At 41.0% G+C, this 288,358-nt stretch overlaps 1 protein-coding gene across 2 annotated transcripts; it reads left to right on the top strand.

The window, feature by feature from the left end:
• The first annotated feature begins 133,403 nt into the window (after positions 1 to 133,403).
• DOK5 (docking protein 5) lies at positions 133,404 to 260,630 on the top strand. 2 transcript variants are annotated; one of them, XM_019726052.2, is made up of 8 exons: positions 133,404 to 133,848; positions 194,250 to 194,357; positions 215,210 to 215,324; positions 215,410 to 215,529; positions 218,322 to 218,511; positions 229,256 to 229,391; positions 252,302 to 252,422; positions 260,130 to 260,630. In XM_019726052.2, the coding sequence occupies exons 1-8, from the start codon at positions 133,783 to 133,785 to the stop codon at positions 260,192 to 260,194; spliced, it is 921 nt and encodes a 306-aa protein (XP_019581611.1). In that variant the 5' UTR covers positions 133,404 to 133,782; the 3' UTR covers positions 260,195 to 260,630. The 2 variants fall into 2 exon arrangements, with proteins under 2 accessions (XP_019581611.1, XP_019581612.1); XM_019726053.2 differs by lacking the exon at positions 133,404 to 133,848 and adding an exon at positions 134,121 to 134,264.
• Positions 260,631 to 288,358: the final 27,728 nt, after the last annotated feature.

Below are 288,358 nucleotides of genomic sequence, written 5' to 3'. Positions count from 1 at the left end.
CACAAATACCCTGTAAGGTAGTTTATATTCTGTTTTACATAGCAAGAAACCAAATCAAAGAGAAGTATAGTCATTTACGAAAGCTACACACAGCTAGGAAATGGCTAGACCGGAAATGAAGCCAGCTCTTTTAGGTGATGAAGCTTGTTCTCTTTGCATTATGCCAACTTAATATAATCTCTTACTTCTCAGCGTCTCACACAGAATCAGGGCTGGGGCTTGTTGTATCACTACTAGGCAGACACTTGCAAATGGCCCACTGATTGACGCAAGTGAGGCACACAATTCCTGGCACTCCCTTCCTGCTGCACTCAAGGGTTCCTATTCCTATCTTTGCATTGACATAAATTGTATCTTTAACTGATAATTACTAAAACATGATTTAAAGGAACAGTTGCCTCAGGAGCTTGAAACTGCTTATTTATCTGCAGCCTTTGTTGCATAAACATCGAATGTACAGTGGGAGTTATGCTATGAAAATGATTTATCTCCACAAGTTATTGATTCTCTCATGAGTCAGGAATGGTGGGACTGAGCAGAGAGCTATGAGTGATTTATGGAGAGGTAGCAATAAAGAATAGAAATAAGACGTCTCCATGGTTGGACTCACTTTACGTTCCCTTTTGCCGCATTGAGCCCAGATAAATTTCACAATTAAATTAATTGCCTGATATGGGTCCCATGCCCCAGCCAGCTGTTTAGAAAGGCAGGTTTAATCGTCAACAAGAATAATTTATCATTGATAAGGTCCTTTAAATTGTACTTGTCACCCAGAAAGTGTTCTTTAAAAATGATACGAGGTTTCATATCTCTTCTTTCACAATGAATTATGAGTTCAATCTCTTTTTAGCTTGAGCCTCTTCCGTTGGAAATTCTTGTTGCAGGACTTTTAACATCATCAGGGTATTCTAATATCTTGCTTCACCTCCTTGAATATTTGCTGATTTTGCATACATATATGTATATATATTATATATATGGAGGCGTTAATGGTGAGAATTTTATTTTGTTGCTTGTTTTTATTACAATTGTTGGTTGGTTAAATAGCTCAATTGGGGTGAGTTACATAAGGAAAAAGCCGTCTCATCCCTTGGAAAGTAGATACATTTCTTTTAAGGAGGTATTTGAGAATTATTTCCGAGTTCCAGTGCCAACACCTATTAACCACCTGACATCAGGCAAAACTGCTCGTCTTTACGTCTCTCCCTCTCTCAGTCTCTCCCTCATTCTATAGCACTTGGCACCTTCTAACGCTTATGTATTCATTCATTCCTAATGTTTACTGTCTACATCCTTCCTTCTAAAATGTAAGTTTTACCAAGGTAGAGGTTTTGATCTGTATTGTTAACGTCTGTATCTTTAGTGCTTGGGGAATAAGAACTCAATAAACATCTGTTGAAAGAATAAATACATACATAAATAAATAAATAAACGTGAGTTAAGAGAAATGCCATAGTCCTGCTTAATTATGGTTCGAAGGGAACGTTCATGTTCAGCTTCTTCATTTTGTTTGTTTTGGTCTCAGCTCAGGTCTGCTGTAGACTTGGGACATTTTAGAAGATTAGGTTCAGAGAGCTGCGAGATAAGATTCCTGCATTTTTTTGTGTTGTTGTTTTATTTTATTTTATTTTTTTTAACATCATTAAAACTGACTCTTCTTCTAGGTGGTTATAAACTTGAGTAAATTTGCCTGCTGGGAAAAGATGGATGAAATAAATGGTCTTCTGCTTAAATGACTTTTACCTGAATTTAATTTCATTCATGCGTAGTCTCAGTGTGAAGTTGCTTTAGGATACCTTTGATAAGAAGAAATGTAGAAAAATGGCAACAATCACAGTGGGAAGTGGAGAGGACCCAGATAGCATTAGCCTTCCTTCCTTCCTTCATTGTTTTTGTTTTGTTTTTTGTTTTGTTTTCTTTATTGGTTTCAGGGTTTCCATCTTTTCTGCCTTTCCAAAGAGATGCTGAGTTTTTGTTTGTCCCTCTTGGATACAGTGAGTCTTGTTCTGTCCATCTTGTCATGGGACATTTGCAATTCCCAAGATTAAATATGTAATTAAGACGTGAAGCACAAGAACATTTGCAATTAGGATGAAGCTGCAAAGCTGGTGAAGGATGTAAATGTCAACCTTTCCATCAGAATCAGAAATGGGATTTTCTGCTTTCAGTGTGCGTCTGGAAAATCTTCCATGACACGTTACTAACCGGAATCAGATGAAACCAGAACTTAGTGTCCTGATAGCATTTCCCTTCAGGCTTATAATGGATTTACCCAGCGTAATTTTTGTGAATAATCTGTAGGCTGCCGGAGTACACATGACGCAGTTCAAATGATATTATTTCAGCTTGTTTATCAAGGTGTCTGCGCATCTCTCCTCACTGGGTGCACTGTTATCTGACATCCCCAGGCACAATCTCTGAGGCTGCCTAGAGTTGCAGCAACGTTATTGCAAAAAATACAGTCCTTTGTGGAACGGATTTAAGGGGTGCAGCATTCACTTTTTTTTTACCACGGTCTGAGTACTTAATCATATGGACGTTGTTCAGCAAGAAAATGATCCCTCCCTCTCTACCCCATTAGCAGCATTCTTTCAGCCTTAAGAAATATCCATATTGGAGCAGACTAATGAAAATGACATCCAACGCGGATCTAGTGGAGCTCCAAAAGTGTGATTAAGTATGCTGTTAATTAACTCTTTTTGCCAGAATAATTGTAAATGCAGTCTCATATTTTTAGAGCTACTTGAACTGCCAGGAAAAGGTTAGTGGACTGGCCTGAGAGAGCTGGAAGTCAGACATCGTTAGTTTAATTAAATTCTATTAACATAACAAAAACTGAGTGGAGTCTTCCATGTTGAGAAGGATCCTAAGAATTGCCATAGTGACAGCAGCTGCTGGGAGATAGGAAAGTTCCTGTTTTTACATCCACGACCTCCATTACTTCTCCAGTGCATTTCCCATCACTGCCATCACGGGGTCATGCAACACATATTAACTGAGCATGTGCAGGCTTCAAGCATTGTTCTAGGTGCTGGGGGTAGAGCCGTGAGGAGCACAGGGCACTCGCATCCTGGTTGGGGGGGGCGGGCAGGCTCGGAGACAGATAAACGAGATAATTATGGGTGGTGATAAGTGCTACGAAGGGAAAACAAGCGGGGGATGGGATAAAGAGGGTGTGGGAATATGTGAATAAACTTTAGATTGGGTCGTGGAACACCTCCTTTCTGAGAAGGTGGCATTGAAGCTGAGACCCTAATGATGGATTGAATGAAGAGCATGGCAGGGGGAAGGCATGGTTGGGGAAAAAGCCCTGAGCTGGGGGACAGAATCAGGGTTTAAGAAAAAGAAAGATCAGGCCAGAGATCTTGGATTGGAGCCCGTTGCCAGGCGTAGGGGTTGAAAGATGAAGGGGGTGGATGGCACGAGTCTGGGTAGGAAGACTGTGAGGAAGACTCTGGATTCTGTTCTCAGGGCAGTGGGAAGTCATTATAGGGCAGTAACATGATTTGATTTATGTTATTTAAATTGACTTTGGTGCTACTGGTTGGAAAATAGGCATAGAAGATCCAGAGGCAAAGTGGGAGGACCATTTGGGGAGGGCCATGGACGCCATTCTATAGTCTCTGGTCCACTACGTGCATTTCTATCCCTCACCTTTGCTCAGGTTATTGGGCCTACCTGAAAGAGCCCATGTTTGTTCCCATTTGCACTTTTCAGGTTGGAGTTTGGTGCTGCTACCTCCAGCAAGCCCCGAGGTGTGAAGCCATATTTAGGCCAAGAGCAGAAACCTTATCTTAAAAATCCTCTCGTCTTGATCCTGTGTTGCTTTCTCTCCTAGGGGCCTGTGATCAGCAGGCCTGGGCCGTCCATCTGGGGCCAGGTGTAGAGCTGGAGGGCTTGTCATGCCCTGAAGCCCTTTGCAGCCAAAACCCCCTGAAGCATTGAAGGGGGAACAGCCTTGTTGACCCTCTCCCGTAAAACCCCACACCCCTCTTTGCTGGGGGAGATTATGATCTTTCCCTCTGCTCTAGCCTGACCTCCCACAGCTCACACATGCCAAATACATTCTAACAGACCAATTTTGGTCTCCCGGGACTCATTCCTAGGGCTGTGCCTAACACAAGGGACCAGGCCAACCTCGCGCCACACCGCAGATTTTAATCTACATGAATCAAATGGCAAACCCCTTCCAACCACAGCCCTGGGATGCTTGTTAAAATGGTCCGTTTCCACAGCTCACCCAATGTCTGTCTAACCAGGTATTTGGGTGGGGATTAGGAATTTGTAAAGTAAGTATCGTAGGTGATTCTGATGTCCACGTAGGTCCTCATGCTTCCTGTTTGTCCCTGGGCAGCTCTGGTTGCTTCTCTGATTGATGTGTTTGCATGGGAGAAGTGGCTTCTTTGTGTTTAGAATGATCTGGGTTTGCATCTCTGCTCTGCCGTCAGCAGCTGTGTGATGTCAGGCAAGTGTGTGTCTCTGAGTGGAGATAATCCCCTCCCTGCATCGCTCAGATTAAATGCAATGGTATGTGTGAAGTAACTGGCACCATGCCTGGCTCTAAGTATTTGTCATAGCAACAACCACACCACTAAATAATTAGGATATATTATGTAAGTGCCGGCAACGTTCTGGACAGCATTGTAATTGCTTTGTATGGAGGAACTCAGTTCTCACAGTAACCCCATGAGGTCAACCCTATTGCTATCTATCTCCACTTTGCAGATCAGGAAACTGAGGCAAAAAGGAGGCAAGTGACTAGCCCAATTGCACATAGGCAGTAAATAACCCTAAATCACTATAAACTGTAAATAACAACAACTAACAGCTCGTGTTCTTAGCTTCTTATGCTAGCCTGCCTTCCATTAGGGAGGAGATCCAGGGAGGAACTCCATATATGGAAGTTGTTTACTTGCTACAACTTTTCATTAGTGTGGGAGAGCTATTATGATATGTACTCAACATTTGGTGACTCGAGTTATAACTCTTACGAACCCGTCTCCTCTTTTCCCTCCTTGTCATTCCCTTGAGGTTCTACCTTTTAAAGCTTTTATTTCCCAAAGCAACTTACATGGTCATCTTACACGTGAAAAGAGGGCAACAGTACTTGTTGACAAAGAGGATATGAAGGTACCTAAGGCACAGTGCAGTGACTGAGATGGAGAAGGCCCTCAATAAATATTTCCTGAGTGAGGGAGTGCAATTAGCTTTCTCTACCTGTTTCCTCTTCCTTGGGGTTGTTCCGTCTCTGACCTTGGTACCGTTGTCTATATGAGCTGGAACTTGCACTGAACTTCCCACCCCAACACACACACACACACACACACACACACACACACACACACACACACACACGAAGTACCATATCACTGTCCCCCAGTTTTTCATTTGCTAACACTCAGGCATCCAAATACCAGCATGTGTTTGGGAAAATGACAGGCTTATGGGGCAGTTGATTTGTATGAAGGCACAAAGATAGCTTGACTTCTTTCTCTCACACTGAATGTATCTACCAAGAAAAATTAATTTGTGCTGCTATGAAGTTCTGAAATCCTGCCTAAAATATATCGCCTCTAGCAGATGGTGGCTGCTGTTTTTCTATAGAGAGAGATGGAATGCTACTGACATACAGATGTATTTAATGAGAAATAATAGGACTGAGATTTCCAACAGCTTGGGTATCTCTTTGGGTTGTAAAGGACAGAAAGCCATCACAAACAAGCTTGAGCAAAACCCGGGATTTATTATAAGGGTTCGGAGGCATCTTACACAACCTCAGGACAGGGAGGAGGCTATGCCTCAGGGGCAACTGAACCCAAAGATCCTGCACCTTGGGCAGTATTGTCTTACTTCTCTATAAATCTGATTCATTTACTTGAGTCTTCTCTTGTCTTCCCTTTGCTGGCCTCCAACCTTTTCCACGTGGTCTCTGCGCGCTCCCCTAGGCTTCATGGCTTCTAGTCTAGAACACGTGCCCTTTCCTCTTTCTCAGGTCTAGTGCTCAGTTCCCCAAGGAGGTCCCTTGTTGGTGCAGATAATTATGGGTGGTGATAAGTGCTAGGAAGGAAAAAGAGCAGGTGATGGGATAAAGAGGGTGTGGGAGGTATGTGAATAAACTTTAGATTGCCTAGTTGAATACCCAATACCTGCCCCCTGGACCAGCGAACCAGAGGATGGGTTACTGTAACACAGCTGTTCCTATTACAATTATACAGATGGTTTAAAGAAGACAGCATTTAAGAACAAGGCAGATGGAGGTCAGAGCTGAAGCACAACACTAGGCAGATTAAACAGTTAAATGTTTACTAAAATCTACCAGGAGGATCTAATTTGTACTGCCGTAAGGTCTGAAGTCAGAGCAAAATGATTGCCTCTGACGGATGAGGGCTGTAGTTTTCTCTATGAAGAGAAATGAAACGCTACTGTGCTCTAGGTGCATTTGTGGGAAATGTTAGGATGGAGGTTTCAGGTGCCTAAAATGCCAAGAACTCATTCTATAGCTGGTTTCATGCAATACGCAGACATCTTGATCATAAAATCTCAGGACATAACAACCACAAAAAGTAAACAGAATGCTGATTATTTTATTTAGTCTTTTCAACAGCCCAATGGGGTAAGTTTTGTTATGATTCCCATTATACAGATGGGAACTGAGACCCAGAGAGCTTACGTTGCTCAGAGCAGGGAGCAGAGGAACCAAGATTCAAAACTCAAATCTATATCAGAACTTTCCAGCTGTGTCCTATGGAATAGGGACAGCTCTTGGGGTGGCTCGGAAAGATCTGGGATGGCCAGAGCTCTCAGGCTGGTCAACTTGAGCCATGACTCAAAGTCCCTTCCAGTTTACCCCACGTGCCACACAAAGCCTGTCATCGTCTATGTGTACCACGAAGTGACGATGTTTGGAAAGACTTCCCATACTTTTTTTTTAATGTCAAAAAATATTTAAAAAAAGAAATTTTCAGGTGCTAGGATTTAAACATAGCTTTGGTTTGTACTAGCCAAATATTACTAAGATTCATAATGCAAATGTGTTAGTCCCCTTAAATAATTTGCAAAGAAAATCATCAATAGTTTGGTACATATACTTTATTTTTCTCCCTTATTATTACCTTTATTCACTTTTAAATTTCTTACAGTACTTGTAACATACTATTCATAATGTTTGCCAGCTTCCTTTTTCACTTAATAGTATGTCTTTGTACAAACGATGGCTCTTGGCCAATCTTTTTAATGGCTATGTGATTCTAGAGCACATAACATCTGTAAGGGACAGCATTAAGTTTTAGCTGTTACAACTAAAATGTCCGAAATTTGCATCTTTAAGGATATCCTCTAAAATATGCCCAACACAGTGCCAAAATGTATGTAACCTGGAATGTTTACTGGAGCTTTGTGTTGGTTGTAACAGCAATGAAAACAAATGAAGGAAACTGAATGTGACTATATTTGAGTTCTTTTAATTATGTGTTAATATTTTCCTGAGTACAACAGCATACAAATAAAGACTGACGTTAAGCCTACTTTTGCACTTTCTTTTTTAATGAGCATTCTGCTGTTGTGTTTGCTGAATATTTATTCCCTTCCTTTGATAACTAAGCACTTTCACGGAGAAAAGTGACGTAAAATACTGAATCACCTCTACCCCACTGGTTTTGCATTCTGATGATTAATGGACTAATGGACTGTAAGGTTTTAATGAATAGAACATAGATGCAGAGATAGAAGAAGAGATTAGCTTTCCTCCTCAGAGTGAGATGACTTAATTATACTTAACTCTTAGGTTATTAGCTGCATAACTACCTGTGAAGAACTTATAATCACTCTCTCATAAAACTAATAAATTTGCTGTTACAGATTAAATATCATTTTACCATTTACTTCAGAGACAAAAAGAAGATTGACTGGATTTGAAAATGATGACTTCCATGTCACTTATTCAAATATTGGACCACCTGTCCCATTACTCAATATTTGTTTATAAAAATTTATTGAGTGCTTAGTTTGTGCCAGGTACTGTTCTAGGTTCTGGGGTTATAGCAGCAAAGAGAACAGACAAGATTGCTATTCTAAGGCAAACTGCATTCTAGTGACATAGGAGTTAAATGAAAATTCTGTATGGATTGCCTAGCTGAAACTTAGGGGAAAAAAATTGATGTGTGGCACCAACCTGGTGGCATTCTCATTGAAACGAACATTCTTTCATAAATAATCGAGAAGAATCAGTTGCAAAATTCATAACTGTTAGTTGAGTGATCAACTAGACATTTAGAAACATTTTTGTTGCAGTAGGCAAGCATTTGAAACTTCAGTGGGATTTGTAGAATTTGTAATGGGGTTATATTGAAATGTACTTAAAATCTACTTTATATCAGTTATAAACGTAATGGCTGAAAACAACATTGTTTTCCCTCCCTGTTCTGTGGGCTAGCAATTATTGCCGGGTTCAGCTGGAACGGTTCTTCTCTGTTTCACATAGTATTGGCTTGGCTCATTTGGGCATTTGCACTGTGTTGGCAGGTCAGCTGGTGGCTGTCTGCTCCCAGGTGGCCTCATTCGCATCCTGGCAGCTGGCTGGGGCTCCTCTGTTCTCCTTTACCCAACAGGCTATCTTGGGCTTGTTCACATAGCAACAGTATTCCAAGAAAATGAGAGCAGAAGTTGTAAGTCTTCTCGGAACCTCAGCTCAGAAGTCAGGCAATTACACGGCAGCTATATTCTGTTGGTTGAAGCAAGTCACGAGGCCATTCCGTATTCAAGAAGGTGGGGAAATCGACTCCATGTGTTGATGAGAGGATTTGCAAAGCATGTGTGGCTGTTTTTAGTCTACCACATTACATGTTATTCTGTTGCTTGCTAACAGAACTAGTAGGAATGAAATATAAAATAGCACCTACATTTTATGATGTTTTGATCATAATTTGGTATGGTTAAATTTGTCTGGAAGCCAAATTAGAGTTCTCCTACTTAAACATCACTACCATGGAACAGGAAATAAATTCTCCATTCTCTGCATAGCCAGTTAAGCACAACTTATCATTTCTAATAAACTATACTCTCTTTCTTCCCCGATGAGTTCCGCTAGTCTGTTCTTGTCAGAAAGACACATGAGCAAGTGGATCACCAGGTGGCTAGGTTAATTTTTAATTGTCATGTTTATTCCAGTGAAAAATAGATTAGCCTGATGAGCTGAGAAAAGTGAAGGTGATGTAAAAATGGTGGGTTGAGTTCTCTATAGTGCTTAATGTTCTCTCTTGGAGGATATACAAATGTCAGGTGATGAGGGATGCAGAACAGGTACTCTTGTACCCTGGTGGTGGGGCTATAAATTCACAGCCCCATTTTAGAGGGCACCTTGGAGATTTCTATGACATCTAATTGTACATCATATTTTAGCCATTCTTGCCTGTTTCCTTTTACTGGGCATATTGAGTGATCATTTCTTAAAATGTGTTCTAAAGAACACTGATTACAGTAGAACAAAGTTATTGAGTGGCTCCGACAAAAGGTCCTCATGGCCAACCTCACCTGGGAAATACTTGCTTGATACTGTGGTCCTTCTTTGAGATTTGCACAATCTATTACCATTTTAAAGGCCCTGGGGAGCTGGGCAGTAGAACAATCCATATAATTACATATCACAAAACATATTAAGCTTTCCCACCATAAGTACAAGGTCTGCTCCTTTACACTGCCTGATACACCCCCCCACCATGTAACACCATCACTCACTTCCTACAGCCAACCCCCTAAAGTACCGATCTGAGCCATAGAAGGAATTTACGCATCAAAATAATGACTAGACTATTAGATCTCTGGTGGCCTATGATTCTGTTAACTTAGCCAAAGCTAGAATTTTGAAATCGTTTCCTCTTAGCTTCTAGCAATTAAGTTACTCATTTTTATCATGTGTTTCAGTGACTAAATTGTTACAGTTTGTAAATTCTGGGACAGTAGAAATTGTCATTTGCGCTGGTAAATATTTCTTACTTTCCTTGTAAATACTGAAGTTAATTTATTATAGTTGGACCATGCAAATCTCATCTAAAGTCTAGTAGGGGGATAAGAGTTAGCGTTCCCCTTCGAGTTCTGCTGCTTTTGTGTGTGGTTAAGTAGTTAACATGGGAATATGGGTTGTAAATGAAGAGTGCGTGAGCTGGGTAATTTGTCACCTAGTTAGGCATTTTAAAGATACTAATTACAAATCTAACAACATTACGATACTTAATGGCAAATGTTACTAAGCAATGTCTGGGAAGGCTGAGTGCTTCCTGAATTTTTTGGTTCCAGTCTTAGGAGATGAATGGTCTCAAAACACGTGGCTCTTATGAGCTATATGTGTTTGCGTGTGTGGAAAGTAATACCTTCCTGGAAAGAAAGCTGTTCTCTGTGGGGCCCTGGGAGTAGGGAGGTGCTGCTTCTAATAATTCAGATTGTCCATACGAGTATCTTTGGAATGGGCCCAGGAAACAAAGGCACTCCAGCGGATGTTGTTACCTAGTGTCCCCTTGATTCTGAAGACTGCTTGCCAAAACCATAACGCAGGTGGATGTCCACGGAGGTACCACCACACTCTGACCTTCAATGGTACACTGTGTCAATTTGTATTCTGACAAGATGTAAAAAGTAAACAGAACTGAAAGGCATAAGTTAACTTGGGAGTTTAGCCTTAAGCAAAGTGTATCGATGATAATCATCAATGAGAAAATTGCCACGAATTAATAGTTGGGCCAAAAAAATACTGGTGAAGTTGCCAATTACAGTGCTTTTTCCATCACCACACTTCCTGTTTTCTTATGTGCCAGCCCAGGGCAAAGAGCTATATATAGCCTAGGGCAGCTGGTCAGTCAGCTTCTGCATGAAACTCATCGGCAGCATCAACTAGTATCTACTGAGGCCTCCGGCTGTGCAGCACTGCTTCCCCAGGTGCTGGGGGACAGTCTAAAAAATCTAGAATGTTCCCATCGGAACTCTGAGCTCTGCTCTCCAAATATTTGCCACGTTTTTCATTCTCTCGTCTAGCGAGACAGTATATAGCAACACGCTCACTGGTGTAAGGAAAATTATGACTCATCCATCCTGGCTCTCTCCGCCTGTGCTTGTCTTTGTCTAGTCCATTTCACGACTCTTGTAAGAAAGCTGATAGTGGAGCAAATAATTCCTGTCCATGGAAAAGCAATTGGATAGAACACAGTTGGTGTTTGCTCTGTAGATATGGACCAGTTTTGCTAGCTTTGTGGTCGTTCATAAATTCATTTCTTCTTTCCTGACCTGACGATAAATGTGTGGCACTTGGATTCTTTTCGAACCACTGTAAAAACTATTGGTTCCCTTATTCATAAGTTAGAGAAAATCTTGGACGCATATGTTCATTGTTTACATTGTGTGTCGTGATTATATCCCTTTTAAAAAGTCATCCTTGCACACTGGAATAAACTGCACTGGATTCAAAGCTGGTAGCCTTGCTCTACCATTTACTTAGAGGAACCTAGTTGCCTAGCTCCCATCTACTTCTACGAAACAAAACTCAGTCCGGTAAGTGTGAAGATCTCATCAGCTTTAATAAGTGATTCATGCATTGGGCAGCATCCCATCTGAGAATTGGAAGGGCGCTTCGAGGGTTATACAAAATGGAAGGTTTTTATAGGAAGAAGAAGAATGGGGCAAGGGAGCTCGTAACAGAAGAAAAGGAAGGATTAATTGTAGACCAGGACATCTTTTGGGGGGAAGAGAACGGCAAGGGTTTTATTGTGCAGATTGCCTCTTCTTTCTATGGTGAGATGGGGGTAGCGGGGCAGCAGGATGGAGTAGGCCCACGTGACAGTGACATCACCTTACTGGAGCTTGATTAGAAGATTCCAGGCTGATTGATTATGATTGTGCTTCTGGGAAAGGTGGACACAGCAATTGTAGGTCAGGTATTAACCGAGATTGGGTATCCTGCGATTTAGCACGAGTGATGCCATTTTGGGCCTGTGGTTTTCTCGTTAACACTACCTAAATATGATTCTGTGCTTCTTCGTCTGCAGAATGGGAATAATTGTAGCAAATACATAGTAGGATTGTTGTGTGGATTAAATGATATTCTATATATAAAGTACTAGTCCATGGTAAACTCTGAAAAAAATCAGTGCTATTATTTTAATTATCAACATTTATGGTGTGTTGTTCTGTTAACAATCTTGTGTTTGATATCAGGCAAGGAATGAAATATACATGGCCTTGGGACTCCCGGAACTTACAGTCTGGCGCCTACTCTGAGACCTTTTCTATTTGCAAACTCATGGCAAGAAGAGAAAAGATGCAACGCACGCCCCTCTGTTTTATATGTTTCTTTCCTGTAAAGAAGTGTTCAGCATGAGTGCTGTATTTTGATTACTTTCTTCTCTGTAAATTTATTGCCGAGTTAATACCCATCATGAACTATTTGAATTAAGTTCTCATAGAGTTTGGTCTCGCTCAACCCTATGTTTCTGATAATAGGGTGGCTCTTCCTGAAAACCAAGATTAACGACATTTCCTGGGGAAAACATAATCAGCTCTTTGAGACCTTGCTCAAAGCACTAGCATCTCCAGGAGGCTTGTTAGAAGTGCAGAAGCTCAGATGCTGAACCAGAGTCTTCATTTGAACATGACCCCCAGGTGATCTGAATGTACACAAAAGCTTGAGAAGTGCTGCTCTAGAAATCTGATGACCTCTCCCCCCCGCGCCTCCAGCTGTTTCTAGCTGGATGAGTTGCTTGCCTTATGCTCAACCACACTCCGCATTGTTGATGTGTACATTTTCCACTGTTGCAGTCTCCTTGAGGGGTGGGGCCATTTGTTATTGAGTTACCCTTAGCAATTAGCACTGTGACAAATAGCACATTGTGAGCTCTTAATAAATATGGGTGGGTTGACTGAATGGATCTGAATATCTCAATGTCATTAGCTCTATGGAGCCCAACACTGAGCTGGATTTTTCCAACGGGGCAGCAGGTTCTCACAGAGTTCCTCAGAGACGTAGACAAGGCATGCGACAACACAGGGACCTGATGCATTGCCATCTTTTTGATGATTTATTAGACAAAGAGGAAGGGGTGATACACAGGAATACTGTGTTCCAGGAGGCAGTTTTGGGCAGAGTTGAACAGACAGGTTTTCATTCTTCCCAGATCGAGGCTTGAACCCTGGCTACCTTTCCTACAAGCTTTGTAACATTGGACTGGATTTCTCCAAGCCTCAGTTTCCCCAGCTGTGAAGTGCAGGTTGTAATAAGATTATGTCTTAGCTCAGGTTTCCTGGAAAGCAAAACCTGAGACGAAGACTTGGGTGGAGGTAGTTTACGTGGAGGTGTATCCTTGGCATTCAGAGTGAGGCGGTGGGAAGAGTAAGGAGAGGAATAAGAAAAGTCACTATTAGGGCCTCTGATCAAGGACCTCTGGAGAAGGATCGGAATGCCTCCCAGACAATGGTCCACCGGAAGGGTGGAAGGCACGGTCCCCACTGGTTAAAGGATGTCCCAGTAGATTGACTGTCTTGCAGTGGCGTGTGCTAAGGAGAGTAGGCAGAAGCAAACCTGTGCTGTGTTTGAGGTGGGATTCTGCTGGTGCCAGGTGAACCTGAGCTGGAATTGAACTGGCCATTGCAGCTGCCGATGAAATCCAAAGCCAAAGGGATGTGACAGGAAGCAGAAGTGATGTCTGTTACAGGGTGCCACGAGGACCCAACGAGTGCAAGCTTACAAAGCCGGGTATGAGCAATGCTCAGAAACTGCCCGCAGGACACCTGGGCGGTGCTGCTGAGGCACCTCCAGGGCCACGCCCCTATTTTGGGGAAGTGCAAACAATTTTGTTGGCTCTTTTTTATCTGTGTATTCTCTCTGCTTCCTCTTCCCCTCACTTCATATTCTCCAAAATATGATTTTTTTTCTTGGGGTCCTCCAAGAGGCAGGCTTGATCAGATTTAGGAAATGCTGTCAAAATTCAGAGAATAAATGGTTATAGATTCTTCCCCGCCCTCCCTCCAACCTACCATTTTTATTTCAATGCCAAGAGAAGATGGAATCAATATAGATATAGATATAATATGTGAATATGTGTCTACATACAAATCGATCTTTTTTTTCTTCTTCCATAGGTAGGTAGGTAAGAGTGAAAACTGTAAATGGTTGTTGTCAGAGGCAATGAGTACTTTCCCCACATTTTGTTCTGTGAATTGAAATCGATCTTGCTGTTATAAATGCATCGCTATGATTGCCTGGTTTAGCCTGGCAGTTATGATTGTTGCTTGGAGCCAAATGCCTCCCAGCCAAGATCCAATGAGCTTGCCAAATGGGTTAGCCTCTTTTATGGTCAGAACGCATTGGCTCCCCTTACGTTTGGTGCTTTCCTATAATATTTTAGATATATTAACCATAAATCCTCGTGTTGTTAATCTATGAAAAATTGAAGTCACTAAGTTCTAGAATAGTCGTTCATCATGGACTTTGGCTCAGGGATTTGGAACTGAAAGTATAAGAAAAATAAAAACACTGACTGTGTAGAGATGGCCAAATGCCTGGAGGTGAAGTGAAATTGAAATAAAGAAAAAGCAATTCTATCTAATCTATGTAGAACTTCAGCAGAGATTATTTGATTTCCAAAGAAGCCTCTTCTCTCTCAAGACTTCTATTTTGGAAAGTATATTATGGATACTTTTTGGTCAGTTAATCTGCCAAATTGTATCCACTTAACATTCTTAAGACAATGTTTAATGGCAATAAAATTATTGCTTTCTCCGATAGAGTTACTTTAATTTACGAGGATTCTATAAATGTGTCCTAATATTAGGATTTGGTGTTTGGGAGTGTGGTTGCTAAACCTGTGGATGAGATATAAACCTAGAACTGCTGGCAAATTTATTATTTGTAGACAGAAGGAACCTTCTTGAGAATGAAGCCAATACAAGCAAGGCACAGCCTTGAGATAAGTGATACTTGATGACATAATTTAAGCCCCTGGATACAGCCATGCCTGAACTGATGCTGATTATTTCTTACTGCATGAGCCAATATATTCCACTTTTTGCTTAGGCTATTTTGAGCCAGAGTTCTGTTTCTTGCCCTCAAGAGTCCTTATTAATTAATAAATCTTCCCAGCACATAACCTGCTCTTGTCATTTTAAACACACAAGTTATCTAACTCCGTCTGAAAGTCAAATCTCCTGGGGAAAAACGTGTTGCATGTGTTGTTGTAATGTGTACCTTCATCATTTAAAAAAAACAATCCACCTGAAATATTAATTTAAATAATAGACATATTTTTCATTAATATTTAAAATAGTATCATATACTTTGAAGGATAAGGTAATGCAAAAAAAATCAAGGTTGTTACTTAACACATTGCGTACGGCGGGGTTTAAATCCCTCGTGAAGATTCTCGTGATCCGTACGCAACGTGTTAATAGGACTGGTGAAGTCAGTCAGTGTATTTAATATTTTTACTATCTCCCTCCCTATCTGTTTCCTTAGATACTGTCATATTACAGAAAAGATTTAAGGTATAAGAGTGAAAAACAATATAAGATAGCAAAACCTAAAAGTCCGTGGTGGGGCGGCCAGATGGCTCAGTTGGTTAAAGTGCAAGCTCTCAACAACAAGGTTGCTGGTTCAATTCCCACAAGGGATAGTGGGCTGCGCCCCCTGCAACTAAAGATTGAAAATGGACTTGGAGCTGAGCTGTGCCCTCCACAACTAGATTGAAGGACAAGAACTTGGAGCTGATGGGCCCTGGAGAAACACACTGTTCCCCAATATTCTCCAATAAAATTTATATAAAAAAAGAAGTCTGTGGTAAAAACTGAGCCAACAACAACAACAAAAAAACAAAACAAAAAAAATATCTTAGAACATAATGATCTACACACTTATTCAATTATTATTATTGATTTATACACTTACACAAATTTGTAGCTGAAGTACAAATTTGGCTCCGAGCTTCTAGTGGGAAAAGAGAAAATTGAAACAAATTACTTATGTTGAAATAAAAGTTTTCTCATGCTCAGGAACTTTTACGTCTCTTTGGGTAGTAAGAGAATACAGAAAATTTCACTTAAATACCTATGGTCCTTATTTAAAGAAGAGAGAATATGATATCATAAATCCAATTCAGCATCATCATTTGGGGTGGGGCTGGGCGGCAAGGGAGGAAATCATTGACGGAGGTGACATCACACAGCAGGAACTTTTGCTGACTTGATTCAGGACACCCGGCAGAGAAGATGGACCAACTGAGATTCAAGCGTATCTTGCCTGAATATCGTAATTCTTATCACAGTCTTAATAAACAGGCTTGTGATAGACTAGAATCCACATTTCTGTAGAACCCTGAATATATCTACACGCTACAGATACCTATGTTCAGAAAGTCTAGGAAAGACACTGTGTTTGTAAAACACACTAAAAAGTTGTCACGGGACTTTTAATGTCCCTGGAAACTAAACCCAACCTCTGTTGCATGTCCAGGAGCTTCGGAAGCCATCTCTAAAAAGGTAAAACTTAAACATTTAATCCTCTCTCAGCAGAGCAATTTCCGTTTTTCAGATTCTGTTCAGGAGAGGCCACTGAGCAAAGGTCAGGTGACAGGGGAGCAGAGAGACAGAATCTAGTCATCAACATTCACTAAGGATATTTTATTCATCACTGTTTTTTCTCTGAAAACTGAGAAAAAGAAGCTCAAGTGTTCGTAAACAACCTTCTAAGTGATCCTCGTCCATAATACCGCCTTCCGGTAGATAACGCATGTCTGTTCTTGATATGCTTTTTCTATGTCCACGAAGGTCCCTTGGAGAGAAAAGGAGAGATTGAATGCTGTGTGGTCTCAGGTGTGGGTGGTGAGAAATGATTAAGCAGCGGTCCGTTGGCATGAAGCATCCTCTATAAAAGGGAATGCTTTTGAGTTGTTGTGGCTTCGTTCTGTAGTTCAGACCTTAACAAGCATCAGTTTAGAGATTGTTTCCTGGGTTGTTGGTGTGCTGGGTCACAGGGTTAGCTGTGTGGTTGTGGCGACTGGTTTCATTAACTGTAACAAGTGAAACTTGAAATTGGGTGACAGGTTGAAGGTTCGTTGGGTAGCATAGGATCCTACTGAGGAGATGTTTATGCTGTTCGAGGAGAGTGTTTATGCTGTTCAAGCAGAATGTTTTGAAAAGACAAAATCTTCCCTCATGCAAATGTAAGATGCAGATGCATCAAAGGTTTTATTTCACTTATTAATTAATGTTGGAAAAAAGAAGAAGCTACATTCATTCAAAGGAGAATCCAAAGAACAGACTCGTTTATAGCCCCTCAGAAATGCTGAAATAAATTTGTTTGATAGGTGCAAAACTGGCCTGTATCCACAGAGCAATGACTCATTGCATGCCTCCAGATGCAACTGACTTTTCTGTGGACGAGAATCATTTACATTATTTTCAGTTTTTAGCTTAAGAACAATAAAGGGTGGAGATAAACCACATAAATCATCCGTTTTTGTTTCTACTTTGAAATCTTGTACAACTTGTCTTGTCAATGCCTCAGCATAAGATGCATCTTTTATGGGAAATCTTGGCTTGCTATCATATTGGGAATAAATCTCAACTCCTTGGCATGGTCACAAAATCCTTAGGATATGTCCCCTTCCTATCTCCCTGATCTTATTTCTAATACCTTCCCACTTCTTACTGTGTCACCTCCCCACTCGCTTTTTTTCTTTTCCTCAAATTTATCAGAAAACTCCCACAGTGCTCTACTATAATTGACATGTAACATTGTGTAAGTTTCAGGTATATGTGATGATTGGACACATGTATATATTGCTGAATAATTACCACAGAGCATTAGTTAACACCTCCATCCCTTCACATAATTATTGTGTGTGTGTGTGTGTTGAGCACAGTTAAGATCTACTCTCTTATCAGCTTTCAAATATATAATACAGTATTGTTAACTACAGTCACCATGCTGTACGTTAGATCCTCAGAACTTATTCATCTGATAAGGAGAAGTTTAAACCCTTTGACCAACATCTCCCCATTTCCCCACCCTCCCAACCCCTGGTAACCACCATTCTACTGTTTCTATGAGTTTGGCTTTTTTAGATTCCACCTGTTAAGTGGTATCATACAGTATTTGTCTTTGTCTCTCTGACTTATTTCACTTAGCACAATGCCCCCAAGGTCCATCCATGTTGTAACAAATGGCAGGCTTTCCTTTTTTTGCTCACGGCTGAATAATATTCCATTGTGCTTACACAGGTACCACATCTTTATCCATTTATTTGTTGATGGATTCTTGAGTTGTTTCCATGTCTTGGCTATTGTGAATACTGCTGCAATGGACGAGGGAGTGTAGATATCTCTTGGAGATCCTGACTGCATTTGCCTTGGATGTGTACTCAGTTATACACTGATTTGCATAGTGGCCCCACCAACAGTGCGCAAGGGGCCCCTTTCTCCACAGCTTCACCAGCACTTTCTCTTGTCTTTTTGATAATGGCCATTCTAACAGGTGTGAGGTGACATCTCAGTCTAGTTTTGATTTGCATTTCCCTGATGATTAGTGATGCTGAGCACCTTTTCATGTGCTTGTTGGCTCTCTGTATGTCTTCTTTAGAAAAATGTCTACTTAGGCCCTCCGCCCATTTTTTAATTGGATTGGTTGGTTTTTTGCTACAGTTGTGCGTGCTCCTTTTATTTTTTTGGATATTATTAACCCCGTACCCATAGATTTATTTCCCCATTTCATTTTTTTTTCGTTTTGTTGATTGTTTCTTTTGCTATATAGAAGCTGTTAATTTGATGTAGTCCCACTTGCTGATTTTCGCTTTTGTTGCTTGTGCTTTTGGTGTCATATCCAAAAAATGGTTGCCACGACCAGTGTCAAGGAGGTTTTTTTCCTATGTTTTCTTCTAGGAGTTTTACAGTTTCAAGCCTTATGTTTAAATCTAATTCATTTTGAGTTAATTTTTGTGAGTGGTGTAACATAGGGGTACAATTTCATTTTTCTATATGTGATTACACAGTCTTCCCAACACCACCATTTATTGAAACGACTAACCTTGCCCCATTTAGTATTCTTGGCTCCCTTGTCAAATATGAGTTGGTTAAATATACATGGGTTTATTTCTGAGCTCGTGATTCCATTCTGTTGTTCTATGTGTCTATTTTTATGCTACAACCATGCTGCACTGGTTACTGTAGCTTTGCAATACAGTTTGAAATCCAGGCTTGTGATGTTCCCCCACCCCCACTTTGTTCTCAGGATTGTTTCGCTATTTGGGTTTTTTTGCAGTTCTGTAGGAATTTTAGGGTTTTTTTTTTCTATTTCTGTGAAAATGCTATTGGAATATTGATAGGAATTGCATGGACTCTATAGATGGCTTTGTGTAGTACGGACATTTTCACAGTATTTCTCTTCCGATCCATGAGCACAAGATATTTTCTCATTTACTTGTGACATCAGTTTCTTTAATCAAACTCTTACAGTTTTCAGTGTACAGGTCTTTCATCTCCTTGGTTACATTTATTCCTAAGTAGTTTATTGTTTTTTTAATGCTACTGTAAATGGATTGCTTCCTTTATTTCTCTTTTAGATATTTCGTTGTTAGTGTATAGCAACACAACTGATTTCTGTATGTGGATTTTGTCTCTTGCAACTTTACTAAATTTGTTAATTAGTGCTAGCAGTTTACGGTGATGTTTTTAGATTTTTCTATAGATAAGATCACATATCTGCAAACCGAGACCATATGTTTTCTTCCTTTCTAATTAGGATGCCTTTTATTGCATTTTCTTGCCTTCTTGTGCCAGGCATTAACTGGGGTCAGGGGCACAGTTGTGAACAAATGATTTTTTTCAGAATCACAACTTTATGAGTATTGGGATAAGTTGTTTTGGGCAATAACACTTATCAAAAGGTTTTTAAGAGGGGTTACACTTTGTTGAAAAAAACTCAAAGATGATATGGGACAAGGGGTAGAAATTTAATATTTGGGAATAATATTTTCAGGCTTCAAACTAATCAAAAGAGTTGAAAAGAGAACATAATGAGGATTTCGAAAGCAGAAATATATTGGATTAAAGCATGTTTTGACTCTAAACACTGAAATCAACTATAATGTTTTTTAAAAAGACATTTTAGGTAAATGTAAACTTTTAGACTTGAAATACCTGAATTATATTATCTTTCCTGTTTGTAGACGCTCTTATCTTCATAATAATAATTGAATCTAATGCAAATACTCATTTTAACTTATGTAAAGTTGACTGTATAGACACAGTTTTATTAGATTTTCCTTTGAAAATGATGACACAATTGAATCGCTTCTTTTGATTCCTTATCTCTGCACCTATTTAGACAGACATAAGTATTTTGTCAACAGAAACACTTTAACCCAATTAATTTTTAGTTCTGTAGCTTATTTTTCCTTTAAGAGAAAATACATATATCCACTCAATACAGATCTACTATGACAAATTAGCATTTATCCTTTGTTCAGAGCTCACAGTAGGAAAAATGTAATCAGGTATTAACCATACTTGATCTTCCAATAGAGTGTAATTTTAATGTCTTGCAATTTGAAGACTTAAAAAAATAATCACACCAGAGCAGATCATTCCTTTCTAAATCTGGTAATGAAACTTGCCATGAAGGTCAAAATTATCTAGGAAAGAGAGAGCTAATTCATGTGTGTACATGAAAAGTGGGTTGTGGGTTAATACTTAGGCTTAGTGAAATATTGACTTTTGGCGTCTAGGTTTTTATAGATTATTAAATAAATCAGCCTAAAGAATGATTTATTGTATTCAAACCATGCTTGGGAAGCAACACAGCAAAACAAGTCAAGCCTAACGTTTTGATATTAGTCAAAACTATAGTTTTTGTTTTGACCATCTAGAAAAGCTTAAAAAACTATTTGTATACACCGGAGGTGCCAAAAAAAATGTATGCAAGTGGACACTTTCGTCAGCATTGCTCAAGCAGTAGTTTGCCGTAATCAGAAGTGTCTGGACACTGATGGGAACCACTTTGAGCACCTCTTGTAGTTGCAGAAGTCACACGTGACTTGTATTCATCTTTTTTATCAGTATATATTGAGTATTAAATTTTTAATACAGTTTTCCTTTCATAAAATGTGTATACATTTTGTTTGGCACCCTCAGTATATATATATATATATATATATATAGGCTTATAAAAAACAGATATTTATTTCTCACAGTTCAGGAGGCTGGGAAGTCCAAGATGAAGGTGCCAGAACACTCAGTGTCTGGTGAGAGCCCATGTCTTGGTTCATAGATGGCTCTCTTCTAGTATCTTCACATGGTGGGAGGGACAAGGGAGCTCGCTGGGGGTCTTTTTTATAAGGACATTAAACTTGTTCATGAGGGATCCATCCACCCTCATGACCCAATCACCTCCCAAAGACTCTACCTTCAAATACCATCACAGTGGGGATAGGTTTCAACATATGAATTTGGGGGGTGGGGTGGGGGACACAAATAGTCCATAACAGAAACCCAGACTATATGTGGAGCTGGCCAATATCACGTTAGCCTCCATTTAGTCACCCGGGGTCTGCCGCGAAAAAACAATATTCTTAAAGATTGTTGGGATGCAGCTACTTTGTAGTTCGTGACCAGAATTTGGCCCCTGTCAAATAGGGAGTGATGGCATGTGCCTTTCTTCTAAGATGCTTATAGTGTCTTAGTTATCTATTGCTACCTAACAAACTACTACAAAATTGTGGGTGAAAACAACAACAAACATATCTTACCTCACATGGTTTCTTGAGTCAGGAATTCAGGAGCAGCTTTGCTGGGTGGTTCTGGTTGGGGTCCCTCTTGAGGTTGTACTCAAGGGGTCAGCTGGGGCTGCAGCATCTGAAGGCTTGACTGGGGCTGGCGGATCCACTTCCAAGATGGCGCACTCATGGGCCACTGGTTGTTGGCTGGAAGCTTCAGTTCCGCAACACGAGGATCTCTCTACAGGCTGCTTAAGTATTTTGTGGTATCACAGCTGAGTTCCCTTAGAGCAAGTGATCCAAGAAAGTAAAACAGGAGCCACAGTATTTCTTATGACCTAGTTTTGAAACTCACACTCTTGTGTTTTCTGCAATATCCCACTCAGCACTATTTAATGTCAGAGAGTGTGATGTACTAGAAGGCAGGGATCACTGAGGACCATTTTGGAGGCTGGCAGCCACAAGTATCTTGTGAAATAAATTACAAGGCATGTCACAATTTTGAGGATTCTTACATTGGAAATCAATCAATCAATCAATCAATCAATCAATCAATCATATAAATAAATAAGTAAATGCAACCTAGAAGAAATATGGTATTTAGGTACCCAAGAGTAAGTTTTTAATTGACCTTGAAATGTACCAACCCTAGACGTAATAGAAACAATTACTAGTTCTAAATAATTAATGTGTTGGCTCAGAAAAACAGGTATCTAGTTCTGGCAGGGAGAATAAACCAGAAAATAATCACTCTAGTTTTCTCTGGAATGCATTGGCAAGTGTGTACTTTTCTGCATTCTCAATTTTTAAGCATCCAAGACACCATTCAATTTTCTAGAGAGATGGTAGATTACTGCTAGAGTGTATTTCTCAACATTGTTGTTTGTTACTGGACCATCTCAAAATTTCCCTATATTTAACATTTGAAAATGTATTTTCTGAAGCATTTAATATACAGTTTGTTGAATTATCTGCAGGTAATTTGTGCAATCTGGACCTGGAGCCAATTGGTGTGGATATGATCAAAAGATGCAGTTATTTATGGGCTATTAATCTTTCCATTTGCTCCTGTAATAAATCCTCCAGTTTACCTTATATTAGATTAATTAAATCTAGAGTCGTAAGACTTTGTTTCAAGTTAAATGATCTTGGACAAATCATTTAAACCTCTGCACATATCAATTTTCTCATATGTGATGTTCATTCACTTACAGGCATTTCACAAATATTTACTGGTGCCTGAATGCCTCCTACTGTTCTAGAAGGTGGGGATGCAGAAATGACCAAGAGAGACAAGGTCCCCTCTTTGATGGCCTTTACGTTTTAGTGGGGGATACGTCGAACAAAAATAGACATGCTACGTAGCAGGCAATGGTGGCATTCAAACAAAGACTAGCAGGGTCTTTCAGATCAGTGCAATTCCAGATCAGATGTTAGGGAAGGCTGCCCAGTTGAGAGAGCAGAGATTGGAAGGAAAGAAAGTTCTGGGCTATGCAGAAAACTGTAAGAAGAGTATTTAAGGTGAAGAGACAGTGGGTGCAGGCTCCTGAGGCTGGAGTGTTTGGGGAACAAAAGGACTGCAGGCTGGCTTGACGTGAGTGGGCAGTGGGAGGGGAGATTGAAAAGGGAACTGGCGGTAAGATCGTGAGGGCTGTTTGTGTTTCACCATAAGGACTTTGGATTTTTTTATGAGTCCTATGAGAATCCACTGGAGGATTTAGAGCAGAGAAGTGACATAGTCTGATTTAGGGTTTAAAAAGACCACTAGGTGACAGATGGGTATTAGGGAATCAAGAAAGGATGACTTCAGCCCTTCAGTAGATGGAACAATACTCTTGCATTAGCCCAGGAGAAAGATGGTGGTGACAGTGTGTGTGGGTGGCTGGTGGGGAGAAATGTTTGCAGTCTGGATACCTTTGGAAGATGGTGCTTTCCTGTCCTCCAGATTTGTCAAGACGATTCAGTAAGATGAGGTATGTATGAACATACCCTGTGCTCTGTGCTGTTAAGGAAAGCCATCTCACATGCCTATGTATTTGGCTGCCACCTCAGTCCCCTCTGATTACTCATTTAGTCTTTCCAAAAATACCTTTATGAAGTATTAACATGTATTAAGCTTAGCATCAAACTGAATATGGAAACCTGGTTGACAAGCAGACATTATAATTTTCCACCCCTTATTTATTTGCCCAAATGCTTATATAGTTACTTTAACGCAGGATAGTGTAAATACGCAGACATCGGCAACGTGTCCTCTTGTTCTTTGAGCGTAAGAATTAACTGTATGAGGAAGAATGCTGTAGCTTATGGGTGATTTAAGGGACAATTGAGGGTTATTTTTTCTGTGCTCTAGATTAGTACTACCCAAAATAAATGTAATGCAAGGTATCTATGTAATTTTAAATTTTCTAGTAGACACATCAAAAAAAGTAAAAAGGAACAACTGAAATGAATTTTAATCCATTTTATTTAACAATATATTCAAAGTATCATTCCAACATGTGATGAATATAAACATTATGAATGAGCTAGTTTACATTTTTTTCATACTAAGTGTTTAGACTCCAGTTTGTATGTATTTTACGTTTACAGCACATCTCAGGTTGGACTAGGCACATTTCAACCACTCAATAGCCGTAGGTGGTTCGTGGCTACCATTTTGGATCGTGTATCTGAAGACATTAGAATCTAACTTCAGTTTAAAAGGAAGGAAGAGGGGTTCCCTGGATTCACATTCAATTCATCTGGGAGGCTTTTTATAATTCCAGTGCCTGGGCCTCACTTCTGACTTATTAATTACAGTCTTTGGTGCTAGTAAAGGCCAGACAGCTTGTACTTTAATTTTTCCCGGTGGTTTGAATTGGAGAGACAGTGTTGAGAAACCTTGCAAAAAAATGAGGTTATTTGAAAAAAAAGTCACCGAGTGGGGACTCCACAAAGCATCCATATGCACGGCTAGTTTTAGGAGAATTTTTTTCACGAACCTCAAATTTCATTTGTTCTCTTTCCTACAACTGAGAATGTGTCTTCATGAAAGCCTCATTGTTGTTCTTTCTTGTCTCTCTTTTATAAATTTCCCTTTTGCCAGTTTACCAAAGAAAGGCCTACATTATCCAGAATCTTCCTCTTATATATTCCCCCGAAGACTAAAATTTCCAGCATTTTTAAACAAACAAAGAAGGAACAAAGGAAAAAACTGCAAAATTAGTATAAGGGAAGCAGGCTTTAATCAAGTCTGGGCAAACCTTCCTCACCCCACGCTCAGCCATTCGTCTCATTAAAGAGATGCGCTGGTAATGAAATTCCTACTAACACTTGCCAGACATGTATGTTGTTTTGCTCAGTTCTGTGCTAATAATAATTGTAATCACGAATCAATTGAGTGAAACGCTTTAATGCCAAGGGCTTATGGTCATAGGGAATAGCAACAAACATTTAACAGTTTTGTTTTTCTGCGTAATTTTTGTTGCAGAGAAGTCGGTTGATCGATAGAATATTTTTAAGCTAAAAATATCTTCTTTTAGGGTAAGATTCTGTGATGGATGTGGAATAGCAGAACGATTTCAGGGGAAAGGCAAACCACTTAAATTCTCACTGCTGAAAGAGCATTCTTGGTATTTGAAATGGATGACTGTGGATGTCAGTCGGAATGATAGTTATCTTCCTTCAGATAAACATACAAGATTGATGTAACTTTTCTTTAAAAGTCAGTACTTTCAACATTACAGAAATTACATCCTTTTCAACTTACGATGAAAAGATGTGAGTGTCAACTTAATGTGCCCAGGTATGTAGAGATGTTCAAAATCCTTTTATAGGATTAGGGAACAAAAAGCCATCGAAGACCATGATTTATAGTATACCTACCAACCAGGATTTGAATCAAAGTTCTTCTGTTTCCTGCTTAAACGCCTTTTGCCAGGTTGTCTATGTTCCTTAAACCCAATTTTCTTTATGTGTGAAAGGGAATAACAGTACGTACCTTTATTGGGCTGAGGTGGGGATGAAATGTGATGCTATCGATGGACATGTAATAAGTATGGAAAAGTGGTATCCCTCGTCATCACACTAATAATTGTCACAATGAGTAGAAGAAATGGTGCCACTTATACCTGTCAAAACCTTGAGAAACCCATGCCAGCTTTCCCAGAACAAGTTCCAAGTTGTGTTGACTGCCAGCCCCAGCGTTTGGCATGCTGGTACATAGCATGTGTCCAAAAGAACAACGTGGATTGACAAGGATGAGAAGTAACTTGTCACAATAGGAATTCAATGGAAGAGCCGTCCACCACTGACCATCCATGGTCTCTTCTCCACACTCATAATCACTGATGTGGTTTGCAGATCTGGGTAACTCTGATAGAAAACAAACAACAAAAAATACAACAGTGAGATCAGAATTTCATTTTCTAATTACATTTATTGCGGTAACATTGGTTAATAGCGGAATATGAATTTCAGGTGTACAACTTTATAATACGACATCTGTATATTGCATTCTGTGTTCACCATTCGTAATCTAGTCTCTTTCTGTCACCATATATTTGGCCCCCATTACCCTCTTTGTTCTACCAACCAATCCCTCTTCCCCTCTGGTAACCACCAATGTCTGTATCTATCAGTTTGTTTGTTTGTTTTGTTTGTTCGCTTGTTGCTTTTTGTTTTATATCCCACATATGAATGAAATCATGCATTTCTTGTTCTTTCCCATTTAACTTATTGCACTTAGCATGATACTGTCAAGATCCATCCATGTTGTTGCAAATGGCGTATTTCATCTTTTTAATGACTGAGTAGTATTTCATTGTATATATGTACCACATCTTCTTTGTCCAATCATCTGTCGAAGGATACAGGTTGTTTCTGTATCTTGGCTATTGTCATTGATGCTGCAATGAACATGAGGGTACATACATCTTCACGAATATGTATTTTTTTATAGACACAAGAAAATGTTGCTCCTAATTGTTAATTCCTAAGAAGACAGGGTCCTGGAACCTCCAGGATGTCTGCTTCTGGCTGAAAGTTGTGGTTCTCTTCCTACGGATTCAATTTTCTCTTGACTATGGGTCACCTCTCACTTCTTTACATGTCTTGTAATTTTTTAAATTGTGTTTAGGCTATTGGACCTAGAAGAAGAGTGGAGGCTGACAGGGAACACCCTTTCCTTTCTTTCCCAGCTAATGTGAGGTGTTTATCAGTTTGATCGCGGTTCGAGCTGATTTGGGGAAGGTTTCTGCCTTTCATCATCTATCAGCACCTTCGATTTCAAGTACCTAGTATCAAAGTACCTTTACTTAATAAAAATTGTGGTAAAATACACATAACATAAAATTTCCCATCTTAACCATTTTTAAGTGGACAGTTCAGGAGCGTTAAGATCTTTCACACTGTTGTGTAATCCAGAACTCTTTTCATCTTGTAAAACTGAAACTCTGTCCCCAATAAACACTAAACACTAACTCTTTCCACCAGCCCCTGGTAACAATCACCCTACTTCCTGTCTCTGTGAATTTGACTACCCTAGGTACAGCTTATAAGTGGAATCATATAGTATTTGTCTTTTTGTGACTGACTCATTTCACTTAACGTAATGTTGATACATGTTGTTGCAAATGGCAAGATTTCCTTCTTTTTAAGGCTGAATAGTATTCCACTGTATGTAGGATACCAAATCGTGATTTATCCATTTATCTGTTGATGGGCACTTGCATTCATTTCATCTTTAGGCTGTTGTGCATAATGCTTCTATGAATGTGGATGTACAAATATCTCTTCAAGTCCCTGCTCTCAGTTCTTTTGGAGATATATCCAGAGGGGGAACTGCTGGACTATGTCACAATTCTATTTTGAATTTTTTGAGAACATGCCATGCTGCTTTCCACAGCAGCTGCGCCATTTTACATTCCCTCCAGCAGTGCACAAGATTTCTGATTTCTTCACACTCTTGCTGACATTTGCTGTTTTTTTGTTTGTGTGTGTGTGTGTGTGTGTGTGTTTAATTGATAGAAAGCATCCTAATAGGTATGAAGTGGCTGCTTTGCTTTTGAGCCTACAGCTCAACTTCCTGGGCAGCCAGAGTGTTGATATCTTTGATCTTATTAGAAGTTGAGTTCAGTTAGACTCAGCTTATATCAGGGTTCAAACATTTTAGCTGAATTGAGGCCCCTCCTTTGAGTAAGCACAGCCCAAACAGCACAAGAATTCCATACCTCGAATCTGGTAGACCTCGAAAACTCTAGACATTCTAATGATAAGAGAGGGGTTCAGCAATCCTGGCAGATGGCAAGAAAGGGAGACCAGGAGACTAGACAGTAAGACAGTGGAACCACTAGTCTGCTAGACTCCAAGGTTGTGAGAGTGTAAGACCTTGGGACCAGAAGAGTGAGAGCTCATGACGCTAGAGACATTCGTATTTCAAGACTGCAAGAGACCCCAGTGCGAGAAGGTGAGATTTCTTTCTGAGTCCAGTCCCACCCTTTGCCTCTGTTTACTCAGCACAGTTCCCAAGAGAATTACTGGGAGGTGGAATCCTCTTTGCATTTGTGGTTCCTCCACCTTCAAGTCCGAAGTGCCAGCCTGTGGATTCATCAAAAGTTTGGCTGTTTTTTATTTGTTCAAGCACAACTTGTCCGTCCCCAAAAGGTCTCTCTTCTACCTGCCCTGCCCTCAACCTCAACAACCGGCCCCGGGTGTGAAAACATCCTTGCTCATCTAGGAAGAGCTTATCCCTCCAGATTATTTTCCTACTAGATTTCTTTGTACCCACATCTCTTTGATGGATTTCAATAGAAGCGTGATTTTTTTTTTCTTTGTGTATCCAGTGGGTTTTTGATTGGCATAAAAGTCTCCCCCGTCTTTCTCTGTTTGTTTTTGATTTGATCTTTTTTGTTTGAAAAATAACAGAAATCTTTTCAAATTAGCTTGGGGAGAAAAAGTGGATTTGCTCTAAGCACACCCAGCTGTCTCAGACTTCAAGGGGAAAGGTAAAGCCATGTCTCCTGAGGAACAAGAATCAGAAACCAGAAAACCACTGGGAAGCAGAGAGGGTGTTTGTTATTATTCTGTCTCTCCTTCTTCTTCTTATTCATATTGACTGTCTGATAGCTGTGTGGTTTTGCTTTCCTTTCCTTTGTCTCTCTCTTCAGTTTTCTCTGCTTCTTTTTACACAAAGAACAATGGCCTCCCTTGCCATGGAGTAAAATAATTTCCCAGCTCTTGCCCTCAAATGGACCAACATTGCAATGCCCCATTCCAGATCCCTAGGAAGGAGAATCTGGTTAGCACAGATTTGATGAGGGGTTCACTCCTGGACCTATCGGCTGCTGCCAGGAGGTCAGGGTTTTTTAGTACATACATGGCTACAATGAGTCACTACTATAGTTAGTTAAATGGCTGTTCTCAGAGAGGGAAGATGGGACATGTGCCATCCAGATTTCCAAAAGGTGATTTTTTTTTTCCAAGAGGTGATTTAAAAATAGGCTCTCTAATCCACTTAGCTCCAACCACCCACTCCCTAGAAAGGACCTCAGTGTAAAGTCTTATTTGGACATTATTGCAGGGAATAACGGTATGTGTCTATGAAACGTCTGACGCTAACTAGCATGCATATTGAATGTCAATCTTATTTTCAAAAACGAATTTAGAGCTGTCTAACCATCTTCTTTTCAAAAACTGATTTGGAACTGTCTAACCAGTTGTCTCCTCCAATAGCAAAATACACTTCTTGGTAATTTTATTGCATATTCCGAAAACAATTCTCACTTATTTGCCTAATGGTTGCAATTAGATACAAGTAGCAGTTGCTTCTTCCTGTGTGTGCTTGTTGAAATTTTGAAATAGCTTTTACTGATTGATGTTTAATTAAGAAAAATATTGAAGATCTATATTAAATTATTATTATGGGTATTCTATTAGGACCGCAGGGCCAGAGAGCAAAGTATGCAGGGGCAGTGGAATGAATGGGGAGTGAGTGAGTGATATTCCTTCAAAGTCTGAATTTCAGTTTTAAGTTTGGGAGGACCCATTTAATCATTAATAAGTACTTTTGCCCAGATGTGGCTTTCATTCTTAGCTCATGCAAATGGCACTGTACCTAGGGATGAGATAGGAGGGTCTGTCTTCTCAGTGATACCAATATAAATTACTCACTTGTTTACGTTCTCTCCAAACACTTGGCAACATTGAGTCTAGGGGGGCAGTAACTAGCTTAATGGTACCCTAATAAACTTCCAGACGAGAGGGAAGAGATTTATGTCAGCGGCAAAATAATGTGCCCATTCAGTGAAATCCTTCTGGAATTGGGAAGTTTCCTCCTGGAATCTGGAAGGCCCATAAATCGACGCAAAATTCTAAGTACTGAAGTCACTACAAATTATTGGTAAAACATAGTGTTTGAATATAACGAAACACAGGCCATGTGCGTGTCCATAAAATGAAGCCCCATAGTTCAGCAGTTACAAGCCTGGAATGCAATCTAGTCGATGACAATTTTCAAGATGAAGAGCTGTGTAACTCAACGATGTACTAAATATATCGAAGATTTAGGATTGATCTATAGTCCACCGAGATCCTTTGATTACTCACTTATGTCAGCACCGCTCGTGAATTATATGACTGTGTGTTCCTCATGAATATAAATCGCAGTCTCCCTGGTGTAGTTATATGTAGTTAGATCATTTATGTGATGACATTCCCCATGCACTGAAGGGAAAAGGGCGACATGTTACAGTGTTTAAAACATGTGAACAGTTTTCTGGCACCAAGAACATTATCAAGGGCCTAGAAAAACACAACGTCCCTTCCAAGTCCTGCTAACGTACAATGTGTCAACTTAAACTCTAACACTAATTTTATTTCAGATCATATTTGCCTTCCCTGCTTCTCACTGTCTGCTGCATCGTTCCTTGTGACACGTGGTGGGGGGACGTGGGAGTCTTAATGAAGATAGTCTGCTAACAATCCTTTGGAGCTTATTGGTATAGATCATTTGGGCTCAAAATTTACTTGGCTTTTCTGTTCTGCCCTTTAAAAATAGTGTTCGTAAGGAACTGTATCAGTCAGGGATTGTCAGAGGAACAGAACCAATAGGAGTCTATTATAGATAGATAGATAGATAGATAGATGGATGATAGACAGGCAGACAGACATAGAGACTTATTTCGTGGTTGTCAGGGCTGGCAAGCCTGAAGTCTGTAGAGCAGGCCAGAATGTTGGAAATTCTGGGGCTGATGTCTTGAGGCTTGAGGCAACATTTCTTCTGCAGGGAAATCTCTGTTTTGCTCTTAATACCTTTCAACAGAGTCGATGAGGTCAACCATATTATCATGCATAATGTCCTTTACTTGAAGTCAACTGATTGGAAATGTTAACCACATCTGCAAAACACCTTCATAGCAATACTTAGATTAACGTCTCACTGAATAGTTGGGAACTATAGCATAGCCAAGTTGACACATGAAATGGACCACCACAAGATCTATGGTTGTCAATTACAAGACAAGTAATAAATCTGGCTTTGTACTAAAGGCTAACGTGCACTGAGGCTTAGTTATATGGCAGGCACTCTTCTGACACGTATGTGTCATTTCATCCCAAAGTCTCAGAGCTGAAAATGGCAGAGGTTGGCCTTTGCACTTCTGTGCTATATTGACTGCAAGTGTTTCAAAAGGAATTTATTGAATCATATATTTGGATAGTCAAGGAGTAGTCAGGCCTGGCGGGATCCAGGGCTCAAAGGACGTGATTAGAAGTTCATTTCTTTCTCCATCTGCTTTCTCTATTGGTTTCATTCTCAAGAAGGTCCTCCTTACACTGTTTGAGCTTAATAACTCCAGAGGGTAGAGAGAAAAGAGAACATCCCTTTCTTAATAGTTCAAACAGACGTCCCGGGATTGGCTGTGAGGTACTTGCTTGGGCCATGTGCTTATCCTTCAACCAATCCTCAAGGTCAGAAGGATGGATGTGCTCATGGGCCAGGCCTGGTGCCTTGCTCTACCTCTGGGGTGAGCAGTGGTGCCCTGACGCGGCCTGAATCACTTAGCAGGAGTGTGGAAAAAGCTGGTTCTGAAGAGAAACCATGGTGGCAAAATCAGAAGAGAAAACAGTGTTGAGCAGACAAGAAAAACAGAGGTCCCCTATAATTTTTTTGCCACTACGGATTAAAACTGTCTTCTGTAGTTTTAAATTTCGTAGCGGGTCTCAAAAGCTTCTTCTCAATCTGAACTCAATTCTGTCTCCATCCTTATCACCCGCCCTTCTTTTAGTTGGGCTTTCTGTCCACGTGATTTCTTCTTGTCATTCCCTGTGCCCTCCTGCCACGTCCTTGCACATACCGTTTTCCAGCCAGGAATGCTTTTCCCAGACACATCATCTCTTCTGCAAACACTGATTCACATTTCACCTCTTTAGCGGAGCATGTACCATGCTTACACTCACTCACTGAGTCACCCCTTCATGAATTCATTCATGAGCACCCATTCTGTTCCATGGACTGTGAAGTGTTGAGGACACGGGGAGCAATCAGAACAGGCCCCTTCCCTCGTGAAGCACATCTTCTTCCATGACACTTGGTCATGAGCCTTTCAGGGCCCGGGTCTGTGTCTGGCTCATCTCTGTATTTCTAGAACATGTAGTGTAGCCCCCAAGAAGAGGTACGAGAGTGGGGTCCTGAATCAGGCAGCCCTGGGTTCCAGTCCAGGTGTGCTGTGTGGACGTCAGTGAAACGCTGACCTTTTCTGTACTTCAACATCTGCATCTCTAGAATGGGGATCATAAGTCGTGTCTTGTAAGATGGTTTCGAATGTGAAATAAGTGAATGTACATGAAGTGAGTGCCATTGTATCTATCCTAACATAAGCACTCAATAAAATAATAGGCAGCTATTATTATAATAAATGTTCAATCTATGCTTGAAAGAACACCTGATTGAATTAACCATCCCATTGTTAGGATGCTGTTTCCCTTGGGGTGGGAAGGAAACAGCTTTCATGGCATCTTTCAAAGTGAAAACCCTGCATTTTAACACAAAGATTTAAAAAAAAACCTTGAATTGTTATGCTAACACTATAATTTAAAGGCATTAACTCTTATCCCCATAAAACAACTTTTTAAACTGAAGATGATTACAGCTTAGGTGGGTTTGATAGGAAATCTCACGGTTCTTTAGAATCCAGATTTTTCCTTAGAATAAGTTTTCCTTCGTTAATAGAGTCAGGATTCGTGACTCTTTTGAAGAATAGGTAAGGAAGCAAAGTTTAATATTTTTCTCCCTCAGGCAATGTAATGATTAATGGAATGTTCAACTGCCTTCTCATATTATTAACCCATTTCCCCAAGGACTCGGTACCAGCCTTGTAATATGATTTCCTACTAAATGAGGCATGCACCCAACATCTGGAGACTTGGATTCAAATCCGAGCTGAAGTTACAAATAAAAGTGGATTTAATTGTCTCTAGTTAGCCCACATCTGCAAATTCATCATAGAGTTGACACTGCCTCTGGGAGAAGGCTGGGGTCCTCCAGGGTCAAGGCCAGAGGGGAAATTTGTGAACTGAGCTGAGGCAAGTTGAAAAGAGAAAATAGCTGTGCATGGAAGACAAATGCAGAGATGTTCATTGCAGCCATTTATCATCGCTAAAAAAGTGAAACAACCAAATTTCCTGTCAACAGGGGAACTGGTAAATAAGCTGCAGTTTATTCATTCTGTGGATCACACTTCAGTAGGTTTACATGAGTTCTATATTTATAACAAGGATAAATGTCAACAATGTAATATTGAGCAAAACAAAATGTTTACCATTTATATTTTTAAAGAACAGGAAGCCATATTTATTAGATGTTGCATAAGGCCATATAATCATATACATAAAGATATATATACTCACACATACATTACATGTCAACGTTTAAAAATATGTACAGGACTTATCTCTGGGGAAAGAAAGAGGGAAAAGGTATTAGAGTAAGGCTTAAGTCAAATCAGTAATTTATTGTCTTTAAAAGAGAAAGATAAGAAGAGAGCTAAAGAAAAGATAAAAGTATATCAATGACTATGAAATCTTGGTGGTGGGCATATGCTTGCAAAATTATTTTCTGAATGTGTAACATTTTTATAACTAGAGTTTTTAAGAAGAATAGAGATTTGCAAGAGAATTTTATGAATGTTGGAAGACTAATACATGGTACTATTTTAGAACTTCTGGAAAGTTGACAGTTTACTCCCAAACTTAATAAGAATTGCAGTCATCACATGAAAGAATTTTCTATAAGCTATTGAGTTTACACCAGGCATAAAATTAATTTCTGGCCCAGCAGGGATTAGAAATCAGGAGTAATCATAAAGAAAAGCAGCTGGTGGTTCTAAAATAGCTCATCTTTCCTAGGTTTCGGTACAAGGCTTTGTCGGTTGCTGGACGTCCTTACGTTAGCGGTTCTGTTGGACACCTTTCTCTTTTTCACCTCTCTGCTTCAATATCCTGTCTGGTAAATGCATTTCTGAGTCTTATTGTTTTCCTGAGTGGCTTGTGCTTTTAGTGTATTAGTTTTCTAGGGCTGCCATAACAAAGCACCGCATTCTTGGTCGCTTAAACAACAGAAATTTATTTTCTCACAGTTCTAGGGGCTGGAAGTCTGAGGTCATGGTATCCGCAGGGCTGGTTCCTTCTGAGGCCTCTCTCCTTGGCTGTCTTCTTGTGGTCTTCACGTGGCACGTGGTTTTCCCTGTGTGTGTGTGTGTGTCTTTCCTCTACTTATAAGGACACTGATCACATTGGATGAAAGCCTACTCTAGTGACCTTATTTTTACTTAACCACCTCTTGAAAGAGCCTCTCTTCAAATAGTCACATTAGGAGGCACTGGGGATTAGCACTTCAACATCTGAGTTTCAGGGGGACACAATTCAGCCCATAATATCTAAATTTGTCAGTTTTTTCCTTTGTTTTTACTCTGCCATCCCACCTCACACACTTTTCTCTCTGCTTCCTATTTCTCTCTCCTTCCATCCAATTGATGGTTTGCTACTCAGTTTATTTTCCTAAGCAAACGGCTTTGATGGCATAGTGACCTAGTGCATGGGTCAAAAGCCAGGTCTTACTTTCAATATGACCTTCATTTAGATGTGTGACTTTGGAGATGTTGCTATGACTTTCTATATCCGTTCCTTACCTGTAAAATGGAATCATAATAATTTCTACATAGTAGATTAGTAAAATGCACTATGGATGGTTTGCAAAATGATTTTTAGGTGGAATGTCTAATTTTCACATTTTTAAAAAACTTCTGTTTATGGCAAGAGACCCTTGCTTTCCCTTTATGGTGGGGATTCAAAATTTCCTGCATAAATAAAACAGTCGTTGTTTAAAATGACCCTGACTTTCTGATGATTAATTTTACGTGTCACTTTGACTGCGCTGTGGGATGCCCGGATATTTGGTCAGATGTGATTCTGGGTGTACCTGTGAGGATGTTTCTGGATGAGACTAACATTGAAATCAGACTGAGCAAAGCAGGTGGCCCTTTGCAGTGTGGATGGCCCTCGCCAATCTAGTAAAGGCCGGACAGACCAAAAAAGCAGAATCAGAGCGAATCCCCTCCCTCTGCCTCATGGTCTTTGAGCTGGGACATCCGTGTTCTCCAGCCTTCAGACTCAGGCTCAGATTGGAATGTACACCATTGGTTCTCCTGCCTCTCAGGCCTTTGAACTTGAACTGGAAGTACACTTGTGGCGCTCTTCGTGCTCCAGCTTGCTACCTGTAGATCTTGGGGGCATTTCAGCCTCCAAAATGGTGTGAGCCCATCCCTTATATCTATTTACATATAGGATGGATGGATGGATGGATGGATGGATGGATGGATGGATGGAGCTCTTGTTGGTTCTATTTCTCAGGAAAACTCAGACTAATTAATACACCTTCCATCTTACAATGTTATGAGAATAATATCTAAAATATTGTCCTCATTGCCAATGAATGTTTATTGTTTATTGTTTAAAAAATCAGGAAATGTAAAAAAAGCAGAAGAGGAAATAAAAATTATTTATATTTCTACCTTCACAAAATAATCAGAGTTAACATTTTAGAGTGTCCCATCCAAATAGTTTTCCTACCTATATCTATAATCTATTTATCTATCTATCTATCTATCTATCTATCTATCTATCTATCTATCTATCTATCTATCCATCTATCTATCTATCTGTCGTGGGTTGAGGAGTGTTCCCCCCCCAAATTGATGTCCACTGGAAACTCACAATGTGAATTTTTTAAATTACTTTGGATGAGGTCATACCTAATTAGAGTCAGCATGCCACCAGCAGCTGGGACAGAGGCAAGGGATACATTCTCTCCCAGAGCCAACACCTTGACTTTGTAATTCTGGCCTCCAGAACTGTGAGAGAACACATTTCTATTGTTTTAAGCTGCCCAGTCTATAGTAATTTGTTATGGCAGCCTTTGGAAATTGTCCATGCCTATAGATTTAAAAATGAGAATGAGCTCATTTTGTACTCGTATATGGCATGGTCTTTTATAGCTTATGTATTTTTAGTTAAGATGTTTAAATCATCTATGTCATTTAATCTTCTTCTATAATGTAATTTTTAATTTCACAACACCTTGTTTTATGGGTGTGCATTATTTTATTTATCGTTCTTCCATTATGGTTTTAGACTTTTGGGTTTTCCCTGGCTTTTCAGTATTAAATATACTGCCGTGATGTCTGTTCTCAGAGTGAAATATTTGAGCTAAATAGTCGTAGAGTTTTCCTTAGGACAAAGTCTTAGATGTTAGATTTCCATAAGAACCAAGTATGCGGGGACCTTGTCTGTCTGGTTTTCTGCTATATCCATCAAATAGTGCTGGACACATAATAGGAAAATTGTCCATTTGCTTCGACCTGCTGGGTAAAATAAAACTGAAAGGGTATGTACATTTTTACAGCTTTGGGAATATATTGTCAAACTGTATATCAGATAATTTTTCAAGTGTCAAACTAAGAGAATAATTTTTTTCCTATGTGAATTCATGCCATCTCCCTCTAGCGATTAGATTTTTTTTTTGGTCCCAAAGTCCTCTATTCAGTAATTACTTTATGACTCCGGAAGTAGTTTGATATGCAAGCCTCCGGATTTAGTTATTTTAGGCTACCCATGATGTCATCCATTTTTTCATTTCGTACCCTCTCTGGCACAAATCATACCTTGTCCCATTCAATTAGCTCAAATTTAGAATGTAGGGATTAGTCAACAACTTGGCACTTGTTTGGATTTGAGTCATACTTATATTTTAAAAGTAATGGTTATGGATCATGATTCAATGAATATTTCTGTATGTTATACAAATATTAGTAAAAAAGGAATGAAAATGTGGACTAATAAGGGTGAATTCATCACCAACTAATTAAAACTATTTCCAATGATTTTCATTTCCCCCCCGAAAAAGCAGATGGCTAAATTCCTTCAACTAGCTTCTGAGAAAAGAAATATATTTGAATGATAAGGAGCATAAAATTAAGTTCACCCGTGTAACAGATACAAGAAAGCCCTAGAAAAAGCCCAAATTTGGACAAAATTCTATGTATAATTTTTTAGTGTTTGTTCTAGGAATTGCAATAATACATATGTATCTTTTAACAATCTACTTAGAATCAATTTTTATCACTTCACATGGGATGTAGAATTTTGACAACCATGTAGAGCCCTCCTGTATCTTCCCCATTTTATGTGTTAGTTGCCTTATATCTAACATTTATATACATTGAAAACGCCACCAGACGTTTGTTATAATGTTATAATTTTTACTCTCATCCTTCAAACATATTTTAAAGAGCCTTAGAGGAAAGGGATAGTCAGTTATGTTTACCTAAAATTTACCATTTCTGTTCCTCTCTCTATAAAAAATCCACTTGAATTATATGTTAGGAGATAAGAAAATTAACGGCAGTACCCCTCCAATGATCTAGAACAAGTGTTAAGAGCTTTTATCATTCAGGATTTCTAGTTGCAAGATAGAACTCATCAGTTACCTTGTTTTAAGGGAAATGGATGTATTAGGAGATACTGGGTAGCTCACAGATTCCTGGGAAGGCCAAAGAAACAGGTTTGCAGCCAGAAGCAATGCTCCAAATGAGTTCTCTGGAGACAGAACTGTTGTAGCTGCTTAGGCAGGATACCAGAGTTTGCCCCGGCAACACCATCAGCCGTGCCCCTGGGATGCTAAAACCACTATTTGCTGCCCCCTAGAGAACGGATGTAACCACTGCCGGTGAGCTAACTTCCCTTCCTTGTGTGACTAATACAGGAGTAGCTCTACTACTGTTTTGATTCAAGCTCTGGAGTGAATGTGCCTGAATGGCATAGCTCAGAACATGTGTCCTAGTACGTCTTAGCTGCAACAGAATCTCGGAAAGTATGTATCTGGACTTTTCAGTTTCTGTAATGAAAAGAAAGCTCTGAGGCATAAGAGGAGGCAATATTCCTTGAACGGAGAAATTGAAGCTAAAACAACAACAAAAAAGACACATTCCATTAGATTCAAGCGTTGAGTCGGATATTTGTCTACTTACAATGTATGTGGTTTGGGCAGGGTGAGTTACTTTTCTAAGATTTTCTAAGCGTCGGTGTTCTAGAAAATGGTAAGTTTTACATTGAGTATGTTGTGATTCACGGAGACAATCATGGTCAAACTTTATTATAGAATCTTGCACAGAAAAGGTAACTACATGTTATTTTCACGTGTACTCTAGTGGTATCACACTTGTTATGCAATAAGTCATATCATCAGGAAATGAAGGGCTATTTTGTGGGGATAATTAATCATTTGGTTTTGAACCCACTGAGCTTGAGGTACCAGAAAATACAGAGGTTGAAACCTATTGCAAGAAAATGGTGGCTACACTGGCCATGGTCTCCAGAAAGCTCAAGACTAGAGATATTAACTTAATTCTCCACTTTGTGGAGTGGTGGATGCTTCTGTGGAATTAAACCATTCACAACGTTTTCCTTTTGCCTGAAAGGACCAAATCAACAACCAAAGAGTCCCTTTACTTCCTGATTAAGATTTAGATCCAATATAAAAGGGGAATGAAAAGGATGCATATTTTATGCCTTTGCCTCTCTAGTAATGATTAATATTTTTTCGTGCCCTGGGGATAAAGTGGAAACCATTACTTTATAGGCATTTGCACAGAAGAAATAAAGCAGCTAAAGCTTCTGTAATAAATCAGCTATGTATGTTTATGGTCAAGCTCTAGTAAGTTTTCTTAGAGATTAGCACTATTTTTATGTATTTTATTATATTTCATATATACTTTATTGTATTTATATGTAATTTTATAACATGTTTTATATTACATATTTAAAATATGTACATGATATTAATGTATTAATATAATTAATATAAAAATAGAAAATAGTTACATTAATATTTTACAGTATGAACTATTATTTAATAAGTATAAATTATACACAGTATAAATATAAATATGCAGAGGGTGCCAAAAAATGTATATGCATTTTTAAAAAAGGAAAAAACTGTATTAAAATTACACTGATGGTAACCACTTTGAACACCTCTTGTAACTGCAGAAGTCAAGCGTGACTTGTATTCATCTTTTGTTACCGGTATGTATTGAGTATTACAATTTTAATACAGTGTTTTCCTTTCTTAAAATGTGTATATATCTTTTTGGTACCCTCTGTATAAATTTGCCTTTGGTTATATATGGGAGGTTATACATGGACTTTCCTTTGGAGAACAATGTAAAATTTTCTGTTTATGTGTAATCTATGCATAATCTAAATCTATTTATTCATAAAATGTGATCATTTAAAAAGAAATAGCAAGCAAGCAATGTTACAGAGAGTTTAGAGGTATGGCAAATGTTATAAAGGAGATTAACTGTGAAGTTTAATAATGTATGAATTTAGCAAAAAGCTGCAAAAGCTGTTCATGTGGCTGACATTTAGTAAAACTGGGCGATATGTAATGTCCAAGCTCTTTTATTTTCAGCCTTTGGCTGTATCCCTCACTTCGTTGTGGTGAAGCCACTCCCCACCTTCTTCCTTGGTGAAAGAACCCCATATTTTCCCCTCCACCAAATGGCCGTACCCATAGGGAAAACTGACTGAAGCTTGAGTGGTCCAAACCAACTGTGATGTGATGGTCTGACGACTTCTGCTGGATGACATGAGTTTAGGCAGTAGCCTGTAACCCCATTCTACCCAAGGGACACAAGGGGTAGTCTACGTGGGTGGTTTTTCATCAACTTAGAGCAGTTCTCGTATTTTCCACTGGATATAGCTATGAAAGGAAGAAATGCCAGAAACTGTGGCAGCCATTTTAAGTACCAGAAGTCTAAGGCCTGAAGAACAAAGCCAATATCCTGAGGATGATGCTGCTGAAAGATGGTAAAAAAACAAAACAAAACAAAATAAAAAACAGCCTTTAAAGACAGTTTTGGAACTCTAAATCAACCATTCATGGACCTTCCCTATCTCCATACTTCTTGTTCGATGAAATAATAAATTCCTTACTGTGTACGCCCCTTGTTTAGTTAGATTTTCCTCTTCCTTGCAGCTGAATGCATCCCAAATGATTCGCTAATTTCCTTTCTCTTCTTGCCTCCGAGCCTACCCTCCAGAGATCATCTACCTGTTATTCCTCTAGCTCTTTAGCATGTTTCTGAACCTTTTGTCCTGTGGCTTCCTCTGCCTGGAATGCTGTCCTCCTTCCTCCCATTGCACATGGCGAGGGTCTTAAGAAACTCAGAAGTCACCTTAGGAGCCTGTCATGATACAGGCCAGGGTCCCCCTGCTTTGAACAGGCAGCACTCCTCATTGCGTGCCTGTCTTTCTCAGTAGGCTCTGCTTCTTGAGGATGGGAATGATTTCTGTTTAACTCAGGGTCCCAAGACTGCAGAGCCGATTATTAGAAATATTTAGCCAAACTGCATCTTCTGTGGAGCAGTAGTGTCTAGTCACTAAGAGCTCGATTTGGAGACTGTGTTCCAATCCTGATTCTCTTCTTAGGTGATGTCGAGCAAAGCAGCACAAGTCTCAGTTTCCTCATCTGGAAAATGGATACAACAATAGTATTTATCTCTAACCTATGCATGTGTGTAAGTGATCTAATGATGCCCGTAAGTTGCCTACTTCATGATAAATTCTGTCATCATTCCTAATTCATTGGCTTTCCGCCACATGTTTAGGTGGGTACCGAGAGAGATGATAAACAATTCTGTACTTTTTTTTATCTTCTGTTTATCTCTGTATCTAGTTCTTGGTGAAAGCATTCGCTTTCCACAACCCATTGCCATTGTATTTTAGAACTTGAATCTCAGCTCAGTACATGACGGTTATATTTGAGAACTAGATCTCATTTGATATTGAGGCCACAAATGCATATTTGTGTGTTTGAAATAAAGAACAAATGTCTGTGATGATGGATGCGTAATCTAACCTTTTCATCATTTGAGGTGAAGTCTAAATTACTCTAAGAGCACAATATCAACATGAGGTAAATTTTTTGACCTTTAATGATGCTTTGGTATCTTGACATTCTTTATTCATCCTGAAACCTTTTGCTAATTTCAAGTGACTCCTTTTAATCTATGTTCAAGAGTGTTTATTGAAGCATAGTTTGAAAGGGCAAAAAAGGAGAGAGAGAAGGAAGGAAGGAAGGAAGGAAGGAAGGAAGGAAGGAAGGAAGGAAGGAAGGAAGGGGAAGATCTGAATCTTCACCAAAAAGTAAAAGTATATTTGAATAAATTATAAGATATTTTATATGGAATTTATGCAAGTATTTATAAGAATGAAGTAGATTCTTTTCATTCTTTGAAATAGGAGACATAGGTCTTTGTGGATTCACCTGAAGGTGTGTCCATGATGTATTAAATGACCAATGCAACTTGTGGAGTAGCATGCACAGGATGTGTACATATACTTGTTCTTACTTGTATGAGCTAAAATAAAAATTGTATGGAAGGAAAACACCAAACCATATAATAACATTGGTTGTCTCAGGAAGAAGGAGACAGAAATGTTTCATATTTTTACTTATGTCTATACTATTTGACTTGTTGCAGTGAACATGTATTTTTAAAAACATTATTGAGATGTCATTTACCATAAAACGCAACCACTGAAGTGCACAGTTAAAAACTTTTTAGTAAATTTAGCAAATTGTGCAGCCATCACCGCTATCCAGTTCATCAACCAATAAAAAGCCTTGTGCCCAATGACAGTGAATCCCCCTTCCCACCCTCAGTCCCAAGCAACCACTAATCGACTTTCTGTCTCTAATACGTTTGTCTTTTCTGGACATTTCTTAGAAATTAAATCCTGTAATATGTGATTGTTTTGTGTCTGGCTTCTTCATGTAGCATAATGTTTTTGAGGTTCCCCCAGGCTTCAGCATGAGTGAGTACTTCTTTCCTTTTTATGGCTGACTAGTATTCCATTGTGTGGATAGAGCATATTTTCGTTCACCCATTCCCCAGTTCATGGATATTTGGCTAGGCTTGCCACATTAAGTACAGAACACCCAATTTAATTTGTCCCAAATCATTTGGGAAGTACTTATGCTAAAAAATGATTCTTGTTTATCTGAAACTCAAAGGTAGCCAGCTGTCTTATGTTTATACTTCCTAAATTCAGTAGCTTTACATTTGGGGTGTCCACTCTTTGGCTATTATGGATAATGCTGCTGTGAACATTTGTGTCGAAGTGTTTGTGTGGCTGTGCATGCATTTTTGTAATTAGGAAAGAACTTTAACAATTACATAAAACCTTTTCTGAATGGGGGCCAGTGGCACCAGAAATGGAAAAGTCAGTAAAGTAGCTTAAGATGTTGTTAACGAAATCTCTTGTGGGGAAAAGCACATAAATATTGGGCTCTGCTTTAATTATATGCCAACGTTTAATACTACAGCAACTCCATGCTCTCTTGTGTTGTTTTATTACTTGCTGGATTGCCTATGGTTATTTAAGAGGCTCATAAAGCTTGGGTACCAGACCCGCTTGACATCTAAATAATCTGGGTCCAGCTCATGAAAAGCTGAGATCAATAGCGTGCTGAATACTTGAATGCAGATTTCTTGGTTTTTGTTGCTGAACATTTTAGATTTCAGGAGAGACTGAGATTTGCTGTTTTGCTGTCAGTATTATGGAACAAAGCTAAACACCGCCAGCAAATTCCCACCTCATGCTTTACCCTTGTGGTTTCCTGATTGCATGACTCACCCTCTAATTTCATTTGGGTCTCTGTCCAAATATCCCTCATCAGAGAGGCCTTCCAGAACCACCCTAATGAAAAGAACTTCCCCCACTCACGCCTACTCACAACTTAGATTTAGCAACCAAAAATACAAGATGCCCAGTTAACTTGGAATTTCAGATGAGAAACAAATACTTTTTAAGTCATGGAATGTCCCATGCAATATGTGAGGCATACTTTGACGAAAAAATTATCTGTGGTTTATCTGACTTTCAAATTTAGGTGGGCGTCGTGAATTTTATCTGGCAAAACTCTTCACAACACTTCGTCCAAGTAGACATTATATTATGTATTTATCTGCTTCCTTATTTTACTGTTGACATCATCCGAAGAGAACATGGCTGTATTAGTTCCATAGGGATGCCAAGACAAAGGGCTGCAAACTTGGTGGTTGAAAACACCAGGAATTTATTCTCTCTCAGTTCTGGAGATCAGAAGTCTCAATTCAGGATGTCAGCCGGCCCGTGCTCTGTCGCAAGACTCTGGAGATGGACGCTTTCTTGTGTCTTCCAGCTGTTGGTGGTCCTTGCCATTCCTGGTTTGTGGCCACGTCACCCCTATCTCTGCCTCCATCTTCACATGCTTTCTTCCCTTATCTCTGGGTGTCTTTTTTCACTTTCTGTCTCTTACAAGGACTGTCATTGGATTTGGGGCCCACCCTCATCCAGGATGATCTCATCTTGTGATTGTTAACCTAATTCCATCTGCAAAGACCCTATATCCGAATGAGGTCACATTGACAAGTTTTGGGTGGATGTATCTTTGGAGGGATCACTATTCAACCCACTGTCATGGAACACAGGAATTGGACAAATGTATGTTGAGTGCATGAGTGGGAAAGTCAGTGGAGGTGGGCATTTTGGGATTCCATTCCATTCCACAAACATCTGCTGAGGACCTGGTATGGACTGAGGTTAGGTGGGAGCTGGGTATACGTACGTTTCTGTTTGAAGGTTCCTGAGGGAATTCAGTGAGCAGAGAAGTAGAGTTAGAGCTGTGTCGTGGGCACCTGCAGCAGATGGCTGGTAGTCCAGGCACCCAAGCCTCTACATGAGGAAACTACAGAAAGTTCTAGAAAGGATGCTGAGCATGGCACCCCCGTGAGCAGCCACCACACAGGGGTAAAGAGTGAAAGAGGGACAGTGGGCAGAGACAAAGCCATGCCCTCACACTGCTTATTTCAATGCCAGGAGCCCGTGGCTCTGTGTGCTCAGGCAGAGGGCACCTCGACAGCCAATAGCTTCAGCATGGAGCTGGGAGAGTTGGCTTGTCAGGACGCTTTACCTCCTGGTTTGGGAAGAATGGTTTTGACACCTGTTCATACCTGAAGAGCCCATAATCAAATTTTCCTGCTTCCCCTTGCACACTGGAAACCGAATGGAATTTGCAGGAGCCTAATTACCATGACGAGGCTGTCCCTGCAGTTACTGCCATAGTGATAAGCAGCATATGGCTGGTAGTCCAGGCACCAAAGCCTCTTGGGTGCAAAGAGGGAAACAGAGTGCAAAGCAGGAAACAGAGTGCAAAGCGTTATTAGAGAGAGGCCTGCTTAATTTCTGATGAACATTTCCAAACTATTATGAGCACCATCCCCTCCAAATTAATCACCCTGAATGGATATATGTGCATTTCCAGGGCTGTCTTCATGGGACTGTGACTAGGGCAGTCACACACAGGGCGCCATGCTCAGAAGGGCCTGGAATATTATCGCATACTTAGCTTAATGCTCTCTTGTCACCGTCTTCAAATTTTTAATAATTTTTAATGAGGGACCCCCTATTTTCATTTTGCATTGGGACTCACAATTTATATAGTCAGTCCTTATTTTGGGTTTGTTCAAAATCATTTTGTTGTTTCTCACAGGGACTTGCCTTTAGGGGAGGGATTGAGCTTTGTGGGGAAAGTAGAATTGTTAATGTGAAGAAGACAGATGTCAGGGCCAGTGGGACCTGACTTCAGATTCCAGCAGTGCTACTCTCTAGCGGCCTCTCTTTATGTGGCCTAAGTGTCCTCATCTAGGAAAAGAGGCTGGTAAAATCCACCCCATGGGGTGGTTGTGAGGATTATAAGTGTGGACGTAGACATGTAAAGCCCCCAGTTCTGTACCTGATGTAGCCGGGGTTCCACACATGGGTGTTGGTTGCTCTCAGATTCACCCTCTATTGAGGGAGGCCAGCAAATCCAATCTTTCATGATGTGAGCATCCAGCTGTCATTCAGCCAGTGCCTACTGCTTGCCTGCTTTTTCCCAGATGGATTAAGCAGAGGATATCCCCAACTTTACCGAGCTTCCCTTACAGTGGTAAGAAGACGAGAAAACAAGTACACCTATAAATAACAGAATTTCAGGCAGTAATCAATGAGAGGGAGAAAAACAAAATAGCTTAAAGGGATGACATAGACCCAGGGCAGGACTTGGGGGGAGCTTCTCTGGACACGGGGTTAGGGAGGATGTTTTTAAGAAGGTGCCTTTGGAGCCAAGACGTCATGGTATGCTGGACAGACCCAGTGGATGCTATGGAGGCAACATTCTTCTCAGCATAGGGAGCCAAGGTGAAAACAGGTTTGGAAAATTGGGGGCGTCTCTCATTCATAATCATAGCCAGAGTATCTGCAGCAGCATAGGCTCATGAGTGTAATGGGTCGATTTAATATATATGGCTTGGGTCTCTTACATGCACAAAAAACTGTACTGAAGGAGGAGATACAAAATGCACCCCTTAATAGTCACAATCAGAGGAACTGGCAATTTAACTGAGGAGATGAATGTATGAGGTCAGACAATTAAGTTGGTGAACTCATCCTAGAGAAAGTGCTCCATACCTTATTGCTGAATATCTCTATGGTCACCTTTGAAGTACTCCCCTTGGGAAGCTCTGCATTGATGCCAGCGCCTAGTCCACCCTTCAAAGCAATTTTGGAACTCTTTCTGGAAGAGCTGTCGTCGTATTATCCCTGATGTCCTGAATGTCATCAAAATGTCTTCCTTTCAATATTTCCTTTATCTTTGGGTAAAGAAAGAAGTCATTGGGGGCCATATCAGGTGAGTACAGAGGGTGTTCCAATACAGTTATTAGTTTCCTGGCTCAAATCGCCCTCACAGACAGTGCCGTGTGAGCTGGTGCATTGTAGTGATGCCAGAGCCATGAATTGTTGGTGAAAAGTTCAGGGCGTCTAACTTTTTCACGCAACCTTTTCAGCACTTCCAAATAGTAAACTTGGTTAACTGTGTGTCCAGTTGGTACAAATTCATAATGAATAATCCCTCTGATATCAAAAAAGGTTAGCAACATCATTGCAACAAGTCTGCAAAGTTGTCAGACCTTGTATATAGGTAATTGCAGTGAACAAATAAAGGGGTGCTTTGGGAAGAGTGAAATACACAGTATTTATTAATGTCAGGGTTTCAAATACGATTGTTGTTTTCATGGAGTGAAAAAGTCACTTTTAAATCCTGTCCTGAGATGAGGTGGATGAGATAAGTTGCTCAACGGTTTGGGGCCAACAAATTGGGTAGAGACAACCCTTTAAATACACTGTCCTCTAAGCACCCTCATGCATACATTAGTAATGGATGGAAGGAGACAAAAGATTAATGTGTTCCCAAAATGTAAATGCAAATATGTATGACCCAGAACTCAGTGGAATTCACTCTGTTTCTTAAAATAATTGTAAGATTGGCTCTAACACACCACATGACCATTCTGTGTCCTGGGGGCTGTCTATGGCTGCTGCACTATTTCTGTAAATGAGGGGTCTTATATTCTACGTTCACACCTGCATTTGACTACTTTTCCTCCTAAAGTTCCCAGCAGGACTTGTTTTTTTTATACTTAAATCATTCAGCATTCTCCAAAGAAATAGAACTAACAGGATATGTTTCTACTCCAACTGGTAGATATTTTCTAAATCCTGTGAATTATTTATCCTTCTTTTCCCTCCTCCTCTCTGTGTTTATGCATCTTCCTATGTATAATTTGTCACTCATCATTTGTAATAGAATAGCTAGTATTGTTTTTTGTGAAATTCAGAAAAGCATGCGAAAAGTTGGTTTTATAATAAAACGAGGTATTTGTGTTGCTGATTTTTATAAAGTTACATAATACATATTAAAAGACAAAAACTTGAATATATCTGTACATTTACATGTTGATTTATCTTTCATTTAAAAAAATTGGTGATCTGATGCCCTTTAGATTTTTTATTTATTGAAGAAAACTTTGCATCGTCCCAATATTAAAACTTGCATTTTCATCTTTTTGGTAAAACAAACAAAATGCAAATGCCATTCTTTATTGAACTACAGATATAAATCTCAACTCCTATAAGATTCTGGAATTATAGATGAATTTCAGAGGTTATTTGCTCCAGTGAACCATTTTTGGAAATGCTATATGTAAATTTCTCCTCACCACAGATGCAAACATTTACTGCTCCAAGAAATAAATAGGTTAGTTTTAAAAAGAAGATATAGCCCCCATAGTCAGTAAGATTAGCAAATGAATTTACAGTTATCTTCTCAGAAAATTAGCCAGAATGACTTTGCATTACCACACAGAACCTTCCCATTTGTAGGATCTAGACTCATTTTCAAATAAATATAATAGAAACATCGTCCCTTAGCCACACATTTTATTTTAAAGTAGCAGTTGCCAAGCACTGTATTTCTTTTTATACATATGTTTACTGCTGAAGAAGCCTAAACATCTGATGTAATAACCTTTTTTTAAAGGAAAAGTTCAATTATTACAGATCCTTCGTCTCACTCCAAAAACTTAACAGCATGGTAAGCTCTATTTGTAGCAAAAATTTCCTCGACAGTTCCTGCATTGATTTTATTATTGTGTACTACATGTTTCTATTTGCTCTAATTTGTGATAACATAATTTAATTGTTAGACGTAATGAGATATTTAATAGCTATAGTCACCTGAATTTAATGGTGAGAGACCATGTCTATAAATGAGAAAACTCATTATTGTAAGTATGCTAATTCCCACAGATTAATCTATAAATTGACATTTTCGTTGGAATCACACTGAACAGGATTTTTCAATGAACCTGAAACCTGTCATCTAAAATTCATTTGGAAGAATAAAAAGAAGGTCCAAAACTATTTAACACAAAGTAAGATACCAATACTTATTAAAAGGTGTAGTAATTAAATGGTTAAAACTGATGGCTTAATGGTTAAACTTTCCCAAATAATTCTTGCGTCTGATTTATGCCTTGGGTGTTACATGAATAGGAAGAGCTATGGGAGGAATTGTGGGCATGGAGAGAGCAGGAAGTGTCTACAGGGAGCGGGCATTGATGCATCCCTTACCTTTCCGGTATCCATGGCATGAGTTCCCAGATGTAACCTAAGCCTATCAACATGGAGGAGTAGTGTTGATGCCAATTAGATTTGCTGTGAGTTGGCGGAAGTAGGGAAAAACCCTGTTTCCTCCATTAGTCATTATTCCTGGTTTTGAACAGATAGGGATGTCTTTGTGCAAATGCTTACACCAGTGCTCCCCTTATCATTATCAATAGAAAATGACCCTTATTTGGCATCATAGGTTTTTCCCCCTAGGAGGGAGGCCCGCCTCCACAAGTCCTCCAGGAGCTAAAGTACCCAGCTGTGCGAGGCTTCTCAGACCCAGATCAGCAGCAGCCCTAACAGGTCTAGCATTTGAATTTGGCTGACAGGTCTGACGATGATGTGTTGTTGAGCAGAATGCAATCCAGCATGTTCCTGTATCGTTTTTATTGGCTCTGCAATTTTTAAAACTCATAAAAAATGTTTTGTCAGTAAAAGAAGCCGGCACATAGGGAACAGATAATTATGTAATAAGGCATTATTTCCCATGGTTGAGTAACCATAATCCGTTTTAACGATTACACATTATAATATCAATAAAGCCTTGGTTATTTATTATCTATTTTTCAAATCTTCTTCTCTCAGTAAAGGTATTAGGAAAGGTCAGAGCTGCTGTCAGACCCCAGTGATAAAGAGTAGGGTGGCGCTTTGGAAAATGGCAGTTCTCACAGCGTTAAGGACGATAAACTTCTTAAATTAGATTGTAAAAGTTTATAACTAATAAAAAAACTCTTTTAGATGATTTTAATGTTATTTGGTCGTTTGAAATATTCCACAGATAGAAACAGATGGTAAGGTCATGAAGTGGGTGTGTATTCAGCAACATCAAATGCAAAGGCATTTTCTCCATGTTCGAGATGCAGCAATAGAGTCACGAAAACATTATAGATCACTATCTAATTTCAATGAAGATCAGATACTATAGCATGACAGTAAATAAGGAAGGGGCTGAGGCTTCTATGTGCAGAAAAGGGGCTGAGACCAGCCAACAGATCTCCTTTTGGTAAAATAAATATGTTATTTATCATTTTCTTTTCCAGAAAACCTTACCAGTTCCATTCTTGCGATGGGTAAGGGACAGTTCACCCGAGAATTGACATTCATTATTAGCAAAGGGTAATTTTAATAAAAGGATCCATTTCTAAGAGGACAAATGTATTAGACTGCAAATTTCTTGAAGGCAGACTCTTGGTCTTTCGTTTTACAGTCATTTCTTCTTCATTCAACAAATAGTTAGTCAATGCCTACCGTGTGCCAGGCATTTTTCCAGACACTTAGAATGTATCAGTTAATAAAATAGAAAAAAAAAAAAGTCCTTTTTCTTACAGAATTGTCATTGAAGTAAGACAAGTCAGGCAAAGAACAATGAATAAAATACATAAGTAAATTAGTATGTTATTGTAAGTAAAACAGTATGTTTAAAAATGACAGGTGCAACAGGAAAAAGAAAAGAAAACAGGTTAAATGTGATCAAGAGTGTTGAGTTGAGCAGTGAAGTCCTCTAGAAAATAACTCCCATTATTTTAACATGGATCCTGCAGATCTTTATTTCATATTGCATACACATACACGTATTTTGAACAATGACAGAGTTGATGAATGCACAGCGTTACTTAGTTTCTTTTATTCAATTAGCAATATGCCATGAAAATGTTCTATGTCAATAACTGTGTTGCTAAAATGTAAATAAATAAACATAGGGACGTCCTCATGGAGAAGCAGATATTTGAGTAGTGACTTGAAGGGGATGAGCAATAGACATGCATATCAGGATGAAGAGAATTCCCGGGAGAAGGAAGTTCCGGTCCAAAGACATACAGGTGGGTGGGCGTGTGCCTAGTGTGTTTGAGGAGCAGCAAGGAGGCCAGGATGTCTGCAGAGGTGTGATAAGCCAGGAAGGAGGAGAGGAACGCAGAGAGCAAATGGGTGGGTGGTGCTGGCTCACTGAGGGCACTGGAGGTCATTGTCAGAGCTTTAGATTTTACTTTGAATGAAACGGGGTGCCTTGGAGGGTTTTACATAGAGAAGTGGCATAATATGATTTATGATTCAAATGGAATCCTCTCAAAGAGATATCTGCACCTCATGTTCATTGCAACATTATTTACAAAAGCTAAGATGTGGAAACAACCTAAGTGTCCATCGACAGATGAATGGATGAAGATGTGATATATATAAACACATATATGTATATATATAACATTTATGTGATATATATGTATATGTGTGTTATGCTTAGTGAAATAAGTCAGACAGAGGCAAATGCTATATGGTGCTCTTACTTACATGTGGAATCTAAAAAACAGAACTCATAGAAACAGAACAGATTGGTGGTTGCTAGAAAGCGGGGACTTGCAGGTGGGTGAAATGGGTGAAGGTGGTAGCAGGTACAAACTTGTAGTTATAAGATAAATATGTTCTGGGGATGTAATGTACAGCATGGTTTCTGTAGTTAATGGCACTGTACAGTCAGCCCTCCATATCTGTGGGTTCTGCATCCACAGACTCAATTAACTGTGGATTGAAAATATTCAAAGAAAAAAATGTTACGCTCTTGCTGACGTGTACTACGTAGTTAGGCCTAGATGGTTGCGTCTGGACTGAACATGTACAAACTTTACTTTTTGGTCCTTATTCCCTAAAAAATATTGTGTAACAGCTATTCACACAGCATTTACATTGTATTAGGGATTATAAGCAATCTAGAGATGATTTAGGTTATATGCAAATACTACACCATTTTATACAAGGGACTCAAACATCCGCAGATTATAGTATCCACTGGGGGTCCTGGAACCAGGCCCCCTCAGACACCAATGGATGACTGTGTCGTATATTTGAAAGTTGCTCAGAGAGTAGATCTTAAAAGCTCTCGTCACAAGAAAAAAATATTGTTAACTGTAAGGTGATGGATGTTAAGTACACTTTTGTAGTAATCATTTTGCTCTCTTTATATTTATCATGTCATTATGTTGCACATCTAAAACTTGTACTGCATTGTATGTCAATTATATCTCAATAAAGCCAAAGGGAAAAGGAACCCCCTAGAAGCTGGTTAAACCTACACTGTTAGCAGACAAGTGCCGAAGCAGAAAGACCAGTTAGGAAACTGTTACAGCAATTCTGGAGAAACAAGGGTGCTTGGACAAAGCTGGTTATTGGAGATGGTGGTAAGTGCTCACACTCGAGATATGTTTGACTATAGAGCCAACACAATTTTCTGCAGATTGTATGTGGACTGTCACAGAAAGGAAGAGTCAGGGGTGACTCTAGGGTTTGGGGCCTGACCAATTGAAGGGTGAAGCTATCATTTCCTGAGATGGGGAAAGCTGCGGCAGGAAGTGGGTTCAGTTCCATTTGGGACAAGTTGAGTTTGAGACGTCTGTTAGCCCTCCAGCTGGAGATGCCAGGTAGGAGTTGGATGTTTGGGAGAGCCTAGAATTTGAGAGAGAGGTCTGGATTAGACATACAAATTTGGAAGTTATCAACATCTATGATAGTTAAATCTAAATATCACGTGACATATGGTATTTAAAGCTATGAAACTGGATAAGATCATTAAAGGTGTGAGCGGAGCTAGAGAGGAGGTCTCAGAATTGACTTTGTGACTAGCTCCATAAAAGTTGAATTAATACACAAAATGAATCAGTCATAGTAGCAATTACGGCACTCCTCCACGAAATGATAACTCAGATAAATAGCATTAAACACGTACTTTATGAAAGCAATAACACAGAGTTATTTATCATTTGAAATGTGTCTTCTTCTAGGTCCAGGATGGAAGTGGGGACCTAATGAAGAAGGGTACAGTGAGAGGAGAACGTAATAATTGTGTCATGTTTATTCATTTATTCATTCATTTCAACAGATAAATTTTAAATGCCTACACTAGTCTTTATATTGGACAGTTAGCATCTTTTTTGCCCCCCAGCATCAGCGTGTCCCTTCTGATCACCTCAGTTTCCTTTCAGGCATTGCTTGTCCCCAGTTGTATGTAATTCTGGATGGGCAATAAACCCAGAAACCAATACTGCATGGTACTGCCAGGAGATCAGACACGTTTCCTAAGCTTGGCCAGCTGGATTCTTTATACCTGGGCTATTCAGCTTTATAGATGGGCAATTCAGCAAGGAAAGAAGAAATGGTTAGTGCACGTGGTCCAATAGAGTATAATTCAAGCCACAAATGCAAGCTACACATACCATTTAAAATTTCCTAATAGCCCCCCCCAAAAAGATAGAAGTAGGTTAAACTCATTTTAATTATATATTTTATTTAACCCCAAATAAAAATATTATCATTTCAACATGTAATCATGATCAGAATTATTCATGAAGTGTTTTACATTATTTTTCTTGCACTACGTCTTTGAAATCTGGTGTGTATCATATGCTTCCAGCACCTCTGTCTTTGGACTAGCCACATTTCAATGCTTAGTCGCCATGTGTGGCTGGTGTTACTGTATGGAAGAGCATACAGTTGAGTTCATTCATTTCTGCAGCAGCTCCCGGATCAAACAATACCTTCTAAAGGGTCATTTCAGCAGTTCCTGCTTCCTGGGCCTTCGGATCTCCCTCAGTTCTCGCGAAATCCTATCCAAGGTGTCCAGCCTGCTGAGAGGAGTGAGTCAGTAAGATTCCAGTAGCTTCGAATATAGCGTCTTTTCTTAGGTTGTTAGACTAATTTCCTGTTACTTGTACTCCAGGAAACCTGTTACTCAACATGCTGTTGTCAAAAGGGAATCCTAAAGGCGAAAACTAACGTGAAATTTCTCTTAGAGGGTAACTGATTTGTTTATTCCACAATGTAAAAGTTATCTGACCAGCTGCAGTGTTCTCTAAGAAAATCGTGTCGTGATCCTCTTAAGGGCAGAGCTGGATTTATAGTTTTCTTGTGTGGCATCCAAGATGACGAGTAATTAATAGGTGCCTAGAGCGCCAGCGCAAAATAAATTCCATTACATTTTGCCTGGAAAACTTTCTTTTTACTGGTTATATCAGCCCCTTCCAAGGTTTTGCTTCTTACTATAAATTTGGCCTACTTTTTTAATGTGGTGGTTACTGTGTTGATCAGATTTTACTGTATTCCCCAGGTAATTAAGAAACCTAACACCCTCATCAGTGGAAAAAATAGATTGTTAGACTCCCTTCCTCCCATCTGTGTATTTATAGACTCACAGAAGGTTTGTGTTAATACCCTTATAATGCAAACTTTAGAAACAAATTTCTTCAAGTTTAAAATTAAGTTATCCAAAGGTATATGTAGTTATGGCCCAGACACTGGATTTTATTGACTCCAATGGGGTATTCCACTGATGGTCATGAAATTACTAGTTGGTTTTTACCCAATGAAAATAGAAAATGAGCATGTTGAAGGGAGGGTCTGGATTTTAGTCATATTCCTCAAAAGCGACTTTGGTTGAGATGTGATAATGCAGTAAAAAGGATGTGAGCTTCTGGAGTCCTGCAGATCTGTGTATCCTCTTTGTAAAATCAGTTACCATTCCAGGTGTGAAGTAGGCATCAAATGAGGACTGATGGGTGCAAAGCTTCTGGCAGAGACCAGATAGCAAGCATTAAACACGTGGCAGTCCCCTGTCATCCATGCCCCCCATTTGAATGTCTGTGGCTGGCACAAGGGAATGCAAAGACAGTTGCAAGTGTATGACTTAAACTGAAACCTGACTTCAAACCTGAAATCTACCATGTCCTAGCTGTGTGATTGCAGGCAAGTTGCTTGAATTCTCAAAGAATCCCAGGTCCTTCATCTATCAAACAGGACTAAAAATATCTATTTCTTACTGTTACCCTTAGGATCAGATAAGACACTTGATATGTCTATTTCCTGCACATAGTACTCAATAAATGGTATTATGATTTGGCAACTAACATGTTTACATGACTCTGACTCATTTCTATTCATGAGAGCAAATACTCGATAACACATTTAAAAGAGTAATAATTATCTGTTTGTTTAATCTGTCCTGATCTATTTAGTTCATATGAATACAGTAGTTGTGATCTGAAACCAGAGCAAATCATGTAACCCACAATTTCCTAAAATGTTTCTAGAGCACACCCCTGCCATAAACTATAACAAGATGGGTCATCAGGAAAATATTTTGTGTTCAAACAGGATTGGGAAAATCTTGATTAACAAAAGTCAAATTACTGTCATATTTATTGCAGGACTTTTCAGAGCCTTTAACATACAAGCACATATTGTGACTTTCCAGAGGCAAACAGTGTAGTAGGCAGAGTTTTCTAACTTATTTGACCAATAAACAAACACATTATCATAGGGTTAGATTTATTCAGAAAACATGGGAGGATGTGTTTACCATCCACTTGCCAAATGGCACAAGAAGTGATCACAGCAGACAGTCCAACTTGCCCAGGGCAGCCATGATGAATTCAATCTAGTTCCTCTTGAAAGCTGGACTTCCCTCCCCCCCACCCCAAATTGAGTTGCAGCCTATGAAGGAGAAACAAATTGCATCCCCACTGTTCACACTTCTGCTCTGTCTGTAAATGTTAGGAAACACCATAAAAGAATTTGAATTCCTGCAGTAATAAATATGCAAATACACATTCTCTCTGAATATGGCTAGGGTATCATTCCCTCTTTTACCACCTCAGAGTCCCTAAACAGGTTTGAATCTGTTGACAAAGCTTTTTAAAGCCATCTCGCTGAGTTTTCTTTTTGTATGCTAGCAATCTGTTAACCTTATTTACAGGGAACTTGGATAAAGAGCACTCTCCTCTCTTCCTTCCCCCTCCTCTTGCTCCCTCCGTCCCTCCGTCCCTCTGTCCCTCCGTCCCTCCCTCCCTCCCTCCCTCCCTGGCTCCTTCTTACTCTCTCTCCTTTTCCCTATTTCTTACTCCTTGGCAGTCTTGCCACTGGATGGGCAAATTGAAACTCACATAGTTGTCTGCCTTCTAAGCACCAGAGGTTAGTCAACCACATTCTGTGCCATTGGCTAAGTCGTTACTTGAAATTTGTGATGTACAGTTTATTCCTTTGTTCTCAGCCTATCACTGATATCAAAGGAGGTGCGTGCAGAGGAACAAGGTCCACCTGTTTATGTATGAAACGCTCACGTTCACTCCAGACTTCTGTGCCCTAGTGAAGCAGGCAGAACACATTCTGGACATTTGCCATCGTTCAGAAGTGCAGCGGTGTTTCCATCCAAAGCTGTGCCTGGAGGCAGGGCAGGGAAAAAAAGACTTATGGAGTATAGACAAACTTATTGCTCAAAGCTTTCACTTCAGGTCAGAGAGGACCATTTCCTAAGGTTTGCATGATGCTACTTGGGCAAAATTTTCTTTAGACTCTGGAACACTCATTAGGTGAAATGATAATAAGCAGATTTGCAGGATCCGAATGGTGATGGTTATTAAGGCGACATGTAGTCCTGTCTTCATGGGTATGGGAATCATGTGAGGTTTGCAACACTAAGGCAGAGTTGAGGTACAGTGTAGACAAGGTAGCCAATAGGAAAAAACTCTGCACCATACCTGGTGCTTCCCTTGGCATTGCCTACACGGCCCCCCACCCCCCCAGGGACTTCCTGTGTCCAAGAGAGTGGCTGGCACATAGGAAATCGTCGATAACTACTTGTGTAAGGAACAAATAGATATCTTCAGAGAGGCTGCTTCCACAATGAATGCTTGTCCCCTCTGTCTGGAGTTCCATGTCATGGCTGAGTTGTGCGCTGGCTAAGTAGCATAGCATAGTAGCTTACATTGTCTTGGAGTCAGAGAGTCTCGAGAGTTCAGCCCATGGGCCCATCTGTATGTGTGGCTTTGTGTAAGTTACTGAATTTCTCTAAGCCTCGCGTTCCTCATCTCTGCAGTGGAGATGGTGAGAGCGATGGCAGATTCAATACAATAATGGAGTGAGATGATGTGTGTAAAATACCTTTGCACAGTACCTGGGATATAGCAAGCCTTCAGTACATGTGAATATGACTAATGATTCAAAGTGGATAATTCCCAGGTAGGACAGTATATAACAGGATGCTACGTAATTCGGATGTTGTAGAAAAAATTGATAAATGCAGGTATTGGGTCCAAAATGAAAATGTGCCACTGCATTATGTTGGCAATAAGTCACCGTCCCCCACCCTCACTCCCACGCCCACCCATCATAAGGGTAATAGTTGATAGCATGTCTCATAGAATGCCCTATAAATAATTATTTCAAAATATGGCTCTGGGTTCAAAGTTCTCAACCAGGGACAACCCCCCAGGTCCCCAGGACATTCAGTAATATCGAATTATTTTTGGTTGTCCACCTGGGTGTGGGGGGGGTGCTGCTGGCATCTTGTGGGTCGGGGCCAGGGATGCTGCTAAATATCCTGCAGTGCACAGGACGCCGCCCACCCCCCACCCCGCAGCCAATGATCAATGGTGCCCAAATCAAGAAACCCTGCTCTGGATTTTTGGTTTTAAAAATATGTAACTTTTTTAGACTCAGAGTCAGAGTCAACAATTCGCAAAGATAAGTGCTTTATAAAATTATTTTCAGTGTTTGAAAAGGGGTTAAGTGGGTCAGTTTGGCTGTGAGGACTGGGTAACGAGATCATTTGGGGGGGACCCGAGCCTGTTTCTTTTCCTGGAGTGCACTTGCCGGTCTGCAGGATCCGTCTGCTGAAAATGCCTAGAGCAAATCTCCTGCCTTGGAATGTTTTTAATGAGTGGTTTTCAAAAGCTCGAAGGCACTGGCTAGCGACCAAGATCCTAATTAACCCAGATTCCACTAAAAATAGGAAGAGCTCATTGCATTTAGGCAGAATTTTTTCATTAGGTGGTAAAACAATGTTGCGAGGTAGGCAGGTAGAAAAGATAAACTCTGAATAATAGGACCTGTTGTTTAGTGAGCAGGGGTACTGTGTTAAGTGCTGCTATAGAGCAAAGTGAAGTGAGGTCACAAGTACCGCTCCTAGTCCTGTCACCTAGCACGTAGTTGTGAGTCTGGGCTCTTGTTTTCTGCATCTTATGTTTTAAAATAAGATAATGTAATGAATATAATTATACAATGTAATAGTATCTGTCTCCTGGCATTGTTGTGAGAATTCAAAAGGAGAAAACCTGCAAAACACCCAGCACAGTGACCAGTGCTGCTTCCAGCAAATGTGAGTTACCGTAGTTATAACTGAAATAATCCTCACAACACTACGTGGAAGGGAGACGTTTAAAGATGAGAACACATAGAAATGAGAACACTGTGTCAGAAAGCGCTGAAGCAAGTTGTCCGAATTCCCACAGGTAGGGAGTAGCTAAACTGGGTCGAGTTCCAAAGCCCACGTGGTAACCCAGGCCCCGAGAAGAGGTCTGACACGTCCTGGGACACAATACCTGTCCGCTGAATGAAGAAATCTCTCCTAGCCGCGTCTTAGGTAATCCAGGTGTTCAGCTGCTTGGGCCCCGTTTATTGCATGTCCAGTCTTGCTGACATGACAAGAATGGGTTCTCGAGTCTCCAGTGGGTGCATTAGATTGTTCAGATAACACACATGGTCCATACATACCACGCTGGGCAAAAGGCCCAGGGAGCAACAGTGAAAAGTGTGTCAATGTTTGCACCAGGCACTAACTCTCACAGAAGACAGGACATCATCCTAAGAAACCCCTCTGCTCAGATCACACTACCTAGATGTTATCATTGTAGCTTTCTTCGCATATTCACTAGAAGAGGCCTCAAGGGAGATGCAAATTGTAGGCTGCCCAAGGAGACTTATGTGTGTGTGCATGCTCATATATGTGTGTATGTATGTGACCCCCCTGGTGGTGTGTATGTGTGTGTCCTCCGTGGGTCTATGTGAGTGTATGTGTGTCCTGTGTGGGTATATATAAATGTGTGTGTGTGTGTGTGTATATGTGCCCTCCATGGGTGTGTGTGTGGGGGTCCTCTCTGGGTCTATGTGAGTATGTGTGTGTCCTCTGTGGGTGTATGTAAATGTGTGTGTGTTCTTCGTGTTTATGTGTGAGTGTGTGTGTGTGTGTGTGTGCTCCATGGGTGTATGTGATTGTGTGTGTGTGCCTATGTGTGAGTGTTTGTACCTGCCTGTGGGTGTGTGCTTTGGTCATAGGCCCGAAGCATCCTTCGTGATGTAATTACTCTGACAAATGCAATGGTGTCTGATGAGTTTGACTTTGGCATTGCGGGAATGGCTTGGGGTTGAGCTCCTCCTGATTATGTTTAATTGCACGGCCCTGGATTTGACACTGAGTCCAGTTTGAAATGGATGGTGTGATGCTTTTTCTCAGCTTGACGGGACTGAGATGTAAACCGTGGCCAATGGGCCTGGCCTCCCCCACAGCCATGAAGACTTTCCGTTAAACCTCCCTGAATGCTTCAGAGTCAAACATTACAGCGCCCCTGGGCTGTGAGAGCTCTGGACTCAGGACCACGCAGACCTGTGTTTCCCTCACTGCTTACACTATTGTTCCCATTTGATGGTTTCTGGTTTATTTTTTTGGCCCAGTCATCTGATGATGTATGAATCGAGGGACATAAACAGCCACAATGACTCCACTTGTTAAATTCATCAGTGTCCTCACTGTGGCACAAATTCTGCTGCTTCATTGGATGCAATTGCCTAACACTGAATACAACTCAGAGCCCTCACCAACAACCATTCTTTACATTGTCTGATACTAAAACCATTTTCTACATTCACCTGATTTTAAATGTTTTAGCTACCTCTGAAATTGAGTCCTTCATAGTCTATAAACATGTAACTGCCCTTTGAACTAATAATTCCTTTCCTGAGAATCTATTTTACAGATTTATTTTTGCCTGAGTAGGATAGACTATAAAAATGTCCGTATCACCATTATTGGTAGCTTTTGAATTCATTCCATACATAGTTTTTGAGTATTCACCATGTTCAAGACTTTAGGGAATGTAAACAAGCATTTAAATTTGTTTTTCTTTCTCTTATAGAGCTTTTTTTTTTTTTTTTTTTTTTGGCAGGGGGAGAGGGGGAACACAATAAACAGAATAAATAATGTAAATAGACAATATTAAGTTGTGAGAAGGGACTGGGACATTTGCGTGGGTATATGTGTGATTTTTAAATGCGGTTGCAGGAAAGGCCTTCCTGAGACTTGATATTTGAGTCAAGACCGGAAGGAGGTGGGGGAGGGATCACGTAGACGTCTGGAGGGAAAGTGATGGTGGCAGAGGGAACAGCAAGTGCAGAGGCCCTGAGGTAGGGCCATGCCTGGCATGTTCTAGGAACAGCAGGGAGGCCCATGTGGCTGGAACAGAGAGAACGAGGGAAAACTGGGCAGGAGGTGAGGTCAGAAGAGTGACAGGTGTGGGCGCAGGAACAGAGAGCATGGTGACTGGTCGCCATTGGGAAGACCTGAGCTTTTACTTGGCGCGAGATGCGAGGGAACGAGAGGGTGCTGAGCAGAGGAGTGACAAGGTCTGACTTACGTTTAATTAGATCCCTTTGGCTGCGGAGTGGAGATTTCATGGCATGGAGGCCACAGCCACAGCTTGGGGGCCAGTGAGGAGGTTATCGTGAACGTCCAGCAGAGACGGAATGGAGGTTTGCACCAGGACAGAAGAAGTGGTCAGAACTACCTGCAGGAAGAGACAATAGGATTTACAAGGTACCTAAATGTCTATCAGGAGGGTAATAGTTTCACAAATATTACAGCGTACCCATTTGGTAAAATAATGAGAGAGAGAGCTATAAGAATATTTCTATGTTATATAGTTGCGTGAAAGCATCAGGAGGAATAGCAACAGGGTAGTAAAATTCCTGGGCTATAAAAATGCATATGTGCTATTTTTATTTTTAAAAAAATCTGAATACACCAAACTTGAACAGTGGTTTCCTATGAAAAGGGTAACAGCAGTTGGTGTGTGAAAGGTAAGTTTCAAATTTTACTATGGTTAGTGGTTAGTTTTTACAGATCCCCCTCCCCCCCCCCAGGGGCATTCCATTCATTGCCTTTTATTACTATTTTTTATATAAATGGAAAAAATATTCAGGAGAGGAAGCTTCACTTTCTAAAGATCATAAAGACATTTTTATAAAGAACCTTAACAAACCCCATGAACCATAAAGCAGGCATGTGTTTTCAGAAGGGTCATGTCAAGGTTTGGTTCAAAATTGGGTTTACTGTTGCCAATTATAAAATGCTCAGGTGGATGTAATCTTTTATCTCTGGATTTGATCCCCCAATTTTCCCTTCTCTGTGGCCACTGAGAATAAAATGGGGTGCTGTTGATTTGCAGTTCGTCTAGTCGTTCAGGGGAGGAAATCCTAGTAACTCCCCAGCTCTCCTGCAGTTGGAACTGAGGGGGAAATACTTTTAGGAACTCGGCACTGCTCTCCAATTCAGAAATTGCTTTTCTAGTATATATTGGAGGCCCTGTGAAATGAAACTAGTTTTGCAAATGTATTTCAGCCTTCCGGTTTACACATTTCATCTTCTAAGGATTTGGGGAGGCCCAGTGACAGCACTGTCAATGGAGTGGTGACATGTGACTAAGAATAAATGGCGGGGTCAGAGGTCCAATCTCATCTAATCTGATCAAATCTGTAAAATCTCACCCATCTCAAGAAGATAGGCATTTGACAATAAAGAGAGTTTTATAATTTCAGGGAAATCTGTAAGGTCCAACTACCAATTCTGGGCTTTATCTTTGACTTTTTCTAAATGTGAAATCGACAAAAATAGCTACCATCCTACTCTCTGTAGTTCTTTAGTAGTCAAAGGTAAGCCACATAATGGAAGTTGTCATATTTTTCAGGAGTAGCAACAGTTACCATATAATTATTGGCTCACGTTGAATCCACTGTGACGGAATCATTTTTTAAAATACATGAACTCAGACATTCTAGAGGCTGTCACCAAATGCCACCAGTCTACATTTTCTTTTGCTTAAGGGCACTGGTGATGAGGCATGGCACAACATATGGATTTCTTTGGAAGTCTGCCACGAGCAAGGACAAGGCTACCCGTGGACTTGCTGTACTGGGTTGGAAAAAATTGAATTATAAAGAACAATTGTTCTCAAGTTGCACCTTCCATTGAAATGGCGACAGCTCAAAACTTGTCATAGCTGTCAGTCCTTTAATTTTTTTAAAAAAAGTCATTTGCAGATTTTACAGGTTGGCATATCAAAGCGCATGAGTTACCTCCAAGAACTGGTGTTCCCCAAACGAGTGGTCCCAGGAAAGCGTCTAGATCAGAGTCTCAACCCAGGACAGTTTTTACCACCAAGGAACATGTGGCAATGGATGGGGACATTGTTGTTTGTCACAACGTGGGGAGGGTGTATTGCTGGGATGTAATAGTGAGAGACCATGGATGCTGCTAAATATCCTACAATGCACAAGACAGGCCTCCCCTTTGCCCCCAACAAAGCGGTATCCTTCCCCTAGTATCAGTGGTGCCGAGGTTGAGAAACCTTGACTGAGAGTAAACTTGGGCAGCTTCTTAATTCTTTTGATCCTTAATTCACCATCCATACCAGAAATGCCAATAGTGATCCGTATTCACATAGCTAACAAGATCAAATAAAATAATGTAAGGTGCCTTAGTCAGCGTGGGGCTGCTATAACAAAACACTACACACTGGCTGGCTTAAACCACAGGCGTTTGTTTATTTCTGTCACAGTTCTGGAAGCTGGAAATCTGAGATCAGAGTATCAGTATGATCTGATGCTGTTGAAAGCTCTCTTCCTGGCTTGTGGATGGCCACCTTCTCTCTGTGCATTGCATTCCCATAGCCTTTCCTAGGTGTGCACATTCAGAGAGAGAGAGAGACAGAAAGAGAGAGAGAGACTCTCCTTATAAGGGCACTAATCTCATCATAAGGACTGCACCCTTGTGAACTCATCTACCTCTACCTCCCAAAGGTCCCATCTCCAAATATCATCACACTAGGGACCATGTTTCCCCGAAAATAAGACCTAGCTGGACAATCAGCTCTAATGTCTCTTTTGGAGCAAAAATTAATACCCAGCCTTATTTTATTATAAGACTGGGTCTTATATAATGTAATGTAATATAATATAATACAATATAATAATATAATATAATACTGGGTCTTATATTAATTTTTGCTCCAAAAGACGCATTAGAGCTGATTGTCTGGCTAGGTCTTATTTTCAGGGAAACATGGGATTAGGGCTTTGCTATGGTCTGAATGCTTGTGTCCCCTCCAGATTTGTATGTTGAAATCCTAACCCCCAAAGATGATGGTATTCGGAGGTGGGGCCTTTGGGGAGTGACTAGGTCATGAGGGTGGAGCCCTCATGAATAGGATTAGTGCCCTTATACAAGGGACCCCGGAGAGCTGTCTAGTCCCTCCCATCCTGTTAGGACACAGCAAGAAGGTGCCAGCTATGAAGCAGGAAGATGCCTCACCAAAGAATGTGACTCTGCTGGTGCCTTGATCTTCCAGCCTCCAGCATTGTGCACAGTAAGTTTCTGTGGTTTATTAGCTACTAAGTCTGTGAGATTTTGTTATAGCCACTTGAAAGGACTAAGACAGGCTTTAATATATTAATTCGATTCAGTCCACAGTATATGGGGAATCTACATGAATGCTGGTTATCATTATTGTCAGTCTCGTGAATGTTATTGTCTGATAACCACTCAGGGGTAGGATGAGAACACTTCACAGTAAACAGAGAAAGATTGCAGGGGTCTGTTGTGAGTGACCCTCTGCAATCAGAACATCACCAAGTGGTGTATGTCGATACACAAGAGCCAGCAGCAAGAAGCAATGTTTCGGTCCCTTCATTATAATAAAAAACCCATTCCTCAGAGAGCTGCTTTGTGGTATTGAATAAAGGAGTTGGGACTCTGCTCTGAAACAGCACTTTAACAATTTTGTGGATAGAGAGATGTTTTCTTGATTTATATTTATGAAAACTTGAAACTGAGGTTTTTCTCTTTCCTCTTCTAAATACTAACTTATGGCCTGGCCCAAGTCACATGCAGCTCTTTTTTGATATTCGTGGACTGCTTGTAAAAAATCGTAACTCAACAAATAGATATTGGGTTTCTGTTTTAGTAAAGTCTTTACTCCATGCTGAGTGGGGAATAGGGAATGAATTATAGTCTCTGCTTACAAACACGTTCACATATAAATATGTTTCAAGATATCATATCCCAAGTGCCATGGCAGGAACTGAGCACGATCTATGAGGGTTTAAGAAAGAGCAACTTGCCAAAGGTGGAAGAGAGCAACTCATTAGGGAACCACGTCCGGGGAGCAGAACTGGGTCCTGATCAAGGAACACCCCTGACTTCTGAGTGGGGATCCCTTACAATGGTTGAACGTCTGGATTCTAGAATCGTCACGAACTGGAAAATGGTGTGTGCCCTTCGTTCCTCCATTTTTTTTTTTAATGGAAACGTCTGCTGCAGTTATCTTGTGCATGTCTGTGAAAAGTGTGAGTGTTTTCCAAAAGATTGAAGGGCACTTAGCAGAGGAATGGCATGCTCTGAGTGGCATTTTAAAGAGGTTTCTTTGATTTTTCTGTGGAAAAATGCATTGTAGGTGGGCAAGAATGAAAACCCAGAGAATTAGAAGACGATTGCCATAATCCGGTTGAGAAACGACAATGGTTTGAATTAGAGGGTAGCATTGGAGAGGGAGAGGAGAAGAAGGATTTCGAATATGTCTTTACAAAGGAAGGTTATTTGAGGTGGATGCTAGAAAGGAATCAGCAATGACTCTGAAATGTAAGGCTTGAGCTGGTGTGAATGTGAATGGAAGTGTCATTTAATAAGATGATAAAGTCTGGAGAAGAAACAGTTTTGAGTGTACATGTGATGTGGATGGGTGAGGGCTGGAATCAGAAACTCTGCCTTAGATACAGTGAGTGTACGATGGTAGTTGGACGTCAAACAGGCAACTGGATCTATGGGTATATCCGGAGCTCAGGGAAGTGACCTGGGCAGGAGATCAATATGTGAGAATCATATATCGATAACATTTAGGGATATGAACTGGATGAGACATTTCTGGCTATAAAACTGAAGAAGAGGGTTAATGATGATTTTTGGGGGCACCGCTATGTTTGGAGGTCAGGTCAAGGAAAACAACTGAGGAAGAGTTACCAGAAAGGTAGCAAGAAACCAGAAGTGACCAAAGGAGAAAATCTTGGGAAGGATGGCGTGGGCCCCCTGTGTCAACTGCCGCTGAGACCAGAGGAGGGTCCAGTGGCGTTAGCAACACGGAAATCATCAGTGAAGGTGACAAAACAATTTCTGTGGAGTCTTAGAGCAGGAAACTAGATTGTCATCATTTGAAGAGAAAATGAAAGGTGAGGAAAATTTGCTCACCTTTGAATAAATATTCTTCTTTTGTCATCCATCAGTGCCCTAGACCTTTTTTTTTTGTATCAGTGGTGTTTGATACTTATGGATTTGAGACACTAACAGTCAAAAAGTTTAAGGAAAACAAAATCAACAATATAATTTTATTTAAATTAATTTTTAAAATTTTGTTCAACTGATTTCATACACACAGCAAACCCACCAGGAAATAGCTCCCACGTGATCATTTATCTGACGATTCTTTTCAACAAGTATATACAGGGCATCTGCTACACAGTTTTCATGGTTGGTGCTTAGGGGAACAGAAGTGAAAAAGATCCATAATTTTTCTATCCTCGTGGAACTTAAATTCTATTGTTCAAGAGGAAAAAAAAGGAAATAAGTAAACAAATAACTGTAAGCTGTGTAAGTGCCAGGGAAGAAATAAACATGGTGCTTGGACAGCACACAATGGGGCATCGGTTTTAGGTGGGTTGGCTACAGAAGGGCTGTTTGAGGAGGTGATGATTGAGCTGCGATTTGAATGCTGCAGGGACCACCACAGTTGCTGGAGTGTAGCAGAGCACAAAGTATAACCCAGCCATGCATAGAGTCTGCAAAGGCCCTCAGTGGGAAGCAGCTACCATATTTATGAAGCGTAGTGCTGTAGGGGGCAAATACTTGGACTGGAAAAGTGGGCAAGGGCCAGAGTATACGGGGACTTGTAAACTCATTTTGAACGTCTTTCCAAAGTTGCCTTAACTATTTCCAAAAAGAAAATTTTTTTCGAGTACCATAGGAATCAGAAGTAGTTTCTAGTGTAGCATTTCTAGACAGCATGTCTAGCAATTTATATTTAAAAACTCTTAAACACTTTAGAACAATGACTCCATTTCTAGGGATTTATGATAAAGAAATAATTTTCCACATGCACACATTTGTATACATGAAAATATTCACTTATATTTCTAAAAACTCCATAATTTCTACACTTAAAACTGCAGTAGTGGATTTTATGACGTGTGAATTATATCTCAAGAGATTTAAGTTTTTTTTTTTAAAGAAAAGAATGCCTGACATAGAAAAATATTGAAAAATAATCTAATGTTGATCAATATGAAATTGGTTAATACATTGTGGTCCATACATACACTTCAGTTACACAACCATAACAGTTACTGATACGGTTATTTTACTGACATGAAAAATATCCATCCTATTTAGTACTAAGTGAAAATAAGGAAGAAATAAATGTGATTTTGTTTTTAAGTTAGAAAGAGAAACATATCCTATAGATACACACATAAAACAGAATATAATAGTCATTTTTTATGAGTGTTGGGATTATGGGTAATTTTTACTCATTTGTTTATACTTTCCTTGATATTGGATTTTTAAAATTATAATCATGGAGTACTTTGTGATTAGTAAAACACTAACATTATTACCATATTTAAAAGAAACAAACATTAGCAGCAACAGGGAAAGACCTTTTCATGAGTTAAGTGCCGGAGCTTAAGTACGTCTTTGGAGACCATTGAATACAGCCTCTACCTCATTTCAGTAGACAGGAACGTTAAAATTGACATCAGATGTGATAACCAACTGTTTTGGAAAGCAGGCCAGATGGTGTTCATCCCCGCTCTCTGATATGCTGTAAGAGAATAGTGTTGGACTTCTCCATAAAATAAATTACAGAACCTCTTTGTAGCTAGGTCATTCCAAAGATCTTCCAGCAAAGATGCAAGATATTGTAAATATTTCTTGCGATCCCACCATTTGTCTTTGCAATGCAGAATACATTTGTCCAAAGGAGTTCATGTTCCTACCCTTTCATTGTTCTTGAGTAGGATGCTTTCAATTGTGCAACCACATCCTCCGGCAGTTAAGTAGCTGATCAGGGAGGGGACAGAGCACGATTCACCTGAAATTTGCACAGGTGACTCTTGTGCTTCCCTATGTCCACAGGCAATTTAGCCACATGGTTCGATGGCACAGCTGGGGAAGATTAGCACCGTGTTTCCCCGAAAATCAGACCGAACCGGAAAATACGCCCTCGCATAATTTTTCAAGATGACATCCCCTGAACATAAGCCCTCATGCGTCTTTTGGAGCAAAAATTAATATAAGACCTGGTCTTATTTTCAGGGAAAAATGGTAAAGAAAATGGCATTGCAAGGCAAATAGCATTTCCAAGGTTTCCTAAGAAACCAAGCTAGTGAAGGTGCATCACATATTCCCACTTTCAGTTGGCCAAACTTGAGCAATCATTTTTATTTTTATAGCAAAAATGAAAAGTCCGTAGTAAAGACCTCCGTCCAACACTTATTACCTTCCATTTTTATTGTAAATTTGAAAACAAACCCAAGCCAATGTGGATTGGTAGTCCTTTGCTCAATGCTTCATCTTCCAGGCACAGATTATTCTTATTCTGGAATTTTCATGCTTCAGATTTTCTGAATTTTGGAGTCTTAGAGGTGCTAAGTGGCTAAAATTATCCATGGGATTTTTTATTTATTATTATTTTTATTTATTTTTATTGGCAACAATTCAACAAGTGTATTTTGAATACCTCTTACGGTGGTCTTCAATCATTTGAGTTCAATGCATGCTTTTCCAAATGCTGGAATTTGGTGTGGTGTATATGCAAGGTGTGTGTTACCTGCCACTGATTTGACTTCGGCCACCCTATGGGTGAGTGACGTCCATAGTGTCCTGTCCTCAACAGCCCTGCTCAGCTCCTGTAGAATCATGCCCATGGCTTCTTCTATGGAGTCCATCATCTCTTATTTAGTCTTCTTCTTGTTCTGTTGCCCTCTATTTTCCCAGCATTACTCTCTTTTCCAAAGAACCTTACCTTCTCATGACATGTCAGAAATAGGACAGCTGCAGTTTGGTCATTTTTGCCTCCAGCCATGTTTCAGGCTTAATTTGCTCAAGGACCCACTTGTCCGTCTTCCTGGTGGTCCAGGGTCCCCGTACAGCTCTCCTGCATCATCAGATTTCAAATGAATTGATTTTTTTCCGTGAGTCTCCTTCACTCTCCAACTTTCCCATCTGTACATAATAATTGGGAACACGAGGGTGTGGATGGTCTTCGCCCTGCTCTCTAATGGCACATCAAGAGTTAAATTCTAGTTCATCTTTAAAGGAAGTTTCAGGGCATTTTCTAACACAGTGCATTTACATCTTCGTTGGGGATCCTATTCTGAAGTCTATGCCTAAGATAAAAATTGTTTTTTGAGGCTCAGCTTCTTTCTTCTCTGTGATGCCACAAATCTCCCTGAGGGGCAGGGCGCAAGGCTTTCTGTCAGGGGTCTCTGAAGTCAGCCTTCTCCTTGGTTCCTCTTTAATTTCTCGCTTCCTCCGACCTAAAGAAGTGTTTTGTATTCTGAGGGAAAGGAAAGCAGTGCTTTTACTCATCACATATTTCCCCAAGTTTGTGGCTCATATTCTGAGTCATTTCTGTTCCCCTAAGGGTTACGTTTTTGGAATTCCAATGGCAGGAAGGAACCTCATTTTCTCGGCTGTCTGCCATCATATCTCTTCCCTGAACAAACTAGCCTGGTTCGGTGGTCTCTGCAGGGGTACATAGATCCCAATGGGAGCTCAGGAGAACCAGGCAGGTGGGGAGGAAAACCATACAGCTTTTATTTCAACTTATGTTTCTGTGAAATAGGAAGGAAATTGATCTGTACCAATAATTATTATATAAATCAACATTGGCATCTTTACCCAGTTCTTATGCTTGGCAGTCATTCCTCAGGCACACTGTGCGTGGAAAGGAAGCCAGAGGGAGAGGACAGTGGAATTTGTCACTGCAGGGTCCATAGCAGCCCCTGGGCTCCTTGAGTCACTGCTGGTGGAATGTAGCTCATTGCAGATTCCCTATGGACCGTGAAGTGAAGTGGATTTACAGACAATGCTTCCTCATTTTAATGAAACTTACCCTCCCAAATTGCAAAACACAATAATATTCTTGCAAAGCAAATGCACATTGATAATGGCAATAATAATGTAAGCACAAGTACATGGTAAGACGAAGCCAACGTGAAGCCTGCTGCTTCTAGGATTGACCCTTCCCCACTCGTGTGTCATGATGAAAAGAAATCTGGTAGAATTTTAAGTGTTATAGGTTTGAGGGAAGTTTAAATGGCCCATTTAAGGTAATGGTCATGTTTTAACAGTGAGAAGCAATGTGCTTTTCAAAAGAAACTTGAGGCAAGAGCCTTTTAAAAATGGATCTTTGGATGGGTGGGTGGGACTTTAAAAATAAAAAGAAAAAATAAAAGCATGGAAATAGAATTTCTATCTTATGAAAAAAATATTTCTGAGGAAGATTTTTATTAGGATTATGAGCCCATAACTTAAATAAATTTATAAGAATAATCAGTTGACATCAGGGAAGCTGGAAATTGGCCAGTTTAAGAAAAATTTACAAAATTGGCAATTGTGCCTGAGAATGAATATCAAGATTTAGGATAGGTGGCTACTGGTTTCCTTCTTTCATTTGAATCCAGTACCTTTCTGAGATGTCTTTGTAACCCATGACTATTATGAAAAGCCAACATTTAACATAGGCCCTTAAATCACTGTTCAACTGCATTTTAAAAATAATAAAGCATATTGAATCATGTTGTTCCCCATAAAATATTAATAATAATTTTTAGTTGGAGCAAAAAATGTGTTTTACTATGAATACATGGAAGTATATTTACAACTATTAAGATACTTATTACTTTGGTCTTTATCAAAGAGTTTAAAATTTTCCATTTTTAATTTAGTCAGACAACATACATATGTAATATAGTGTCACATGAATATAATATATAATACATGATTGTATATGTACTGAAATGTGTGCTCAAAATATTTTAACTAAGAGGAGTGCATGGAATTTGTTTGTTAAATAGGGTTGGGCTTGGCGACCAATGGCATAGTAATTAAATCTGGAAAAGTGTCAAGGTATAAAATGAAAACTGATGTGGGAGGCGGGGATAGGTTTTAATAGTTCTAACATATTTTCTAGCCCCTGATAGAATATCTGCCCTTGAAGGATTTATAAATTCCAGGCAATCAGTCCCCCATCCCCCACTGGCCTGCCCATTTCCATAGCCTGGGCCCACAGAGCGTACCCGATGGCCTGGCCCTCTGCTTCTCCTCTGTGCCAAGGTCTATCATTGTCTTTGCTCAGGTCACACTACCTGACTGTCTCCCTTATTCCTCTCTCCTTGCCGTATTTCTCAAGACCCTCCCTTGATCCAATCTTACCTACAAAGACCTTCTTGACCATTGCTGATGGAAGTGACAGTCTGCCTCATCTGTAGTTCCAGAACAGTGGTTCATGGACTGAGGCAGGTCTAGATGTCTCATGGTGATCTGGTAGCTCTTAAAAAATACAATTTCCTGGTCTTCCCTTCAGGGAGTTTGATTCAGTAGATTTGGGGAAGGGGAGATGTTGAGCGTTGCTTCAGACTCTATTCCCAGAAGCTCTCCAGCTGATGCCAATGATAAGTCATGCTCAGAAATCAACATCTGAGAGATCTTGTTTAGCGGTTAGCACTGTCCCCTTTGGGGCATCCATTGTCGTTTTTGAAATTGTCTCATTTTTCTAATTAGCTTGTAAATAACTCAGAGTAGGGGTTATTGTTGTTGTTTTACTGTAGTAGGTAATCAAGAAATCATTTATTCATTATAAGGATTTATAGGTAGATGGGTCTGAATGCACTGAACTCTTTTTAGAATGACTCTGGGAGACAGTGTAAAATACTAATGGAATTAATGGAGTCCTAAGGAAAAAGTAGATAACAACCATAATTGAACCATTTACATGTCAATAGGTAGGTTTTCATTTTCATCCTTGAATTTTATTTTTTTAAAAAGGATAATCTGAAATGCTTCCATGTGTTTGCTTTAATCAATGTAAATGATCTTTAAAAACTTAAACTTTTTCTTACAAATTTCTCTCAAGTTATCTCTAGCCAAATAGTGTTCAAAGGATTTTATTTTTAATGAGTGGAGCTGTGAATTGGAAAAAAACAAATATGCAGAAACCTATTAACAGGCCAGTACATTAGAATAAAAAGAAAGACATTTTCTACTATTAAAAGAGGGCTCTAATTTACATGCAAATGTGTGGAGGAAAAAAAGTGTATGCTGGAATTTATTTTTAATGGATAGCAGATCTAGATAAGAGACAAGAGGTACAAATTGATGGCCTCTCAAATCCACGGCTGGTTAGAACTGCAAAGAAATGGACCAGGGCCCTTAAGGATGAACTATTTCAATAATAATCTTGCCACATGAGAAAAATTATTAATTCATCCAATTAACGTTAGTATGTAAATTATTCATTAGTGCAACTATCAGAATAAAATTAGAATTTCAAGGTTCATCAGTTGTCCATGTTTCTGTCTTCCATAGAAATGCTGTATTTTGGAAGAATAGCAACTACTTTAGTGAACTATAATTACAGATGGCCTAGGAAAATATGGGCATTGAGTGCTATTATAAATTTATTCTTAGCAAAAATTATGTCTTGTTATTTTGACACTAATAGAGGGCTCAGCCTATTGACTATTTATTTGAGATTTTAAAAAGTCTCCCTAGTGCATGGATGGAAGCTGGTGGTTTTGATATTTGTCAATTAGGGAATTTTTTATTTTTTGTCTCATAAACGGAAATCCACTAGCCCTCTTTCTCCCAAAAGCTCAAGTTCCAGCCTTCCTTTAGGCAACCAAATAATGTCACGTGAATGGAATCAAGAGATTTCTCATCTTGTTCTTCCTCAGTTTGTCATCACCCCTTCCTCTTTATATATCAACAATTTTACATTTTGCTGTCAGTTAAGTAAGAAGCACTTCAGCAGGCAGTATTGATGAAAGCCTAACCAGGAATAATTTTCACGGAAAATCTCTTGCTCCAAAGCAGGTTCACTTCTCATGGCATGGAAACTGTACCCCCAAACCATTTTTCAACCTGATTATCTCAAACTAACAAATCAGTTCATTTTCTTGGAAAAAACCAAACAAAACTCTTGTTTGGGCAAAGGAAGCTTAAAAATTATATGTATATAAATACATGCCATATACACAGGCATATACACATTATACATGCAATTTATATTCATTAGATGCATCGAGTTCTTTGTCTAGGGTTTTCAGCCCATGCTGTTCCCCTACTCAAAACTCTTCATGGCATATTGTCCCTTTGAGAATCAAATCCAAAGTGCACACTGTGGCCTGTAAGGCCAGAAAAGAGGTTTTCTTCTTTCTCTCTCAAATCCAATGATCCACTTCAGCTTTTATGTGCTCTGCTTCAGACACAGGGGCCTTTTTCCACCCTTGAACTCAACAAGCTTGTTTCTGTCTTGGGATTTGCACTATTTGGTTCCTCTACCTGGAATGCTCTCCCCACAGTCTTTCCATGGTTCTCTCTCTCTCTCTCTCTCTCTCTCTCTCTCTCTCTCTCTCTCTCCCAGTCCAGCTCTCACCTTAAATATCACCTCCTAGGGAGATCTTCACTGGTCTGTCTAAGGGAGCTACCCTGGAGCTCTCCATCTCAGTGGTCCTCAAACCTGAACACATGTCACAGTCACCTAGAAGGCTTGTTAGAGACTGCTGGGCCCCATGCCCAGAGTTCTGACTTAGTAGTTCTGAATGAAGCACAACAATTATTAGCATTTCTAAGAAGCCCCCAGGTCATACTGATGCTACTGATCTGAAGATCTCTCTTGGAGAACCACTGCTCTACTCCGTTGTCTGATTTTAATTGACAGCACGACACTGATCACTATCTAATGTTTTCTTCTTGCTTTTATTTAAGTATTTGTCTTTTGTTTGTCATCCCCACCGGAATGTAGGCTCGATGAGAACAGGGGACCTGTTTCTTTTCTTCATCACTATATTCTAAGTGCCTAGAACGATGCCTAATGCATAATGAAAACTCAAATATTGTTGACTCTTTCATTCACATTCTATGCCAGGTGCTACGTGAGGAGCTGGGGGACCAAAGTTAATTAACATGATACTTTCTCTGAAGGACTCATAAACTGTTGAGGAATACAACGCACAACATACACCAACCTCTAACATAGTGTGACAGTCTCCATAGCAAACCTGTTGTCACCTGACAACACAGAAGATACTGGTTTAAGTATGGTTTCCCAGCATTCGGATGGAAATGAATGAGTTTACGAAAGCGTCACCTGGATTGGTAGTTTTATAACCTATTAAAATTGTGCCTCTGGACACCAACATGGGTTTCGTAACTGGGAAATGCTAAAGAGTTACTTGATTGGCCATGTCTCACAGAGATCATTAAGAATTTGCTGTTTTCAAATAACTTCGGATGGGAAAAATAAGTGAAAACTTTTTCTCGTTTGCGCTTACAAAGCCAAGCGGAAATAGTCTCTTGGGTGTTTCATCGTTAGCAATGGATCTTTCCATTAATTTAGAAAAACTAAACAACAAAACAAAAACACCGCTCTGTCTGAGACAAATAGAAAAAAGAAAAAAGAAATTTGGAGTCTTCACATGTGACCAAGTAAAATAGATATTTAGACACAATAAACTCCTGATACCTGTATCTAGTTGGTTCAGTTTCCTCAATTTCAAGGGAAAATATCAATAGTGAGTTAAATCCATCTTACCCTTTGTTCTTAAAGATCAACTGAAGATTGGTGACCTATAGTGTTTTCCCGAAAATAAGACCTACCTGGACAATCAGTTCTAATGAGTCTTTGGAGCAAAAATTAATATAAGACCTGGTATTATACTATATTATACTATACCCGATCTTATGTTATAGTAAAATAAGACCGGGTATTATATTATATTATATTATATTACATTACATTACATTACATTACATTATATTATATTATATTATATTATATTATATTATATTATATTATATTATATTATACCTGGTCTTATAGTAAAATAAGACCGTGTCTTATATTAATTTTTGCTGCAAAAGACGCATTAGAGCTGGTGGTCCAGCTAGGTCTTATTTTTGGGGAAACACGGTATCTCCATTGGGTAGGACAGGTGTCCTCCTTCCATTAGAGATTACCTACCTTCTTTCTTCCTGTGAATGAGCATTTTATTTGCTGCTCAGGAAAGGACGACAGATCATTTTGTAAACAAGCCAAAAGAAGTCTGGTTCTCCAGTTCCCAAATTAAGACTCTGTTTATCATTAATTTTCATAAAAATAAACACGTTGTAATGTTTTGAGTGCATCAGAGGTAAATAAAACCAAACCATATTACAAAATAAATCGGTGGAAAGATGCCTTTTGTATTTCACAGCAATTAGCTGCATGATTGGTTATTGCTTTGCCTTGAGTTTCACATTGGAAAATCAAATTTGAAAATTAGGTTGGGAATAATGCAAAGCATTTGCTACCCTTATTACCAATTACTTTTTTTGAAAGCTGTAGTTATGCATAAAACTATTTGAATTTTAATGTCGTGAGCAAAATTCTTGAGGTGGAAAGTTTCATTTAAAATACTAAGTTGAGAAAGAAATTCATTAGTTGACTATTACCTTATGACTTTGGGCTGTTGTAATGAGCCAGTAGCATTAAAAATTATTTGTTGAGCAACTGCTTTTCGGGGCCTTTGGTGTTTACAAAGCATAAAACATGCATATGTTTATGAAAGATGGTTCGTTGGAGATCAATTTCGGCACTTACATATTCATAGACTCTGTGTTTTGAAAATTCTAATTGCTAACACCAAATTAAAGTCATTGCTGTTTTAAAAAATGTTCCTACGTTTTATTATTGCCATGTTCTGCACATTGGGTTATAAATATTTATATACATAAGTGGAATTGTGTCTCTTAGCGGCTCTCTAAGGTAGATACGCAGGAAAGAAGAATGTTTTCAGCAAAACAAAGAAACAAACCAAAACCCCAACAACAACAACAACAAAAATTACTGAGAATTAGTCCTTTGAACTCTGTTTTTGCTTCCTAGCATTATCTTTTCAGAACTCCATGAAGCCCCCAGAAGGGAGATATAGACAAAGCAAATTTTAAGAAAGCAGCGAAGTGGAAGCCTTTGACAGCCATGGCTTTGCTCACTGAGAAATTGTGCGGTGTTATGGAGATCTGATTTAAAAACAAACTTTCAGAAACATCAAAAGGACTGCTATGCTTCCTGTGTAATTCCTAGGGCTAGTATTTCCACTCCTGTAATGATTATTGCTTATGAATGTTGCATGTTAATTATCTGACTCGACTCACTCCTTTAATTAAGCACCTCAGAAAACTGCCAGATTTCCACCTCAATCTGGGCCAGATTGATCCATTGGGGGCAAATCTAGGTGATGTGTTTCTTGGGGGTAAGGGTACGGATTCATCCATTGGAAAGCTGCTGTCCCTGTTCATGCAAGGAAAAGCCCACTGAGAGGCTTTATCCCTTTCTGAGACTTGTAGGGATAACTGCGGCCATTGATGCGGTACCCCCAACATGCCAGGGACTACATCTGTTATCTTATTTAATCCTTGCCTCATCCTGAGGTAGATTCTCTGTTGATACCCCCATTTTGGGAAGGAGGAAATTCATGCTCAGAGAAGTTGTAAAACTCGTTCAAGTTTCCAGAGTTAGTAAGTGGTGGTGCCAGTATTTAAAGACAGGTTTTAACTTCAGACCTTGAGCTTTGAACACTACACAGCCTGTGACCTTATACTGTACAATCCAACAGGGATTATTTTCAGTGTATCCAGGTGATTTTAGTTGGGTGACTTTGAGTCATTTTCTAACAAGTTACATGGAATGTCTTAACTTTTATAAAGTTCAGGTGCCATTTCTAGGAAACATATATTTTTTTAATCAAATGTATTAGGGTGACATTGGTTAGTAAAACTATATAGGTTTCAAGTATACATTCTATAATACATCATCTATATCTCACATTGTGTGTTCACTACCCAGAGTCAGTTCTCCTTCCTTCACCATATATTTGATCCCCTTTACCCTCTTCTACCACCCGCTCTTCCCCTTTACCCTCTGGTAACCATTGAACTCTTGTCTGTGTCTATGAGTTTTTGTTTATTAGTTTGTCTGTGTTGTTCCTTTGTTGCCTTCCGTTTTATATCCCATATATGAGTGAAGTCATATAGTTCTCGACTTTTTCTGTCTGACCTATTTCCTTGGCATGATAATCTCAAGATCCATCCATGTTGTTGCCAATGGCACTATTTCATCTTTTCTTATGCAGAGTAATATTCCATTATATATATATATATATATCATATCTTCTTTATCCAATCATTTATCGAAGGACACTCTGGTTATTTCCATGTGATGGGCACCATAAGTAATGCTGCAAGGAATATTGGAATACATATATCTTTACAGATAAATATTTTCAGATTTTTTGGGTAGATACCCAGAAGAGGGATTGCTGGGTCGTATGGTAATTCTAGTTGTAATTTTTTGAGGAATCTACATACTGTTTTCCATTGTGGCTGTACCAATTTACATTCCCACCAGTAGTGTATGAGGGTTATAGGAAATATATTCTTGTAGGGCCCTTTGTGGGTATAAATTGCTTATATTATAAGGTTACTTAGTAACCAAGAAAAACTATGACAATCTTATTTTTTATTTCTCATCTACAGCTATAAAGCCACAACAATTTATGAGTTAATTTCAAATAAAACTCTAAAACCAGCAAAGCTAAAGTTGAAAACATCCACTTAATGTAATAGATGTCATTTTGTTGCTAAATCTGAATTTCTGCTCACCAAGTGAAAATGTGCTGCATGACAGAACCAAGGGTTTCTGAGTTTAGCACGGTCCTAGCAGTTCATGCCTGGTAGTGACTCCATTCTCCCATCAAGCCCACTCCTAATTCCATTTTTGCAGAAATGAGAGTTCTACAGATAGATAACATGAGATTGTCCCTTTGGGGGGGAAAAAACACCTCTTAGGAAAAAATCGATTCTACAAAGTCTCTCTCAAAATTACAAAAGCCATCACCAAACACTAAGATATTCTAATTAGCAAATTCCTCCTGGCATCGTGCAGACACCCAAAGGAAAGACAACAGCCAGAGATGTTTGGAAAATTTTCCTAGGGGAAGAGGTTAGGGAGGAGGAGGAATCTCAGTCTGCTAATTAAAAGAAAGAACTTGAGTTAAAGAGCCATGTGGGACTGTTGTCGTAGTAACACAGTCCAAGTAAGAAAGCATGTCTCAGAGTTGCTATTCAGAGAAAAACCTCTTGGTCTAGAAAGTGTGGCTTGTGATTCAAGAGGCCAGATTTCAGGCCTAAACTTGGAAGATTTTGAAGCATTTATGTCATGTCAGTCACTCTAATCCCCAGACACAAGGACGATTACTTTTAATGTTATGCAGAGAGCCAGCTGGGAGAAAAACACACGATAATTTCCAAGCATCATTTGTTAATGTTATTAAATGTCATTGAAAAGAAAATAATTGGAAAGATTCAGTCTGTCATATCTTCTCTCGTTTATTTTGAGTAGCTAAGAAAACTTTACGTTTAAGTAAATATGTCATATTAAAAAGCATTTCATTAAAATGCATTAAATATCAGTTAGGTTGTATATCAATATATCAGTTAGCTGTTGCTGGGTAACAACACCCCTCCCATGAGTGGAAGGACGCAGTAAGCATTTATTATTGGTTATGAGTCTGTGGGTCAGCTGGGTGGGTCTGCTGATTAGATGGGCTCTCCCAGATGTACGGGGGTTTGTTGGCTGTTTGTCATCCAGAATGGCCTTGGCTGTCTCCCATGTGGTCTCTCATCTCTCGGGCTTGTTGACAAAATGGAGTCAGGGGTCCTAGAGAGAGCAGAGGTGTACGGGGGCTGTTAAGTGCATCGCTCAGACTTCACACACGGTAAATACTGCTGCATTCTATTGGCCAAAGTAAGCCTCAAAGATTAGCCCCGGGTCACGGGGTGAGAAGGAGACTCCATCTCTTGTAAGGTTAATTGCAAACAGCGTGGAAGTGAGGAGGGTGGAAGAATTGGGGACTTTGGAAAAGATCAACCTACCTCATAGGATGTTCTTTTTGTTTCTCAATTTGAAAAATGATTTCTCAGTGCACATCACCAACAGTAGCGAGTTGTTCCTGCCCTGGAAACAGCTGCAGCACCTCAGATGAAAAGTATATGATTGGATGATAAGACACCATCTTCCAGCTGGGGCAAGACTGCAATGAACTCAAGTTAACAGGCAATTGTAGATTAGTGCTTTGTGCTTAGTACTGACTGAGGCCCGTGAGGGCTGCCATGGAAGACGAGATAGAGGCTCCGTAGAAGCAGGTGGAGCTCTGACTACCTTGATGCCTTTTGCGGGGACACTTCATAGGTGTCACATGTATGATACTGTATCCGGCAAAGCTGATATATTGAAAAAAAATATGCTACAACAGGGTGATGTAAAGTGAGATGTATTTTAAATATTTGTAGCCTACAAATTAACTTGTATCATCCATATACAATGCAGTGTACTAGTGCTTGCTACAAGGTATTTATAGGACCACATTTAACATGCCGCTTCATGGTGCAGTACCATGTGGTTGTAATTATTTTCTCCTTGGTAGGTATAATTTTCTCTTAATGCCATCCAGTATTATTCAGTTTAGAAGTTCCATTTGGCTTGGTTTTTTTGGGATTTTGTTTTTGTATTTTATTTGTCTCCATATTATGTCCATATTCTCCTTTAAAACTAGTTGCGTATGTTTACAATAACAGTTTTACTGTCTGTCAGCTAATTCTGTCTTTTCTGGTTCTGTTCATACTGACTTATTTTTCTCCTGATTACAAATCACATTTTTCTGCTTCTGGGCCCAGTAATAGTTGATTGAATTCAGGACATTGTGCCTTTCCCATTGCTGAATATCTGGATTTTGTTGTCTTTTATGAAATGTTAAGCTCGGTAATGGCAAGCAGTGGAAAAAACTGCACATTGGTTTACTCTATTCAAGTGTTTTGTATAGTGTCACTATCATGGATATAGGACAAGTGTAGCCCCCCACCCCCCACAAAGGCAGAGCCCTTCTGGGGACTCTACTCCAAATTCCAGGAAGTAAACAGAGCCTGTCCACTCTGGCTGGTGACTACTCAGATGAACCCCAGCCTTATGTGGTCATAGCGTGGGTCACCTTACTGCTGCTAGTCATTCTTTGCTCAGCCTTGCAGAGCTTCACTCTACACTTGCCCAGCAGACTAGTCAGAAGAGAGCTCTGCAGACAGGTAACTGGGCCTCCTTTTCTGTCAGCTCCCTCTCCTCTGGGACTCTGCCCTGTCTCTGTCAGTAGCTCAGCCTCCACGAACTCCGGTCTCTGTCTTCTCAGCTCAGTGAGGTCACCACGTTCTTCTTTGCCTTCTCCCTTCTTCCTCTCCTCCCCTTTTCTCTTTCTTTGTTTCTTTGTTTCTTTGTTTCTTTGTTTGTTTGTTTGTTTGTTTGTTTCTCTCTCTCTCTCTCTCTCTCTCTCTCTCTCTCTCTCTCCCTCCCCCTCCCTCCCCCTCCCTCCCTCTCTCCCTCTGTCCTTCCCTCTCCCTCCCTCCCTCCTCCCACCTCCCTCACCCCCGTCCCTCCCTCCCTCCCTCCCTCCTTTTGCCTTTAGCCTCCTTGAGCTCCGTCTGGAGTCACCTGTAAGCATAGAATTGAGACAACAACAGAGCTCATTCTCTGTGTCTGTCTTCCTTGGGGATCACAGTCCATCCTGACTGTTTTTGTTCTGTATTTTATCAAGTTTTCTAGTTTACAGGTGGAAGTTAATCCCAGTGCCAGTTACTCCACTAGGACCAGAGTTAGGTACCATTTTGAGCCAGCAGCTTCACCCAATGAATTATCTACACCAAGTGTCTTCCCCTGGGGTGTTTTCAGCCAGACTGCTCCTTACCATCTCTCCCAAGTAACTAGTGTGTTTCCCCAAAAATAAGACCTACTCGGACAGTCAGCTCTAATGTGTCTTTTGGAGTAAAAATATAAGACCCGGTATTATATTATTATATTATATTATATTACATTATATTGTATTATAATATTATATTATACCTGGTCTTATAGTAAAATAAGACCCGGTTTAAATTATGTTACATTATATTATGTTACGTTACATTATAGTATATTATATATGACCCGGTCTTATTTTGCTTCTATAGCAAAATAAGTCCGGGTCTTATATTAATTTTTGCTCCAAAAGACACATTAGAGATGATTGTCTGGCTGGGTCTTATTTTCCGGGAAACACAGTAGCCAGATTGTGGTAGGAAAAGGATGCTTATTTTAATATTTCATTAAGCTTATTAAGTAGCTAAAATGTTATTCCAAAAAGAAACCTGACTGAAATCCAGCCTCTCCAAAAACCAGACATTCTGTTCTCTTTTGAACCAGAATAGTCTTGCTGCTTTAATTGGCACAGACGATTGAGGTGAGATTCTTTTCAGGAAATACCCTGGGTTAGAATCACATACTCGTTTCTGTATCACTGAGAAGTTCAAATGCACGGCCTTTTTCAAAGTCAGAGTTCACCGTGGTAGAAACAAACATGTCACTGAATTTTATTATTTATTGTTGTCATTATTTCTATCCTATTCCAACAAGGAAACTGGTTTACCTTAGAAATTTTTTTCCTCATGAATTTTCTTGCTTTTGGATTAGAAATATAGTTAAGTTTGACATTTCCTCTGATGCATACACGTCCTTACCAATTTATTCTTCGCTGGAGTGCTTGCTATGGGGATTATGGCTCTGAGATATTCAATAATAGTGAGAAGATGATAGGCTTTTTTGGCCCATCATTCCTAAAAGAGCACCACATACAAAAATTAAAAGTAGGAGGAGGGCAAAAAAGCTGTGTCTGCTTTTCTTAATTTTATATTTGAGTGAAGCCTGTAATATAAGTCCTTATTAATTAAGTTCTTAATGGAAGTAAGCATCTTTAGACAAAATATTTGATTTTTTTTTTCTTAACTCACAGTAGATTTCAAAATTATGTTCATGACCCCAGGCTCAATTTTTATGAGTATTTTTCAATTCTTGGTCCAACGGAACAGAAATATAAATCATTTGCCACATCAGTGCACTAATGAAATGTTGCATCACTAAGTTGCCCGGCAACATCCCCAGGGTCATTTGTGGAACATTACACACACACACACACACACACACACACACTCACACACACTCACGCACCATGTACACTAAGCCCAAACCTTCACCTGGTCACATTTCCCTGTTCTGAAGAAGACATCTTGGTTCCTATGGACACACAAAGCAAGTGACGCTTGTGGTGCCAATGGTTTCAGATTAATGGCCTACTCGAGTGTGAAGACGAAAAGAAATGATAGCCAGTTCCCCGTATTAATCATTTCTTGACAGCCTGCCCTAATAGCACCATTTTTAGAGCTCTGTGGTAAATTCTGTTTTCAGACTGAAATCATGCAGTTATATATCACCCATGTTTGTAACAGCTTTCCTAGTTTTCAATACAAAATCCAAATCAGGAAGGTGCTCAGGAGACAGGAGGTGGCGGGGTGATGCATTTTCAATGAATCGGAAGCTTTGTGTCAGCTCTGATGCTGAATTAAATGCAAACACAGTGATATTAATAACACGACCAGAGAGCATTGCTGTGAAGCCACAGATAAAAAGCACATGCAAAGCAAGTGATAAGCTCCCTTGCTTAATGACAACTCATCCTCACTGTCATGAAATATAAACATAAGCGGCACAGTTGCCCTGCAGCTTGTTTGATCTATCAATATGTTTCTAGACGGCACACATCTACTTTAAACACTGCAATAACAGGCTGAAATCATAAGGGCTCGTTGTCCATTAGTGGAAATTGCAAATATCTGTTTGAAATTACAAGTGGTCATTCCAACCACAACCACCTTAAGGGAAAAGAGAGCTGATATTTGTGTAGCAAACCTCTTTACAAGTCTCAGTGCTTCAGTCACTTCTTTCATCCCTTATCCCTTTGTCCCTACTCTCAACACAAAAGGCAGAGCCATTCGGCTCCAATCTAAGTCAGACCTTGCTGCTCCTCTGCCCACAGTGTCCCCACTCCTTCCTTCATACAGATACCACCTCCTCACTAAGGCCTTCAGAACCATCCCATTTAAATGCACGACCCCCCTGCCTCCACCCCTTTGCCTGGACCTTGGGTCAGAAGTGGCTGGACTTAAGCATGGGCTTGGGGCTGGATTCACTAGGGTTAGGGGGTACAGTCATCCGCTTCCCCAGACTGTTTCCTGTCATTCTGAGAATGGTTACATTTCTTAACATGGCCTCAAAGCTCCAACTGTCCTGCTCCCCACGTCCCAAAACTCCAACTACACCTCTTGTCACAAACCCCATTGCTTCGTAGGTGCCTTTCTTTAAGTTCTTCAAATGCTGTACACTCCCTTCTAGCACACGGTGTGCACACACACTCTCCCCTCTGTCTGTCATACTCTTCCCCTTCCCGGCCCTTCAGTTTTCCCCACAAGCATCACTTCCTCAAGGGAATCATTCCTGAGACCTCTATACCCTCCACTCCTGTGATGGGTCAGGTTCCATTTTCACAGACTGTGCTTCTTGTCTACATGGAGTTGCTCTCACTTTGATGCCAAACGTTCATTCACATAGTTATATGATTATTGCATCTGTTCTTCCTGAGCTGCAGGCTGCCATCATCTTCATTGTCAGCAGTCATTATTTCTACTTTTCCCTCCTGGCAGATGCCCAGCCTGGTACCCATTTCTCAGTCACATGTCTCAGTGGGGTCAGCATGACCTGAGATGTGTTAGCACATCGACACACACATTTTTCAGTGTCGTGTAGGTCACCCCGAGATGTTCATAGCCAACCCACACAAGATTTGTGGGACAGTTTCTGTCTTGTTTTCAGTGAGCTATTTCCTCTCTCAGCAGAACTGAGCTAATTTGTTTGAGCATGACCTTAACTGCACCCGTCAGTGGTTAAGTGAAGGATCTCTCGAACTTGCATCTTTGGGTTCTCTTTTTAATTCCTCAAGGGGAAAGTCAAATAAAAGTCACTTATCCTTCAAAGCTGAGTTTCAAAGGGACTTTGAATGAGCATCTACAAGATGGCCAAGACAAATAATGTATTTGGGGAGGGGTGGCAACTGGATTCACCGCCCAGATGGTATTTAATGCATTTACCTTCTTACAGGACAAAATATGAGGTGAAAAGTAATTCAACCTTCGGACATGAGATGCTGTCATAAAGTGAATAGTTTTTCATCCAGGCTTTCTATGACTTTATTTAAAAAAGATCTGTAGTAGTCAAGATAAGCTATGTTATGCTACAGTGACAAATACTGCCCATTGCAAATCTCAGTGATGTAACACAATATAGGTTTATGTGTTACTTATGTCACAGTCAAATGCGGTTAGGCTGCCTTCCTCCCTCTGGATCATGGAGTCTCCAGAGTTGTTGAGGCAGAGAGAGAAGGGACACAAAGGCTCTGAATTGCATTGGCCTAGAAGATGTATACATCGCTTCTACTTTTGTCCGAACCAACTCCAAGGATCACGTCTTAGGTTTTAACAGGATCACACATGCTGCTGTGGGGGAGAAGGATGGAAGAGGGAGATTAGCTATGAAGCTATTGCAGTCATTCATGTGATGGTGATAGAGGGCGTACTCTGCAGTCAGTGCCCCAGCCAGCTCCTTGCTTGGCTGGGTCGTTTCCTTACCAGAGACGTCATTCTCGCTTCTGCCTGAGATGATACTAATGGTCCTTCCTTTGCTTCATTCCCTGCCTCTGCCCCGCTACCCAAGCCCTAACATGCACCGTGGCCTCTGTGTTTATCCCTTACTGAGAGCCTCCAGGTCAGGTCTCATTTTGTATCTGCAGAATGGACTGTAAGCACATATTCCATATTTACATGTAATGCCCTAGATACTCTTCGTTAGCAATCAGCATTGCCCGTGTGCATGATGGGATGCATTGCATTGACCACGTAAGCTGACAGGCATTTGCAGAGCTGTATGTTTACATGTCATGAGTGAAGTCAAGCTGTTCTCATTTTTATTATAGCTCAAAATGATCTGGCATTACATCGGTCCTCCCATATGTTTCTGGTAATAAAACTTTCTTGGAATCATGTAATATTTAGGTTTCAGCCATGAAGAACACCTGCTGTGGCCTGCTGGGCACTGAGAGTGAGAAACGTGTCTTGTTTATACCTGTTCCCAAAGCAGAGAGCATCGCCTTTTCACTGCACCACTCGGTGAATGTCCAGCTTTTGTTTGTGTTGGGAGCCAAATCAATAGTTACAACAAGTGATTAAATACGGCATGGAGATGCCAGCCATGGGTCAATTCTTTCAAGAGCGAGCCCAGGGGAAGAAGGCAGCTTTAGAATAATGCAAAGACAGCATTAGTGTGAGAATAAAGAGACCAGGATTCTAATTCCTTTTGTGCTGCTAAGTGACTCCGTGACTTACTGCCTCTGCTCTTCCATTTTCTCATCTGTATTATACGGAGATTAATTTGGCACATCCTCAAGCCCCTTTCATCAGTAAAATTCTGCTATTATATACTGTTTACAGAATATGTTGGGAGATAAGCCAGGTCTTCTGAATGCATCTTAAAATAAAGAGATGGAATTACCTTTGATGAACTGTTATGCAGCCACTGAGAGTGGTGTTTTAAAAGAATAATGAAGAATCATCAGGAAGGAAGCATTCCCAGGAAAATACAAGCCCAACATTTCCTTTTTTTAAAGAAAATATATGTAGCTATGAAAAAAAGAAACAAAAAATTTAACAAGTGCTTATTTCTGGATGATTCACATATGTATGATTCTTGTTTTATTCCTACTATTTTTTCTGTATTTTTCAAAATTTCTGAAATCTGTCAAAACTCGTTCGATCCCTTCTCATTGCCTCTCAGATGTGAATCTTTGTCAAATGTCCAAAACTCAATTTCAACCACACAGACCCCAGCCCCTCCCCACCTTTTATAAGAAATATTTGTAAAATCCCTTTAGTTAAGACATTAAATTCACAAATAATCTAACCTAACTGTACCTAAGATAGATATAATGCTGTAACTATAAAAAAGGGGAAATAAAAGCAATGTAAATTATGACAAAATAATATGCATTTTAAAACATAAATGCTTGAAATGAACTGCATTGGCTAGAACAGTGAAATCTCCTGACACTTATACCATAGATGGAAGCGTTGTGGGTTTGACAGCTTCCAGTATAGACTGATCTAGATATCTAGACAGAAATTCAAATACCATGATCCACACGGTTGTCAGGGACAGGGTTTTGCAAAAGAGGAAAAGATGGTCAAGTTCCAACAAAACAAAGCATAGGTTTCTCTTGAAACTACACAGTAGTTTCATATTTGTGAAAGTCACTGAATAATAGAATTCCTGCAAGAATACATCGTGCCCCTAGTACAAGGAGTTTAGGTTCTAATCTCAGTGCATTGTAAACAGGGTTTTTCACGTGTGAATGACATTTGAATGTAAGGCAGAAGGTGAGATCATTGGGCAGGACCGTTGTACGCATGACAAGACACTTACCTCTTAAGTTGCCTCATGTCTTCACTAAATGCTTATAGAACCCCACACTAAATGCTTATAGGACAACCAAGAAATGCCCCACGCATTTGCACAATTCCCCTTCAGGGAAGCACCAGTGCTTGTCAAGAAGCCCAATTATAGCCCAGTTCTGCATTTGTGGCCTCCCCTTCTGCAGGTGCCCACCAATTCCCTATATCAATTCCTTGTTCCCTGGGGACAGCATGCCAACTCATGCCTCTGTACTTCTGTAAACGCTGGTTCATCTATCTGGCATGTCCCACCACCTTAACTTCTTGCCAAAATGTCATCACGCTGCATCCAGTCTGAGATGTCTTTGATGTCTGTGATGTACCATTATTTATATGCCACCAGCAAAGAAGAAAGTGCTGCCAAGAAACCTATGGCATGCCACTGAATGTAAGATGCATCCCAATTCCTGAGATATAAAATGTGAAACAAAACGAGTTTTTTTTCAAATTTGTGAAATCTGGCCTTTGCCAGATTTTCTTTTTTCTTTCTTTCTTTATTTTGTCATCCCAATAAACTTTAATTAAAAAAAAAAAAAGAAAATCCTATGAGGTAGGCATAGCGTAGTCTTAATTCATAGAGGAAGAAATTACAGATTAGCTAACACAGCTCACATAACAGAGAGCTGGGCTATCATCCCAGGGTCTCTGATTCCAGAGCCCCAAATCTGAACCTATGACATATCTTTGGTTCATTAAATCAGGGTCAGAATCAAATCTCTATAACCAGCTGGCTTGTCTTTCAAGTTCATGTGTCTTTTCTGCCATTACCCTACCAAAAAGGTTTATGTAATGATCTTTCACATTTAGGATATGGATATAATGATATTGGATCATTTTTCAGCAGCCTCTTAGTACTGAGTACAGCTGTGTTAGAAAGAAAGGATTTTATTTTATTTTTTTATCTGTAATTTCAATCCCAAATAGTGAGCCAAGGCGAGAAGAGAGAGGGCCAGGAGATGGGATTCTATTAATGCGTCCAGCCTGGCTCTATCCTGGGATGAATTTCTGAAAAGGAAAATGAACTAGCAGTCTGATGAAGCAAGCATCATTACAGTAGACATGTGGCTTCTCCAGATAAACAGCTTCGCTCTGATTTCTCTCCGGGGAGCACTACAATGGTGTAGTTTTGCATTTGATGGCTGGAAGTCAGAAAACCAAATGCTAGATTTTTGTTGGGGCTTTGTGGATTCAGCCCCTTCATTCTCTTCTCTCCCCAGTAATTCATGGTTCTGAAGATAGAGCAAAGATGATGAAAATTGTAACTAACAGCTTAGTAAATACGCAGGTCATTTTTCCTTCTTATTTTCTTTGAAAAGATGGCATTGCAAATTTGCCAACTCTTTTTCTTTTTTTTTCCTTTTTTTTTTGCCCAAGGCAGTGAAGGCAGAACTATCTGTTAAGAAATGTGTGGAGCTGCCAAAATCCTGCTGTGCAGCCCCCAACATCTGGAATTCAAACTGTTGCAAATATGGGGAATAAGAAATCTATTCTCCTGCTGCTCTCAGCAGATAAAGTAATGCTCATTAAGTCTCAGAATGATGTCCAGGGATGCAATTTGACGATTAGAATGCTTATCATCTTGTAGAAGTCTTGCCTCATGTTACTGAAATCACATAAAAGAACACCAGATGCTGCCGAAAATAGGGGGGATGTTTCCCTCTGTATATACTTTCTCAATTAAAGGTACTTTTAGTTAAACACACAGCCATTTGATATTCAATAAATATTTGCTTCCTGAGAATTCAACCAAACACTTTTAGTTGATCCAGCCATGGGTGTTCAGAATGATACGCCTATTGTCTTATAATATCTTTAAGGTTGTTTTCAATCATCAAAGAAAGATTAAATTCTATTGAGTGAATTTTTAGTATTTTGCACTTGTATTTGAATTGTTTTGTAGGTTTTATCTATTTCAGTCCAGGTTGGCAAATGCTACCTTCCAACATACTTGTCAGCCCTGCCTAACCCAGGTACCCATGGCAGCCATCCTTAATTGATGAAGGAGCACTTTCCTCCAGACCCCAGGTCTGGCCTTATTCTCCAAACCACTACTAAAACTGGGCAACACTGATGCTAAAATATGGAATCACACTTATATTTATCATTAAATTAACTGCTAAGGTTTTGTAAAAAGAATATTCAGTGGCGAGCTAGTTACACCGGATTTTGTTGATCTTACGGGAAACTGTATTGCATGTATTGCAATCCAATATGCTATTGATACGTCTTTTATATGATATTAGGTATTTTCTTCAGTGTGTGTAATGCTGAGCAAAACTACGCAGGTGAACTTAGGTAATGTCAGTAATATAAAGTAAAAATCCATATATTTTAAAGGTACCTTCCTGAATGGGTTAAGACTTTAGATCTTAAGCAGTTTTTCCATGGAAACACATGAAAAAATATGAAGGACTATGACTCTGTAAGATAATTTCAGATATATGCTCTCCAGTGGCGCTCAATACTAATATGGCGCTCAGCAGCTGCGCTGGTGGTGGTTGCTGTTGCTAAGGCATCACATTGTTGGACGGAGCATAAGTAAGCAGGAGTGTGAACGTACCGTCGACTCCCGCGGCAGCCCTCGGAGAGAAGAGGGAGCTGTCACCTCGCTGGTTAACTTGGCTTTTACCAGAAGCAAGTGGTATTTTTAAACCTCAAGTGAGAAAATGGCACCTGTAGCTACGATGCAAACAGTAGCACCCACAGCTCTTGCAGCTTTTGTTAGTCTAAGACGACAAAAGGTGTTCTCTTCGTTTTAGTCATTCCTGACATTTTATTTCACAGCGTTCTGACTGTTGTAAACAGTCCGCTGAGGCTTTGAGGTCTAACTGTATTCCTGATGAGGGCAGGGGCAGCACACTTTCTGGAAAGAACCAGAGAGTAAATAGGTTAGGCTTTGCTGGCCAGCCGGTCTGGAGGTAACTCTTTAGCTTTCACACACCGTAAGCAAACAAATGAGTGTGGCTGTGTTCCCATAAAACTTGCTTGATGCTCACTGAAATTTCCATTTTGTATAGTTGGCATGTGTCACATACTTCTTTTGATTCCTGCCCTCTCCCCGCAACCATTTAACATATAAAAGCCATGCTTGGCTCCTGAGCCGTAGGAGGTGGTAACTGAGATTTGGCCCACAGGCTCATAGTTTGCCAATCCTGGGATTATGACATTCGTCGATTGTTTTTACCTTTTTGATGATAACTACTAAGGAGGCTGTGTGTTGTATAGCATAGTGGTCAGGAACCGGGCACTGGAATTAGACCAGCATTATGGCCTTGCTGTACCCCTTACTAGTGGTGTGACCTGAGGTCAGCTAATTAACCTACCTGACCTCAGTCTCCTCACCTGTAAAATGGGAGTGTTAATAGTACTCACATGTAGAGTTGTTGCAAAGATTCAGTAAGTGTAACAATACATGTAAGAACCAGCATGGTGCTGGGTACACAGAGATGTCCGTGAAGTGAACGCACTGGCTGAATGTTGAAACTGAACTCGGGTGGGAAGGGAATGCAATGAGCTCTTATGGACTAGCCCTGGGCTCTGAAGTCCACTGGGGCACATGGGACTGGAATCAGCCAGTCCATTTTGTTCCGATTGTTCTGTGACGTGAATTTAATGTTGGCTTTTCTGATTTGCCCAGTTCTTCTGAGACCTGACTTTTATCACTCTCAGAGTTTTCTATTACACATGTATAATGACTTTGACCAACATTTCCTCCTAGAGAGTACCCCCAAGCCAACAGGCATTCTCCACTTATCTCTGTTTGCAAATCTACTTATTTTTCTCCAGCCATCATGATAGGGTGTTTCAACAGGTATCTGGAACTAAAGAAATGGACTTATAAATATGTATGTAAGTCAGAAGACAGGTTAACTGCAGGTGAGAGTGCACACCTGTACATGTTGTGTAAAAGGGAGAAGGAAGACCGAGCAAGAGGGCAACCATTTAAAATCAGGGCTTGAAATATTTCACAGAAATGGAATTTTGCAACTATTGAAATTTCATTAAACCAGTAAATCAGCCACTTTTTCAGTAAAGGGCCAGTTGGGAATATTTTAGAGTTTGCAGGCCACCCGGTTTCTGTCCCAACTACTGTAGTCTGCCATTGTGGCAGGAAAGTAGCCATAGACAATATGTCAGGGAAGAAACCTGGTGGTGTTCCAATAAAACTTTATTTATAAGAAGGAGTGCTAGGCCAGATTGATCCACAGGCCATACTTTGCTGGTGCCCGATTTATTTGATTTCGTATAGAGCAGAAGATATTTATGTTATCCCACAACCTGTAAAATGTATACCTTCTATATCTACTTGCTTTTAATTGGATCGGTAGCTGTGCCATTGTGTCTTTGAATACCATCTTCTAAAGTAACTCAGCAGGTTATACTATTTTGAAATTGCCAAGTTTGCTTTGATTTTTCTGGGCATGCAATCCCTCCATATTTCTGAGAGCTGCCAACCTCCCTAAGATGAATTATTTAATTAGACATCAATCATAAAATAGTTACTAAATTCTCACTTGGAAAAATGCTGCAGTGAGTTAAGGAAACTTAGCTGAGGCATCAAATATTAGAAAGATTAAAACCTTGGTTGCAGCAATGATAATGGTATTTAGCATGTATGTGACTGGCTCTGCTAAACCTTTATACCTTAAAAGAGATGGATGTTATTATCCTCATTATGCATTTGAGAGGACTCAGTCTCTCAGGTTTTAAGTGATGTGTGTCGTGACCAGATATGTCTGAACGCTCCCTGGATCGTGTTGGTTATGAAGTTGACTTTGGGCGTTCCCAAACAAGCAAGTCAACTCATGCACTTTCTACATCAGTAAAGGGTTGACCTTTAATATCCCTTCAAATATCTTTATTGGAAATAATATTCAGTCACTCAAAAAATATGCCTTGAGCGTATCTCAGACATTGCTAGATTTTGGTGACACGGGTATTTTCCCATGGAGTTTGCTTTCTAGAAATAAGAAACTGTATTTCTTATAGAGCAGAAGATATACTTTACTGCACTGAAGAAAAGAACAATTCCTCAAAGGACAAGGGTAGTCCTAAGGTTTGAGTGTAACACTTAGGGCTTGTCCGCAGTAATGTAGCTAATGAAAATAAATCACCTAAAATTTGGGTGCGGTGATTTCATTTAAAACGGAAAAAGCTGTGGAAGGCTTGAAAATTTTCAATTTAACTGTGAGCGTTGGAAACAAAATTCCAGCTAATGACAGAAAGGAACTTGACAAGAAGAGTCAGTGTGTGAGAAGCAATAAGAGAGGAATTTGCACTATAGCCAGTCTACGCAGGAGTTTTATGAGTGCAAGCAACAGAAACCAAATATGGCAAGTGTAAACCAAAGAGAATTTATTAGAACAGTACAGGGCCATGGAGTTGGAAGATGCACAGAAGGAAAGGGAAACTGGTACACCAGATTTGGGAATGACCCAGAACCAAGGAATCAGGAAGGTTAGCATTTATCTTATATCTGCCGTGACCGGATTCAAGATGCCAGAAACATTTTCTCTCTTTTGATCAGTTGTTAAAATTAAAATCATGGGAGGGAGCCCCTGATTTTATTCAAGACCAAGTCCCTTTCCCCTGTCAAGAAAAGAAAGCACCTCTCCCACACTAGTTTCCATAGGAAGAAACAACCCTCAGGATTAGCTTCCTACCAACCCTACATAAGAATGGGGAGAGAGGGTCCCCTAAAGGAGATGGGAATAGAATAGGCAGGCAAAAAAAAAAAAAAAAAGTCCCTACTAAGAATATTACCTAAAGACAATCAATTTATGAATGAGTTCACACCCGATTCTTGGATTTATTCAGATAAATACCAGAGTTTATTTTCAAGTGGTAACCAGTTTATTCCATTTGGCCAAATCCGATCTCAGATAATTAGCTTTCATGTTTCCAAATTATTCCTAAAATGCAAATTGGATTCCTCATTTCTCTATCCCAAACGGTTGTAAGATATAATTATGTACTATTAAACACCTGCTCAATTTAAATGAGGTGGGTGGGGAAACAAGAATTATGGAGTAATTGAATATTGCTGTTGTGGGGATGTGAAATTGATTTTCATGATAGGAAAACGCCTATTACAGAGGTGGCAAGGACCTCTATTAGGTCTATGCCTCTATTCCAGGAAAACGAGCAATCGGATAGATGTAACGTCGTGTCAGGCATTTTTTTCTCTTCGCTGCATGTGCCTCTCTGATTGAGCTCAGGAAGTTCACTGCGTTTAGTGCATGCAAGTGAGGTAATATTTGATAATGAATCAAGAACTTCCTTGACTGCTTCTATCTCTAGGTAGGAATCTTCCATTCAGTCAACATTTTATGAGTGCCTACTGGGTGGCAGTAGGCTAGGCTCACCTTGGAGTGTTATGGGAAGGAAAACTATCATGGTTCCGATACTAGAGAAGAGTTCGGTCTAGTTGGAGAAACAGACAAACGTGCTAATGTTGTGATGGGAACACAAGCTAAGCATCTTTAGGTGCTACAGAAGCCTAGAATAGGATCATACCTAACTTGGGATTCTAACACAGAGTTCCTGCAAGATGCAGCATCCTTCTCTCTTACCAAAAATATAGCACAGTGGTCTTCAAAATACGATACCCCAACTAGCAGCATAAGCCTTAACTAGGAACTTGGTTTAAATGCAAGGTCTGAGGTCCCTTTCTGGACCTACTGAATCAGAAATTCTGAGGATAATAAGCCCTCCACTAAGAAGTTCTGCTGTGCCTCAAGTTTAAGAGCCACTGATACATAAAAATGGCTAAGAATACAGACTTCCCTATCAGACTGATGGTTCTTGACTGCAGCTGCCTGTTAGAACCACCTGGGGAATTTTTTAAGTTCTTGATGCTCAGACGAAACCATCTAAATCAACTCTCAAGGGTTGGGGCACGGGCCTCTCTGTCTACATGGATGCACATAAATACATATTTTAAGTTTTTCCAAGTGACTTCAATATTAGACCAAAGTTTGCTAAATCCAATCTTCTGTTTTGAATACCTTCTAAGTGAGAAACCAGTAGGTTGAGAGCAGATGTGAACAAGGAAAAGAAAGGAGAGAAATAACTTGTTTATTCAATATTGCAGGCCAGACACTGCACAAGGGGCTACAATGCAAAGAATGAATAGAAGGCAATAACAAAGGAAATGGAAAGAGGGGGCAAGAGAAACAAAGCTAGTGAACTATGTGCTAGACACTCTACAAACATTGCTTTATTCAGTTCTCATGACAACCCTTCCGAGAGGTTGATATTAGACCCATTTTAAAGTTGGGAAAACTGAGACTCAAAAATAGTAATTTCTCAAGGCTATGAGACTAAGAAGCAGAGTCAGTAGTTAAACCCAAGGTTATCTACCTCTAGTTCCGAGGCCTTTTCCTTGCTTCCTAGAAGGTAGTGTAGCCCAGTGGATGGGCCTGTGGGCTCGGGCCAGACTCTTCACTCTGAAACCCTGGACCTTTCACTTTTAAACTGTGTAACCATCAACAAATCATGAGCCTCTGTCTCATTTTCCTTCTCTGTAAACCAGGAATGTTAATGGCACATAGATTGTTGTAAGGTCAGATGAGTTGATGGAAATAAAGCTTTTAGAACAGCATCTAGGCTGTTAAGTGCAGATGCATTTGCTAGCACAATAAACATAATTTTCAAAATCACAGGACTGTTATAGGAGGCCCCTGTTATCATAAAAATCATTCAGTAAAAGGAGATATTAATACAAATATACGCAAATACATTGACTACAATGTGACCACTTTCACAAAGGCACAAAAAAACTTCAGCTGAATTAACAATTGTGTATATTGACATTAAAATGTAAAGTATACGCTTGTCCTGGAGGTCCCACTTTTGTGAATCTTTTCTACGGAAGTAGAGAAAACTCCAGTGGAAACTAAAGTACAAATGAGTTTCTTGCGCTTTGCTTTGAGGGTGACCAAAATGAAAAAGAAGAATGAGAGAAAGAGGAGGAGGAGGAAGAGGAAATGAGAAAGGAGAAGAGAGGAGAAAAATCACTAGAGGGGAAAAAAAAATAACCCAAATGTCTACCAATTGTGGGGTAGTACAGTGAAAGTGTGGTATATCCGTAAATAAACTATTAGGCAGTGGTTTAAAAAGTTGGATTTCTCCATAATGCTTAAAGGAACATCCATGATATGACTAATGAAACAAACGAAAGAAGCAAGTTGCAGTGTACATTATGTAGTATGAGCCCCTTTAGAAAATAAATACAAAAGCCTACATTGGTTTATATTAGTTTGCACGAGCATTAAAAAAAATGGTGGGGAAGGTTTTGTATCAATGTTGTTCACATTATTGCTTCCAGGTTTAGAAGTAGATGAGCAGACGAGGGTTGCTAGCTTTTTATTCATTTGGATTTGTTTTTATTTTTGTTTATTAAAGAAACGAAGAAAAAATAGTGCTTGTGATAGGAGCAAAACTAGTATGTTTAACTCTTTGTCTCTCCCATCAGACTAAGAACCCCTGGAGGCAGGAATCCCAGTACATTCATCTTTCCTTTTCCAGGTGTAGTATGAATGGGGGCACATGGATATTGAGAAACCCCGTATGTGATGTTGAGCTGCACTGTTGAGAAATCGCTAAGCGAAGAGTTGATATGTGGCATGGAGGAGAGGGGTTGCTTGGTAATGACCCCCGCAACCAATAGGGTTAGTTTCCTTGTCTACTTTAGGGTCTTTGACACCCAGCGGTGAGGGAGAAAAATCAATATAATCTTGACAATTTAGATTTTGTGTGTGAATACCCTGGGGCAAACGAATTCAACTTTTTGTGCTGTGAGGTCTTCATTTGCAAAACATGATGATTTGGGTCAGGTTTGCCAATCACTCCTGTCTGTTCTCCACCCAGGGAAATTATGGAGATAAATGAGGTTAAAATGTGACTGTTCTCTGCTTCCTTAGAAATAAATACATGCAAATTACAGAGGTTGCAAATAATGTGCTGTGATTGAATAAATCAAATGTTGTTATTTGACTGAAATCAGAGTTCAGGAACATCCGACTGTCTATTTCCTTGAATCTTCCCACTACGAAAACATTGTGCAGTGCTCTGTGCGCTGGCAGAGAATGTGTTTGCAGTCTCCATCATCGTCCCCTGATGATTTGATCAGTAATCAGCTAGGGTGAAGATGATGTGAGTAACTTATTACAGGGCAATGAAGCATGCTTAGAATTCATTGCCTTATGTCCTAGCAAATGTGAAATATAGGCAAGCTCATTCCGTAGCACCTTGAAATCATTTGAGAGGTAATAGATTAGTCAGCTTCGCTTAGCAAGCAAGCCATGTGGATCGTTTGTCATTTGTAGGTGGACTTTTTCTTCCCTTTCCCTCTTTGTCCCAAGTATGGGGGTGATTTAGGGAGAGATGCACTTCTGGGTTCATTTTTACCGTTGCAGACTCTGTACCGTGTCCACAACTGGGATCCAGACGACCTTGTGCAAAGCAATCACATTTCATTTGCCACAGATGGTGCTTTGGCCACGAGGGCAAAAAGTTGGCTCTCCCATCTGTGTGCTAAGTCAATATTCCAGTCTGGTCTTCTGGCAAAGTTGACTTGAACCTGCAGCAGAAATTGGGGTGGGGTGGGGGGGGAAGGCAAAGAAAATGCCTATGTAGAATTGAATATGGATTGGATCCATTGACAGCGTCTGCTTCTAGACTTATATTTTATATTTTATCTTGACTGGCCACCAAGAATGTAACAGAAGGAAAACAGACAATGTCCTTTTAGATCTTTCTTGTAAAAGTAGAGCTTTCTAATAAAGATTAAGTTCTTAATGGATTTTCCCGAAAAATCCCTTGGCTCTGGGTGAACATCAAGAACATCCTTGTTTAGAGCAGGCACTTAAAGTGAGAATTGCTTGGCCTATTCCTTGGTTCCCAAATCTGGGCCAGTGACAACCAGACAACCACGTTTATATTTGTCAATATGCTGGCAGTTCCAAAAGACAAAGATATGAGTCCAATTATCTTCAGTAATAATTTATTGGCTACTGTAATAGAAAAGTTCAGAGTAATCTTCAGGCATGGCTGAATCCAGGTGCTCAGAATTTGTCCTTGGGGATCTATCGGTGTCTCTTCTCTTTGCTTTCTTCTATTTTGGCTTTAGTCAGGCTCTTGATTCCTTATAACAAAATAGCCTCCAGCAGTTCTAAATATACATCCTATTAGAATAGCAACCCCACTATAAAGAGAATTTCTTTTTTATAATGATTTTATCATCATCTTAAGGTTGTGGGTTACTGGTCTGGCTTGTGTACGTTTCTGAACCAAATGTGCTATCCAGGTGGAAGAAATGCTCTGATTGGTCATGGCTTAGTCATATGACTACTGTGGGAGCAAAATGAGTAGATTCAATCCTACAAAAACTGTATGGACTACACTACGGAGGATTTCTTTCCGAAAGACAAAAAATGATAGACTATTATCAAAGAACAGAGAATGGATGTTGGGCAGTAAAAAATAAACCAACCAACAAACAAAAATGTCTGTCTGTCAGGGATGGAGATGACATAAAAAATCATTCACATCCCCAGTGTTTTCTTTTGTGTGGTGTCTAGTAGAATAATCAACCTATGTCCACTGTGCAAGTCAAGCCTTGGGAAAGAGCATTATTGAGCCACTTTACGTTCCCTTACCATCTCTTCCTGATGCTTTTCTTCAGAAGAGGTTCATACAACTCAACTGACTATCTACCCTACACTGAAAATCATTACAAGGTCCTTGCATTTTTATTCTTGATGACAAAATTAAAATGCACTGGTGCCCTCAATATTCTAAAGGAAAAAAGTTCTAGGGTTCACGTAAAGCATTTTGAAACTGGAAAGGATTGTTTAAAGAGAGCTTGAATCTAAGAGTGCTTACATTTTTAAACACCAAATTGAAAAGAACAGAAATGCTTGTATTAAATTTTAATGTTAGGGAAATAGGCTCTGTCAGGAGCTACAAGGCTGTGGAGCTTGTAAAGTAATGTGAGTGCATTCAGACTTTAAATTCTTCCTAAATGCCATAGGAACCGTTTTACATTCGTCACATCTGAACAAAAGAGGGAGGTAGTTTAAGTTCTGGGAGGAAAACTGTAGCTAGAAGCCAAGCTCCCCCACCCCATGTGGACTCTGTATTATACTGTGGCCCTCAGACACCAAAGGGTTTATTCTAAAACCAAAAGATTTGTGTCCATGTTGTAGAGCTGGAATTTTAATTCTCTCTCTTGGAAGATGAATACAAATGTAGGCGAGGTTTGAGGGAGATGAAAAGACCAATTTGAGTGTCAAAGGAGAGGATAACCCTGAAATTTAATACCATGGCTCATATTCTAATTAAACGAGGATCCAGATATATGCCTATTGTCAATGCGGACATTTCAAAGAGAGAAGCTTCTTCCTTCAAAGAGGGTAGATAGATTTGAAAATAGTCTCTGTCATCTATGTTTGGCAGTTCCTTTGATGGACTTAAATGGGGACTTATATAAAAATGAACTCCTCAGTGTGCTCATAGCACTTTGTCCATACCCCTATCATAGAAATTCACTCATTTCTTCACTCACTCACTTACTCATTTAAGAGGTATCTACTGAGTATCAGTTATATTCCAGGCACTATGGACTCATCAAAGAACAAGACAGACAAAGCCAGTGATCCCTTTGGAGTTGATAGCCCAAGACTCAACTCAAACTCAAGTAACAAGCAAATACACAAAATAATTACGCAACAACTCATCCAATCTCTTTAATGTTATTTTAAAAAGGAGAGGAGGGGCTTCTGTTCTAGATTTAAAGTGACATCATCACATGCGAATTGTGGAGCTTGATTTGATTCAAGTTTTAACCTATCAATTGAAAAAGAAGACTTTGAAACCACGGGGGAAATTTGTACACAAAATGGCCATGGATAACACATAAACAAATGAGTGTGGCTGTGTTCTAATAAAATGTTATTTATAAGAATGGGGGGATTGGGAACTCAGCTGATATAAGCATTGTGCACTAAGTTTGAAAGGAAATGTGCTGAGGTAGTCAGGGCAGGCTGCCCGTAGGAGGTGAGCCTTGGTGTGGACCTTGGATGATGGAGTAGGGCTTTCGGTTCCGAATAGATAGGATTTCATATTAAATTTAGGGGAAAGAGAATCTCAAAGACATGGATTAACTTACACATTGAACTTTTTTTTAAACTGTCACTTTGGTTTTGAATACAAACATAGCAGAATACCTGGGATACAGTAGATGCCCAGCTGAGTTTGTGGAATAAATGACTGCATGAAAAAAGATAATATCATTGGACCACTATAGCTTTTCTTCATCAGAGCTCTGTACTTTATTCAGCAAAAAACTTTCCTAAATAAATCATTAAATCCAAGTGTATTCAAAAGTTAACATTAAATGCCAATGTTAGAAAAAATTGAATAATAACGTTTGTATGTTCTATATGGGTTACATGAATATCAGACCAAAATGTGGCTGTCACAGCTACATGAAGGTCCTAATTTCATAACAATGCTTTGTATGTTTGCTTTATTGAATCGCTTAATTGTAAATCATTTTTGAAACAGAATAGGGTATGAGTAATTAAAAATATTTCATGCAACAAAGCTTTATTGGGCAACTATTGGTCAAATACTCTGTTATGATCTGGAGATTTAAAAAGAGATAGGACATAATCCCTATCTTCAAATTTTTTATAATTTTAACATGTTTGTAATTTACATAGTGGTTAATCACTCACTTATTAGTTATGCGATTTGGGGGAATTTGGGTAACATCTTTGTACCTGCTTGTGTGTGTGTGTGTGTGTGTGTGTGTGTGTGTACTAGTATATTACAGAAAATTTCAAACATACACAAAAGTACAGAGAATAGTATAATGAAACCCCATGCATCTATCAACGAGATTCAACAATTTTCAACCCATGGCCAAATGTGTTTTTCATCTAAATGTCCTCCCCTTCCCACCTAACCCCTCAACTATTGGATTATTTTGAAACCAATTCGGTACCTCTAAATCTTAACATAACCATAACACCATCATCATCTACAAAAAATAACAATATTTTTTTAAAAATTTTATAAAGTATCCAATCAGTATTCAAGCTTTCCTGATTATATTATACACATATTCTTTTTAGACAATTTTTCTTTTTTTCAAATAAGGATTCAAACAAAGTCCGTACATTGTCTTTGACTGATATGTCTTTTAACGTATAAGTTCAGCCTCCTTCTTCCTCTCTTCCCTTGCCATTTACTTATTGGAGAAACGAGATTGTTCTGTAAAATTGCCATGTGGATTTTGTTGATTGCACCCTGTGGTATCATTTAAGGAGTTACTCTGTTGTTTGTTTTATAAGTTAAGTTGAGTTCCCTTCCCCCACCCCACGGATATTCCACAGGTGGGAGGTGGGTGATGCTGTGTGCTTCTCCTTACCTCCCATTAGGAGGCATAGGAAATCCAGTGCTGTTCTTGTGATGTCTTGATTGACCAGTGGGGTGAATTGCTGGCAGCTTGACCCATCCATTATAGAGTTCCTTTTCAGCTTTTCACCTAATGGCTTTAGACCCATTATTATTTCAATGGGCGTTTGAAAGTGGAAAATTGTCTAGTCTTACCAGTCCTTGTAGGTATATTACCTGGAACTCTTCTGTGATGAAAACGTTTTCCCTGATGGTTATCCTGAGGTGCAGTTCACTCAGGGCTGGCAGGAAAAACGCTTGATTTCCACCCTATAATAATCAGAGTTCCACAAAGATGACCAGTGAGGGTTTCTTGATTTTTTGTACTATTTTTCAGTATTATTATAAATGTACAGAGGGTACCAAAAAATGTATACACATTTTAAGAAAGAAAAAAAACTATTAAAATTGTAATAATATATACCGATAACAAAAGATGAATACACGTCCCGTTTGACTTCTGCAATTACAAGAGGTGCTCAAAGTGGTTACCATCAGCGTCCAGACAGTTCTGATTACGGCGAACTACTGCTTGAGCAACGTCGACCATCTCTTAAAATGGGTATACATTTTTTGGCACTCCTGGTATTTGTAACACATTTGCTTTTCCTTCCATCATCTTTTTTGAAGCCCCAATTCTTTTTATCTTTGGTGGGAGTTCCTTCAGAATGCTCCTGGGTCCCTTTAACATAATTTCAGGAGTCTTTCATAACTTCCTTGGTGTCTGCCACAGCAAGATGCTCCTTACTCATCGTGTACTTTGCCTGCCCAGACCTGGAATTTGCCATTTTTCAAAAAGCCATGGTTCTTGTCGTGGAAAATGGAATCTGAAGAGCACAGTCTAGGGGCTGGGATATTTTGTCATCTTAGGCTGGTCTTTGTCTCTCAGCCTTCTCAGGGACAGAGATAAAATATATGCTTGTTTCTTAAGAAAAAATAAAACTAGATTTTTACTTTATTTGATATTTGAATCTCTTTCCCTTTGTGCTGAAAAATTTTGGTTCCTAATGATGAAAACACAATTACCTATTTGCCTTAATTTAATCATGTCTATAAATGTGTGTCAGAATAATCCCACGATAATCATTTGTATATGTATGATTAATCATGTATATCTTTATGTGTGTGTGTGTGTAAAATAATATCACCATTATTATTAAAGCAGTTTTGCTCTTATATATCCCACTAAGTTAAATCTCTGTGTTTTATGTCACGTAAAATAATTTCTATTTGGTTAAGCCACCAATAAATACTTTTTAGGTTCCTTTGTTTTATTTTAAGCGTTGCTTTGGTGGGGGTTGAAATCACTTTATTTTTTATTTAAATTTGTTGGGGTGACATTGGTTAGTAAAATTATATAGGTTTCCAGTGCACAGTCCTATCCTACATCATCTATACATTTCATTGTGTGTTCACCACCTGGAATCAGTTCTCCTTCCTTCACCATATATTTGACCCCGTTTTCCCTCTTCTACCACCTCCCTCCCCTCTCTCCTTCCCCTCTGTAGCCACTAAACTGTTGTCTGTGTCTAAGAGTTTTTGTTTGTCTTGTTTCTTTGTTGCTTTCAGTTTTATATCCCTTCACTCATATGTGGGATATAAAACCGAATGCTTTTTTTTAAAAAAATTGTTTTATAACTGTGTACAAATTAAACCAATAAATCAAGAAATATCCAGAGAACTTTAGCTTCTTGACCTAGTTTCTCCTTCACCATGTAAATAACTGTTTATTTTTAACATTTCTGGTTTATCCTCTCATTGTTTATTTATGATATAAGCAACGGTGTATATAATGCTCATTTCTTAGATTTAATGTACATACAACATGTATTGGTGTAGCCCTTTTCACTTCACACTATTCTGGAATCCACTCCACAGCAGCCTGCTCATTCCAAGATATTCCTTATTTTTTCAACGCTTGCAAAGTACTCCATGTGTGGACGTTCTGTTGCTTATTAAATCAATGTTTTGCATTTGACTTGTTCCCAGACTTCTATTTCAAACAGGCCTGCAATTAATAGTCATGTACATATGTGGGTTTTGTTCGACTTTTGCTCTTTCCATTTTTCTTTGTCGCCGGCATATCTTTAGGACAAGTTCCTAGAAGAGATCAAAAAGTAGAAAGCTATGTAATTGTGGTGTCCATTGCTAAATTCCACGTCGTATTTTGTTTTCCTGCCAGCCACATGTAAACATGCTTCTTTCCCCTACACCTACCCCTACAGATTATTTTTGTCACTCTAATAGGTGAGTGACAGTGACTTCTTACTGCAAAATGTCAAATTGTCAGAGCCGACTAGGCAAAATCATAGATCCTACCTAACACCAGACTTTACTAGTAATTCAAACTATAAAGCAAGTAGAAGCAAAGACGCAACATGCTTCTCTGAAGGGACCCAAACCATCAGACATGTCTTCCAAAATTATTCCTCTTGTCCACAATGGAACGTGCTTCAGTGTCAGAGGAAGACTAACACTGGTGATGTAGGTATGTGTGTGTGTCCCCAGTCACCCGTCAGCTCAGAGGAAGCTCTCAACGTTTGGGGAGTCTTAGTTTATAGACTCTGTTAGGCGGGCAGAGGGGGAGTCTGTGCGACTCAACTTCTATTTTCCAGCTATCCCTGCTCCTCCCATTAATAAATTCCAGGGGTTTGTTTATGACAGGCAATCTAGACTAACTGGTGTATCCTGGTAAAAGTGTTAGAATGTTTACAGGGAAGACTATTTGAAGATGAGAGGGAGGGAGTCACAGATGTACGATTTAACTTCCCATTATCTCGGTGAGTTTACATAGCATTCGTCTTCTGAGTCAAGGTTGAGTCCCTTTTCTTATGTTCAAGGTATATTTGCACTTTCTTGTCTGTTCCACCTGTTCATATTTATTGCTTACTTTTCTACGAAGACTGTTGGACTTTCTTTTTGTTTTGTTTCAGAAGCTCCTTATGTCTTAGGATTATCAATCTTTTATTATAAGTGCACATATTTTTTTCTCCATTTTGTGATTTATATTTTTACGTTACTTATGGTGCAAAAGTTTTTTTTAAGTAGTCAAATTCACCAGTCCTTTTCTTTATTGGATCTGGATTTTGAATTATAATTAGGAAAGCGTTCTGCATACTCAAGTTATAGAGGTATTCATCAATTTTTTCCTAATATTTGTATTATTTTATTTTTTTCTTTACATCTAAAATCTTTGACCATTTGGAAATCATTGTGTACATTGCAAGGATTATACCAACTTTATCTTCTACCATATAGCAATCCTGTTATTTGAGCATCACTTGTTGTTGTTGTTAAAACGTCCATCTTTACCCAATTGAGTAGCAGTTCTGAATTTATTGCATACTAAATTTGCGTATACAGTTGGGTCTATCTCTAGATTTTTTTTTCCATTAATTGTTCTCTATGTCCATTCACGCACCAATATTCCACCATTTTAATTTTAGAGGCTTTAAATTATGTGTTAATATCTGGTAGGGCTAGCTATTCTCCACTTTACCATTATTCTACCTTTTCAGGGTTTTCCTGACTTTTTTGCCTCTCTGTTCTGCCAAATAAGCTTTATAATAAACTTGTAAAACTCAAAAAATGCTTTTTTATTTTTACTGGGATAAGGTTGAATTTATAAATTAAGCTACAGAGTATTGACATTTTTATCATGCCGTATCTTCTTATGATGTTGCATCTTCCCTTTTGTTCATGTTAATTTTTGTGTCCCTCAGGAGTATTTTATAGTTTTCTTCATAGTTCTTGAATGTTTCTTGTTATGTTTATACCTAGGTATTTTCTTCATTCATTTTATTTCCCTCCTCTCCCATATATCTTCTATAGCTTATCATCTTATATATATGTAAAGGCTATTTGTTTTAGTATGTTGACTTTATATCTCTTACTTTATTAGCTTATCTTATTGTTTGTAGTAATTTTCCACTGATTTTTAAAATGTTTTTCCAGATATATAAATGTCATGTGAAAAATACGGATAGTTTTACTTCTTTTTTTCTAATTCTTATATCTCAAATTACTTTTTCATGCTGTTCCTTAAACTGTAAGCTGAAACACTAATTTTATCTATCTCATAATCTTGTTGTATATATTAAATAACATAAAATATGTAAATTGCTTAGAGCAGTGCCTGAAATGTAGAAACCCACAATCAACATTATTGCTATTCCACAATTAGTTATCTGAGTATGTGTGTATATGTGTGTTTATGTGTATATATAAATTCATATGTTTGATAAAACATTATAGAGTTAAGTATTTCTTTTTAATATCAAGCATTTGCACATCTGCAATTAGGAATTAACTGGGTTAAAATCACTTTCTGAAGAGGTTAGTATTTGCAAAACTTTGGTCATGTGTCTCCTTTAGAATTTTTTGCCACATCGTGTATCATACCCTTTCCATTTTTATTTATTTGTTATTTTTCTTTAAATAGAAAATCTCTCTTTTTCTTTAAATATGTATAAATATACATGTATGTAATCTACAAATAAATAAATATATGTAATGTCTTTTCACATGTGTTTATGCATATTACATATTTAAAATATGTCACTTGCTTAAATGGAGAAACAGTATTTCTCTGATATATATTAAAATAAAAGCATGACTAGGTTAAAAAAAGATTAACACCTGAGTTCATTTCAAACCCAACATTTTGGGAAACGTAAATGAATTTATACTTTGGGCAGGGTGCTCTTTTCATTGTCTCAGATCTTTGCCACGCTTACTTTTGAAGACCTCTTGAGTAGTTTTCATAATCACTCTTAATTACAACTTGCATATCAACTCTATAAAGACGGGATCCTTGGTCGTTTTCACTGCTTCATAAATATTGTGGAGCTAATTAATTAATTCAGTGATTTGCTCCTTCCTTCCTGCTATGCCTCCTGCGGGTGTAGTGGCAATTGCCACAATATGTTTTTCTGCTGTGGTTTCTGGTTAGCATATGAGACCATTCTGTAGAAGAAATGGTAGAACTGGGAACGTTGTCTCACTTCTAGAAAATTCATTAAAAAATCAAGAATCACGTTGGTTGGTGGTAACTTGTTCCTCAGGATATTTGGTTTTGATACCAGACCATGTCCCTTGCTTCTGGAAGTTTCTCTGTAGATTATTTTTGAATCATGAGGTTTTAAACTTTTGCAGAGGATAGTGTTGATGCTATCGTAATATAATTAGAAATTTGGAAAGGTGGGGTACAATGCAGCAAGGGGATATTTGGTGTTAGTTAGATCTGCAACTTATATAAGCAGCTATCACTTAGTCTCAAACGCTAAACGTTGCCTATAATTAGAATAATTATTCATAATAATTGATGGTTAAAATTATTGTAACTGGTGCTTAATGGGCTTACTTTACATAGTCTTATAATCAAGAATGTGTAAGCAGCCTGTTTGTGCCTTTCCAAGGAAGATTCGCAAAAACTGTCCCTTTAAAAAAAATAAGGTTGCTTTATAAAGCATGATTGTTTCATGTTCTGCTTTGTAAAATGACATAGTTTGTAAGTTTTCAAAGTACCATCTGCATTTTATAATTAGAGCAGTATATTTTTCTTCCAAACATTTGACAAATTAAGGATCCCAAGGTCTCAAACATAATTTTTCACAGCGTGTGCATAATGCTGGAAGCTTCTGTATATATCAATTCAAGATGAGGATAGGCCATTAGCAGGAAAAACAAGATTAAAAGAAAAAAAAAGAACTACAACGTGGGGTAAAAATATGTGAGTTAATAAAGTCACGGTTGAGGCATTCACGAGCTTGGGGGATTCTCTAACTTCCCCTGGGCCTCTGTTCTTCTCTGAAAAATGGGGATAGTAGGGAACGTAGGAAAGGGGTCTGAAAGGGAGGGGGGTTCAGTTCAACAAATACTTTCCAGAATCTCTATCATATGTCAGGTCCTTCCTAAGTATGTGTGAGACAGAAAAATAAAATGAAGCCCAGCCTTTAGGGAACTTGTAGTCTATTCTGCAAGACAGGAAAAGAGAAATAATTACATTATTATATAATATGTCATATTATATATAATACATATATAATATTATATAATATAATGCAATTATCTCTCCCTAGATATATAATATATATATATATCTCACTAGATTGGGGGATATATACCAGGGATGCCAAAAAAATGTATACAAGATAAGTAGATTATCTTCCTTCCTTCATTCATTCAACAGATGTTGACTAAGTGCTTCTTATGTGTCAAAGACTAAAGATGCTGGATTTTCACCATTGAACAAAACAAAACAATGTCTCTACCTTCATGGATGCCTGCCCTTTCGTATGTGCCCTGAGAGCAGTATGAGGCTAGAAGAAGAACAAAGCAGGGATAGAAAATTGGGGTAGGACACCCACCACTACTTTAGCTACGTTGTTGGAGAGCCTTCTGTAATAAGGTGATGCTTAAGCCAAGACTGCAGGCAGGTGGAGGTGTGACCTACAAGCCCCAAGGTGGGAGTGTATTTGGAGAACAGCAAGAAAGGAGGATGGAGCACAGATATTTAGGGCGTTAGAGGCCATGGTAAGATTCCAGATTTTACTCTGTGTGTGTTAGGGACCACTAGGTAGTTTTAGGCAAAGAACGATGTGATCTGAATGATGTATTTTCAAAAACATCACTCTGGCTGCTGTGTGAGGCAAGGGTCGAAGTGGGGAGAGATGGTGAGAAAGTTGGACAGACAGCAAGATACTGTGATGCCCAGAGGAGAGGGTATTTTTACACCAGGATGTAATGCAGTGGCTCAGGAGAGGCAGTCAGAAACTAGGAGAATGCTGAGCCATCCCTCGCCCTGTGGAAACTGGGACATGGAAGAAAGTGCAACCCAACGGTCTACAGAAAAGCAATGCTTTCGGAGGATAGTACGAGCAACAATTGATTCCAAAGGATTGAAAGCATAAAGACGAGGAGGTCCGTTGAAGAACTAGAGGGGAGTCTGGTAGGCATGAGACGTGTTTCCCAAGGAACAAAAGGTTTTGGAAGTAGATAGTGGAGAAATACAGAACAGCATGTGGATGAGAAACATTTGCAGGAGGAGAACTGGCTGGAGGGGCTTCTGGTTTTCAGTACTAACAATATACGAGGTCTAACAGTTAAGTTCGTGAATTCATCCTAGAAAAAGTGCTACATACCTCATTGCTGAATATCACTATGGTCATGCTTGAAGTACTCCCCTTGGAAAGCTGTGCACCGATGCCAGCGCCTAGTCCACCCTTTAAAGCAATTTTGGAACTCTTTTTCTAGAATGGCCATCAGAGCTGTTGTCGTATTACCTTTGATGTCCTGAATGTCATCCAAATGTCTTCCTTTCAATATTTCTTTTATCTTCGAGTGAAGAAAGAAGTCATTGGGAGGCAGGTCAGGTGAGTAGGGAGGGTGTTCCAATACAGTCATTTGTTTGCTGGCTAAAAACTCCCTCACAGACAGTGCCGTGTGAGCTGGTGCATTGTCGTGACGCAGAGCTGTGAATTGTTGGTGAAAAGTTCAAGTCGTCTAAGTTTTTCATGCAGCTTTTTCAGCTCTTCCAAATAGACTAACTGTTTGTCCAGTTGGTACAAATTCATAATCCCTCTAATATAAAAAAATATTACCAACATCGTTGCAACAAGTTCGCGAACTTAATTGTCAGACCTTATGTAGTTGGGATGGAACAGCTAATGGGTGTAAAGTGGGTGTCAGGTTCCAATGCAGGCTCATGATATCCATGTGATGCTAAGGAAGGGAGCTGGTAAGGGCAACATGTTGGTGAATGCTAATGAAAAACTACTTATTTAAAATCTTTCCTGCTATACTTGTATATAAATCCTTCAGTGTGACAATCCCATTTCTAGAAATTTATTATCTCAAAGAGTCAAGGAGATGTGCAAACACTTAACTACAAACATATGTAATGCAACATTATTGATGTTTAGCGTCAAAGCGTCCCATAGTATATGATATACTGGTTGGTATAGTGTATCCCCACAATAGAATACTGTGTATTCACTTACAAGGATATTTAATAATATGGGAAATATTCATGACACATTATTAAGTGAACCAAAGTAAGATAAAAACAGTTGTTTCATATTAGCCCCTTTACTTGTGAGAGTCTTCATTATCTGAGATTGTCTTATCTGAACCCTGTGGTTTAGGAGAAGGTAAAAGTGCTTGTAATAGAAAAGAATTAATTAATAAAGTACCGCAAAAGGCAGTCCTTGCTTTCATATCCCTCCCTGGTCAATATCAATGTCCATCACAGTAGTGACCTAGTTAGTAGTTGATTTGGGGATGTTATAAATATCTAAAAAAGATCAGAAAAGGACCCAATCTGTTTATTACTTATTGTAAACAACAAAAAAGAGTTCTATTTACCAGCTTCAGTCCCACAACAAGATTCTGCATACATTCCCTCCTTTTAAGTGGGTATATATTTCTAGTTCAGGATCACTTTCCTTCAAATTTTTTTTTTTAAATTAAAGTTTATTGGGGTGACAATAGTTAGTAAAGTTACACAGGAGGGGATGAGATACACAGTTTAGACATAAAACCATCAAAATTATCTTTCATGTACTAGTTCTTGGGAACTACATGAAGACAAAGAACCTAGGGATCCATTACTGGAAAACAGCAGGGATGATGGCAGTGTAGCATCAGTGAGGGTGGCAACACCAAAAAAAAAAAAAAGATTCTTCATACAATCTGTCCTTCATAATGTGTGTGGTTTTTGAAGGACACCCTAATAAAGGTTCCCCCTGGATCTGGCTCATTGTTCCAGAATCAGGGATATGCAGAGGAGTAGGACAGGACAGGTAGACAGGACAAGATGGCACAACAAGATGGCTATAAAGCCAAGGGCAGCAGCCTTGCTTTGTGATGAAGGTTCAGAGCTTCTGAGTCCTGCTGGACCTTCCAGAGAAGGGGTAGAATGTGAGAAGTAAGAGCCACCCTCTGGAGTCAGACTTCAAATATTTTTTTTTAATTGGGGAATATTGGGGAACAGTGTGTTTCTCCAGGGCCCATCAGCTCCAAGTCATTGTCCTTCAGTCTAGTTGTGGAGGGCGCAGCTCAGCTCTAAGTCCAGTCACTGTTTTTCAATCTTTAGTTGCAGGGGGCGCAGCCCACCATCCCATGCAGGAATTGAACCGGCAACCTTGTTGTTGAGAGCTCGTGCTCTAACCAACTGAGCCATCTGGCCACCCCTTCGGAAACTCAGCGGCATCTCATTGTCTTCAATCTAGTTGTGGAGGGCGCAGCTCACTGGCTGGTGTGGGAATCGAACTGGCAACCCTGTTAGTCAGAGCTCGTGCTCTAACCAACTGAGCCATCTGGCTGCACCCAGACTTCAAATTTTTAATCAAGTACCCTTGGGCTGTCATTCTCTTCAGTCATCTATAATATGAGTTTAAAAATATTTAGCTGTTTTAGAGGATGAATTTTGCAGATGTTGTTGGGGACCTAGCTGGATTTCCCCCAGGATATTGTGGCTATTTATCTGCACTTGACTTCGGTGAGAGTCAAGCCTAAAATATGCTTCGACAGGACATCATGACTTAAAGAATTCCTTCCCCCACAAAAATTGCTATTTTCAAATGGTACAGAAAATAAGTGCACTTTGGATGATTTTCCCAAAACTACTCATTTCCTCTGGAATATATTACTGTCCATAGGAAGTATCATTTTGAACCATACACGTCTAAGAAAAGCCCAAATTCTCAAAAACAAACTCACATATATGAAAGTCGATAGCATGAAGTTTGTTTTTCTACATACTCTGTGGGCTTTTCTGAACCTGCAATGATGTTCTCCAATCCCTATGATGTTTTAGCTTCCACAAGGAGCCTGTGTCATTGTGGGCGTAGTGGTCGAGGGAGCATTTGTGATTAAAAACAACCCAGATCTGGGGAATTCCCAGCCAAATTCACAAGGGTTACCTTTAAAGTTGAAAGAGTGCCCTCCATACTGTACTTTTCAAGTTCGAACATTGCAAAAAGATGAAGATATAATGTTCACAAACCACATAATTTCCACAAATAAATGTGGGTTTGGGAAAGGCCTAAGGATTGTTATTTTTTGTCACACAGCCCTGCCTTGAGACAGTCAATGGCTATAGACATTTGCTTTTTTAATATCCTGATGATATAAGCATAATACTTATTCATTCATCCGTTCAAGAATATAGTTAGATTCTACGCACTCTTCTTGGTGCAAAAGTTACAGCAATTAACAAGATAAAGCTCACATCCTAGTGAAAGATGAACAACGAAAATAAAATTCCTAAGTAAACAAAACATAATAATTTCAGGTAGTTCTATGAAAACAAAGGGAATAAAGGAATAGAGTAATCGGTAGGGAGAATCTTGATAGAATAATAAGAGAAGGACTTTTCAAAGCAGTGTATTTGCACACAGATCTCAATGGTGAGCAGTAGTGAGCTATGCAAAGATGCCCACAGAGAGCATTTCCTTTTAGCAAAATAGCAAGTGCAAATGCCTGAAGGTTGAAACGAATCTGGATTGTTCGAGGAGCGCAGTGAAATATGGAGAGATTGATGATTTGGGGTAGAAAGGTACACAGGGATTGAAAGATGTAGGGAGGTTCTGAACAGCCACAAATAGAACTTGGTTTGTGCTTCTGGTCTATTAGAGGCGTGAGGTGCAGGAAGACACGATCTGACTTCTGAAATGTTATTCTGGCTATGTGGAAAACGAATTGAAACAGGGCAAGAGTGCAAGCAGGGAAACTGGTTAAGGGACCGTTGTCGTCATCTAGGAAAGAGATTGGGGTGGTTTGGACTGGGGGGAAGCTGTGAAGATTGTTTGCTTAAAAATGGGTTAGACATTACATTCAGGCTTCAAGAATATTAAAACTAACAACATTTTGAAAAGGTGTTTTATTTTTTTTTCCCCCGGTGAAAAAAACGGGATCCCAGAGAGGTAGAACTGTTGCATATATTCATGTAGTGGGTAAATGGCAGACACCAAATTAGTCAAGTTTCAAAGACTGTGCTCTTAAGTGCTGTACCATGACTTCAGGAAATAGTTGCTGTACATTATTTTCATGGGAGGGGTGATGTGAGTGAAAGCCAGAGTCTCAGGATATGGGGGTATTTGACTCTCATCTAGGGGGACATTTTGCTCCATAGGCCTGTTGAGAACTGTAACAGGTCTGAGAGTATGTCCTATTTGCAAGTGAATGGTTTCACATATGCTGGCAGAAGACACAAGTTTCTTGGATCAGAGACAAAAGACTTTATTATGCCTCACAAGGAGCATTGGCTTTGGCTTGGCTTGGCTCCCACTGCCCTCCAGTTCCCACTAGAGGAGGGGAAAGGGAGAGTTGCTAGCACAGAGGGGTCCCTGAGTGGGTTTGCATAACAAGTGAGGAACACTGAGCTTGGGGACTCCATCACTGTTACAGAAAGCTTTAAGTAAGCCTGCTCACATTCAAAGTTGCTTGCTGTTAACAAGAGTCCCGAAAAGTGACCTCAGTAAAGGGCAGTCAGGGCCTTGCATTTTTGGCATAACCAGCACAAATATGCAGGGATGCTGGAGGAAGGGAGGATCCCATAGCAACTGCCTATCTCCCCTCACCAGGCCTACAGCTTCCCCCTGTGAAAACAGAGACATTTTTGTAAGAGCTGCTTTCTCAGGATGGATACAGGAAGTTGTCCCAAATTTAACCCTCACACTGTTTTAGAAAGGGGCAAAGAGATGCAGAAGAAATCAGAGTACTGATAAAAGGGTTTTGAATGCTTTTGGCTGCATGTAAGGGAATATTTCACTTTTCAGGATCTCAACGGAGTGTTCTATTGTCACGTCAAATGAGTTCTGGAAGATGGTGATTTGTTAGTGATCGCTCAATGATTCAACAACATCAGGCCTCCGGGTCAGCCTTCCTGCAATTCTCTAAACTTTCTACTTGTAAGATGTGTCTGACTCTTCGGAGCATGCTGTCCTTACCCCCAAATTTCCAAAGCAAGGAAGAGGGTGCAGAGCATTTCTTTGCCAATGCCATCTTTATCTCGAGGTGAAAACTCACTTTCTCAGGAGTCTGCAGGGGACATTTCTGCTTATATCTTATTGGCCAAAACTACATCACATGACCATCCGGGTCACATGACCACACCTAGAATGGCATCTGCTCCTCTCTTTCCTAAGAGACCTCTGCCAGATATTTGAATAAAATTGAAGTTCTGTGACTGAAGAAAAAAGCAGTTGATGGCCTTTGGCACACTTCTATCCCAGTTCCTTTCTGGCATCTAGACAAGGGCACTGGGCAAGAAAGATGAACCGGAATCCCATAATCGCTAAAGCAAGTAGTGGCTTTGTAGATGCTTTCCCGTGGGTAACAATGAGCCTGGTTTGACGAAGGATACAGAGCCTGCCAATTAATTTGGCAAAGAGCTCCACTTCAGTGAACTTTAAATAAAGAGCACAAAAAAGGACAAATGGGAATTATTTTGTAATCTGACTCAAGCCTTGCGTGTTCCTGAGTCACTGAACAGAGCCTGGAGAAGGTCTTCTTGGCATATGCTGTCAATGGGCCGAAAGCAGAAGGGTGTGGAGAGAAAGCTGTTTTTATGCCTGGAACCTGTCACAAAAATCCCAAACAAGCAGAATGAATGCTACGCTTCTCAGTGGGTAGCATAGCCGCGGATTCGGCACAGTCTGTTTGCTTGCAGGTTTAGTCAGCATTGTTTTCCTCCTTTTATAATAGTCACCATATTGACAGTAATTTGCAGGTTTTTAAGTTCTGCATATGTTCCCCCTGAAAAACTCCCCCCGCCCTTTTTTTTTGCTTCCCTGAGACCTTGTTCAAAAAACACCTGACGTGAAAAAATAATAATCAATAAAAAATTTTTTAACAATCGTGCATTAATCAGAAAACGTCTTTGGGAATTTCTCTCAGCTTCTGCATCTAAAGTATTGCACGTGTTGACACGACAATGTCAACAGGACATTTATTGTTATGAATTGGATTCATAATCATGGAATATTTGCCATTGAGAATTATTTTGCACTGTTAGATCTATGATATATTTTTTAAAGATTTAAAAAACAACAACTTCTTTTTACTTGCAAATAGCACATTTACTGCTCTCAAAGTCTGTTATGTAATTTATTAGAGGTCCTGAGTTTACCTAGATCTATGACTGTGTTTTCATAGGGGCAGCTGTGTGTGTGTGTGTGTGTGTGTGTGTGTGTGTGTGTGTGTGTATTTCTATACAGGAAATCTTAAAGGGCCGTCAAGGATGGTTCCTATAGTCAACTGGTTTGAATACTGGCCCAAATAATAATATATTTTCAACTAGATCATTATCACTGTAGACTTGGTGGAGGCTGGTGGTTCAAAGTATGGCTCTGAAGTCAGACTCTGGGGATCCAATTCTCACCCTGACATTTGACCTTGGGAAAGTTACTTAATTGCTCTGAGCCTCAGCTTCCTCATTTATTGGTAGAGTTAATAGCAAATGCAAGAGTGATATTAATAGCAACAGTAGTGATAGCGGTGGTGATGATACTATAGCTAGTATTGAGAGAGAAGCACGTTCTAAGCACTTCTCATGTAGTCACTCATTTACTATGATTAATATTAATAATTATGGAGGTCTGTGAGCAGCAGATGCAATGTTATCTTATCTGCCTAATGCAGTACTTCATATCTTGTAAATATTTTAAAACATGTAGTAGCCAAAATGTGATTAATTGAATGAATGAATTGGGCAAGTAAGTCAAAATGGAACAGAACAATTATGTATCTAGACTCCGCCAAGGAGCCCTAAGCTGTATTAGTTATTGAATTTCAGAGGCATCGCCAAGGTGTTTTCAAAGTATATTCCCCCCCTGCCAGAATTCACAAAACACGTTAACCAGAGGAAGGGTCCTTGGTCTAGATTCTTTTAAACCAGAGGCTGAAAGGTTTCCACATGTTTGCATGTCGATCTGGGTATTTCTAGCTAGAACTTCAAGAGTTTAATTAAATATTTGCACAACAGACATTTTCCAGTTCTACCACCTGCCACAATTCCAGATTGGCTCATCCTTTAGCTGGCGCCATTCCTTTTCTGGGTCTGGCACACAGCACCAGTGAGCACAGCCAAAGGCACCCAGCACTCACCACATGACAGGCTCTGACCGGCTTTCGGTGGCTCCTGGGTTCAGCAGAGCTCTCAAGCCCTCCCCTGTTGACTTTTTAATAACGAACACAGAAACCTGACCCCCACCATTCATTCATTCATTCATTCATTCATTCATTCATTCATTCACTCATCCCTTCTCCAAGAGCACCCCGGGGGGATCTCTGAAGGAAGTGAACCAGATCACAGATATTAGAATGCTTACAAGCGTCAGCAGTTTCTCATGAACCCCCTTCCCCCAAAAGCGTGTCTCCTTTAGCCCGTGAGACCTGCAGGATCCCCACCTCGCCTGGCTCTGCCTTCCTTTTGCATCCCTCTCCGTCTCTCTGCTTCAGCCACACTTTCTTCCTGCCTTTCAGTGAACCAGCCAAACTCACCCAGCTTTACTCTGCCCCGCGCACTCTTCTCTCTCTTTTCCATGACGGACCCATCTCACACACTCCCACCCCATGAAGGCTTTCCTCATCAACCCTACTTAAAGTAACTCTCCCTTCCCTACTGCCCAGGACAGTGTCACACACATCACAGATAGGCACTAAATAGTTAGTTAATTTAAATAGCACAAATATTGCGTCTACCATATGCAAATTGTTCTCTTTTAAAGAAAGTGTTTAGGTGTATAGGTATGACCAAGGAGGATTCATGAGACTTGAGGAGATGTTTTGGAACAAAGACAATCGTAGTAATGGCTAATATTTAGAATGATGCTCTCCAGTTAAATGACTCCAGGAGCCAGGTAGGGAAACAATGTGATTTTAGAGAAAGGAGAAAGGGTTAGATCCGTGGCCCAACTTGAGAGTCGTGCCCCGCCTAAAATAATGCACATGGAATTTAAAAAATAAACACAAAAATTGTTGCTTTTGCCACTGGTTCACTCACTGGCGGGCTCCTAATCCTTGCTGGAGTCCTTACTCTGCCAAATGCTTTCCTACACACTCCAACTGCATTCTTACATTTAACGTTCACAGTGGCCCTGTGAAGGAGGTAATGTTACTGACGTCGTTTATATACTGCGGTCCTTGGGTTTATGGAGCAGGGCAGACTTCTCTGTAGTGGGCTGGACAGTAAATATTTGAGGCTTGGTGAGCCATATGGTCTCCATTGCAACTCCAGTACTGAACTCTGCCCTTCCAGCTTAAAAGCAGCCACAGCCATGACACGAGCAAATGGGTGCGGCTGTGTTCCAATAATATTTTGTTTACAGACACAAGCAGTGGGCTGGGTTTAGGCTGCTATAGTTTGCCAACCTTTCTGATAGAGGGTAGGTCATTTGCCTGCATTTAAATAGCCGTTCAATGGTAACTAGGGTTTGAACTCAGGTTGTCCTGATTCCAGAATGCTGGATTTTGAATACCTCATTTCTATCCTGCCTCTCCTTCCCATTGGCCCATCCAATAGGTCAGGGCCACCACAGTTAATCACTATAAAGAACATTTTTTGACTCCTTACTGGACATGAGGCAATGTCTAAGGGATCTGTGTGTGTATTCAATCATTTAATCCCCATGGTGTTGAAGGAAGAAGACATCACTCGGTATCTGAAATAAAAACCTGAATCTCTCACTTGCCAAGAAGGGAGAACTGCTCTGGTTAAGTCTCCCTCTGAACTGGCAAGGAGAGCTGCTGACCTTTTCATGTTTGCAGAAGTGTGAAGTTCCAGGGCTGGTGGGCTTCCAGAAGCTGGGAGTTGAGGTAGGGCTGGCTTTAGCTCTGGAGGGCTGGTTAATTGCCTGAAACTGCTGTGGATCCCCTTGCACAAGGGGGTGGTGGGTGAGTTGTCGTGGGTAGTTTGGGATGGATTTAAACCAAGTCTGGGGATTACTTTTCTCGGTATGAACTAGGGTCCAAGTACCATCAGCATTTTTCTCTCTTGAATTTGGATGCCAAGAATTGCTTATGCTTATAACAATTCTATACAGGAGAAAAACTTATTGCCCCCACTTGATGTTTGAGGAAATGAGGCCCATAGAAGTTACGTGACTTGCCCAGGATCTTAAGGCTGGTAAATCGAAGGGCCAGGATTTTAAAATTGAAAGTCAGATTCATACTCTGTGCTCTTCACAATGACCCTCTCTGCCTCCCATGTCACATGTTTGCTTTCGGTAAGAATCACAGTTGATCACTTACAGGCATTCAAATTAATTCGTCGTTTGAATCTATACATGTTATTTATTTTAACTCATCATTTGTTCTCATCTCCGTTCCCTCTTTTAGGTAACAAATGGCCACTTGAAAAGAACATCCACAAGGCTGAATTCCTCGATGTGAAATGCAGTGCCACTTAAGGTAATTGTTCTTAATATTGAACTTCTAACCAAAAAGTCAGGCTTGCTTTTACTGAAAGGTTAATAAGCAGAAATTTTGACTTCACAGTATATCAAGACAGATAAATGACTCTAGGAGAGATAATGCAAAATGATAGCCCTGTTTAACCCTACTGGGTTTGTTCTTGACTCGGAGCTCAACCTTGCAAAAGGTTAAGTGGAAAATTAAGGGAGAGACAAGTTTATTTCTCTGCAAATTCATGTTTCACCTTCTACAACTTACAGGACTCAACAGTCATGGCCAACCTTCGTGGCAGAGCTAAGAGAATTATAATTAGAGAGTTACAATTGTCTCCTATTTGACCATGGACTGACTCAGGGGACAGAAGATTTGGATTTAGCTCTCTTTTCACCAATAACTTAGATGCAAAATCCTGGGAAATAGGGGGGTTGACTCTATCCGTATGTATTCGTTTCCCAGGGCTGCTGTAACAAAGTACCACAAATTGGGTGTCTTACAACAAAACAAATGTGATGTCTCGTAGTTCTGGAGACCAGAAGTCCAAAGTCAAGTTGTCTAGTGTTTGTCAGTTGTCTTTAGATTCCTTGACTTACACTCATGCATACATTGCTCTAATCTCTGCCTCTGTTGTCACATAGCTTTACCCCCCATGTGTCTCTGTCTCCAAGTCTCTTCTCTTCTTATAAAGCCCTAGTCATGTTGGATTAAGAGCCTAATCTACTTACTTTGATGAGTCAAAGTAAGTCACTAATTATATCTACAACGACTTCATTTCCAAATAAGGTCACATCTTAAGGTACCGGGGATTAGAACTTCAGCATATATTTGGGGGGACACGATTCAACCATAACACCAGGATTTCATGTTCTCATTTGTCTTATGATGATAAGATTGCCTTCTTCATAGAGGATGCCAAAGGGAAGATAATGAGATTCAAGTCCTTTGAGGAAAAAGTACTCTGTAATTATTAAACATATCACTGCCAGACAAAGGCAAAAGATGAGGACATATTCATGGGCAGCTTTTATAAAGACTAGAATTCTTTTATTACAGGCTCAGCCAACTTCCTTTTTATAGGAGCTAAGCTCCCCGAGGCGTATTTTTGCCAAAATAATAAGTAACTTCAAAATAAGTGAGATATACACAAAAGGACAATAATTTCTGCCCTAGATGTGATTCTGCAGTAAGTTTCACAAATTGCTTCCTTTATATATAAACTGGACATTTCTTAAGAGAAAACCACTTTCTCCCCAGAGATGCAAAGGAGTGTTTCTTCTGTTTGTTCTGGAAGAAAAAGGAAGTTTTCATCAGCACAGACCATCCATATTTGGCTTTTTCACTGAGCTTGTAGAAAACAATGTCAATTCAGACAATAATTTCATGGAGGATGTAGGAAGTACTCTCGGGCCTCTTAAGAAGTAAAGTTTGCATGAAATGGCAAAAAAAAAAAAAAAAAGGTTCCCATAATCTTGTTCTGGGTTTTGTGGCTCATTCACTCATTTACTCAGCAGATATAGAGACCACCAGATGTTAGAGACAGCAGGAGGTACAAAGATATGCAAGATGTGATCCCTGCCCTCAGAGAACCCACGGGTGAGTGGAGAAAACAGAAAGAAATGGTCATGATGTGTCAAATTCCTAAAAGGTACTTCCAACATGCTGTGGATACAACTGATGCTGTTGAAAGAAATCAGGGAAGGTTTTCTTGAGGCAGAAACAACAAAAACAGGGAAAGGCCAAGGGCTCTAGATTCCTTATTATTTTCTCCGTGTGATGAGAGTGTAGACTCTGAGGTCTGTGTGGAAAGTGGGACAATGAGAGGTAGGCTGGGGTCATATTGTAAACCTATTTTTTATTTGTCACACTGAAGAATTTGGACTATCATCATAGAGTCATTAATGTTTTTTCATTTCCTTAATACTAATTTTTTTCTTAATCTCAGCTTGTGATATGAAACTTAAAATGTAGAGGAGTATAAATATAAAAATTAAAATCACCTTTAATCTCAACATCTAGAGATAGTTTTTCTTGTTTTATGTATATCCGTCAGTCTTTTGTATAATTAAATACTTTCAATATAATGTGTTGATTTTAATTTTAGTTTATTATAATGTTAAAGTATTTATAATTTTGTCTCTTTCTCTTTGTCTCTTTTTTCACTTAACATTCCACGGTGGACTTGGTCCTGAAGGAATTTTCCTGGATGGTATTGTGATATATCTATATTTTTAGGAAGTTTAGCTCAGGTAGCAAAGAGAGACTGCAGTCTAGGATGACATCAAGGTAGCTTATGCCAAAATTTGAACTCCCACGATTCCTAGCTGTAGAATTTATTTCAACTCATCGTGCGATTCACAGAAATAAAATAAATGGCTACTTCTTTATGAAGGGGAGGTTTAAGTGATAAATGAAAAAGAGAATGTAGATGAGGAAACATGGCAGGTTTTAAGCAGTGTATTTATTTTCTAAAAACAAGGATTTCTCTTTATTTAAATGTACAGTCTGAGCATGATAAGTATGTGATGCTTTAAGCATAAGACTTCTAGAAATTGCACCGTTATAAGACACATAAACTTTGTTGACAATATCACAACAATCTCAAGTAATTTGTGGAGAACACATCTCAGATTAAAATGGTGTCTTAGTCTACATCAGATAGTTTTTTATTTACCTTTGAAATTTAAGGTGATTATAATACCAGGAGAATGGAACACAAAAGGTCCAATGGGTGTGAAATAAAGGAACTGCACAGGAATGTAAGCTGTACAATATCGCTCAGTCTTTGTCAAACTTGAAGAAGATTTAATGCTTTTAACGTGAAAAATCAGTAGTTTGTTGCAATTTCAACACATCCACAAATTCCACTAAACCAGAGAGTTCACAGTTAAGACAAACAAAATGATTTTTATGTTGCCTTGTCTTAAATTAGAGGTTGTCAACTATACTTTTTAATTCACCATTCACCTATGATGACATTTTATATCCTCAAGGATAAAGAAATGTAACTTAAGTATCTAGAGGGAAAAAAAAATCAAATTATCTGTAAGGAAACATAAGTCAGGCTAGCGCCAACCTTCCCTTCTGGGCGAGAGGGAATTAGACAGCCCTGACCATTATTGAAAGATAATTTTCAGGAAATGGTAAAATCATGACTTACATGCAGATGCTAAAGGGAACGTGATGATTTTGTTTCACTCATATGAGGGGTCCAGACTGATGTTATAATTGGTTCAGAGGAAAAGCCAAAATAGCACAAATTCATCTGGAATAAAGAAATGTCGAGATGAATTGCAAGCAAAGACAAAAACTGTTTTTTTCCATAGTCAATTTGAACCTCTACCATATAAGACACACTTTGCATATTTTACTATAAGACCAGGTCAATATAATATAATATAATATAATATAATATAATATAATATAATATAATATAATATAATATAATATAATATAATATAATATAATATAATATAATAAATATAATATAATATACCACGTTTCCCCGAAAATAAGACCTAGCAGGACAATCAGCTCTAAAGCGTCTTTTGGAGCAAAAATTAATATAAGACCCAGTCTTATATTACATTATGTTAGATAAGACCCATTCTTATATTATAGTAAAATAAGATAGGGTCTTATATTAATTTTTGCTTCAAAAGACGCATTAGAGCTGATTGTCCAGCTAGGTCTTATTTTTGGGGAAACAGGGTATATATCCATCCCACTAAAACCAAAACCATTTTATCCTAAGTTCATTTTTTTCTTTGCCAGAATCAAACAATGTCCACAATCACTTTATTACCACTTGATAAAAGGGAAGTATAAGAAGCAGGAAGTTGGCAGGAAGGAAGCATTTTAGCTTAATTGTGCTTAAAACATCTCACTCTTACAAAAATACAAAAATATGTGTCTGTAAACATATTGTAAGTAACCCTCCATCATTTCTCACTATATACCCAGTGTCTTGCTCATTACATAGATTATAATAGATACTTAATAAATCTCTGTTTGATGATTAAGTAAATGCTTGATGAAACAATATGAAAGGAAGGATATATTTGTGTGAGGTTTTTGATGCCCTCGCAGGATGCTTGTCTATAGAGAAAATACTATTCAGAAGATTTTTTAAAAATTTGTACTTAATTTATTAAAGTTATAATTATAAAAGAAATTCTAGCTTTCTCTTAGGCAATTTAAGAGTGTAGCTCACAAATCTCTTATTCTATTTTTAAATTCAGCAGATATTAGCAATCACTTTTAAGGGATCTTTGACCAAAAAGCCTTCCTTCAAAAGCTTAAACACCACAAATACTTTAAACAGTTTTTATAAATTCAGTATATTTACTTTCTTTAAGTACTCCAAGAGGCTGAATTAATAAAAACAACCTTCCTGAATATTTACCAAATCTTTTTAATTTACTAATGTTTAAATTTATAAAAATTTGAAGTTTTTATTTTCTTAAAATGTTTCAAATGCATAATCATAAAGTGTGAATAATTCATTATTTATAGAAAAATATTAATACTATTGTTTCGTTGCTATCAAAATTTTTATATTTGATTTTAAAATTTAAGAAATGTGTTCACATTTAAGGACTATAGTTATCATTCCAATTAAGTGAATTTATTCATAACCAGAGCTTTCATCCACAAGATTTTTAGTGACTCCTGCTGGGACTCATTGAGCTGTATTTCAGCTTCCTTATCATGTCTCCGTAACGCCAAGATCTGGTCAAGTAGCCTATTTCCCCAAATTCAAGTTATACACACTTACTAATCCATGTGTCTATTAACAGATTCTGTAACTCTCACCCAAGTCGGTCACTTGGTTTAATTTTACTTATGCTTTTACCCCCATCATCTTAAAGCACATCACATTGACCCTTGCTAAATCAGACTTATGAATTTGATGGAGTTTTAAAGACATATAGAACTGTCATTTCTACCCAAGGATAAAAACTTGTCAATTTGATGAGCTCATTTTTCAAATATATTCTCAAATTTGTACAAGTGGTGGAGATGTTTATAGTGATATCCAGTTGGAGTTTGTATATTTTGTCTGATTTGCATTTACGCTCATGAGGTCATTCTCCTGGCAGGGAAATGTAAATACGTATTCTAAAAATGAAATCAAAGACACCCTCCTGCTATTCATAAAAATGTATCAAAGAATTTCAGAGAAGGAAAATGACTGTAAAGTGGTGGCAATGATCAAAAGAGATGCAATTTAATAGGAGGGTTTTGTTAAATGTAATCGTAATAGTAAATATAAATTTCAAAAATAATTCTTGAGAGAGATGGCAAAGAAAAATAAATATTAGATGTGTGGATTAAAAATCTCAGATTATATGGATACTATATAATAGATACTAGAAGAGGTAAAATGGAGCTCATATAAAACAAAGTGTGCTTAATTTTCCATCGTAGATGTTTATGTACTTAGAAAACCTACAACAGATGTCAAAAATAATTATTGTAAGAGTGAGCATGATACAAAATCATCATTCTCTTTATCATTGTAATCCCCTATCATAATATCAACAAAAGCTAGGAAAGGGGGTAGGGTCTAGGGGAAAAAAAAAATTGCTTAGTTTTTTTATCTTCTACAAAAAGTTGGACTTTAGAAAATGTTGACATGAACATGGAAAATAGATTTAAATATATTCATAAAATTATGAAATTGACTGCCGGGAGAATAAAACTAAGATGGTGTTGGGGGCTGACTCCCCAAAGAGATCTTCAAAATAACCTTCAGATCAAGCAAAGCGAAGTTTATTGTTTATTGCAGTAATGGAGGGCAGTGTGTCAGGAGCGTCTCTGAAGGGGAGAGCCAAAAATAGGATATCTGGGAGGTTTTTTGTGTCTTGATTTAAGGCAGGTTTTTCAATGCAAGAACCTGATTGGGATTTGGCAAAGTTTGTAATATAATAGTTGAGGTTTGATGGATGTGGAGAGGTGAAGATTGTGAAGTGAGTCTTTAAAGAATAAACAATAGTTTGATGAATCCACTTGAGCAATCTGTTGTTTAATAGGAAGAAGGGACTATTGTTCTTTGTACTGAGGAGACCAAGGTGAATAGTCTATTGTTCAGATAAATAGATGTTTCAGCAAGTTCCTGCAACAAACAATATAGTTTCTGGCAACTTTCTCTTTCTGGGCAAGAATTTCCTGGCATAAGAAAGTCATGTTAACGTAGAGAGTAAGTTGTATTGTTAGATGGTATCAATTGTCAACAATATTTTTTTAAATATCAGAATTATTAAAAGTGAAAAAGAAAGTACAACTTATAAAGGAAAAGGAGGAAGATGAATCACAAAATGAGCATAATATCAGAAAACAAAAATTAAGAGGGCAGGAAGAAAACCAAACACATCAATAAATGTTAAAAATGAAAATTATATATTTGATCCCCTTTACCCTCATCTACCAATGGGATTTATAGATGATGTAATGCAGAATTGTACACCTGAAATCTATGTAACTTTACTAACAATTGTCACCACAATAAACTTTAATTAAAAAAAAAGAAAATTAAACTATCCAGTGAAAACATGCATTCAATTATATACTAATCAAAGATGAATATACTTTACAATGATACTTATAGATTGAAAACAAAATACAGGTAGTGATATCTCAGTTTCTCACAAAAAACAGTAAGAGGGGGTGTTATATTAACACAAGAAATTAGATTTCAAAGTAAAATTTATTAATGTCGTAAAGGAAATTCATTATTTTAGGTTTCTACTATTTGTTCAACATCTCAGGACATGTGTAATATCAAATAATAGCCTGTGGGCACTGTCTGTGTTGCTTTAATTTCATTCACTCATTCATTCATTCATTCATTCACTCATTCATTCATTCATTCATTCATTCATTCATTCATCAATGCTGGGCATTGTGCCAGGCACCGAGACTCATGATGGACAAGTCAGAAAGGTTTCTACTCAAGCTCAGTCTAAAGGGGGGTGGGAAACAGACAGGAGAACTGTTAATACATCGTTAAACAACATAATTTCAATGTGTGATAAGTCTTTTGAAAAAAATAAAACAGAGTTTTCTGAGGGCAAGTGATTTAGTTGGAAGGAGGCGACTTTTTGGATTCAGAGATCAAGGAAGGCTTCTTGGAGGAAGTGACACAAGCTGAGACCCAAATGACAAGAAAGAATCAGTCATGTGAGAATCTGAAGGAAGGGAAGAATGAGTGAATGCTAAGAGGCAGAGGTGGGAGTGAGCTTGGTGTACTTCAGGAACAGAAAGAAGGCTTTGTGGATGGTGAGGGGTGGGGGGGGAAGAGGTGGTTGGTGTCAGGGAGGTACAGGAGAGCCCCGGGGCCCATCTGAGCTGGAGGGCAAAGAAGGGATATGGATTTTGGTCTATGCACAGATAAGACATGATATTGTCCAAGTCATTTCGAAAGGAAGACCAAATGTTGTCTTTCTTTGAGCTAAAAAAAGCTAATGCAATGTCCTACATCTTCTGGCTTCTATCATTCTTAGATGTATGTTTGCACTTACTTAAATCAACTGATGGGAGAGTTAAATTTAAAGCTTACAAGGGAAATCAAAGAAATATTTAAAATATATTAGTTTAGCTTTTATTCTCCCTACAGTGTTTCAGCAAAACAGACTTTTTTATTGCCCTGGCTCCTTAGAAGCTCTCTTGAGTTATTTGATTTCATTTCAAAAAGCCCACACGCACCTAGATTCTTTAAGAATTCTGATATTGTCAATGACTGACAGTGATGTCAGATATTTTTTAGGAAGATATTATCACAGTGATGATCTTATTTCATATTTTAGGCATAACAATTTAATGTCTGTTGCTTGTAATGGGATAAAATGGAAATAATTTCAATTTCTATCAATGGGGAAAGGAGAAATAAAATGTGCTTTTGTCATATGATGGAATATGATTCAGCCGTTTAATGGACTAGATCTATGTGTATCAGTCTGTACAGGTCTCCACAAAGTGAGGAAGGGAAAAGTAAGTGGTATTAAAATAGGTATAAAAAAATACAACTGTTTCCCTGAGATCTATTGACATATAATTGACACGTGTGTGAGTTTAAAGTGTACAAGTGTTGATCTGATACAGTTATATTTTGACCCAAATATATAACTGCAAAATGATGACCCCCACAGCATGGTGGCATGAGATTGCAGGAACATGAGAGAATTTGGGGGGTGATGGATAATTTCATTATTTTTAAAAAGATTTTTATTAAAATATAGCTAACATACAACATCATATTAGTTTCAGGGGTACACCATAGTTATTCAACATTTATATACCTGAAGAAGTGATCACCATGAGAAGTCCAGCAACCAGCTGACACTGTACCATGTTATCACAATATTATTGACTATATTCCCCATGCTGTACGTTACATCCCCATGACTTGTTTGTTTTATACCTGGAGATCTGGACCTCTTATTCCCCTTCACCTTTTTCTCTCCCTTTTTATATTTTTCAAGTACAGGTGACTTTCAGTATTATTTTATATTAATTTCAGGTATATGGTATAGTGTTTAGATATTTATATAATCTAAGAAGTGATCCCCCCGACTAGTCTGGTACCCACCTGGCACTGTACGTAGTTATTACCATTTCATTGGCTATATTCCCTGTGCTGTACTTTATATCCTCACGACTATTTTGTAATCTACCAATCTCTACTTCCTAATCCCTTCAACTTTTTCACCCTCCCATCTATCCCACACCCCCAATAAATCTAGCACTCATCTGACACCATACATAGTTTCATTATCTTGATTATGGTGACGATTTCATGGGTGTAAACATATGTCGGAACTCATGAAATTTTACACTTTGTATATGTGCAGTTTGTTGGATGACAATTACACCTCAATAAAATGGTTGTAGTTGGTCATTGGCATAAAAAGTGAAGTTGTAGTAATTTTTCTTCCTTACCAGTGCATAAAATGGTAGTGCACCTTAAAATTAGTGACATCCTAGATTTTACAAACTATAGCAATAAATGCCTCTGATCTGAGATTCTGGTGGCTGAGCTGTGTGCTATTTTCAGCTAAAAACATGCTAACCGATATCATAGGAAATATCAGAGTAAGGTAACGTGGGGAGGACTAGGAATGTGTTTTCAGCCATGCTGAGATTCGGATGTTTTGTCAGAGGTTGCTGTCTGTCCGCCAGTAGCTTTCTAATGGGTCATTACACCCTCTCAATTTCTCTCTGACCCATTCCACGCACAGCAGCCCTTCTTCCTGTGCCATAGACTCCCACACTTAGCCTAACTCATGGCTGCCTTAAATAAAACCTACCTTTTCCCGCTTCCCCAACTCTCAGGGAAGGCCAAGGTCATGTGACTAAACTCTGGCCAATGACATTAGAGTGAAGGTGGTACGTGCAGCTGATTACCGGTACCAGTCTCAGGAAGGTATCCCTAAAATGGTAAATGTATCTGCCTCTCATGTTTTATTGTAAATATGTCCGGTTTTTTCCTGCCTTATAATTCATTGACACCGAAACTATGTTTTCAAAATAAAAGCCCTCCAGACACAGTTTAATTATATTTGGAGGAAAGTGAAAATGCTTTTACTTTGGATGCCAATGCTGTCGATTGTTAATCCCCGTTCTGCATCTGGCTCCTTCTGTGTCTTTGGACGACTCATTTAGTCTTTCGGTTTCAGGTCCCTCTGCTGTGAAATGTGGATAATATTACAGGGCTTGGGGGTGCTGTGAGGATTAATTAACACGGGCAGAGCACTTTGAACATAAGACTTTGCCCTCTTTATACATTTTATCCAGAGATTTCAACAGACTGTACCAGTAAGGCTGGTCCCATTTATCTCTGTTTTCCAGACCAGGTTATGAAGCAGGAGAAGTTAATGGCGTGCCCAAAGGCACTCAGTAAACCAGGGGGACAACCCTGAGGAGACCTCTGGAATATTGACTTCTAATCTTCTTGTAACAGCCACTGGATACTTGCTTCATTTTGAAAAAGGGCTCTACAGATGCCAAATGCCTTTGTCATCTAGTTACTTCTCGCTGGTCTGTTTCTTGTGCGTTGGCCTAGATTTTCCTGGGTTGGTTTGCACTGACCTTGAGGGCTCTTCTCATCAGAAAGGAAACTCGGATTTCTGGGAGAGCCTAAAGAGCACAACACTCTAAAATCTGTGTTCCAATCAAGTTCACTGGAGGTTTATGTTTGCTTTTGTGTCTTTGCTTATAAAACTTAAGACGCGAGGGTCACCCGTGCAGAAAAAGTCATTCTGTTTTTTGTTTTTTTTTAAATTGCGTTGGGAATTGATTTTTTTTTTTTAAGGCACATAGGACAAAATTAACATTTACAATACTCCTGCCAACAAATAATAACCACTGCTAATATTTTAGCTTAGATATATTTAGCCCAGGTTTTTTTTTTTTAATATGTATAAAATAATCTCTTTTTTAAAAACACTGGACCATACTGAACAGATCACTTATTACACACTGATCAGTGTAAGCGAAACCCTTTTTATTCTCTCTGGCCTCATCACCCACTACTCTGTCCTCATTTTCTAAATTCTAATCACCCTGATCTTTTTTTTTCTGTCATATGTACCGTATGCTGTCCTGTCTGGGACATTCATACATGTCGTCCCTGTCCCCTTACCACCTTCTCTCTACCTTCACCTAGGTCATAGCACCCACCTTCTACTTTCTATCTCATCTCCCTAATTTCTTCATCCACCCTTCCCTTCCAAAGGGGTCAGGTCCTCTCTCCTTGCTCTAACGTCACGTAACTTTCTTTTGTGCATAATTTTATACTTGTCTGAGTGTTTCATTAATGTCTTACATTCGCAGTGGGCTGGCAACTCCACAAGTGGCTGCATGAGGGCAGAACCCGGTCTTTTTCCATCTGCTCCGTTGACCTCGCCGCCCAGCAGCCTGGTACAAATAATATCTGTTGAATGAACAGGTAAGAACAAGTGACACTTCTTACATCCATTTTAATGGTTTTGATATGGATTTGTAACAGAATGGTACGTGTGACTCTTCCTGGTGACTCAATTTTAGCAGAAGCCTCAAAATGCCCAGGTGGGAAAACATTTAGAAAATGTACTAAAGCAAGGTGCTGGCCCATCTATGCAGAACTTGCAAACAGGGTAGTTCAAAACCATCCTGTTTGTATTACTTGATCCTGGAACTCGGGCCTAAATAAGACTTTGTGGTTTAAGAGATTCAAGAAGGACGGTTCTTTGGCTGAGAGTTGGTTTTCTCCTCCCCACGAGGCCGTGAGGGGGGAGCTACCCCTATAGCAGGGGAGCGATATTCCAGAGACTCCCTCCGGAGGCGGATGTGAGTCCCTGCCAGCGTGGATAACACAGGGACTGGTGCCCGACCCACTCCTTAATAGTCTAAAGGTGGAGGCGTGCGGTCAACTAGTTGCCTTGACTTGTGGCTGCCCAGGAATGAGCTGACTGTCCACTGATGGAGGCAACATTGAATGAGCTTTTCCTCTGGCCAGTTGAACATGCAGGGAACAAGTAGGGGTTGTCTTAGAATAGATCCATCAAGAGAACTACCTGGACAAGGGCAAAAGGAACCCAACATAGCCCTGGAGCTCTGGGATCCCAGGACGCTCAGGGGAGTAAGGAGTAGCCAGACTGAGAGCAGGTTGAAAGTGGAGCTCTCAGCACATGCATCTCTCAGGAACTCACAGAATCTCCCAGAAAGGCAGAGCAAACACTGATACACCTGCTGCCCAGAGGGCTTCCACTTCAAGGCAAAACTTGGAGCAAGCAAACCTTTCCTGGCTTCTAGCCTCTCCTTCCGCTCTGACCTCCAGCCCTGGGGAGCCCAGAGACAGTAGTGATTACGTGGAAGGGAAGGCAGAGCAGACATTTGGCGAGGAAGCCATCCGCAATCCCTACCACAGTCCCATGCCGGAACTGGGGTAGGGGGTAAACTGTAAATGGAATGGTACTCAGTGTTACACGGCTGTGAAGCTGGAATGCACTCTCTGTTACCTGGTAGCAAAAAGGCCAGGGACTTTATGGAGACTTCATTCAGGTTTAGAGGAAGAACTTTTCAATCCGCCAAGCTTCACAGGGAATGATTGCACCCAATTGATCCCATTTCCTTCAGAAATTTGTTTCCACAGATGTACACAATTCCATGTGAAAAAATATGTTGAGATGTATGTATTATATTAAGATATATACATATATTATATTAAGATATATACATATATTATATTAAGCTATATGTATTATATTGAGATAAGTATGCGTATTATACCATTGCAGTGAATATTCTTATAACTAAATATTTGTGCCCTTGGGTACATTTCCAGAAGGGGCGTTGTTGAGGACCAAAGACAAGCAGTTATCAAAGTTTTACAATTTTGAGACAGACATCATCACTTATGCTCCACAACAGTTGTATCAACTGATATTAATTTACATTCTCATCAGAAGCTTCATTTCTCTTTCCTTAAGGATATCTGTGTGAGGGCCTTTAGAAGTAGATTTTCCTGTGGTCTCACCATTTCCAGTCTCGTCTAATCTATTTTTTATTCATCAGACAGATACTATTTTGGAAATATAAATCAGGTGTCCCTGTATGATTTCCTCCTTTTAAATAGAATGCGGTCCCCTTGCTGTGGCCTGCTAGGACGCGGAGTGCGTTGTCTCGCAGGAGCTCTGGGGTTACTTTTCACACCACTCCCTCCTCTGGGCTTAAGACACACTGCCCTTGTCTCAGCCCCTTGAACTTGCGAAGCTCTTTCCTGTATCCTGGCTTTTTCAAGTGCTCTTCCCTCCAGCTGGAATGTATTTCCCCTGAGGTTTCACATAGCTTCTCATCTTTCCTGTCTTAGCTCAAATGTCACCTCCTTAGGGAAGCCCTCCCTGACTCGCTCTCTTATTTAGGGTAGGGCTGTTTGTCACTTCCTATGCAGCACATTTCTCATTTCCTTTTTAGCACCCTCGGTAGCTATTTGAATTGTTTATTTACTTGTTTATTTTTTCTGTCTCCTACTGGGACATAAGCTCCATGGGGACAGCTTATTGTGGACAGTCTCTGCCCCTAGCAGGTGTTCAATCGCTATTTGTTGAATGCAGGAAGAAAGAGCAATGGTTACCCAAAGCAGACCTGTGCCCCGAGGGTCTTCTCCCACCTGACGATGCTGTCTCCTAGGTCATCCTCCTTTAGCTGGCCGAGGACGGGTGGAGGGAGACATGGCCGTGAAGCAAACAACCTCTGTCCTTAATGATAGCCCAATCATTTTCATTAGCGCTGTCTCACCTTGCCAGACGAGAGGCTGCATATGTTTCTGTGACTCTCCCACTGAGAGCAGCAGGCAGCCGGGCCAAAGCTCAAGTTATTTTGGGTAAAGATGTTGGACAAGTGCCATTTGAGCCTCAGCCTTGGTATGATGTGGTACTTGGTGAAAATACAATCTCCTTTGGCGAAGCTAGGGAGCCCATCATCTGCTCTGGAAAAGTGCAGAAGCCTCTGGATTTCTGCACATAATTTTCTGTCCTAAAGAGCTAAATAACAACAACAACAACAATTGGCTGGATGAAATGCAGAAGGAAAGGCACAAGTCTTTCACATTTCAACCCAGAGCAAATTCCTGCTTTCAATACTTCAGATGAGGAACCTTCAGATTAATTTCTGGCACTGCAATGCTATGGCTACAAAGTTCTATTTCACTTCATGGCAGAGTTTTGTTTCATGTCCACAAGATGTCTGAATAGAAGGGCACTATATATGGCTTCCATTCTGAACTCACACTGATTTCATTTTAATTACTATGTTTCTAATAAGGGTAGCATTGCGAACTGAACGTCTGTGTCGCTCCAAAATTTATATGTGGAGGGCCTACCCCCAGTGTGATGGTGTTTGGAAATGGGGCCTTTGGGAGGCCATTAGGTTTAGGTGAGGTCATGAGGGTGAGGCCCTGATGAATAGGATTAGTGTTCTTAGAAGAGGAAGAGAGCAGAAACATCTCTCTCTCTCTCTCTCTCTCTCTCTCTCTCCTCTCTCTGACATGTGAACACACAGCAAGAAGGTGGCTGTCTGAAAGCAAGAAAGAGGAATCTGCTGGCATCTTGATCTTGGACTTCCCAGCTTCCAGAATTGTGAGAAATAAACCTGTGTTGGTTAAGCCCCCCAGGCTGTGGTATTTGTTATAGCAGCCCCGGATGAAGACAGATGGTATCAGGGTGAGGAGGAGGGTGACACAAGTGGGGCGCTTAGGAGGCAAAGTGTAAGGAGGTCCTCACTGCCAGGCTGTGCAGATGGAGGCTCAGCCCCGTGAGTGAGTGCCTCCTTACATTGTGTAGCCTCATTTGTCTCGCCCCAGTCCAGCCCTGGGGAGGATACTCTTTATAACCCAAATTAAATGGGCTCAAATAAACAAGACAAAAACAAATAGATTGTGTCACTGAGAAACTCAAGAGGTAGTTCTGGCTTCCAGGATGGTTGTATCTCCAGCTCCGTCTCCAGTCCCACTTTCTCCTTCTTTGGCTTTGTTCTCAGCGAAGCTCTCACTTCCGAAACAAGATGGCTGTGAGCAGCTGTGCATCTCAGTGTTTTCATCTCTTCCACCGAGAGAAGATGTTGATTGGATTTTCTGGCTCACATGTGCAACCCTGTGCCAATCCCTGTCCAAGGGTGGCATGTGCTGACTGACCAGACATGATCAGGTGTCCAGCCTTGTGGTGGGCAAGATAGCGGCCCATCACCACCCACTCCACCAGAATCACTCAGGCTGATGAGCAATAAACCCCTAAATGACAGAGATTGGACCAGTTGGCTGAGGTCACTTTCACCTGTCAGCCTATAGTTTTATGGGAAAGTGCCACACAAAAATTTGGAATTTTCTCAGGTAATCTGGGCCTTATGGGTGTATCTGTATAGTTTTATTGAGACGCTTGAGGCTTCAAATGGTCATGGTGCCTCCGACAGAACTGCTTTGGTTGCAAGTGATGGAAAACCTCAGTCTGAGCTAGTTTAAGCAACAAGGGGAATTTTTTAGCTTGTGCAGTTAAATAGTCGAAGAATGGCTCTGGTGAGGTAGAAAGTACACAACACCAATTCTATGTTGTTCATTCAGAAATAGAGCCATGCCGGGATGGAGAATACATTCCCGACTGCCCATTGAAGATAGGTGTGGCCATATGACAAAGTATTAGTGGAATTCAAGAGAAAGAGAGGTCTGCAACACCTGGATGCCACTTTGATTTCAAGGCTGCTCCTCCATGCTCTCCTCCCCCTTCCTGGGCAGAGGCAGTGACCTGACCCATCAGCTAGAGATTGAACTTCCTATCTTCCCAGGACAATCTGCCCACCTGCATTGTTTCATGAGCGATAAACTCAGATCCAACTGAAATCATTGCATTTTGGGGTGTAATTGGTATACCCGCTTCCCATGTGCTTCAATAACATAATGGGTCCCGTGGGAGCAGGATAAGGGGATTTGAGCAGTGTCATCAGGATTTGGCTTGCTTCTCTTTATCTCTTTCTGCTGCTTCTTTGTGGCCTCCACTCTCAAAGCTCCTGGGCTCCATCCATCTAGACTCCATTTCAGCCACACGCAGTGCGAGTCTTTGCCCCGGGATTCAGCAAAAGTAATGCAATTAACTCAATCAGACAGCTTAAGTCATGCGCCCACTGTCTGCGTCTGTTGGTACATCTGATGGAAGGCGGTGTACAAGGCTGCACACCTGTACTGGGGGTAGAGGGGAGATACGTACAGTGGTTTTCGAACCTAATCCGTTCCGGAAAACCGAGTTCTGAAATGTTCAAAAACCAAGGCACGGTTTCCCCTTAGAAAGTAATGCAAAATAGATTAATCCATTCCAGACCTTTAAAATCAACCCCTAAAACTGCATATTTAGCATGAATTTTACTATCTAATGATACCGTAGATTCATAAAATTTATGGCGTTCGTAAACTGAAATGTTCATCAATGCAGATGTTCAAAAACTGAAGTACCACTGTATACTCAAAGTGCAAATGGTGACCAACGTTGAAAGAAGGGAGTCTGGATGTTGCGGAAGCAAACAGAAATGGATATGACAAATAAGAAGTCCTAAGCGTTGAAAAACAGGGACTGAATAGTGATTTTTGTGTGTGTGTCACACTTATCTCCAATGAAACTGAACTGTGTGTGATTGTATGTGCGGTTGGCAGTGTATGGTTGTACAGGTTGTGCACTGCGCAACTCTGAGCACTTCTTACACTGCGTACCTCTGAATTATTTCATTCCCCTTCCACCATGGTATGTTTTGGACAAGTGTAAGTGGCTGTCCATCTAGTGAATAGTATAGCACAGTCTGAGTGTTTTGAATGTATAGCAGTTTGACATCACCAAAAACAGACAAATAAAACCATATATTGGATTCAATCTGGCAATTAAAAAAAATCACTTGTCTCTTCACATCTAGTTGGATATTTTCTAGTTTGGTTTTAATTTCACTTCTAGCTTAATTATTTATGGATGTTGATTATATTCAACATTAACTATCAAGGGAAAGATTTCTCAGTCTGTTTTTTCAGTAATTATCTCTGTTATCGTGAGCCATTTACTTCAAGCTCTTCAGGCCTAAATTCCTTTACTCTTTGTTTTTACGATACTATGGATTTGGTCTACAATGATATGTTGGACAAATGCCTTCCATGAACACATCTATTTCATGGCAACCATGGGCAGTTTTTTTGTTTTGTTTTGTTTTGAAGTTCTAAGCCTTCAAAGAGAATTCTTTAAATGATTTTTATCATTTCATCCTCTTTTGGTGAGAGGTTTAACCTTAAAATATCATTTATATCAAATGACAACGTGATGACAGAGCTAATGGTTTACTCCACAGCAAAAAGAGTCCTTCCTGCCAGAATATTTGCTTTTTGATTGTCCCAATTTAGTCTCAGTTCTCCTATGACACATTCTTGGGTCTTTCTCTTCTTTAAGTGACACCCTTCAAACCAAGGTGACTCAAAGCTGATGTTCCCAGTGAGAAAGGAAAGATTCATATAATCTTAGAGTTGAAAGGCCTTTGAATGTCATGGGATCAAATACTCCACTAAATAAATGAATCCTTTTCTCAATAGGTCAGAGCAAAGGTCACACAGCCTTGGTTTGGTCACCTCCAGGGACCAAGGATGATCCTATTTCCGATGCCATATTTGCCTTTGTGGATAGTGCAAATGATTACAGGTCTTCCTTGGAAAGCAACCAGAAACGGCCATCCCACATGACACCCGTTCTTCAGAAGGGGTATCGGACAGTGTGTTTACCTGGTAAATACACATACCTCCTTTCACTCCTAGCCCTGTGGGACCTGAGGCCAGTCTCTTAATTCTTCGGAGCTTCCGTTTCTGTAAAATGTGGCTGATAGTTTCTATCTCATTATTCCATTAACTGGATTAGCACAATGCCTAGCAGTCCGGTGCCCAATAAATGGTAGCGATTACCAACTCAAGCCTGTTTCCGGAAACTAGTACCGTCAGGGGCAGGTGCATGCAAAGTCTGGTCCTCCTTTAATTTCATTCTACAGGCAGCGTTCCAGAATGGTTATGAGGGTGAGCTCCATGGCCAGGCTCTGGAGTTGTAACTATGGACTTGGTATTTACTTACACAAGGGGATACCTAACTCATAAGGCACAGGGGAGTTGAAAGGGCCTAGAGCAGTACCTGAGACTAAGGATTTATTGAGCACCTGCTCTGGGCCAGCCTTTGGGGATACACATATTAATGAAACCAGATCTTAGCCCCTGGGAAACATATTAAGGTGGGAAAGACAAACTCAAACAAGAAAACTGTGGTAAATGATGTCATGGAGGGCTGGGGCCAGTGTGCCAAGAAAACCCGAGGGAGAGCACAGCTTAAGCCCTGGCAGTATCCCTCTCCTCATATGCCAAGGTCAAGGCAAACCTTGGCAACACCCCCGCACCCCCACCCCAACACACACACGCACAACAGAGGTAAAAACCAGCCCTTTTCAGGGAAGAGATGAGGCTGAAGGGAAAGGCAAGGTAGGAGGAGGTGGGGAAAAAGTGAAATTTCCTCTCCTTCTAAAATAAGCCAAGGCGCTGAAAGAGAGGGAGCGTTATCTGGGTGGGCTGTCAGCGAGGTGAAGGAGGGGTGGGGGTGGGGGTGGAGGCAGGGCGCGCTCGGGGGTCCAGGAGGAGGGGAGTGATCGGAGGGGGAAGCGGGCGGGGCCAGGTGGAGGAGGGGGGACCAGGGGAGGGTGCGAGCCTGCGGGTGGCCACCGTCGGGCGCGGGGACCCGCGGGGCTCCTCCCCTTCGACCCGACTCCTTCCTCTTCCTCCTCTTCCTCCTCCTGGGCCGGGGGAGGAGGCAGGGCTGGATCCCTGAGCAGCCACCGCTCCTCCTCCTGGCAGGCTGGCTGATGAGTCAGCTGACGCCGGCGCTCCAGCCTCGCCTCGCGCGCCGCGCTCTCTGCGCTCCCCCAAAGTGGCTGCAAGCCGGCCGCCCACTTTCAGGGTGGGGGGGGGGGAGGGCAGAGAAAGTGATGTGCGCGTTCTAAAGCCACGCCGAGCAGCAGCCGAAGCAGCTTCACCTCCTCAACTTTCTCCCCCGCCCCCACGCCTTCCCTTGACCCTGCCCTCCACCCTCCCCAAAGCCACTTAGGGTGCGTGCGCTTGGGTGAGGGGGTCACCGGCTGTCCGGGATGGCTTCCAATTTCAATGATATAGTGAAGCAAGGGTACGTGAGGATCAGGAGCAGACGCCTAGGGGTGAGTATCAATCCTTTTTTTTTCTCTCTTCTGTTCGCCGGTTCAATTGTCTTTCTCCGGAGCCAGCATCCTCGCAGGGAGGAGGCAGAACGCCCGGCCGCGCGCTGGAGGGTTGCGCTGTGGTTGTCTCCGCCGGAATGCACACCTCCGGGGGCCGCCGCGGTCAGGCCAGCTCTAGGTATGTAATGGATCTATCTTTATCTCTCGGAGGACTTGGCTTTCTGACGGTGGCCGCGTGTTCGGCTTCAATAGCCACTGGAGCCCATCGACTCGCAATAAATATTTCTCGGTAGCCATGGGAGTTAGCGCTGAGAACCCGGGCGGACGCTGAGCTCGCCGGATGCCCCCGGTGCCCCTCTTCCCACTCGCCGCCAACTTAACTTTTCCGTCGGATGGGTCGGCTGGCTGTGAACAAGGTCAGTGACCCATGTGACCCCAGGGAGAGGTTTGCGCCCAGGGAAAGGTCTCTTCAGGATGCAGGAATGGCACAGTGACCCACCTCCGTCGCAGGTGTTGGCAAAGGCGGTGTGGGTGGCCTCTGCTCAGGCCAACTTGGGGTAGATAGCCGAATCTGAATGGGCCCCTGTCCTTAGCCTGGGTGGCGGGTATCTGCCGCTGGAATACACAGTGGAACCACTGGAAGGTTATTTAGGGTGGAACCTAATACCTGGTCCTGAGCAAGTGCTTCTTAAATAAGTACTAAAAGAATGAATGAATTAAGCGAAGGGTACTTGTAGGGGCCAGATGTTGGCACACGGATGGATGGCTGCTCTCTTAAAACTCCCTCTCTTTTCCCCGTTCATTGATGGAACTTCAGAGGGCACTCATTCTGCCCGTCTTTGGGCTGGAGTGACGGCGAAGGAATTCCTGAGGGCGGGGGAGGATCCTGGAATAATTTTTTTTTTTTTTTTAGTTTCAAACTACCCCATTTCTCTTTGCCTTGTGTCAAGTATTGTTCTGTCTTTGTTTGATAATGTCAGTAATGGTCTGGAATGGCCCTCAGTGGGAGTAGAGTTATAGTGATAAATGTCTTTCTCTACAGATATATGTCACTGGCACCTTTCTCTTATTTGGTCTTTGGATTTTTTTTTTTTTTTTTTTGCATGCCAGATAATTTTACTGAAAAGTCAAAGGAAATTTTACCGTGGTAAACAGCTAGAAAGGAAAACCTGATGGGAAACATGTGTAGCTATTAAAAACTCTTCCCTGATTTGTTTTAGTCCCTTTCCTTCCTTCCTTCCTTCCTTCCTTCCTTCCTTCCTTCCTTCCTTCCTTCCTTCCTTCCTTCCTTCCTCTTTCTTTCTTTCTTTCTTTCTTTCTTTCTTTCTTTCTTTCTTTCTTTCTTTCTTTCTTTCTTTCTTGTCTTTCTTTTCCTTCTTTTCTTCCTTTCTCTGCTGGTTACCATCTTTTAGTAATTATGTCCCTTGTTATTGTGAATATATAAATATATACTTAGGGAGAAATGTAACAGAACTAATCAAACCCTATCTCCCCTGCTTAAGTTTCCTTGATTTTCTTTTTTGCTATGCAGATATTCTCATCAGCAGGAGCAACTATTGTTGGGGTACTTAACTGAGTGACTCTCATGCAAATGGCAAGAAATAATAGGAACTTTATATTTTTGATAACCTTATGGGCCAACCAGAGTATTACGATATGAAAGGCAGTGTTCAAAAACACCATTCTGATTTTAGATTTACTGTCATGTCAGTTGAGGAAATTGTTAAGAGAGATCCATTCTGTGGTTGGGAACATTCCAATAGGAAGAGGCTATGCATTATTAATGCACAAAATGTGAATTATTCATAAGGATCGGGGTTTATGCCAAATTGTGACACATGGTGATTTATTTGAAAGACGAGTTACCATAACTTTCTAGCTTATAGTAATTGAGATTATTTTTCTATATTATTACAACTGACACAATATAGTCCTATGTGTGTGCCAATGTTTATGGACAGATATTTGAAGCAGAAGGAAAGGAAATATAGTTTAATTTGCATTCATTTTATATTTTACAGTATTTTGGATGCCCACGAGCAGCGTACTTTCTCAGGATTTATTCCTTTCGTCTGTGTTAACACTCAAATACATTTTGAATATCTGTTGAATGATGGTATATTGCTCATGGAGAGAAAAGGTCAAAAATATAATCAAAGAAATCTGGTCTTACTTGTTCACATTGGTTTTATCACTAGTTCATTTTTAAAAAAATGTTCTTATGATATGATGTATGTACATAAACCAAGGAGGCTGGTTACAGAGTTGTCAGAAAGCGGTACAAACTAAAGTTTTAAATGGCGGCTGCTAGTAATGGTAAAGACTGCTTTGGAACAATGGTGTAGGGACCCTCTGTCCAAAGTGAGAAATGTTAATGGTATTTAGCTAGGCTTTGTACAGCCTAAAACAGCATGCAACACGTGTAAGTCTCAAGGAGAGGGAGGGCACTGCGTCTGTACAGGGTGGGCACTCTGGACGTGCACATTGAAATTGGCACAGAACTACAGAGTGAAGGCATGACTGTGCAATTCATAAGCCTCTTTAGGAACTAATATGACATAGTGGTTTTATTAATGGAATCCAGACAAGTGTCTGCGGATTAGAACCGTGTTTAGGAGGGTTTATAATTAAACAAGAAAACAGCATTTCATGGTAAGCAGCTGTTGTGCCAAGAAATGCTCCCTTGGATTTGGAAAAAGAAGAGAACAAATTCTGTTTCTATTACTCATTAGCTCTATGACCCTTGACCTCTCTTGGCCTCAGTTTTCTAACCTGTACAGTGAACACTATTGAGTTATATTGGGAGCATTAATGAGCTAATACCTGTGAAAATGCAATGAAAGCACACAACACTGATTCTGATTGTATTATGTCTTTTATAGAAACAAAGATGAGTTTGGATTGGTGGACAGATATAGGGATTATTGATTTTCTTATCCTTATATCTAGAAGTGCCCTAAAGCATAAATGTTTCTGCAGCTGTAGACATTCTCATTGGATGAAACTTTTACACATTATATACATTTAAGTTATTTATTCTTTTAATGGGACAGGAAACATTCTAAGACCATCCCCATTCAAATGGGTGGTGGATAAGTGGTCATCTTTAGTTGAGATCCTAAACAGTTCAAGCGACTGAGCAATTGAAAATGTGTTGACTTCTGTCTTTGAACATAGAAAAGCTTAATGAAATTCAACATATGCAACTCAAAAATCTCAGTATCTTCACATCTTAATTCTCTAGCTTAATCTCCATTGGTTCGTGGAGGTCTCAAGCTGTGCCCTGGTACAGCATTTGTTCAGGAATGTCCATGTTACTATTTGGGGGGCTGTGGGGAGGGAAGGGGAGCAGCTGTCTACTATTATTTGGCTAGTCCACAAAAGGACCTCAAAATTTATTCTTAGCTGAGTGGTGAATCGAGCGATTTGTACATCATTAACCTGGCTGAGTGTGTGATTAAATGGCACATTCGAACTGTCCTCATTTGGTTTCTTCCTTTACCACTGAGAGGACTTCCCGGTCAATAATTGCTATGACTTGTCCACCATCCAAGCCTCAGAGTTTAAATTCAGACTTATTCTGTTTCTCTGCACTCAACCCCTCCATTGCTCATCTCTAAATACGCCTGTGTGCTCTGTCTACCAAGGAGCTCCTCTCCTGTGTAGTCCATTTCTCAACCTGGAGGTCTGACAGATGTCTCAGACTTCTGAGTCCAAACCCTTGATTGATTTCTCCAAACCGGCTTCTACAGGAGTCTGCATCTCAGCCACTAGAGGTCCCAACATTTTAGTTGCCCTGGTAAAAATCAAGTAAGCAGGCAAGCAAACATTCGTGTCATTTCTCTTGCCTTCCCTCCTCTCTCACTGCCACAACCCATCATCAGGAGATTCTGTGGACTCTTTGAAACAGATCTAGAATCCGACTCTCTCTCACACCATCTACTCTTACCACCCTGGCCCAAGGCCCCGTCATCTCCTCCTTGTAATATTGCAGGAACCTCCTAATTTGTCTCTCTGGCTCAAACCACCAGTGTCTTTCCTTGCAAATCACAGGAAAAGCTTTGGCAGGCGCTCTGAGACCCCTTGCTGACTCGGATCCTTCTCTGTTGCTGTTCTCTCTGCTTGGAGTGCTGTTCCCCCAGGCGCCCGCCCTTCCCCCCTTCAGCCTTTCCTCAAATGCCACCTTCTCGTTGAAGCCTTCTGGGCACAGTTTTGTTTCTTCCCTCCTCCCCCCCTTCTATCCCTTCCTGTTTTTCTCTCTAGACTTATCATCCCCATCATATACTGGTCTGTATATTTTCCTTGTCGATTGCCTGTATCTCTCAAATACCATGTGAGACTCCACGAAGGCTGGGAATTCTCTTTTAATTATATTATAGCTGCACCCCCCCCTGCCTGGAACAGTGCCCAACAGAGACCAGGCACCCGATGAAGGTGTGTTGGGTGAATGAACGAATCCATCACTGTGTACTGGTTTAAAAGCATATTCTCTGACATGAGACTGTCAAAATTCCAATTCCCTGGCCGGTTATGTGACGTTTAATGAGTTATTTAACATTTGTAAGCCTCAGTCTTCTGTGAAAATAGCGAGACTCATAATACCTCCCTAATAAATGACCCTCATAAAAGGGCTTAACACAATGCTGGATGTGGTGGAAACCCAATTAATGTTTATTACTGCTCTCACGCTTACCACTCCCGTACTGTTAGAGGACAGTGGCACTGAGCTGGTTATTGTTTCCACTGCTTCTACTGCATAGCTCTCACCCACAAAGAACTAGATGATTAGTTAGGAAAACAAACTTAATATCCATAAATAGCATACCAGCACAGACAGTGTTTGCCCGTGATGCCAGCTATAGAAGGAATATGTGCCATTGTAAGGTTTTTCATGATCCTTAGATAAATGGCAGAGATACCAAGGACAGAAAGAAAAAAAATCGTCCCCATGGAACTTTGGTTTGAGTGAGCTCATCAGACTGGGAGGTCTTTCTGTTCATTTGGGGTTTTTCTGGGTGGCAGAGAATGAATTTGAAAAATTGGTTAGTTAATGGCCAGATTTTAGGAAGACAGATTTCTCACCCCTCTGTTGCTGTGTTTCACCCGACCCCAGTGTGCCGAAGAGGCCCTACTATTTCATTTGGAGGTTTTGGATTTACAGATGATCAGGAATCTGCATTTTCGTGGCACCGTGACAAAGTTATAAATATAACATGAAAATCATAGAAGTAGAACAAATTCACCATATACTCTTGGTGCACACGTATCTGTACACACGTGTGCACACACCAACACACATGGCCATTCAGTAACATATATGAAGTGTGGGTTTTCTTCCTCAGGAGAAAGAGACCTTGGAGATAACTTTATCAGGAGTGAGATTTTATGGTCAGATAGAATACGCAGGCCAAAGTCAAGACTACGCAGGCGTTGGACCCCATTTGAATCAACTTCACCGGTTTCCATGTTGGGAGTACTTTCCAGCTGGTATTTTAGCTACTGTCATTCAGTGGTCCATGTGGATGGTGGGATTAATTATGCATAAAATCAGCTTTTAATCGTCAGCCCCAAAACTGATTTAAGCAAAGAATGGCCAATTCAGGGACTTTGTGTGTAGATATAAACCAAATTCCTGATGTGATGGCTTTCCCCACATCTGCCAATGTATTTTTTTTTTTGGTCATATTCATTAGATGACTAGAAATATTTATTTTTAAGCAGTTTTGTAATTTTGTTGGGGAATCATTAACTTTGGTATTTTAAGAATTTAAGTTTCATTGGGGATATATTTGCTGCCATTTATTGTATCACTCATCAACTATTCGTTGAGTGCCTACCGTGTTTCCCCGAAAATAAGACCTAACTAGAAAATAAGCCCTAGTGTGATTTTTCAGAATGACATCCCCTGAACGTAAGCCCTACTGCGTCTTTTGGAGAAAAAATTAATATAAGGCCTGGTCTTATTTTCGGGGAGACACGGTACTACTGTTAAGCTCAGGATAAACCATCTTTAAGTGAGACAGGTGCAGTCAAACATCCTCAAGGAATTAACATTCTAATTCTGGACTTACACTGTTAACTTGAAATTAATATATTCACTCTAATTTTAAGGTGAACTAGTCTGAGTAACAGGTCAAACGTTGAAGAGAAAAGATATCTTCCAATCTCTCCCTGCTCCCTGTTTGCGAAATGAGGATGGACAATTTTGATTTTCCTCTTACTCCAGGAATGTGATTCCAGTCAGTTAGAAAGAAATCTTTGGAGAGTCTAAGCCAGGAAGAGATTCTGATGCCCTCCTCCTGCCACCCCCTGTTTCTGTGAATTTCGAAACGAAATTGTGAGTTTAGAAATGCCACAGATCCATGCGAACGTTGAAGTTAAAATAGCTTCTTTCTAGCAGGCAGATGGCTACAGTTTGGATAAGTATTTGGATGCTGATTTTTACTGAGCAGGTGGGGAGGGGACTATCTTTATTTTCCTGGTGTTCTGAGCCTCTGCTTATGCCCTGGATCCCGGAGAACACAAGTGTTAGCTGTGCGTATTATGTTCTTGAGTGGAGTCCTTGAACAGGCTCTGGAGAGAGGATGCAGGAGATTTTTGTTCTCAGATGATGCTTCAGAGCTTCTATCAGATTTTCAGAGTTTGGACCTCCCTGGCCCAGACCCTCTCACCTCCTACCCTCTGCATCTTCCAAAAGGTTAAGAACCACTGTCTCATTTTTTAAATTATTATTATTTTTAGTTTTAGATAATAGTAGGTTCATGTGCAATTGTAAATAATAATACAGAGAGATATCCCCCGTCCTTTATCCAGCTTCCCCCACAGACATCTTTCAAGTCTGTAGTGCAGTTTCACAGCTGGTTTACTGACATTGCTACAGTCAAGATACAGACGGGACATTCCCTCACGGCGGGGTCCTTCCGTGAGGGTGAAACTCAGTGAATCAATAATTAGTTTGCAGTTAGATTCACCCTGATAGTCCACTGTTTTCTTTTTGTTTCTCCCCTCACTAATTGATTTAAAAGTCTGTTTTGTTCCCTTTCCTAAGTCTACACATGCCTCGGTAATCCATTTCATGGATTAACCCGAAAAGAGCAATTTCTTAATCCTCAGGACACTGGAATGGGTTTTGCAACTCCCTTGTAGTTTTCGCTAGTGACACACAAAGCCCCAGACCTCGGTGGCGGAGTCCAGAGATAACATTATCTTAAAACGGGCCAGACCCCGGTCAGGCAGGTCCGGGACAGCCTTTGGACCTGCCTGACCGACTCCCCCTTTCCTTTGTTCTTCTTGTGTACCTATAAAACCTTCTGTCCCTTCTAGGAAGGGGAGATGGCCTTTGGACAGGACTCTGCCATGGTCCTGGAAAGTTGGCAGTCTCAATCAGCCTGCTTTTCTTTCCACCAACCTTGGCTCTTGATTTTTAACTTTGTCAAGTAGCAGGCAGCCAGACCTTTGCATGGTACCACTTCCTCCTTTTACAGCTGCCCCTTGGGCTCCCCAATTCCACAACCCTAATGCCCTGACAACCACTAATCTGTTTTCCATTTCTGCAATTTTATCATTTCAAGAATATCATATAAATGGAACCATATAGTATGTAACCTTTTGGGCTTCCTTTTTTCATGGTGTGGACGCAGCATAATTTGTTATAGCCATTTCACCTGTTGAAGGTGAATTCCATTTTGGAGTGGTGGTTTGCAGTTTGGGGCTGTCATGAATAAATCTGATAGAAACACTGTGTGTGGGTTTTTGCATGAACGTAAGTTTTCATACCTCTAGATAAATACCCAGGAGAGCAGTTGGTGGGTTCTATTGATAGCTGCCTGGTTAGTTTTTTTAAGAAATGGCCAAATTGTTTTTCACGATGGTTTTACCATTTCACATTCACACCAGCAATGCATGAGTGATCCAGTCTGTGTCCTGGCAAGAATTTGATGTTGTCACCATTTTTCGGTGTTGTCTCTAGTTTTTATTTTAGACCTGCTGAGATATATGTATGGGTATCTCATTGTGGTTTTAATTTGCATTTCCCTAGTGGGCAGTGATGTTGAGCATCTTTTCACCTGCTTATTTGCCATCTGTATTTACATTTTAGTAAAATGCCTACTCCTGTTTTGTGTCCATTTTTTTAATTGGATTGTTTGTTTTTTAACTATTGAGTTTTGACAGTTTTTAAAATGTATTCTGGATGTTAATCCTTTTCAGTCATGTGGGTCTTAAGAAAAAATATCCCATGTATTCAATACCATCCTCTAAAGGAACTCCCGTCTCATGTCACCATGGGTGTGAAACTTCTCACCCCAACGCCCCCCCCCCCAAACTTATCCCAAATTTGTCTAAACCTTTATCTTATCTTCCTTTCAGTCATATATACAATGAATACTTTAGTGGTTAATAGAAAGAGAAATTAGCCTGTTTTATGAATGGACTAACTCAAATTAAATTAAAACACTACTTTGAATTCAAAGTTTTACTTAATATAATTTTCTCTGTTTAGCAAAGCAATTAAAGTCTTAAAATGCATTTTATTATCTTAGTGCCACACATTAACTCAAAAGAAATTTGTTTAAAAAAACCTTTAAGAAATCATACCTCTTTGAATCCCCTAGCAAAATTTACCCTTCATATGAACAATTTCTTGGGGTTTCCAGGGACTTTTTTCTGCCAATATGCAGATATTTGGGCTAATTTGCAAAAGAACCATTTTTGAGCCTGGGTTGTATTTCACCAACAGTGACCCCCAAATCTACATGTTAGGAAACTAGTCAGATCTTCTATACATAGCTGTTAATTCAGATGCAAAATGTGGTGTGAAGGGAGGTTTGAAAGGAACATTTCCCTGAGAGTTTGCTGCTGGAGAGGTCTTTGTTCTTTGAATCTGTCTTCTCCACTAATGGCGGATCTTCTCTGATTTTCTCCTGGCTGGTGGTTCCCTCTTGGTATCCAGATTTTCGCTTTTTACTTCCTGCCTCAAAATGGTCTGCCCTGACCACCACATCTAAAGTCTTCTACCTATAGCCCTTTGGAACATTGCTCTAATTTAAGCATATGCATAGGATATCTTAAGATTCATTTTCTTATTTTTGTGCCAGATAATTTCTTCTCCTCCTCCTCCTCCTCCTTTTTTTGGTTACGTTTTCTCCCACTAGGATGTGAGTTCTGTAAGACCTTGGCTATCTTGTTCACTGCTGTATCCCAGTTTTTAACCCATAGTAAATACTTAATATTTGCTGATTGAATGAATGAATGATTTTACTGGCAGGTCAGAAAAATACAATGCGGTATTCAAATATAAGAAGACAAATAGAAAGCTGTGCCTTTGTCCATCCCCACCTACATTTGTTGTAGATTCTATTCTCGAGTGGTAGAATGTTCTAGAATTTCTCATAAATATTGTTAGTATATAACCTGCAAATTCAGCATCAGGGAATACAGCAGTTAACAGTGGAAGTTTGGATTGACCTTCTTAAAATTAAGTTTTATTTGATGCTTTTGGGAATGAGTAATATGTATACTTGGGACACAATTTAAAGGTTCAAGGTTTATAGCATTGAATGATAAGATTTCCTTTCATCCTTGTCCCCAGGAGTCATCTAGTTCCCTTCCCCAGAAGCAATCACTGTGAATAGTGTCTTCCAGAATAGTCTATGTATCAAAAATTAGCGTGTGTGTATGTGCATAATATATAATTACATACTCTTCTACACAATCGTTTTCTTACTTAGCAACATACCGTGTTTCCCCCAAAAATAAGACCGAGCCGGACAATCAGCTCTAATGCATCTTTTGGAGCAAAAATTAATATAAGACCCGGTCTTATTTTACTATAATAAAAGACCAGGTCTTTAATATAATATAATATACAATATAATACCAGGTCTTATATTAATTTTTGCTCCAAAAGACGCATTAGAGCTGATTGTCCGGCTCGGTCTTATTTTCAGGGAAACAGGATATCATGCTTTTCAAGAATTAGGTAGGATTTCAGTATATGGATACATCGAATATATTTATTTACTTATCCTTCCTTCCTTCCTTCCTTCCTTCCTTCCTTCCTTCCTTCCTTCCTTCCATTATTGAATATGTGCATGATGTAGGTGTTATTTTTATGCCCATTTTACAGATCATTCCCGAGAAGTTAAGTTTTTGTCCTGGTCACACAACATGGCAGAGCCTGGATTTGAATTCCAGCTGCATCTCTTTTGGAGCATTGAGTAATTCCTTGTCTTCCTCTGTTATAAACATTGCCGCAGACCACCCCTCATCTCACCCAGTGATGACCATATTGGTGAATCAATTCTTAGAAGTGGGGCTCATTGCCCAAGCATCTTCAGATGTAAAGTTTTATCCACGTTGTGTTGGAGGGTGTGCCCCAGCACGCTATGAGAATGCCCCTTTCCTCTCATCTTGCAAAAAGTGCTCTTTTTCAAGGGCCTGCTAGTCAAATAGGTGAGAAATGGACCCATTTGTATATAGATTTTTCTCAAGTATTAGACTGGGTTCTTGGCAATTTTATGATTTGAATCTTTTTAGTTTTGTAATCTTTTTTTCTTTTAAGAGTGATATTTACTCAACTTAAAAAGTAGTTATTAAGTAAGGGTTTAGAAACCCATAGAAGATGATTTACTTCCTTAGAAAAGCACCTTCCTGGGAAATGCTATATAAAAGTGACCTAGAAGATATGATACATCATATGTTAACTGTAACTATTTGTTATTTTTAATCTAAAAATAAGTATAAAATTGGAAATTTGATCAATATATATTGGGTAAAAGGATATATCTATTGACTCAAATAAATACATATTGACTAATGTAGCCTAACCAATACTTTTCTTAGCTTGGTCAGTCTTATAAGATGCTTCCAGTGGGTCTAGCTGGGAGGGAAGATGTTAATGTTTTTCCTGATAGAATATATAATTTCTGAATATTCCATATATATCAAGAACCACAAGACCTTGCTTAATTCGGAGTCTTGAGCCTCTCTTTTCTCTCTCAGCTCCAGTCACGTGAGCTCCCTTCTGGCCTTCACAGGACACGCTCTTTTTCCTTCACATCCTTTGCACTTGATGCTTCTGTTTATCTGTAACGCTCTCCCATGGCTGGCTTTTCAGTTATCAGCCTGGAAGTCACCTCTCAGAGAGTTGTTTGACCATCCAGTTGCGGGTGGCCTCGCTCAGACATTCTCTGTCTCACCCCCTTTTTGTTTGTTTCGGGCTCGTTCCTCACCATTGTAATAGTTTTTTCAATTATTCGTTTCTTTAGTGTTCGTTTCTTCTACTGGCCTCTGAGCATGGAGAGGGTAAGATCTTTTTTCTGTTTTGTTCATGGCTGAATTCTCAGTGGCTAGAATAGTGCCTGGGCACATAGTAGGTGCTCAATACACAGTTAAGTAAATGACTGAAACCCTAAGATAACATTTTGCATATTAAATTATGAAACAGACAGGAACCTTAGCATATGATGTGTACACATGTTCGGAAATCCCAAGGAATTCTAAGAGTTTTGTGGGATTCTCTTGGGTGATTTTGTTTGTAGCCTTTTTGCAGTCTCCCACCTGCAGTGCTCAGTGCAGGGAAAATACATGGAGAAGAGAAACCTGGCTGGAATGAGAAGGGCCTGATTTTGACCCTGTCGTGCTGCTGGCCATCTGCTGTGACCAGAGCGTGTCCCTGAACTTCTCATACCTCGGCTTCCATTGCGGCAAAACGGAGACATAAATGTCTGACCTTCCTCTCTCACCAGCAGGCCGCCTCCAAGCCAGAAGTGTGATTGTGGGTTTGAAGAGCATAGCAAGCACACGAAACAGTCTCTTTAGCCCCAAGTTGGTCTCCCCAGTGCCCCATCGTTGGCCTCCTGAGTGGAAAATAGCGGAGAAAACTTTGGATGCCACCCTGTTGCTGTGACATGTCTTAGGCCCAAAACAAGAGCAGGAAGCTTTTCAAATGTATGACTTTGGATTTCAAATGGCAGAATTGAATTTCTGGCAAAAGAAAAAAAAAAGAAAAAGGAAAAAAGGTCCATTCTACCACGAACAAAAGATGGTATATTTATCAATTCTTTTTAAGTAGTGTTTTACATTACATGCACATGGTAAAGAAATAAAATAATGCAAAAAGAAAAAGAATAGAATGAAGAGGAAATTTCCCTCCTACTTCAGACGTAGCCATTCGAGGCAGACTCTTGTATATATGTCTGGAGATATTTATGCACAGGCATACATGAAAATGCGTGTGTTTGTGTGTATATAGTTTGTTTTTGCACATACGTGCTCGTATTCTTTAATATTATTACGTATATACACTGTCCCTTTACTTTTAACTTATGTTGGGGCACTTTACAAAAATTTTTATGGATGCCCAACATTCATTTATTTGGTTGTTCCACATTTCTTTAATTAGTTCAGACTAATACTGGACATTTTCAGGTAACTTCTAACTTTTGCTAATTAAACAACGAAGTAGTACCATCTTTGTGCACACACTTACATGTCCATGATTCTATGTGTCTAAGAGAAACCCTAAAAAGGAAGTTGCTCTCGCAAAGTTGTATACAAACATTTACAGTTTTGATAAATAGAGCCAGATTTCCTTCCAAGGGGTTGTACCAGGTAGTCTCCCACTCAGGGAGCTCAGAGACCTTGTTTCTGCCAGCCCTGATGTGTGTGTGTGTGTGTGTGTGTGTGTGTGTGTCCTTTCAAGGATGTTCTCCTGCCTCCTTCCTTGGCTCAAGCCCCTCTCCCAAACCTATTCTGTTTATAGCAAATTAGGTCACCTAAAAAATCAGACCCAACCCTATCCTCCCTTTGCGTTAAAACTCTCGAATGCCTTCTCCTTACACCTAAATATTCTGCAATGTACTAAGGCCACTGTGGTCTGGACCCTGCCCTATGTCATACCACTCAAATCATTGTTCGAATCATCGTGCCCCCAAATCAGGGCTCAAATCGCCACACCCCGCAATCCATACTCAAGCCAACATACTCCCTTTAGTTCCTCTTGTGGCCCAGCTCTCTTTCCTTTGTTACTGCCTTCACATACGCTTTTTTTTTTTTTTTTAATTGGGGTACATTAGGGGACAGTGTGTTTCTCCAGGGCCCATCAGCTCCAAGTCAAGTCGTTGTCTTTCAATCTCGTTGTGGTTGGCGCAGCTCAGCTCCAAGTCTAGTCGCTGTTTTCAATCTTAGTTGGGGGGGTGCAGCCACCATCCCCTGCGGGAATCGAACTGGCAACCTTGTTGAGAGCTCGCACTCTAATCAACTGAGCCATCCAGCCGCCCCCACGTACGCTTTTTTGTTGATTAGAAAATTCTTCCTTTTACTTTCTCTACTACCTTCTCATCCTGAAAATCACAGCTGGTGTGTCATTCATTGTGTTGGAGATGCTCTCCTAGCACCATCCCCCATCTAAATGGTGGGAGAAGCCACTGGCCCCATGTGGACCTTGAAATTTAAATTAATTAAAATTAAATAAAAATCAAAACATGCAATTCCTCATTCACACTAGCCGTATTTCAAGTGCTTCAATAGCCACATTGCATTAGTGGCTCTTGAACTGGGCAGCACACATGCACAGTATTTGCATCGTTGTGGAGAATTCCGTTGGACCCTGCTGCTCTGTTTCTTCATTACACTCATAGCCGTTTTAAAATACCCGTCTTGAGAGTAAAGTGTTGCTCCTTTCACACTCCCTAGTCTGTGAGCTCCACAAGGGCGCCGTTTGTTCTCATCATGCTTCTTGCTTTTTCCCATATGGTGGGGGTGGGGGAGGTTCAATAACTTTATTCAATGAGTAGATGGATGATTGGAAGTATTCCTCCCCCCGCTCTTAGCTTTATTGTTGTGCCTCATTGATTAGTAGACCTTCTGGGAAGAGCGTGGAGACTCCGTGTACTTACCCAAGTCCCCATCAACATTCCAGTTGGATTCCTTAGCAGGACCCCAATTCTTTCACCATCATCATCTCGGATTATTTACCCGTTCTCATTGGGCTTGACATTTCAGCATCCCTTGCCTGACTGTGGAATGGGGACTGGGGTTGGGCGAGACCTGTGGAGTGGGCATTGGATGTGCCCCCCAGATCTCCACCCCACCCTTCCAGGACTGAAACATTTCTCTTCCCAGCGGGAGTGATAGGGCGTGTTATATAAAATGACATCTTGCTGCTGATGCTGAAAAAAGCTACCTGGCCAAAAGCAAAGCCACTTTCCTTAGGCACAGCCCACATGCAGTGACTACCCCAGCTTGGGACAACTCTGCAGACATCCAGGTTCATGCGTGTGTGTGGGGAGTCTTCAGAGGACATTGTTGAGAGTACGTCACAGCTGACATGTCCCCTGGACTCCATCCGAAGTGTTGCTCTTGTGATCGCCCCACTAACCTTCTGAATGCAAATCTCCTTAGATTCAGCTTCCTGGCAAACTCAACTTGCAGCAACCTGATTTGTAATTGAAAATCTGCAGCTTTAGCTCAGCCTTCCAAAAAGGGATCCAAGACCATTTCTAAGCATACGTTTTTTTCACTTGATTTGTTGGCCCATGGTATCTCCCTGTATTTCACCCAGTGTTCTCAAAACTAAAATGGTTCTTTAGTTTTATTTTCATAAAATGAAAGTCTGGTGGCTTATTTCATTTACTATTGTTGTTAAAATGCTCCAATCTCTTCAATAGCTTCATCTAATGAATGCGTGAAGGAAATACTTCCATTGGTTCATCACATTGAATTTGGACATTATTAGTATCAACCATGTTTTTCTCTGGGTGGAAGGAGCTCCAAGTAAAGAGTGGGCAAGATTTACATGCATATTCATTTAGCTTTTATTGCTTGAAAGACTTCGGTGTGGTTCTTTTTCCTGAGTACCTGTTTACACCAACCATGAAAGAATTCTGGTTAAAGCTTGTTATAGCCAGAGGAAAGGAAGATGCGTTTGTCTGTGGATTTGATTCCACTTTAATCATGAACAGGCCGTGGGGTCATCAAGTAGACCACTCACTGAGAGGAGACAATTTGGTTTTTTTCAGAGCTGTCAATTTCATTGGGCGATTGTGAGGTTCTGGGGAACATTTGTAAAATGTTGGCGTCACAGAAGGTATGCTGACTGGCAGATGTTTCGAGATTGATTAAAGATTTAGAAAGAAGTACATTTCCCCGGGCTGCTGGACTACCTTTTAATGAGATTGACAGTTTTACACATGGGATTGAAAAAGTTCTTCATCGTACAGAAATAAATTTGTAAAGTTAAATTTGTTGGAGAGAGAGGGGTACAGGATAAAGTGCGTGTGAAGGAGATTGGGCATTCTGCTGGTGTTTAACTTTGAAACTTATTTTTCAGAGATAGATGGACTTGAATATATCAAAGACGAAAAAATCCTTTTGTTAGACTAATTGCTCAAATACTCACTCAAATAATGGGTCAGCTTCCCGCAAGTTAAGGTCATTTATTCCAGGGATTTTGTGATTGTGATTTGAGATGGGCATTAGGCATACAGAATTAGAAATTAGCAGTTTTTCATTTTACCTTCTAAAGATTCAAGCTGAGTGAAAAATTAGCATGTTAGTTAGAGAATTGACTAACAAGGAGAATATAGGGGTTATTAAAACTATATATTTTTTACTATTCTTTGACCTGGAGAGGTATGCAAGTGAATATTACCGTGTTTCTCCGAAAATAAGACCTAGTCGGACAGTCAGCTCTAATGCGTCTTTTGGAGCAAAAAATTAATATGATATGATATGATATGATATGATATGATATGATATGATACCGGGTCTTATGTTAATTTTTGCTCCAAAAGACGCTTTAGAGCTGATTGTCCGGCTAGGTCTTATTTTTAGGGAAACACGGTATGTTACGTTTAAGGTATAACATATAAAAAGAATATCATCAGTTCAAGAAAAGGGCCAGAATAAATAGACATTCATAGTGATATTAACTCGTCTGATCCCTGTATTTTACAGATGGGGCAACTGAGGCCAAGAGAGACTCCATGCCTTCTCCAAGCCTCTAACCCCTTAGAAATCATGTTTTTAAGCAGTAAAGTCTACAAGCTGGTGACTAAGAGTATAAACCTCAATGAGAGGTGGCAGACAGATGTTTCTATGCCACTGACTCACTGTGATTTGGGGCACATTACTTACCCTCTCCTAATTTGTTTCCTCAGTTAAATGGCGTCAATCATTACGGTTCTTCTCTCACAGGGATGTTGTGAAAATTAAATACAAGAATTTACGTGGTACATTTCATAGCCTCTATGTTGCCTCTGCATTTGGAGCCTCTGGCTGGTGGTTCACCTGGATTCTTTAGCCAAGCTTGCCACTAGGAGCATGGTGGGCCCCTCATGAATCCATGAATGAATGCCACAAACCAAAATGTGGAGGAACTGCCTCAGTGTGTTACTGAGGCTCCAATTGTTACCAATTAAAAGTGTCAATTTAAATAGTCTTCATTGGAAGAACATACTGGTATTTCATTCTTTGAATGTCTATTTCCAACCTCTTGTAACTGTAGTGTTGGTGCAGGGTGTCTTCTAAAGGGAGGGGCGGAAGTTTGGAAGGTGGTCTCATCTGTTGTGAGGTGAAAAACCACCCCCTAGTGAATGTGCAGCCTTCAGGATTGCTTTCTTCTACTTTACTCCATTGCTGTATCTTCTGGTAAATTGTCCTGATGTATTGTGAAGTGTGAAAAAAAGCAAGTGGCAGAACAAAGAGAAATGTTGGCACAAATGTGTGCATATATATGTATTTCTGCATGAGCATGGAAAAATGGAAAAAGGAATGGTTTCTGGTAGAAACTCTTGTAAAGTAACAGCTTTCTTCTAAGCAGTGAAACTGATGGAGGGAAGATGAGGTGCCTGGTCATTTGCTTTTTTTAATGCTTTTGTACTTATTTATGTTTGTTTATTTATTTTACAATGAACATTCTTACCTTTTGTAAAACAAAACAAAACAAAAAAATATGGTCCTCATTGGCCAGAGACAAAGAAGTTGGGAGAGAAGACTTTTTAGTGTATTCATATTATTTAATATACATTGAAAATCCATTCTCTCTCTGATATGGGCGTATACTCATATATTGTGTTATTCTGAAAACTGTCGTCTAATAATGTCACTGATCTTTTCTCTTATGCATCTGTTGGGACGTTGGAGAGGAACAGCTCATATTCATTCACATGTAAAGTTATCCATTTGTGACTTTCACTTTATATGTCCCTTTGCGGGAGAGGTAGCTAGACCGGTGACTTTCTGCACATTAACAAAGTTATTTTGGCTTTGTCAAGAAACATTATAAGACATACTCACAATCAGAATGAAATATTCCTTTAGCGACCATTATAATGTTGTTTCAGTTAAGAACATCAGTAGCTCATGGCTTCAACATCTCTCTCACTGTCGTAAATTAGAAGATTACATTTTATTTTTCTACATATCCTATGACGTTTATCCAGAAAACAAGAGCAACTCCAGTTTGTCAAGAGAGAACGATGGGGTTTGGAGTCATATGTCAAATATTTAAATATGGCAGTTTCAGTAATGAGAGACAGTGGTCAGATTGAGCAAATGGAAGAAGGAAGTCGGATCACGTTTTCAGAGCAAATCAAGCTGATTTGGAATTACCATTTACCTTGAAAATTTGTTCACTTCCACTTTTCTGTGTCACTTTGCAAGTGTTGGTGTTTGCTCTTATGTGGCAAAATTTACATTAAGTGTTTAAGAGCAAAAAAAAAAAAAATGTTTAAGAGCCATGGTCCTGGTGATCTGTAAATGTGTAATCAACATATTTTGTTTAGGACAATAATATAAAGCGGGGGGATGGGAAAGGAGACCATGCCTCTTTAAGCTGATTTTTTTTCCCAAAAGCTAGCGTTTTTATAGGTTTTGGCGCTTCAGCCAAATAAGGATATTTCTGTGGAAGAATCAAGCCATCTATTTAGCATGTCAATGTGGCTGGTTGTAATGTGGATGTGGAAATATAGAAGCACTGACAGAAATTATTGTGGGCTCTATGACTCGGTATACTGTTTGGACTTAACAGTAAGATAATAATACGTAGCTGGTGATGTTAGGCAGAGCACTATTTACATATACAGGGAAATTAGTTTCTACTAGTGACCCATGTTATGGATGAAGAAAGTGAGGGTCCAAGCAGTGACATGACTTGTTCAACGTCACGTGGTCAAGTGAGATGACCCTGGAATTGAATTTGAGCATATTTAATTCACTGTTAACTTAACTCTTGGGACAACATTTAATCATTGGTTACTCCCTTCGGAGGGAGAGTAAGGATTCTTATAGGCCATGCTAAATTTTCTAAGGCATGTGTTCTTAGCTTCATTTAAAGTTTCAGCAACCTCAAAGTTTCAGGCTAAGAAATTAGAAGTTGTCCAGCATCACAGACATGGTGAAGGCCGGAGGAAAATTTGAATTCCTGTTTGTACCAGCATCCATGTCAGCTCCGAGGTCGATACCAACACTGATACAGACAGACCTAGAAGTTTCTTCAGGGTGGTGCATGGATGAGAAAATGTATTGAATCGGATATTGCCCTCAAAGACTGCGTCTAGAGATGGTCTCCTATTGCCGCAGTTACTATATAGCTGTTGAGCCAGCAATAGTGGAATGATTGCTAAGTGGGAGGAACCACTTGTGTTGTCTTTTTGGCCAATTGAAATGGACCTCTATCTACCTTGGTAAGATTAAGATACAGAGAAATTCAGTTTACCAAGGTCACACAAGTAGGGCACCCACATCTGTCCTATGGTTTACCACATTGCTTGACTAAGTGGCGTGTAGCCTCATGGTTAAATCTGGGTTTGAATCCAGCCTCAGCCCCTTATGATGTACGTACTGTTCTCGTCCTCATTTTAGAGATGACGGAGTTGGGGCTTAGAGAGGATGCATAATCTACTCAAGGTCACCCAGCTAGTAACAGGCGGAGCTGTGGGTCCCCATCATGGCTTTCTCTGCTTTGTTCTGATTACACTGGCGCAGGTCCCTGTAGCCAGGCCTCGTAATTGTAATGTGAACAGAACTAAGTGAATGCCTTCAATTACTACTGCAGGATGGCCTCTTGATATTTTTTGAACTACTTTATTTACCCAATTCTCTGAAAAACAAACTTCAAAGAATTGCTAATGAGGAAAAGAACTGAAAACTGGATTTGAAGGAAACCACAGTGCATGTCATCCAACTAACTTGAAAACAATGGAAGGACAGTGCAGCTGGAGTGTCTGAGCAATGTTTGTGAGTTTATTCCTTCCAGAAAGTAGACTACAGATAGGTTCTATAAATAGAACCTTCCGAACAATTTTAATAACCAAGATCATCTCATTCAGTGCAGTGAACTAAATTTGAACCCTGTGCACAGAGACTAGGATGGATGTCAATAAGTGCTTTTATTGACATTGATGTCTGTATTTATTTTAATATTTCGCTTTCCATTTTTTTCCCCTATCTAAAATTTCACGTTTGCAATTTTTACAGATTTGCAATGTCCTAGCTTGTGTTTTAAAATCTATTGTGTTGCATTGTGAACATTTTCCCAAATGGTAACATAATCTTTAAAACCATAATTTTGAAGTCTATGGTATCCATTGAGTAAGTGCAGAATTTACTTGACAGTTAAAACAGTTAAGGTGTTTCTAATTGCAAATAACACTCAGGTTTACAACTCTGCCAGTATTTTTGGATTGTTCCCTTACAATGGATGTGATTATGATGCTAGAGAGTTGAATATTTTTATGACCCTTGATATACATCTTGAATTAACTTCCTTAAGGGACATAACAATTTACACCACTGTCAGCAAGATCAGATGGGACAAAGACGAGAAATCTGGCAGCATGCCACAGACGAAGCTGAGTTCTGTTTGCTTGGCAGCCGTCCATTCACTGATTGTAGAGTTTGGCTTCACATCCCCAACTAACTTATTTCTACAGTGTATAGTTCAGCTCTTAGCATGAAGATACATACAGTGCTTTGTGACTTCCATAATTTAGACGCTCTGTAAATTCTTTAACTCATTTAGGAATTTCATGATAAGTAGAGAAAAGTTAAATACACGCTTTGCGATGGTGAGCTGTGCTGTCTTCAGTGCATTAATAACGACTGCCGAATGATTGCATTTTGGTTTTTGTTGTCCTGGAACTGGAAAAAGGACATGTGATATCATTTTCTGAAACTTTAGCAAAGTTTAATTCCTCAGGTAATACTCTGAATGCAATTTACTTGCTATGCTTGCTAGCAGTGGAAAACACTGAATTAGGTTTTGTGGCTTATGCCCTTTATTAAGTATACACTCCATTGATAAAGGTAGTTATTATGCCTACTGTAAAACTGGGAAAGTTAATAAAGAGGGCATGTGCTCTTTTTACTAAGTTCTGTCTTGAGTGAATGTGCACCTTTGACTCAGTGGTATATGCATGCGATTCTCAGAAACCACATTAACAGTTGAGACTTATTTAATCACATTATGTCCTGACCTAATCATTCTTGTGGTTTCACATCGTTAATACACTTACAATCATTTGTGGGTCCAGGCATTCCATACATTCGTTCACTTATTCAGCACCTTTTTATTGAGTACCTACTACCGTGTTTCCCCAAAAATAAGACCGGGTTTTATATTAATTTTTGCTCCAAAAGACGCATTAGGGCTTATGTTCAGGGAATATCATCCTGAAAAATCATGGTAGGGCTTATTTTCTGCTTAGATCTTATTTTCAGGGAAACACGGTGTGTGCAAGACTCAGTTCTGGATACTAACAGGTAACTAATGAATCAAAATAAGCCAGAAAACATATTAATGATAAATGCAGCTATTTAATCAGTTATTTTGTATTACTGTAATGATTTTATGCTGATTGATTTAAAAATTGTATAGGTATTCGCATAGCTCAAAATTTAAGAATTAGAAGGTAAAAAGGGTACACAGCAAAAATTCACTTATCCCTCTCCCTATAGCCATCTAATATTACCTAAATAGGCAATCGTGTTTTAGTTTTTATATATTTTTTCAGCTATGTTTCAGGCACATATCACCTTATACACCTACATATGCATATATGTTTACATATGTGTTACATGTGTACCCTATTTTTCCCCACATATACTCTTATGCAATGAGCCAAAGGAGGTGGCGGATGGAGCCCTGTGGCCACGTGAGGAGCTTTCCAGGCAGAACGAACATGGCACAAAAGGACGAAAGGTCCAAGGTGGGGGTGTGACAGGAGTGTTCAAGGACCAACAGAGAGGCCAGTGGCCCTGTAGCAGACCTAGCATCGGGAGAGGAGCAGGAGATGCAGTGAGGTCAGGGAGGACACGGGTGGTAACTAACTCCCTGGACGTACACAGGGCTCTGCCTCACATCGCCGGCTATGAAGCAGCCTCCTGCTCTTACGTGCAAAGTCAGTCTACTGGTTCAAACAGCCCGTGATTTCTGTCAGTGCTTCTGTTATGTCCACATCCATATTACAACCAGCCACATTGACATGTTGAATAAAGGGCTTGATTCTTCTACAGAAAAATCCTTATTTGGCTGACGCGCTAAAACCTATAAAAACGCTAGCTTTTGGAAACCAACCTTTATAAAATCAGCTTAAAGAGGCATGGTTCTCTGTCCCTCCCTATCTTGTATTATGGTTCTCAACGAAGTATGTTGATTATACAATGTACAAGGTCAACAATTAAGTTCATGAACTTGTTGCAATGATGTTGCGAACCTTTTTTGATATGAGAGGGATTATTCATTATGAATTTGTACCAACTGGACAAATAGTTAACCAAGTTGACTATTTGGAAGTGCTGAAAAGGCTGCATGGAAAAGTTAGACGACCTGAACTTTTCGCCAACCATTCATGGCTCTTGCATCAGGACAATGCACCAGCTCACACGGCACTGTCTGTGAGGGAGTTTTAGCCAGTAAACAAGTAACTGTATTGGAACAACCTCCCTACTCACCTGCTCTGGCCCCCAGTGACTTCTTTCTTTACCCAAAGATAAAGGAAATACTGAAAGGAAGACATTTGGATGATATTCAGGACATCAAGGGTAATACGATGACAGCTCTGATGGCCATTCCAGAAAAAGTTCCAAAATGGCTTTGAAGGGTGGACTAGGTGCTGGCATCGCTGCATAGCTTCCCAAGGGGAGGACTTTGAAGGTGACCATAGTGATATTCAGCAATGAGGTATGTAGCACTTTTTGTAGGATGAGTCCGTGAACTTGATTGTCGTACCTTCCTATACAAATCACCAGGTTGTATACAGATCATAGCTGCTAAACATTTAATGTAATTTTGTTACATAAGAGCAAATACCGACACTTGCAAAGTGATACAGAAAAGTGGAAGTGGACAAATTATCTAGGTAAATGGTAATTCCAAATCAGCTTGATTTGCTCTGAAAATGTGACCCGACTTCCTTCTCCACTTGCTCAGTGTGACCACTATTTCCTAGAACAATGCCTGTCACCTAGTAAATAGTCAGTGATGTTAATTGTCATTATTACCATCCTCGATGTTATAAGGACTCATTCTTAGTGTATGTTTAATACCTACTACGTGTCAGCAGTAGAGAAACAACAGTCACTGAGGTCCCATCCCTGTCTTCATGGTGCGGATGGCGAGACAGATGAATACTCCAGTGTTATACGCGCAGGGACTGGTCCAGGTCAGTACAGCTTTGGGCAGATCACACAGACTCTGCCTGGGTCCACGTCGTGGTTTCCATGAAACTTGTCATTCTCTCTCTAGATCCTTCCCTCATCTGTAAAATAGAGGCCTCGACTTTATCTTAAAAATGCATCTAAGTGCTCAGTAAACATTAGTTTAGTATAAAAGGTGCTCTAAAATGGTTCGTTTGTTTCACAAGTATTTGTTGAGCGTTTGCCAAGTGCCAGGAGCTTAGATGGCAGTGATGGTGTAGCGTGAATAAGGCAGGTGCAGACTCCGCCTCCTGGGTGATCCCACAGGGGCCGGGGTAGGGAACAGATGGCAAGGAAACCACAGTGGTAGGTTGAGCTCACAAGTCCATGGGAAATTTAAATCAATACATTCCACAGCTACACTGTTCCATGGACATAAAATGTGAGCTGCACATAAGAGCCCCGCGTTGAATTTTAAATTTTCTAGAAGGCACGTTTAAAAAGTAAAATGAAACAGCTGAAATTAACTTTCAGAATAGGTTTTATTTAATCTAATCTATCCAGAATGCCATCATTTTAACATCTAATAAATATAAACATTATTAATGAGATATTTTACATTTTACATTTTTTTCTACTAAGTCTTCAAAATCTGGCGTTTTATTTATTACAGCCCATTTCGTATTAAACTAGCCACATTTCAAGTGCTCTTAAGTTGCTTGTGGCTGATGCCTGCCATGCTGGACAGCACAGGTGTGGAGTGACCAGGTGTGTGCTTTACACTGTGTGGTCAGGAAAAGCTAAGACTTTATGACAGGAAGTCGCCAGCCATGCAAAGATGTGTGGGAAACCCTTCGGGGTAGAAGCTAGACCTAGGCAAAGAGCCTAGGGCAAGAGTGGGTTTCCTGCGGTAACTGAGAGCATATCAGTAAAGCCAGTGGATCCAGAACTCACAGGACAAAGCGGGTGATGGTATGAGGTTGGAGAGCCACCAGGGGCCGGATCTTATAGGAATGTTGACTCCCTAGGGAGGAGTGTGGGTGAATTCTAAGTGTGTTGAGAATCATTGGGAGGGTTTAAGTACATAGTGATATGGTTAAGCTATGAGTGGTGCTGTGATGAGAGTGAAACATTAAGAGGCAAGAATGGAAGCTGAAAGCGTTAGAGATACTTCCAGACCAGCTTTGGAAGGCCAAGGATGGCTTGGAGGCAGTGTGTCATAAAGACAACTTACCCAGGCAAAGTTCAGTTGAGATGGGATACCGTGTTTCCCTGAAAATAAGACCTAGATGGACAATCAGCTCTAATGTGTCTTTTGGAGCAAAAATTAATATAAGACCCGGTCTCATTTTACTGTAGTATAAGACCAGGTCTTTAATATAATATAATATATAAGGTCGGGTCTTATACTGTATTAATTTTTGCTCCAGAAGATGCATTAGAGCTGATTGTCCGGCTAGGTCTTATTTTTGGGGAAGCAGGGTAGTAAGACACAGGTGGTATTTTAGACCCATAGGCCTCAAACTTTTTAGTTATATAATTCATTCAATTAAAAAAAGTGACTCCTAATAGCTGTATATTTAATTATTCATTATACATGTGCTCTATGGCCAGTCTGTATGTTATAATATTATATTTTAGTAAAACTTGTGTTCTTATTTATTACCCTCCCCTTCCACACACACACACATACCACACGCCCAGGTAAATACAAGTTTTAATATTTTCTTCACTTCACTGCACCCTATTTTGGAAGTGACTGTTCTAGGCAGAGGGAATTGCACAAAGGCCTGAAGATGTAACGATCCATGACACGTGGGGAATGGCAGTAGCGCAAAACATCTGGAGGCAAGAGTGTCAGTAGAAAGGTGAGTGGGGGACATGGTGAGGGAGTGTTCAGAGCTGTTTCTACAGTGCTGTGCAAGGGCTAGGTCAGGAAGTGCTTCCAGGCTGTGGGAAGGATTTGGGTGTATTTTGAGGTATGATGGGAGGCCACTGGTGGGTTTTAAGCCACTAGAGAGGGTATCCGGCATTTTGGTAATCACCTTGGTTTTGTTGTTTCATCTTAATTGTCTTTAACATGTACAAAGCGAGAACAAACGATGGGGTTTAAAGTGAGGTGGTGACAACAGCCTTTGTCACTGGCTGGAATGCTCTTCTTGTCCTCTTCTGCACTTTCTCTGGTGACATTCTGTAAGTTGAAAACTCATGCTGGCAAAAACCATAGCTTTGATCACAGAGTGAAATTTTGTTCTGGGACAGACTGCATGTCCGTTCACCCTGACCCCTACCTCCGCTGCTCCAGAAGCAAAACGCAGCCTGGGGGTTAATCCAATAAAAACTCTCCAGTTATACTGAGACATAGAAATGTCCATCGGAAGCTTTTGGACAAGAGAATGGATGCTTCGTAAAATACCAACTTCCCTTCCCTTTTGTTTGCATGCTTTGTTTGTGCATACAAAATTTCCTGGAAATGATGCTGCTTTAAGAAACAAGGCTATTCCTTTTTCTTTGTTGTGGGTTATTTTCTCCCTTCCTTGATTAGGCTGACTGGCCCTAGAAGGGGCTGTTTTCTGTATCCACAAATATTCCGTACTTGTCCCATTTTCTACTTAATCTTAAAATATACGTATGTGAACTAACATATAACATTTTTAAAACAGCCAAGTTTAAACTTTTCATTAGAATTAGACTAAGCCCTTTCATGTTAAATTTCTGGTCATGGTTAAGACACGCGTTTTACTGCTAATCTCCTTAAACCACAGCCAGAGATGTCTATGGAGACAATCACTTTGTAATAATGGCTAATTGGAAAACCTGACGATATTGTTCGAACATTGAGAGACATATCATGCTAGCTTTCCAAATGGATTTGGCATAGGATCCCATGGCCTAGTTTGAAAGAGAACGTTCCTCCTTCCTCATCTGCTGGAATCCAGTGAGCCCATCCCCCTCTGCTTTGCTCCAGTTCACTTCCCTTGCCCGGGGTTGTGTTGGCTTGGAAGGCTGCCTGGATTTGTGCGCTCCCTGGGCCAGAAATACTCTCCCTGCTCAGCCATTGGGAGCACACCCTGTCTACACATTCATCCACTTGACTTCACTCCTGGGCTTCTGCAGTTGAAAGAGCGGCCCGTTAGAATGGGAATGAGCTGGGGTGGGGGGCTCGGCAAGGCTGGCTTGGTTACCACTCTGCTCATTGCACTCAACTCGCCAATACAGAATAGCATCTGTGTCTGAGGAGAGTCAGAGCGACCAGACTCCTTCATCTCCTACAACAACAACAATAATTGTAACAGCTACCATTTATTGGGTATTTTCCGTGTGCTCGGTCCTGAGCTCAACACTTTCACATACATGTGTATGAAGCCTCACCGTGACCTTGTGATCTAGGTAGCATCAATTTGGAGGATGAGAGTGCTTTCTCTGAAGTCACACGTTTCTTGGGTGTGAATGCTGACTTGACCACTTCCTACCTGTGTGACCTTGGGCAAATGGCCTAACTCCTAGAGGCTTAGGTTTCCCCATCTTTAAAATGAGGATAACATTAGTAACAACTATCTAGAACTGCTAAACGAAGCAGGATGCTATAATGCCTGGTATATAGCAGGCACTCAGTCAAAGTTAGGTGTTGATATTGCTTTGCTAATGAAGACATTTAGGTATATGGAGGTGAAGTTACCTGTCTAATGTGTTCACACTCACGCAACCAGTCTTTCCTCTGGCCTTACTAAAGGACGAAGCCAAGGAAAGTAGAGTAGAAAAGGTGGTAGGTACCTGATAACTTAAAAAATGCTCATGGGTTATCCATAATTCGCAGGGGAATTTAGCAGCCATTGTCTTGGTCCTCATCAACCGTTGACCAAGACTAGGTAAAAATTCAAAACTGGAGTTTTTATCAGTTATGGTGCAAATGGCAGAAAATCAAATTAAAAAAAGTTGTTGATTCATAAGATTCAAAGGCCCAGCAGTGCATCTAGCTTGAGGGATGACTTGTCCCAAGAGGCCAGATGACGCTGATGGAAACTGATTCTCTCTTGGACAGTCTCTTTTTATTCTTGGGGTTGTAGGGTGACTATAGCAGTTTCAAAATTTGCATCCTTTTTAGATTCTTAACCAGTGGGAGAGAAAAAGCGTCGTTCTTTCTCCTAAGAGTTGAAGAAACATTCTGAGCCTGGCTCTCACTGGCCAGAATTAGGACATATGTCCATCACTGAACCATTCATGTGGTTCAGATGAAGGGGTAAACAAGTTGGCTTACGCTGTATTCAGGCTGCTTTCTTGAACTTGAGAATGGATCTACCTCACATATGCCAACAAGAAGAGATGGTTTCACAAAGGAAGTTTGGAATGTCGTTTACCAGTGGGAGTGAATAGATGCCAAGTGACACAAACAGTAGAAATCCACTAGACTACTGAATAAATAATGAGTAGTTTCACCTATGAACCTTCAGAGGAGGTTCCTGCTTTATTGACTTTTCTCTGTTTCTTTAAACTTTTCTTCCTGCAAGATAATACTTATTCAGAGAATGAAGGGGGGGGGGGAACTTATCACCCTCAAGGGACAACAGCCAACAGTAATGCAATATTTTGTATATTTTCTGCTGGTCCCCTGAATATTATAGTATATCAATCAGTTCTACTCAGGTCATCATGACATTTGATGTTGATTAGCTGACACTCGAAAGGAGCTAACAGACCTGGATAACTAAAGGCTGTTAAAGATATGAACTGTGAATTTCCTCATTTTGGGGGTCAATTTGGGAAGTTGATTCTGCCATGTATACACTGTTTATTTAATAATGTTAATAACAGCCAATGCTTTAAATACAGGCCCACTAATTCTTCACTTTTGGGATAGTGAGAGCGGTAAAAAGTGAGTTTGGTGAGAAAGTGTGGCATTTTTAATAGTATTTTTTCATATCAAAATCCCACACTTTACTATTTGTATTTCAAAAATTACACACTTTTTAAAATAGAAATTTGCTGAAAAGGATAAACTCCATTTCAGTGATGTATACATACCACAGTCTATTCCATAGCAAAGCATTTGCTGTTAAGATATAAGTCGATTTTTATAAGGCACTTATGTTACATTGGTAGGTTAAAATGAATGATGTAAGAAGCTAAACAAACAAATAAGCAAAAACTCTGCCTCCTAGGCCATGTTCATAACTATACTCAATTTCAGGTAATATGGAAATCATATGTTCCATTTGACAAAGTGAAGAGTAGAGAAGTTAGTTAAATTCCTTTGTCCCAAATCTTAAAACTGGTCAGCATCTGTAGTCAAGAATGGGCTCCAGGGTTCGGGAAATCTAACCCCTATTTCTACCACTGTTTAACTAGCTGAGGACTAATAAATTGGCAGTGGGAATGAACTAACCTGCTTCTTTTCATTGTTCTTCATAACCTCTCTCTCCCTGACTCACCTTCTGAATCTTTTCACTTCCGTATCCCTGACAAACACTTTACTCCTCGTCAGAGAGATGGCTCAGTATAGAGCAAATACATGCTTCGGTTTCAGAAACGTATGTTCAGATCCCATCTGTGCCACTTCACGTTCTGATTGCACCACCTAACCTCAGAATCTAGTTCTGTAAAGTGGGAATAATCATGAAACCTAGCCAATAGGGCTGATGTGAGAATTACGGGATTTGTGGTCACTTGACAGATAGTAGGTGATCAGGAAATATTAATTCTAGATGACTAACACATACCATGTTTCCCCAAAAATAAGACCTAGCCGGACAGTCAGCTCTAATGCGTCTTTTGGAGCAAAAATTAATATAAGACCCAGTCTTATTTTACTAATGTAATACCGGGTCTTGTATTAACTTTTACTCCAAAAGATGCATTAGAGCTGATTGTCCAACTAGGTCTTATTTTCGGGGAAACAGGGTAGTAGGTGCTCAAAAATGAACTATGATTATTGAAGATATTATTCTAGAGTCAAAAACTGAAATGCCCTTGTGACAAGTTGCCAACATAAATAAGTGAAGAAGGCTTGTTAGGAGTTGGGGTAAATCACACTTGCCCTGTCTCATATCCAGCCTAGGTATCTCGTTTTGTCAGTTTTCCTCATTACTAAGGCAAAATTGGAAATCTGATTTTTTGTAAAACTTGATGGTAAAATATTGGTTCATTTGTTGTTTTTATTTTGCTTTTTTGTTTCTTTACTTAAATGCTCTGTGGGCAAAATCTCTTCCATATCCAGCGGGCTGCCATTTTGTCACCACTGATCATTCATTCATTTCATTTATTCATTCAACAAACAATGGGGAGATTGAAGGTAATTCAGAAGTGAGTCACAAAAAGGGCCGGAGCATCAGACTTTCAAAGGAAGAGATAAGACACTGAGATTGTTGTGAGTTGGCTAATAAATAGTTTTCAAATGTATGAAGGGAATTTAAACCATGGCTGTTGATATTCTTTGTCTTTTAGAGATTGGTACAAAAAAGAAAATGGGTTTATTTTTAAGGAGAATAATTATGAATAAATATGACGGACATTTTCTGGATACTGGACTAAGTTTTAGATAGAACAGGAGAAAAGGACGTGGACCCTTATTTTGTGAAGGCTTTTAAACCTAGGGCAAGTTATCAGTGGGATTTGTTAATATAGTTTGGATGACCTTGGAACAACCCCCCATCCCCACCGCCGTCTGGAATTCTGGGGCTGTGATTACTTATTCTGAAAGGATTCAATAGTTGTGGCCACTGCTTTGCACTCCCTGCTCCCTGCAGGGTGCAGTTTAAGGGAAGAGCTGAGAAGTCTGTAGTGATTTGGGGTTCTGATTGCTTAAGAGAATCTTCTGCCCCTCACATGCCATAACTGCTCCAGTTAATGGACACACGCTTTGAATCCAGGACTCCTTCCGGAGAGACAGAAAGGAAATTTCCCTCAGGGGAAGTCACATCTTCCAGCTTGACAGATGCCAACTTGAATTTTGCTCCTCTTTCATTATTCTGAATAATTCTGCAAAGACTCCTCACTCCAGGACTGCACTTCGTCGAGAATTTGCCTTTTCCACTTGTCAAAAGATGTCAAGGGGTTTCTAAGAGTCCATGGTCCCTACTTCAGCTTTCAGGCAGAAGCGGGATTCCCGCAATGGCAGTGGATCTTTTTTTCTGTAACTAACTTTGCTTCAGGTGTGCTTTAAAAATTTGAAGCTTTAACAGGGTCTTAAATATTCTCTTTCCTTTTGCTGAAGAACTTCAAGTTATTTTAAAACATATGGAGGGTTGCCTAGTAACACTACAGTTTCACTGGCTGTGAAAAGAGGCTTTTGCTTTCCTTTTTTTTTTTTTTTTTTTGGGCTACAGAGAAGAGTAATGGAAGACGGGGTTCATTTAGAAATGAATGAAAAATATGGTTTCTCTTTGGGGCTTGCGATCACATAAAAATGGTGTTAGAAGGAATGTGTACCACCAGGTTTCCGTCTGAGGCAATCAGTGACACAAGGGCAAGGAGATCGTCCTCCACTTTATCTCTGTTACGCTGACTAGTTTGAGTGAAGTGCATCGTAGACAGTTGAATTATGGACACCTTCCCTCCCTCTTTCCTTCCCTCCCTCCTTCCCTCCTTTCTTTTCTTCTCAGGCTGTCAAAACAGAAAACTGAAGACTGGTTTAAACAGCAGAAAGTTATTTTCTCACAGTTCTGGAGGCTGGAAGTCCAAGGTCTTATAACCTCATTTAACTTTAATCACGTCCTTAGAGGTCATATGTCCAAATATGTCACATTGGGGGTTGGGGCTTCCACATGTGAATTTAGGGGTGGGGGCACAATTCAGTCCACAATGAACAGCATAGATAACCTTAGTGTTCTACGAACCTGACTGCAGGCTCTGAGATATGAGTTAGTTATAACTGCTTTCACGCCTCTGCTTAATTCTGCTGCTTTTCTCCTAGTGGGAAATAATTAACCACTGATTAGGATGAAAATCGAGTTGGAGCCATTACCTGTTTTTACTGATTAGGGCCAGGTTTGTGACTAACTTGTAAACAAACTGAATGTTGAACTTGGCAGAGTTCTGTGGGGGGGCGTGGGAGTCGTATGAATTTACAGTGATCCTCAGTGGACCTTTCCACGGTCAAGGACAGGTGGTGTTTCCTCTGTCTCTTTCTCCCTCTCCGATAAAGAAGAAAACTGAGAGAAAATGCCATTTAAGTTAGTGGAACCATTAGTACTACGTGATACAGGAAACCTAGACTTGATTCCGTTGAAAAACCCTGATTAGTTGCCATCTCTGAGCCAGACACACGTCCTCAGAACAGTGTGAGGTACAAGACAAGTAAGACGCCTGTCCCTGGAACGTTCTTTCCCAGTTTAGTCAATCTTAGGCTGCTAGAAGTAGAAGCGGACTGAACCTTGAGAGAAGTGGTTTGTAGGGAAGGTAAAATGAGTTAATAGTTTCCCAGAGGGGTGGGCTGACTCCCAACTACAGCTGTAGGTGTGAGGCAGGCACAGTGTGTTTTAAGGAAAGCCAGCTACCCTCTAACCTTTCACAGAGATGTCGACGAAAAAACATCCAGCCTCAGAAGAAGCTTATAAGAGTCTATTTGAGCCAAACTGATGACAATTGCCGGAAAGCAAAGTCTCAACGGATTGAGAAAATGCTCCAGCAGTTAACTGTTTTGCAACTTATTTTATATATTAGAATCAAAGGAGGAAGGTGACATGAAATCCATTGGTTGTAGATTAAGGGGGTGGGAGAAAGCAAAGCGGGGAAATCTCTGGGATTGGATACAAAGTAAAATGGAGAGACACACACCTCTTTTACATTGGTGGGTACAGGATAGTGAAGAGCATTTTACAGCACATAGAGATGGTATTTGGGGGAACAAAATAACAATGAGGGATTCTATAGCTTCCTGCTCTGGTCTAGAAAAAGGGGTTACTCTGACATTCCAAGGGTACGTTATCTTAGATGCAAAAAGACAACAGATAGGTTCACTTAAGGTAAAGATTGACCTTTGTCAAGGAAGCTACGGGCCAAGAATGTGACTTCCCGCCATGGCCCACCTTAGTTATGAATTTTTATGCACACACCATCGTATGTGGTTATTTTTGGACTCCTGAGTTTGTCAGGTTTAACATGTGGCCCCTTTTCTGTCCACAGAGACAACGGCCTGGTTCTTTCTACTAGTAAATGTTCTCGGAGTCTCTGGTGGGAACACAGTCCTGGGTGGGGTGAAGCATTGGTCCAACCTTTTCTGATTTTTCTTCTGATTTTTTTTTTCTTCTGTGTTCCCTTGAAGCCCCATGCTGTCATCACTGGTCCTTCTCTTATCTGCGAATGTCTGGCTCTTCCTCCATTTCTATCCAGTCGATGCTTCCTTAGCCTGATTTGGGAATATAGGCTGCAGTAATATTTTATTGACTTTAATTATGTGAATAATCTATAGCACATTTTCATTGTAGAAAGTGAAACATTATAAATAAGTGCCAAGGCAATATCCTCCTTCCTTATCAGGGGTAACCGTTGTTATCACTTCGCCTAATATAATTTCAGATGATTTCTAGCACTTACATAAATATATGTATCCCTAGAAATATAGTTATTTGGAACATGTGTTCTTTTTTGTGAATGGATCCTATAAGGAGTGACTGCTCTGCAAGATATTTTATTTACTTACTAGAGAGAAACACAAGCACGTAAGCAGAGATGTAATAAGATAGCTATTGCATCGTGGTTTCCAGTGGTATAAATTCAAAACAACAGATATGTCCATGAATAGAGGAGTGGTCAAATGACTGAATTATGCGTACTGTGGCGTTCTATAGTTTTAAGAAGAATGAAGGAGATATAGAATGAAGTACGTACCGTGTTTCCCTGGAAATAAGACCTAGCCGGACAATTAGCTCTAATGCATCTTTTGGAGCAAAAACTAAAACAAGACCCGGTATTATATTATATTATATTAATTATATTATATTATATTATGTTATATTATACCTGGTCTTATAGTAAAATATACACATATGACATGGTGAGGTCTTCTCTGTACTCTGCATTGTTTCCATATTTTCATGAAGTGCTTTATGACGCAATACTGAAATCATTGACACAGGTTTCCTGTATTAGACTGGGAGCGTCTGGTGGGTAGACGTGGAAATTTTCATTTTTGTCTTTTGTCTACTTTGGGTCATGGCGGGCTTTCGATAAGGGCTGTTGAGCAAGTGAAAAAATATTGAATAAGTGAATGTGTTATACTTGAACAAATAAACGAGGAAGAAATACATCAGTGCATTTTTAAGAATTAGCAGGAATGTTGTTGTTACAATAATTCTGGTTCAGTGTTCAAAATCATGAGTTACACACGGGTTCAGTTTTCAAAAATGGAAATTCCAAAAATATTTGTCTCAAAGTATACCTTTTTTTTTTTAAAAAAAAGATATTAATGTTATTATATATTGCTTTTGAAACAAATTATCACACATTCAGGGGTTTAAAAGAACACAGATGTATGATCTTACAATTTTGGAGGTCAGAAGTCTGAGTTGAGTCTTATGGGCGACAATCAAGGTGTCAGCAGGACTGGTTCCTTCTGGAGGCATTAAAGAAAAATCCTACCTGGCCTTTTCCAGCTTCTAGAGGCCACCTGCACTCCTTGACTCATGACCCCTTCCTCCATCTTCAAAGCTCATCACTCCAACCTCTGTTTCCATGGTTTCTGATTTTGCCCTCCTGTCTGTCTCTTACAAGGGCACGTGTGATTACATTGTGCCCTCCTGGATAATTCAGGATAATTTCCGCATATTAAGATCCTTAGCTTAGAATATAGTCAATAATATTGTAATAACTGTGTACGGTGTCAGATGGGTACTAGATTTGTTGGGGTGATAGATGGGAGGGGGGTTGGGGGACAGGATGAAAAAGGTGAAATTGGTAGTTACAAAATAGTCATGGGGATGTAAAGTGAAGCATAGGGAATATAGTCAATGATACGGTAATAATGATGCATAGTGCCAGGTGGGTACTAGACTTATTGAGGGATCACTTTGTAAATTATATAAATGTCTAACCACTATGCTGTACACCTGAAATTCATATAAAATGCTATTGAATGTCAAAATAAATAAAGTGTAAAAGAACCCTTAGCTTAATCACATCTGCTGATAATGTGTTGTCATGTAAGGCCACATCTTCACAAATCCGGGCCTTAGGATGTGGGCATCTTTGGGGGGCCATTTTTTCTTGGTTATCACAAGAAATCTTGTTGTTATTGATTACTAAATCTTACTTAGAGTTCCTGTCAGGGGGAACATCCTACCAGTGTCACTTGAGATGCAAGTGTGTGGAGTTTTGAGCTTGTATTCTCTCTTGCTTAACCCATCTCAGAAAGTTGATTTGTTTACCAAGTACCCACATCATTTCTTATATCGGTGGCCAAGGGAAAGAGGCATGGTCCAATAGAGGACAGCATGCCGTGATGGGTTTCGTGCCTCACGAGGAGATGCTGGCTGCCCAGAAATGTAAGTTAGTAATACAGAGACCGCAGACTGGCCACGCTCCAGGGTTGTCATGTGATGGCATGTGTGTCTAGAGTACACTTTCAGGTCATTCTTAATGCTGCCGTAATTGGGTGATGCCTGAGCCATCCCTGACACAATCCTTCTCTTTCTAGTTCTACTTACTTTTGACTCTTAAAGTGGACAGGGGAAGCCAAAAGAAAGGTGTGTGTAATAGTAAAACGTTCACTTGCCGTGTGTCATGCGCCCTCGGGCTAAAGATAGACAGCCGCTCAGCACCCAGCTCCAGTGTTCTCATTTCTCTGGATGTAATTCCTTAAGTGGGCAGAAGTGTGTCTGGTTATGTAACCCTGGTACAGTGGGGCAAGGAGCTATATTTAAATACGCATGTGGAGAGCCCATTGTCAGCTGCACATACATATTTAATAACTGTAAGAAAAAAAAAGTTCCGCGAATTTGACTATGAGGTGGGGGTTGATTTTATTCAAATTAGGGTTCTAATTCAGTCTAAAAAGAACTGAGCAGTGCTGTTTAAATGATTGCCTCTTAGGAAAGTGTATGTGTAGCTATAGTCCTGCTTTATTTAAAGAGGCTTTTACAGCAGATGGGAAGACATGAGTGAGAGAGGAGAAATAATTTAAATGCAGCCCTTTGGAAATACTCGAGCTTTAGGGACATTTTGTTGTCTTCTTTGGGTCTGGTAAAGTATGCGACTGTGTCTGAGCTGTATCTTCCCCTTCCCACATCCAGGGCTAAGAAACTTATTCTCACACATACTCTGGTCTCTCCAAGTGATAGAGATGGCATCCAACTCTGAGAGTTTGACCCCAATCTCGTGTTCTCTACTGACCCCAGATCTAGCTTGGCAATAAATGATGAAAAATTAACATAAGTATTCGCTCATTCATTCATTTATTCGATTACTAAATAGGCGCTTATTACTACCTGGGGTCAGTTTCTACTCACAGAATACTTCTAATACCAAATGTGTGTGGGGTTTTTCCACACCATCCAATTGATTCTCCAAACTTTGGACGCCAATGGGAATCCCGCAATTCAATTCAGTTATGACACTACCCATAGTGCAGACCCCACAATTTAAGAGCTCAACCACAAACTGCCCCCCCATTTCACATGCCAATCACAAGTAGTGGGTCCCCAAGGTGTCCCACACTTCTGTCCATCTTGGCTACAAATTGGGAATTACTCGAATTTCATAATTTGCTAAAATGGATCGCAGAACTCAAAGAAATATTTTACTTCCATTACTGGTTTATTATAAAGGATACAAATGAGCAGCTACAGGAAGAGGTGTCCCCCCAACCAGGTCTGGGAGCGTCCTGAGTCCAGGGGTTGGGGGTGTGCCACCCTCACGGCCTCTGAATGCATTCACAAACCTGGAGGACCTCTGAACCCCATTGTCTAGGGTTTTTGTGGAGGTTCTATTCCGTAGGCATGATTGAGGAAGTCATTGCTCATTGGTGATTAATGCAACCTCCAGCCCTTCTCACCTCCCTGGAGGTCAGGGGATGGGGCTGAAAGTTCCAACTCTAATCACTGGGTTGGTTCCTCTGGCAACTAGCCTTCATCCTGAGACTACTGGAGCCCACTGGAGTCACCTCATTAGTGTAAACTCAGGTATGGTTGAAAGGGGCTTATTATAAATAACAAAAGATGCTCCTCTCACCTGACCACTCAGGAAATGACAAGGGTTTTAGGAGCTCTGTACTAGGGACAGAGACAAAGACCACATATATATTTCTTATTCTATTACAATATCATGATACTGAAGATGAAGATTTTTGCTAGACTGGGAAATATAGAAATTAGTTTCTACCCTGGAAGAATTTACAAGGTGGGGGGAACCCACTTCTAAGCCAGCAATTAAGTCTGACATCCTTGCCTGTAGTCTGTAACACTGAATTTAAAAAACAGGTTTTTCTCAGAAGCAATTCTATTTTTATAAACTGTCTCCTGGTTCGAAATTCCTCATATTATCAAGTTTCTTGAAAGCTATGCATTCGCTTTTAAATACAACGTGCGTCAGGATTCGTGTTTTTTGTTCCCTAATAATCTTTCAATTTCTTTTATTTGTGGATTTGAAAATATATGTTGCTATGTACAAAATCCCTAAAGAATTAGCAGGCTGATTTGATTGAAATATAACTTCCCACCCTCTGTGCAGTGCTAAACCACTGAGTTTAATAGTTTTGAGTTCTAACCCCTTTCGTGTCTCTTATCAAGGTTTTATTTGCATTTGGTTAACTCACCTGGGTTAACTTGGCCTCTGTTTCTCCACCTGACTAATGGGCGTAAGTATGGATTCTTGCAAGGATCAAATGCTATTGTGTTGGAATTCCATGAAACAAAGTAATGCTGTAACAGTTTAAGTTGTGAAATAAATCGGAAGCATCATGATTTAGGTAACCTGGGATACCAAAAGAAGCCTAACGTCTGTGTGTGCTGGAGTCACACAACTTGAATTTGAATTATCTAGTCATTGAAGTACATATGCCTAGTGTAAATGCTAGCTTTGACACTCTCAAGCTGTGTGGCTTTGGGTAATTCATGCAACATCTCTGAGCTTTAGTTTCCTTTCAGTAAAATAAGAGTAATAATGACAAGTTTACTCTTACAGGATTTATGATGATGAAGGTGCTCGTGGGGATGATAAAGTGATGGTGATGATAACACCTCCCAGTTATTAAACCCTTACTTGTTGCCACGTAGTACTGAATACGTGCATCACCTCACAGTATTCTTGAGGGCCCTCTGTGGTAGGCAGTGTTATAATTCCATTCTTTTTCTTTTTCTTTGAATTAAAGTTTATTGGGGTGACAATTGTTAGTAAAGTTACATAGATTTCAGGTGTACAATTCTGTGTTACATCATCTATAATCCCATTATTTTTTAACGAGGAAATTGAGGCGTAGTGAAGTTAATTACCATGTCCAGCTTCACCTAGGTAGAAATTAGCACATCTAGGACTCTGGTGTAGACTTGACTGATTTTTAATGTGTACTGTGTCTCCTTCAGTGTTTTTATTGTACTCTGGTAATTTTTACTGTACTCGGGCCTTTTCTTGTGTGAAGATTGAAAGAGACGTAATGTATGTTAAATGTTTAGCATTCATCCCATAGTAAATTCTACATAAGTCCCAGGTATGTAATTAACATTAGATCTATTTCTTTTTTGCTTACAAATTATAACCTTTATTCCATTTCTGTTATTCCCTTTAACATGTAAAGCTGTCCTGAAATGATTAAATTATTTATTCTCTACAGAGGTGCAGAAGTTACCAGTGCCCGTACCACTGAGGTTGAGGGAATGACAAGGTTTCTGTAATATCTACTGAAAGGCAGACACACATTCTTCTTTTAGGTCAAAGTGTCAAGGTTGAATATGACTTGCACTCGTTTTTTCTTTTTCAAATAAATATCTTGTATTTTAAACAAATATCATTAAGTCTATACCATCATCCTCTTGTGATTCAGTTAAGAAAAAGAAACGAGTTCTTTAAACATGCTGTTTATACCAGTTCATTTGAAAGTGAATGATGCATTCATAACTGTGTTTTTGAATTTGGCTCTCTGCTATAAAATAACTGATTTGTCTGATTTTTATCTTTGAACTAATACTTGTTTTGGCTTCAGGGAGAAGTGATGCATTAGAAATTGCATATTATCTGTGGCAAATCTGACTTGTAGGCTTTTAGTAACACCTCATTTCAAATTGTCAAGGGAGAAAATTCTGTTTTCTGAGCATTTTGGTCTTTGAAAATCAAGTGTGTACACATTCTTGCCTACGCATTCTCCTTGATCTACAGCTTCTGCTGAACCTTGGACTCTTGCAATGCCCATGGCATAGGGTCCGCCCTCTTCCAGTTGATTGGACCAAAGGTATCTTGGTAAAACTCCTAATCCGGCTCCCACATATGCTCCTCATAAAGTTCTTCCCATCTCGCTTAATGGCAACTCCGTCTTTCCAGTTGCTTAGGCTGTCAACCTTCCGTCATCCTTGAGTCGTCTCTGTCTCTTACATTTCATTGGTAGATCCTTAGCAAATTCTGCTAGCTCTCTGTTCAAAACACATCTAGGATTTACTTCATAGTATGTCTGCTGTTATCACTCTAGGTCACAACTCCATGCTTTATCACTGGAACTCTTACAATATCTTTCTAACTCACTTCCTCGCTTCTACCCTTGTCCCTCTTTGGTTGAGATGATTTTTGAGATGAGAAGTTAGAGCATGCCACCACTATGCTCAAAATTCCCTCAGTCTCAGATCTCACTCAGAATGGAACCCAGAGTCATCCACGGCCTCTGAAGTTTCACATGGTTGCACCTCGGGCTCCTTCTCTGGTCTTCCCTCCTACCACTTGTCCATTCACTCTATGGGCTGCTTTGCTTCCTTTAATTATGGCAAGCACACTGCCTCAGGGCCTTTGCACTTACTATCTACTTGGAATGTTCTTTCCCTGCCTGTGGCTCCACTTGCTCTCTTATATCATCTGGCCCCCTGTTGAATGACACCTGTCAGAGGGACCTTGTATGAGCAACCTCTGAAAGTAGCACTTGTCTTCTCCCATTGGCCGTATCCTTCATTTTCTGGCTATCCAGCAATTCAGTTCAATTCAATTCTGTTACAGATTCCTAGGGTTAGCATTGACCCCAATGGCTAAGGGCTCAATCCCACTAGACCACCCTGATTTCAGATCCCAACCACAAATGAGGTGCTCATACTACCCAGGCTTCCGCCTGGCGACTACACATTGGGGGTTTCTACGACTCCTTCCTTGGTTTGATAACCTGCTAGAACAACTCACAGAACTCAGGAAAACACTTGACTTGCATGTACCACATTACATAAAAGGTACAACGCAGGAAGAGCCAAATGGAAGAGGTGCGTAGAACAAGGTGGAGGGAAGAGAGTCTACATGGAACTTTCATGCCTGCCGCCCTCCCAGCACCGTGATATGTTTACTAAACGTGAAGCACTCTGACCCATTTCATTTAGGGGCTTCTATGGAGGTGTCATTAAACCAGTAGGATTGATGAAATCATTGGCCATTAGCGATTAAACGCAGTCTCCAGCCCCACCTTCCTCCCCAGAGATTGAGGGTGCGAGGGGGGTTGGAACTGGCAGCTCCAACCCTCTGGTCACATGGTTGGTCCCTGTGCCCATCAAGAAGCACCTCATTAGCGTAAACTCATGATTGAAAGGAGCTTGTTATGAATAAGGAAAGGTGCTCCTAAAACGCCTGTCCGTCCCATCACTCAGGAAATGCCAAGGGTTTTAGGAGCTCTGTGGTAGGAACCAGGGACAAAAACGAAATACGTATTTCTTATTATGCCTCACCCGCCAACCTGCTTCATACTCTACTTGGATGTTGACTGTCTGTGTGCCCCTGTTAGAATTAAACTCCATGAGCAGCACGTCACTTTTGCCAGTTTTGTCACTGAGTGTCAGAAGAGTGCCTGGTGCACCAGAGACACTCCATCCATACTTACTGAATGAGTTACTTAATTAAATTAAAGTGTTCATTAATTCTGTAGTTAATGGAGGAAGACTACAGATAGAGGCAGAGACGAGTGAACGCACACCCCCTGAGAGTCAGCACCCAAGGAACAGAGAGAGAACAAAGTGGTTTTCTGAAGAGTTTTCTGGTTTGACTCTTAATCCTTTGTGACATTGTTTCACTTCTTTCTCTTGGAAAATCCCTGAGCTTCACCTGTCTCCTGCAACTAAAAATCCTTTTTTTTTTTTTTTTTAATAAGGTTGAATGGGTTTTCCGTTTGTTGTGAGTCAAAGTACCTCAGCTAATGCAACCCCTTATAAGCCTAGACAAGTAAAAGAAATGTGCCTGGCACGTAATAGGTGCTCAGTGAATATTTTCTGTATGTTCACCAACCACTGACTCTTTGAGGGCACTTAACTTCAAAACTCCAGCGAAATGTCGCAACTGTTCATGAAATACCTGTGTTTAAGGGTCAGCATCAGGAACCGTGTTTGTTCTGGCCCCAGAATCCAAGCATTTAGATGCAGTCTTGTTAAGCTCCTGCATGCCGGGCTTGAAAAATTGTGCTGCTGAAAGGCTTGTGAAACAGGGTTAGGGGTGGTTCTCCCACTTACCTCTTAACATGTCCCCTGCACCTTCCAGGTCTAACCCAAAATGGTCCTCCCATTTTGAGGTGGTGGAGGGATGAGAGGAGGAAAGTAGTGCAGTGGGAGAGGGGAGAAAATACTGTGAAAGGGAAGTATTAGGACTTGAGACGGGACGTGGCGTTATGCTAAAGCAGGAGGAAGTGAAGGGGCAGCTTCCTGCAGGTAAAGATGCAACCTGGGGTTTTGTCCCTTTGGTCCCGTGGAGCAGTCTGGTCCACTTGCTAACATAAGCAAGTATGTGCTGGTAAGTGTCCTCTTTACGATGCAGTGAAATTTCACAAGCCCTGCTCTTTGAACCCTCTGCCACTCCCAGAAACCCAAACTCGGCCTTTCTGACCACATGCTCTCCTTGAATGATCTGATTTTGAGAAATATCTGTTCCAGTGACTAACAGTGAAACAGGCCATTGGATGCTGTCGGGACCTCCTACCATGGCGCTGTGGCGTCGCAAGGAAGGTGTGGGCTGCATTTTCTTCATTATTCAGTGAGGAAAACAGAGACTCAGAGGATTTAGGAGATTTATTTGAAAGTATTTATGTAGTAAATAGTACTGTCAGAGGAAGACTATTCCCTGAAATACCCCAAAGGGCAGGGAACACATTGTATTTTTGTTAGTTTTATTATTTTATTTCTTCAGGGCTTGTGATAAGTGTGGGACACCTTTGTGCGGGGTGAGAGGGAATATGGAAAAATCTAGATGCAGATCGGGTTTTGAGATGTCAAACCCTATTATTTCACCCTTTGAGGTTTCTTCACCTTTAAATGGAGCCAGTAACCCTAGGCCTCTTATTGGGAGAGTTAAATAGATTGCGTTTATGTAGAAACCCAGAGTCAAGGCTCTCATTAAATATTGACCATTATTATCCATTGGCACATGGACCACATAAAAACTGTACTGCCTACTTTTACAACTTAAAATTATTATTATTATAATTTAGGCAATAATAAAAATAGAATATTTCAGGCAATCCTTTCATCTTTACTGAAATTATAGAGGGGTTTGTTAGAAGATGTATTCAGGTCTTCCCACTTGGTGATTCAATTTGGTTTGAAGATTTGCCTGCAGATTTGGGGCCAAACACTTAAGAAACATTTTTTTTTTTTTTAATGTGTGCACGATTTAAAAAAAAAAAAAAAAATTTTATGGCAATTCCCAGCCACAAGCTACATTGTTTCCTTTCTGTTCTAACCACTTTCACTCACTAAGTTTTACTCTGACTTTGGCTGCTTCTCCCAGTTAAAGTTCAGTCTTCTCTGATCTCTGGCCGAGAAGCCTGCATAAAAGCAAATCAAGAATGTTTTCACCGTTTCCCACATTCCTCTCTTTTAGGTGTGATGAGGTCAGATTTCAGAATTGCCAACCTGACAGTTTTCTCCTTCTTCTCTTGATAATGTTGGATAAAGGCAGGCTGTTTAAAGAACACTTTCAATCTGAGGGTTGTCCTTTCTCTGCGTTGTGAACAGTGAGCCCCCAAACCTGGAACGACAGCCTGGCGCCAGGATTCATGGAGTTCTAACTGGGGAATATCCAGGAAAGAAATGTATTTGTTCCCTTTGATCCATAGCTGCTAGGGATGGCTGGGAAGTGAAACAAAATGTAGAGGCTGACAACTCAGGTATTAAGAATGTTAGAACTAATGATCGTCTCCTTAGAATTTGGACTTCCTTGCTGCAGACTCCTGGTTTGATTATAAACCAACCGAGTAAGTTATTTGGCACAAACCAAGTATGCTTGGTTAAAGAAACAAAACAACAACAAAAAAACTTGATACAAAAAAGATGTCCAATTGCTGGATGCCTCCTAGAGCCTTGTAATTAAATTAAACAGTGTTTTTCGGAAATATCTGGCCCAACTCCATCTTCCAATAATAGATAGCTCTTCGTACACGTGGCTGAACTCCCAGAGAACGCAGTAATAGTCTTATCAGAAAGCAGCGCATTTCTTTGGTTTTTTTTTTGTTGTTGTTGTTCTGAGCACCAGTGTGAAAGGCGAGTGTAATTTCTTATTCAGAAGTAGAGATGTTTTAAGTTCAATTGCTTACCACAGAAAGTAAAGTCTATGAAATAATGGGATTTTATTTATCATAGGCAAAGTTTATTAAGGTGCAGCTCGCCTGGTCTTTTATTTTACTGAGAAGTGATTCAAAACAGTTGAGGTTTCAGTAGAGGTCTGATAAGGACGCTGCAATAATTGTACTTTCAGCAGAAAGGGCAATGTAGAGAATTTCTTTCATTAATATTTCTCTCCAAAGCTGAAAGCTTGAGCAACATGCCTGAAAACATGGATCTGGCTTTTGAATGGCCAAGTGGATTTGGCTATACCATTGCAATGGCAAACTTTAGGATCTGTGGTTAACAATTTGCCTTCTCTCTGGGAATGGTGGCTTTAAAAGTTTTTATTTTATTTATTTTATTTTAGTCTCCAACAACTAATATCTATTTTGTGGTTTGATGAGTATGTAGATACATTTTAAGTGTACATCTGTGGGCTTAGAATTTCATGAAGCTTCTTTATACTTACAATGCCCTGGTCGTTCCCAAGAAAACAGCTTTTAGCTGGCTTCTTTCATGGAACCATATGTTGTCATCGCATCCACAGCTAACTTCAAATCCAAGAGCAGACCTCTCACGTTGGTGTTATTAGATGCTGTATGCTCCAGCACTCGCTAAGAGGGATGCTAAACCCAAAGGGCTATGCCTATTGAAATGGAAAGGTGCTTTTGATTTGTTTTCAAGTGGGAAAGTAAAGGAGAAAGTTGGGCAGCATTATACTTGGTGTGGTGCTCTTTATTAAAACAAATACATATAGGTTTACATATAAATAGAAAGGCAGAATGGTCTCGCTGTTTCATTTAGGTTTGGCTGTATATAACTGAAGACTCAGAATCGTAGTGGTAGAAATTTCGTTTTCTTTCATGGAAAAGAAGTCAAAGTTAGTATGGTAGTTCTACACTCCTCAGGAAGCCAGATTTCCTCTATATGTCTGCTCCATTTTCTAGAATGTGGGTTCCCGCCTAAACGTTACCTCATGGTCCAATATGGCTGCTGGAGCACCGTGACTCACGTCTTTACAGGCCAGAAAAGGGAAGAGAGGCACGAGGGCAAATTCATTTTGTCTGTTCCCTTTTTAAGGTTTCCTGGAAAGCTCTCACAAAACTTCTTTTTCTATCTCCTTGCCCAGTATTTAGTCACCTGGCTTCGCCCAGAAGCCTAGAAGATACAGTGTCTCGGGGGCATTCAGCCCAGATTTTGTTAGAATCGACTAAGGAGAGAGTGGTGATTGGGAGGCAATTTGCTGGAATTGCTGTAAGCGGTAACGTCCTGTACGAGGACTGGAGATGAGAAGCCGGAAGACTTCCTTTTTCTTTTCTATACACGTCCGTGTTGATTGTCTTAAATGAGAGGGTTTTTTGTTTTTGTTTTTGTTTTTTACTTAAAAAATTAAGGAATGCAGATGTTAAAGAAGAAATAAAATAACAGGGGAGACATGGCCACTCATCAGTCCATGATTAGCAGCATAACAGAAATGATAGTTCTCTGTCTTGCTGGACCTGTTTTTTAATGTCAAAGCATCTTTGCTTCTTTGAATGGGTCCTCGCTTGTGACCCGGTGCTGGGCCCTGAACAGGGTCAGACAGCAGGGTTCTCACACAGTGTGGATTTCATGGTTTTCTTATCTGTATTGAAATTGTCTGCAGAGATATAATGCTAAGGACAAGTACTAATTCCCAGCTGCCAGTTAGTCTCCTAATGCCTAAATGCAGAAGGCTTTTGGGCATTCAGGTCTGGAGACATAATAATAAGACTAAAAGAGATGGAATGTTTTAGTGAGGTAGTAGTCGCTAGTGGGCACGAATGTGTGTTCTTGAATCAGGATGGCTCTTTAATTAACCTCAGTCTCTCACCTCTAAAATGGTAATGATAATTGTTCTCCCATATCATGGAACTGTTCTAGCACTTAAAGAAGAGTACACCAGTCTGGTGATTGGCCAGTAGTAAACGCTCAATAGGTACAAGACGGATGTTCTTGTTGCTGGCACGTGGTGTGTCAGGCATCCGATAATTATTTTGCATTTTAGTCCCCTTCTTACAAGTCTGTAAGGGTGATCGTTCTTTATAACAGCTTTTTTGGAGATGTAGTTCAGATACCATAAAATTGGCCCTCCAAAAAATATACAATTCCGTAGGCTTTAGCCTATTCTCGGGGTTGTGTAACCATCACCACAATCCACGTTTAGAATGCTTTCATCACTTCACGGTGGCGTGGAAGGTGGCAGGTGGGTCTGTGCCTCACTTGGTAGAAAACTTCTAAGTCACATGTAGACTTGTGACTCTGTACGCCGGGCCTGCTGCTGCTCACAGCCTTAGTTGTGTTTCTTTTCCTACTAATCAGTCCTTACCAGGCCCTTTTTCTTTTATTTTCCATTTCGTGGTTGGCAATAAGATTTCTAGCCAGGCCTGGTTTGGGGCATGATTCCAGGAAGCTCTGAGCCCTGCAGTCTGAGTGGCATTTCCTCAGGCTTTGTCTAGACCTCCCGGTCCAGAACTAATTGCTCTCATGTGACTTTGAGAATTCTTTGAAGTTTTGACTATTTTGTCCTGGGACAACGGGCGTGTCTTGGCTTGTTGGGAAATCTGTGTCTATTGGACCCCAAAGCTTTGTGTCCCATTAACAGACGTGTCCGGTCATCTTGATATTTGGCTTCCAAAGTGACACGTGCTGGGTTGTACTGCATTTTCAAACACTTTGGGTGTACATTGTCTTGTTAAACAGACTTTGATCAAGTTCTTTCAAATCTGAGGTAAAGGTTTTAATTTTGAGAAGACTCTACTGTATCTAACGTCTTGTTTTTCTCAAATTTGACACTGTAGACATTTTGGGCCAGATGATTCTTTATAGTAGGGGCCTATCCTGTGCATTTGAGGGTGTTTAACAGCATCCTGGCCTCCACCCATGGACACGGAAAGCACCTCCCCAGTTGTGACAAGTAAATATTATTTTTGGACATTGTCTAATGTGCCCTGGGGAGCAAAATTTACCCTCCTCCCCCCAGCACTGTTGATCTAACCATGCAGGAATAGTGTTCATTGTCTACAGTCATCTGTCACTCAGAGGTCGACTGTTTTTACGAGGTTGGACAATTAAGTTCGCAAACTCATCCTAGAAAAAGTGCTGCATACCTCATTGCTGAATATCACTACAGTCACCTTCAAAATACTCTGCTTGGGAATCTATGTACCAATGCCAGCGCCTAGTCCACCCTTCAAAGAAATTTTGGAACTCTTTTTTACCTTGATGTCCTGAATGTCATCAAAATGTCTTCCTTTCAATATTTTCTTTATCTTTGGGTAAAGAAAGAAGTCATTGGGGGCAGATCAGGTGAGTAGGGAGGATGTTCCAATACAGATATTTGTTTAGTGGCTAAAAACTCCCTCACAGACAGTGCTGTGTGAGCTGGTGCATTGTCGTGATGCAACACCCATGAATTGTTGGTGAAAAGTTCAGGTTGTCTAACTTTTCCACGCAGCCTTTTCAGCACTTCCAAGTAGTAAATTTGGTTCATTGTTTGTCCAGTTGGTACAAATTCATAATGAATAATCCCTCTGATATTAAAAAAAAGGTTAGCAACATTGTTGCAACAAGTTTGCGAACTTAATTGTCAGATCTTGTATAATCTGGATGATATGTAGCAAAAGGCTATTTCACAGCATTTTAATAATCAGGTTTAGACATTTTTTTAACCTGTTAAATTAATATGAATAGTAATAGTAAGACATGCAGCTGGGAAAATAATGTATAAAAAACAAAATAATTATTAGCCTTTATCAAGCACTTACTAACTGTTGGGTACCTTCCATACAAACCTGTGTCATAAATACTATTATCCCCAGTTAACAGATGAAAACACTGAGGCTCCAAAGGATAAGTGATTTGCTGAAAGTCAGACTGATGGTATTTTTATTAACCTTGATTTTATCCCAAGCTTCCCATTTTTAGAGCTTGGGGTATACCTGTCTTAATATTAAATTTGTGATACAACAAACAATGTTTTTATTTTTTGATCATTGGTTTTGTTATTTGATTTATTTCACAAGATAAATTAGTACTTTTTTTCCCCAAGAAATGCCAAAATTAAGACGAAAATTATAGTTTTGGATTGATTTTGTAATTTTAGAGAAGATATGTCCCCTAAATGCTATTTTCAAACAGCAATGTCTGTGGTTAGCAACTGTATTATATAACTTCTTTTTTGGTAATCATCTCATTTTTGACTATTCTGCTAATAATGACTTGGTACACTGTCATTTTACTGTCAGGAATAAATTCAATTCCTGAAAAGTGAATTCAAAAGGAAAATGCCCAGTATGGCTGGACCAAGAATCAGAAAAAAAAAAAAAAAAGGATAGTCCTGAAGGTTTGCTTTTGTTCAAACATTGGTTATTTGAGCTCCAGGTAGAAATTACGGTCTGGGAGGCAGACAGACTTGATTCCAAGTATTGACTCCACAGTATGTTAGCTAATAGATGAGTGCGATGTAATATATTAGTGTGGCTATGATCACATTGCCGAAGTCTCAGAACCTCTGTTTTTTCATCTGTATAATGGGGACATTAATAGGTCCTAGTGACACTTAAATAAGAAAATGCTTGTGAAATACTTAATCTAGTCAGCGTTCAGTGAAGGGTGGTGAGGACGATGATGATGATGATGATGAGTTATAAAGAGTTACTGTATTGACAGTGTTTAAATCTGCTCATCCTTCAAGAAAACTAAACAAAAACAGTCCCTCATCACCCCCTCTCCCCCCCAAAAAAAACCCAGCCAATCAACCTTGCAGGTGCTGTCAATTTCACATCTCTACATAACAAGAATAGTTTTTGAAGCTATGTTTCTGTGTGGTAAATTGCCCATGCAAATATGCAACTGTTTCCTCCAGGTCACCCAGCTTTTCTTCTCTTGAATGCTTGGCTTAGATTTTTTTGACACCATGGCTATTTATCTTCACCCTCTGCCATTTTCTGGCAATATCTGTTCTGTGTGTGTGTGTGTGTGTTTTAAAGAGTGCTTTCTCAACCATGGGATTCATTTCCTTTCTTTGAGAGTGACACTCTTATTTTTGTACTGAGCCCTCTTGTGGAATGACTTTTACTCATTGTTGTCTCCATTTGTGTGGACGTGTGAAGGACCGAGCCTTGCTGCAATGTTTCCTTCTGAAATCCTAATAGTGACTCGACTTCAGAATAGGCATTTTTAATGAAAACTCTCTAATTTAGGATTTTCTTTTTTTTTGCCACGGCAGAGAGATGTCTTTCTAATTTGGTTAGAGCCTGTTTCTAATTATCGGCATATATTTATTTTAGTCTATAGGGAAATACAGTCATCTTGAGGTTCTGTGGTTTTAGAATGAAACCCATTTATATTTGAAAACAATGATGTGACAGATAGCCGCTGAAGCCTTTCTCCATGATATAGAAAATAGCATTTTTGTAGAATGCACCTTTTAAGAAAAAATGCGGTTATATAGTTTTATTTAAAAGCATGCCTCTCCACCTAATCTGAATGTTTGCAATCTATATATGTATGACTTTTTTTTTTTCTTTTCTTTTCTTTTTTTTTAAAATCTTGTGTAAAGATGTTAAGTCTTGTTTGGAATGTTAGGCCCATTCTGAGGCACCTTGATGTCCAAGGGCAAATTTATGAAATTCTGGAAATCTCATGAATACCATGTATGAGTTTTTCCCATTTATTTATTTGCTCATTCATTTATTCACTGTCATTTAAACATAAAGAAATGAGAATCTAATGCTCTCCTAGGCCTGAGGATTCAAGGAGATTAAGATAAAATGTGATTTTCTTTTAATTATTACCTTCTAGGGAGGGAGGGAAAACATAAATACGCAGAAGACCAATGAGCAAGCTAATTCAGATATTGATTTTAAGTTAGTGTGTGGGAGCTGGAGGTACTTTAGATTTGGTAGGTGGGATGGGGGTTTCTGAAGTGACATCATGGTAGATTGTGAGTGCATGGATGGCCTCAATTACTTCCATGACCTTTACCCCAAAACTTTATTGTCCTCATTCACCGACTCTGGGCTTTACCATGTGAGATGAATCTTAGCAAACCTGACGCAAGCCTTGGCTTATAAAAGCATTTACAGACTTCTGATTCTGGGTTGAGTGAGTAGACACACCTTTCCCTGTGTCTCCTTCTAAGTAAAGCTAAAAACCCTGGACATTATATATAAATGATATAGAGCCAGGCATACATATTAACCCAACCTCAGGCTCTGCAAAGCGGAGAGTCTCCAGACTGTCTTGGGACCTCAGGATTGGAGGAACAACACAGCCATGAGTTCTCTGGCTTTCCTCTTGGCCTCATATATCTCAGACTTAGAGTTAAAGAAGCCAGCAACCGAGAAATGCCAAGGGGTACCAAAAAAATCCCAACAAAACCCCCTTTTTTTCCTAGCCAAGAGACCAGGAAATGAGGCAGCCTAGCAATACAGAAAACGTTTTAGAAAATGACTGCTTTGCATCAGCCAAACACCACAGAGTGGACTGTGTCTCCACCCCCACCCATCCGGTGACGGCTGTGTGAGGGGCCTGGGACTTCCATCCTGGAGAGTCTCTGTAGTCAGGAAAATATTCTCCTCTACCCTCTTAGGTGCTGTACCTTGGCATTGTGAATTAAACCAATGGGACCCAGATTGACAGGAGAAAGGTATACAGATTTCATCGATACTTTTACATTCGTGGGGACTTCACGGAAAAGAAATAGAACCAAAGAGTGCTTAGGTTCGCGGTCATATACACCATTTTAACAAAGGGTGGAAAATGTGGAGAAGGGACTAGACAAAGGAAAGGGGATCTGAGCTCCTCAGGGCAGTAAATCATGGGAAGATGACCGGGGAAGTTACAGTGTCATTGTTTAGTACAGTTTCTTACACAGACTCATCTTGGTGCCATCTCTGGTGTTCCCAGTATGAGAGAAAGAAACACCTTTACAAATATAAGTTGATGTCACCTGGAAAGGGAAACTGATGCCTGACCTTGAGGCAGAAAGGGGGATGGAAGAGAGCTCTTCCTGTGTCTGCTGTCTCTCTGTTGCTTTCAGCTCAAAATAATCCTTGTGCCAAAGTAGCATAGTTTGGGCTGCTGTATTCTGGTCCCTTTCAGCTGTAACAAGGTGGTCCACCCACTACGGTGGTGTCTATGAAGGTCAAGTGGGAACCCAGGACTTCCGTCCCCGCCAGTCAGTCGTTATGCTCCCCAATGTCACAGGAGACCGCCTGGGGAGCCCGGATCCCACCCTCGCCCAGCTGTGATGAGACGCCCACCCTGGTCCCCACTGGGGAGCTGTCAGAGGAGCCCTAGTGGAGAGTCAGGATTTTCACCACTGCCCAGGGGCAATGAGACCACCCCCACTGCGGTGTGAGTGCAGATGACACGAGGAGACTGAAGTCCTACCTTTATCCGCTGGTACTGTTGGTCCCCTCAGGTAGCAGTGATTTTTCCCGTACCCTCTCTTTGACCCCTGCTTCCTCCATGAGGATAAGCCCCAGCTAATCTGCTGGTGGCTCTGAGATGTGAAGCAGAGCTGAGTCACCCCAGGCCAACTCAAGACAGCCCTGGCCTCGCCTGCCCACATGTGACTGAGCTCTGCCATGATTAATGAAGCAAGGTCTGATCAGCAGAAGTGCCTCATCAACTGTCATATTCACGAGAAGCGATACATGCTTGTTGTGTTACTGCTAAGTGCTGGGCTGCTGTGTTTTGCAACAGTAGCTAATCAGTAGAGAAGTTACACCTATGACCTGAAGGATGAAACGGAGGCAGCCCTGTGAACAGCAAGGGAAAGACAGTTCTGGCACATTCTTTCGTCCCTCCTCAGAGAGGAATATAACATTTTGGAGGCTGGTGCGTCATGAGCGAAACAGGAAGTGCAGGAGATGAGGCCTGTCAAGTAGGGAGGGGTCAGATTATAGAGGGCCAGCCTATGAAATTGGAGCTGAGTCTTGGTGGTTTGGGTTTGATGATCACTCAGTGACTGCTTTGCATGTCCTTGTGGAAGCCACAATGAGATCATTTCTTTTTAACTGCACCAAAGGCTAATTGAGTGCATACGACCAAATGGTAATCTACAAATATTGGCTGTAACCATTAACTCCACATGCCCGGCATTGTGCCAGGGGCTGGGAGAGCTACTTGTCTGTCTCTGCATACTAGAAAGTGAGTCTCTGGACTTCGCTTTGTACGTTGCTGTGTCTCCAGTGCTTGGAATAGGACCCAGCGTGTAGTAGGTGCTTAGTAAATGTTTTCAAAATGAATGAGTACATGAAAGAACCAAAACGTGTGCTCTCCTTGTTTACATGCAGACCACCACCTTGTTGGGTGGTGTGAGCTGCTAACTGCTATGGGTCACTTCCCAAGCAATAGACGTGCTCTGAATGCGTGAACTCATTCATGTCTTGCAACAACCCTATAGGGAAGATAGTATTAGTAATTCATTTTAAAAGCACAATAAAATCTTCTACCTATAGGCTCATATATACAATATATACACAACTGCATATTCATTATGCTTAATAATATAATGTTTACATAAATTTAGATGCTTAGTAGGCATGGCAAACTTATTGCAGCCATCCTCAAATGGCACATTCTCCCTATACGTCCTGGTCCTCTCTCAGGCTTGCTCAGTTCCTGGAAACTCCATCCTTCCACTTGTTTGAACAAAAAAATCTTGGAATCATCCTCGACTCTTTGCTTTCATCCCTACATCCCATCCCATCCGTGAAGCTTGTTGGTTCTACTTTCAAAATATATCCAGATTCTGACCGCTTCTCAACCCCTTCCCCACTTCCATCTGGGCAGTGCTCCCCACGTGGTTTATTGCAACAGTCTCCGAACTAGTTTACCTGCTTCTGCCTTTAGCTCCCTGCACTCTACTTAACACAGCTTGGATTGTATAACTTCTATTCAGAACTCTTGGTCTCACTTCCCATCTCATTCAGAGGAAAAGCCAAAGTCTTTACAAGAAGAGCTGTACGTCCTGCCCAGTCCGATCCACTCTCACCACCATCTCTGTGTTCTCTGGACTTCTGCTGGCCTCTTGATTCTTCCTCCTGCAGGCCAGGCATGTTTCTGTCTCAAGGTCCATTTGTTGTTTCTTTTGCCTGTAGCCCTCTTCCCCCATGTATCCACTCAATTTACCCCCATTTCTGTTCGTCCCTTTCAGATATCACCTTCTCTGGCAGAACTTCCCTGATTACCTTACTTAAAATCAAAATACCCACCACTAGCAATTTTCTACCCACTTTCCTTGGTTTGTTTTCCTCCATGGTACTTCACACCATATGACATATTATCTGTGCACTATAACACACACACACACACACACACACACGCATATATGTCTGATTAACTCATCACGGGCAAGCCCAGGCAAGGCAGTGGATTGTCCCCATTTTTATTGACAGCCACAGCCCTAAGACCTAAACAGTTCCTTGCCCATGGTGGGCACCCAATAAACATCTGTTGAATGAATTAATGAGTGATATCAGCCCTCAGATATTTTTGCTCATCCAGTAGTTAAATATCTATGACGTAGTTGTTTTTCTATCAGGTTAGTTAAAAATAATAACAAACTAAATAATTATTACTGCATATAGTTTTTTTAGGCAGTTCTGTTCCTCTCTCCGCCCCTCTTCCTCCTGCTTCGTCGGTATGGAGAACAGAGAGGAATTGGAGAGAGACGGAAAGGGATACGTAGCTTTCTCTTTTCGTGCTGCTTCTCCCGACTGTGTACTGACAAGGGAAAGGTTCCTTTCCCATGTGTAGTGAAGACCAAAACGCTGATGCTGCCTTTTGGGACATTGATTTTAACTGGTTATTAAGACACAAAAGACTCAGAAAGAATCTTTGACCCTCCCCCCTCTCCTGTCCAAGAGGTTCACGTGGCAAGATCTGCTCCAGGAAAGAAATCTCAGCTTATTCACCTCAGCCTAATATGAATTCAGTATGTTAGTGTAGGTAGGAAGCCGCCACGTGGGCACCTGGTAGCCAGATCACCTCCCGTGTCCCAGTGAAGCTAGAATTGACCTGCCACATGTGTGCTGCTTTACCTCGACTACCTATGCATTGCCTACTTCCCTTGAAATCCCATCGCTGCCTCCTCCCCTTTCTCCTTTGTCCAAAATGACGTATATACCCAATTTCGCCTCCCTGTATTGGAATTTTCATGCTTATGTGAATTCCCCGTGCACACATATTAAAATTTGATTTTCTCCTGCTACTCTCTCTCTCTGTTAGTTTGATTATTAGCCCAGCTAGAAGAACTGAGAAGGTGGGAGGAAGTGTATTTTTATTTAAGCCCCCATAGAAGCAAGAATGTTACCAGGTTAGGGTCTCGCTGCTCATCCCTCGAAAACCAATAATTGAGAGAAAAGGTTGGTGAAAAGAAAAGCAGGTTTGCTCAGAATGCCGGCATTCCAGCAGGATGGCGGACTCCTGCACAAACGTCATCTCCCCGTTCCTGGAAGGGTCAGAAGTTGCATAGGTACACGAGAAGAAGCAGAACAAAGGAAAGGGGGAGTTAGTCATGCGACTCATCCTGGAAAACATCTCCTGGGGTCTGGTGTGTTCCTCGATGGTTATCTCTGACCTGCTTTTATGGGTGACTCATACGTCATCTGACAGAAAATCTCAGTCCAGAATTGCAGCCTGGTTGCCTGGTGTCTGGAGGGCTGACTCAGTTTCTTGCAAGTTCTGCTGATTAACTAGATTAATGAGGTATGCATGTAGCCTTGGGAAAGCAGAGCAATTAAATCGGGCAGAGAGGGAGAGAAACAAAGAAGAGGGAAAAAATAATAAACTACAAAATAAATCAAACCATAATTCCGTAGACCATGCCAGACTGATAAATCCTTAAAGGTAAACCATCATCCTTACAAGAACAGTCTGTGACACATACTAGTTCCATGAGAATTTTTCAAACTAACGTATTCCTTGTTTGATCATTACTAACACATGCCTATTTTTATATTTATAAGTGAAGAGTATGTAAGTTAAGAAAGCTGTAACATAAGGCTAAGATGGTGGGGAGAGGCTAGTTCTTGCAGGTTATGGAATGTCTTGTCAAGACTTTGGTTTTTACCCTAAAGTTCAATAAAAGGCAGCCACAGACATGTTTTAAGCAGTGGATTGACGTGGTCAGACTAGTGTTTTCAAGAGGACGCCGGATGTAGGACATGGGTTGAAATGTGGCAAGAATGAAAGCAGGAAAACTCTCCGAAACTCAGGAGAAGGTGGCTTAGATTGGGCTGACAGTCCCCAGCAAAGAAATAATGATGCGTGAGGTTCAGCCAGAAGGTGAGACACACAGGATTCGGTGATTGATGGATTGTGTTAAAAGATAATTTTCAAAAACAGGTAAAGTCATGACTGCCATAGAGATGCAGAATGAACTCGTTAAAGAGACTACTTAACTTGTTCATTAAAGGAGAGAACAAAGCAGAGCATTATAGCCGATTCAAAAGGGAATTCTAAGGAACCCACACATTTGTTGATCCTGCATAGTGAAAGAAACGTCCCAAAGGAGGCAGAACTAGCTTCATCCACAGTGGGGGAGGGAGGTCAGTGGCACTTCTACTGAAAGGGACGGAATTTGCATCTTTGTGGCATAGAATCCTTTTGCACTTCTATGAGTTTTCTACAATCTAGAGCTGAGAATAGTTCCTAGGATCAGAGGCCCATCTCCCTGGGAAGAGTGTGTGCTTAGAGAATGCGTAGCTTTCCATTAAAGCACAGATCTTCCTCTATAAGTGTGAGAGAGAAAGAATGAATGAGGCAGGTGGGGAAGGCTCCAATATAACGCACAATCTTTCTATGAGCAGCTGAGCCCTATCCACTGAATGAGGAGCTCACTGGTATAGAAACAGATTAAAAAGCAGGGCTAGCCTACTTTTTATACTTAATTTACTAATAGCATTTTCTGTGATATAAATATTATTTTTAATGATGGCAATTTCCAGTTTACAGATATGCCATAATTAATTAAACCAATCCCCTGAAACATATTTTTAGAGCGTTTCCAGTTTTTATGTTGAAGAACCCTATTCCCATATGTTTGCATATTTCCTTAATTATTTCCTCAGGGGAGGGGGAATGTTCCTAGAATTAATATTTCCGGGTCACCGGGCAGGCATAATTTTGCCTCTAGAAAGGTTGTGCTAATTTACTTCACCATCAGCAAAAGAGTGACATAGCCAATTTATTGCCTGTGGGTACTTTTAAATATTTTTAATCCTCTTTATAAAATTTTTATTTCTTGATTCATTATCCCGTTTTTCCTGGGGTTGTTTTTTTTTTTTTTTCAGTGAATTTAAAATGTACCTTGCTACCCACTGTGCAACCTCTCCAAATTAGCATTTCTTTCCTTGCAAATGAGAGGTATACTATATAAATGATAGGCATGGAATTGTGCTGTTTACTCATTAAAATGAATTTTTTCCTTCACACAATATATGATTCTGAACCAGCTCGTCTTTTCCGTAAGTGGAGTTGGTAGCAGCCCGCGAGTTATGATTCAAGGATGTCACTGAACCCTCCCGTTTCAGTCTTCATCTGTCACCTTCTGAAATCCCATAATGACAGAGTCATTTGTAGAACTGGAAAGTATAACCATCTTGGTCTCAGCGATCGACCAGGTCAGATTCTGAAATTGTGAAAGGAGAAATTGGCAGGCCATAGCAGATGGCGGAGGAGTTACCTTCTGGGGTCCTTCGTATCTCCTGTTTCTCCTTGGCTAGAGTCTCCGCCCCTTTACTGCCAGATTGCATCTTTCAGGGCAATTTCCTGTGGCTGCTGGGTTCTCCTTGGATGGTGGCAGTTGCTTCCTCAGTCTCAAAGCAACAGAGGGACCCAAGACTCTGAGAGGGCAGCTGGGGCCTCTGGCCAGACATCAGCAGTCGAAGTGGACGGCTGGGTATTTCTGGAGAAGTGACTGGTCAGCCCAGGTAGGGGACTGACCCTGCAGCGCAGAGACAGCCAGGGCTATGGTTTACTGCAATCACAACGAACAAGAGCAAGACGCTGAAGAGATACAAGGCAGGCCAAGGAAAACTGAGAAGGTGCATGAGATACTTCCAGTGTAGTTAGAAATACTTAGCACATTTGGGTTTCTGAACTTCTGTGAGGGATACCGAATACTTTGTCACTTAAGGAGACAGAGTGGAATTCTTTTAAAAGCAAACACTTCTTGCAGACAGCTAGGATACCATGGAGTCCTGGACTAGGTAGGGTGTGAAGACCCCAGTTTCAGAAATACTCCATTAAAAACTGTCACTGTAGGTGAACTCTTGGTGCCAGCGAACTTAAAATCACAAATGCAAATGTCACTGACATCACTAAGCTATAAAGTTATCATCCAGATGAAAGATCCTACGGTTACCACTGAATGTCTCTTGTTAGATAACGTTAAGTGTGAAAATAAACTTCTTACAGACGGCTCGACCCTCCACGTACGTTTGTGTACCCCCTGGAGTCCAACTTTTCTGGGAAAATCCTAAGGTGATGGTTAAAAATTTCTTCTCCAGAGTCAGGCAAACCGAGGTGGGAATCCTGGCTAATTTCTATTAGCTTCGTGCTGGTGAGTAATACCTAGTGAGTAACCTCACTACGCTATTTCCTCCTTGGAAACTGGGGATGGTGATAACACCTGCATCCAAGCTCTTGGAAGGGTTAACTGAGGTCATGCACATGACAGGCTTTGCATTCTGCGTTGCACAGAGGGCAGCCAGTGCTGGCTGTTGATGTGAACATTCTGCATGAGAAGACTATTTGATTTGTTTAGGAGAGTAGGTGAAAATAAGGTCAGGGTATGAGAAATGCAGCTAACTTAGCACTATGCGGCTGAGGATATATCTTTAGAGTAGGGGAGAATGCTCAGACAAGAAGAGAACGTCGATGTGATAACAGAAAAGGGATGCTGGCAAAATGGAAAACACTCCTCATCTCTGTCTGTGTTTGCGTGTGTCCCAACTTCACTTTGACCTTGTAGAATAAGATAACTAAAAAGTTAACTTTATCCCAAGGACAGAGAGGGGATACTAATGTCTCTGCATGGAAATGTGCCCTCCAGGACAGTGTGCATTTATTGTGGAGCCGTGATTCCCAGCAGTGGACAGAAGTGTGGTGGAGGGGATGGAAAAAGCATCACATCAACACTTGAATTATATGGAAGCAAAATTTTGCCTTGCGGGGAGATGTGGAATATATGGGGATTCTCAACCCCTATTTCCCCCACGAGGAGGATGTGTCAAACAGACTTCTATGTTCATCAAAAAGTGACCTGAGTTTAAACTGTTGAGAAATGCTACCATAGACCAGAGGTTGGCAAACTGTGGCCACATCTGGCCCACGGCCTGAATTTTAAATGAAGTTTTATTGGAAGATAGCCACACCATTCACGTATGTGCGTGTATCCTATCGTTGCTTTCCTGCTACAGCTGCAGAGTTCAGTAGTTGCAACAAAGACCTGCGACATCAAAGACTGAAATATTTACCATCTGGCCCTCTACAGAAAAAGTTTGCCGACTCTTGCAATAGACCATAAAGAGCAAAAATGGTCACATCTTACTTAAAGCTTTCCTCTCTTCTTGAGCTTACACGGAGGCTGTATATAATTTCCTCTCAACAGGAATTTTGTGATCAAAATTTGCTTTCTATTATCTTTATAACTGTCCATGAGCCTTCCAGAAGTTTCATTTGTGACTCTGTTGTTCAAAGCATTGTGAGGGCCTGCTAATAAGTTTAGGAACTCTAAACACATCGTTAGTTGTTTCAGCTGCTTCTTGGCACGAGAAATCTTGGTGAATTTACCAGAATATTCCTTGTTCAGGAAAGAAGCTAGTAAAAATGTAAGGGATTTGAAACCAGAGCTAAGCACTTATGAAGGATATCAGGTTTTAAAGGAAGGAATGACAATGAAAAGATAGTAGAAATCATATAAGGGTTGGTGACAGTTCAAGGCCGGAAATGAGGTACAATAAAATCACCACCACCACCACCACCACCAAAATACACACGGAAGGAGATTTGTGTGGAGACCAGTTAGGCTAGTGTCCACGTTACCATATTCAGTCTTCCTGTTTCATTTTCTCTAAACAAAACTGAGATATTTCGGATACGATTTTAATCCTTTAGTACCATGTGTCTTTTCTAGAGTTCTTAGGAGAGGAAGGGCATGGCAGTTGAAATTGGGATTTTACTGAGTAGATGTAAGGTTTCTCTTCAGTGCGCCTGTCAAACCCAAGATGACATCACACACGGCCACTGTGGCCACTTGTCAATAGACTTTTTTGGACACAAGCCAGGCAAATAGCAGTTCACTTGTGAGGAAAATGAACACATTTTTTTAAAAAGTTAGAAATGCTATCATCCAAGATTGGGTTTGAAAGTTGAGGCATAATTAGGATAGTTAAAATACCTAACTCAGTGAAAATATTTGTTTTTTTCCAGTAGTGGGCATATTTCTTGCATACCTTTAGTGTCCTCAATTTCTAACGCATTTTCAGGGACACATACAAAAGAAAGTGGTTGCCAATAGAAGAATGACAGTGAGAAAACTATTTCCCACACCTTTTATTTGAACAATCAGAGTGACAGTCATTTCCACTATAATTACAGTCCTCTCTCTGGTGGTGGTCAGATTTTAAGGGAGGGAGCCGTTTGTCTCATCGGTTATTCAGACAAGTGAGAGGTTGGTAAGGCTTCTTTGTACCAGACTCAGTACTGACAATGTTAATTTTCACGACTGAATCTCCATCCTGAAAAGGATTTTGTGCTTGAACTCTTAGCTATGGTTCTCGTAACTCGACTTCTTCAAGTTACTTGGCCTACAGTTACTTGGCCTAGTGGTTAATTAGACTGTGGTCTGACAGCAGAAGAAACAGGATTGGTGAAGAGTGTAGATAGCTATTATTAGAGCAGGCTGTAATTTTAAGATCTTGGCTAAATAGCTGTACATTTTACCATTAAAAAAATTTAAGCATTTTATTTTGAGATAATTCTAGATTCACTTCCAGTTGTAAGAAATATCACACAGGGTGTCAGATGGGCACTTGTCTTATTAGGGAGACCACTGCATGGATTGTGTAGATGCCTGACCACTGTACTGCACACCTGAAGCTGAAGCTGAATAATATTGAATGTCAACTATAATTTAATACAGATATGTAGTCACGGGATGTGGAGTAGAGCATAGGGAATAGAGTCATTGGAATCATAATAGCAATGTACGATGTTAGAGGGGTAGTAAATTGGGGGTGGGGGTTATCACTTTATGAAGGGTGTAAATGTCTATTACATTGTTTTGTACACCTGAAACTAATAATAATAAAAAAAGAAAAGAAATATCACACAAAGATCCTGAACCTTTACCCAGTTTCCGTGGTGATAGCGTCTTCAAAACTACAGTGCAATATTATAACCAATTAACATTACAGTCAAGATATAGGACAATTCCATTGGGTTTGGCTCCCCTCCCCCCAGCCTCAGCCCCACTCAGCATAATTCTCTGAAGACTCATTCAAATTGTTTCCGTATTGTAGTTCATTGGTTTTTAAAGTGAAGTAGTATTCTGTGATACGGGTGTAGCACAGCTGGTTTAACCACTCACCCATTGAAGGATATTTGGGTTGTTTCCAGTTTGGCGCTGATAACAAATAAAGCGGCTGTGAACATTCACATACAGATTTTTGTGCGTATGTGTGTGTGTGGGACGTTTGTATTTCTCTGAGATTGGTTCCTAAGAATGCAACTGCTGGTCACATGCTGCTTATGTAGTTTTATAACAAACTGCCAAACTGTGTTACAGAGTGGCTGTACCATTTTATATGTCCACCAGACATGTATGAGGGACCCAATGTCTCTGCACCCCTGGTCAGTGTTTGATGGCGTTATTGTTATTATTTTTATTTCAGCCAGTCTAATAGGTGTGTTGTGATATCTCGTTGTGGTGTCAATTGACATTTCCCTGACGGCTGATGCTGTTCACCATCTTTCCATGTGCTTTTTGATCACCTATATATCCTCTTTGGTGAAATGTCTGTTCCTTTCTCTTTGTCCATTTGTAATTGCATCGTTGGGTTCTTTACTGTTGAGATTTGAGATATCTTTATATATTCTAGGTACTAATCCTTGTCAGAATATGTGGTTTGCAAATATTTTCTCCCAGTCTGTATCTTGTCTTTTCACCCTCTTAACAGGGTTTTTTCACATAGCACATGTTTTAAGTTTCGATGAGGTACAATTGGCATGTTTTTCCTCTACGGATTGTGCTTTTGGTATGAAGTGTAAGAACTCTTTGTCTAGACTATCATCCCACACATTTTCTCCTTTTTTTTTTCCTAAAAGTTTTATAGTTTTGTTTTATATTTAAGTCCGTTTGGAGTAAATTTTTGTATAAGGTGAGTGTTTTCGGTTAAAGTGTTTGTTTTTTCCCTAATGATATTCAGTTGTTTCAGCATCGTTTGTTAAAAAGGCTACCCTTTCTCTATTGAATTACTTTTCTACTTTTGTCTGCATGTTAGAGCCCTTGATAAATTCAATGACCGTGCGAGATGAAAACCAGTAGAGTTGATTTTAATAACTATATTGTTTTACTGGTACCTCTGGACATTTAAGAAATGATAAACGGGCTGTTTCTCAGACTAGTAAGGAAGTCTTTAGAATATCTCAGATCGATAGTTTCCATATTTAATTGCATTTGAAATCAGAGCATGTGCTGTGCTGTGTCTACCTATATTATTTGTACTGATTTGGGATTTTTATCTCTGGAAGTTTTTCTCAAATGTTCCTCCTAATATTGTTATCAAAACATGAAGAAATTTGCTTTCGAATACTTATTTTCTTTTGATTCCAGTAATTGTCTGAACAATATAATACACCCGTTGTGGAAACAATTTTTTGAAAAAATTTTATTTCCCAAAGCAATATCACATTTATGGCTTGTGAATATTTTACAGGTGAAAACATCGAAAAGAAAACATTTAAATGCAAATGTCAGTACATAATATCTGAGTCGGTAGAGATGCTGAGTGAAGTCTTTGTATATCCTTCCAGATTTATCAACGATGCTGGTTAGTGTTCAAGAAAGCCTCAAGCAAAGGTCCAAAGAGACTGGAGAAATTTTCCGATGAACGTGCTGCGTATTTTAGGTGTTACCATAAGGTAAGCCTCAATTGCTGTTGCTTTCTGGAACTCTGTTCACAAGTAGGTAACTCCAGTTCGTTGAGTCTGAAAACTCATGTAGATTAGTTGACACAGGTACAAATAATACTTTTTCCGAGGACAAACATCTCTAAAATAATATCTGCTTGCCAATTGTTTTGACAAATGTAAAGTTGCTCTTCTGGTTTCCTACTATTTGTTGTCTTTCCACTCTCTAGTGTAGAACTTACCATGTTGTTTTGTAAATTTTTAATTTGCATAGTAGACCCCACTTCCAACCTGAAAGCCCTTGAGAGTAAGAATTGGATCTCAAGTGTCTAGCACTGGTGCAGACTAGACCCTCATCAGAGTTTGTAATGTGGAGGGGAAAGGACCCGGGAAGAAGCTGGAAAACTGGTGATTGATGGAGGACGTGCCACCCATTAGCTTATTTCTTTAAGCTTTGTGACTAAATGTAATTCAGACTTTCACTTTTCTTAGTAGTAGTGAGGTTTCTTCACTAAAAAAATAGTGATTGTGTATTAAAATACATGATTCAGAAGTGGAAAGTTAAGGTAGATACGAGGTATACTTACTAATGAAATTCACAAATGTGGCCCATCTTTCCCTCGACATGGCAATATGTTTTTCATGGTTTTTGGTATTGGGCAGTCCATGTATTTTCTCTTTTCATGAACATGTGTAAAAGCACATGGTTAACACTTCTTTTCCCCCAAGGCTCTGGCTATTCTCATAGTGGGAAAATACTACTCTTTTGACTATGGAGAAGAAAGAGGACAAGCGATGAATACTTTCTAAAACTCCCCAAATCCAGTTCATGGGCAAATGGTGTTGGCTCTGTGTTCAGTGCATCGAGATGCCCAATACACTGCACAACTTCTGTTGGTTCCGCTGTGGCCCTGGCCACCGGGCTACCTAATTCTCAGTCCTCTAGAGTCTACTCAAAACACCTATCTCACATCGTGATACTCCAGCTCAAAACCTTAGCCAAGTCCTTATATTGGCCTACATACTCCGATGATTGGACTCCCTGTGGCCTGTTTAACCTCATCTGCTTACTCCCCCCCTCCCCCCCACATTACTCTGCTGCAGGTACCCTGGGCTCATTTTCCCCAGGACATGTCAAGCACATTCCTACCTTTGAACTTGTTTTTCCCTTTCCTTGGAATGCTCTCCCCCTAAATATCCACATAGCTCAGGTCATTGCTTAAATCCTCCCCTGAGGCCATTTCTTGACCCCATTATTTAAAATGGAATCTTTGACACCCACCCCACCCCCCAACTCCCTTTGTTTTTCTGTTTAGCATTTATCACTAAGTACATATTTACTTGGTTTCTTATAGTCTTCGCCACACAATCGCCATAAAATAAGGTCCACAAGGGCAGAGATTTTTTTTTTCGGGGGGAGGCATGGTTCACTATTAGTTATCAGTGCCTAACACATAGTAGACATTTCTTACACTATTGATTGAAAAACAATACATATTATCAACAGAAGACATGGACTATATATAGATGTCTTTTGTATGTCATACTTTTATTTACTTACCAGAAGAAATATGTCCTTGAGACATCTGAAGCCAGGAAAAGGAATTTTGATTTGGAGGCACTGGGGGAGGGGGTGAAGATGGGCAGAGAAATGCAGGACTGGGAAGTTTTAGACTCCAAGGTAAAAACCAAAGTGAATTGAAAGGTTTCCCCCTTGAATGTAAAACAAGTGAGGGGACATTGAGGACACACTTGTCCCTTCCAGACTTCTACCTGCTGGCTTTGGTATTTAATATGCAAATCTTTAAGGAACGTGGTTAAGCCACATTCTCTTTCATCTCTAATAATCATTAACCAAAGTTCAAAGCATTAAAACGGGAGAATTGTCTACAGTAAGCCTCCAAGCCCTTGATGAGTTTCTGTAACTGATTCATTCCCCTTCTTCTTCTAGATCTGATACATTTAGTATTAATCTCCTGGGGGCATATAAAAAGCGAGACTCACTAGGAGATATGCACTTTTTATCTAAATGCTGTGTAATTTATGAATCTTGATAATAAAATAACTGAGGTTGTAAGTAGGACATCGTGACCAGATTTCAGAGTGTTTCGGCTATAAATCCATTTCCAAAAGAAATGACGACCTGTTCATTATGCTTTTTGGTCAATACGGAGATGATGGGACATATGCAGACATGTATCTCCTGTGGGAAATCCGTAGCATTTATGAGAATACAGTGCTTCTTTCATTTAATTTTTAAAGATATTTTTAAAAGAAAAATGCCAGTTTTGCACAGCTAATTCTTTTTCGAGGTTTTAAAACCAGACACCAGCTGTAGAATTTTACAACTTGGTGCCTTCCTCACTGCAAATGGCGTGAAAGGTGCTCTCAGGCAAAACTTGGGAGATAAATATAGGAATAATGCACATACAGAACTATTCAGTTTTCAGGAAGCACTCCTCAAGGACCCACAGCTGTCAGAGACGGCTGTGAATTTGATTAACATTAACTGCAGCAATATTAAGACTCGAGTGACTTTATAGTTCCTCACCTTCTTGTTAAACATAAGTTCACTGTTTTCATTCAGGAAATCAAAGTTGCTCACACTCGCCAGGAGGGGTTGAGCATTTCTATGTGTAATTTTACTTTTTTGGAAATGAGTAACTATTGGGAGGAAATCTAAGAGGAAGAAGACTTCCTGTTGCTTGAGGCCTAGGTAAATGGGGGTGCAGAAGCACGTATGCTGGACCAGAAATTGGGAAACCAGCTTTCTAACCCTGGAGTTGCCACTATATGTGTCCTGCAAGTGGCTTAACTTCTGGGTAAAGGTGACCTCCAAGGCAAGTCATGTCTTCGCTTCTCCATCATCACACAGTGCCGAGTCCATAGGATTCAGTTCACCTTGGACCAGAAAGACGGCTCCATCAAATCCTCTAATAATAGCGTTTCCCAAAATATGCACTAGGGAGTGTGGGAAAGGAAAGTTCTGGGCGGACCAGGGTTCTGTGGTCAAGGAAGTTTGGGAACTGCAACCTTTGCTTCCTCATTCTTGAGATTCCTAACTCACTGTAGCTCATCGTAGCTTGGAGTCCTGTAGTTCAGAGACCTGAGTAACTTGAAGTCAGCATTTCCAAACCTGACTGGGCCACGGAGCTATTTTTTTTTTTTTTTTAATCACATATTCCATGGGTAACTAAATTTAATTCTAAGGAACACAGTTTTGTCTATGCTGCTTTTGTATGTTACCTTGTTCATGCAATGTGCACTTGCCCCACTGTTATTTCCACAGTGAGCAACTAGGATGGATTAATCATTCCTATTTCACTGAAATCAGAGTCAACTTGTGTATCGTATGAATGAATGTGAATGTATTTGAAAAATGGGAGACTCTGTAACTGCAAGGAATGATTGCCGTTATTATTTTTGTCATTCTGCCAAGCTCCTTTAGGCTTATTTGTTCTGTCATTCTATCCTTTCTTAGTGACTAGGTCACTCTTGCATCTCCCAAGCTCGGTAACAGATCTTGTTCTTGGTTTCTGCAAAAGTAGGATTCCAGGTTCCACATAGTGAGCTAATGTCCTAAAAATTATTTCTCTGGAATTTCTGCCAACTTATCTCGTGTGTGTGTGTGTGTGTGTGTGTGTGTGTGTGTGTGTGTGTGTGTATCATAACTTTTTCCAGTGAGGCACTCTTTTTTTATGTAGTTTCTCCCTCATCTAGAACATTTCCTCTTCTGGTGTGGCTGTCTACAATATGTCTTTTCAAAATCTTAAAATATGTCATAGTCTCTTCTTTCGGTACTTTCAGTGCTCTGAAGTCGTCCTCGCCAAGAAACTGTCCACCAGGCCCGGTTCCAGAAGTTGCCCTCACGTATGCCAATGAGAACATGACTCTTCACATCTCCATGAATTAAATTATAGCTATTACTCAGATGCTTTTCCCAAATGCTAAATGCTCCATGCTTATATTTCTAAGGCAGAGGTCGGGTGGGGAGAAGGCGTGAATGGTAGTACCCAGACCAGATTTTTCTGATCTAAGTATTTTTACTAATAAGAAGCTATATTGGTATGCACCAGTGTGCCAAAGGCTCCTGAAATACATTCGAGACTGAATTAAGTCTTTTTCCTCCCCACGCTTGGTTCCGTTCTGGGGTTCTCTGTCGCAGTGCAGGGCACCAGCATCCATTCTCTTGTTCAGGTCAAGCAGCCAAGGTGTCCATTCTGCAACCTCTTCCTTAGCCCCTCCCTTGACCAGTCAATCACCAGGTTTACACATGTTCTCCCCTCATGGATACCCTTCCTTCTCTGGTCTATGTGTCAGACATTTATCGATCCCTCAAAATCTCTGCTGTGTCTTCACCTTCCGTGTGATTCTTTCCGACTTAGCCAGAGTTAGCCCATTTGCTGGACCCCTTCTGCACAAATGCACTGGTCATGCTGCAAATAGTGATTTTGTTTCACGTCGGTGGCTGATTCTGTGTGATTGGTACTGACCCCTTAATAATACCCCTTCTTCCTTGGTGATGGACAGCTGATTTTTAGTTGGACACAAGGCTACCTGTGTAGTGGATAGGTCATTGTGATTTTAATTTGCATTCCTTAATGGCTTACAATATTGAATATATTCATGCACTTATTTGCCATCTCTGTCTTTTTCTAAGAAATAGCTCCATGGATTTTACCCATTTTTTTAACCGGATTTTTTTTTTTCTTTAACTATTGAGTTTGGTGGGTTTTTTTGGTTGTTGTTTGTTTATTTTTTAATATAGTCAAGATAGTCGTCCTTTGTCAGATAATGTGGTTGCAAATATTTTCCTCCATTCCATAGCTTATCTTTTAATCCCCTTAACAGGGTTTGTTTTTTTTTTTTTTGCAGAACAAAAGTTTTAATTGCGGTGTGGTCCAGTGTTTGAATTTTTACTTTTACGGGTCATGCTTTTAGTGTCAAGTCTCAGAACTCTGCCTGGCCTTGGATCCTGAATAGTTTCTCCTTGTTTTATTATTATTTTTTTAATTCTAAAAGTTTTATAGTTTTAAGTTTTACATTTAAGTCAGTTCATGATTTGTTTTGAATTTCCTTTTTGTAGAAGGTGTGAGATGTGCGTTGAATTTCATTTTTTTCTTTTTTTACCTATGGATGTCCAATGCCATGTGTTGAACAAAGTTATTCTTTCCTGATTGAATTGCTTTTGCACTTTTGTCAGAAATTATTTAGGTATAGAAGCATTGGTCCATTTCTAGATTCTCTATTCTTTTCTATTGAGCTATGTATATCTCTGCTAATACTATGCTCTCTTGGTGACTGTAGACACAATCCTTAATATTAGGATGAATGATACCTTCCACTTTATTCTCTTTATTCTCAACTAAGGCTGTCTTAGTTATTCTTGTGCCTTTCCATAAAATTCTAAAATAAGCTTGTCTATGTCTACAGAAAACCTATGTTAGGATTTTGAAAAGAATTACATTAAACCTATAGATCAAATTGTTGGAGAACTGACATCTTTTTTATGTTGAGTCTTTCAGTTCATGAACATGGTATGTCACTCCATTTATTTCAAATCCTCTTTGATTTCTTTTATCAGCATTTGTAATGTTTAACCTCCATCTCCTACATGTTTTGTTAAGGTTATACCTAATTATTTCATTTAATTTGGATTAAATTTAAAGCCCTTTTGAATTAAGTACTTGCATAAGTCGTTTTTGGCCTATAGCCTAATAAAGCAGGCATCTAGTTTAAACGATTTTTTTCTACCCCATAATTATTTGACTAATCATTTGAAATGATTAGTTTCCCTTGCATTTTGGAAGGAGCTTCAGTTTTTTAGAGGTTTCTGAAAATTTAATCTGTTGGCTCTGTCACTGGTCTATTTGTTTGACAAGATTATATTTTTAAGAAACACACCTGTAGCAAAATAAGAACAAGACAAAAATAAACTTTACTCACAAAGTTCATTGATTGCAAATACCTCTTCCTCCCCATTCACACTTATTTCTTCCACGAATCCCTTAAGAACATGTATGTCTAGGGCTTGGTCTATGTGATTTCACACTTGTGTGGATGTGGAAACACTTCATTATCATCCAAGTACACACGAATGTTCTCTGTAAATGATGTCAAAAGAAAAAGGGTGGGTTTTCTCAAGTGAGTGAAAAATTAGTCAGTGGTTTTGAGTGCGAGTGAAATCACAGAATATTGTTTGCCAAGTGAGTTACTCGTCAGAGAATTGATGAAGGATGGAGATCACTTACCTCGCTTGAAATTATTTTGCAGATTTCTTCCTCTTTTTTCTTCACTCTTCTTAATTTTTAACTTATGAACATCGTATATGTTTCTTGTAGCCTATTTAAGCAATTCAGACGTATAAGAAGTAAAATGAACGAAAATAATCCTGCCTTGGACCTTTGTCCTGGTCCTCAGAAAAAAATGCTAATAGATTAATGTGTACTTTTCAGACGCTTTTCTCTGTCTGTACAAATAGAGACATGTATATAGATCCTATTTTTAGAGCAAGGATGGAGTAATTAATTGCATATTGTACGTACTGTGTTTGAGGAGACCATAATTACAGATTTCCCCAGGACACTCTTGGTGAGTCTGTAGTTTTTGCATAACTTTTAGTAGCAATTGCTTTCATATTCAGAATATTATGGTTTATGAGATAAATTAAATGGTTACATTAATTATACCAGTCCCCTTTCCCCTCACATTTTGACTGTAATTCTGAGTCAATAATTAGTGGCTCATTAATTACACCTTATTAATTTAACAGTTCTAGAGTACTCTTTAATATTGACATACTGTAATCTGTTTAAAAATACCCAAATTGGTGGACAAAAAGGTCTCCTTTTTTTTTTTAAGGTTTCCATATTTTTGCTAACACAAATTTTATTATGGTGAGAAACGTGTGCATCTGTCTTGATGTGCTCATGTTAATCTTTTGGGAAGAAAAAGTCTTAGAAGTGAGATTGTCAGGTAATAACCCCCACCTTTCAAATGTTTGTAACTATTGCCAAACTGTGTTCAGATAGATTATACAAAATCACACCCCCACTGACAGCTTAGGAAAGAACCCTTCACCCCAGATTCAATACTCTGTATAAGTTTCAGATGCAAACTTTTCAGTTTAAGCACTTTTTTTTTTGGTGCGTGTGGCTTTTTATTTTTAAGGAAGACACAATGAATGGATTGTTTAAGTTATTTTCCGTGTATAAATAAGGATCCAATTTTCAGGGAGACAGTTTAGATTTATAACTCAGACAGGCACTTGTCCAGTTTATTTTAAGTGACCACGGGCATGTAGATATTTTTGGAAAGAATGAAACCATCTCTATGGGGGTTGGGATATAACCGTCTAGACTGGTTCTTTCTTAAGAAATCTTTCATAAAATGTTTGCTTAACCTGCTGTGTTCAGGGTCCTGAAGGGACGCTTGTGGAGAGAAATGTTTTGTGCTGACAGTGTTTGATTAGAACTGAGCGTGTATCTTATGTGCCTGACCCTGCTTTACTGGCACTGTGTCTTCAAACCGTTGGTGCTTTTCTTAGGAAACAGTATGAAAAAGTGGACAAATTTGGAACGTGTTATAAGAAGTCTTGGCAATTTTTAATAGAAATGTTTATTAGTATATTTAGGATATTCTGAAATTTCAACACACAATAACAATAATGTACAAACAAGTGTTACCACAAAAACAATGGTAATAAGAATAGTGTAATTGATTATTTCATTAACACTTGAGAAAACAGGATGGACCCCAAAATGAATTGCTTTCATATTACTTTTATTTTCAAAGACACCTACAAAAGTTAAAGGGGCTTATGCCTCTTCATTTTCAGTAGGGTAATGGCTTTAATTTTTTTTTTTTTTTTCTAAGAATACAGCAATTTGAAGCTTCTGCAGAGCTTTGAGATTTGCATATACAAAGTGAATTGCTCACTTAATTCATTCAGTCCCACAGGGGGAAAAATAATTAGGATACAGCCTACAAAAGCAAGGCAGCAAATTGCCTTTTAGGTAGCTGTCTCATTTTCACTCTGTAAACATAAATAAATCATCATTTGCACATTACTAGCAGCAAAAGAAGTGGAAACATTGGAAATCAAATCCTTGTTTTCCTAAATGGATTCTGACGTTGCACTACACCAGAACATAGTTAAAATCCTCACGCCATGCCTCCTAATTGCGTCATTTTGACAGGACTATACCAGTTCCTCAAGGGAATGTACGTTTAAAAATCCGATTGTATTCATCTTCTCTTGAAACACCAGAAGAAATTTCAACAGTCTTCCCATCTACAAAATAATCCATTTGGAAAATTGAGTGGTGTAGTTTGTAATTGTTTTCCAAGTTGTTAATGCAAAACTCTATAGGTAACAAATTAAACTTTTAAGGTATGGCCACTTTGTTAATCTCTGGCCATTAAACATTTATTTCAGTGAATACTATCACTTACGATGAATAAGGCATCTGGAATATGGCTTTAAAAGCCAAAATAATTTGGCAGTCCTTATTTGGGAATTCCTAATTGGAGAGCATACTTAAAGATTTATCAGGAGTTTAGGAGAGTGTTGAATGTTTTTTTTTCCTTTGATGGAGTCATAATACTTGGTGTTGTTGACAATTAGAAAACTAGAAAGCAGGAACTGCGTAGTAATGAAGTAACTCTTAAGTTCCTCCCTGTCTTTTCACTCCTTCCATTCTAACCTAAATTTAAGTCCTAATCCGCTTATTGCCTGGTTGTCTCCTTGCCCCTCTAAACCCCATCTCCCCCCTCAGGTCACGCTCACCTCCTTCCCACAGTTAACGCCACCATGTATGGCCAAGCCTGCTGCTCGCTGCTCAAGCCAGGGGGCGCCATTCTCATCCATGCCACGTAAATGGCACACTGTAGTTGCAGGAAGCATCCGCCTTCTTCGTTCTCTACTTTTACTGTAACACGGTTTCTCAGCCTAAGCACTGCTTTGGTTGTGGGGGGCTATCCTGTGCATTGTGGGATGTTTAGCCGTATTTCTGGCCTCCACCCACTAGATGCCAGTAGTACCCTCCCGGTTTGGACAACCGACAATGCCTCTAGACATTGCTCAATGTTTTCCCAATGGGGAGGAGAAGAGTGCGGAAACCTGTCCCAGATTGCGAACCCCTGGCCTACAAAATAATTTTCCCACTACACAGCTCTGACCCTTCCATTCATCTGCTTAGAATCTTTTAATACACGCTTTTCAGACTTCCTGATTCACACCAGCCCTTTATTAGGAGCTAAGCCCTGGTCCAGCTGCTCCAGCTTCATGCTTTCTGGTTTCCCCTGCCGCCCTCTTCACCGTCAGTCTTCCCCGTGTTTCTATCATACCAAATGGTGGTTTCATGAATGTACATATGTAGTTTCTTTTGCCTACAAATTCGTTCTTCCTTTCTTTGTCTTGTAAACCCTTGCTCATCCTTCATGCAGTCCATCTCCTTGTCATTACAATGGAGGTGATAATAATGTTTGCGGCAGGAGGTAGAATTTCCACTTAGCATGTGCTTATTGGGAATGTGCCTTCATGGCTCCAGAGATATAGCAGGGACCAAAGCAGGTGACTCCCGGTCCCATCCCTGCTCTAACGGGGAGGAGACAGACAGAAAGGAAATATGTAAGTAAAGTATATAGTGTGTTGGTGTGACTGATAAATGCCAAGGAGGAAATTAGAGCAGGGAAAAGGGGAAGGGAGTACAGAATGGGAGTATTGCAATTTTAAACAATCAGTGTCACAGAGGAGGGATTATGTGCATAGCTAAGGACAGGGCCGTCTAGAGGGAGAGTGTTTCTGGGCAAAATGGAGCAAGCTCAGTGTTCTTGTTTGGTCGCACCAAAGAGACCTCATGCATGAGATGGACTTCGGTTGGGCTTTGAAGATAAGGAAGAAAATAAGTTGTACACTGCCGTTCTTTCAGTAGAGTTGTGTCTGCTCAATGTAATGACCTCCAGTATCACAATAGGCTGTATGTGCAGAGCGGTGTATAGGAACACTCTGGAAGTTCCAAAGAACTGTCCACTAGATAAACTATCCACTGTCCTCTGTGGAGACGTCAGTGTGTAGCTTGTTTTCTTCCCGTTACGGAAAGAAATCCGTTTCCCTTAAAGGAACTCAGGGTGTGTGGGAGGAAAACACACAGTTGGACTATATCTTGAGAAAAGTGAATCAAAGTTTGTTAAGACTGATTTTTGGGCAGTGCCATCCAACATCACTGTGCCTTTTGGAGCCAAAAAGCACACCCCCAGCAAGGTAGCCTCCTGGCATTTCCACATTGGTACGGGAAGGTCGCCCTCATCATCTGCCTCGAGTCCCTGTTGAAGGAAGGATGCCTTCTGCAAGGGGAGGACTTGAGGCCCCGATAAGACACCATGCAGGTGCCACCACCCTTCTCAACAGGCTCTACAGGTGTAACCTAAGTGGAGCCCTGAAGTCACCAGTGCGTGGTTTTCTTCAGATCCTAAATAACTACAATTAGAACTTGGAGTTGTGATAACAGCTCGCTGGCTGGCCCTGCTGAAATGCCCATGAAGAGACTGATGAAGGTGTCAAGTCACAAATGGCACGGTTCCCTTCTCGAGTAAACTGCCTGATGGTGTACAACAGCTCACTAATTGACGAGTCTAAGCTAAACACTGAGAATAAGGACGCCCAAATGTATAAGGAGTGTATGGTGGGCGCTTGTGTCGGCTACACGCACAGAGTGAATTCTCGGTAGTCGAACTTCCTCACCTGATTAAATGCAGTCGTTGTACATTTTGAACTAATAAATGAATAAGAATGGTAATATCATGATCTGTGTTTCCAGATGACTTTAATAAAAAGTAATTTAGGGATGGGAATAGTAAAAGCAAACTCTGGCAATATTTATCTTGACTCTGGTAATCATAGATATATATATATGAGCTTAGGTTGACAAACCAGTTGGATTAAAAAGAATAGTATTTTGATGCTCATAAAGAGTCCTCAGTGGATGCTAAGACAATTCCCTGGAAAGTAGTTGGGGAACAGGACATTCACATGATGCCCAGGTATCACCCAACTGTAAATACAAATAGAACACTTGCTGTTTTACTCTAGAGAGAAGTGGCGGCTGCCTCCAAGTGATCAGACTGAACCTCATCAATGGAGGGATTTTCTGACATTATGTGCCTTCTGCTAAGATGCAGCGTGAAGCCCACAACATTTTTACAAAGTGTTGTGAAAGAGATGTTATCTGAATCTTATCAAGCCTTTAGACCTGACTTCCATTTCAGAAGAAGTACAGGGGACAGAAAAACCAAGGGCACCATGGGAAAACAAACACATCTAGAACATGGAACATTTTACGAGAAAACAGACATGATCTTTTCAAAATTACAGTCTCATTTACATAATGTGGGGTATCTTCTGAATGAAAAGAGAAATACAGGGCATGCACCTTCATTGGATCCTGGGTTGGGTGATGGGAGAGAGGGTGTGGGCACAGCTCTGAAAGACATTTTGGGGATCTTTAGGGACCTTTGAATATGGGATAGAAATTTGATGCTACAAGGAGTTCTTGCCTATTTTCGTAGTTGTGAAAATACCATTAAGGTGATGTGGGAGACCCTTGCTATTTATAAGAAATATTTGCTAACGTTGTAGGGATGATGTGTGTCTATGCCTGACATTTTCTTTCAAATAATTCAATCAAAGCCAAGTGCGTACGCACGTGGACATACCTGGACACCCACACAAGCACTCATACACTGGGGGTGCCAAAAAATTAAAAAAGAAAAAAATGTATACACATGACTTGTATTCATCTTTTGTTATAGATCGTATACTGAGTATTACAATTTAAATACAAGTTTTTCCATTCTTAAAATATGTATACATTTTTGGCACCCTCTGTATTTATATGCATAGAGAGATAAGGCCAATGAAATAAAGGGGACAAAATGTTAATAATTGTCGATTCGAGGTGCTTGATGTACTTTGTACGGTCATTCCTCAGGGGATTCCTTCCAACCCCCCCACCCACCCACGTGCCAAAATCCATGTAAGTCCCTTACGTAAAATGATGTAGTAGGGTATTACACTTTCAGCTTTTCTGTGGTTGAAAATCTTCAAAATAAAATTTCAGAAAAGAAAATGATGAACACAGAATTCCTGGAGCAAAAGGCAGAAGGCAGAAAAAAACGAAACAAACAAACGAAAAAAAAAACACCTAACTTTTTTTTTTAAATGATGCATAAAGGAATTAGGAAAGATAAGAGAACTGAAGTAATTCCCAAATGTGAAGCATAAGAATTAATTTAGATTGATTTAACACCTGTATCAAAAGACAGTGGCTTAGATTGGATAATGTAGTAGTCCAACTGTCTGTTTCTTAACATCAAATAATATGTTTCTACAAGAGATATAAATGAAAGCAAATAAAAAATTAAAAAACAAAGTGGTCGCCTACACAACAGACTACTACACCGAACCCAAAACTTCTTATATATGCTACAGTGTGGGTGAATCTCAGACTTGGTACTGGGTGAAAGAATTGACACAGAAAAATACATGCAATATGATTCTATTTATACAAAGGTTTTTTTGTTTGTTTGTTTGTTTGTTTTTTAAGTGTTTTTCCCGGACCCTTCAGCTCCAAGTCAAGTAGTTGTTTCAATCTAGTTGTGGAGGGCGCAGCTCACAGTGGCCCATGTGGGGATCCACCTGGCAACCTTGTTGTTAAGAGCACCGCGCTCTAACCAACTGAGCTAACTGGCTGTCCCTATACAAAGGTTATTAAAAGAACTAACCACTGGTGATGAATGTCAGAGTAGTGGTTCTATGTGTGGGCCTTACTGACCCAGTAATGGTGGTATTGACAGAAATTTCTTATTTGGATGGTGGCTACATAGGCATGTACACAGGTAAAGATTCACTGGACTGTAGTCTTGAGATTTCTGTCCTTTCCTGTATGTTCTTGATCCTGAGTACCTGATATTTAGGTTCCTGTGCTCAGTGTCCCAAGAATTTCACTACAGCAGCAGCCTGGGATGGAAACCAGGTGCCGTAGTATGTACCCACCTCAGCAAATGGTTTTTGAAAAGATGAGTTTTTCTTCAGCATTTTTTTTTAAGGATACAAATATTTTTAAAGTTTTTTTTTTTTTTTTTTTTTTTTTTTTTTTAAGATTTATTGGGGAAGGGGAACAGGACTTTATTGGGGAACAGTGTGTACTTCCAGGACTTTTTCCCAAGTCAAGTTGTTGTCCTTTCAGTCTTAGTTGTGGAGGGCGCAGCTCAGCTCCAGGTCTAGTTGCTGTTGCTAGTTGCAGGGGGCACAGCCCACTATCCCTTGCGGGGGACAAACCGGCAACCTTGTGGTTGAGAGCCCACTGGCCCATGTGGGAATCGAACCGGCAGCCTTCGGAGTTAGGAGCATGGAGCTCCAACCGCCTGAGCCACGGGGTCGGCCCTCTTCAGCATTTTAAGGTCCAAGTAGAAATGATGATTTTAGTTCAGATTGCCTTCTTTTGATTTGACAGATACTTTATTTTTATTTAGGAATTAAGATTGGCATTCCTTATTTTTCCCGTCTCCCAGATATAGTTTTTTATGTGTTTGTCTCCAAAACTCTTGTCATCTTTAGTTTTACTTGTCTGTTCATCTATTCAGCCAGTCATTTATTCATTGATTTATTTTTGATATTTTTTAAGGAGGACATGTGATGGAGAGTAGTATTAGGGCAAACACACATATATGAAAGCCAGAAGTTCTCGTGCTGAGTGTGGCCCCACCCTCCATTCCATCTGTGAAATCAAAATTAAATTTCTTCTCTGCTTCTCACTATTCATTCTTGTAATGGGTTTAATAATATACCAAGGATGCTTGGTACCTGAGAATTTAGTATCACATTGTAACTATTCAGCATTCTGTGGTTCACTGAAGTGGGTGGGCTTCCTTCTGGAGAAGTGGATTTATACCTGTTACCATTAAGACAAGTGGGGTGGGATTCATTTCCTCCTGTAATTAGTCTAGCTCAGGGGTGTACCAACTGCGGCCCGCAATCCATTTTTAATTGGCCCGCAGCAAATTCCAAAAATATATTTAATTTACTTAAATAAACCAGGTGAGGCAATACGTACTTCACCTCAAGTGAGTGGCCCGGCTGTTTGTGTATTTTACTGCATATGGCCCTTGGTGAAAAATGTTGAAAAAAGTTTGGACACCCCTGGTCTAGCTTTACTTCAATATAATGAAACACTGTGTGAGACTTCCTTTGAAAAAATTAAAAAACAAAAACAAACGATTCAACTACTACAATAAAACTGATGACCAATATCCCAGTGTGTTATGTATTTGACTAGGAAATCTGGTCTCTTTTGTACTAGAAGCAATATTGTTGTCATGCAGGGTGTCAGGCGGGGTCTCAGCTCCTGCTCCCCACATAAGAACACAGGATATGGTGAGGCCAAAAAGGAACACCCGTGGAGCCATAGGTAGGGGAGTCATACAACTATAGTCTTGCTGGCGGCTGGGTTAGAGACACAGGAAGCAGGAGCCACACTATCTGCAACCTGCGGTCCACTTCTCTCTGCCAACTAACCAACCCCACTTGCTAACTGCACTCCGCCCTGCTAACTGCAATTCGCTCTTGTTAGCTCAGCCACCATCTTCTTGCTAGCCCCCACTTTCTGCTAGTGTAGCCACAGCGGTTATATTAGTGGCCAGTGGCTCACTGGTTACAGCTGACGGCCAACTAGCCACAGCTGATGGACATCCAATCACAGTTGGTGGCCATTTACTACCCCAGTGAGCACCTTTCCATGTGAGGCCGCGAGTCTGGAAACTGTGCTTCTGGCTCTGTCCCCACACTTGTTATACAGCAGGATTTGAGAGAAAAACTCTATGAAAATTCTTGGCCAAAAGGAAATCAAACAGAGGGTGTATTAGGCAGCTTCTGCTGTAGCAGCAATTCCACAATCTCAGGAGCTTATAGCAACACATTGATCTCCTGCCTTTGTTACATGAGGGACCTGGGTTGGACGTGAGTGTATTGAGCACAGCTGGATTAGTTTGACTCAGATGAGATCCATCTGTCTGTGCATTCAGAGATCTAAGAAGAAAGAGGGGAATGTTGTTCTAGATACAAAGCTGAAGGAGAGAGTAACTGCCCTACTTATCCATGCACTGAAGTCATCTTCGTGGGCACAGCAGATCAGCTCCCATTCCACTGGCTAAAGCAAGTTGCATGACCAAGTTCAAACTCATCAGGAAAGAGTCACGGGTCTGGGAGGCAATGGATGATGCTGAACAAATAATTCAATCTAGAATAGGAAAGGAAGTTTGCTATGAGGTGCGGAATTTGCCTTTGGTTTGATTTCAAATAACGCTGAATCCTAGCAGGAGAATCATTTTTGCCACACCTGATCTTTCCCTAATCTTTTCCAACCTCCATGCTCAAAAACATACGTTATGCATCACAGAATCTCTTATTTAATGGTCATTATCATTTACCAGTGGAATTTTCAAGGAGCCACTATCTTCCAGGAGTTTTGAATGAATCCAAAGATTGAATTGGCCCCAGGATGTACGAAGTCAGATTAAACCTGACGCTAACCTGGCCTTTGGAAAGTAAACACCCAATTTCTAGAGAAAATGAAGCATTTCAAAGGTCCTCATATTGACATTTTCAGAAAGCCACACACATTTCTGGCCTTTGATAGTGTAGCTGGATTCAGTAGGCGTAAATATATCTCAAAAAAGCAAAAGGAAGTTAAGAAACTGAGGGATCACAGATTAATTTGAAAGAGTAACCAGCCGCCTAGAAAATAAACAGAAGTTATTTTGCTTATCTAACCTGGTCTGCTATTGTTTTAGCATGGAGATTATATACAAGGGTAGGTAAAAATATTGAAATGCTTTATATACCATTTTTAATCACAAAAGAACTGTTTCTCTTCTGCTAACTACCAGAACTGTTCTGTTAGTACTTGAAATTTGTAACTGGATCTCACTTAAGACCTCTCTTGCAACTGTTCCTTTATCTCTTACGTCATAATTCTCACACATATTTTAGATTTTGGTTTGAAATGCTTTACTGTCTTTCTTAGGAAATGCATTTGTGAAATGGGCAAAAAAGGCGAAAGGAAAACCGATGGTCCTATGCAGATGGGTGAGCTTTGGGGTGTCAAGTGGGAACCAAATCTTGACTAAGTTTCTATGGAAATCTACGGTCATGCTTCGGCCAACCAAATGAGAGAGGTTCTGGATGACTGTATGACCTTCACGGCCATTGGTTGTCAGCTGGATTGGTTTTCTTGCACATTTAATTGAAAATTTTGATGAATGAAGGAATGCATGCAAGGGAGATTCTTGGAGAGGGAATATGGTTCTACTTTAGTTGTGTTTAAGTAGTTCTTTCCTTGAGGCTGTTTCACCTTGAAGACATTTTTATGTTTCATTTCTGAATCCATTATATATACAAAAACATCATAATACATGTAGGTTATGGTGTGTCCATTCTCTTGCACTGTGAGAAAAACACAGTCTATAACTACAGAGGCTCAGGAGGGAGCTTTCCTAAAGAGTTCTGAGCTTGGCAAAAAATAACTTCTAGCTGATCTGGACATAAGGAAAAGACAAGAAATTCCAACAGGAGGTGAACTGAAAGAGTCATTGCATGCGTATGGTCCTGAATGCTCATCCTTTTGAGGTAGGACCCCAAACAGTCATTTTTGATGGTCCCATACACGTACGTAGCCCCCACTTCAAACAACACTCTTGTTAAATGAGAATCTGAGACCGTCTCAAAATTTGTGTTTGTGTCAAAAGTGATTCTTTCGGGGCAAATTATTTCTTTGCAAAAGGAATATTTAAAAATATGTCTTGTTTTGCTTTTCTCATTTACAACATGGAGTGATGGTGGAAATAAATATATCTTGTAAACGTTTCATGTGACTTGTACATATATCTGCAACTGTTAGTTCTGTAGTTATCACCGCAGCATGTATTTTGAGGAACACGCATGGATTAGCATGGATTGCAGTTCTGAAAGTAAGGAGTGTGTGTGGGGGTGGGGGGTTCGTAGGTATGTGCACACAGGTGCTCACTGAGGTACAGGTCTGAGTTGGGGGCAGAAACTGTTGCTTTAGACACTGATGACCGTCCTTGGACATCTAAAACCTAACCTTGCTTTTCTGTGAATGCTCGGTCACCTCCCCTGAACAGGGGTGTCAGATTGTTATTACCTAAACTAATTTCCAAAATGGGTAATTGTGTTCTGACTCATGCAATTCTCCCTACATTTCCTGACTTTTCAGGTGACTTATTCCTTCCCCTTTGCCCTTAATGGATGTGTAATGAAATGACATATTTCAGAGTCATTGCTGTGTTTCAGACTGGGGTAGACTACTCTTATATAATGTCTCAGTAAAGGGTCAGAATAAAGCCTGGGGCACTCAGGCCCTACTTGTACCCCACCCCACTCCCCCCACCCCACATTAGCATTTCATTCAGAGGGGGGAAGATCGCAAGATTCATTGTTTGCCTCATTCAAAACTTGGTTCTGCCCCATTTTATCTGTGAACTTGGGCCCATGACTTTGACCTTTCTTAGCCTCAGTTTCTTCATCTGGAAAATATTGATAATAATACCTGTCGCATTTGGTTTTTATGAAGATCAAATGAGACGCAAGGTATAACAATAGTCTAAGCACAGTGTGAGGTGTGGTGCAGGTTCGCTAAAGGTTGACTCTCAAATGATTGTTGTTCATTGATTCAGTCTATAAGTAAGTCATTAATAGGTGACTCATGTCTAGCTGGGAGGGAGCTGGAGAGATAAATGGATTAATTATAACAACAGATGATAGAATAAAGCTTCATGCAGCATATACAGGAGCACAAAGAAGGGAAAAATCAATTTACACTAATGTCAGGGCAAGTTTCCCGTAGAAAGTGGACCTTAAAGGAAAAGGGGCATTTTCCTGGAGAAAAGAGGCAGGAGAGAAAGGCATTCAGCTTGGAGAAGCACCATGCTGGTAAATTCGTGGGTGAGTTTGTTCTTTTGTTCGTCCAGTCTACATATATTTATTGAGTGCCCATTTTGTGGCAGGCTCAGTGTTAGGTTCAGGGCACACAGTGGTGAGTAAAAAATAAGCTGTACCACCTTATGGAACTTTCACCCTAGAGGCAAGACAGACACAAAGCATAACTCATACAGCCATCAGAGGGCTGTGAGGGCAAGGATGTCCTCCGGTGGTAGAGCCTTGAGACTGATTAGATTGGGGGATGGGACTGAAGTAAGGAGAGAGTGGGGAAAGCTCTGTGCCAGGAGAATTATGGCCTCTGGGAACTGAATAAAGGCCAGTGTGGCTGGGACATAGGACACGTGGTAAAGGTATCAGAGCGGAGGCTGGTGAGATAGGTATGGGGAAGGCCACAGGAGGCCTTGATGGTCATTCCAAGGATTTGGGCTTTTGTCCCAAGTCCAATGGGACGTCATTGAAGTGTTGTGTTTTATGCACAGAAATGCTGAAATCAGACATGTGATTTGAAAAGATGGTCTGGATATTGTGTTTATCGTGAATTAATGGAGTTAAGATGGAAGTGGAACGACCAATGAGTAGTTACGGCAAGATTATAGTGGCTTCTATTGGGGTAGTGGCACAAAAATATATAAAATGTAAACAGCTCCATCTGGTAAACCCTAATGGACTTGGTGTAATTGGAGTATAAGATAGTGTGAAACCACTAAAGAGATTGGTTTGGTTGGCCAATGGGAAATACTGGTGTTTTAGTCCATTTGGGCTGTTAATACAAAAATACCATAAACTGGGTAGTTCATAAACAACAGAAATGTATGTCTCACTGTTCTGGAGGCTGGAAAGTCCGAGGTCATAACACCAAGATTCAGTGTCTGGTGAGAACTTGCTTTCTGGTTCATAGAAAGCATCTTCTTGCTGTGTCCTCACAAGACAGAAGGGATATGGGAGCTCCCTGGGGTCTCTTTTATAAGGGCACTAATCCCATTCATGAGGGTGGATCCTCCCTCGCAAAGACCTGAGCACCTCCCAAAGGCCCTGCCTCTTAATATAGTCATCTTGGGGGGGAGAGGATTTTGACATACGATGATGGACAATTAAGTTTGTGAACTTGTTGCAGCAAGGTTGCTAACTTTTTTTTGAAATCAGAGGATTTATTCATTACGAATTTGTACCAACTAGACAAACAGTTAACCAAGTTTACTATTTAGGTGCTGAAAAGACTGCGTGAAAACTTTAGATGACCTGAACTTTTCGCCAACAATTCATGGCTCTTGCATCACGACAATGCACCAGCTCACACAGCACTGTCTGTGAGGGAGTTTTTAGCCAGTAAACAAATAACTGTATTGCAACACCCTCCCTACTCACCTGATCTGGCCCCCAATGAATTCTTTCTTTACCCGAAGATAAAGGAAATATTGAAAGGAAGACATTTTGATGACATTCAGGACATCAAGGGTAATACGACGACAGCTCTGATGGCCATTCCAGAAAAAGACTTCCAAAATTGTTTTTAAGGGTGGACTAGGCACTGGCGTCAGTGTATAGCTTTCCCAAGGGGTGTACTTCAAAGGTGACCGTAGTGATATTCAGCAATGAGGTATGTAGAACTTTTTTTAGGATGATTTCGAGAACTTAATTGCCCGACCTCATATGAATCATGGGGGTGAGGGGCGGGGGTACCAACATTTGGTCTATAGCAATTTTTATGATATTTCATGCTAAGAAATTTGTATTTATAGCTGAGGGAGGTTAAGAAGTAGGGAAATGAAATAACTAGGTGAGGGTGCTCGTGGAGTATATGTCTCTCCTCACCTACTCCTTGTGCTGGGCTTTTATTGAATTTAGAGAATAGATGGGAGGAATGGCAGGACATTACTGAAGGCCCAGATCAGTGGGAGGCACATTCGTTTGTCTAACATAAAGGAGATACAGGAAGGGGAGGGTCAACTTGTCAGGGGAGAGAGTTATTTATCTTGTAAATATTCTACGCTGAAGCCACCTTGGCCTTTTCTCACAGAGGACCCAATTATCACACCCCTCAAATGCAGCAGGGGATCTGGACATAACTGAAAGAGACAGCCATTATGGAAACAGAACAAGCCAATATCCTGTGTGGGAGGGGAGGGGTTTATAAAAATGTTAAAGGGACCAAGAAATTGTGGGAGAGGGGAAGGAGAGACAGAATGCCTGATGGGGAAATCTTGTCATACTGAGCATAGGAACCAGGGGACACCGTGCAATGTTCTCAGGCTTTAAAACAGAGGCTCCATAACCATTGAGAAGCTCGGAAGTCAGAGAGAGTGGGGCAGTGTCTCCCAAACCATCTCTCTCTGTTGGAATATAGGACTTGAACGCTGAATAGAGGGCATTTTTGAGAGTCCTGACACTCCATCTCTGGCTGGCAGAGGATGAGATAATTTAGTTTTGAACTGGACCACCTTTCCCTTCCCTTCCTTGGGGTCAGGGTGTGTAAGATACACTAGTTGCATCCCGAAGAGATGGAGCATTTGAAAGGCTGGCCACAGTGATGAAGACACACAGGAGACCTACTGAGAATCTAGAGTCTTTGGTGGGTAAAAAAAACTCTAAAACACGCTTTTTACCTCTATGAAGTAGAGCCTGTGCTTCATATGCTTCAGGAAGTTGCAAAAGGAAAGGTAATTTGTTAACCTTCCTTGCTATGTAGTAAGGATAACACTGAAGTAATTCATAGCTGTTGCATACACACTTTTCTGTCAAGCTGTGTTCATCTGCGATGTGCCTTCCATGCCTGCCCTTGGTTTGGTGTTGCTCAGTGGAAGCATTCATTTGCAGAGTGTGAGCAAACTTCTAATTGTCCATGTTTCAGGTCACGGAACTCAACAGTGTGAAGAATGTCGTTCGATTGCCAAGGAGCACCAAGAAACACGCTGTAGGGATTTATTTTAGCGATGACACCTCCAAGACCTTTGCTTGTGAATCAGGTTGGTGTGAGGCAGGGAGGGCTTTTGCTTTCAGCTTTTAAGTGGATGCCGGGCTTACAGATGAATCTTTTGGACATTCCCACAGATCTTGAGGCTGATGAATGGTGCAAAGTACTCCAGATGGAGTGTGTGGGGACACGGGTCAATGACATCAGCCTCGGAGAGCCCGACTTACTGGCTACTGGGGTTGAGAGAGAACAGAGTGGTATGTAAAGAAAATTCTCTCCTTTGTTCTTCCACAAAGTTGTGCTGTCGCGTGTCATAAAACATAAGATATCGTCCTTGTGTCAAATTTTCAAAATTATAAAAAATGTATAGAGAAGTAAAAGTAACCTTTTATTTCACCTAAAACCATGTGTTACTATTTCAGTGTATTTCTTTGTTTAAGATGTTTTCAATGCATAACATGAATATACTTACATTAATAACATCAGCTAGAAACTTTGGGGAACTTGCTTTGTGCCAGTTTCTGTGGAAGATGCATTAGATTATTTAATTTCCCCAGCAGTGCTATGGCGCAGAACTGTTAACGTTCCCATTTTACAGATGAGGAAACTGAAGCTTAGAAGAGTAAAGATCTTCCTCCCATTCCAATAACTACTATTTGATTCCTGAGTGTCCTCTTGGGCCTGTGTTTAGAATGTGCAGATTTTACAGCGTAATGGGTTTTTGTCTCACGTTTTTCACTTAAACATTTTATTGAAAGCTTTCCAATGTTTTTAATAGAATCCGAACTTCATGAATGTTTCAAGTCAAAACCCACCTAAATCTGTGATTGCTTTTTTTCTTTCCACTGAAACACTTGAGCCAACTCTTTTTGAGCTCAACACTCAACCTGGGAATAATACATAATTTCAAGTAATAATGACCAAAATATTCATGAACACTGCAGCAAGAATCAATGTTGGTTTACGGCACGAATCTGGACGTGAGGAATCATTTCTTTGTCTCCAAATAACTGAGCCTTGTCACAGGGCAGGTTGGATGCCAGAGTTCTGCTGTAGCCTATGGATTTGACAAATGAGTATAGATTATAACCGAGAGGTCGTGATTGGCTTGTCTACAAACGTGGCAGAGGCGGAACTGGACTGATCCTTTCCATGGACACAGACTCTGTTGGTTAAAAAGTCCCTTGCTCCCCATGGAGCTCTGCCTTCATGACACATTTACAGTTTGAATCTCTTTTGGATACACTGGTGAGCCCGACTCTGTCTTCGTGGCAGTGTGACTGACAGACACCTAGAAGTGCTGGCTAATTTGAAGGAGCCTCTTTGTAGACTGGGAAATTCAGGTACAGAGAGGTCAAGCCATGGAACAGGGTCACACAACGAGATGCCAGGCTCCTTCTGTGATTCACGAAGTCAGGCTGTGCCCGGGCTGAAGGACACAGCCATTGTGCTAACTCATGGTCCGATGCACGTGAAGCCACATAGAAGAGGAAATCATGACAGGGCTTGATTTTTTTTTTTTTTTTTTTTTTTTAATCTAAAGTACTCAAGGTCAGCACTTATTTTTCACCAGTTAATATTTGTGAAGCTGCATCCCTGCAGGGCTACAAACGGAATTCAAGAATTGGCTATGGCGAGGACTTACCTTTCCTATGCCTCAGTTTCCTCTCCTGTCAAATAGGACCAAGAATACCTCTGGTATATAAGTACTAGGGGTTATTATGAAACTCTTTTAAGGCACTTTACAATATTCTTTGTCTGACTTCAAGTAACTGTAATGAAAGTGGTCACTCTCACCACTACTGCAGTTGTCATTCTTGAGCTCGGTGAGGGTAAGAGAACTTTTAAGCATATAAACTGCTAACGGTCTCTCTTACTTTTCACTTAAAGATCACAGACTTTCGTAGTTGTTCCAGAACTCTCCAGGGGGAAATTTGCTCCATTAGAATACACTTTCAAAATAATAGTGACTTTCTAGCAGCAAATATTTGATTAAAAGGAGTTGGAAATAACTTAGAAAACTTGAATCATAGAACGCCATGAATACATTTCATAAACACAGTCTAGACACTCCTATTTACTAAATTCAACTAAAAAAGAAAGTCTATGAAAATTCTAATGACTTCTTTACTATAAAACAATTAAGTTAGAATGACAGTATTATTAGTGCCACACTCTTGTCAGATGTAGGCAATCCCCCATAATGACAGATAGACTAAAATGTGTTTGCCATAGTAATAATATTTTTGTTCATATTTCACTTAAAGATTTTTGACTCTGTGACTTCTTAAAGTAATGAATTTTCTAAAAATATAATCGAAATACCATGATTGTCTCTGTGAGGATGAAAATTTGATTGCAGTAATAAGCCAAGAGCTTTGTTTAGAGTACTTAGTCAAATTTTAATCATCATCCAAACAAGCAAATTAATATTTTTTTCTGGTATTTGGCTGAAGACAGCTCATTCTTAAAACTAGTTCAAATATATCCGTTGGCATTTTCCCAAACTGTTGGTCTGTTAAATGCATGGTATTAATGTTGAGTTTTATTTAAATAATTTGGGACATAGTTTTATTCATCTAGTTATGAACATTATAAGGTGATTAATACATCGTTTAATATCATTAAACCATGTGACCATTATTTTGCACCTGAATTTTGTGTGAACACAAAAGTGTGGGTGTAATTAATTTGTACATGGCAGGAAATAAAATTGTTTTTAACGGTTTCATTGCTTTAGTTCTTTATTACCATACAGATTTTTTTATTATGCAAATTTTAAAATTCTGAAACTGGTCTTTGCTCATGTAAAGAGTGTGTAGTGTATGTTGACAGCCAGATTGTATCACTATGCTGTGATTTAATGTGGTCTTCATTTGCAAAATCATTTTCTGGAACTATTAATTGATGAGAAAGTTTTATCTTCTTGAATACTCAACCAAAAGCTAGAATATGAGCTTGAATTATTTTGAAATGCCTCTTTGTTCCTACAATGTCTTTGCTGTTCTATTCCTGGGGATTGTAGACTAACCTTTTGTTTTTCTCCCAGAGAGATTCAATGTGTATTTGATGCCATCTCCTAACTTAGATGTACATGGCGAATGTGCCTTGCAGATTACATATGAGCACATCTGTCTTTGGGACGTCCAGAATCCCAGAGTCAAACTCATCTCTTGGCCGCTAAGCGCCCTGCGGCGATACGGACGAGATGCCGCTTGGTTCACTTTTGAGGCAGGGAGGTGAGTTCCATGACTGTTTTTGCACGTTTTTTGTTGTGTTTTTTTGTTTGTTTGTTTTCCTCAGGTGCTCATCGTTTTGAGGTCTGGGCTTGCATATGAGATCCACCTCGCGGCACACTTCAGGAAATGTATAGCCTTGTGACTGTACAATGTGAGGCGCATTGTAAAAATGCTCAAACATTAGACATGGTTTTCTTTCCCATGGACAATTCGAATGTTTCATGAATACGATACGAATTCTCATTACATGATTTGATTTCATACCACTACCTGAAGCGAAATGAGGTAAAACTTAACCATTTACTGGATCGCACTGAACACGGAGACTAGCTTCTTGGTTCTGGGACAACGTCCACACCGTTATTCTGCTTCTGTTTCCTCATCGGAGCTGATGGTGGTGGGTCATCAGTATGAGGGGCACTGACATGTTTTGAAGTTGCAGCTGGATGAGTCCCACCTACTTTTCTCAGAGTGTAATGAAAGGCACTAAATCCTGGGAGAAGGTAATTCTAAAACATGCTCATTGCAATACCCAGTGAGCACTGTTAGGGTTTCCTTGTCTCCTTTTGGAAGGTAATCTGGGAGAGAGAAGATGGCACCAGTAATATTTGGGTCGATCATTACCTACAAAGAGAGAAGTCTAACAGATCTCCCCTACCCTTCCTCCCTTGGATTTAGGCTCTCTTTTGGGAAACACTGTGGATAAATTCTGTATTTTAGAAATTTAACTGACTAAATTTTAAGAAATACAAGTCCTTCTGTATATGGCCTGACATTATATTAAAATTGAAAATATTCAACTTGTGACTTAAATATTTTTGTTTTTGTAAAAGGGGACAGAAATAGGATATTTGTTATGAAGAGAGTAAAAACAGAAGCTCTACACACCTAGGACCCTAATTCACCTGAAGACATGACAGTCATGCTTCACTCAAATTAATCTGTTAATTCCATTTTAAACAAAGCCCAGTTATTGAAAATTTGCTTTTCAGAAATGTGATGATTTTTATGTTCTTACAACCATCCTAGAAAGTTTTAAAATTCTTTTTTCCCATACAAGTGTCCTAGGACTGGTCTATCTATTTTCAGGCACTGAAAATGTAAGTTCAAACGTAGCATAATTTCAAGTGTGGCGTTGAAGTGCTGCAAACAGGTCAATTTATCTCCCAGAGAGTGTAGAAGTCGTCACGTTAGAAAATACATTCTTAATCTTCAGAGCAATGTGTTTCTTTCATCAGACTTATTTATTATCCTTATGGGAAAATCTCTATATGGAAAATTAAGAATGTGTTTGGAAAGGTGAATATATTTCCCTGTTTAGGTCTCGGGAATTATTTATGGATTAATTGTAACCAGTGAAATCAAGGTATTAAAAATGTTTTATGATAGAAAGATTTTTCTATTGACCATAAACCCGTATCATTCCCCACTTGTATTTCATATTGATGCCCAGGAGAATTCTGCATCGATCAGGACGTTTTGGGCCCATTTCGGGCAGCACTCATTCAAGCATGAATATTTTTCAATTGTTCTTTGATTCTCTATTTATAGGAACTAGTAATGGGAAAAGAGTATGGCTTTGTATTGTAATTTCTGAAGGCGAAAACCTTAGTAAACTTTTGTAGTGTCTCATGACTACTTGAAACGTTTTTCTGAAATGATCTTAATCTTCCAGGTTTTACTACGACTCACATCTTGCACAAGTTTAATTTATTCATATTGAAATCGAGTAGAATTGCTAAGGATGTAAGATTAGTTTAAAGAGTTTGATATTTCTCCCACGTCATGTAGGAAACCATAGAGATTTTTAAGCATGTATATTTTGGGGTGTGTGTGCGTGTGTGTGTAATGTAATGTAATAATGTTCCTGATTTGTAAACAACAGGATAGAGGGCAGACGGGGGTGTGGAGAGACGCTGAAGTAGCTCAGGTAAAAGGAATGGTGGATCAAAAGTGTAGATGTGCTGAAGACGTAAATTTCAGAAATGGTCTTTGACCAAAAGCCATGAAGTGCTGACTTGGAAAATGAGTTTTATCCCAGGACTTTGGTTTCCTTATAGTCTGACCTTTTGGGTATTTCATTTGAGAACTCCAGCAGTTAGATGATTATAATACTTACAACCTATGCTAGACAGTCTTGTGCCTCAAATATTGTCAGGACTTATCAATATTGATTGATTCTGAACAGCAGTCTTATTCAGTGTCATGCTTTGTGGGGCTGTTGCAAACTGGAGATTGAATGATCAGAACGTAGAGTATTGGGTGGTGTTCTTAGGATTTTACTCCTTTCTCAAATAACATGGTATAGTATAAGGAGCACTGCTTCGAGAGTCAAAGAGACCCCGGGTTCTAATGTTGGTTCTTTGTTCGCTGCTGACTTGGACAAAGTCTTTACGCTCCCTTGTAAGTTTATCCAAGAAATAACTTCCTTGCAGGGTTGTTGTAGGTAAAAACAGCAGTGCATGAAGAAGGATGCCAGGGTTCAACTAAATAGTGTCTTTGATATCTTACTATGATTCCTTTTGGAGCGGGACTGGAGTTTGCGGGATACAGGCAGTGTTAAACACAAGGCAATATTACTATTTTATACTTTGCCCGAAACGGAAATAAAGATGAATTTTTGTAGTTACCATCAAGATGTTCAGGATAATAAGATCATTCTTGTTCCCTCAAGCGTGAAGATTTCATATCTGCCTTGCTTTATTAGTGAAGATAATTTTTTCCTTGGCTGTGTCCAAAACAAGGCAGTTTCATTTTAACTAATAGAATTTTTTCCCTGTCTCACATCGATAAATGAATAAGAGTTAAGTCTCTCTGGGCGAATGGTTTTCACATACCCAACATGCATCTGCCAAGATCTGACAGTATCCCCCCTCCAGGACACAGGGCATCTAACTAAAGACCTCGGGCGCAATTCTGCTCATCATTAGCCTCTCTCAGAGACGGGCTCGAATGCTGTTCCCTCTCAGTGGCTCCATTTCACCCACCAAGGCCGACAGTGGCTTATGTGTAATAAACTGGATGGGGAGTTGGACAAAACTAAGTTAAATTACAGTTCTACCGCATGCTGGCCATGGGAACTTAAATGTGCCATCTAACGCCCTGAGCTTCCACTGGACACCTGTAGCATGGGTGTAATACATTACTCATCTTACAAGATCGCGTTAGTAAAGGTACACATACCAACACCCGTCGTAATGCCGGGCACATAGTAGGCAGTCGTTATCAACCCAAACTGACACGAGCAGGAAAGAAATTCATTGGCTCACATAACCCAAGGTCCAGGGAGTAGGGGTGGCTTCAGGCGTGGCTTTATTCAGAGTCAGTGATGACCCTAGGTGTCATCTCTTATGTCGTCCTGTTTCTTCTAGCATGGCTTCCCTCTGGCTCCACGTGATGGCTTCCAGGAGCTCTGGGACCTTCTCACGCATCAGCCAATAGAAGAGAAGAGAGGTGACTTCAGGCCATATGTGGACCGTTACATTTATAATGTGTCAGGCGCTGTACAGAACACTTTGCACAAGGCACACAGGGAACAACTAGAATAGGGATGGTTCTCCCCAAGCAGGAAGGAGTACTGATGTCCTCAAAAGGGGAATGGATGCGAAGTTTGAAAAACAAAACTAACAAAATGTGTCCAATCGAGCAATTTAATAATTGCTCAAAGCAAATGGGGGTGGGTGGTTATTGGGCTGTAATCAGCAACGTCACTCATAATGGTGCTCACGTTCAGAACAGTGGGTCTCAGCTCCGGGAGGTTTTGCTCCCAGGGACGTTTGCAGTTCCTGGAGACATTTTTGCTTGTCACAGCAGGCAGGGGGCCTCCTGGCATCTACTGAGCACAAGGGCCACAGACACCACTAAACGTACACTCACAGAGCAGTCCTCCACAGCAGTGAACTACCAGGTCCAGTTATTCGGCTGAGAAACAGCTCTAGCAGACCTATCCACTGTGGAAAATAATCGCTGCTAGTTCTTGACCCCTTACCATATAGAAGTCATTATACTAAGCATTTTCCATGCACTGTCTAAGTAAAGCCACTCAGTGATCACATAAACTAGGGGATGTTACTATCCCCACCTTAAAAAGAAACTCGGGCATCTGTGTGACACATCCAAAGGCACAGGGCTAGTAAATAGTGGATTCAGGAGTCACACTTGGGTCTTCCTTCCAAACCGTATAGATTTCTAAAAAAGGTAATTACCATTCTACAGGCAGTTAGCCTAGTGTGGGTACAGAGCCCCAGAAAGTAGTTTACAGGCTCTCGGCCTCATGTGGAAAGGTGCTGGCTTGGGTGGTGGATGGCCATTGGCTGTGGCTGGTTGGCCGTCGGCTGTGGCCGGTTGGCCAATTGGCCGCTGGTATGACTGCTGCAGCTACTGAGGAGAGTCGAGGATTGCCAAGGAGCCGAGGAGAGCGGAAGAGAGCAGAAGAACAGAGTTGAGGAGATTGGAGGAGAGTCGTCGGTCGGTTGGCGGAAAGGCGGATGGCAGGTCGCGTGTCCAGTGTGCCCAGCCTTCAGTGAGACCATAGTGGTATGACTCCCCTACCTATGGCTCCGTGGATATTCCTTTTTGGCCTCACCATATCCTGTGTTCTTATGTGGGGAGCGGGACCAGGGACCCCGCAGGCCGCCCCGCACGACAACTAGTTTTTAATAAACTTCTACTGAGCTACAAAAGAGAAGGCATACTTACATAAGCAGAGCTCCCTAAAACCATTTGAGATGATATTATCAGAATATTACCTTTGTTATTTAAGCTGCTCACCAGGAGGTAGGGTATCCATCAATGAGCGACAGACTTACCAAGCTATTGGTAATTTGCATGTGCCTCCTGAGATATGCTCTAATGTATAACATTTTAAAGTTTACTTTAATTCTGGAACCTTTAGTTCGTTATTTCAGTGTGTAGCCCTAGCACACACAGCTACAGCTAGGACTGTTTATCTCTCCTGGGTGACAGTATCATGACCAGAGGTCAGTAGGGTCTTCTAGATGCCGTTCCTAGTCTGACCCTATCTTTGTCTTTTCCTTCAAGATATTCAGAGTTGAAACATAAACTTTCCATCAGGTGCGATGGCACAATTAATTGCCATTCGGTGCCCCTGGAGATAACAATTCGTTTATTTGGGAGACCGAGCTTATTTCTTTTGAGGTTTTTCTAGTCTTTTGTTTGTTTCATTCCTCTTTGAAACTCTGAAACTTCAGTGAAGCACATCGGACTGGCAGGGGCTCTGATTTTTAGGGGAGCACCCAGTTGACAGGAAGCGCTGACTGTGGCAACATCCCCCATGGAACCGTTCTTGAAATGTTTATTGTTTGAAGAAAGGTGGCAGGTGTCCGGTAGGTTTCTGTTAATTTTACAGCTGGCTGCTGAGTTAGCATGCTTCGGTGTCAGGTTTCACCTTCCCCTCTGACTGATTTAAATTAATACTCTGGGTTTCGCACCTGCAGGATAGGAGGGGCTCAGGTGACATTTGGCAGAACGTACTGAATAATTACCACACACGAGTGCCTCTCTTTACCAGCTGGAGAGCATCTCTTTCTTGCTTTTGACATTGTTTTAAGAGAAACCTGTAGGTATGCCAAGAATATGTGAAAGTTGACGTTGCATATATATATATAAATTCTGTTCCTTAAAGGGAGTGCACAAATTTGTGAAAAAGCTTTTCTTGGATGTAAAGACATGTGAACAGCCTTGGGAAAGAAATCATTTGGTTCCTGTGTATATCACTCTAAAAACAAGTCTCATTGGTGAACTACCTTCTCATTGGAAAAGAAAGTTGTTTCTCCCTCTAAATGGTGAATTTATAGGTAAAAGGACAATTATTCTGATACAAGTCTTTGAATTTTCTCCATTTGTCTTCTTGATTCTAAGGTACTTAATAATCCCTTATTTCTGAATATTTTGTAGAGCGTATACTCATTCTCGTTAAAGAACTGAAAACAAATTAACAAAGGAAATGTACTCAGTTCTCCCTACAGTTAGATTGGTGCAAAAGTTACTGCGGTTTAAAAGGTTAAAAATAATTGCAAAAACCGCAATTACTTTTGCACCAGCCTACTACACGTGTTGAGTAGATAATTGAATGAAAATGCACTGGATCTCTTACACAGGCTTGCTCAGGAGAAGTAAACCTTTTCTTTTAGCAGTAACTATCATTGTGCCATTTAGATGGCCATTTGTTCACGGTTGGCATTTATCCAAAAAATAACTTTAATTATAAAGGTAGCACACATTTATTATAAATATGCCATTAGTGGAGGCATGTGTGAGCTCAGAAGGAAGAATCCCCTTTCTACTCCAGAATAAACTCTTTGATAATCATCCTTACTTAACAGCTCGTTCATTGCAGTGTGCCTATTCTTTGTCAGACAATGTGCTAAGTACGGGGGTGTGACGACAGGTAAGACAAGCCACCATTGTAAGAAGCTCAGCTAGGTCCCCTCCGTCTCTGAGCTTCTGTGATTATAGCACGAGAAATCCCTACAGGAAAGGATGACTTTCTTCTGACCTTTGGGAAAAAAATTAGATGCTCATCCACGCATCCTGTCTTGTGGTCTTCTTTTTTTATTTTAATGTGTTCCTTTTTACTTTATTTATTTTTCTAGCTTCATTGAGATATAATTGATATATAACGTCGTTTAAGTTTAAGGTGTACAATGTGATGATTTGATACATGTGTAATATTGTGAAATGGTTACTACAAAAAGGTTAGTTAACACCTTCATTACCTCATGTAATTACCATTTTTATTGTGTGGTGAGAACATTTAAGATTTCCTCTCTGAGCAACTTTCAAGTGTATAATACAGTATTTTTAACTATGGTCACCATGCTTTACATTGATGCCCAGAACTTACTCCGCTTCTAACTGAAAGTTTGTACTCTTTGACCAACATATCTCCATGTCTCCCACCTCCCCAGCCTCTGGCAGCCACCAATCTACTCTCTGTTTCTCTGAGTTTCGCTTTTTCACATCCCACATGTCAATGAGATCATACAGTATTTGTCTTTCTCTGTCTGCCTTATTTCACTTACCATAATGCCCGTAAGTTCCATCCATGTTTGACAAGTGGTAGAATTTCCTTCATTCTTTTTATGGCTGAATAATATTCCATTGCATATATGTATATATATCACATTTTCTTTAGGCATTCATCCATTACTAGACACTTAGGTTGTTTCCATGTCTTGGCTATTGTGAATAATGCTGCAATGACCATGGGGTTCCGATATCTCTTTGAGATAGTGATTTTATTTCCTTTGGATATTTACGCAGCAGTAGGATTGCTGGATCATATGGTAGTCCTATTTTAAAATTTTTGAAGAACCGCCATATATTTTCCATAGTGGCTGCACCAATTAGCATTCCCACTAACAGTGTATAAAGGTTTCCTTTTCTCCACACCCTCGTCAACACTTGTTATCTCTTGTCTTTTCGATAATAGCCATTCTAACAGGTGAGGTGATATGCGACATTTGGCACCACTTTGGATGCTGGAATAGTGTCCAAGGGAAAAGTCAGTGGGTAAAAAGAAAGGAATCCAGACCATTTAAAGTCCAAATGTGTATTTGCAGCCGTGCTGTGGAGGGACCCGTTAGAACATCTTTGTTCTGTCGTGTTTTCTGTGGCGAGGAGAACAGATGTGCTGTCTGAGGTTGTGTAAGACCAGTAGCCTGTTTCATGTGCTTTTCTTTTTACTTCCTTTCCTTTCCTTTTCCTTTTTTTCCTATTCTCATTTGCCTTGGGGAGTTTGCCCATTATATTATTTTGACGAAGGCTTGCAGTAACATTTTTAATGGATTTAAAGCTGCTTATACAATAGGAGCAAACAGAGCTGTTGGGAGAGGGTGCAGAGCATGTGAAGGTCGTTGTTTTTTCGTTCATTATCACCTTCCTGGGTCATGCTGTCCTACTGAAGAACACACGCCCTGGAGTAGCACGGACAACAGTCCCAACAATTCAGACTAAAGGCCTAAGTGCTGCCCCATTTAGAGCTCTTTAGTGCATTGCTGTCTCTTTAATGTAAACTGCTGGCCTGGCCAGATCCCATTACTAGGGGCATTTTGGTCCCCACAGTTTAAAAAAATGGAGCAAGTTGCCAACATTAAAAAGTCAGGTGATGTCACACAAACATCAAGTTTTCTGGCTTCTCTTAAACAATCAGAAGCTGTGACACACGGGGCTCACGTGTCCCCATGTGACTACCTGACTAGGGCTGACTGGCGGCTGCTGTCTCAGAGTCACTCTCCCTCTGCTCTGCATTGTAGTGTCTGAGCCACTTTAGCCATTCACCTTCGTCCACATGCTGATGGGATAGGGTGTGAGATGGTGACTCCTGGTCCTTTCTGTCAGTGGTAACTGGGGTGTGTGTGCGTGTGTGTTTATGTGCGTGTGTATATGTGCGTGTGTGTGAGTGTGTGTACATGTGTGTATGTGTATGTGTGTACATGTGTGCTTGTGGGTGTGGGTCTGTGTGTGCATATGTGCGTGCATGTATGTGTGTGTGAGCACTTGTGTGTGAGGGTATGTATGTGTGTGTCTTTCAGATCCTCAGGTGGAGGCAAGGGGAGTGTGTGGTCTGTGTACTTTAAAGAAGAATATTTGATACTACAGTGGTTTTGATTTCTTTTTTTTTTATCACAATGATTATTTAGCAATTCCTATGTCATTAAAAGAAGGTTATAGATTCATTTTGTTTATCAAAAGAAGACATTTTGTAAAAGAGTGACTGTCAAATAGTAGGGCTGGCCAATTAGTGGGTCATGATATAGATTAAGCATTTCACTACCAGTGTTAAAAAATAAACTAGAACAGAAAATATCAGCAAGTTATATGTGTAAATCAATGATAGATAAATAGGTAGCTAGATAGACTGACATACTGACTCATAATCTAAACTACATTTATTACTGTGGGTTGCAGTTGCAAAAAGTTTAAAAGCCACTGGGTTGTCAAGTTTGAGAAATGCAGTTGCAGGGTTTGATATTAAGCAATCATCCTATCACTGTTTCTGAGTAACAGGTATCTTCATCCTTCCTAGAACCAGGGTTGGCATATAAATAAGTAAATAAATAATGACCTCAACCCTAGGGGATACAGAAGGCCACTTCTTCCTCGTAAAGAATTGATTGAGGTTACATCCTCCTCTTAACAAATTATATTTCCATATTTAATGGGAAAAAAGAGGTAGGAAAATCATGAAATCTTGCAGAATTAGGTGCCAAATGGTAGAATCAAATTTGTATGGTGGTGTAAATCAGGTGGGGAGTAAATAAGGCAGGGATAGCAGTATGCTCTGAAGTACTTGAGTAAGTCTTCTGGAAGGAAGTGGGAATTGAGTGAAAATGCTTTTGTTCTTGGTTTTTCATTCTTCATTGGATTAGAATGACTTAATAATAAAATCACATGATCAATCTCATGAGACAGTTCTTTATATAAGCTTACTGAAAGAGCCATCTGTTTTTTTCTTTTTCTTCTTCTCACATAGCCCATATTAGTGAAATTCAAGCTAGGCAGGTTTCGACCAATTACATACACCATGCTGTATGTGCTGAAAACTGTCATATGGCCATGGTATTGGGCCAACTGTGGAAAATTAGATAGGGATGAATGTTTCTATTTTTATTGCATGAATTGCATAGACTGGAACAGATAAAATAATCAACAGTGCTTTGGGTTGAAAATTTGCTTGGTTTCCATGTTGTGTTAAACAGTTCTTTAGATGTAAAACTCAGGCACTAAAGCTAGTCGTCAGTTTTTCAGCAAGAGATTCTGAGATGGAAGGAGTGGAATTGTCTTAGAATAATTAGGTCGCTTAAACCAAACAAAAACAAACTGTTAGTTTACTGTTGATACATGCACCTATCAAAATTAGAACTTTAAAAATACCCTTGCATGTAATTTTGCCCATGTTCTTTAAAAATATTTAGAGTAATCAAATATATTTAGTAATTATATATTAGATATACAAACACTAGACTATATTTAGAATTAAAAACCATTTATTTGGTTCTTGCCTAATTGTGTGTACCAATCTCCCTTTATTAATGGGATTCATTTCTGTTTTAACAGTCTGAGGTGGAGATGATTTTCCTCTTAATCCTTAACATTGACAATCAAACCCATATAGCTTTCCTCCAGAAACTTCTCTGATGTTCCACACATTGATTCAGCACAGTCACAATCATTAAAAAAATAAAATAAAATTCTTAGCTGTGTTTGATCCACCATGTTGAGTGGAAGCTGGAGTGAAATTTGATGTCTGATTTTGGAAATGAAAGCCTCCTGAAAGCATTGTCGGTAAGGAAGCTCGAACAGAATTCTGAGCACCACAGAATCCTTCTTTCACCTCTGAGGTGAATGCCAGTTCCTTACGAGTCTGATTCCTGGACTGTAAGGGGAAGGCAGTCGCAGGGGTACCCTCGTTGAGAGTGGCAAGGTGAAGTACAGGGATTATGCTAAAAATCAAGAAACGGCTTTTTTATTAACCTCCCACTTTGCTTATTAACAACAACAAAATCAGCACCATGTCAGCCTAGAGTGCTTGGTTCCTTGCCCATATTAATAATTAATTGGAAACTTGGATTCTCGGTAACTTTGTTTTTAGCAGATGGGAACAAGAATCCTTATGTCATATGAAACAAGGGGTTCCAGTTTCATGGAGTACTCTCGACTCTCAGTGTGTGGAACGGCTCGGGGCTGGACTCTCAGACGCTTTTTGTTTTTGTTTTCACAGGATGTGTGAGACTGGCGAAGGGCTGTTTATCTTTCAGACGCGCGATGGGGAGGCCATCTACCAGAAAGTCCACTCTGCTGCTTTGGCGATTGCCGAGCAGCACGAGCGCTTGCTACAGAGCGTGAAAAACTCCATGGTACGTTTGGGGTTTCTTCCTTCTGACCTGGTGTGTACCACGGATGCCATCTTGGAATCTGTGCTGAAAAATACGGCCAGCATTATTTGAGCACGTGGTTGAGTCTTATCCTCACCCATGTAGCACTTGGATTAAATGCCATCCTGGGAAAGCCCGAAGCAGCCCATTGGTAATGCAGAAAGCATAGTGCCTTACTGTGTGCCTCAATTATCATATGTGTGTCTTAATCAGTTTGAGTTCCTACAGCCAATACCATAGACTGGGCAGCTTATAAACAACAGAAATTTCTTTCTCACCCGGAGGCTAGAAGTCCAAGATCAAGGTGCTGGCAGAGTCAGTGTCAGGTGGGGTCCACTTCCTGGTTCATAAATGGCTATGTTCTGTGTCTCACTTGATGGAAGGGGTGAGGGATCTCTCTGGGGTCTCTTTATAAGAGTATTAATCCCATTCATGACTAAACACCTCCCAAGGGCCCTATTTCCTCATACTATCAACTTTGGGGTTAAGATTTCAACCCAAGAATCGGATGGGGGGGGAACAATCATTCAGTCCATTTCAGTGAATGTGTACATTGAAACCAATCTGGATGTGTATGGACAGCTTTAGACACAAGTGTGTGGGTTATCTACCTATAGGTGTATATTTACAGCTATACCAGACGTTATCATTTCAAATGTCAGCAGGGGTCAGAGAGAAAATACAAGTGAGAGACGAGGGTTCAGGGTAAACTGGAGTGAAGTGTCAAAAGCCAAAGACCCAACAACTGTTGACATCAGACTGTGGGCTCCACATAGGAGATCTCTTGGCTTTTTTCCGGAGAAGCCAAGGATTTGAGTCTGTATATAATATCTTCCAACCTGTAACTGTTGGAAATTAATTCTAGTTAAAACCAACAACAACACTGTCACACTTTGTGGCCCAAAGAAAACCTTTGCACAGACTGCATCCTGCCCATAGGCGTGCATTTGGCATGTCTGGCTGATAAACCTTCACAGCCATCGATGTACAAAGACCCCACAAACACACCTGAGCACCCACAGCACCCTCTCAGAACACCTACACTGTTCATTGCATTGTGCTAGGATCTGTGAATTGTACAGAGAATTATGATTCTTGAGTTTCTTCTTTAAGAAGAATAAATTTAAAAATATATATATAAATGCACATTCTCTTGATGGAATGCAGAAGAATTAAAGAATGCAAATCATGCATCGTGTCTGCAAACACACGCAGAGAGCTACCTGCACATCTGGAAAGAAATCTGCAAAACCAAAAGGACCTAGGTTGGCATAGTGAGATTAGGGTAGTGTGAAGATTTATGGTTTAAAGCTGTGGGGTGCTTAGATTTTGGGGGGTGGTAAAGCATGCCAGTAATATGATCTGTCCCAAAGCAGCCCCAGATTATTCCCAAATGACTTGTGCATGCAGGGCTCTGGGACTTTAGAGAAAGGATCAGCAAAAGTTCCTGTGAATGGCCAGAGAGTAAATACATTAGATGTTACGGACTAAGATGGTCTCTGTTGCAACGCCTTACCTCTGCTATCGTGGTGCAAAAGCAGTCGTAGATAAAGCGTCATCAAATGGCTGTATCTATATTTATTAATGGACAGTGAAATTCAAATTTCATGTAATTTTCACATATCATGAAATACTCTTTTTATTATTTTTTTCCCCTGATCATTTAGAAATGTTCTTTTTGAACTAATGCAATCTCAGTGTCTATTCCCCCATATGCTTACCAATTCTAGATATTGTAATAGAGATAGATAGATGGATGGATGGATGGATGGATGGATGGACAAATGGGCAGGTGGGTGGGTGGATGGATGGATGGATGGATGGATACATAGATATTAGATAGCTAGCTATAAAGTAGAATTCAAGTCACTTCGAATCTATAAGGCAACATGTGATTACATTAAAGTTGTGTAGCTATCCCATTAGATGCCTTTGAACATCTGAAGAAGTTTTTCCAAGACTACCTTATTTGTAAAGCTATCAATTAGCATAAATTGTTATGTACTTGAAAGGCAGGTTCTGCACACACATGTTTTTTTCCACTTACAACCTTCTCATTACTTCCGCTAAAAATTAATCAGGATTATGAGTAATTCATTCAGATCGTCCCCTTGCAAATTTAACTGGAAAATAATGTTTGCTCTTTAATTCGCTGTATACTTAACGAGTTCTATAAAATGAATGTGATTTGTAAAGCAACAACATCCTGTTTTAGATGGAAATGAGTAAGCTTCCAATTGGGGTCTGAATCTCAAGGAAGTTAAACTAAGGATTGTGAAATGATTAAAAGCAACATACTTGAATTAATTTGTGGTCAGGGAAGTAAAGAGCTACCATGCTAAAATGAAGTGAGGGATACAGCACTATTGGCCACCCACCCTAGGTTTTCTGGTGGTTATTAATGGATCCAGACAGATCTGCCTATATGAGGTCAGACAATTAAGTTCGCGAACTCATCCTAGAAAAAGTGCTCCATACCTCATTGCTGACTATCACTATGGTCACCTTTGAAGCACTCCCCTGGGGAAGCTGTGCACTGACGCCAGCACCTAGTCTACTCTGCGAAGCAATTTTGGAACTCTTTTTCTGGAATGGCCATCAGAGCTGTTGTCGTGTTACTCTTGATGTCCTGAATGTCTTCAAAATGTCTTTCTTTCCATATTTCCTTTATCTTCGGGTAAAGAAAGAAGTCACTGGTGCCAGATCAGGTGAGTAGGGAGGGTGTTCCAATACAGTTATTTGTTCACTGGCTAAAAACTCCCTCACAGACAGTGCCGTGTGAGCTGGTGCCTTGTCGTGATGCAAGAGCCATGAATCATTGGCGAAAAGTTCAGGTTGCCTAACTCTTACACGCAGGCTTTTCAGCATTTCTAAATAGTAAACTTGGTTAACTGTTTGTCCAGTTGGTACAAATTCATAATGAATAATCCCTCTGATATCAAAAAAGATTGGCAACATCGTTGCAACAAGGTTGTGAAGTTAATTGTCAGACCTCGGAGTCTCAGCTAGGAAGTGCGTTTATGCCACTACGGACTTGCCTGTCTGCGATAGCCAAGGTCATAAATGGAGACCGATGGCGGAGCTAACCTCTGGCGGAGCCTCATTATTAGGAAGCCCTAACCCCTGTTAGCTGCCACTCTTGTAAAACTTCCCTGACTTAATGTACAGGCAGAATGTTTCCCGGGGACCCATGCCAGTTTGAACTTGCAGAATTCAGTGAATTGGTGTGGAGCAGACTTGTGACCCTGAGTCCCAGAGGTCATAAAGAGGAGGCTTGTGGGTTGGATAATAGTAATAGTAATTATTATTATTATTAATTATTATTATTATTGTGATAAGCTGAATAATGGCTCCCCAAAGATGTCCAACCCTAATCCCTGGGAGCCTGCGAACGTGGCCTTATGTGGCAGAAGGAACTCTGTGAAGGTGATGAGGTTAAGGCTCTTGAGACGGGGTGATTATCTTGGATTATCCAGACGGGCCGCATGTGATCACAAGGGGCCTCATTAGAAAGAAACAGGAGGAGTCAGAGTTAGACAGAAGGTGATGTGATGCTCGGAGCAGAGGGACAGAGAGAGAGAGAGATTTGAAGAGACTACGCTGGTGGCTTTCAAGGTGGAAGAATGTGACCCAAAGGATGTTGGTGGCCTCTAGGAGTTGGAAAGGGCAGGGAAATGGATTCTCCTCTGGGACCTGCAGAAGGGGACACCTCAGGGACACCTTGACTGTATCCCAATGAAACTGATTTGGGACTTCTGGCCTCCAGAGTTGTGAGAGAACAAATCTGTGTTGTTTGAAGCTACCACGTGATGGCAATTTGATGCATAGGAAACTAATACAATAATAATATCAATAATAATGAAAATATATCATGCTTCTACTCTATAACAGACATATTTTAAGGACTTTCTGGTGCTCACTAACCCTCACAGTGACTCTTGGATTGAAGGCCTAAGGTCACCAGCTTGGAAGGAGTGGGGCTCACATGTGTAACCGGTTAGGATAACCCCCAAATTATGCTTTATCTCTGAATGAAGCCTCTCACACATGTTTCCTTTGCCCTGTTTGAGACCACCTCACTGCTGTTTTAAAAATTCCAAATTACTGGCCAATATTTAAAAATTAAGGTTTCACATAAAACTCAGATTTCTGTATTGTGTTGAAAAGTGAGAAGGTCTGACAACACTGATCTCACATCCCCACATGGCAACAGTCTGGTGTGCCCAGTAGTGTCTGCCCTCTTTAGATAGAATGGGGGTCTTCAGTTCTCCCAGTCCCAGCTCGCTCTGTTGTCACTCTGGGTGGTCCTTTTTGGGTGTTTGCCACCCATGCGGAGGCCAATTGCCTGTGTTGCTACATGTATTCATTTTCTATTGCTCCATAACAAAATCCCACAAAATATGCACCGTGAAACACACCCATTTATTATCTCGTAGTTGCTGGGGGTCAGGGGTTTTGGCTGGACCCCCAGGTTCGGTTTCTCACAAGGCGAAGATGCCATTGTCAGCTGGGGCTCCAATCTCCTCTGAAGGTTAGACTGGGGAGGGATCCACTTCCAAGTTCATGTGGTTATTCATGGAATTGAGTTCCTTGTGGCTGTAGGACTGAGGGCCTTGGTTGCTATTGAAAGGAGGCCCTCCTTAGCTCTGTGAGGCCATCCTCAGTTGGCTACATGGGTCAACACAGCCACTTCCTTCATGAAAGCCAGCAAGAGAGAGTGTCTGCTTGCAAGGTGTTGGGCGGGGGGGGTCACAATCCTATTTATCATAATCATGGAAGTGACATCCCGTCATCCTGACATAGTCTATTGATTAAAAGCATAGTCTAGAAAGGGAACCACAAAAAGGCTTAAACACCTGGAGGGGAAGATCATGGGGGCCACCAAGTGTCCCCACACCATGCAAACTTCTGGCGTAATGTTTATTTAATGCCTTGATTCTACCTTTTGAATATTTTTCCTACTTTATGGTGTTTTGCTAATAATATCATTTTTTTATTGAACACCTGCTATATGCTGGGCTCTTTACCATGTTTCCCCAAAAATAAGACCTAGCCAGACCATCAACTCTAATGCGTCTTTTAGAGCAAAAATTAATATAAGACCCGGTCTTATTTTAATATAATATAAGACTGGGTCTTATATAATATAATATAATTAATATAATATAATTAATATATAATATAATATAATATAATATAATATAATATAATATAATATAATATAATATAATATAGAGTCTTATATTAGTATTTTTGCTTCAAAAGACACATTAGAGCTGATGGTGCAGTGAGGTCTTATTTTCAGGGAAACACGGTAGTAATAACAGCTACTACCATTTATCAAGCCTCGTACGATATGCCAGACATACTTTACTTGCTTTTTCTCTAATCACCACAATATCTCGATGAGGTAAATTCATTCATTCTCATCATTTGTTCATTCAGGAATGTTTATTGAGGACCTGCGATGCTCTGTTATGTGCTCTAGAATATAGTGATAATTGACAGGTGATACCCAGGTTCCCCTAGGGCTTACAATTCCAGAGACTATTATTCATGACGTTTGACCTGGAAGGACTCCCTGCCCCTGTCTTATAGATAAGAGAACCAGAAGCTCTGAGTGGCCGAGTCTACTTGCCCACAGCCATAGAGCGCATTACTGTTGGCGCCAGGAATGCAGGATCTTTTTATCCAGTTCCGAAACTTATTTGCTCACCTCTGGCCATAATGCCTCACTCCCTTGAACAGTTTTAAAGCTCTTACGTCCCTCTGTATCCTGATCACTGTCTTCGCGTTTTCAAGTTACCCTGCATATCAGAGCACCATTAGACATATCCATCAACTTAGAGTATATCTTTAACAAACTGTGTTGCAAGAAGTCCTGTTTGTGTGGGTTGTTTTGGCACCAGAAAGCAATCTTATAGCTCATGAATTCTTCCCCTGGCTTCTTGCTTTTTAAATTCAATGTATTGTTATTATTCCTGTAAAGGAGGTGCCAGATGAGGGCTGGGGTGGGTATGGAGTACTAGGAAGGACTAAGTGTCGGATGAGATGGAGTGGCAAGAACTTATTTGCTCACCAGCTGCCAGCTGCCTTGGGGGAGAAGCTGCAGGGAAACTCTGTTGGGAGACTCTGCTGGGGCAACTCGGGCTTCCTTGAGCAGCCGCTATTTTTGCCGTCTTGGAGAACAGTGTCTATGACAAGGTCTAATTTTGGAATAAGGAGTGGCAGGCGATGTGTGGGATGGTCCTCATTCCACCGTGGGGCCTGTCAGTTTTAGAATTTCCTTAGGGTGCGAGTGATAAGGTGGAGAATGACTGAAATTTAGCAGGTTCTCTCAGAGGCTGCCGGGTGGGACTCCACTGAGGGTGACGTCTCTGCCCCAGGGTGACTTCTCCCCTGTGCTCTGGAACCCTGACTGCACCCAGGTTTGAGAGTGAAATCTGAACAGCAGGTTTTCACTGTTTTCACCTTGTCACCTCTTTTTTGTTGGTTGGTTTAATTGACAGATTTACTTCAAAACTTGGTTTTGCATCTAAAATTTGCTCATGAGTTTGTAGAATTCAAGTGAAATTCTTCCGTAATTCTGGAAACCAAAGTAATTTATATTCAACCTAATTTAAAAAGCAATGTGCTGTACAGTTTTATTTTGTTTTAAAATACAGATGGCATCAAAGAAATCATAGAATATATATACACACCCACTCTTTAGTCTTCTCCCAAGTCAGCACCGCACACTGTCCCCTACTTACCCTACAAAAAAAATTAATTTTTACCTTCTGTTTACAGGCTCTGACTGATTGGGTTAATGTACAGATTACTTTTTTTTAAAGCCATTATCAGCTCTGTCAAAAATCTTTTATCAAACATCTCCCTAGTACTTGCAAAACAATGTGATAGGTCTTGTGGGGAATACAAGATAAAATGTAAAAGAACCTTTGCATCTTTCAAGGAGCTTAAAATTGAGATAGGGAGTTATGATTCCTGCTCCTCAGCACAGGCAACAATAGAGTCCTGTAAAGTCAATGTGCTGCGATCTCTTTGGATGGAACTTGGTGCTTATTTACCAAAATGAAATCCCTGCATCTCTTTGCCCAGCAATACTACGTCCAGGAATTTAAAGCCCTGCTACCAGAAGCAGTGGTGGTGTGGACGCGAGTGTTCATGGAGGGAGTCGTGCCTTTGTTCTTACGTTCCGCTGTTTGGCAAATATTTGCTGAGCCCTGCTAACTACCGGGTCCTGGGAAAAGAGTCTAAAGATGGTAACGTTCCCATTCTTGAGGCGCTTATTTGTAATAACAGCTTACGTGCCTGCCAAAAGGGGATAATGAAATAAACCATGGCACATGCAGTCACAGGAATTGTGTGAGGCAGTTAAAGAGCAGCAGGAGGGTCACTCATAGAAATATCAAAGGTGTGTGTGAAGGGGAGGAATGAGGAAGAGGCAGGACCATAGGCACATCGGGTCATGCGTGCTTGTACACACGCAAGGTCATCTTCGGTGGGTACAAATATATGTGGTAATGTTGGTTATCTTTGGGGAGCAGATGGTGGTTTGAGGGTCTGGGAAGGGACGTTGATATTTCACTAGAAGTCTCTCTCTTCCATTTAAATGTGTTGAAAACCATGGCTACAGGTTTATATTTATAGGAACAGAAATAGTAGTTGAATGTCTGGCATATGGCAAACTGAACTGATACCAGTGGTGGGGAAGAGAGATGTTTCTCCCACTGTGAGTGCATAAAAATGCATGACGAGAGACGGAGCTTAAAAGCTTGATAGGTAATCTGTCCACAACATGGAAAATAAATTGGATTTTCAGGGGGGAAAAAAAATGCTTGATGGGTAAATTTTCAGGTGCCAGCAATGGGGTCTCCATCAACGTTGATCATCTGCTGGGAGAAGGTTATGCCTGAGCTGATTTTTAGGATTAACAAGCGTGAGCTACATGCTGCTACTGATGGTGATATAATACGTCTGACATTTATTGAGAATTTACTTGTGCCCGGCGCTCATACAAGCGCCAGACATGCATTCACATTTAAACTTCAACATGATTCTATTGGCATGGGCACTGCCATCCCATTTTTATAGCTAAGGAGTTTGCAGTGTGGACACCCAGCTAGAAGTGAGGGAGCCAAGGTTTAAACCCAGGCATGGCTGGTACGGGTGTCCTCGCCTTGGCCACTGCGCCCTCCTTACTCAGCGAAAATCAAATTCACTGAATTAACTCACAAAGCACTCCTCCTAAATTCATCAGAAATTAAAAGAGGCAAAGGGGGATTAACCTATTGTGTTTAGTAATAAACATTTAAGACAGAAGAAACTGTTTCTTCAGACAAGATAGATACAGATACAACTTGGGCTTTTCCCTTACACATGTTGTGATTTTTGTTCCTGTATATTAGGGGAAAATGTAATTTTCTGAGCATGTCTCTTTCAGTGTCTTATAACAATGTAATAACAGCATGCCGGGGTGGGTTTTAAAAATCCTTTCACCTGATTATTAGATGCTGCCCTACTTTATACAATTCGTCCCCAGAGCTGTAAGCTCCTGTAACTTGGCCATGTTTAGCTGCTGGCTGCACCTCTACAGGAAAAGGAAACAAATTGAACATTGCTAACAGGTTGTAGCTTTGTTTATAAACTCTAAAACTAATAGCAATGTTTAAGGTGGGGGCTCCGCAAGTAGGCAGTCAACCGAGAGCTTGATGGTGGCAAGACAGCAGGTCGTGACCTGAACTGAAGGTGTGCGTGTGAAAGCAGGCAGTGCATCTGGTTGACCAGATGGGCCATGATGAGTAATACGGCTTTCTAGTGTCAAAAATCATGGTAGAGTGGATGGAGATGGGAATGGTGATGAGGACTGAGAGATGAATGGACTCAGTTCGATGCCATTTTTAAATCTATTTTGAGAAGTTAGAAAATAAGTGATTTATCCAGCTCCGCCAAGGGCTGGCAAACGTTTTCTGAAAAGGGCCAGATGGTAAATATTTTAGGCTTTACGGGCCACGTATGGTTGCTGTGGATGCTTGTCCTTCTCTTTCTCCTCCTCTTGTACTTTTTCCCCCTCCTCCTCCTTTTTACTTTAAAAATGTAAAACCTTTTCTTAGTTCTGGGCCATTCCAAAGCAGGCCACCAGGCTTTGGCCTGCAGGCTCTCGTTCACTGACGTCTCCTACTCTCTACCCTGGATTTTAGGCATTAGAGACAAATGCACTTATTTAACCAGTCCCTCCCCTCCAAGCCAGGAGGATTCCCTTTTTCTCCCAGGAGTTTGCCAACGGCAAGACCAATCATCCCAAATGCCTACCGGTAAAATCAGAGGCCACTGACGGCTTTGACCAGCATCAGTCCTATTTAGAAATGCCATAAATCATTCCCAGGGCTTCCAGCTTTTGGTTGCTCAGCAGACACATGCTTTGCCTTGTGTGGCTCGCTTTTTTCCCCCCATGATATTAAAGTGTTGGGCATGACCAGAATCTGACAACCAGAATCTAGCATGGAGAGGCCCTCGAGGTGACACCAGGATGGATGGTTGTCACTAACTATGAAGGCTTCCACATTGCGGGGAGATGCAGTCAATTGTTTCTGTAGAATTAGAAATTGACTTCTGGAGGGGAAGGACTAGGTGGCATGTGTCTGTAAGAAGCTCAAGGTCAGACACGGAGTTTCTAAAGGTTTGCTGAATGAAAGAAACAGGGATCGGTGAGATAATTTTATGAGCATAGAGAAAAAGAAAAATGAAGCCAGAATACCAACTCTGGTTCCCTCCCAGTGCCGAAACCAGGTCCAGGTTCCAAGCAAGTCTGCCTCAAGAGGCCATGGGAGACAGGCCCTGAGGATGTCAATTTTGGTGTACAGGTCGGGAAAGGATTTCCGTAGTGAAGAGACATAAAAAGTTACCAGAAGCAAAGGGAGCAATGATTTTATTTGGTGCATGTGGCTGAGAATTCAGATGGCTTTGAATAAATAGATGCAAATCACTTTCATTCCCCATGAAAATAGCTGTTTGAGTGCATCTGGTGCTCAGCAAAATGCTGCACTTGGAAATTTGGCCCCAAATGGTTGATTTCACGAAACAGTCTGCTTTATCAAAGCTGCAGGTGACAATGGAGGCATTGTTTTAGCTGAAGTTCTGTACAACTACTGACTCTGTATCTTCTCCTTAGAAGGAAAGCAATCTTCTCTCTCTCTCTCTCTCTCTCTCTCTCTCTCTCTCTCTCTCTCTCTCTCTCTCTCTCATCCATAAAGTAAGCCTCTGCTTGCTGTATTTCCTTGACAGTTCAGTAATATTCTGTGACATCTGCGTAACATTTTGATGATAGGAACACCCATCATTTTCCCTGCAAAGGTCAGAACAAGGGAGAGGAGTCGGAGAAAGTAAAGACAGCTCTTTGGGTGGTTTATGCCAAATATGTCAGAGGTGGAATCAGGACCGGGCAGCCCATGAGAACAGGTTTCAGTGGGAAGCCAAGAATCGACCAGAGCCTGGCCGAACCCCTGGTCGATTCTGTTCCTCAGGGTGCCGGGGACATTCTGATCTCCTTGTAGCCTAGTGTTTGGCCAGTTGCCATTTCTCTATGCTTTAGAAATAAAATTTGGGGGCTTTTTATCGTTATGAACAGGACATGCGCCCACACCGAAGGGCTTCGTAGCACCCTTGATACTTTCTAAGAGAAACACCCAGGGCTGTGACATGCATGTTAGTTCTGGAGTACGAGGCCAGGCCTTCCGTCTGGGCTTCATTCCCAGCTCCGTGTCCTCGGGCAACTCACTGCGCCACCTTCGTATTTGTTGCCACCTCTATCCAGGGGGTTTATTGATATAGACTTTGCCAGGCAGGATACGGCCAGTATTTCTTGACTTAGTACCTGGTACCTCCTACACACAAATCCACCTGAGCTGTTCTTAGCATTGACTTGAGTAATAAGATACAATAGCGCGGGGATGGACGATGACAGAAGTTTCTCATTCACTTAATGATTCAGTCAAGTCAGCCCTTCGTCCATCGGTGATTCAGCCATTCAACCATTTTTAACTAAGTGCCTGCTCTGTGCCAGGAGTCATGCCAGGCGCCAGGTCTGTGAGCACAAGCAAGGAGTCTTCTCTGCCTGGGGAAAGTAGTGCTCTGCTTAGAAGGTCCACTCTTTTGTCAAGGAAAGGGTGCCATCGTAGAGACAGATGGCGATGGGACCAAAGCCAGGCTTTAAACCAGCTCTCTGGCCACTCCCTGTGAATCCCGGGAGGACAGAGGAATGTGTTCTAGGCATTTTCAAGTTTCTAGCCTCTAGCGTGGTGCCCAGCTTATAGGTGATGCCCAGGGTACATTAATGCATGGAATGCATCAATAAATGAACCAAGGGCCACAGAGAGGAGAATTCACTGAAAGGGGTGGGGGGGAAAAGTAGGGCTGTTAGGGAGCATGTGAGCAGAAAACCTAGCTAGAAGGTTTAGTCTAATTGAGGGATCGTGAAAGTTGGAAGGAGCAGCTCCATCTGGCTGTGTGCTGAGTCCACATGCTTTATTTCGTTGACTTTTCACAACTATCCTTGGAGCTAGGGATTGGTTTTTGCATCCTATTTAATTCATTTTAACCCCATAAGTATGTACAATTTAATTGACTGCAAGAATAGGATCACATAAGTGATGATTCATTCTGTTTTTTCTTTTCATTATTTGTTTACACGCATCTCTTCCCCCCACCTTTTCCCCTCGTTAGCAATTCTTAAATCTTACTAAGAAGTGCATACTTACCTTTCCATGTTTTCTTTTGTACCCATATGCTGCTATATAGAAATCGACATACACGTATAGACAAACACTCCTGTGGGTACCTCCACAAGTTGGGTATTTGGGGGTCATTGGTAGTTTTGCAAGATTATGATTCCATTGCACGTTTTAAAAACTACCCCCTGGTTTTCTCAGTCAGTAGTAAATATCCAGTGGAAACAGTTAAAAGTCACGTAGACTATAGGTTTGGTTCAAGGGTTGGCAAATTACAGCCCATATGCAAAGTCTGGCTTGCACCTGTTTACATAAGCAAAGTTTTATTGGAACCCAGACATACCCATTCGCTTATATATTCTTATGGCTGCTTTCACATTGAAACAAAAGAGTTGATTACTTGGCCATGGAGACTGTATGGCCTGCAAAGCCATTTCCTGTCTGGCCCTTGACAGAAAAGTTTGCCAACCTTCGTCTTACTCATTCTTTTTAATGGCTGCATGATATTTCAGGGTCTCAGTGTAACATTAATTTATTAAGCCTATCTATGGGAATGTCAGATTTTTTTGCCACTGATAAATAATATGGCAATAAACATACTTGTACACATGCTTTTACATATTTTGTTAACTTTATATTTAATTGAGTTTCTGAACTTTAACTGAATTTTCTGAAGTCAGGAGTAGGATTGCTGAATTAAAGGGTGTATTTATTATAAATTTAAATAGGTGTTGCTATATTGCCTCCCAGAATACTGGAATACTTTGCATTTTATGGGCAATATTATTGGGTCCATTTCCTGGGGGTGGGGGGTGGGGAACTGAGGCTCGATGCCTCACAATTACTAAGCAAAGAGTCAGGATGGGACCATAAAGCCCTAGAATTTTACCCCGTGGGAACTGAAAGGAAGGGACGCATTTAGGAGACATTGTGAAGGTAGAACAGAAGGCATCTAGGGCCTGAGTATAAGTGTGTTTGTGGGCTGGGCCTGGGTGACAGGCTGAGAGAACCAGAAAGGGACACTCAGGGATAATGGTTCTCCACCTTCAGTGTGTACTTGAGTCACAGGTCTAGGGTGGGGCATTGGAATTTGAATGTCTCCTAATGCTGATGTCTCTGGTCCTGGGACCACACATTCAGAACCACTGCTCTAAAGTGACTGACTCTGAGACCTGCTCCGCGGTCTCCGGAAGAAATGGAATGGGAGTGAGAGAGAATGCACAGCATAGGACTGCATGCTTTGGTGCCCTTTACACATACAGAAATTCCCAGTAAGACTTACCCTGGTCATTCAGGGAACGTACTGTGGTGAGAGAACAGAGTGTCAATGCAGGCACGCTTCCCTGATGGTCTAATTATATTGGACATTAACCAGTCTTCACACGAGGATCAGCAGGAAATGTTCATAGGGTTTTGTGTGTTTAAGAACAGGGGTGGCCGGTTAGCTCAGCTGGTTAGAGTGTGGTGCTGGTAGCCCCAAGGTTGCCGGTTTGATCCCCGCATGGGCCACGGTGAGCTGCGCCCTCCTTAAAAAAAAAAAAAAGAAAAAAAAAAGAATGCAAGAACGGGTTTTGAAGCTCTTTCACCTAAATTCTTTTAAGAAGTGCTTCCTGCCCTAACATAAAGGGGGGGGGATGCACCTGTCCAGTAGGTGAAGGAAAGGCAGGCACAAGAGCTGCTGTGTGCACTGCTGTACACCTTCACAACAACTACCTCCCACAGTGATTACAAAACATGTTCAACAGCATTTGCACCGCTGTTCCAGAGGAATTGGTTACTGCCACTTAGCGTAGCAATTAGCATGTTAAGCAGTTTGTATTGATTAAATGAGCCTGCTTCATCAAGCAGAAAGAACCTCAAAGAATGCTGCAAATGTGGTTATCGTCATAAATCACTCCCAGTACCAAACTGTATGAGATATACAGACGGTGCCAAGAAAACATGTGCACATTTTAAGAAAGGAAAAAACTGTATGAAAAGTGTAATACTCAATATACACCGATAACAAAAGATATGAATACAAGTCATGTGCATACTTTTTTTTTTTTTTTTTTTTTTTGGCATTCCTGGTATTTGCTAGAACTTTACAAGGGTGTTCCATAACCCTCAGAAGTATAGATTTGACAGATTTGGTAAGTAGAGTGCATGTTCCACAAACACAGCCTTGATTTTTATGTCTTTTTAAAAAAGTATTGTCTTTGACGACTGTTCTCTTTCAAGGGAGACATTTGGACTGGATTTTGTAGAAATAAACCTTACACTTTAAGGTTCGGTTGAAAACGTATTTACTACTCATGAGATATTTGGAGTACTTCTCTCTAGTTAGAGATTTGAAATTATGTTGAAGCTTCTTTGAAAACTCTTTTCTGGTCTCCTTTTGACTTCCCTGGTTTTCATTTTCTAGCAGCTGTCATTTGGAGAAGACCAGGGGGGTAGGGCTGGGAGGGGAGGGCTGATGAAACTCCAGTGTAGGATAAAAGGTGAGACGTGTTGGTTTTGCTTTGGAGAGGATCGCTCTGGCAGCTGTTCCAAAAAGACTGGGAGTGGCTCAGGCAAGAGGATAAGCAAGAAGGTGAGTTAGGGGGCTGTTTTGTCATCCAGGCATCTAGGTGGGTGCTAGTGATACAGACCAGGAGGGCAGGGAGGGGGGTGTTGAAAAGTGGTGGGTTCTAGCTACATTTTGAAGATTGGGACGACAGGATTTGCTGATGGAGGAGCGAGTCAACAATGTAGTCTCAAAGGCTTTTGTTGTTCTTCACCTTCTGTAAACAGAGCAACAGGTAGCATGGAAGACCCAATTAACTAGAAGGGGAAGAATAGGGTTGTGCAGCCTGAGAAACAACAGTTCAGGTTTGTACTTGTTAAATGAGAGCTGCCCACTCGGCATCTAGGTGGAAGCGCGAAGTGGGTCGAGTACACAAGTCTGAGGTTTGGGGAGAGGCTGGAGTTACAGATGTGTCTCTGAGAATCATGGGAGTGTGGGTACTTGGTATTTAAACCCACCCCCGTGAGGGGTGCTGTCCATGAGCATGTGTACATAAGTAATTGTGGCCCTTTGATTTTAGAGTTGTTTTCTGTCACTTCATAGAGGCCTATCTTTCTCTTTTCAATGGCTAAGGATTCGTCTGTTGTCTACATGAACAATAATGTGAAGATAAGACTGCTTTGTTCACGAACAAAAATGCATTTACCAACTCATCTACTTTGCTGATTCAGTAACATTTAAAAATAATTTTTGAGTCAGTCTAAAATCCAGTTTGACATGTACATTAAAATTAAATTTAAAAATTTATTTATAAACTGGTCATTAGAATAGTTGTCAATAGATTGGGTCCCAGAATAAAAATTGTGGTTAACAGGGGATAAAATGTGATAAAGGAGATTGGGTCAGAATTTAATTCCATTATGTCATTTGGTAAATTAAAAATGGTTAGGGAAATGAACAGATAAAGTATGGCACAGCCAAAGGATGGGTTATGATGCAGACATGAAAATGACATTGTAGAAGGTGGCAGTATTTAGGGACATTAAGATATGTTATATTCATCGTATACTTGGGGTGCCAAACAATTTATACACATTTTATGAGATATTATCTATGTATTACTTTTCGAAGTTGAATTGAATTACGGTAGCAATGTGTAGCATGACGTTTGCTCAAATAATGGCGTTAATCAAATGAATGCTAGCATCCCCATGCAACAGGCAGGACAGTCAAAGAAAATGGCGGAAGCATGATTGTCATTCCAGGAGTGCAAGATGATATTGAAGTGGTATTTGAAATTCGAGAACGTTGTGGAAGTACGACAATGGAGACATGAGTGTGCAACAAAATCTCCAACACGCCTCACAATTGCATGCATTTGTGATAAATTTGAGATGCACGGTACTGTCTGAAGAAACTGAAATGGCACGCGCAGCGATACAGGTGGACACGTGGGTCAGCATTGCTCAAGCAGTAGTTCGCCGTCATCAGAAGTGTCTGGACGCTGATGGGAACCACTTTGAGCACCTCTTGTGATTGCAGAAGTCACACGTGACTTGTATTCATCTTTTGTTATCGGTATATATTGAGGATTACAATTTTAATACAGTTTTCCTTTCTTAAAATGGTTGATATAGGGCTAATTATAAATACTGTTAACATTTATGGAACCCCACGATGAGTCTTGTATCTTCTTAGAATTAGCTGCTGATTAGGAATTCTTTTTCTCTCATTTTAAAGAGGAAAGGAGGTTAAACAACTAGCCAAGGGTCGTGCGGTTATTAATGGCAGGTTCCAGACTTTAACCCAATTTTCAGCCAACTTTGGGCCCTTACCACGGTGGAAAACTTTATCCCAGAACAACTGATCCAAAGGTGATAACTAACATAGGACAGTAGTTCTCAAAGTGTGGTCCCTGGACCAGTAAGATTGGAAACATGGTAGAAATGAAATTTCGTGGCCCCCACCCCCATGGTTGGGGTGGGGACCAGGAATCTGCATTTTAATGTGTCTTTTGAGAGGTGAATCTTATGTTTGCTAAAGTTGCATAAGCACTGACCCCGGGGCCAGAAAGCATGGGTAGAGCATATATACAAATATTATTTTCACAGGAGAGTAAGTAGGCAGAAGGCATACATGAAGGCATAGTTCAGCAAGCCACTTGGAGAAAGAACGTCAATGAACTTGGAGGGTAGTGTGAATGAGACAGCTGAGTGTTTGATGGAATGAGAAAGACACTGAGGCGCTGGTTTCTTTTGAAACCATTTTACTTTTTCTCTCTTGGACTGAATTGTCCCTTCTGACTCAACTTGCCCACATTTTGTGCTTAAAATACCCATAGAAAGAAAGCTGGTTTATATAATACTTTCTGAAACAGAAGACACCGTCAGAACTGGATGAGCTTTGCAAGTCTCTTGGGTTGAGCAGACATCCAGGCTTAGATGTAGCTCTGACTCACAGCTCAACCCTGTTGTCACACCTTCGTCCTTGTTCAGTCAGGTCAGGCCAGGGCTCAGCTGGTAGAATGAATGGAAGTGGACAATATGATTTGCGTATGCAAAGTTGCTATGGCTGAAGCCCCACTTGAGTTACTTGAAGGAACAATCTGGAGGATGTTCGAGTCTAACAAGATAGAATTTGGTGTTGAAGTATTACTCTGTTTGCCATCGGGATGATTGATGCTTGTTTCTGAATGGGTCCAGACCGGTGTCACAAACACGGCATATGGCACTCATGATTGACTGTAGCAGTGAACAATTACATCCCGTCGTGCTGTTCAGTTTCGCAAAACACAATTCTCTGTCGTAAAAACAGTTGGATTCCAGAGACGGATGATACGATGTGATAGTGTGACCAAGACTCACCCCTGCTCTGCACTGCTGGTCTCAGACTCGTAAAAGAAGTGCGTAAGCAGCAAGGACGCATCAGCCAAACGGAATGGAGAACACGGAAACCAACAGTGCAGTCAGCCAGTGGAGGACAGTTGTTTTTCTTGTCTCACTGAGAAGCCCTGGGTAGTGTTCATTAGAATTGTTTCTCTCTCAAGAGGGTGGAGATGATTCACCCATTATTATGAGGGAAGGGTCTTTGCAATCGGCACTTCCCTCCCTGTGAGAGTACGGGGAGGCTTTTAAAAGGGTCTGTCTGCTCTGTTGACGATGATAATGATGGGGGTGCATGCTTTGGCCAGCTGTCACTCAAGTTGAAATGTTACTTCCCCTGGGACTGATAGCCACCCACTAACTCATGTCATGTTTTTCTTAATAGTCTGCATAGCACAGAGTACTATCTGCTTTTGTACTTTTGACGACAGCTTTATTGAGATATAATTCACGTATCATACAACGCACCCTTTAAACGGTACAATTCAATGGTTAATATGTTCACAGAGTTGGGAAACCATCTCCTTTAGCCATCACTTGCCCAGCCTTAGGCAACCCCTGATTTACCTTCTGTCTCTCTGGCTTTGCCTATTCTGGATATTTCATATAAATGGAATCCTACAATGTGTGGCCTTCTGTGACGGGCTTCATTCACTTCGCATGATGTTTTCAGGGTCATCCGTGTGGGAGCAGGTATCAGGGCCCCATTCCTTGTGGTGGTAACCTGATTACTTTTTATTTGTTTAATTTTATGAGCTGTCTCATTAGAAGGGAAGTTCCGTGAGGAAGGAGACTTTGAGGTTCAAACGACGGGAGGGGTGTGACCCTATCACACAGCTCATAAGGGCAAGAGCCTAAACTGGCACGTGGGTCCCTGATTCCATGGGCAGCTTCCCTCCCTGGCAACACAATGATTTTTGTACCTTTGAAACCACACCAGTTAACAGCCACGGATTAGGTCAGGCCACTGGGCAGTATCAGAAGTCACTTAGGCTGGGTTAGGAAGAGACCTGGGGGCATCCCTGGTGTTTAGGGGGACAGTTGGAGTATAGAACGGCAAGCAGGTGCTTATTTGACTTTCACGAAGCCTCACCTTTCTTCCCTGGGGGGACCTTGCGCTAACACTGCTAATGGAGTGAATAAATGTGTGGGCTGAACTCCCTGCCGTCACCTGTCCTCGCTGACTGTGCAAATGCACAGAGGCAGATGCTCCCCTGAGGCTCTGCCTCTGTGCATCACTTGAATGGCAAAGCAGAATGAAGCAGTCTTATTACCACATCCCCACAGGCAGGGACAGCCACCTAACGCTTCGGCAGGAGTTCAGCCTTGGGCTGACAGGGCTTCTAATTTGCTGGGTTGATTAGGATTTCTTTCTGAAAAGTATCCCCTGCTACCTGGACAAAGGCTGGGTTCATTTGATCGTCCATCCATCGTCCATCATCATTCCATCCATTCTCTATTTGTTAAGCCTCTGGAGGCCCTCGCCAGGTGATGGGGATACAGAGAGAAAAGATATGAGCCCACTTTCCAGGAGTTCATGGTCTCCAGTAGGAAGCAGGCTAGTCTGGTGGCTTTCACAAAACAATGCAATGGTCAGAGTAAGAACAGAACTCTCAGATGTCTGGTAGGAGCACTTGATGTCATTAAGGGAGAAGAAATGTCAGGAAATGTCCAGGGGAGGTGACACCTGAGCCTACTCCTGAAGGGAAGGGAGGCATGAACCAGGGGACAAGTGGGGACAGCTCTCAGCTTAGGGAGCAGCATTTGCAATGGCACAGAGGTGCGAGAGTGGGCATCACAGGTGGCTAGAAATAGCCAGACTGAGGGGTGTGGTTTGGGCCACGGGGCAACATGAGACCGGAGGGGGTAGGAAGATCAGAAGGCTGAAGGCTGAGAGAACTGAGACAGCATTTGTAGACAACATGTTTCTGTTTCAGTCTTGGGGAGTCCTAAAACTCAGCTCTTAACTTTTGGTCACCTGATTGAGAATTTTTTGCCTTACTTTCCTTTTCTGTAAAGTGGGAGAATTGGATTAGAGGAAGAATTGCAAACTCGTAAACCTACAGAGGCCAGGCAGATTGATGTAACTGATGAATGTCAGGGTGTGAGACAGTAGAGATGGGAGGGGATAGTGGTAGACGGAAAAGCACATGCAGACCACAATCAGCGTAACAACCTCAGGAGCATAGATTATAGTGAAATAATTAGGAAGTGAAGAGTTTTGTGTATATATACACACATGTGTATATATACGCACATATGCATGTATGTATAAATATAAAAGTTAACTGTAAGTTTATATAATTTAATATTTAATGATGGCTATATTTAACAAGCAGCTTACAAAATTCCTGAGCATGTAACAATTGGTCTTTGCAAGCTGGTTCGATCCAGCTCTCCTACACCATTGGCTGGGTTCATTCTTTCATTCAACACATATTTACTGAGCATCTTCTGTTTACCAGGCACTGTTGTGAGAGCTGAGAACACATCAGTGAGGGCAACAGATAACATTCTCTTCTGGTTCTAAAATTCGATGGTTTTTAGCACCTTCCCTTCTCCTAGTCTTGTCTCTACATATTTATGTTGACTTCTGCAATTCATACACTAATGGGCTTCTGTGGACCACATTCATGGTTCCCTGTGCAGGGGTTACACCATCTCTGCATCTATGAGTCTGCGGACATCCAGTAACCTGAGTTGTCCAACATTTGGAAGTGGCAACTAAGGACAGCTGTGACCTCAAACATCCTGCAGCCTTCCTGGGGATGAGAGGTAATCTGGGGGATCTATGAAGGATACAGAACTCCTGGAATTCAGTGGACCAAGGGGGAGAGTTTGGGATCAGACTGTGGGGCGTTCCTCTGGGGAGTCCTCTCTGACTGTGAACTCCCTTCTTTCCTCCTTCCACTCCGATTTGGAGGCCCCTTTCCTTTTGTCACAGGGCACCTAGACTTCCTCTGTCTTAGCTTGTACTGCACTGTCTTGTAATTGACTCTACTTCTCTGTCTCTCCCAGGACAAAAGCTTCTTGAGGTTGCATAGACTATGCTTCAAAATCGAAATCAACAAGTATGTGATAACTAGCTGGAAAAATACACTTCCCGTTGATTGGTCAGGTGGCCAACCCTCGTCAGTTCATCATCTCTGGAAAAATCAAGGTTTAGAATGTGTCTCAGCACGTGTAAAGATTGTGCCCCTCCCCCCCCCAATATGGCAATCAGGGCTTTAAGATGTAATTCGAATTTAACTGAACTTGAACTTAACTAAACGTGGAGAACAAAATAGGTGCCCCTCACTAGCTTCTGAGAGACTGGATGTTGTCACCCCCTTACTGCATGAACTTGAACCTTGATTTTCTGTCTTGCTCCCTCAGGTGACTGAGCTACATGCTTCCTATAGTTCTTCCAACTCTGATGTTCCATGATTCTATTACATTTCCCTGATACATGCAGGATACAAAATGGATGACTTGGGATAATTTTTCTGTTCTGTACAGAGTTCCAGGATATGTATTTAATGGAAATACAGGACAGGAGTGTGGCTCAGATATGGCACATGTTTTCACTGTGACACCATTTCGATATTCACCTTGGGCTCGGGCATTTGATAAACGGAACTGGAGAATGATTCATTGTAAGATGGAAGTGTGTTGGTTCATAAACACTTTTTTTCTAAGACAGGCGTGGAATTGTATCTTTTAGCAGGAAGGGGGAAAGCCCTCAAAACACTTCTGCACAGACAAAGCCTCTTGCAGCTCCAGTTTGAGAAGATGAGACACAAGCGGAGACATGGCAGCCTCCCCCAGCCCCTTCAGAGATGCGTCTCGGCCAGCACAGCTGTTGCCCAGGTCTTGTTTGTGTGGCTACATGGCACCAGCACCCACTTTTTTGGGGAAGAGGCCCTCCTTCATCTCTATAGCCTGGACTTCTCAGGCCAGCATTTCCCACCAAATGTTTTTCCGCAATTTTTTTATAACCCCTGCGTAACTTCCAGCCTCCAAGCTATTTCCCAAAGTAACAATGACTCTGGTTATAAATGGGTGTATGTTCTGTGTGATCGTCCTATAACCCGATTTTTCCAACAACTTTGCAGAATGAGAGGTTTTTCTGGAAAGTCTCTCTGTCATGTTATAGCAGAAATACCTCTACTTAAAAACTCGATGGTTGGGGTCATTTTCACTTTTACTTTTGAATGTGAAAGTACTGTTTATTGTAAGAGGAAAAACAAAACTATATAAAAGTGTATAAAGTTTAAAAAAAAAAGTGGGGGAGGAAGAATACAATCTTCTCTCCTGATACCCCAGGTTACCAAGTTTTAACTCCTCCAAAAATAGTGTTAATTTCTCTTTCCACCAGTGGCAGGTGGGAGCACACATTCGGTTCCCTCTTCTCTAGTTGGTATCAAGCATCAGAGGTACTTGCAACAGTGAAGAAAAATAAGGGTGGACACTTGCCTCTTAGACTTTTCACTCAATCACTTCCTAAGCCTTCTCACCCATAGAGAATTCAGATGTTTATGCACGAAATTTTTCTCCAAAGACAATTAGAATGCTCCTTTCGTAAAATGAGATATTCTTTCAAAGGATTGAGAAAGAAAGAGAGAGCCAGGCCTTGTAATGTTCTCTGTGAAACGTGACATTGGTGTTATTGCATCCTTGTTCCTAAATAAGCTTTCTAAAAATACAGTCAAAGCATGCTGGCCTGTAGGAATATATTCGCAGTCATGTCGTGAATAATTTGAAGTGATGGCTATTTCCCAAATGTTCTCCTTACATTAAACGTTTTATTGTATTAAATATAATCTCTTTATGTTAAGAAAATCAAATACTCAGTACCTTGAAAATTCAGTTGTCTTCCTCCCTTTATTTTCTTGCATTCATGTAAATGAGGTTGAATGTCAGCAGACGCCACTGGTAGTAAACAGGTTTTCTTTTGGTTGTTAGCTCTCCAACTTGGAGACTTTCATGTCTACAGAGATAGGGAAATAGACACAGAACTTTTCTACTAGCTTTGTTCTCAGCCTTTTGCCCTTTTGATCTGAGAGGATATGTTTAGAAAAATAAAAAAGGTCCCCGTGAAACCTAGTGCTATGTAATTCTTCTCGGGGACATAATTTGGTAATTGTGCTATTGTGATAAGGACCGAAAATTCAATTATCACATGTAAATGCAACACATATAAATTAAATTATCGTTGGAAGAAATGGTTATAATTTTTTCAAGTTCACTGTCATCAACTGCAGTGATTTTGGGGCTCCCGGGTAGGAAGACCCTCAGATTATTTTGGCTTTATTGAGTGAATGTACTGGTATTATGCCAGGAACTACCATGCTGATGAGATACGTAGAGGGGAGTTTTCTTTAACAACCACCACAACAAAGGATCTTTAAATGCGTGTTGCAATGAATAGTAAATAGTAATGACATCCTCCATTTTTCCGGTACCTAGTGTGTGCTAGGCGGGAGCTAATCAGGCATGCCACTGAACGTTCATACAGCCCAAATGGCTAGGTAGGTATTTAGTGCTACCAGGTGTCATATAAGCAATCGAAATGGCATTCCTCTGGATACAGTGGTCTGCCATTCACTGTTCTTAACGATACAACGGGTGGAGGTTGCCTTTTTAGTTCCTGTAAATCTGCCTTCCTCTGGTGTGTAGTTGCCTTTGTGCAGTTAACTAGGTCCTGAGTAAAGGGCGACTTGCAGAGCCGCTCGGCCGTGCTGTCCGTCGGTCCGTTGGTCCATCCGCCCTCTTCCAGCCCCGGGGTGGCTGACACAGCCCTTTCTTCCTTTGACACAGCTCCAGATGAAGATGAGTGAGCGGGCCGCCTCACTGAGCGCCATGGTGCCCCTGCCACGCAGCGCCTACTGGCAGCACATCACACGGCAGCACAGCACCGGCCAGCTCTACCGCCTGCAAGGTAAGTGCTGCCCGGCGGGCAGGCGGGTGGGCCAGCGCCTGGCAGCCCAGGGAGGGGCCTCAGCTCTGGAGGAAGTCAGGCTGCCTAGTCGCCTTCCACCCCGCCCAGAATCAGGGCCCCCATCAAGGTGTCACCCCCCGCCCCCCTAGACCCTTACTGTATCACAGTGTCCTGGGGGGAATTGTTTCAAATGCAGATTCCTGGGCCCTCAACCCCAAAGATTCTACCCCTTAAGAGCCGAGGATGTGGTTGAAAAAACTGTACTTTCAACAAATGCCTACACAGGATCTGGGCAAGAGGTCTGGGGTCCACTCTTCAGAGAAATAGTCTAGTGGATTGATGTCTAACGGCATCGGCATTGCTTGGGAAGTTGCTAAAAGGGATGACTTTCAGGCCACTCCAGAGACCTAGGAATCAGGAAAGCTGAGGGTGGGGCCCAGCCATCCTTGTGTCAAGCCTCCAGATGATTTCTCAAGCTTAGGAACCTCGCCCGAGGGTGCCCTGGGTGTGGGGGTGCAGGGGGTGGGTGGGGAGTTTCTGCTGTGACTCCAGCAAATCCCCTGAAGACACCTGTCTTCCAGAAAAGTGGTCTCCGAAGCAGAGAATGGCCCATGGGTAGACAACAGAAACAATGATAAATTCTATGTAAACACTTTCTTCTCCTTTCAAATGCAGCATTTAAAAACAATGTTTTGTAGTCTATAAGAGCAGCTTGTGCATATGTAATTTATAAATACATCGGCCTGTGGGGGAACCTTGCTGAAGATCTCTTCCCCAAGAGGGTGAAAGAGCCCAGAACTTCGATAGAGCATGCCCGAGATGGCAGTGGCGTGCCTGAGATGTGCACGTTTGCTGAGTAAATAAATGACTGACAATGGAAAACAGTGGTCTCAGCCACAAATGCCCACTCTCGGTGCCCTAGTCACCCAGCCTTCCGTTAGCCTTTCCTGCTGCTTATTTCTCCCCCAGAGAGCTTTTCCTGTTCTTTCTCCCTGCAATGCCCTGGCTTTCCTCCTCTCCTAGTTAACCCTTTCTCAGCTCCAGGTCTCACCTCCACTGTCTCCCGGACTGTATTAGAACTAGCGTGGGCGTCTCTGGTGATGGGTAGTCGTAAGGTGCAGATGAGGGTACTCTCTTTTATAGCCCTCACCACAGATTTCATTTCGTATTTAATTGCAAGACCACTTGACTTATGACTAGCTCCTCCAAGAAGCAATAATGCCAAGGCGGGCAGGAGAGTGGTTTTGTTTTTAATTCTCATCATGTTACCTTCCTGTGCCAGGCTGGGAGTAGCCATTCCCTGAATACTTGTTGAATGAATATGTAATGTTAAGAGGGCACTGAAGACATGTACATTCTATTCTTTATGACTTTAGTCTCTGTTTGCTAGCAGAGAGCGTGGCACATTGTAGATGCTCAAAAAATATACCCTGAGTGACTGCATTGCTAAATAATTGATACATACATTGACCGTCTAAGACATCCACAGAGAGAGGGAGAAAGTTGGGTGACCTCAGGTTGTCACAAATGCCATTTGTTCCATATCATCTTCTGAACTGTTTGCAATATTTGAATTATAGCATCACAGTTTTTGTCATATCCATACCACTTACACTATCATTCAATTTAAATACATTTATTTTCTTAAAAGGAATGCATATTTAATTTCACTACCTTTAAATTGTTGTAAAAACTGGCCACATTTTTTCCTAACATACAGTAAGATAAATAATTATTATTGCAGCATACGAATTTCCACTCCCATCAAGCTATTGAATTGCTTTATAGCTTCACTTTCTACACATGCCAAGATAACGTCTACAAAAGAAGGTAGATTCTGTGTATCTGGAATGCAAAAGAAAGTTGAGAACTAAAGTAATGTAGGCATCACAGAGAAGAAATTGATAAATTGTACCTTAGTTCCCCGAGGGACAGAGTGGTAATTTGAGAATAGTCCACTTGCACCAACACTGGCAAATCACTGTATTTCCCTAAAATACCATATTTGCAAAGATGCCCCGAGAGTGAGGAAGTCCTGAGCACGTAGGATAAGTTGCAGTTTCAGAATTTATTACCGAAGACCCCGGAGCTTTAAAATCTTCAGGACAATTGGGACAGAAAATGTCACATGGAGGACACATGCATCTTACAATCCTTGACTAAACTATATTCTTAACCAAAATAAGTATACATTCATCAGAATAATTTAAGGCGAAGGGGGGTCTCATCAGAACCCTGATTTTATAATAATATATTTTTTTAACTCTTATGCTGAAAGTGCGTATGTTAGATGCTGTTAGCATACTATTTGTCTGCCCCTAGGGTATCTGAGACTTCCCCTGACAAGGTTTACATCTGGGTACTATGAAGAAAACAGCTATTTTCTAGCATACAGATACAGATTTTTTTTGTTTTGTTTTTGTTTTGTTTTGTTTTGTTTTTTAGCAACAGCAAAACCTGCATATTTACCAGCAAGCAGAAAGCCCGTATTCTGGATGGAAGTCCATAGATAGCTGACAGGTCTGGGATGACCCTTCAAGACTAGTAATCCATGACATTCCAAAATAACAGGAGTGATGGTGTCACTTGGAGCAGAGTGACACACGACATCACAGCTAACCAACAAATTCATGTTCTTTGAGAAGTTCTTGTCATTTTTATCAAAAATAGCAAGGCAGACACCAAGCCACCCCGCCACATTACACTCAGGTTTCACCCCTCTATATTTAGGTGTATTATTTATTATCCTTATAATCCATCACTCGGAAGTCACAAGGTATTCCTGGAAAATCAGGTTCAAGTTTATCGGGACAGATTTTTCAAATGAACACAATAGTAGCACTTACAAAAGAGTATTTTGGAGAAAGTGATGGTTTCATTTCTAATGAAATAAATGGTGGTGCGCACAAGAAAAGATGCCTGAGAATTCCTGCAGTGATGACGGCTTATCGAGCTTTCTGATGGATAATTATAGGGCTTCGAAGATGACCATGTCCCGGCTTGAGAGATGATAATTAAAGCTTATATTGTTTGCTTTTTTCTACATACCATGATCTTCATTGAACATATATTTTTTATTAAGAATTCTTTCATTTTTCCTGTTTGGGCTGCAATACTAATACGCCATGAAATATCCTGTTATCTTGGATTGAAAAATAGCCTTGAAATTGCTTCAAATTCTTTGTGTGCTTTGTACCCATTATTTCATCCAATTATTTGCTCTCATGTACTTTTGTTACCTGTGTAGGAATTTATGTAAATGTATTTCGTTTTGATACGTTGTATTAGTGTTTGCTGAGATGTTTCCTTACGCACACATTCTATGTAGATTTCTCCACATTTATTTCATCTTGTGGATTGCTTTTTTGTCTGAGCCAATGTTCCTTGAGAGACAGTGCCAATATGTGGTCCATGTGACACGGATGGGACACAATTTACCAGTAATTTGTTACCTTATAAAAATGTTGTTCACAGACTTCCTAGAATTATCTTGCTTATCGGGGTGGTCATATACATGACAAATAAATGGAATAAATTGATCTATTGTTTCTCCTTTCCTTCCCCTATCTCGGGGGAAAAAACTGAAATTGGGAAAAATTCATGACATCATGACCCCGTGTGTGCCACATGATTAAAGCTGCATGGCACAACAATTCTTGTTTTGCTGGTATTTATGAGTTGTCATCTCTCTGGCTGATTCACCTACCTTGATGTATTTCAGGATGACTAACCCTAAAGATCCGGAGGTTAACCTTGGAAATCACACACACCCTTATGAGGGAATTTATCTAACTGGGTTGAGAAAATTTTTCATTGCCTCCCCAAATTTAGTCCCAGAGCACCACCTGGTGGTTGGTTTTGGAGTTCTCATTTTCTTATTACTCTTTTTGGTGGGGAGAGGAAGGGGCTGGTTCTGACGCGTGCCACACATACCAAGGAGTATTTAATCCACCTTCACTGTGTCTCCCGTCCCATTTTCGAGTTTTCATATAGCGATTCTCTTTTACGGTTAGGCATATGCAGAATTAACGGGTAGGCATATGCAGAAGGAGGTTTGTCCTGAAAGCTGGAAGACATTTATGAAGGGGAAGCATTCAACAAATATATCTTGAGCACCGTCACATGATTCCTTTAGGAATGCACTGCATGAAATAAGCACAGAGTCCTCTTTTCCCATCGGTGTTCTGTGTCGTCCTAACCTTAGTAGCTATCACCCTAACCCCCAAAAGTACTATGGGTCCAATCCATTTGGGGAAAATGCTGCACGTTAATTCTCCTTTTCGAGACTCAGAATGCCAGTCAATATTCTCAAGGCTCTGGATGCAGTAAACAATCTGTTTAACCCAGATACCTACCCATTTATTGAACATGAAACCTCTTCTTTTCCTTTTTATGTAAATAAACAGTAACTTTATCACTATCGACGTGCCAGGTTGGTTCCTTACTAGGGAGATAAGACAAACTCAGTGAGATAAGACATACTCTTTATAAAAGCTATGCTTTTCTGAAGCCCTACTGTGTGCAGACTCTGCACCAGGTACTTAATATACACGATCTCATTTAGTCCTTAAAACAGCCACCTGAGAGCATGTCATCCTCATTGGCAGTGAAGGAGCTGAGAGTTTGAAGGGCTGGTAATGTGTCCAAGGTCACCTAGCTGGTAAGCAGTTGAGGTTTGTGTCTCTCCATGTATCCATGCACTTGTTCATTCATCGGGAAATGTTTACTGAGCATCTACTTTGTGCCACGTGACGTGCCAGTGACGGAGATACACTGGGGCTACTAGACACATGACTCTCCTGTCCCAGAACTTAAAGTTGAAAGAAGAGCCACAGTCAATAATTAAGCGAACGTGGTACAGGTCAAGTTGAAAAGAGTGTGTTTGTGCTAGAGAAGAGTGAGGCCGAGTTGTTGGTTTGGGGCGAATGATGACCACAGGACTTCTTTAGTTGGGGTGGTCACAAGAGGCTGTGGCATTTATCCCAAGACCTGAAGTCTGAGAAGAGGCAGCCATCCTGAGAGTGAGGGAAAATCAATCTCCATAGAGACATTAGGAAGTGCAAAGACCCTGAGACAGAAATGATGGGGGGGTGGGGGGATGAAAGAAGAGAAAGGAGGCAGTGTGGCTGGTGCATAAGGGGCGTGGGGCGATAGCTTGATGCTGTTTGGTTGTCCTGGCAACAGTGTGAGTTGGCAAGGGGGACGGTCTTCTCCATTTCAGTGAAGAAACTGAGGCACTTGGAGTCAAGTACTCGCTCACCATCACATAGCTAGTGGGTGAGGGACTGGCTTTGGAACTGCAGCGTTCTGACTCCTAGTCCAGGGCTGCCCCTGTCTTCTAGCAGGCGGTCTTGTCTGTGGGAGGAAACCCTACCACAGGCACGCACCCTGCTGTGGAGAGAACGCCTCCAGGGAACTTCCAGCCCTCATGGTTTACTTATGTGTTTTAAAGATGATAGATTCTTGGAGCAAGTGGCTACTTGGGAGAAGTTAACGTTGGTTGTTCAATATTAATTGGAACACAGTCACATACATTGTATGTGCAGCAGTTAAGAGAGAAGTAACAGATAAAGATCTGAGCAAATGGGAAAAGATGACAAATAAACCAGTATCTCAGATTCACATGTCTGTAGGGGCCAGGGGGGCATGCAGAGTGAAACAGGATGGGTATGGGCGTGGTGGGGCCCTGGCGAATCACAGACTTCAATGGCAAAGGGCATTCTGCAGCCACCTCTAGGTGGTCACTGGAGCAGGATACAGGCCAGGGTTACCTTCGGTTTCACAGGGCAATCAGCACCTTTATGGGAAGCCTACAGTTATTTAAATAGTGACAAGCTAGTCCAAACGTGTGATGACCTGTGCAGACCAGTGACCAGGTCTGGGGCCAGATGAGGCTACAGGCCACTGCCAGCTTGTAACCTTTGTGTGAACTGCAAAAATGGAAGAAAATCTCTCAGTCCGTTTCCTGGCTGTAAGCTAAACACTGCATTCAAACCCAGCTGGAGAGATTCGATTAGCCATCATGATAGAAGCTGCAGGTGTCTTCATTTCGGCTTGACCCCAAGTGCATGCTATCAGTCACTTTTCTTGCAAACTCAGAGTCTCCAGTTGATGGGACCACCAAGGGTGTTGCATTTGACCGAAGATTTGGATTTTGTATTAATACTGTTTACACGCTGTCTGCTTCCTGTGGGAAATGTTAACTAAAAGATATACCTGGATGTTTACTTGTAGTTAATACATTAATACAATTTCTCTGTGTTATGGCGTGTGTACGTGTGTGTGTTGCAAAGAGACTAGGATTCGTGTTCAACATGGCTAAGAGGCTGCAAGAAATGATTTCTAGTGATTTAAGATATTTTAATACTCAAGATTTCTCTAATAATCACTGCTGTTGTGTGCCAGTGACTAGGCGACTGGAGATACATATATTTTATGGTTTAGATTTAAGGCATGCAAATATCTGAATCTGTGATTTTTGTTTTTGTTTTGGTGTTGTGACCTCAGTAATTTACGTGGGACTTCACAGTTTGGGACACCCTTTGTGCTTTCTTTCATCCTCAACAGTATCGTGAGGAGAGCAAAACAAATGTTGTCTCCTCGTTTTGTTGAAGTGGAAAATGGCTGAAAAGTTACGCTTCTGGTTGGAAGGTCAGATGGGCTCAGACAGGTCAGATGGAGGTCAGGGTGGTTTGTTATGATGCAACAGAGCACAAACTTAAGGCCATAAGCCACCATCAACCTTTTTGCTTGGTTTGGTGTTTAAAATCAGCATGGTTTTGAATGTGCTTCAGTGGGGCAGGCATGTTCCACTTAAGTGTGGTCCCATCTCTCTCTGGGTGCTGTACTCCCGCAGGTTTTGTCATTCTCAGTTCTGAGAGCCCTTCACAGGCCAAGAGTGTACATTGCTCAGCTCCTGGTAACCCTCAGCCAGCAGATGGCAGTCAAACCTCTTGTATGTATAAAATCAAGAGCTCTCCCTACAGGGACTGGCAAACTGTGGCCTGTGTGTGGCCTGTTCTAGCCTGCTGTGTTTTTGTGAGCAAAGTCCTATTGGAAGGTCCACGCCCATTGGATGCGTAGTAACTGTGGTTGCTTTTGTGCTACAGGCAGCAGAATTGCGATGAGACCACAGGGTCTGCAAAATGGAAAACATGTAGTATCTGGCCCTTTACAGAGAAAGCTTGCCCAGCTCCTGTCCTACTGTGTCACAGAGGCGGCGAACAGTGGTCTTGTGTGTTGCCTTCCTGACTTCTTCACTTTCTCGGTTTGGAACCTAAACCTGAAATAATAAAGGCTACATGGATTTTAAGGAGTCCTCCTTGACAGCAAGCTTTCTTAGGTAGAAGTGTAACATTGTCTTATGTCTGGTCAGGTTTTCAGAGTGTCCTAGCTGAAAGTTTTCACAGTCCTAAGACTCCATCCCAGTTTTCCTAAATACCCTAGGTAGAGGAGCTGATGAAGATGAAAAATTAAGGCGAAAAATAACTGCTGGTGGTCTGGTTATAGCTCAGTGCAAAGGCCACATGCAAATAATATGTTAATCGCGCCATCTCTCCAGACTCTTATTTGCATATCACTGTGAGTGGCCTCTGGGAAAAATCCTGGGTCATATCTTATTTCTGTTATATAGAAACATGTTGCTAGCTAATTTGATGGTGGGCTTTCTTGACATATAACTGCTGTTTTACAATTCTTTTGGAAAAGATGTCACCAGCCCGCTGAAGCTCCATCGAACAGAGACTTTTCCCGCCTACCGCTCTGAGTACTGACAGTAAACTGCCAAGAATGGTCGTGCGACACGCTTGTGATGTGTCAGCCACAGGTCCATCAGGAGGTCGCAGGATGGCAGCGAGCGAAGGATGAAGAAAAGAAGCTGAAAGTCCTGGCTGATTGTGTGGTCGTTGGGAAACTGCAATACAATACCTGTGTTTCTTTTTTCCTTGCTTTTCTTTCCGTTCTTTACGAAGAGAAAAGAAAAAGAAAATCTTAGTGTAATTGAAACCTGCTCTATATACATTGATTTTTTTGGTTCTCCCTTTTACAGCTGCACAGAAAGGAGTCAATGCCACAAAATTATTTTCTATTGTAGATGCCATGTCCCTTGAATTTCTCAGAATCTGTCCTTTGTGGGTTCCTGTGATTTCCCTTCTGAGTGTTTTAATTGTATGACAGTCAGTATTGACAATAAAATGGTTCTTAATTATTTGTTATTTGTTTATACTGTATTCCTCAGTTATTAATATTATAGTCCTGGTTAACTATTAGAAATCGTGTTTTATTGCCAGTTAGTTAAATCAGGGCTTAACTCACTCGTAACTACTCTGTTAAAAACCAACTTTTCAAAGGACCCTTTATTATTCTTTACAGGGTCACAGTTTCTCTCTCACATAATCTCACCCCTACTCTTTTTTTTTTAAAGCCCTTATTATGTTTGAAATACCTTCATAAAATGTTTTAAGACAAAAGATCATTCTTTACCCACGCATATGGTCTTTGGGTTCTGGCAATATGGTTTTCTCTGTATCTTCAGTATTTTTGAAGGTTTGTGAATATTTTCCTTATGGGCCATGAGCATGGTTTAGCATTGAGTTTCCCATAAATCCAACCGCAGTTGCCCACTCATTCATTAAACTGGTCTATACTGAGTTTCTGCTGGTCCCAGGTACTAGCTAGAGCCCAGGGATAGAGAGATAAAAAGACACCAGCCCTGTCACCAAGAACCTTAAATGCAGAGGAGTATGACAGCTGCTAAATGGGCCCCCAGTGGTAATGTACTTCTCAGAAGACAGTCACTCTGTTCCCCCAGGCTTTCCCATGGGGAACTGCCAGGTGGAAATTCAGCCTTGTGAGCTGCCGAGGCTGGAGTTGCTACAGAGCTGTAGGAGAGAGCAGGTATGGTGTCTGTCGCAATCACCACTCTATTTCCAGTAGTGTTGCCAGGTAAAATACAGGACATCTGGTGAAATTTAAATTTTAAATACACAATGAATAATTTTTTAGTATATGTATGTTGCATGGACATAATTATACTTAAAAGTGTCCATTGTAGATCTTAGATTCAAATTTGACAGGATGGTCTATATTTTTCTTGGCTAAATCTGGCAGTCCTATTTCCCAAGCACTAGAACTGTGCCTGACACATAGCTTATGCTTGAAAAATAAGTGGTGAATGAATGGATAGACACATAAACCCCTGTCCTTGGGCCAGAATTCTTTCTGGGGGAGGCAAATTAGCATAGATGGTATAGTTTCTCAGTGCCAGGCATGGGGCTAGGCCCTTCCAGAATGATTCTTTTCACTAGAAAATACTATGTTGTGTTTTCTAGGGAAAAAATAAATTTAAAGCCCCAAGAAAGGGCCATAGAAAGGTTTATTTTCATTGATCCTCTTCCAAAAAGTGCATAATTTCCCCAAATAGAGATTGACCAATGAAACCCAAAGGCCCCGATAAAATCCCACTGGATCTGAGTTTTAGTTGGGATTTCCAAGGAGACTGACCACTGACTAGGATGTGATTTTCTCAGGGGTGGAGAAATATTGAGGGAAGAAGGGTTAAATTCAGCTAAGAATTAATTAGTGAGTGGGTAGGGATACAGAAGTGATTTAATGGTGATGCTACACTGGAATGCATTTGCGCTCTGTCTGTGTCCACACCATTTTAGCTCATCAGATTTCTCCCAGGTGCATTCCTATTTGTCTTAAAAATTTGGTCCGCCACACACATTTGAGCATTCTCTCAGCTGTTTATTGTCCTGATTCTCTCTGGCTCGGCTCTTATTTTCTTTCTCTTCTAAAACCTCTCATCAGAGTTTCTCCTGCGTCCCAGGGCTTGGGCAGCCCACATGGGGGATTAAGTGGAAAAACTAGATAAAGGAAATGAAATTAAAGAAATAATTATAATTTTAATGAAGTCAAGATTGCTGAAGCAAGTTTAAAGCTAATGAACGTGTAAAGAAATGTTGCTGAGTGGCGCTAACTCCGAGTCAGACCCTCTTTTAGGACCCTAAAAAGGAAACGTATTCAGAGGGGACGTGGGGAGAAGGGAGGTGGAAGAGGGGAAAGGGGGTCAAATATATGGTGATGGGAGAAGAACTGACTCTGGGTGGTGAGCACACAATGTGATATATGGATGATGTATTATAGAATTGTACCCTGGAAACCGATGTAATGTTATTCACCATTGTGACCCCAATAAATTTAATTTTAAAAAAAGAAAGAAAAAAGAAACGTGTTGACAAGAAAAGAGTTTGAGTCCTGTTAGGTTATCCTAACAGCTTTCATGTATCTTCAAGCACGATTGTAAGTGCTTCACTCATCGTATGTCATCGCATAGCAGCTCTCTCAGGTAAGTGTAATTATTATTCCCACCTGTACAGATGGGGAAACTAAGCCTTAAGGAGTCTTAAATCATCTGAATAATATGTCCAAGATCTCTTGGCTGTTAAATGGTAGACTGAGGGACATTAGCGTTTTTAAGCGTTGATTTGAATATACGAGTACATCAATTTGAATTGGGCAGCACCGACTACAGGTGGTTAGAAGGAGGGGTTTTTAAAGAGAAGATGCAGAAGTAAAGCAAGGAAATGGGCTGACTACTGCTTAAGTGGGTTCCTTACCGGCAAAGCCTAATTGGCTGTTGGTGACAGGTTGTTCTCACCTTTCCTTTTCTGAGAGGCCAGGGCCCTGACACTCTGCCTTTCCCTTTGGTGCCTTACCCAGGCATGAGCACCACCCTGGTCTAATGGCCTCTGGGTTTAATTACTTTAACATCTACTAAAACGTGGGCTCCCATTTGGACCCATTAATTCTGATTGCTGAGCCTGCTGTATGAGTCCCTAACACATGTTATCTCAGTGGGCAGCAAACTTCTTTTTTTAAGGGTCAGACTATCAATATTTTAGGCTTTGGGAGCCATCTGGCCTCTGTTGCTATTGTAATGCAAGAGTGGCCATAGATAATACATTAGCCTATAGGCATGTCTGTCTGCCAATAAAACTTTATTTATAAAGAGGCAGGCTGGATTTACCCTCTGTCAATCCCTGCTGTCAATCGTTATCCCTACTGTCAATCATTAGAACTTCAAACACTATTTTTTATTCGTTTCAGGTTTTTGGTAGAAACTATGAGAAACTTAAACACTTTAGCCTCGGGCCCCAACTAAGGGGAATAGTGACTTCACAGGATTTTGTCATTCTTTTCCTAATCCCTCACCTACGTGGTAAATACACAGGTGTGAGAAAGGGGGGGTTTTTCAAATCTGTGGTGGATTTGTACGTAACTCAAACTAAATTCGAAAGCACTTAGGCCAACATTGCAAGTAAACGGAAATCTGGAGATTAAATTACAGAATTTGTCTTAGACATAGTTGTTGTTTCTGTTTCAAAGATATACTGAGAAAACTGACAAGTTTTGATTGGAGGCGGGGTGGAAGAGAAGGGGGAGTACATTTCCTATTCCCCATTGCACGCTCGGCCAGTGCTAAAAAGACAGTTACCCAGTTTATGGCAGAGTAATGCGGTAGTTATTCAAAAGCTTGGGCTTCTGAAATGCATTTGTTCTTTTACCAGGTGTTCATTCAGTGTCATCTCTGGGTGTGCCAGGCTGTGTGGTAGTTACTGGAAATACACGAGGAATTGAAGCCAATTGCACAGGAAACAGAAAAAAAAACTAAAGAGAACATACATTTTGTAAAAATAGACATTTTATGATTTCTTTTTGGGACCCTCTTGATTTTGACAGGGGAATACTGTACCAATTCCTAACAAAATCTTCTTCCCTTTAATTCCAGAAAAAACTACATCCGTTTTTAGATTTCCATTGACAGCAAACTCAACAGTTTCTACTCGATAGAGGTTTTAAGTTCCTTTGGTTAAGCATTGGAGGTAAGGCTGCCCATCTGCTGATGAAAGGCAACAGCTGATTTTAAAGCAGCTTTTGGGCTCAGTCTCTCTGATTGGATTCAGCCAAAGCAGGACACGGTGATAACCATTTGCCTACATCTCTGCTAACTAAAATATTGCCGCCCACAGTCTACTCTCTGAGCTTGTAGTTATCGAATGTTGGCAAAAGACGCTCATCCAGTAGATTTGGGATGGAGTCCATGAATCTATGTTTTGCCATCGGTGTCTCTGGGCATTTCCAATGCAGGTGGTATAAAATCCCATTTTAAGAAAGCTTGAGGAGCTGCACACGGAGAGCGTTCCCATTAGGTGAGGGCTGGCACCTGGAGGCAATCAGCAAGGTATCCTTAAGTAAGAGCGCTTGCTTCCGGAAGTCAGCAGGAGGAGGCGGGATGCCAGGAGACGCGGGACTTTGGGCACACAGGTACAAAGGCCGTTTCTGCGCGTGGGTGACACAGTGGAAGGGGAAATGCGACTGCCGCTCCCAAAGTGGGCTCCCCAGCGGCGTTTCCAGTGCCTCTGCACTTCTTCCTTTGTTGCCATAACAACTAATAAGGAGACGCAGTTTGACCTCCTTTGTTTCTGAGATGCCTGAAGTGCAAGGGCTGCCTGCAAGGCTCGTTTTTTAACGGGGAAAAAGCCAGCCAGGAGCTGTTTGTGGAAGCAAAGCGTAGGCTGCAAAAGACCTGCGGGTGGGTGGGGGTGGAGTGGCGACTGGGTGCAGTGTCCAGGTGTCCTTGTTAGTCAGTGGGCACTGAGCCAGCCGCTAGCCCACCTGTCTCCCACCCCTCCAGTTTCCCCGGAGTTCTCCCATCCTTACTGCAATTAAGACCTTATTTTCTTTGGCCTCTGGCAGTGCGGCATTCCCCTCCCCGACTGAAAAGCAAAGCTTGCTCGGTGGGTTTAAGGATAGTTGTGGGGACAGAGCCAGGAGTGCAATTTCCAGGCTCTCGGCCTCACGTGGAAAAGTGCTGGCTCAGGTAGTAAATGGCCATCAACTGTGATTCGATGGGCATCAGCTGTAACCAGTGAGCCATTGGCCACTAATATAACTGCTGTGGCTACGCTAGCAGCAAATGGGGGCTAGCAAGAAGATGGTGGCTGAGATAGCAAGAGCGGATTGCAGTTAGCAAGTGAGGTTGGTTGGCAGAGAAGTGGACAGCGGGTTGAGGATCGTGTGGCTCCTGTTTCCCGTGTCTCCAACCAGCCGCCAGCGAGACTATAGTGGTATGACTCCCCTACCTATGGCTCTGTGGGTGTTCCTTTTTGGCCTCACCATGTCCTGCGTTCTTATGTGGGGAGCGGGACAGGAGACCCCGCCTGTCACCCTGCCTGACAATAGTGGAGCTGCGTGAGGATGAGTATTTTTGCTCTGAGTTTTGACAGACCGTGACTGCTCCCCTCTGTGCCTCTACGTTGTGCGTGGTTATTTGCTGGTTTGCATGGGAAACTAGGAGGCCAAGGGCCGGGTTTAATTATTTGGTTTCTCAGTAGGTAGTGACCTCCTCTTGGCCCAACCACTGAGGCACACGTGGAACCCCTCTATCACAAGGGTCTGCAAACTGGCCAAAGCAGGCGTGCTCCCTGCTTTTGTAAATAAAGTTTTATTGGAACGCAGTTGTTTACGTTTTATCAGCAGCCGCTTTGGTGGGACAACTGCAGCGCTGAGTGGTGGTGACAGGGCCAGAATCCCCCCCTACAGGAAAGGCGTGCGGAGTCCTGAGTCCTGCGCTGTACAGTCCCAGCCCTCAAGAAGCATCTGATTAGCTAGGCTCCCTGCCACCGCAGGCATCTGTCAGCAGCATTACCTGTGACCTTAACGTTCTCCCTGAAAGGGAACACGCAGCCTTCCTGAGCAGGCTCCTTGGTTTCTACTCTTCCCATTGTCTCAAAAAAATCTTTTCTTCCTCCCTTCTAGCAAAACTGGCCCTTCCTTCAGACTTAAACATCAGGCTCTCAGCGAGACCCGCTGAAACTGAGACGTCCCTTCCCCCCTGCCACACACACCCTAGGCTGCCAGTCATAAGCATTTAAACTTCTCCAAACGGTCACGCCCCGGCACTCATTTCTGTTTGTGGGGATGTTTTCGTACGTTTGTGTATTGTCGTCCTTCTCAGTGCTTCTCAAGCTCCCTGAGGGTGGATATTGTATCTGTTCCTTCCGCTAAGCTTTGTATCCCCAGCACCAAACAAAATACCTGGTTAACTTAGTGGATGCTCATCAAATAATCCTTTAATAAAGAAAGAAATGGAAAGTGAGAGGGCAACAAATGCACCATTAAATCACGGTGTCAGCCTGCAGAGAGAAGGGCCAGGAAGGCTTAACTTTTCTGGAACTCCTGCTGTGTGCCACCCATAACCCTTACATCGTCCCCATGACAGTGATGACTTCTGAGCCCACACTCTTACTTCTGTACTTGTGGTTCCCAAACTGTGTGCCAAGGTGCCCTAAGGTGCCACAGCGAACCCACAGAGGGGTTGTGGGATATATCAAAGTTTTGCAGGAATTAGTGACCCTCGACCACTTGTGAACTCTGGGGAACTACTGGCTGGAGGCTGTTCAGCTTCAACGTTAGATTACGCGACATTCACTCCTATGATGTCATTTTTGCAAAGCTGCGTTGTTGGCTGTTGCTGTGAGAAAAAGCAGAAATACTGCGTGAAAAATCAGTGTGGACCAGGAAATGAGGGAGGTGTTGGGTGTGCAGTCTGATTCCCAGGTTCAAGGACCTTCAGTGCCTACAGAAGCACACGTCCCCTTATCGAGGAATTGTGGTTATCAAAGAATAACGTAAACAGAGTGCTTTCTTTTGATTTAGGTGTATCTTCTTAATGGTGCCTCATTTGTCAGGACATAAGTTTTTATTGAATGGTTGGGACCTAACAACTGGCTAAATGGAACTGCTGGTATTTCTTCTGGCCTAAGGGTGCTGCGAAAAAATTACTGAGTTACTAAGAGCACTGGGATTGGAGACAGTGTGAGAACCTCAGCTCCACCTTCTGTTCTGCCTCGCAGCTGCCCTCAGATGCAGGCTCCGGGGTTAAGCCCCAAGCCCTGCATCTAGTACACACAGCAGGGCTGGTTTCATGAGTACAACCTGTGCAGTCCCACAGGCTCCACGCTCGCAAGGCTCCCCACCTGGTTTCATGCTGTCTCCATCTTGAAATTCGTAATGCTTTTATCTTTGAACTTGTGTGCGTTAAGTCAAGTCTGATGGGGCAATGGAGCATGTGTGTGAGCACAGGAAGTTCCCGCAGGGTGTGTGTCCACTCGGTGTTCCTCGATGCCTTGTTTGCATGTACCATTCACGATGCCCCGGGAACAGATTTCCAGAAGACCCAAGATGGGTGGGAGTTCGGTGAGCCCCAAAACAAGGACCAGGTCAAATATGTCATATAGACCACGAGTGAGCAGGGGTCTTGGCAGCCTGCGAGCCTTTCCCTTTGAATCAGAACTTGTTGTAGATGCGGGAAGAAGGCAACGGCTTTCGAGAAAGCCCATCATATCCTTTCTTCCTCACCTTACTTCCTCTTACTCTCATTACTTTCCTTTTATAACATAAATAAAAGGAAAGGTAGGACTACCCAAAGCTCCTTTCCCTTTCAGTCCTGCCGTATTTATCAGTAAGCCCAAGCTAGAGTGTGTTGGTAGATTGTGTGCATATCGAGAAGTAAAGTAAGAACAATTGTGTGTATTGTGTGCAGCGTTTCTCTTCTGGCAAGAACAAAATACACATGCACACATGCGCTACAAGATAGAACTTGTGTAATTTTGGTGAAACAGCATGTGAATTAAACGTTCTCATATTAACATTTAAAATGGATGTCGCACAATATCAAGGCGACCAGTAAAATTCATGCTAATAATTAAAAATCTTAATTTTTGTTTCCTGACACATCAATAGTCAATAAGAAAAGCAACAACAGGTTGAAACAGGTTGAAAGAGTAAGGAAGAAAAGGAAACACTTTATACTTCAGTTGCTTTAAAGGCACTTCTTTCTGAACACGGAGCCCTGCATTTTAATTTGATGCTGGATCTCACAAAGTCTATGGGCTGGTCCTGTGCAGAAGGTGTTTCTTAAGGAGCCCAAGCTCAGTGAGACTGGGGATTGTGAGTTAGCTGACTTTTTTTTCCTGCCTCTTTCCTGCTTCTGTTGCTGACAAAGAAATTTTCTCAGCAACAGAAGCAGGAATTGGTATTGTCGCCGGGAAGGCTTCAAGGATGCACCAGATAAGCCAAGCAAGCAGTGGATTTATTAACAGAAAGGAAGAGTGTACACTTCCAATACAGGGGGAGTGGGCAGGCCAGGAGAAGGACAACTGCCCCAAAGAACAAAGAGGCTTAGGGTTTTATTTGAATGAGGGCACGAAATAGTCAAGATTTAGGGGTGGCATTAAAGGCATTTCCAGGTGGGTCCTTGCTGGCCACTGCTTTCCTTTGGGAGGCGGGATTCCCTTGTTGGAACTGTCATGGCAACATGGGGTGGAGATTTTCCCTGCCTGCAATGCCAAGAGGATTGTGATGCTACAGTTCACCTTGAGGGGCTAAAGTTCACCTTGAGGGGCAAGATGGTGTCCTGAATCACCAAAATCCGATTCTGGCCAGTCTGGTAGCTGCACCTTTTCTAAGAATGATCTCCTTGCCTCTTGCCATCGTCGCTCCTGTCTCCCCTTCCTCCCTCCCTCCGTCCCTTCCTCCCCCGTGGCCCTCTTCCTTCTGCCTACTGAACACTTCCACAGGTGACTCCCAGCTAGGACTGTTGCTCCTCTTTTGACTTCTCCAGTCCAGACATTTAACAACTGACCTGTATTGGACACCAGCCATCCAGTGCCTACTTGAAGCAAACGCCCCAAGCCCGCTGGTGACTGCACAGAGCTAAAGCCTGTAGAATTATTTTCCTCCTCACTGAATTCCTTTTAAAGTTGTACCTTCAGAACAAAGGAAGAAAGAGAAGCATTTGGTTATCAAAGGAAGCCAGCCCCCAAATTTACTTTCCTTTAGCTGTCATGCAAATTTCAAGCCAGAGGCCTTGCTGGATGGCTTTGAAGATAGAGATCACAGTGCAGTTCTAGAGAGGCTTCAATAGGGTTTCTGATGATCCTGTGATTTACTTGGGGAAGGAAGAAAAGAGCAGAGAACAATGGGAGGCACTCAGCTCTGAGGGCAGAAAAGCCCAGTGTCTAATTCTGGTCCTGTGTTGCCTGGAGGAGATGTCAACTAATGGGGGGGAGGGGAGGGAGGGAGGAAAAAGGGAGGGTCAGGCAGGGCTAGACCAGATCCCCCAGGTGCATCCCATGAGATGCCAATTCAGGTGGGGGGGGGGGCAGTTTTGCCCTTGAGTGAATGTTTGGTAAATGTTGAGTCAACACGCTGCTTTATTTGGAGGACTTTTTGGAGCCTTGTATATAGTAAACATAATGTAATCACCAAGCGTGGGCTGTAGGATGCAGACTTCTTATTGCAACCTGACATAAGGCAATTTGACTGCTGCTGCTGGTTATGGACTCAGTAGCCTCCAGTGACTGAAAGTAGGTAGGTGAAGGCAGTTCTCCTCACCCTCAAGCAGGCTCTTGGACAGCTGTTTACAATTCAGTTACACCAAGTTTCCCGACACTTGTTAACAATTATTAGCCGGCAGGTACAAAAACAGTATCAAGCCCCCATACTTCCAGGTGATCTGACTGTGTTATATGGTAAAGGTTTTTGTGAGGCAGATGGGGCAGTATTCTAGCAGCAAGATTGAGCTCAGGTTCAAGGGGGAGGTAGGGGAGCCTCCAACTGAAAAGAGGGAACGGCCAACTGAAAAGAGAACAGTCCACAAGGAACCCAAAGCCCGTGAGGATGTCATTTTGCTGAATGGCGGTTCTTGGGCTCTCAGGACTCTTTACTCCTGTGGGGACAGAGCCAGGAGTGCAGTTTCCAGGCTCTTGGCCTCACGTGGAAAGGTGCTGGCTCGAGTAGTAGATGGCCATCGGCTGTGGCTAGTTGGCCATCAGCTGTAGCCAGTTAGCCAATTGGCCAGTGATATAACTGCTGCGGCTACGCTGGTTGGTGAGTCGAGTACAGTGGAGTCGGTCGGTTGGCAGAAAAGCGGACAGCAGGTCGCACGTCGTGTGAATCCAGCCTCCAGTGAGACTATAGTGGTATGATTCCCCTACCTATGGCTCCGTGGGTGTTCCTTTTTGGCCTCACCATGTCCTGCGTTCTTATGTGGGGAGCAGGAGCTGAGACCCCGCAGGCCACCCTGCATGACAACTCCCTAACCCTGAAAGGGATGGGAATGTCAGCAGTCTTTCCAGCTACTCCATATATTCTTGGGCACCGCTTTATTCACCAAGAAAAACCACTTCTAACATCCATTATGTTAATTAACAAAGCTTTTGGTGTTGACCAGTTGTAAAGGGAGCAGAAGCCACGTCTGGAGTGAGGGGGATTGACTGAGTGTTTTTTTTTTCCTTTTCTTTCTCTCTCTCTCTTTCTCTCTTTCCTTTCTTCCTTCCTTCCTTCCTTTTTTCCTTCCTTCCTTCCTTCCTTCCTTCTTCCTTTCTTCTTCAGATGTCAACTCACAGCTCCTGGAATGTAGATGTCCAGTTAGGGTATTACAAGTATTCTAAGTGTAGATTAAAATGAACATACTTCTGTGTTACACTCTTGGCTGTCTCTACTATTTTAAAGTAAATTATAGATACTGCAGTAGTTGCTGAAATTTAGGAGAACTCTTCTCCCTGGAACATCTGTTAGGGCTGGGGTTCCAAGGAACCCACTTTAGGAACTGACGGGTGGGAGGAAAGAGTTTTGATCTGGGAGTCCTGTCTCTGTTGTTGTGTAGTTGTATTACTCTGCAAAAATCATGTGACCTCTCTGTGCTCTAATTGTTGAAGTAGGGATAATAAAAATAATTTTTAAAGCTGCCTTGTAGACTACTATAAAAGAGAGTAAGAACTGGGAAAGTTCCAGAGATAGCTGGAGTGCAGAGTTGATTCAATATCCTTATCTACATAATAACAGCAACAATTCCATCATTTGGGTAAAACCAAATGAAGTCATAGGTATGGGAGTTCTTTGGAAATTGTAAAATTGATTCAAATGTGAGGTGCTTTTATAGTTCTTCCTAAATCAAATGCCTCTCCCCCAAGATGGCATGAAAACTAAAATGAAAGAGTGTGTATAAAATGAAAGATACTTCTGGCATATAAGTAAAGATACATCACAACTTCCACCTTGGAGAAGGAAGAAGGACAAAGGGAATTAATCCTTCATGAGAAATGACTATGTCCCAGAGATTTTCAATAAATTACCTTGTTTGACCCTTGCCTACACATGCATGGGTATTACCTGTATTTTAGGAAGAAGACCCTGACATGCAGAAGGAGACAATAATTACATTCTCACAGCCAGTGAGTAGGAATGACACTGAATGGAGCCGGCCCGAGTTCCCCAACAGGCACCGTTCCCACTATGCTGAGTGATCACGGTGCTGTACTTGGCCTTGCTGTTCCTGGCTGTACAAGGGGACAGTGGCAGCTATTTGTCCAGGCTGTGCCAGTGACAAACACGAGAGCTTTCCATTATGCCAACTTCGTCCGTCTGTTGTTAAGGGAAACCATGTAAGCTGAGCAAGTCTGCAGAAATAAGAGTCAGAGGGAGTTTTTAATCTTAAGAAAGTTTATCATGATCGTATTTAAATGGGGGGGGGGGGGTCTGTGGGTACCGGGAAGGGTAGATCAATAAGTGAGTTTGTGCCAAGTTTGGGGAGTGGCGGAGACCAAGGGAACTGGGAACCCCTGTCGGCTGGGACCCCTTTAACTCAATTCTAGCCAGTTGTCCCCACACAGAAACATGGGCCCAAGGGTCGCTAAAACTTCAGGGGTTTTGTTTTTGTGTGTTAGGTTAATTAAAAGCTGGAACCCTGGATTTGTGAAATCTTTCAGTTTTTAAATATGGGAGAGTAATTTAAAGTAAGGTTAAAAAGAATCTGGTTTGTTAATGCCTTGTAGATCAAAGGATACAGCTGAAGGTCTGGGGGCAAAAATCAGTAGGCCTTCCACTTAACTCCCAGATTAAATTGGGTTGCCGTTGGTATTATTTAATAGCTATTAGCAATGTCATTTCACAAGTGGGGAACAAGATCAAGTGGTGAAATGGGTAAGGAGATGGTACCTCCTGGTGGTATGAGTCTCAGGGTAGGATGACAGGACCTTTCTTTCATTAGTCTGGTTCTCCCCATTTACTATGTTCTCTCCTGTTTTCCCTTGAGCCACTCTGAGGCTTTAAAGCTTTCATCCCTTGATTCATCTTCTTTGACAGCGTGGGAAGTTTTATCGTAGGCACAACAGTGCCGTCGGTACCTTTGTCCGAATGTGATTCTTGAAGTGGTCCATGTGATGAAGCTTGACCACGGTTATCTGGAAAGACCGGAAATGCTGTGACCTTGGTCTTAGCATGAAGGTCCCCTAAATTGTTTCCAGACAAATATGTATCTTTTGTTACTCATCAGCCTTCGTACAGCAAACCAAACGGATATAATATTGCTTTCGTGCTGTAGTATTATTTGGTATGGAACATCTAACATCCGTCAAAGCGTCTGAGGTCTATTTCTCCAAGTGGCAGCAGCAGATTGGATTCAACATTTAAGCAATGACAAATAGTCATTGAAGCCAAAAGACTCAGAGAGAACTTAAAGGGAAATAGAAAATAAAGACTTTCCTCAGAATGGGAGGTGAGGCTGCTGAGGGTTAAAACTATGGGCCACGGAATCAGACAGTCTGCATTATTTTCACTCACAACACTTCTGACACCAAATGCATGAACGTTTTTCTACATCAACAGCCAGTTTTGACACCACCTGGGTGTCCTACAATGCAACACAGTTCTGATGTTAACTACCCAGAGATAGTGCAGCCCCGCAGGGGAAGGGTTCAATCCCATAAGATGCCCCCACATCAGGTTGCCACCTGGACTGACCACCTGGCTATGAATTTGGGGTTCCCATGAGCCTCTCCTCAGGTTCGATCATTTGCTAGAACAGGTCCCAGAACTCAGGAGGGCCCAGAACTCACTTTTCCCACTATTACCAGTTTATTATAAAGGATGCAGCTCAGGGACCGTCAAGCAGCAGAGATGCACACGGCAAGGGAAGAGGGAAGGGCGTGAAGCTTGCATGCGCTCTCTGGCCACGTCACCCTCCCAGCACCTCAGTATGTTCACCGGTTCCTTTCCAAATGCTGTCATTTCGGGGTTTCTATGGAGGTTCCATTGCATAGGCAGGATTGATTAAGTAACTGGCCATTGGTGATTGAATTCAGTCTCCAACCCCTCTCCCCTTCCCAGAGGTCAGGGTGAGGCTGAAAGTTCCAACCTTATAACCACGCCTTGGTCTTTCTGGCCACCAGCCCCTATCCTGAAGCTGTCTCTACTCACACAAGACACTCTTATCACTCTGGACATTCCAAGGGTTTCAGGAGCTGGATGCCAGGAACCTGGGCAAAGACCAATTAGATATTTCTTATATATCACAGACAACCCTAGGATTGCATCTCACCTTCTGCCTTATTGATGTAATATCCACCCTTTTTATTTGTACAGTTTGAATTTTGACTAATGTCCAGTGCAGTGTGGGATGTTGAGCCGCATCCCCGACCTCTGCCCATTCTATGCCAGTAGCACCCTCCCCCCCAACCAAAAATGTCTCTAGTCGTTGCCAAATGTCCCTGGGGATGCAAATTATCTCCGGTGGAAACCCACTAACATAAAGCATGGATAGAACGCCCTGCCCGCGAATCCCTTCTTCCTCCCCCAGTTACAAAATGAAAGTCCTCATGCGTATCAGTAACATAGCAGGTTGGGGACACGGCAAATCAGCTCCCTGAGGAGCAAACGTGACTCGGCTCACATGGTCCCATGTCAGCAGAGGGAGCCCAGTGAGGGGCTAGTGAGTTGTGGGCAAGAGCTTGGGTTTCAGAGCCAGGCTACTGGGCTCCAGTGCAGACGTGGCTTTTTGTAACTATACAAAAGGTCTGACAATTAAGCTTGCGAACTTGTTGCAATGATGTTGTTAACCTTTTTTGATGTCAGAGGGATTATTCATTATGAATTTGTAACAAACAGTTAACCAAGTTTACTATTTGGAAGTGCTGAAAAGGCTGCGTGAAAAAGTTAGGTGACCTGAACTTTTCGCCAACAATTCGTGGCTCTTGCATCACGACAATGCACCAGCTCACACGGCACTGTCTGTGAGGGAGTTTTGATCCTGTAAACAAATAACTGTATTGGAACACCCTCCATACTCACCTGATCTGGCCCCCAATGACTTCTTTCTTTACCCAAAGATAAAGGAAATATTGAAAGGAAGACATTTTGATGACATTCAGGACATCAAGTGTAATAGTACAAGAGCTCTGATGGCCATTCCAGAAAAAGAGTTCCAAAACGGCTTTGAAGGGTGGACTAGGCGCTAACGTCGGTGCACAGGTTCCCAAGGGAAGGACTTCGAAGGTGAGCGTAGTGATACTCAGCAAGGAGTGAGGTATGTAGCACATTTTCTAGGATGAGTTTAAGAATTTAATTGTCAGACCTTCCGTGTTTCTCCGAAAATGAGACCTAGCTGGCCCATCAGCTCTCGTGCATCTTGAAACACAGTTGTATATCCTTAGGTCTGTTATTTAAATGGTTTGCACCTCCATTTTCTCATTTCTAAGCTGGGAATAACCGTAGTCCCTTCCTCTTAGAGTTCTTGGAAGAGTAAAATAATGTAATACTAGTAAAGTGCTTAAGAGAGGGCCGGGTACAGAGGCATCATTCAATAAATCTTAGTTTTTTAAAATAGTGATGGTATTATTTTGTTAGTAGTGATGGTAAATTGCTTCTCAGCCAATGCGGCTCAGGCATTGCGTCCCCCGTGGCAACCTTGTCCTGGCTTGCTCTGATTTTCCTTGTGTTAACCCAGAAAGTACCGCGCCCTAGGGAACCTCTGAGCCCCTGGCAAACCCGGGCAGTTCGTCACACCAGTCGGACCCCAGCAGAACTGCTGAGTATTTTGTTGAATCCTGTTCACTGCTCAAAGCAAAGGCGTGGACTGTGTGCTTTAATTACTAAGATTAATGCTCAATAGCGAGGGGTCAAGGCAGCTCACCAGCGGTAGGAGAGGCACCGATAAGCTGGGTTTGGGGTGGCTGGGCCAGGAGAGCTGGGAGAGACGGTTCGTCAGCTGGCTGGGGGCTGGGGTGCCTCCAGTGATGTTTTCACTGTGAGAATCACACTTGAGGTAAAAACTAGCGAGCAGGTAAGATTTATCTAGGCAGAAATAGATACGAATGACATGCCTATTTTTATTGGCCTAGAAAGACAACTCCCATGCTTTGTACTAGGAAACAAGTGCTTTATAAAAATAAATCCAGCCTGGGGAAGTGGTTACTGCAGACATGTTAGAAGTAGCATGACGTTACATCTGTTTCTCAGTTTGCCCAGGTGCCAACACTGGGCAGAGTGGCCTGGATTGTTTGGTGAAAAGCTAAGAACACTCCCAGTTTTCTGTGAGGCTGAAACTTTCCTGAACTGAATAGTAGTTTCAAAGCATGCCTTAGGCCTGGGGGGTCACTTTGCTTTATAAAAATTATGACTGTTGAAGCAGACACAGCTGATTGCCTATTCAATCTCCTTTTTTTTTTCTCTTACTAACAACGCTGGTTTTGTTTGAGGGAAGCAAGATTCTACTTTTCCAGGTTCTCTGGGATGTCATGGCACCCAGTTCTGGCCAACAAGATGTAGGCAGAGAAGTCCCTGCAGAAGGTTTCTTTTCCCCAATAAAACAAAGCTTCTAGAGGTGAAGGCTTTTATCCTTCACCCTTGGCAATTTCCCTTCATCTTGCCTGGAATGCTGATGTGATGGCTGGAGGTGGAGACGTGATCTTGCTTCCATGAGGAGCAAAGACACTTGGTGAGGATGTTAGAGAGAACGCTAGGAGCCTGGGGCCTTAGCACCCCCACGAGTACCTGTACCAAGCCTGGGCTGCCCACGTCTGGACTTAAGTCACATGAAAAATTCCTGTTTGGGTACACCACTGTAGATGGGTCTCCGGTGTGTGTAGGCAAACACAATCCTAATTGACCTGTTAGGTATTTATTTCAATAGTGTTTGGCAAATGTTGTGAGCCTCAAAACCTTGCAGACATTTGAACTTACGACAACATTCTTTGTGTGTGCAATGTTTGCAGTTGATGGAACTTTTACAAGCTACTGTCAGGGCCACCATCTCCCTGAGGCACCGTAGTCGAAGCACCTGTGACCCAGGATACTTTTAGAGGCCCATAAAAGTACTTTCTTTTAAAATCAGCAGAAAAATCTAACGTGGATTATATTGGTCTTCACACAAACTCAGTCGTATAATGTAATTTTTAATACCATGTTATGGAGCAAGAGGCCAGGAAGGCAAAAGTATTTACGGCCCGTGAAAGACGTGATGTGGCCCAGGATAGCTCCTCATCTCAAAAAGAAATTGGTCTCATTGCTTCTTGCTCATTTTCCATTCCAACGTCTTCCTCGTGGGCACAGGAGAACTCACCCTTTTATTTAGCAGAGGAAGCGAGGGGCACTGGGAAAGCTTCCTTCCACGTCCAACACAGCTGGGTTTCGACCCCAGTGCCACTGGAGGCAAGTTTCTTAATTTCTCTCAGTTTCCATTTTGTAAAATCAATGGATTTGTTTGTGTATTTATTCAGTGACCATTTGAATGCCCACGAGAGAGTAGGCAGCATCTGTAGGGGAGCGATCTTTTGAGGGTGATAGAAACCGACACATATTAAACCCAACATCTGACACTCAGTACTGCTTGTAATTCCCTTCCACTCGGCTGTGAGCTCCAAGCCTGTTGCGCTGCCCACTGTTACCTTCCGTCCTGCTGTGTCTGACACTGGGATCAAGAGAGTGGCTTCTTCTGAAAACGGGCTCCTTCTACCTTTGGCGCAGGCCCAATGCTTTTCACCTGAATTTAATTAAGGGTGCATGCTCCTCCCCACAATCGTTCCAATCAGGGTGCCGCGTCTCTTCTCTAATGATTTTGTTCTAAGTGTAAAACTCCTTTTCTGAGCACAGCCGTCAGACAGCTATAACCGAGCGTCAGTTCATTCCAAGGCCCGTTTCACCACCTTTCCTTGGAAGAAGCTGTCCATTTCAGACCTGGTTTAGTTTGTTGTTGTTGTTGTGGGGATTTTTCTTCTTCTTCTTCTTTTTGTTTGCCTTATGATAACTCCCTTACAGATTCATCTGTTAAAAGAAAGCAATTGGTTATTAGAAAAATGTGTATTTCCCCATTATAATATACCGTGCCACATCAGAGTGCATTGCAAATCGTGTGGTATGCTATAAAAGTGCCAAATATAATTTGTATGCAAATAGCTGATGGGATTATTTGGGGTTTATATTTTTTTGAGGGCACACAGACAAATATGTGAAGTGAATTTGAGACAAATATAGGCTAGATCCTGCTGTGAAAAGGCAGCGTCCCAATGCAAAGTTGACTGTAGAGAAGAGGAAATTCCCTTTGCATCAACTTACTCATTCTGCATAAGAAAGAGCAGTGCTGCTTTTCTCCAGGATTTCTCAAGATTTCACTCCCTCTGCTAGCAAATGTGCCCATTTTTAACCTGTCTGCCCCGTGCCTGGTTCAGGAGTTTCAAAGACAGCACCGAACAGAACAAGTGTGCCAGATATGTCCCCCCCTGGGGCCTGTTGACTGAAGCAAATTAACCCAGTGATTGCCAGAGCTCTTCCCGTCTCCTGTCTCCTGCTGTGTGGAGAGGCAGTGGCCTGGGATATGTCCTCCCAGTACCACCCTGGTGACTGAGTTCTCCTTTCCTTGCTTGATCCATGATGGTGTGATGCTTACGATATGCCCAGCAGTGTACAGGGCACTGCACTAAGAAATAGGATAGTTTGAAGTTCCAAACATAGTCAACACATTATTGAACTATGTATACAAACAGGGGAGTGAAGACTGCCCAAACCCCCCAAATGTGCTCCCAGTTATGTCTCCCTGTCATCTTTTCTCAATGTGCTCTTTTGCTTAAGCTGATTTCCCAGGGGGAGTAAGGAGTAACCATGTAGTAAATGGTCATGTTCTCTTAGTCAGTGAAAACCCAGCGTAACACATATGCGTACATTCATTCACCGATTCATTCCTCACATGTGACTAACCACCTTGATGTGTTCCAAACATCATGAGGAGGTCTAGGGAGTATGAAGAACTACACACCCTAGTGATTTTGCTCAAGAGCTTGAGAGGCCAGAAGTGCAAGTTCACTGTGGTCGTAGGGCTGTGATGACAGGTGAGTCCTGAGTGTTTGGAAGCCCAGAGGAGAGGGACCTAATCCTAACTGGAATGGGCATGGAGGGCTTCCTGGAGGAGGTGATGCCTGAAGAATGACTGAAGAAGAGTATAGACACTTAAGCAGGCATTGCCCACTGAGCAGGCACGTATAGTAGGGGGAGAAGGAACACCCTGTAGGAAGATGGGAACACCCTGGAACATTTTGGAGGCTTGGAGTAGGACAAGGCCATGAAAGAGAAGGAACATGTTGGAAAGGAAAAGGAGGTGATAAAGACAATGGGGGAAACAGCTGATTTGCCATAGGGCGGGAGAACCCAGCCTGCCAGACAATTGGTGTCTGGTTCCCCACTGCCGAGCCTCTGGAGTTAGCATGCTGGATGCCTGCCTGCCTGTGTCATCTCCTTGCATAGAAGCCTCTCCAGCTTCCATTTCAAGTGACTATCGAACAGGCCTTTGTGATTTTTTTTTTTTTGCCAGCGAGCCGATGCTGTGATAGGGCATGAAAGAGACACACGTGTATAATGCATGGCCCGTTACAGCCATTCATCCATTCAACACATGTGTATTGGGCACCTGTTATGTACTTTAGATATTGGAGATACAGTGGTGAATACAACCGATAAAATTCTCTGCTCTCGTGGTATGCATACCCTGTATTTTCAATCGAGGGACTTAAGAGTAGGTAACATTTGCGTTACCCAGCTGTTAATAGCTGCAGTTGAGAAGACCAAGCAGGGATGGGTGTAGGGAGTTTTGGGTGGAGTGTTGTGATGATACATAGGGTGGTCAAGGAGAGCTGCAATGAGAAGGTGATTTTGAGCAAAGACCTGAAGTGGGTTGGTCCGCCTCGTAGTGCCTGGGGCATTCTAAGAAGGGGCACAGTGGGGGCAAAAGCCAAAAGGCACCAATGCTAAGAAATAGCAAGTGGAGGGTACAGAGTAGCTGGCAAGGAGTGAGTTTGCTGGGGGCAGTGGTGAGAGAGCAGGTCAGGGTGCAAAGGACCCTCCAGGTTTGGGAATGGCACAGGCAGGGACTTGGGGGAGGGGAGTACAGAGGGCATCTTGTTTGTCCTTGACTTGGCCTAGAACTGTGGAGCAGAGAGCAACTGTGGAAGACTTTGACCTCCAGCCCCTAACTGCTAAAGGATTTACACTCTCTGGGAAAACATTTGTGCCAGGCAGCTCATCTCTGACACTTGTGTTGTATCCAGAGGAACCTTCTTCCCCTCGCCCCACCCCCACCCCCCGTCCTTAGAAATTATGGAAATCCAAATTTTTATGTGAAATCCCCCAGTGTTGAAACAGTGGCTTTTCTTTTGTTTCCCAAATGTGCATGTAGCACCAAACCCTTCTCCAGGCTGGATGGTCTCCGTGGCCTCCAGTGGGAGACCTTGTCACAGACCAGGGGCTCAGAAGTTAGTTGAGGAAAAGTTTCAAACAGCCCAGGGACAACCAGCTCATTGTTTTACTGGCTTGTGTATCTTGTGTCACAAAAGATGCATTGGGAAGCCAGAGGAGGGAGAAATCTAAGCTGGTTGGAGTGGTCTGGAAACACTTCTCGAATACTGTATAATCTATTAAATAATGAATACAATCTGAGCTTTAAGTAGCAGCGAAGAGGGCGGGAAGACCTGGAAAAACAGATTCAGGAAAGACAAGGGCCAGTTGAGGACAAAGAAGGATGTGTAAGAGATTTGGTCTCCTGGGAACAAGTCATATATAAAGGACTGGAAAAGGTCGGCAAGTAATTTGAAATCTGTGCTCCTTCTATTATCTACACTTCTTCTTTCTGCCCGGGCCTGACCTCTGGGGTCAGGTTTGGGTTTAAATTTTGTCTCTGCCGTTGTTTCCGAAATTGCGATTCAGAAGTGTCCCATCAGGTGGCGATGTTCTCATTTGGAAAAACAGACCGCGGCGCCAAAGAAAGAACAACTTTTTGTTTAATGGTAGCTGCTGAGTTCCCTGATCCCTGCCTGAGCCTGGGTTTATAGCAAATACAGTAAAAACATCTTACACGCTTTTCCATTTTTTATTTTTCTTATGGCACTTTGTGTAGACCCTGCCACGCCACGCCCACAACATGCATGTCTGCATATTACGCAAGGGGGGCATCTGTGTCTTTCCCCAATTCCCTCTCAAAGCAGAGCCGCAGATGAGAAAGAGCAGAACAGAAGTGCATGTGATTAGGTGCTGAGAAGACTGTCTCCAGGGTGAAGGCAGCAAAAAACAATCAGTGGTGTGTCCCATTTCAGCTTTCCAAGACGTGATTTGGACAGAAGGTCTGCTGCCCAGAGGCCAGTTTAAGAAACAATGTGGAACCGTTTCTGAAAGATCGTTTAGCCTGTCCACCTGGAGAAGCTCAGTGCAAGAATGCCCAACCAGACATGAACGGCTGTTTCTGAAGGACAGTCACAAGGGGCAAATACCAGAGCTGTGAAGGATTGGGAAGGTGGGAGGGGACGGAAGGAGGGGCCACTACTAGGCAGGGTTTACATTTTTCATTTGTTTCTCTGACCTCATGGAGGGTCCCCCTGCCACCCCACACACGATGGTGTAGATTTCCTCTGCCCCCAGATCACTGCGTTGAATCAGGATACTTCCTTAAGAGGGGTTCACGGTCAGCCCTCACTGCGAAAACTGTTACAAGGGTCCATACGGTGAGGAGGGGACAAGAGCTGGTTCACAAGCCAGAGGACAGAGGATAGGAAAGGCTTGTGAGGAGCTCATCTGAAGCCAGCACTCAGGAAGAGCTCAGCCCCTGTTAGAAAGTCCTCCTCTGAGGTCAGGGTGGCGTGTTAATATGACGTGGTCTGTTTATTCCACTCAGACTCACTTTGCTGGTCTTCTGCCCTGGGTGCTGGGGTTCCTGAGCTCTTCCCCTCCCCCACCATTCTGGTTCCTTCTTCCTTCCCTGTGAAGATTCTGTTTCTCATACTTGTTCTTTCAGAATCTGCTGCTCTTCCTCCGGGCACATTTCTGTCCCTTCGCCATTGGCTCCTCGCTGGCCGCCATCTCTCCATCCCTCCTTTGCTCGTCCTCCAAGTTGTGTAAAGGTGATGCTGTGCATTTGTTGCCTGCAAACCTGCTGGACCTCCTGCCATGAGAAGTGGGAGTATAAAGCCTGTTGCTTTTCTGTATGTGGAGGGCTGGACCCTGGCTGGGAGGCTGGGGAGGGGTACAAAATTGGGAAAGAGCAAGAGATACAGACTGGGAGACCGGCCTTTAGCTCTGGGCACAATGAAAGCCTGCCTGCTATTCCCTTTCCCAAGGGGTCCTGCTGGGCAGTCACAGGTGGGGCCCAGGTGGCTGGCCACATTCCCGGGAACAGCACATGCAAAAGCCTGAGGGAGCAGTGAGAGGGGCGGGCTACAGGAACCCTGAGGAATCCACAGCAGCTTTAAGAAAGTGGGCGAGGGGAAATGGTAGAAAAGGGGGTGGTGAGATGAGGCTGGGGATCGTGAAGGTTATAGGACTCTGTAGGCCCTGGGGAGGCTTTTGAGTTTCATTCGGAGGGAAATGGGAAGTTTCCAGAGGGTTTTGAGCAGAGATGTTGTCTAATATGGGCTTCCACATTTTAAAAGCTTCATTCATTTCCCTCATTTTTCTAAAGAGAAATGTGTGTGTGTGTGTGTGCACCCATCTATTCACATATACATACTCATATAGGTTAATGTATACACATATATGTTATACATATAATTTGAGAATAACTGGAATCTATGTCGATAAGCCTCTCTTCCACACAATGCCCATGCAATGTGCACAGGTCTCTGATCCTCAATTCAGTTGACTCTAAAGTAGGAAAGTCATTGTGGAAGAGAAAACAGAAGCCCAGAAACCTGGTGGAGTTCTGACCCGCCATATGCTCCCTGGGGAGCATCTAGCAAAGAGTGGTGATGCCCCCTCCCGCCCCTTTTCTAAGTTATAGCTGGAAATGGAGGTGTTTGAGATGGTGGGGGAGAGGCTGCAGAAGGAACAAGCGAGGGGAAATAATTTATAAGCTGTCCTTGAGGAGTACGTGGCTCGGGAAGACCATGCTGTGAAAGCTGGTGCTCTCTCTACACAGAACGCCTGCTTCTCCACAAATGTGAAAGGAGCTGAGAGAGAGCCTCTGGTGTCCGTGAGTGCAGTGTGTAGTTGTGGGAGAATGCAGAAGACGAAAAGGGGGTTCACACCAAGACTGTGAGATGTTTCAGATAGAATGTGTATGTGCACAAGCGTGTGTAATGTTTTTAAAATGGAGACTTCCTCAGAAAAGAGCTCCTATTGAGAATAGAGTTTCAGATTCTCCTGCAACTAAAGCAATCAGATTCTGTCTCCGCGTGAGAGTCTGTGGAGCACGTTTTGCCTCAATCAAGGATCTGCGTGGGTATCTTTGGGCAAAAAAGTTCTAAGACGTGGCTGCAAACAAACCGAGGTGCTCGCCCATCATTTTCCATCACCTTCTACTGAAAGGTGACTTACTGGTGATGTTGGATTCCTCTGAAAGTATTTGTGTGGGTGCGGGAGAAACTCTAGGAAACTTTCTTTGAACTCATTCGGGTAGGGGATGAACCCAAGCCTTCTGCAGTCATGGTCACCTGGATCAACTGTTTTATGTCGGATTTGCAGAGCAGGACACTTTTCTGATTTCTTCCTAATGCAATCAGTGGTGTACAGGACACACGGGTCACTTAACGTTTCATTGGGGACTGTGTATAAACCCATCCCTCTGGGAGAAAACCGGGGCAACCTAAAAGCTGGGTTTGAGAACAGCTTCCCCATTGGTCATACAGCGATTCTTGCCCAGCTGTGGGCTCCAATGGCATTGTCCGCTCTGCAGCCATTGGTTGTGTCCCTAAGAGGCTTAAACGACTTAAGTTCCTAAAAAGCCTTTTGTGGTGGTCACGCCCCCTTCCTTTCTCCAGCATCACCTCCAGCATCTCTCTCGGCAAAGTCCCTGTTCCAGCCACACGGATATCCCCCTTCCTCCGTCTCTCATTTCCTCAAACAGCCCACACTGCTTTGCTCCTTCACATCCCAGGGTGTTGTGTGGCAGTCCTGGAAGGCTCTGTGAGTTAGGAGCAAGATCTTGTTAAACATTCCCCGGGCGTGTTGCTTCTTCTTGTTCCTGTTTCTCTTTTTCTTTCTTTCTTTTTTAAATTTAAAACCACTACTCTTAAAACTATACATGTTTATCACAAGTAGTGACATAAACAAAGGATTCATTCAGAATCACAGAATTCTGTGTGTCAGGGAACGCACTGGCAACGTTTGACTCGGATGCAATTCTCCTATTCTGAGGTGTGTGTTTATCGGCAGCCCGATTTAATGGAATAATACATGGAAATTACTTAACTTAGTGCTTGACAAGTAGCTCTAAATTTACGGAACGGTTACGATGACTGTTGCTGGCCCATCATGCAGTATCATTACAAACAAGCAGATAGCGCTTTGACCAATGTTATGTATCTGGTTCCCTTAGGCTTCAAATACCTAATGATGTGGACTCTGGATGGAGAGCTACCACTATCTGTAAGATTATATCTCCCTTAAATGCAAATTGTACTCAGGAAGACTTACATCGTATTTTTAAGACTGGTTTCGAAATACTTTTGTATTGAGTGATATTGAGAAGCCCTTCTTTCCGTGAAAGGGTCTTGAATTTCTCAACACCCACTAAGCATTGTTTCTGTATGTTCATTTTTGAACTCATCTCCCACCTCTCTGTTATGATAATTCCTGAGTCCCAGAGGAGTTATTGTGTGAGTTTGTGGAAGCCTCTTTCTTATTAATTGTCTGGAATACATGCCCTAGACTGAATTGGAGAGGCAAACCTAACGTAGTTGGGTGGGCTTTTTAGTCTTTTGACAATTTATGATTTGCTGGTTTGGGTTTTATATGGGCAGGTGGTGAAATACATATATTTCTTTCTCTCGTTACACATAAATCTAGCTAGCTAGCTGAAGAGAGAGATGAAGAGGATTGCCAAGTTCAATAGAGAACACAGATCTCTGGCCTTCTGAAATCTTGCTTCTCGATTGTTTTACAGCCATATTTATGACACACATAACCATGCACAGCAGTAGCAGGCCATGTTTGGAGAGAAACTCTTTGTCTGGTTTGCAATTTAACACGTGGGCTGAAGATGTCAGGCGCTGGGGCAGATGGACAAACTTGGACCCGAGACCTGCTCTGAGCACTACTACCTGTGGCAAGTTACTATGCATTTTTGAGCTACAGGATCATGGATAAGAGCTGACAAATACTCGGGGAATAAAACAAGTCTGTGACTTCAAGGAGCTTAGGTGTCACTGGCAGAGAGCAACGATAAAGAAGGAACAAGTATTCGTATCACACGGTGCCAGTTCGTGATAAGCGGGGGTGGAAAAGTATGACAGGAGCAGAGCCCTTTAGAGGGTACAGATAAAGGACGTCTCTTGCAGGAGGTCAAACCAGGGGCAGAAAACGCCTTATCAGGTTGTTCTGAGGATTCACGGAGCATACAAAGCCTGTAGACTAGAACCTGACACATACACTCTTCTATGTGTTTTTGTGTCCTTTCATAATTAAGGACACGAATCTATTCAAAACACTTGCATTTTGGAGCTAAGGAGAAGCAGGCTTGGGGACACTGAGAGAGGAGTATGAGTCAAAATGTGGAAGTCGGGGATAGGAAAGCAGATTTCTGTAACTGGGCAGCATGACTCCAAGCAAATCACAGCCTCCTACCGTCCCCTCTGAGACTAAAGGGAAAGGATGTGCACGCATGTGTGTTCGTGTGTTTGGCGGAGGGGAAAGTTGCTGTAGCCCTAAGTCTGTCCTTTTAAAGTATTCTTTCCATCACCATCAGTTTCTTGGGAAGCTGAGATCTGGTTCTCAGGGCCAACCTACCCAACCCTTCCTCGGCCGGGGGTGTCCCTATCCACCATTTGTGGACGTGGTCTTAATTAAGCAGCCGTACGCAAGGCAAATTTCAGTTAGACCTGGTTTGGGGAGGAGCCTGGCTGTGACTTGTGCCATTTGCTTCTCAAATGGATTATTTCATTTACTCGTTTACACAGTGAAGCAAAATCAATCCAAAATCGTTTCCTTCCCCAGGACATGTGACTGTCCGGTCCCAGTGGAAGGGCTTCAATTGTGTGATCCATTGCTTACCGTGGGACCCAGCATTTAATTACAGCTTAATTATCTTGCAGATGGGGAGTCCAGTGGTGACAGGGTTGATCAGTGGGCATTTGCAGCGTCTGGGTTTCCTGCTGCCTTTTCTCAGAGCAAACTTGTTTGTAGCCCAATCAGGTTATCTGGTTATAGCTTCCCAGGTCCTAGCAACAGAGAATTTCATTGCTTTTAAATTGCAAGCCTTTTGTTATCACTACAACTGAGCCCCGACAGCCAAGATCAAAGCAAAACGAAATGCTACCAGATGAGCATTGAATCATGGCTGTGGTCTAACCCAAGTGACAGAGGATGCAACTTTCAGGAGATTATTTGCAACCTCAGTTCCTCCATGATGTCATGTGTTACTTATTATGTGCAACTTCCAGATTATATCATTATCCTTACCTTACTTGTGCCCTTTTGCATTTTGGCTGCATAGGTGTCTTAAATTGTTAACACATTTTTTTTTTCTTCGCACAAAACCTGTTTTCATCACAAGAAGAGTCGAGAATAAAAGCAGTGTGTCGATGAGGTGGAGGATGTCTGCATCTGGCTAATAGGATAACAAACAGTTATTAGAGAGGAGAGCCAAAGAATAGAATGTCATTTTGCAGAACCTGGGCAGCACTTCTCGGTGTAATTGCAGCTTGGTATGCATTGCAGCACAATTGAGCCATCGGGGGAGAATAAACTTCGTGGCAAGAAAGTTTCAGCTGCCGTTTTTCAGCTTTCACCAGATGTGAGTGTGTAGCGGCGAGAGCTGAGCTTGTCACTAATCTTTTGCTACTGGGGGACCATAAATTGGAGGCAGGGACACAAAGCAATGAAACCTAAATGAGTCCTCAAGAGTCAGGACAGACATTTTAGGAGCAGAGGGTGCAGGAAGATTTTCAGCATGCTACAGTGGAGACCTGCTGTCAGCGTGGTTCCTTTTTCTAGCTTCAGCTTCCAAACTTGGCAATTGTGTCCCCAGGTAAGCCACCTCGTGTCCACCTGCTGAGTTATTTCCTGTGACTTTGCACAGAGCTAATGCTCAGCTGCCAGTTTTTATGTGGCATTGGTGTGCTCTTCTATGCAATAGCATGCTAGCTTCCTATGATTTTATTTGTACAAACCCATCTCCGACTTACCCATATTGATGATACCCGATTTAGGGTCGCTCAAATAAAAAATAAAAGGGTAGACACCATTGTAACAGCTCCAATAAAGGAGACAAAATTCAGGAGTCTGTTATCTCCCCGTTCATTCCTTGCATTTTCACTAGAAACCCAGCCATAGAGAGAGAAAAAAAAAAAAAAAGTTGCCTGGAGAGGCAGGAGACCTCTTTCTAATGCCTGCTGACTTTGGTCTCATGCCTACTTTGTCACACCGTGTTTCCCCGAAAATAAGACCTAGCTGGACAATCAGCTCTAATGTGTCTCTTAGAGCACAAATTAATACAAGACCCAGTCTTATCTTACTATAATATAAGACCGGGTCTTATATAGTATAATGTAATATAGTATAATGCAATGTAATGTAATATAATATAATGTAATATAATATGTATAATATGTATAATATATATAATATACATAATATAATATTGTCGCGTCCCACGCGATGAGGGTTGTGGGGAGCGAGGAGTGCGGCGCAGGGTTAAGAAAAGACAATAGACATGAATAGAGTTTAAGCGGGGCCAAGGGTCGTGCAGCCCCAAGGACTGGGCGTGACATATGGCGCCCAACACGGGCCCCCCAGTGCTGAGGCCCGCATTTGGGACTCACTTGTGGGGCTCGAGAAGGAAGGTCGACTTTGAGTCAATACAAAAAGGTTTCGAAGAGGTTTCATGGCGCAAGGCCCGGGAGAGGTCATGAAAACTACTGGAAAAAAGTAGGGTAACTCCTAGAGAATTTAACCAAGGTCCTGAAGGAAAACCTTTGTGGATTCCTGGTCGGTGTGTCAAACCACACCATGAGCAACAGCCCACAGAAGAGAAGACATCTTTAGATACCCATCCACGCCCCTAGGGTGTGGGAAAGCTCTCACTTTCCGCAGCTGCAGAAGAACTATCTCATTTGAATCCACTCCCATGGGTGAAAACCCTAGGTGGAGGATATGCTGGTGCTATTGCTATTCTGTTTATTGTTTTATGTTTGTTTACAACAAGCCCTCTGATGGGCCATAAGTGGAAGACAAATCTACAGGGTCTGTGTTTCTCATACTTCAAAAACAAAAAGGGGGAGATGTGGCCACGCAGCAGCCTACCCGTCTGTCCCCTCTGCCCCCAAAGAAAGGAGAGTCTGTGAGACGGATCCTTTCAGGGACCTTGCTTCACCTTTGTGTTTGCACCTTATGGCTTCCTGTTTGGCCCCAAAAAGATGGCTGGTCAGCCAATGACGAGTAAGATTCCCCACGGGGGGGGACAACTCAAGCCAGGCGCAGTCGAGTGGGGACCAACAGAACCCACGGGGTTCATAGAGGTGGGCACAGCCCCCCACCTCCCCCAGCTAAGGAGAGCCTCTGCCTCTGTGGCTGCATTCCTTCCCTCAACCTGCAGGGGAAGTGACTCAATGAGGTGCTCTCCATCT

This window comes from Rhinolophus sinicus, linkage group LG13, assembly GCF_036562045.2.
Source record: "Rhinolophus sinicus isolate RSC01 linkage group LG13, ASM3656204v1, whole genome shotgun sequence".
In the NCBI taxonomy this organism is placed as follows: domain Eukaryota; kingdom Metazoa; phylum Chordata; class Mammalia; order Chiroptera; family Rhinolophidae; genus Rhinolophus; species Rhinolophus sinicus.
The sequence above is the reverse complement of the archived record's forward strand: the minus strand, read 5'-3'. Positions and strand labels throughout refer to the sequence as shown.

What these genes read in the sequence shown, in the direction of transcription:
- DOK5 (XM_019726052.2), top strand. Translation starts at nt 133,783, where the DNA reads ATGGCTTCCAATTTCAATGATATAGTGAAGCAAGGGTACGTGAGGATC. An exon ending in GGTTGAGAGAGAACAGAGTG is followed by an intron (nt 215,530 to 218,321) that starts GTATGTAAAGAA and finishes TTTTTCTCCCAG; the next exon opens with AGAGATTCAATGTGTATTTG. An exon ending in CCAGCTCTACCGCCTGCAAG is followed by an intron (nt 252,423 to 260,129) that starts GTAAGTGCTGCC and finishes CTTTTGGAAAAG; the next exon opens with ATGTCACCAGCCCGCTGAAG.